At 40.2% G+C, this 241,037-nt stretch overlaps 1 protein-coding gene and 2 long non-coding RNA genes across 3 annotated transcripts; 2 read left to right on the forward strand and 1 right to left on the reverse strand.

Annotated features, from left to right (window-relative positions):
* Nucleotides 1-919: 919 nt before the first annotated feature.
* LOC138749851 (tyrosine-protein phosphatase non-receptor type 3-like) lies at nucleotides 920-205,002 on the reverse strand. The gene is made up of 27 exons (XM_069911805.1): nucleotides 204,875-205,002; nucleotides 142,540-142,694; nucleotides 134,980-135,087; nucleotides 134,841-134,883; nucleotides 129,272-129,341; nucleotides 125,775-125,819; nucleotides 120,897-120,949; nucleotides 120,219-120,339; nucleotides 119,018-119,105; nucleotides 111,536-111,624; nucleotides 107,022-107,085; nucleotides 104,822-104,994; nucleotides 98,853-98,987; nucleotides 94,004-94,186; nucleotides 78,477-78,500; nucleotides 66,701-66,926; nucleotides 56,553-56,636; nucleotides 54,163-54,219; nucleotides 51,319-51,475; nucleotides 46,356-46,522; nucleotides 45,355-45,445; nucleotides 44,736-44,797; nucleotides 42,282-42,428; nucleotides 23,822-23,950; nucleotides 18,075-18,226; nucleotides 15,674-15,809; nucleotides 920-1,050 (listed from the first exon to the last, which is right to left on the reverse strand). Exons 2-27 carry the CDS (start codon nucleotides 142,675-142,677, stop codon nucleotides 961-963), a joined length of 2,832 nt encoding a protein of 943 aa, XP_069767906.1. The 5' UTR covers nucleotides 142,678-142,694; nucleotides 204,875-205,002; the 3' UTR covers nucleotides 920-960.
* On the forward strand, nucleotides 23,087-51,201 carry LOC138749859 (uncharacterized). The gene is made up of 3 exons (XR_011348898.1): nucleotides 23,087-23,170; nucleotides 38,997-39,096; nucleotides 51,016-51,201. It is a non-coding gene; the product is annotated as an uncharacterized lncRNA (long non-coding RNA).
* LOC138752560 (uncharacterized) lies at nucleotides 165,198-168,646 on the forward strand. The gene is made up of 2 exons (XR_011350737.1): nucleotides 165,198-165,593; nucleotides 168,549-168,646. It is a non-coding gene; the product is annotated as an uncharacterized lncRNA (long non-coding RNA).
* Nucleotides 205,003-241,037: the final 36,035 nt, after the last annotated feature.

A 241,037-nucleotide genomic window follows, 5' to 3' on the forward strand; every position in this document is an offset into this window, starting at 1 on the left:
TTGAAATGCTTATGTTGTCAACATCTTTTGGGATCACAAAAGATTCAGCATTAAAATGTGATTATAATTAGTTAGTATGTAGGTGAAACCACCTCTCATTGCCCAATACAATATTACATAAAGCTAAATGAAGAACTCGACTCATTCACAATGAGCTACTTAAGGCTTCAGAAGAGATATAGGAAAATATAAATCAGAAAATATTCAGCTGTCTAAATAAACCAAATACTGTCACATTTAACAAAATAATCGTTTATAGTTTTCAGTGGAATTGTCTTAGCATGCAATTGTTTTCATGTGTTCATGACTCAAAGAATACAACAGAACTAATTAAAAGAAATCCTGAGGACAGAACAATGATCAGCAGCAAAGCCAGGACTTAATTGTAAGTGTAATATTTTTGATGATGTTTTATAAAGTAACAAGTACTTTATGCTTATGCTTATCAAGGGTGCACGCGTAATTCAAATTTTCAAATAGTTGCTGTAAAGCTGATGTGACCATACATGCCAATTTATATTTTGTGGAAATAAAGTCAAAGTGCTAGAAAAAATGTAGTACATTCCAATTCAAAGTTTTCCTGACAATGAGGAGACATTAGCTGCAAAATCAATAGTCCCTAAGGAATCAGAACTGTTTTAATTAATAGATATTTGTTGATTAAATTAGTGAAGTTAGCAGCATTAATCAGACATTTCACCCATTTCTAACCTTTAAATGAGCTCATTGCTGTTGGATTGAACTTAATTGCCGTCATCTTTTTAACATCATGATGCAGTAAGGTCCCTTTCTTTTGAAAAGATACTAACAAAAACAATATACCAAATGATATCCAAACATATTCTTCAATAGTGTTAAGAGCCAGGACAGTTCAATCATCTGGTAGCTTTCCCCCCTGACTTAGGAAACAGGCCAATAATCAAGGTTTGCGCTTTATTTCCAGATTTTCCAAAAGCAATATTAACTTGCTTTACAGCATGCCTCCAATGGTTGAATTAAACCTTCCTCATACACACGCAGGATGGCTTCACATACAAATTTGTATTGATTCTGGAAGAAAAGACAGGTTGATTAAATTTTGCTTTGATAACTCTAATTAAAATAAGGATAATGATTTGCACATTTATTAGTTACTAGGCACTGATTCTACTAATATATACAATTTCCTTAAAAGTTATTAATAGTTCATTCATGAATTTTACATTCATTTTTAAATCTGAGGTATTTAAAGCAAATAAAAATTATGAATATACAATCATTCCAGAAACAAAAATACGTTTTTTTGAATCTATTATAACAGATCACAGTGACTTTATGTTTCGACAGCAACATCCTTGACAACAGCAGCTCTAAAGAAGTTAAGTATCCCAAGGCACTTCACTAGAGCACAAACAATTTCACTGAGCCATGAATTAAAATATTAGGGCAGGCAACGAAGAACTAGTTTAAAAAAAAGTAAATGCTCAAGAGTGTTTTAAAGAAAAGGGAAAAGTAGAATTAGAGAGAAAGTTGCAGAGCTAGGTGCCATTGGCTGCTGAAGACAAGACCATTTATGATGGTAAATTTGGAGGTTAGAATTGAAGGACTTCACACACACAAGAGGGTTGTAAGATGATGGCTAAAAGAACCAATCCCACAGTGAGGAGAGAGGTTCGGGTGAGAATTGTCAAAGAATCATTGCTGAAGTAGAAGCTAATGATGATCAGGCCCACAGAGGATGAGAAGGACTTGGCCATAATGAGTTGGTGGAGGCCTCACTACTTAGCCCTTCATGGTAGGGCTAACTAGTGTTTCAATGGTAAAACACGAGGATTTCAACAGTAACTGAATGAAGCTGAGTCATGTTAGCATGAAATGATCACAAGATCAGTTTCATAAGGAGTGAAATGGAGTTGGCGTTTCAGATAGTGGAGTTTATTTGTGACAAATAATAGCTTAGAACTTCCCAATAGTTGACATGAGCATATTACTGTTGATTCACATTTGATGTGGGATAGAGGTCAAGAAAGGCAAATTTGGATGACACCAGCAAACAAGTTGAAACCGATACTACTTTCAGATTACGTTTGGGGACTATAAAAATGGAGGACTGAGGACCGATTCTTAAAAACAAGACTAAAAAGTTGAGATATGAGATAAGATCGACTTGGAGGAGGCCCACAGGGAGATAGGAATTGAAAGCTGCAAGTGCAGGGCTAAGGAGGGGAACATAAAACCTTGGCCTCTGGGACTAGGAAATGATGAAACAGCTGACCATGTGAAGACTAGGAAACAATCATGATGTAAATGCAAATGAATTGCAGAGTTTTATGTTCCATAGATTATTTCAGATGCAGAATTAATACAAATCTTATTTTAAAATCAACAACTAGGAATTAACTGCACATGACCCTAATCAAATGAATTCTGAAGAGAGACAAAGATCTCCCATCTATAATGCCAGCAAATTCAGGCCAATGGACATCTGAGGAGGATCAGAGGTGAACCTTGTTCATCTTGACATTGCATCTGTCCTGATGAAGACTTTCTGCTCAAAATGTCAGCTGTTCTTTTCCTCCCACTGATCCTGCTGGACTTGCTGAGTTCCTCCAGCAGATTGTATTTGGTGAGGAATATTTTAACTGATTTAATATTTACAATTCATTTAAAATCATTTGTGTTTTAGATGTACATTTGGAAAAAAACAGTTCAGGCTTAAATTTTTTTTAATGCTTTTGAACATCAGAATTATGCAGAAACATTTGATAACTCACTCAACTAGTAGTAAAATATGAATGTCTGCAGACATCATGGTTTTTGTAAAAACACAATGCTGGAGAAACTCAGCAGGTCAAACAGTGTCTATACAGGAACGATAAAAATTCAGAACCGACATTTCAGGCTTGAGCCCTTCAACGAGGGCTTTTAAAAAATATTTGCATATGCCTTAACTGGTTGCTATCAAGGCAGAGAGCACAGAAACAGGCCCTTCACCCCATCTCTTCCATACCAACTATACTGTCCACTTAAGCTTGTCCAATTTGCCTGAATTTGACCTAGGTATGTCCAAATCTTTCATATCTACATACCTGTCTATTACACATTATAACTGTACCCTCCTCCACAGCACTTTACTCTCTCCTCAGCTTCCTTTGTTTCAGAAAAATCAGTTGCAGCCCTTCCAGCTTTCCTTTATAACTCAAGCACCAGTCTTGGCAACAATTTTATAAATCTTTTCTGCACCTGTTCCAGTTCTGACAGCTGGGTGACCAGAACACCACACAATACAATATTCCAAATGGGGTCTCTCCCATGTCTTGTACATAGTGTCCTCATCCTACTGTGCAAGGCCTGCCCTGGCTTAATTTACTGAAATGTAATATTTCAAGCTTGTCAGAATTAAGTTCCATCTGCCATTTCTTTGTCCACTACTCCACTTGATCTGGATCCTATTGTACTCTCCAACATACCTATCTACTATACCACCAATTTCAGATGTCATCCACAAACCCACTAACCACATTGTCAACCAAATCATGAATATAGAAAACAAACACCAATGGACCCAGCATCCTGTGGCACACTGCTAGTTACAGGTCTCTATTTTGAGAAATCTTCTACAACCACCCTCTAATCCTTTCGCCAAGTCAATTTTGAATCCAAAGGAATATCATGAAATGTTTTAAATGCAGGGTGAGGCCTATTTTGTTCCCTATCCTTGAAAGATTGGATTTTTTTTTAATGTAGCAAGCTCTCATTCAAAATCTCCACAAACTAACTAGATGATACAAAGGACAGTATACACAGTTTGCGAGTTACCATAATTTTAAGTCAATAATTTTATAAAGCTACGGAGAGTGTCGAGGAGATTTACCAGGATATTGCCTTGATTGTAAAATGTGTCTTATGTGACAAAGTTAACAGAGCTAGGGTTTTACTCTTTGGAGCAAAGAAGGATGAGTGGTGACTTAATAGAGGTCTTCAAGATTACGAGAGGCATAAATAGGGTGGAGAGCCAGCACTCTGCAATATTTGCTTTTCCACTCTTCCAGATCATTAATATATATTGTGAACAGATGCAGGGCCAGCCCCAACCCCTGAGGCACTCACCACCTACTCCCAACTATAAAAACCCATGCAAACCCCAACTCTCTGCTTTCTATTGGTTAACTAATCTTCTATCTATGCTAATACATCACCCCCAACTTTCTACATCCTTATGGATAAGCCTTTTATGTGGCCCCTGATTGAACCCCTTCTGGAAATCTAAGTAAATAATGTCCACCTGTTCCCCTCTATCTCCTATGCTTGATATATCCTCAAAGAATTCTAGTAAGTTTATCAAACAAGACTTGCCTCTGTGAATCCATGCTGCATCTTGTTCCAATTCATTCCAAATGCCTCCCCATTTCTTCTTTTTAATGATGCCTTCAAGCTTTTTCCCAACTACAGATGTTAAACTAATTGGCCTATAGTTACCTGCCTTTTTACATCCTCTTTTGGACAGTGGGATGACATTCGCTGTCATCCAATCTGTGGGGACTCGCCTAGAATCCAGAGAATTTTGGTAAATTATCATCAAAGTGTCAACTATAATTTCTTCCATTTCTTTCATTACCCTGAGATATATTCCTTCAGGACCAAGGGACTTATCTATCCTAAGGCCCACAAGTTTGCTCAGCACCTCTTCCTTAGTAATCACGATTGTATCCAGGTCCTTACTTCCCTAACCACACATAATCTCATGCTTTGGCATGATAGGCATGTCCTCCACCGTGAAGGGCAACACAAAATAGTCATTTAAGGCTTCTGCCATTTCCTCATTATCCAATACCAATATCGCTTTCTCATCCCCCTAGGGACCCAAGTTCACTTTAGTCACCTTTTTTCACTCCGTATGATAAAAACTTTAACTGTTTTTATATTTTTTTTCTAATCTATTTTCATAATCTACCTTTTCTTTCTTTATTGTTTGCTTTGTTTTTTTTGTTGCTTTTTAAAGTTTTCCCAATCTTCTAGTTTCCCACTGCTCTTGGCGACTTTGTACACATGGACTTTTAGTTTGATTCTTTCCTTTATTTCCATAGTTATCCAAGGCTGGCTGTCCCCATCCTGACTATCCTTGCTTTTAACTAGAATGTACTTTTGTTGAGCACTGTGAAAAATCTCTTTGAAAGTCTTTCACCGTTCCTCAACCGTACCTCCACATAGTTTGTATTCCCAGTGTACCTTGGCCAACTCCTCCCTCATCCCCTTGTAGTTTCCTTTGTTTAGGCATAATACATTGGATTTCGACAGAACGATTGAACCCTTCATTTGTATGTGGAACTCAATCATATTGTGTTCACTCTTTCCAAGATTGCTATAGCTACACTTCTGTCCAGACCTCCTCCGTCACCACCATTCATGGCCTCAAACAGTCCTTCCAAGTGAAGCAAGACTTCACTTGTGAACCTGCAGGGATCATCTACTTCATCTGGTGCTTCCATTGTGCCCTCCTCGACATTGGAGAGATGAGCAGAATGGGAGACCTTTTCATTGAGCACCTTCATTCTGTCTGTTGTAATAACAGGGACCTCCCAGTGGCCAACTATTTTAATTCCAAACACCATTCCTACACCAACATGTCTATCCATGGTCTCATGCACTGCAAACCGAGGCTACCTGAAAAAATAGAAGAAAGTGACCTCATATTTGGTGTGGGCATTCTCCAACATTAATATAGACTTTGCCACCTCTGTTAACCCCCCCTCCCCAAAGTCTCTCTTTTTTCATATCCCTCTATCTCCTTTGCTATAGCTCCCCACTTCTTTCTCTCTCCATTCAGAGCTACCCCTTGCCCATCACTTTTCAGCTTTTCTCTTCTACCCTCCTAACTCTATCCACTTATGACCTCTTACCTGTTAGCCTGTGCTCCTCCCTCTGCCCTTTCCTCTCACCACTTCTCCCTCCACTCCCCACCCATCTCAGCACCTTTTTATTCAGATGCTTGCCTACTTTTTTTCTCAGACCTTGACAAAGGGTGCAGGCACAAAACGTTAGCTACCCTTTAGTTCCTGGAGATGTTGCATGACCTGCTGAGTTTCTCCAGCACTTTAGTGTATTCGACAATATCCTGAAAGGTTTATTTCACACATGCATTGAATTTGAAATGCCACAAGCACAATTGAAATGCAACATGTGGTGTTGCAGCGATGAACAAATGATGGACCATGCAGCTGCCACTCTGTTTGACTGATTCTCTTATCAAAGGAATTTAATCAAGATGAATGTTTGGCAGGGGGTACATCTATGACTCATTTTCCAAGGATCACTTTGTCACCTCACCAAAATTAAATTTCATTCCAATGACAGTGAAAAGAGACAAAAGAACTAATCTATTTTTGACAAAAGCACATTAAAATTATATGGAAAAATATACATTGCTACAATTTTGTAAAATGTTTATTATCTAATTTAAGTGCAAGAGATAAATACTAAATCCAACTGTAACACAGACGTAACAGGATAATGACATACGACATATTTGTGCATTGGCAAGGCAATGGGGCATAATTAAATAATTCTGTGCAAACAGTGGTCATTCATTAACAATTAACAACAAAAATTTCTGTCATGGTTTTATTACAATGTTTAATGAGATGTTTAAGGATTCTTTGACTCAATGACAATGATTCTTTGCAAAGAGACAAATGAAAGATACAAACTCAAAGGAAGGACAGTTTACATGAAATGAGAAACCTGGAGGGATGAAATGACTGAGGGGAAAAAAATCAAGGATGATAGCAGACAAGTGAAGACTAAACTACCAGCAGCAACATCAAATGACTGCTACCCAGTTGCATGGGCCTCAACCATCTTGAAGTGTTCTGAGCGACTGGAAATGGAATGCATCAAACCATACCTTCCAGTAACATTGAACCCATTCCGGTTTGCGTACTGTCCAAACCGGTTCACAGAGGATGTAATAGCCTTGACTTTCCACTCTGCCATGACCTACCAAGAAAATGATGCATTGTGTGCCAGGCTGTTACTCATTGACTTCATCTCAGTGTTCAACACCATCATACCTCAGAGACTCGTGGATAAGCTGTCTTCATAGGAACTGAACACTCTGTCTGCACTGGATTTTGGACTTCTTGACTGAAAAAAATTTAAGTCCCACCGTGGAGAACACTGGTGTACCTCAGGGCTGTTCACAATGCTGACTCATGACAGGACTGCCAGATTCAGTTTGAACAAAATTTAATTTGTAGATGATAATACAGTAGTTGGCCTTATCAGCAACGATGAGTTCGGGTTACGGATAAAGTTCGGAGGCTCATCAGTTGGTGCGAGTCTCAACATGGACAAGACAAAGGAGATAATGTGGACAAACGTTGACCACTGTCCAACACATCAGAGGAGAGAGTGGAGAGCACAAAGTTCCTTGGTATGCAGATAATGCACAACTTACCCTGGTCCCACAACATTAGTCAGGGAGGTGCAACAACATCTACACTTCTTAAGGAGGTTGAGGAGGGCAAGGTTACCAGACCACAACTTGACAACCCTTTTCAGGGGTACAATTAAGTCTGTTCTCTCTGGCTGCATCATTGTGTGGCATGGTAGCTGCAAAGCACTGGACCAGAAATCAATACTGAGGATCATCAAAACAGCCAAAATCACTGGGGATTCCCTTTCCTCTATTGACAACATTCACTGGAAGTTTAGCTTAAATAGGGCTCAAAGAATTATTGAGGACTCCTACCATTTATTACACACATACTACCATCAGAAAGGAGGTACAAGAGCATCAAAATCAGGACAGCTAGGCTCTGAGATTGATTGTAACTTTGGCTCTTTCATAAATGAAACAAGCAAATGAATCCAGAATATTTACACATATTTATTTTATATTATATTGTACAATTATTATGTGATGTGCACCATGGTCTAGAGACCATGGTTGCTTATGTACAGTAAGATGGTAACAAATTTGAACAAATTGGGTTGGGATGCGCAAGAGAGTAAAAGACTCCTCAGAAGCAGGGAGCTCTTTAGCAGTTGAGATTTAATTAAAATGTAGAGGTTCAGGTGGATTTAAACGAGAGTACAGAATATTTCAAATTTGAAGTGCTGGAAAGCCTGCAAAAGCAGTGATTCATTATTTGCCATCCTTAATTATAGACTGAAGAATTTTGGGTATAATAGAAACTAAGTGGTGGCCAGCAAAATCAGTAATGGATGTAGTAATGCTTAAGAATGACACTGGCATTGTTTCAGGGACATAAAATTCAAATAAGGCACATAAAATTCAAATAAGGGAGAGATAGTGTGTTGGTGAAAATTAGTCTTCCTGAACATGGAGACAAAACAGGAATCACTGTTCATTTTTCTTCCTCTGATGCCCTGCTCCTTATTTTAAACCCATGGTCCTCTCATTATTTTGGCACACTGCTCTGGGAAAATATTCCCAACTATTTTGAACACTTCTATCAGACCTGTCCTCTGTTCCAAAGAAAACAAATCTAGTCCAACTTCATGGTTGAAATGTTCCATCCCATTTTAATGAATCTTCTCTGCAACCTCTCCGATGCAATAATGTGGTGATCAAACATATTACAAAACCTATGCCCTCTTCAATGTTTTTTATATTTCTACCATAACCTTCCTGTTTTATGTTCTACCTAATAAAGGCAATGACTTGGATCCCTTCTCCACTATCTTGCCTACTTGTATGGCTACTTTCAGAATCTTGAACTTGTACAAATGAGAAAATTAAAATCTTTTTCCAAGGGCAGAAGAGAGGAAAAACTTAAAGGAGATTTGAGGGAAATGATTTTTCCACTCAGAATGGTGAATATTTGGTACAAGTTGCCAAAGGAAGAAATAGGGTCAAATACTATTGTACAATAGTTAAAAGGCAAAGATACTTGGACAGAAAAGACATCAAGAAATACAGGCAAAACGCAGGCAAATGAGATAAGCATCAACAGACATGATCAACGGGGACAAGTAGAACCTCAAGGACCCACTTCTAAGTTGTATGTCTCCATGATTCAAAACACCAAGTTCCCTCTGTTCTGCAATACCACAAGACCGAAACATCTTTGTACATTCCTGATCTTAACTAGCCCTTAAATTGGTTCAGTTCACACTTATGACGATTAAATTCCATTTTACCAAATGATGAATATCATTCTGTAATCTATAATTATCCTCCTTTCCATCAACTCTTGCTGACTTTTATGTACTCTGCTGAGGTATTAAAGATAATTTTCCTATGTGGAAACTTGTCAAAGCTTTGTGAAGTTCATCAATTGCACTACCCTTATCTGAACATGTTTACCTCATCGAAAAATTTGAGCAAATTAGACAAAATCTTCGTCCTCAGCTCTGCTGACTACATTTTGTTTAATCACCACTTTTCCACAGGATTGGCGCCAAGGGGTGCATAGACGACAGCGCCCCCCCACCCCAAATGAAGTATTGTGACCCCCTTCCTGCAGCCATGAACCCCCCTTCCCAAAATGAGGTATTGGGAGCCCCCCCCGCCACCCGCAGCACTAGTGTTGCTAGCGTCACGAGCCTCCATGCGACATAAGCAGCACATATGTCTGTTATGCTGAAGGGAGGGAGAAGTGGGACGGCAGTGGTGCACAGGAGGTTGATGGTAGGTAGGTAGGCACCACCACCACCCCCGACCAAGTTTTGTGCCCTTTGTGGTTATCCTAATTCTCCCAATTAGACTTGTTCTGACACCAACCCTACCTTTCCAAGTATACATTAATCTTGTCCCTCAGCTTTTTAACAAAACAATTTTCCTACCCCTGATGTTCGACTCAGATGCCTATTTACCTGTTTTGCCCTTCTTCATTAATAGGTACACAATTGCTGTCTTTCAGTCTGTTTTCTGCAGCTGTGACTATGGACCCAAAGTTTTGTTATCTGACGTGACAGGTAACCAAAACTTTTTCAGGTTGGAGGGCGTTTCAGTTGTCATGGTATATGTAAAAAAAAACATATGCAAGGAACTAAGATTTGTTTGAAACACTATCATTTTTTTTTAAAAAGAGCAAAACCTCAACAGTAATCACACCTGGGTGTTACTTTGATATTGCATAAATTAGCCTTGTTTAAATGGTTAAAAAGTCTTTTTCAATTCAGAACAGTCACAGGGGCCAATATCAAGGAAAGAGACCTTTTCATTGGAATATATAAATAGCCATGTTCCAGTAAATGAGAAGACTAATACTGTTAAGACTTTAAACTTTATTTTAAAAAAGTTAGAGGTTTCAGCCATATTGTAAGTAGCAATTTTTCTTAGATGAAAAGAAACTATGGCTAAAGTATAATAATTGTGAATTAGCAAATAAATCAAGGCAAAATAGCAAAATTAAAATTCAAATGTTTTATATGAATGTTGAAACATTTGCAACTAAACAGAAAAATTAATGATACAGGTATTAATAAATGGATTTGATCTAACAGCTGCTTTAGAATTAAATATTCTATGATTTTTTTTTAGGAAGGAGAGAAAATATAGAAAAGGAGACAATAAAACCCTAATAATGCACAATTGCAGAAGGATAACAGAGGAACAATTTTGATCCAAAAGATCAAAGTGTAATCAGAAAATTTGAAAGCTAATGGTCAAAAGGACCACTGTAGGGATTGGTTTTCAGGGCATTGAAATGTAATAACATTTACCAAGAAACAATGAGAATTTGTACTGCAGGAAATAATAATATTGGGATCATTAATCAATTTGTAAACTGGGAAATCAAATTAGTAAAACCACTGAAGGATTTATTTGAGACAGCTACTTGGAACCATGCATCATGGAGCTCTCAAGGGTACAACCAATTTTAGATCTCATCTTGTGCAACAAGGTCTGATTACAAGATAGAAAGCACTGCATGTGGTTTGATGGATGACTGACACAGACAAATTTACAGATCCCTCCATCTAATACATCTTGCAAAAGTCTAAATTCTAGATTCTTTCTGCTAGAATTAAGAGCGAGGTTGTGACCTATTTACTGACATGGATCTGTTACATTTAAATTACTCCTTTGTAATGACATGCAGACAAATCAGAAAGCATTCAAGAGGAAGCCATAATTTTAGAAATTCTGGCATATCAGGATGTTTTCTATGCCAAGGCAAATTAAGATTTCTGAAATGTTAATGATAATTTTATCAATAAATATTGACATCTGGTGAGAGGCACATTATTTTTTTGATAATCCTTCAATGTTTGAAAAAAAATTGATTTTTAAAAAATTGTTCAACTGCTATTACCTTATCTATGCCACTCATACTTTTATAAATATCTTCTCAGCCTTCGACAATCTAGAGAGAAAATTCCCAGCCTATCCAGCCTCTCCCTTAAAAATCAAGTCGAGCAATTTTGATACGATGGAAAGACAGCATAGCAGCAACTCATACGCAATGGATACAGGATGTAATGTCTCGAGTATGGAGACAATTAAATATAATGTTAAAGAGATATGTCAAATAGGTTTTCTCTCAGGGACAAGCTATGGGGCCCATTCATGGACTATTATCATAATTTGATTACTTTGGCAGGGGTGATCTGAGGTGGGGTTTCTATCCAATGTCTGAGAGCTGATAGTCAATTCCTTACAATTTATTTCCTGGTGTGACAGAGTATATAAATATGATTTTGAGAGATAAATTGGGAACGTTTGTTAGAGTAGGTTACATACAAACACTTTAAAACAGATCTTATTTGAAATACTGGAGCTCTGCCCAATGCTAGACATATCAGGGTCTCACAGCTTTTGCAAGAGCATTGAAGAGTGGTTAAGAGACTTCATTAATGGATTGTTGTTTACAAAAGGCAACCAATGAAAGAGCTTGTTGGAGCTGCATATTGTCTGGAGGAGAGCTTGCTGTTGTAAGAGGATCATGTGGTTTTGCAAGCAGAGAGAATCAAACAGGTTTTCTCTCAGGGAGAGGGAGAGAGAGAAAGAGAGAGAGAGAGAGATACAGAGATCACTTGTATAGTGTTACAGCCAGCAGACAGCAGCTGGGACTGGAACAGGACAAGCTGGAAATCTTATGGAAAGCCCCCTTTTAGAAGACAGCCTGGTCAAAGCCCTTGGAGTTCATGCAAGAGGAGAGGACTGGCTGTCTAATGTTTCACTTGGAATAAGCGAAACAAAAAGGAACTCTGTGGTAACTGAAAGGAAGAGGTTATCATCTGGAGAACCCTGAAGGGGCAAGTTTTGTCAGCAAGACACTGGAGTGGCTGATGGAGTTGTGAATGTCCTGGAACAACAAATCTCTCTCTGAAAACTGGCAAGAACCTTCCTGAGCAGTAACCATATACCTTTCAAGCAGCAAAGCCTGGTGAACTTTATAAATGTTAAATACTGTGCACAGTTTAAGAATTGCATGCAACCAGCGAGCTTGGAGGAATGAGAAGTGAGATTGGTCCAAAGAACTTACACATTACATACACGTGCACTTAGAATTCGACGGGGGTTAAATTAGGTTAAGTAAGTCAATGGAGATAAGTTAAAGTTTGATTCTATTTTCATGTTTAAAGATAATTAAAAGCAACTTTTGTTTAAGTATCCATTTGGCTTGGTGAATATCTATTGCTGCTGGGTTTTGGGGTCCTCTGGGCTCGTAACACTGGTGATTGTATTTAGTGGGAGTGCTTGGATTAGCATGGGTTTTTTCCTTTACTTTTCGTATTTTTGTTTTTTATTACAACTAGAAGAGATTGGTATAATTAGATAATCACCATGCTCATCTCAATATTAGAATATGAGGTGAGATTCTCATAAGGATTTTTACTTTTTTCAAGAATTATACAAGACTATGTATAATTTATATGTGACTCATATTCTGTATTGCATTATATCAAAGCAATATAATTAATTAGGTGATACTGGCATCACCTACGGCTCCTAGAACGCTTCCACCAGCGTTGTCTCCGCTCCATCCTCAACATCCATTGGAGCGCTTTCATCCCTAACGTCGAAGTACTCGAGATGGCAGAGGTCGACAGCATCGAGTCCACGCTGCTGAAGATCCAGCTGCGCTGGGTGGGTCATGTCTCCAGAATGGAGGACCATCGCCTTCCCAAGATCGTGTTATATGGCGAGCTCTCCACTGGCCACCGTGACAGAGGTGCACCAAAGAAAAGGTACAAGGACTGCCTAAAGAAATCTCTTGGTGCCTGCCACATTGACCACCGCCAGTGGGCTGATATCGCCTCAAACCGTGCATCTCGGCGCCTCACAGTTTGGCGGGCAGCAACCTCCTTTGAAGAAGACCGCAGAGCCCACCTCACTGACAAAAGGCAAAGGAGGAAAAACCCAACACCCAACCCCAACCAACCAATTTTCCCCTGCAACCGCTGCAACCGTGTCTGCCTGTCCCGCATCGGACTTGTCAGCCACAAACGTGCCTGCAGCTGACGTGGACATTTTACCCCCTCCATAAATCTTCGTCCGCGAAGCCAAGCCAAAGAAAAAAGAAGAATTAATTAATATCTAAACAATATATACATGCAATATTTCTCTCTATCAAATTAATAAAAAATATTTTAAAAAGAAAGAAAAATTCAAGTCTACCACTCCTGGCAACATTCTTTTGAATCTTTTCTCTATTCTTTCCAATAGTTAGGTGACCAAAACTGCACAATTAATCTTATCAACATCCTGTACATTTGTAACATGCTTCTGTACTCAATGCCCCGACAAAGACAAACTCACTCTTCACCACTGTCTACCCATGTCATCACTTTTTCAAGAACTGTGTTCCTGTATCCAACTCTTCCACCTTACCCACTCCTCTCAATTAGACACTATAATAACAATCAACGAATATGTATATGCTAACATAGGAACATAGGAAGTAGGAACAGGAGTAGGCCAAAAATGGCCCATCGAGCCTGCTCTGCCATTCAATACGATCATGGCTGATCTAATTTATGACCTAACTCCACCTACCTGCCTTCTCCCCATATCCCCTAATTCCTCTATCATGCAAATATTTATCTAACCGAATTTTAAATATGTTTAATGAGGCAGTCTCAACCACTTCCCTGGTTAGAGAAATCCAAACATTCACTACTCTCTGGGAAAAACTATTTTTCCTCATCTCTGTCCTAAATATACTCCCCCGAATCTTGAGATGGTGTCCTCTCATTTTAGTTTCCCCGGCCAGCTCAAAAAACCTTCCTACATCTATCCTATCCATACCCTTCATAATCCTATATGTTTTTATAAGATCTCCTCTCATTCTTCTGAACTCGAGCGAATATAATCCAAGATGATTTAATCTTTCATCATAAGTCAACCCCTTCATCCCAGGGATCAACCTAGTAAACCTCCTCTGGACCGTCTCCAAAGCCATTATATCCTTCCTCAAATATGGAGACCAGAACTGGACACAGTACTCCAGGTGCAGTCTCACCAGTACCGTATACAGTTGCAACATTACCTCCCTGCTCCTGAATTCAATTCCTCTAGCAATGAAGGCCAACATTACATTTGCCTTCTTAATAACCTGCTGCACCTGCAACCTAACTTTTTGTGATTTTATATATATATATATAGCAATAGGTGTTCTTTCCTTTTCCTTCTTTTCTTTCTTTTGGGAGGGAGGGGGGTTTGGGAGAAAAATTTAAAAGTCCTTTTTATTGTATCATGATGCATTGACTAAATGATTAATGTTATATTATTGAATTTTTTTGTATTGATACAATGATAAATATAATTTTTTTAAAAACTGTGTTCCTGTACATCTAAAACTCTCTGTTCAACATTCCCCAGGGATCTACCATTCAACGGCAAGAACAGCACTGGTTTAATCTACCAAAATACAACATAGCCCCCTGCCTGAGTTAAATACCATCTGCCATCCCTTGGCCTACTTTCCCAGTTCATCTGGTTTAGGCGTGGCCAACCTTTTAAATTTAGACGTACAGCAAGGTAACAGACCATTTTGGTCAACGAATCCACACTGCCTAATTAACTTACACCCTTGGTACGTACCGTACCAATGGGCCAAAATTACCATGTTGTATGTCTAAATTAAAAATTAAAAGGTTAGCCACCCCTGATCAAGACCATCTTGTCATCTTAGATAACGCTATTCATTATCCACTATGTCACCATTTGGTGCCATCTCCAAATTTACAACCAGGTCAAGTTTGAAGATTAACAACATTTCTCAATAATTGCCATGTATAAAGATTCTGGCACCATTTTGTGGTCAAAAGATGCTCTATGCTTGCAGGTTGAATGATTTCTTGAAGAATTTTATTAGATGTCATTTTAATCAGTGACTTACAACACTGCTGATGTAGCATTCTGGAAGACACCAAATGAAATAATTTGTACATAATAGTAACTACAAGATGATGTAGCAGAATTATTTGCACTAAGCATGTAGCAGAGAGAGTAAGAAGATCACTTAAAAGACATTAGTACTGAAATGACAATTTATGATAATTGGTGAGGGCAGAGATCCAATTACCTACATGTCTTCTCAGTCAGCCAATGGAGCATGGTTTATTTGGAGCGGGAGTGATATTTGTATTTTGTAGGAACAGAAAAAGTGACCAAAATTCACAGTGTACTGGTTTGAAAATTTTCTTGAATGTTGCTTGAGGATCCTTAAAAATAAAAATCTTCATTATTTCTTCAAACTTATTACCCAAATCTTACCGATGTCTGTATCATCATAGCTCGCTGATCCCTCATTCTTCTAACAATATCAAGAGGGTACACAGGTTGGCCATTTTCAATCAAGCAGATTGCTGTCTCCATGGCAATAAGAACACCAGTTCGACCAATTCCAGCACTGCAAAAAAAAAAACACAACTAAGATTTAAATTCACTGCAAATTGAGGATTACATTTAATATTGTTAACACTTTAACAACTGAGATCAATTTACACAAATCATGATTTAAAATGTATGATTCACATATGTGTACAAAAATAAAGACATCAGTCTTCATTTATCAAATAACATTTTAAAGTAATTAATTACACTTTACACATGACATCAGGCTGGGAATAGGAAAGAGGCACAAAAAATTTAGGAGACCATTTGACTGCTCTACACACAGGATTTCCCATCTATTATTTTTATGGTTTGACTAAAAAGAAAGAACGATTTTTCTGACCAGCTCATCCAAATGGGAAGTGACATGACAAACAAGGCAAAAGCCATTACAGACTCTGCCATGACGAACATAAAATAAAAGCTGCAAAACACATCAAGCAATAGAAGGAAATAAAAGTTCAGTAAGAGCAGAGTACTGTAATTTCAATATGTTCAATTGAAAAATTCCAAATGGTGAGCACAAATTAGCAATCTAAATTTATAGGATAAGAGCAAAATAAACAGTTTAAGTAATGAAATTAAGTCAAAAATGTCAAGATGTACAATGAGTTAACGTTATACAATGCTGAAACAACTACAAGAATCAGAGTAAACCCAAAGTCACAAAGGTTTAATGTTTTTGAATTTAAATTTAGTTCACATGCAATATTTACCCTGGAAATGGCGAGTCAAATCAATGATATTTTGAATGCATGTGGTACTAAATGCTAAAATACAAGCATTATTAATTATAGAACCATAGAACACCACAGGACAGAAAACAGGCCATTCAGACCTTCTAGTCTGTGGCAAAACATCATTTCGCTAGTCCCACTGACCTGTACCCATTCCATAATCCTCCAGACCTCTCCCATCCATGTATCTATCCAATTTATTCTTAAGATTGGGCCCACATTCACATCAGATGGCAGCTCGTTCCACACTCCCACCATGCTCTGAGTGAAGAAGTTCCCCCTAATGTTCCCCTAAGCCTTTCCCCTTTCACCCTAAAGCCATGTCCTCTTTATCTCTCCTAATCTAAGTGGAAAGAGTTTACTCTCATTTACTCTGTCTATACTCGTCATAATTTTATAAACCTCTATCAAATCTCCCCTCATTCCTTTATGGTCCAAGGAATAAAGTCCTAACCTGTTTAATCTTTCCATGTAACTCAATTCCTGAAGACCTGGCAACATCCTATTAAATCTTCTCTGCATTCTTTCAATCTTATTGATATCTTTCCTTCTGCTGGGTGACCAGAACTACATACAATAAGTGTGGCCTCACCAATGTCTTATACAACCTCATCATAAAATCTCAATTCCTATACTCAATACTTTGATTTATGAAAGCCAAGATGCCAAAAGCTTTCTTCACAACCCTGCCTACCTGTGATGCCACCTTCAGCATATTATGTATCTGTATTCCCAGATCCCTCTGTTCTTCACACTCCTCAGTGCCCTACCATTTACTGTCTATGTCTTACCTTGGTTTGTCCATCCAAATTTCAACATCTCACACTTGTCTGCATTAAATTCCATCTGCCATTTTCTGGCACATTTTTCAAGTTGGTACAGATCCCTCTGCAAGCTTTGAAAGTCTTCCTTGCTGTTCACACCTTCAATCTTAGTGTCATAAGTAAACTTGCTGATCCAATTTACCAAAATTATCATCCAGGTCACTGATATAGACAACAAACAACAATGATCCAGGCACCAATCCCAGAGGCAAACCACTAATCACAGGCCTCCAGTTTGAGAAGCAATCATCCACTACCACTCCCATTCACTCAATTGTGAATCCAGTTTACAACCTCTCCAAGGATACATAGTGCCTGAACCTTCTGAAATGACCTCCCATGCGGAACCTTGTCAAAGGCCTTACTAAAGTCCATGTAGACAATATCCATAGCCTTTCTTTCATCTAGTTTCTTGTTTATCTCCTTGAAAAACTAAATAAGATTCATTAAACATGACTACCATGCATAAAGCCATTATACTCAGGAGTCATAAAAGGCTTGTGATAAAATAAACATTAACAATGTTAAAATAGATCCTGGAAATCAGTACATTAAACCATACCACAGAGATCATTCTCCACCCGAAGACAAGGCTTCATTATTATTAAGACAAAAGAGGTGCTGTCAGGTATTCATCTTTTTAGTTGCAATCAAAATCAGCATGAGAGCATTTTGTTCAGCATGCAAAATTGTCTTTCCAACTGAAAAGAAAATAAGTACCTGCAATGTACAATAACTTGTTCATTGTCCCTTCCGATTCGTTTCTTTCTCACAAAAGCCACAAAGTCAAAGAAATCCATTGAGTCATCAGGAACACCATGATCAGGCCATGCTACATATTGAAGATGACTGACAACACGTTCCAGTCCTGTCTGCAACAAAGAAACAGAAGTCAGATCAAATTAATAGCATTCTTTTGGTGTTATATAACTCATGAAAAATTACTTCAGAATTCTGCCTATACCCGAAGGAGTATACAGCTGATGATACAAAACAAGTTTAAACAGTGGGTGGCACCCATCACCGGAAATGGTTGAAAGGGCAGCAAGTTAAGAATTGCTTGCTGACCATCCTAAAATGGACACTCTTGAAGATGGCCAAGAAGAATGGCTGAAACATCACCTGGAAACCAGTAATTCCTGTTCTATTTCCCTAATTAGGAAAAAAGTTTTTTTCTGTGCAGTATATGAATGGAAATGGGGGGAAAACAGTAAAGATTACAATAAACAAGTAGTCACACAAGCAGAGGCCACCAGAGGTATGGTGGTACAAGGTCAGTGTCATGCAATTATACAGTATGAAAACAGGTCCTTTTGACCAACAAGTTCATGCCATCAAAGATGCTGTCCTAAGGCAATTCCATTTGCTTGCACTTGGCCCTATCTCTCCAATCCTTTCCTATTCCAATACTGTCCAAATGTTTTTTTTTAAATATTGTAATTGTACCTGCTTCAACTGACAGCTTGTTCCACAAATCCACCACCTTCCATATGAAAAACTTGCCCTTCTTTAAAGTCCTGTTTAACTCTCCCTCTCACCTCAAGGCTATACCCTTTAGGTTTAGGCTCACCTGGAAAAAACTATCGTTGGCCCCCATGATTTTATGAATCTCTGTTCATCCCTCAGCTTCCTTCACTCCAGGGAAAACAATCATGTGTAACGATACTTAGAACCCAACTAGTCACAATTTATATCAACCATTTGGCTGAAGGGACTAAATTTCATATTTCCAAGTTTGCTGATAATACCAAATATAATATGGGTGTTCTTCCACAGTCAACATTTCAGTCTGGATCCTTTATCAAGAAAGGAGCAATATTACACACACTCACTCTCTCATCCTTATTTTCATTGATAGAGCCCATACCCATATCTCTTCTTGTACTTCTGCCCTCATCCCCCTATTTTTGTACTTCTCCCCATAGCAGAACAAGGACAGAGTCGCTCTGGTCCTCATTTTCCACCCCACTAGTTTCCGGAGACAATTTTTATCAAATTCCATGAGGAGCCACATCTTCTCCTATCTGCTTTTTGAAGGTGTAAGTCTCTCTAACACACCATAATCAACCCTTCCATTCTCATCCCCCAAGGTACTTCTTGCTGTAATTGCAGGGAGTGCAAAACTTAACCCTACAACTTTCCCTCAAATTCATCCATGGCCACAAACAGACCTTCCAGGCCAGGCAGTTTTACATGCATATGGTCTAACCTAATCATTTGCATTTGTTGCATTCAGTACGACCTCCTCGCGTGACCTCTTCACTGAATAACCATGTTGTTTGTGGCTTTAAACTTGATCTTCCTATTGTCAACAATTTTAACTCCCCAAACCTTTCCTTTAACTACTCAAACCTTTCCTACAATGACCGGTCTGTCCTCAGGCTCATCTATTGTTAGGTTGAGGCCTAATGTTCACTAAAGGAACAGTACATCATTAAAATTTAAACCTCAGATTGAATGCTTTTTTTCTAATGTTAGGTAAATCTTACTCCCCATCTGTTTCCATCTTTTTAAAAAATCTCCTGGTGATCGTAAAAGTTCTCCCCACTCTAACTTTACAATAACTCCCTCCTCCCTTATTTGTGGTCTCCCTCTTCCCATCTCCTCATTTTCCATCTCATTGCCACCAGGCCCATTCCCCTCTTTCCCCCCTTCAAACTAGTCTTGATAAAGGGTCCAGTCCTGAATTGTTGACTGACCATTTCTGCCCATGGATATTGTCTGACGAGCCAAGTTCATCCAGAATTTTTTTTGTCTCCCATTATAAAGATGTCTATTTAGGTACGCAACACTAAAGGAACCTTAGTCCATTTCTTTCAAAACCTTTATATCCATACATCTAAAGTTCTTGCTTAGTTTCCTCCGGCAACTTGTTTTAGACATGAACTATCATCTTAGTTTAAAAATTTCCACTTGCGTCGCTCTTGAATCTCACCCCTCTCACCTTTAAACCTATGGCCTCTCGTAAAAGAATTGTCTACTCTGGAGAGATGACCGCATTTGTGTTATCCATATCTCTCATGATTTTACACACCTCTCTAAAGGTCTATTCTCAGCCTCCTATGTTCCAAGGAATTAAAAACCCAACTGCGTAACCTCTCCCAAGAACTCAAGCCCTCTTGTCCTGACAACATCCTGATTAATCTCCTTTGCATCATTTCTAATTTATTGCTTGCCTTCCAACACCTGGGGTACCAGAAGAGCATACACTATTCCAATTGTGGTCTCAGCAATGCCTTATGTCCCAATTTTTGCACTCAATACCCTGCACAGTAAAGGGAAGCATGCTCAATGCCTTATTCATAACCCTATCAAGCTAAGTCACCACTCTCAGGAAACTATGTACTGGACACCAACACTCTCCAGGGCTCTACCATTCACCATGCAAGTGCTGCCTGGTTTGACTTAAAATGAAAGATATAATATTTTTTATTAGGACCTTGTTGTTCAGCTCCAAGGCCAATTGGGCCTGTCTTTCCACACACAGGCACAAAATGCTTCATTCATTGAGGAGCAGTGAATGGAACTGAACATGAAGATGTAGATGGTGACAATGCCGGAGATGCTGTAGTAACAGTGCTGGGGGGAGCGAGGTAGCGGAGATGCAGCGCTCCCGCGGGGTCGAGACGCCCAGTCAACTGCTGTTAGCTCCACATGGGGTTTGAACGGCCCATTGTGGGAGCCGACAGGGGTTTTTATTTGAAATCTTGCGACCATGGTGGCACCTATTAATTGGCAGCAGCCACAAGGGGCTGCAGACTATGGGAAAGCAGAGGACTGGAGCAGGGCACCAGAGGAAGGGAAAATCACACACCACCTGAGAGGGAGAGGGAGAAGTGAAGGAGACGACCCGCGAGGATGGTGACCATGACAATGGACCAGTGAGGGGGCTCTGTAGCTGAGGGACCAGTGCATGCGGCAGGCTGCTGGTGACTTGAGGCAAGGAACCCGTGTAAGCTGTGGGCTCCTGGAGACGGGCTCAAACTGGCTGGAGGAGTACCAGGTATCGGAACCAGGATGCCAAGAGATGCCGAGGACCCTGGAAGGTTCCTGACCATGTTGGAGGTTGAGATCTGGAGCTCAGGTTGCTATTGGTTCGGACTGGACTCTGTGTGGCTGCGGGGGCTGTGGAAGCTCTGGAGGGGAATCTACAGACACTTGATGACTCTCTCTCTCTCTCTAACTCTAAGTCTGACTGTAAGAGGTGCTTTAGCAATTCCTGCCGGTGGGAAATTTGTCTGCCTTGATGTAGACAAAAAGAAATGTCATGTAATATGACACTGTCTTATTTCTATGTCAATAAATTGAATCCGGAATTGTGCAATCAACAAATATTCCTACCTCTGACCTTATATGGAAAGGTCATTGATTAAGCAGCTGAAAAATGTTGGGCCAATGACAGCTGCAGAAATTGTAATATTACACTAAATATCCTTCTGTCTGCTGTAAGACAGACGAAGAGTTGGTATTAGCACTTCCCAGCACCCCATATGATAAATGAGACAAAGTAGCAAAAGGGAGTCTCTTGAGAGTCTCTGAGTGTCCATGGATTTACCTCCAGTGCTCCCACACCCTCTGCGGCTGCACAGATCCCTGTTTCATAAATTGGCAACCCGGGCTCCAGTTCCATACTCTGACACAATCAGGAAGCCTTCAGTACCCAAGATGCTTCAGGAGCTCTTCTTGCCCATAGGACCCTCTAAAATCTCGACTCTGATACCTGGATCCCATGACCCAGTGTCCAGCAGCCTGCAGCTCATGTGGACCCCCCAACCACAAGTTGCCAACAGTTCACAGCCCGTGTGAGTCTCCCAACTGCAAGTTGCCCACAGCCTGTGTGGGTCCCTCAGCCGCTAAATCTCTTGCTGGTCCTTTGCCATGGTCCCTGTTCTGTTGGGTCGTCTCCTCTGCTTCACCTTCTCAATGGGGATGGGAGGGGGGGTGGTTCTCCCCATATGTGACCCATACTTCTGGTGTCCGATGCCGGATGCTGCTCCCTTAGTCTGCAACCCCTTGTGGCTGCTGCAGATCATTAGCGCCACCATCTTAAGCCCTGACCCCGAGGTTGCAGGATTTTAATTAAAAACACTATTGGGACCTTTAACAACCCATTTAGAGCCTGTACGGAGGACTGGAATTAGGACCAGGTGGTTGGACCCTGCTGAGCAGTTTTGTGTCTCCGCTCTCCAAACCAGCGGTAGCACTGCCATTACAGTAGCTCCAGCAGCGCTGCCATTGTTTCATACAAACAATAGGTGAAAGGAAAGCAGATGAGTCATTACTCGCTGGTCTTTGGACCAAAAAACAGGAAGTGGGCTGAATCAATGTTTATTTTTGACCAAGATGGGCGGGAAGGGGTTTGCCATAAATGACTTATTCCATGCATGAGGCTATTTGCTTATTTCATCCAATACATCTTCCACATACTGTTGTCCTCTTCTCACCTCACTGACATAAAGTGGAACTGTTTTTTGCACACAAACTATTTCTCAAGTGGCAAAATAGTGTCCTTGGCCTTCTAAATCAGCCAAAAGCCATTGAAATCATGATGGTTTCTTTGTTATCTATTATATTGAACTCGATTCATTTCACACGATAGCAAGAAATGACTGTGTATTAGACACAATAAAGGCCAAGAATCTGACATCATCCCAACTGTAGCATTGAAGATCCAAGCCATTCCGCTACAGGCATAACAGTGACATTTATCAGCCAACGATGATAAGCAGCCCTGTTCACAAAATAAAGAGCTAATCCAAGTAAAAGTAACGGAGCTAAACATCCAACGTTACACGGTGCATCATAAGGACAGGCAGGTAGGTAGGGGGAGGTGGGCTGGCTCTGTTGACAGAAGCAAATCCTTGGAAAGAGGATCAGAAGATGTAGAATCCCTGTAGGTAGTTAAGAAACTGCAAGGGTAAAAAGACCCTGATGGGAGATATGTGCAGGCCTCCAATCAGTAGCCAAGATACAATTATACAGAGGGATGGTAGAAAAGGCAGGCAAAACAGGTAACGTTATATCATGGAGGATTTCAATACACAGATTGGGGAAAATCATTTTAGTGCTGGATCCCAGGAAAAATTATTTAGCTGACTAGGAAAAAGACAATTCTGGATTGGATGTTGGGTAAGCTGACTTGTGACATAGGGCCTAATTCTGCTCCTATGTCTTTTGATTTCAATAGCATTTGGTCTTCCAATCTGCTTGGCTCTGCCCAGATTTGGTTTTGCCAGGATTATTGCATGTCAGACATCACTGGCTTTGTCTAAACATTTCCAGAGATGGAGTGTGAGTGACTAATATCAAGATAGCATTTGGAAATGTGGTAAAACTGGCCAATGGGCATCAATAAGAATTCTTTCAGTATTTGGAGTCATACCCTGCACAAAAGAATATGGTTCTGATCGTTTTTTAGTCACCCCATCTACAGGATGTCACCAAATGAGTTGCTCAATGATAATTACCTCTAAATTAGCAAGCGTCATTTCTCTGAAAACATAGGCGATGCTACAATCTTCTGAGTGACACGTCACCTGAAAGTTTCCATATTTACATGTTTCTGGAGGATCTGGCCAATACTGGTGGCATTTCACCTATAACAGAAAAAAAAGCAATCTAAAAGTTAGTGAAGTGTGACGATTGCAGGAGCTGAAGGAAATCACTGCTGCCACACCGATGGTCATTAACGAGTGTTTTTATTCAAATTCAGTGCGCCCCTTTAAGAGCAGCATGAGCTCAGTCACCTAGTGCATTGTGACATCATAATCACTGCCTCTGATGACGCCATTTCCCCATGGCTGCCCCGCAACATGGCGATACAAGCGGGGCCAGTTTGCCATGAGGATGTGCGCTGCCACACAACCCCCCACACCAGAACTGGCTACGCTTTCTGTCGCTTTGGCTGCCAGCCCAAGCGCTTGGGCACGGCCATCTGCACCAGCTGTGATGTCCAAATGAGCAGCTTTTAAGCGGTTCACAGTAAACAGTTCTTCCCTGCCCCCCACATCTAAAGTAAAGGTCCCACCCGACTGCCGGAGAACCTTGTACGGCCCTTTGTATGGGTGCTGCAGCGAGGCCCTCTGTGGTCCTCTCTGGATGAACACAAATTGTGCCACTTCCAGATCTTTTGGTCGATGGGATGGTCGGGTGCCGTGGTGCAATGGGAGCGGCGGGGTTAGGTTGCCCAGTCGTTTACGGAGGTCCGCGAGCCATTCACCTTCCTTGTGAGTCGTCTCGGCCTCAGGGCCAAAGAATTTGCCTGGCAGGGAGAGTGGTGCGCTGTAAACCATTTCTGCTAAAGAGGCTTGCAGGTTCTCCTTAGGCGCCATCCTAATTCCAAGGAGAACCCAGGGAAACTCATCCACCCAGTCAGGGCCGGAAAGCCTTGCCATCAGAGCAGACTCTAGGTGTCGGTGGAACCTCTCTACCAACCCGTTAGACTGTGGGTGGTAGGCGTGGTGTGGTGCAGTATTACCCCTAAAAGCCTTGCCAGCTGCAACCATAGTGCAGATGTAAAATGGGTGCCTCTGTCACTTGTGATGTGCCCCGGCATGCCGAAACAAGCAATCCACTGGCTGACCAGGGCTCAAGCACAGGTCTCGGCTGATGCCTCATGGACTAGGATGGCTTCCGGCCACCTAGTTGCTCTGAACATTATGATAAACAGGTACCGCGACTCCCTGGACACCGGCAAGGGACCCACGACATCGACGTGGATATGCTGGAACCTCCGCATTGCCGAGTCAAAATGTTGAACAGGGGGCTGCGTGTGTCTGTGGTCTTTAGACAACTGGCACCTGATGCAGTTGCGGGTTAGCACTGGCATCTCCTTCTTGAGGCCATGCCAGACAAATCACGGTGCCACCATACGCATGGTAGTCTTTACTGAGGGGTGGGCGAGATCATGGATAGAACTGACGACCGTAGCCCTCCACTCCTGTGGGACAACCGGGCGCGGTGAGTCGGTGGAGGTGTCGCAGAGCAGCGGCTGAGCAGAGTCTGAAAGCTGGATATCCTCAAGCTGGAGACCTGAGATGGCAGTCCGGAGAGCTTGAGTTTTGGCGTCGTGCTGCTGGGCCTGCACTAGTTGCGCATAGTCGAGGCCGGGAGCTAGCGTGCTGATGGCCGGGCAGGAGAGCGCATCCGCATCTACATTGTCCTTGCCCACTCGATGCCAGATGTCTGTAATGAATTCGGACACGTAGGATAGGTGGCGCTGTTGCTTGGCCGATCACGGTTCCTTGGCCATAGCCAGTGCTTGGGTGAGGGGCTTGCGATTGGTAAAAACAGTGAAAGTTCTGCCTTCCGAGAAGTATCGGAAGTGGCGGATGGCCAGGTACAGCGCCAGGAGATCCCGGTCGCTAGCACTGTATTTAAGCTCTGGTGGCTGCAACTGCTTACTGAAAAAGGCCCGCAGGCACCACTGCCCGTCCAGCCATTGTTCCAGTACTCCCCTGACCTCCATTGTGGAAGCGTCAACTGAGATTGGATTGCCGTGTGTGCTTCTGAGCGCGGGTGCACCAACAAAGTTGCCTCTGAGAGGGCCTGTTTCGTTGCAGTGAGGTCCTCGTCTGCCTCCTCCTACCAGGCCAGGGTCTTTCGTCGCGATCAGCAGGCACTTGAGGGAGGAGGGTTTGGGAAAACGCTGGACAGCTGCCACTTTCTCTGGTGCTGCAGCTGCCCCAGACGCTGAGATGGTGTGCCAATCGAACTGCAATGTCTGTTTTCCAAACTGGTATTTGGCCTTGTTGACCGTGAGGCCGAATTCTGCCAGCCGGGTGAACAGGGTACGGAGATGGGCCTTGTGCTCTTTGCGGCTGCAGCTGGCTACCAGGATATCATCTAGTTAGATAAAGACAAAGTTCAAATCCCTACCTACTGCATCCATGAGGCGCAAGAACATCTGGGCCGCATTTTTCAACCCTAAAGGCATCAGGAGGAATTCAAACAAGCAGAAAAGGGTGATTATGGCGGTCTTTCTAATGTCATCGGGATAGACTGGGATCTGGTGGTATCCACATACCAGACTGACTTTTGAAAAGAACTGTGTGGCATGGAGGTTGGCTGCGAAGTCCTGGATATGGGGGACCGGGTACCTGTCTGGAGTTGTGGCATCATTTAGCTGTCGATAGTCTCCGCAGGACCTCCAACTCCCTGATGACTTTGGGACCATGTGCAGTGGCACCACTCAAGCACTGTCTGACCGTCAAACGATGTCCAATTCCTGGAGCCTGGAGAATTCCTCCTTTGCCTGTTTTAGCTTCTCCGGTGGCAGCCGTCTAGCTCTGGAATGCAGCAGGGGGCCTTTTGTGGTGATGTGATGGAAAACTCCATGGCAGGGGGAGGCGACGTCGAAGTGTGGCTCTGGATGGCAGGGAACTCACTGAGGATCTTGGTGAACTCGCCTGTGGCAGTGGCTACCGTGGCAATTTTGGGTCTGTCATCGTCCGCTGTGCCCAGGCGCACTGAGCAAAGGGTGCGGGCGTTGATCAGCCTCCTGCCCCTCACGTCCACCAGCAGACCATGAGCCCTTAGGAAGTCAGCCCTTAACAGTGCGGTGCCCACTGAGGCCAGGACAAACCTCCAAGTGAACTTTTCATCTCCAATCTGTAACTGTGGCCTACGGGTGCCATAGGTCTTGATTGAAGAACCATTGGCAGCCCGCAGGGTTGGACCGGGAGTCCGGGTTTGAGTTTCCAACGCTGTAGGGGGGAGGGCGCTCAGGTCGGCCAGTGTCAACCAGGAACCAGCGGTCCATGGACTTGTCACTGATGTAAAGGAGGCTGTTCATGTGGCCAAACGTGGCAGCCATCAACGGCGGTTGACCTGACCGTTCCCCTGGAAGTCGCAGGGCTGACGGCACTTGTAGGCTTTCACTCCTCAGCGCTGGTGATAAAAGCACCATGTTGACTGGGTTTCCTCCGGCTTGTGCTTGGGGATATCCTGCACACAGCGGGACCCCAGCTTGGAGACTTGGCTGAGGGTTGCCTCGTTCTCCTGTTTTGCGTGCCAGAGGTAATCTGCCCGGGCTGCAGCCTTGCGGGGGTTGGAAAAGTCCTCTTCGGACAGATGGAGCTGGATATCTTTAGGCATCTGTTCAAGGAATATCTGGCGGAAGAGGAAACACGGTTCGTGATCCTCCGCCAGGGCCAGCATTTCGTCCATGAGGGCTGAGGGGCTGCGATCCCCCAACCAATCCAGGTGTAAGAGCCTGGAAGCACGCTGCTGGGAAGTAAGGCCAAATATCCCCAGGAGTAGATTTTTGAGGGCGGTATACTTGCCATTTTCCATTTGCGTCAAAACATATACAGTATTTATCCTTAACATATGAAAAATAAAAATGACACAAAAGTAATACAGTTTTTATATATTTTCTCCCCCTCCCTTCCCAAAAAAAGTAGAAAAAAAGCCTGCCTAATAAACATCTATCTTTTAATTAATTAATTGCAGTTAACATAACAATCTTAAACCATAACTAACTCTCATTAGGGCAGTTTGGATGGGGGCGTGGTGGACTCTGCAGGTAAAAAGTTGATAATAAGAAAAAAAGTGTTGTTTTATATTATACTTATCTTTCAATTAGTCAAAAAACTGATCCCAAAAAGCAATCCCTTATTTTTTTTTCCACAATTATATCAAACATCAAAATAACAATTATTAATCTTAAAAGGAATTAAAGGATTTTGATTTAATATCATTTTAGCCATCTGATAATTCTTCATTCCTCTTTCTACATGTACTCCATTTTAAGTATATACTTCAAAATTGGTGTATCTGATTTTCCTTTTAATAACCCCTCATGCCAATTATATAAAATGTGTTCAGAATTACTTTCTCCTATTTTACTCATTTCAATTTGCACCCATGCAATCTTTTCATCGGCCTGATAACAAGACGACAAAAACTAAGTTGAGCTGTTTTATAATAATTTTTAAAGTTAGGCAATCAAAGTCTGCTTTTTTGTTTCTGAAAATTTTATTTAAGAATTTTACAAAATAAACATATATAATATAATCTATCAAAAAAAACCCTACTACCCCCCTCCCACCTAACCCACCCTCAACAACTCACCCCCCTTCAGAGCTTTAAAAAAACAATTATATCAGGTTTTAAATGGTTGCAGTTTGGTGTGCCATCCTTCTACATCTTTTTTAAAAAAACATTTATGTAACATCCAAGCCCATTCCCTCCAAATACAAACTCCACGTTTTAACAAAAAAAGAATGATTATTCTGCAGATTATGTTATCTTTTCCAAGTAAATACATGATTGTATTTCATTATGCCACTTTTGTATACTCAGTTCAACATCAATTTCTAGCTACTGTCAGTCCTAAACGTATAAATAAAATCTGAGATTTATCCAGTCGCAAACCTGTCGTTAATGTATTCATATAACCCAATTAACATACCCACGGGTCAAGCTGTAGATCTATCTTAAATAAATCTTGCAAAAACTTAATTTTTTCCACAAAAGGTCTGACTTTTGTACATTCCGATACTGAATGTAAGGAAGTACCTGTCTGTTCTCCACATCAAAAATACAAATCTGAAGAACTAAATGCATATTTTTTCAACTTTTCAGGAGTTAAATACAACTGATGTAAAAAATTATAATTAACCAAACTATATCGTACATTGATTAACTTTGTAACACTGTCAACACACATGTTAGACCACTCCTCCAAAGATATAGGGATAGATCCTTTTCCCATTTATCTATTGTTTTATATATATCAACCTTCGTCATCTTTTCCTGTAGTAACATATACATTTCCGAAACAAATCCCTTCTTCCCCTTATCAACAATTAATTTCTCAAATTTCGTTTGACCAGGTAATACTAACTCTCGTCCAAAATGTTCTAACAATAAATCTCGTACTTGATAGCAAGCAAATAAAGTGTTTGGTAATATACCGAACTTCTCTCTAAATCTATTAAAAGAAAGAAATATACCTGCTTCAAAACAATCCTCCACTAATATCACACCTTTTGATTCCCAGTCTTTCAAATAAGGATTATTCAAAGAAAGTGGAATTATCTGGTTCTGATATAGTGGTGTCTTAGCTGAAATTTTATCTTTCGCTCCTATAATTTGGTTTTGCTTATACCATACACCCATCAAATGTTTCAGAACTGGCAGTTTATACTGCTGTAGAAGAGATGGATTCCATTTATATACAAAATGATGTATTTTTCTCTCAAAAATCTGATCCAACTCCACCTTCGCCCATACTAGAGGTTGATTAATATCAAACAACCTATTAAACTTTAATTGAGCCGCTTCAAAATAATTCTGTAAGTGTGGTAACTGAAGACCACCTAAATCATACCTAAGTTAACTTCTGCCTTGAAACTCTTGACAATTTACCTTTCCATAGAAACAAACAAACTGCTTTATTTAATCCTTAAAAAAAATTTCAGTTTAGCACTTGGAATAGATTGAAATAAATGCTAAATACGAGGATATATATTCATTTTTATACAATTTACTTGTCCAATCAAAGTTAATGGCAACTCTTTCCATCTATTTAAATCAAGTTTAATCTTATTTAATTTAATTTAAACTGTATAAATTTTGATATTCTTTATCTGCTATTACTCCTAAATACTTAATTTTACTGGACCATTTAAACTTCATAAGCTGTTTACAATCTGAATAATCTTCATCCAATATTGGTAATATCTCACTTTTACCCCAGTTGACTTTATACCCCGAAATCAGCAAATTTTGTAACGGTACTAAAGAACTTTTAGGATAAGGTAGATATATCAACAAATCATCTGCAAACAGATTAACTTTATACTCTTGTTCACCAATTGTAGTTCCCTTAACATCAGTTTCTTGCCTTATTGCTTGAGCCAAAGGTTCCATAACTAATTCAAATAAGGCTGGTGACAGCAGACAGCTGTCTAGTTGATCTGAACAAATTAAATACCAGCGAAACCTGCCCATTCATCACCACCCGAGCAGAAAGATTAGTATATCATGCCTTAACCCAACTAATAGTTTCATTTCATTCATAAAAATGTTCATATCTTTTATCACCTTATTTTTAACCATAATTCCTCCTGATCTATCCAACTTGGAATCAAAGGTAAAATTAAAGTCTCCTCCCATAATTATTTTCCCTTTTGCATTAGCTAACTGCATAAAAACATCTTGTATAAATTTTCATCATCTGCATTCGGTGCATATATATTTATCAAGGTCCAATATTCAGAATATATTTTGCAATTTATCATCACATACCTCCCCACTTTATCAGTCATTACATCCAGTATTTCGAATTATAAACTTTTATTTATTAATATCGCTACTCCTCTAGATTTAGAATTAAATGAAGTAGAGAATACCCTTCCTACCCAATCTCTCTTTAGTTTCATATGTTCTATTTCTGTATGAGTTTCTTGTATAAAAGCCACATCTACTTTAATTTTTTTCATATAATATAAAATTTTCCATTTTAAATCAACGGTGATTGTCTTTCTTGAGCTTGTTTCGCTGCCAGCTCCAATATCTTCTCTCTTATTTCACATCAAAGGAATCTGACAAGTATTGAATGGGTCCTTTGGTCAGGCTGAGGTTTAGGTCTCAGCGCCCTATGGGCTCGTTCCATCACCAAATCACCTTGAAGTGCAGCCTGACCCGAAGATTCTGGTATCCACCGTTGCAGAAATTTTTTCAAGTCTTCACCCTCGTCCCCTTCTTTAAGTCCAATAATCTTGATATTATTGCGTCTACTAAAATTTTCCAAAATGTCCAGTTTTTGCATTAACTGATCTTGCTTTGCAGCTGCTTCTGCTTTCTTCTTTTAATCTTTAAAATTTTGAATCTCAAATTCATTCCCTTTAATTTTTCCAACCACTATTTTAAATCTAGTGTCCACCTGTTGCATTAATAGTTCCATCTTATCACCATTCTTCCTCACTTCTTCGGTTAACACTTCCATAGATTGTCAAAAAAAAATCTAACATTTGCTTTAATTCACCAGAGGATAAAGAAGCTTCTGCATCTTTTTCTACTTTTTTCTTGATTGCAGGTCATTCCTTTGTTTTTCCAGGTCTTCTTCTTGCTCAATGGAGCTGTTAGTGTCTGGAATCTTTTTTTAAAAATTTCCTCCCTTTTTTGTGCTCTGCACATGCGCGACTTCACCAGATGTTGGTGGCCATCGTCGGGGGAAACCTTGTGCAGCAGTGTTCAAGGTCTCCCCGGGTTCTGGCCTCTCTATTTTGTATGTTACCTTATGGACAGCTCCAGGATCCTTTCTTAAGGTAGGCCTCTCTTCCTTTTCTTGTATAATAGTAAGTTCTTTATCCTTCTCTGGTGGCATTGTTAATGTCTTCGATATGTCTTCAGACAACTCTTCCATATATTTCCTGTAAATTTTATAACCTTTTTTGTCACTTTTTCTCAACTTTTTTTGAGGAGAGCAGGGATTATAAGTCTAACCCCACATCATCACGTGGCATGCCCCCATGGATTTGAAATCTTGATCTTCAGACATTCTTTCTCTCAAGACAGTGCAAAACCTTGTTAGTGCACCGAAAATAGTGAATTTTTCACTGAAGTTGTCTTTGTTCAGAAGTGGCTCCCGAAATGGGGGAAGTGGTCAGCCTTTTCAAAGATCTTGTCAGAAATCTTAATTATTGGAAGGTAGTGTTATACAGTAGGGATAGAGAATCGTTGTATCCTTCTGTGAACAAGTTAACAATTTAGAGATCGTCTTCCAAACAGACTCAAGTGTTTTTCAGGTAGTGCAGTTGGCTTGACTATGTTTCCAGAATGAAGATGATGCCTGCTTAAATTACTTCATGTTTGTCCTACAAATTAATTCCACTCCAGTCAGGAAGCCACACCACAAACACAGGGTTGATGATACGTTTATATTTCAGTCAAATTGCACTATTATTCATCACCATTATTGGAATGAATCACCTTATGCTGCTAATGTGCAGCTAAGTTCAGCTCCAACTCAATCTACAAATTTGCTGATGACACTAACATTTCTGGCTGAACAACTGGAAAAAATGGAGATCGAGAACCTGGTTGAGTGCTGCCAGAACACCAATCTTGCTCTCAATGTCACCAAGGAGTGTATTGTTGATTTTAGGAAGATACAGAGGGACCCCACTCTCGTCTGCATTAATGAGAAGGAGGTAGAGAGTCAGAACCTTCAACGTTTTAGGAATCCATATTTCAGACCATTCCTGGAGACAGCACAAAAGGCATCTGTGAAGGTAGCACACCAGTGCCTCAACTTTCTATGAAGTCTGAGGAGATTTAGCACATTGTCAGATCCTATCAAACTTCTATAGATGGACGATGGAAAGTATACAGGCTGGCTGCATCTCAGCCTGCCTGGGAATGTAGAGGTCACATAAGGTACAAGCAAAGCTAGGTCCATCCCAGACACTGACCTCCAAACTATTGCAGACGTCTATATTAGACACTGCCTGAAGAAGGCAGCCAACATCATAAAAGATTCTGGTAACAATTCTCACAGCTGCTTTCGGTAGAAGGTACAGAAGCAAGAAAACCAGCACTGAGGTTCAAGAAGTTTTTTCCAACAGCTATCAGACTCTTGAACCTCCCCTTGGTCATACATTAATGCACTGCTTGCACCATTGCAATCACTTTTTGGCTCTCATTACTATGAATATTTATCTCATATATTTACTGCATCTTAATTTAATTCAATGGTTACTGTTACAGTTTTCTTTACAAGGACCTGTTCGGCTGCAGCACATTAGAATTTTGGGCTTATGTACATTGCATAATGTTTATGACAATAAACATTATCAAAATATAAAGTTCAACAGTCATGACCTTCCTTTAGCAGTCCCTCAAAATCAAGGACAACTTACTTCTATCGAGGTTTGTGAGTTCTGAGACTAAAAATAAGACCAAATAATCATCTACATATGGCCAAATTCTTATGAAGGACCTCCATGGTCCTAATGCACGGTCTTGAGTTTCTCATTATCATCCCAATTCAAAATAAGAGTTTATTGTCTTAATATACAGTACATCTCCAATTATCCAAAATAGGATTCTCCAAAATCATCATTTATCCGAAATTTTTTCAGAGCCAATCTGATCTCACAGTTTGAAAAAAAAAATCACTCTACATGAAATTAGGTAACTCCCTCCCTTCTCTCTTTCCATTTCTTCTTCATTTTCTCCTATTGACTTTTCTCTTCAAATCTCCCTCTCAAACTAGCAGTCAGAAGAATCCTTTGTCCTAGCATCATCAAGGAGAGTGGCCTCCTAGAAAGGAGTGGGACCTCAGGCTCAGTGGCATTCCCTCCCCCCCCTTTCATCCTTGGCCTACTATCACACATGCACACTGGACTCCTCTGTGTGCATGTGTGGTAGGCCTAGGGGAGGATTCAGAGTTGGGATTTGGGTGTTGGGAGCTCCGGTGACCAGAGAAACAGGAGCCTGCTCCATCAGTCCGAGAAGCCTCCCTGGAGATCAGCAGCAGCAGAGGGGTCATGTTGGAGGTTGGCAGTGGCAGTTGGAAGGTCTCAGTGATCGGCCAGCATTTTTTTTGGTGATAATGAAACATCATTTTAATGCTTAAAAAGCCTTCTCTTTTTGTTTGTTGTTGTTTAAACATTGATATGAGTAATTTGCTGTAGCAACTGGGCTGTTTTTTAAAAATGACCAATTATCCGAAAAGATCATTTATCCGACTTACCATTTTTGGATAATCGGAGCTGTACTGTATCTGATATTGTGAGAAGGGTTATTTTGTAACCAGTCCAGCAAGTCTAATATGCAATCAGCCATACAGTGGAAGAGCATAAGCGTCACAGTGAAAAATTAATTAATACACATCAAGAGCAGCATGATATCACTGTTGAGAGGTTCATTCAAAATCCTGATAGCTGCAAGGATCGGTTTAAGTCTGTTGTGCTATTTAGCCTCTTGAACCTTCTCCCCAACAGAAGGAGAACAGTCCAGGGTTGAACAGATTTTTCAGTACATTTGCTCCCCTTTCTATGCAGCAGGAGGCTTAGAGTTGATAGATGGGAGGGGAGTTTGAATGATGTTCTGAATTGGATTAGTCACCTTCTACAGCTTCTTCCAATCTTGGGTGAAACAGCTCCCCTTCTACTTTGTGTTGCATCCAGCTAGGATGTTTTCAACTGCAGAAGCTGTTAAGGGACATGTTTAAATTCCTAAGGCTTTGACCATCAATTATTGGTCCAGACTGGTTCAATGGAAATGCTTACTCTCAAGGGCTTGAAACTATTTATCATTTCCATAACAACACTATTGACATTGTCAGAGAGAGTGGGCTCCATCTCCTTTCCAGATGTCTGTGATTAGTTCCTTTGTCTTACTGCAATTGGGATATAGGTCAAAGAACACTGAAGCATAATACAGGTCCTTTGGCCCTCAATGTGGTGTTGACCTATATATTCCTTACAAAAAAAACTTAATCCTCCCTACCCTGTAACCCTCCATTTTCCTTCCATCCATGTGCCTGGCTAAGTCTATGAAATGTCCCTAACATTTCAGCCTCCATCACCATCCCCTGATGTCTTTCCTAAACTTTCTTCCCTTCACTTTGTACATTTGTCCTCTGGTGTTGGCTATTCCTGCCTTACAGAAAAGATGCTGGCTGTCCACTCTACATATGGCTCTCATAATCTTGTAGACCTCTATTAAGTCTCCTCTCATCTTTCTACACTCCAAAGAGAAAAGTCCTAGCTCTGTTAGCCTTGCCTCATAAAACATTTTCCAATCCAGGCAACATCCTGGTAAATCTCCTCTGCACCCTCTCCATAGTTTCCACATCCTTCCTATAATGAGACGACCAGAACTGAACACAATACTCTAAGTGTGACCTCACCAAAGATTTGTGTAGCCATCTTGGCACCAGAATCTCATTATTTAATATTTAGCATACAACTGTGGTAGCATTAGTGAAAATAAAGATGGAGTTGGAACAGTATTCGGCTACGTAGTTGTGAGCATAGTGTACATTAGGGGACCGAGTACACATCCTTATGGAATAATGGTATTGAGTGTGATCATGAAGGAGATGTTGCTACCCATCTTCATTGATTGTAGGCTGTTACACTAAAAGCAAAGGATGGAGTTGCAGAGGAGGTTGCTGAAGCCAAGATCTCAGTTTGGGGATTATCTTCCTGCAGATTATGGTATTGAAGACAGAGCTGTAGTCAATGACGGCAGTTTGTCATAGGTGCTTAGGATTGCATTGAGCAGTCATGGTCTAGGGATTCCCTGGAATCAGTGAGAATACTGCATTTTAAAGAAACTTTGAGCACATCCTTTAATTTTTTTTTTCTGTGCACCTGAATAACTCCTTCAATGGGAAGGTTTGGAACACAGTGTCTGTTTGAGAATCTGGTGCTGGGCATAAAAACAAATTTGGCCAGTACAACACCATGATCAGAGTAACTGAAGCCTTAAAGCAGGGGATGTTGGCTTGGGAGGTGACATCAATTGGTATATCATTCCAACGAATTTGTAAAATTTTGTGGAGATAACATTGGTGGTGTTTTTCCAGATGTCTGTTGTAGACTGCAGGCCTCAAATGGTGTAAAAGCATCAACAGCTGTCCAGTAGACCACATATTTTGTGTGATATTTGGTCTTGATCTCCAAATAACCTTTCCTTCAATCCACTGAAGGCCTTAAAAGTAGTGAATATCATTGATTTTCACTGAGGCTACTGAAATCAAGCAAATTCAGGCCTTCAAAAGATTAATTATTTTTCGTAATGCTTGTTGGTTCGCTAATATGAGATCCCATTTGTGCATGTGTAGCCAATTCATGTTTGACTTGCAGCATGGGCGTTATTTTGAGTGCCAACAAAAGATAAAAAAAAAGTCAGTAAACATATGGAGGCCGAGCGCAAACCCCAGGGAGGCTCTCCCTCGAAGGAGGTGAACAAAAAGCGATCCAGAGCAGCCGATGGGAGGTTCCCAGGCCCTGAGGTGAGGAAGGAGCGTAGCAAAAAGGCCCCAAGCTCATGGAGGTCCTACAGTGCAATCGAAGTGCCGAAGAACCAGTGGGCCTGCCGGGGATCAGTCAACCTGCTGAGAAGCGGCAATGTCGACCTACCTCCGTTGAGGGTTGAGTCAAGGCAAGCCAATCTAACTCTGTTTGGGGTCGGATCAGTCGACAGTGGCCAACCCTTGTGGAGGGTGGGACCTAAGTTTGGCTGCACTGACCTAGCTTCGCTGAAGTTGGAGTCTGTCGGGTCTGGCAGTGATACAGAAATACCACCGCAGGAGGCAAGCTCAATGAGGGTATGTCTCCTCAGTTCTAGCGGCAGTGAAGAGGCGGTGCCTTCACTTAGTAAGACAAGGCCTGGCTGCTTTATGATCCACTCATCGGATGAAGAAGACTACCAGTTGCACAAAGAGCCTGAGAAAAGGCAATGTAAGGTTCTCCGATCCATGGGCACCTACTCGATCGGGGTCCATGGCAAAAGCCTGCCAGAGTGCAGAGCCCACGACCAATAAGGAGATCTTGCTAAGACTGGTCAAGTTGGAAGGCAAGATATCAGTAATCATGAATAAACCATAAGCACCTTTTGAGCGGGGGAGGAATCTTATTTCCAATATGAATAGGACGAGGGAGAACCCGAGGGGCCAAATGAGGAAATCGAGTCCCCTAATCCCCGATACACAACACCCACTGGTCAAGATGAGAGAAAAATTCCATTAATCGCAGCAAAATTTGCAGTACCGAGGGGCATTGGGCAAACCCTCAATGAAGAAGTTGCAGGGTCAATATCATATCTAGTATCTAAGGTTTACGAAGAGACGGTGCTAGAGGATTTGATTAAAAAAAACCCCTGCTCAGCCAATTGCCCTCTGCTGGATATACCAAAAGTAAACTCAGCAATATGAGACAATTTGAACATCCCCACAAGAGCCAAGGACATGAAGCTGCAAAGATTACAGGGTTCTCTGGTTAAAAGTATCACTGTGTTTGCCCAAACACTGTCATCAGATTTAACAGAGACACAACAAGATCCGCTGGGGTTGCTCTCCCATGTCAATTACGAACTGAATGCCTTCTGGAAGGAGCTGATAAAGCCTAGTCTAAATGTTTGGTATGCTCATTTATGTAAACCCGCTAATCCTGTCACTAAATTTTTCTTTGGTGATGATCTGAGTAAGCAGGTGAAGGACCTGAATGAGCAGCAGGAGGCAGCGGCTGGAGTGGTCAGAAGCTAGAGAAGTGCAGGCAAGAGCAACTGCTAGGTTTCATCCCTATCACAGGGACGTGGGGGACTTTAAGGGAGGATATCCCTCCAGATGGCACCACCACACAGGCATTTCTTTATGGCAAAGCCCTCTGTGGAAACAGTGGCAGCAGAATTCTCCTGCCCAAAGCTCTTCTCAGAGGTCGAGCCACGCCAGCCAAGCGCGCCAAGAAAATGAGCACCACCTATAGATAGTTGAGTGCATTTTCTAATTATAATAATAAGATTGTAGGTGGTCGATTAATGATGTTCTTTAGCAATGGTGTAATCTTACTACTGATGTTAATGTACAGCATAGTTTATGGGATTCAAATTGAGTGACCCACAGAAATTCCCTCTGGATAGGAGAAAGGGTTTATACAATTATATACGCAGCCCCCAGCTCATGGAAGCAACACATAAAGAGGTTATGGCTTTAGAACGTAAAAATGTAATAGAATGCTGATGCCGAGAAGAGAATGAGTTTGTCTCAAACATATTCACAAGACCAAAGAGAAACGGGGAAAATGAGAGTGCTCTTAGATTTATCTGACCTAAATGAGTATGTTTTATAACAACATTTTTAAATGGACATGAATCACTCCATTATGCTATTATTACGTATTTTATGGCATCCGTCAATTGATAGGATGCTTATTATTCAGTATCTATACACTCGCTCTCGAGAAAGTATCTGAAGTTTATTTGGAAGGGTGAATTGTGGCAATATTAGGTACTACCTAATGGACTTAGTTCTGCGCCTAGAACATTTACCAAATTGCTGAAACAGGTTTTCTCCTGGCTCAGGGACACATGGTAATGGGTTACTTAGATGACATCATTGTGATCTGCAGGTCAATGGGCGAAACACAGAGAGCAGTGAACACCATTACAGCGCTGCTGCAGGAACTGGGATTTATTATACACCCAGAAAAATCAGTCCTCAGCCCAACCAGAGAAATTAAATTCCTCGGGTTCCTCATAAATAGAGCGAAAGTCCCCATTTGGGATATCATCCGTCAGGCGGGATGGTCAAATTAAAGAACATTTAACAGGTTTTACAATAAACCTGAGGACAGAGGGGCAAAATTTCACTGCAGCAATTTTACAGGCTGCTGATTGAATTGTGCCACATACTGGAGGCCTATTGATCTATCTATCCTATGATCTTTTGGACCATGCAAGAAGGAGACCACTGAGCTTTGAAATCTCATATTAGCGAACCAACAAGCAATACGAAAAATAATGAAGCATTAAACAAGAACTTTGAAGTTTGATGATTATTATTTGAGTAATGGGAGTGGTGAGATAAAATGCCCTCCTCATCCTCCCGTAATTACTTTGAACGTTGTTAAAGTAGATTCTAGTGTTGCATGTATGCCTCACAAAAAAATGCTCTTTTCATAGAATTATACCAGTGGTCATCTTTTTCGAGATTCAAGGATTGGGATCTCATATTATCTCACCACTTCCATTTCTCAAATAATAATCATCAAATTTCGAACCGGTAAGTTCTCATTTAATACTCCATTAAACAGCCCGAGCATGAGCTTCAATTGCCTCCACTGTTTTTGGTAACAATGCACAAGTTCTTTGGGCACTGCCTTTCGAAGGGCTTCCCATTATTTGTTTATTGTGAGTAAATTGTTACATGAATTTGCCTGCAAAATAAGATGGTGAAGAGTGTTTGCATATGCCATCTACTTCCTTTGTCAAGTTTTAATAAAAAGAAAATCAGCATGAGAATGGGGAAACACATTTAAAACAAAAAAGTGTCAAATTCTTGTATTACATGTGGAACTATTTTTTTAAACTCTGCTTATAAACAACAGCTGTTTCCAACCTCAAAAATTCAGCTATGACTCAAAAGCAAATCAAATTAAAATTGCAGAACTTCAACCAGCTTGCTAACAAATCTACGTAATAAAATGTTCTATCATTTTCTGTGCATAATAGGCAACACAATGAAAATAAAATGGTCATTGATAATATTTAAAAAACGAGCAAATTGCAACTTCTAATTCTTCTAATATTTTTGGATGACCCAAAGAGGGGGAAAAAAAAAACAGGCTTTTCATTTAGAATGGCTCAACATAAAAACCTTTATATTATTAAAGCAAGTTTTTTTTAAAAATTACATAGTTTATTTAGGTTTTCCCTGATTTTGGCAACCACCAGCCTTGCCATCCTTACTTTTACAATTTAAACCGGGATGCTGGAATCTGGAGCAAAAAAATCAAATCCTTTTTTGCATATCTGATTACTTTTGATCATTCTCCATGTGGCCAATAAATCAAATAGCTTGTCACACTCACTAGTAAGCTTGTATATCAAAATAGGCTTAATGTGTATGAGTAGACTGCAATGTGAGAGAGGTGGAGATGAAGGAGGCAGAATGACGGGAGACAGGGAAAGATAGGTGATGGATAGTCAATATCCCCAGTGGAGGAATTTGATTATTCCTTCTCCACCCCTCTGTGTTTATGTGCATGCTCACCTATATGTGTGGGGAGGATGCATCTTTGCACTGAGAAACTTGAACTAAGGGGTCAATCTCAAAATAAAGGATTGGCAATTAGAACTGATATGAAGAGGAATTTCCTCATTTTCCAGGTGGCAAATCTTTGTCATTCTTCACCTTGGGAGGATTTAGGAGGGTCAGTAACTGACCACAATCAGGAGATTATTTTGATAAATTTTCTAGAATTACAGGAATCAAAAGTATATGGGGCTAGAGCATCAAGATCGTGTGATGTAGAAGATCAAACATGTTTTTAAATGGTAGAGAATTTGGACAAACAAATAAATGAAAAGAACATGAAGAAGACTAAATTTTTGAAAATTTACTTGCAATTTTGGAAAAACACAAAGTAACATAATAAAATAAAGGAATACATTTAAAATATAATATTTTACTTCGTGTAAAATCCATGTTTTTGTCTCAATCATTTTACAGGGTAGAAATTAGCTTGAAGGAAAAGGTACAAGATGTTGGGAAGGTGAAGAGGGAGTGGTAGATTTCTTGAGGGTGGGAATACTGAACCATTAATTAAAAAAAACCTCAAAAATTAATGAAATCATGTGTATGTCAGATTTTTGTTTTACCATTAATGCATTGATTTGGATATGGGGTTTACAGACTACAATCCAAGTCTATGTTCACAATTCCCCAGAAAATTGTAAGTTATAGAATTGCATGACACAGAATTAAGCACTTCAGCCCACCATGTCCATGCCCGTCTTTTAGCCTATCCATTTGCTCACATTAGGACTGTATCCTTCTGTTCCTTGTCTTATTAAATGTCAAAATGGCTCTTAATCATCTCTGATTACACCAACTACAGTACAAGTCTGATAATCTTAAATCGGATTATCTGAAATCCTTATGTATCCAAATTTTTTATGGACCTGGAAAGGATGTCAGTTCGCCTCCAACAAATTTCTGATAAATGAGGATATTTGAAATAATCAGATTCCATCAGTTGTCTGAAAATTTTTCAGAGCTGAACTGACCTCACAAGTTAAAAAAAAAATCACCGCCATGAAATTAGAGTGACAATTCCCCTCATTTCAGGTAACTCCCTCCCTCTCTCTTTCCATTTCTTCTTTACATTCTCCTATTGAATTTTCTCTTCAACTCTCCCTCTCAAACTGTGTGCCATTGTCGTCCCAGCCTTGTCCCAGTGTCATCAAAGAGAGCAGCCTCCCGGGCAGGAGTGAGACCTTGGACTCCTGGGCAGGAATGGGACCTCGGTGGGGCACTGTCGGTGATCGCCAGTGGCGGTTGGGGGGGTGGGGCGGTGTGTGTGTGCAGGCAAAGACTGGGTCGGTGTCGGCCTCCAACAATAGGAACCGTGAAGCTGGAACAGCTCCTGCTGAAACAAACCCATGGGGAGGCAGCATCCCGCCGATTCGCCAGTGAGTGTTCCACCGGCCTGGGAAGCCTCTCCGGAGATCATTGGCAATGGTGGGGATGTATTGGGGATCGGTGGCGGTGGTTGGGAGGTCTCGGTGATCGGCAGTACAATGAAGACATGTCGGGGATTGGCGGCAGCCAGCATTTTTTTGGTGAGAATGAAATGTTATTTTAATGCTTAAAAAGCCTTTCCTTGTTGTTTACATATTGATACAAATGATTAGCTGTTGAAACTTGGCTGTTTATAAAAATGACCAATTATCTGAAAAATTCAGTCATCTGAAATAGGTCGGTCCTGACAATTTTGGTTAATCGGAGATATACTGTACTTTGGCTGTTGATTCCATTGTGTTAAAACTCACTGCAAATACATCCAGGATAATAAACTCTTCTGCAACTCAACCTGAGTCTCCTATGTCAGAGTCATTCAATAGTTTCAATAAAATTAATTTTAGGGAAAACTATAATAAAAAAAAATATTTTTTCCAATGGAGCATCTTTTCCAAAAGTTTCTTCATTGGACTAATTTTTTTTTCCTGAACAACTCAAGATATTACAGAATAACATTTTAATCAAGTTCCAAGTTCCAAATTTTACTCCTTATTGTCCACAGACTTGGAATCAAAAATATATTTTCTTGTGTATAGTTTAGCGACTCAGCGCAAGTTGGAAAACCTTTAAATATGCAGCTGAGCAAAGGGATAATCTTTGCTGGAGATATGTCAAATATACCTCCAACTTCTTTGACATCAAATATAGAAAAAGTTAACATTTACCCGTCCTCTTTCTGTCAATGTTGTTAACATGACAATTAACGATGATCCTTGTTCCCAAACAGTTTGCCAAAAGTGTGGACAGGTATGGTGAAGTGGACCTTGAGTTGCTATATACTTATTTAGAATCGTAGTATTACAGATTTCCATCTTTGGAAGAAAAAAGATAAATGTTAAAGTCAGCCTGTTAATTTTGCAATGCTATGATACATGTTAATCTCAACATCTTACATGCTAATGTTGCTAAAATAGACATTTTGCTTTTTAGAGATAAAACTGAAAAAGTTTTTTTGAATAGTCGAAGAATCATTTTCACGATTTAGCAAAGACTGAGTTCCCAAAAGATAATCTTGAAAATGCAATAACGGCAGATGAAATGAGTATAAAATCTTCATGCATCCTGATGTATCTTTAATCTTGTGATGGCCCTGCAATTGGCCTGCCAAATGGCAGTATTGCCTACTGGACTGGACTAATACTTTCATTTCCCCCTCATAACACTTGCAAACAGAAGGAAAGAAAAGCTTGTTCAGTATAGTCCTGGTGAGATAGGGTCATCCCAGTTTATACCAATTGGCATTCAGGGACTTTATTAGATTCATTTTCAGTTATTCTTTCAATACCATGGCCTGATCTCATAAAACAGATGACTAATACTCTGGTTTTCTTGTTAATTAATTACATCCCTGTAGTCAAATATATTATTTTCTATGGTCTTGTACAATATCAGACTAGCCCTGAATCTTAGGCTTAGTGAAGAACAACAGAATGGGCAATATTGAATATATCTGGTTCTCTCATAAAAATAAAATACATGAAATAAAGGGCATTTGCTTAACATAGTTAACTGAAGTTCAAAGAACATCTAGAATCCAGGAGACAAGGTCTATTGTATGATACATTCTTTTATTCTGTAAACCATTTTGGGAAATCAGATGTTGAATTTTTTTTTAAAAAGCCTCATTCCAAGCATCCTGAAAATTTCTTTCCATTGAACTGCTTTGAATACTTAGTTTCAGTACCTGTCATAGAAGATATAAGGAAAACAATGTCAATGGAAGATCAACTGGGAACTACTTCTACTAGTTAAACAGGAAAGACCGTTGGCCTGAAATATTGGTTACACTTTATTTCCACTTCTACTCGGGTGAATGAAGTTACAAATCAATGGAGTGATGATTGCAAAATATCTCACTTCATATTCACTTGTAATGCCCAGCTAGAGAACAGAATAAATAATCTACTAATGATAGGGAAGGTTTTGTTTAAAAAAACCTCAATTACACACACTGATCCCCAGGATGACAAACTGATGAAGAAAAACCAAACTATTTATATTACATCTGGTTTTCATGTCTAAACTGCAATCTATTCTAATTCCTAACCCAAACATGCTCCAAGATCAATGGTCACGTTGATAACGATGATACAAAAGTAAAATACACAGATTTACAGCATCTGGAAAAAAAAAGAACATTTTGGAAAAGATTCAATCATGCACAACCTACAGAGTGTTAAAAATTTTGATGAAAGGTGATCAATCTCATATATTGGTTCTCTTTCCCTCTCTAGACACCATCTGATCAACAGAGTACACTTTCTGGTTTTGTTCAAACATTGGCATCAGTCCCTCCACATATTCAATCTTGTTTCATTTATTTTGTGCTTAGAATTACAAATTGCAGCCAGCATTTTATTTTTTTCCCCCACGCACACGTATCCAAAAATAACACTGAGGACTATAATGCTGAATATCTTCAATCATCTTGCAATTATCCATACAACCATTTTTCTTTGGCTTGGCTTCGCAAATGAAGATTTATGGAGGGGTAAATGTCCACGTCAGCTGCAGGCTCGTTTGTGGCTGACAAGTCCGATGCGGGACAGGCAGACACGGTTGCAGGGGAAAATTGGTTGGTTGGGCAAAATGCTTTTTATTTTGAATTCTCCATCCAATTTGTTCAATAGGCCATTAGGACCATATAAAGAAAAAGCCCAATTTTTTTCTCTGGAAAAGAACCTTGCTGCCCTACTGCACTCAAAAATGTACCACATTTAATAAAGATCTTTATCTGCTTTTTACATTCTATGCCACTGATGTGAGAGCTTCAAGGCAATGTGCCACTAATACCCACTTATCTTTCCAAAAAATGAACAATAGTATTTATTTTGACTGCATGTTGGCAGGATGGCCATGAGTTTGGATCTCTCTGCTGATTGATGGTTGCATTGCACACCAATTTAAATTGGCAATCCTCCAGTGCCAAACAGACTCAATTACAGATAAACAGCAGGTCAAACAGATGACTTTTCTCAACCACTGCTCTTGAAAAGATTACCTCATTGAGCATCTAACCAACCTGAGGGGCTTTCTGGACCGTATAACTAAATATAAAGCCAACATTTTCTTCAATGTATTGATTTTCCACTCTCAATATCATCAAGGTGAATACTTACATTTACATAATTGGCATTAATATAATCTTCTGATCCATCTAATACAACCCTTGTGACATCATCTGTTTTAAAAAAGAAAACAAATCAAAATTAAGATCTTAATGCTGGTGCTCTCCAAATTTTTCTGCCACACTGTCATGAAAATTTGCCTGAGGTTCAAAGGCAAATTTCTCATGTATTGTAAAATTTAAAAAAATGACCACATCAAGTTACTACCAAATGAAACAGTGGGCTAGATCTTTCCACTTGTAGCCAGCATGAATGTTGGTATTCTCTATGGAAATTCAGGGTTCCAAAAGAAATATGAGCCTCAACTCTGGTAGTATCTTTGCCCTGCTGCTTGGCCCATGCTGCACCACTGAACTCCCTTGTGCCACTAGCAAATCAGCCTACTGACCTTGTGTCGCATTAAATCTGGCCCAAGGGTTGCGATCTCATTCAACTGAGCAGGAGAAATCATTGGTAAAGATTTTTTTTTAAATTGGCAGTGTATTTTCCATTCAATACGTGTTTCCAGTATTGTACAGTTTTAGGTAGGTCCATTGTGGTTTTTGAATGTTTCTGAAAGTCAATATGTTATTTTCAGAAATAAACTGAGGAATACACACAGAAAACTCACATGGTAATACGTCTTTGTATCTGTTTCTGTCCATGTTCTTTGTCATCTTCGCAAACGAGATGACTAAACCAGGTTTTTTTCTGTACAATTGCTGCAAAGTGAGAAGCATTATTTTTAATTTGGTTGCTGAATTTTTATTGTGTTTTTGCTCAATCTCAAGCTAGGTGATGGATGTAATTTTTATCTTCCTGTGGCCACTGTTTTTTTGTTCCATCTCATAATACAGGGCAGCACCATGTTATCTTGCAGCATTTCACATATGCCATTCTTTGAATAGCAAGTATAAAAGGAAAACTTACACTGAACCAATTCAGGTCCACTGACATCAACAACTTCTGTGGGCACGTGTATCTCCACAGAATAAATCAGTTTCATACTCATCTGTTAAACATTCAAACACTTTTGCCTCAGTTTGCCACATCCAATCAAAACACGAGTAATTTTGAGATTAGATTCTTCTTTTACATTTGGTAACTATCTTACAATATTTTGCACATTGTTTTGCACCACACATCTTTTTGAAAGCTTTACTTCAAAAATGCCAAAATTATAATTTTATTGCAATTTAGAAAAGTTCTGTTGAGGATCAATTTTCATCCCATCAAAAATATTTGATAATTTGCTGCATAAATCACTTCCATTTCCAATGCATGGATACATTTCTTAGCTGTGCAGTAAAAAAAATGGAAATGCACATGTATCCATCTCCATCTTGTAAAAACAAGAAAGAATTGTGATCAAAAGCCAAGCTTAAAAAAAATCTTAAATTTACAAACCAGGTTAGCCACAAGACCTTTCAGACATTTTACAATGTCTACATCAGAAGTTATTTAAAAAAAAAACCAGGATATAGCAAAGAAATCTAGATTTGTCACACAGTCAAACAGGAATTAAAACAGGAAATGGATAGCATGCAGCACTGTTTTACATTCAAATCTACTGTTGGAGAAAACAATACAAATGCATAAATCACAAAGTTAAAACATACTGAACAAACTTACATCAAACTGATTCAGTAAAGCTCCACTTTCAAGTCCCTGCCGAAGCTGAATCATCGATTCCTCCAATGAATCACCGTATTCAGCACCAGAAGGATTTACGGAATTACTGGGGAAATGATGGAAAACTGTTCCATCTTCCATTTTTTCCTCCAAATGATTGCTTGCAACTTGTAAATAAGCAATGAAAACAAATATTTTTCTTCTTGCATACACATAAAATTGCTGACTTTCAATAATTTTGGTATCAATGCAATATAAATAGAATACCTGCAGATATGACTTTAGAAGTTCTAGATAGCTTATTCTTGGATTGGTGATGAACAAAAGAACAGGTGCCAATTCACAACTCACATGTGAACATCAAGCACTAATACCGTAGGTGCCTAGCATTGTAGAATATAATCAGCGACTACCATTGGCAGCCAGAGGCCATTCAAAAGAAGCGCCAAAAGAACACTGTAGTGCAGTTGATTCATGCTAAACCTTGCATCAGTTATTCAGACCTCAGGCTACTTAGCATAGGTACTAGTCAATTTCCTGCTCATCAGCTTTAACCTGCCAAATGTATGCCCACATTGGAAGTCTAAACTCACCCAGAGAGTTGAAAAGAAGTTGATGAATAAAAATAGACAGGATGCACTGTTGGGCAGAGAATTGGCAGATGGAGTTCAATCCAAATATCTGTGAAATGATGTACTTGGAAGGCCGAACATAAGGCAGAATACATGGTTAATGGAAGGATTCTTACCAGTGTGGAGGAACAGAGAAATCTTGGAGTCCAGGCCAAAGATATCTCAAGATTGCCACGCAAGTCGATAAGGTAGTTAAGAGGCATGTTGGCTTCATTAATCAGGGGATTGAGTTCACGAGACACAAGGTAAAATTGCAGCTATGTAAAACTCTAGTTAAACCATACGTGGCGCATTGTGTACAATTCAGGTCGCCTCATTACGGGAAGGAGTGAATGCAGAGATTTACTAGGATGCTGCCTCGATTGGATAACATAATATATAAAGCAAATTTGAATGAGCTAGTGTTTTTCTCTTTGGAGCAACAAAAAAATGAAAAGATGTACATGATTGTGAGGGGCTTGGATATGCGGACAGCCAGCACCTTTTTCCTTGGCCAACAAAACCATATACGTTAACTATTTTTTTAAAAACCCTAAGTGATGGGTGCCTGGAATGCATTACTGGGGGTGATGGTGGAGGCTGGTAAATTGGGACATTCAAAAGACAATTAACAACACATTACACAAATAAAGCAGCATCTCAATCTAACTGCTACTCCACCAGCTGCATTAACTCATTTGGGCTCACCAAAATCAGAGATATTCGTTTGTTCTCGCATTCCTTCCCCATCTTTTCTGCTGCTAAAAACTAACTTGCTTTCTCTTATTCCCCCATTTCCAATTAAGGATTTTAAAAAAAAAAGAAATGTAGCACAGTTGCAGGCCCTAAGGGCCCACGAGATCGCATCATCCAATTACACCCATGTGACCAAATAACCTACCAACCCCATACGTCTTTGGAAGGTGGGAGGAAACCAGAGCACCCAGAGAAAGCTCATCCAGTCACGTGGAGAACGTACCAACTCCTTTCAGATTTTTGAGGGACTATGTCTGACCTTCTGAATACTTGCAGCATTTTTAAAATTTCAGTAAAGGACGAATCTCTTTGCAATTTATTAACAGCGACTGAAATGAAAATCTTTCATACACACAAATAACCATTTAGACTTACTAGAACATAGCAAAACCAGCTGTGAATACAGAAACCATAATATTATTTGTTCAAAGGTTAAGCATTTGAAATTGGATGATAAATTGCTCTTTTCAAGAGTGGGAACAGGAATAAGGGTCATAAAGCTCATTCTAAAGCATTTAATTATTCTATTAAATCATAAAAATCCCATTGATTTGGTGATTTTAAAAGGCAGAAACACCACTGTGTTCATGAAATTATGATTCTCATCACTGAGCATCACATGCAATACAAGTACCATTAAGTTTTAAGCAAAAACAAAGGTTTAATCTAAAAATAAGGATAGCATTTTCCATGTTTTGTTGATTCTATGTTAAATAATAAAAATAGTTGCATTTAGCATTTGTGCAGATCAAAACTAATTGAATGCTTTGCATAATAAATACTAATCAATAATACGGCTGTCTGCAGTATTGCCAAGTCCTTTTTTCAATGCACCAGGATAACTTTTTTTTTGTGTATTTATTATCTTTTTAATTCAGTGATTTAATTGATTTAAAGTTGTTTCTTTTTACAAAAGCACCTGTTCAATTGCAGCAAGAAATTTGGAGCATATGTACATTGTACAATTTACGTACTGGTAACAATTATTATAATTAATAAGAATTTTATTGAAGAGACTATTTTATGCTCCATAAATCATTTTGTGATTAATAAAGTTATTGCAGAAAACAATGAAATACATGGAATGTCAACGTAGACGTGCAAATCATCTTGGCTGACCACAATTCTGTAGCGATGCATTGTCAAGGGACAAAATGAAAGGATGGTTTGAGCAGTTATATCAATAGAAAAGGAGCTTGGATGGGGCGGAACTTATTAATTGCTCCAAGAGATATATAGATATCACAAATAGAAGATACAACACTGGATCTCCTTTCAGGAAAAAGAACAAATGACTGATATGAAATAGGAGAGCACTTCAGGACCAGTGACCATAACTCCATTAGTTTTAAAATGATGGATAAAGATAGGACTGGTCCACAATTCTTGCGAAGCTAATTTAGAAGAATCTTGCAAAGATTGTTTGCAATAAAAGGGTGTCTTACAAAGAGTGTCTTGCAAAGGATAGCTTTTGAAAAACAGGTAAAGTATATTTGTACTAAAAGACCACACTGGCAATATTAGGTAACCACTGGTCAAGAAAAAGGAGTCATTAATAATTAATTTCAAACAAATTCTTTTGTCAATATAGATTATATAGCTTACTTAAGAGAGAAACAAAGAGGGCAAGGAGAGGTTATGAGATAGCTCCAGCAAATGAGAAAGGTTGAAGTGTAGGAAGGAATAGAGCCCCTTAAAGATCAAAATAGTCTATGTGTAAAGCCAGAGAAGATCCTAAATAAGTACAGTACAACTCTGATTATCCGAAATGTTCGGGGCTGGGCCTATGGTGGATAAACTATTTTTTTTCCGGAGAACTGGTTATTTCTTTGCAAAAAGCCAGCCCAGTAGCAACAGAAAATCACTTCTAACAGTGTTTAATACTTTTTAAACATTAAAATAATGTTTAATTCTCACCAAAAAAGCGCTGGCTGCCGCCGATCACCAACTCTTCCCTACCGAAATCCCACTCCTGCCCAGGAGCCCGACATCCCCGCTCCTGCTGGGAGCCTGATGTCCCTGCTGCTGACCAGAGCCTGACATTTCCACTGCTGCTAGGAGGCTGCTTTCCTTGATGCCACTGGGACAAGGGATTATTCCGACCACTTACAGCTGGGAGACAGTGGCCCACAATTTGAGAGAGAGAGAGTTGGAGAGAAAATTCAATAGGGGAAGGTAAAGAGAGAGGGAAGGGAGTTACGTGAAACAAGGACAATAAAAATTTTTGGATGAATTAGGATTTTGGAGAATCCGATTTTGGATAATTGGAGTTGTACTGTATATATTATCTGTTTATTGTGGAACAATAAGGCTCGGGAGTACAGGTTCATCATTTTATTAAAGTAGCAGCACAAGTTGACAGGGTGGTGAAGGTATTTGGAACATTGGTCTTCACTGGTCAGGGCAGTGGCATTATGTACAAGGCTTTGGTGAGACTGTACTTGGAATATTATGCAGTTCTGATTACCAGATGTAGGAAAGATGTGATCAATTTGGAAAGAGTGAAGATTTACAAATGTTATTGGAATTGGTTGGCTTGAATTACAAGACAAGGCTGGATAGGCTGAGATTATCTCCCTGGGGGACTGGAGGCTAAAAGAGAGCCTTATAAATCATAGGGATCATAAATAAGATAAAAAGCTACAGTTATTTTCCCAGGGCAGGGGCATAGATTTAAGGTGAGAGGTAAAAGATTTAAAAGGGACCTGAGTGAGGTCTTCTTCACTCAGAGGATTATGAGTATCTGGAATAAGCTGCCAGAAGAAATGGTAAAACTGTGGATGATTCAGAAGTTTAAAACACATTTAGACAGGTACATGAAATAAAAAGGGAGATGGGCCAAACAGGCAAAATGCTTCATCAGCTTAGGTTAGGCGAAAGGCCAGTTTTTCTGCAATGAAACTAGCACCTCTAAACATCCACGGAGGATAAACTGTGAGGTGAGGTGCATTATAGATGCTGGCTGGAGATAGATCTGTGAACTGATTCTGATCTGGGCAACAGTGAAGAATAGCACAATATTTCCAGATGCTACAGCAAAGAGATCATCCAAAATTTGCAGAAGTAATCAAGTGGTGCAGATGCCACTTTGAGGACAAAGCATTCAGTATCCCCAAAAAATGGGCACAATCTCAATTTCTTGCCCAGGGTCTTTAAAAAAAATAAAGCTGGACTTAGTTAATCTACACTCTGAAATCCCTTTATAATAAAGCATTACAGTTAAATATTTGATTCCTTTAGGATTCTGCTCCCATTCTAAGTAACTAGTAAAGCCTTTTGTTATTCATCTTCAGAAAATCCAAGGATAAAAGGAGGAAAAATTAAAAAGAAATACAAGTTCTGGCTGTTGCTTGTATCCATTAGTAGGAATGATCAGATCAGCCGTGTTCATGTCAAGATTGGATGGTTTTAAAAATTACACAACAGGCTCAAGACACTGATCGCCATGCTCCTACTTCTGGCTTTCCTATTTGTGCAAGCTGGGTGATGTATTAAATTTTTAAAATTCTTTTGGAATTAATTCTTAGAAAATAAGAACTATTCAAGTAGAACCAAGTAAATGTATATAATAATTAACAAGTTCAACAATTGGTTACCTTGTCGCTTGACCAGAAGTACAAGTTCTCTGGAGTGAGATTCTCTGCTTGCTTTTATAAACATAACAACTTGGTCATGTGTATGTTCAGAGATATCCCTGCCATTAATCAACAAGATTTGATCCCCTTCGTTCAGTTTGGGTGTGCAAATGTCAGCCTACACAACAAAGGTCAAAATATTTCAAACAAAAACAACTTTTTGGAGCAGTCTTCATTAACAGAAAAAGAACCGAACTCATTTAATACAGGAGCAATCTATGGTCTAATTTTCAGTTTATGCATTGTGAATTGAACTCTAATTTTTTATTGAAAAGAATACAGATTTTACTTCAAATAACAAGCGGCTTTTACTCCAGGAATTTTTGTCATAAATCACCTGCTTAAGAGTGCAACAAAATACCATTTCTTCTATTTTTATGTTTAAATCAGTCATTTATCAGCTCAAGCAAATTGGAACCAGTATTTCCATGTAGATTAATTTAGCAAACTGATTTAAATTCCCATGACTTCTAAATGCAGCATTAAAATAATCTGTTTTTGATATTAATCCCAAATGGAACTAGGAACAAGAACTTTGAAGTTGGAGATTTAAAGAAGGGGTATGCTAATGTTCTGGAACACATCTTTGTCAGAAAGGAGGAATTGTTAGAAATATTGCCATATATTAAGATGGATAAATTGCCAGGCCTGATAAAATTGATCCCAAGACGATATGAGAAGCAAGGAAGGGGATTACTAGTACTGTAACTATTTTTGCATTTTTAGTAGCCAGGAGTGAGGAAACAGATAACGGGAGGATAATGAATGTTGTTCCCTTAATCAAAAAAAGTCAGTAGGTATAAACTAACAAACTACAACATGATCAACTTTGCATCAAAGAGTAGGGAAGTGATTGGAAAATTTTAGAGGGAGAGGATTTGTGTTCACTTGGAAAGGCAGGGATTGATTAGATGAATCAATATAGTTTTGTGTGGGAGAAATCCTGTCTCACAAAGTTTTTTTTGAGGAGTTAACTAAGAAAATTCAAGGGAGACTGGCAGATGTGGCTTTTGTGGACTGAAAAGCTTTTACCGAAGTTCTGTGTGATAGGCTGATTCTAAAGGTGAAGGCACATGGGATTCAAGATATAAACATAATTATGATGAGTATAGATCGAGTAAATGCAAGTTGGTTTTATCTCCTGAGGTTAGGTGAGATACAAACCAAAAGACATTGATTAAGGGTGAAAGGGGAGAGGTTTAGGGGGAACATTACGGGAATTTCTTCACACAGAGAGTAGTGGGAGACTGGAATGAATTTCCAGTTGAATGCGTGCTCAATTTTAGCATTTAAGAAAAATTTAGACAGATACATGGATGGGAGGGCTATGGAGTGGGTGCAGGTCAGTCAGAATAGGCAGAATAAGAATTTGGCACAGACTAGAAGTGTGACAGATATCGATATGTTTTTGGGAGATAAATTGGGAAAGGTTTGTTAGAGTAGGTTGCACACAAACACTTGAAAACAGATCTTACTTGAAATACTGGAGCTCTGCCCACGCTAGACATATCAGCTACACAGCTTTTGCAAGAGCTTTGAAGAGTGCTCAAGAGACTTCACTAATGGATTGTTGTTTACAAAAGGCAACAGTTGAAAGAGCTTGTTGGAGCCACATATTGTCTGGAGGTGAGCTTGCTGTTGTAAGAGGGTCATGTGGTTTTGTAAGCAGGGTCAAACAGGCTTTTCTCTCTGTGTCAGAGAGAGGGAGCGAGAGAGAGAGTTGTACAGTGTTACAGCCAGCAGACAGCAGCTGGGACTAGAAGAGGACAAGCTCGCAAGCTTGTAGAATGCCCCATTTTGAAAGACAGCCTGGTCAAAGCCCTTGTGGTTCATGTAAGAGGAGAGGACTGGCTGCCTAATATTTCACTTGGAATAAGAGAAACAAAAAGGAACTCAGTGTTAACCTGTAAGAAAGAGATTATCATCTGGAGAAACCTGAAGGGGCAAGTTTTGTCAGCAGGACACTGAAGTGACTGATTAAAAAGAAACAACAAATCTCTCTCTGAAAACCGACAAGAACCTAAACTAGAAGATCTGCCATGTTCTAGAAGGTGGTTCACTACCACTTTATGGAACAGCTAAGGCTAGGTATCAGGTAATAAAAGTCATGCCGACATCTAAAAAAATATTTTTTGAGCTAAAAGATAAATACATATCCTGAACCTGCGGATTTTGAGGTTGTCCTCCAGCTGAATAGTGAAAATCTTCAGTGGGAGAAGCAGCTCTGCCAGTAAATCAGTCTTAAGTGAGCTTTGTTCCATTTGGGACTAGTATATATAAACACATTTTTTAAATGGTGCATTTAGAAGTCATGGGAATTGAAACCAGTGTGCTAAACTAATTTGCATGGAAATGCTAGTTCCAAGTTGCTCGATTTTAACATAAAAGGAGAGTAACTAGCTTGTTGCTTTGATTTTCAGTACTTCCGTTATTGGTTAGATTGGACTCGGTTTCTCTGAATTGAAAGATGCGAAAGGTGATTGGAAGAAGTATGCAAGATTATGGGCAGATAAACTTTTTTAATTCACCAGGGAATAATTGATTTGGAATCAGATATCCAAGCTGAAAACAAGCATTGCAATAAGATTAAATAGATAAAGCATAGAGGATAATGGTGCTAATGCAGGCAAATGGGATTAGTGTATATGGGCAAAAAGATCAGCACCAATGTGGTGGACCAAGAGGCACTCTTAGACAGATATCAACAAGCTTGTTTTGGCTCTTTAACACAGAAAACTATCAAAAGGAATGCCAGAATGTAGAGTAAACACAGATTTATGGAAATTCAAGGAAGGTTTTACTCACCGGTGATCCTGAGCTTACTCTCGAGACAATAAGAGGCATTTTCTGATCAGCTCCACCCTGCAAGTGGAATGAGTTAAAAATATTAAGAGAACAGAAATTTAAAGCTTTAATATTACGTGCACAAATGTGGTTAAAAACAATCCATATTTCATTCAACTTTTCTACATTGTATCTACAAAAAAAACATTTTTGTTCTAAATCTTGCATTCCAAAATATTTTAAAAAATATATTGCAAATATTAGCAAAGAAATTGTTGGAATTTACAGTTGAATCCAATTATATAAATCAGTTTAGTTGAATAAATGAGCTATCATAGAAATTCAAGATTAATTGACCACATTCACTGGATATTCAACCCTGCAAGGATCTGTCAAAACTACTGTTCACAACTTTTAACTCAGTATTTAAGAGTACAGGTACACAATCCTTTATCAGGAACCCTTGGGAGACAGTGTGTTCCGAATTTTGGATTTTTTTGGATTTCAGAAAGCCACCCGAATTGTGCTGCCGTATCCACCCCACTCCCTCTTCCAGTCGCACTGCCATTTTCCCCCACCCCCTCGCCCGCCCGACTCGCGCTGCCGGTCTCTCCCCCTCGCCAACCCGACTCGCGCTGCCGGTCTCTCCCCCTCGCCCGCCCCGCGCTGTCGTCTCTCCCCCTCGCCCGCCCGACTTGCGCTCCCGTCTCTCTCCCCACTTGCTGGATTTTAGATGTCTGGATAAAGGATTGTGTACCAGTATTAATTAAGAGAAATTATTAAAATTATTCCATCATTACTCATCTTAAAAATTTAAATTGGAATGCACCAAGATTTCTTGTAATCTTATGACATGGAAATCAATCAAATCTAAACTCAAGAGAGTTCATCAGTTTCAATCTCATTTTTTTCCTGCATGACCATCGTCTCTCACATGTCCATCAACTTCCCCTCCATCAAAATCTTCTCGAACCTACCAACACGAAGGGTAATTTACAATACTAGTTAGGCTGCCAACATATTTTTTTGGATGCGGGAGAAAGTCAGAGCACTCAGAGGAAACTTGCACATCACTGGAAGAACACAGACTCCACACTAAAAGAACCACATTGTAAACTTAATCACAAGACTGTATTCAGCAGTGCCAACTGGATCATCACAATGTTAGGCCTATAATAAGTCTTGAAATTAATAAATTACATCAAACAAAAAAGGCAAATTAATTGAAGAAAAATTCAAAACCAGAGGAGAAATACCTTTACCCTACATCCTACAAGCATGAACTAAACAATTTGATCTTGAAGGTAGGGTATGTGGTTAACAGATGGATTCCTTATGGTATGGAATAACAGAGGGATCATGGAATCTAGTCCAAGGTTGATCAGGTGGCCAAAATGGTGTAGTTTGGTCTTCATTAGTTTTTTTGGGGGGGGGGGGGTGGGGAATTGACTTCAACAGCTGTGATATTGAGCTTTACAAATATTTGGTCTGGTTGGTTCACTACAGGAAAGATGCAGATGGTTTGGAGAGGATGCAGAGGAGTTTCACTTGGATGTTGTGAAACATGAAAATCTGCAGGTGCTGTTACTGTAGTAAAACATAGAAATGCTAGAGGAACTCATCAGGTCTTGCAGCACCCACAGGAGGTAAGGATAAATAATCAACACTATACATCAGGTCAGAAATGTTGGTTGGATATCTTTACCTCCTATGGACATTGCAAGACCTGACGAGTTCCTCTAACATTTGTGCATTTTCACCAGGATGTTGCCTGGATTGGAGAACATGATTTAAGAAGCAAGGATGACAGAGTTGAAGGTATTCTCTTTGGAGCAATGAAAGATAAGCAACTTAATATAGGTACTGTATACAAGATTATGAGGGGAAAAGATTGGGTGGACAGCCAGCAACTTTTATGCTCAGATCAACAATAGAGGACACCTGTTTAAGGTGAGTGGAGGAATATATATATATATATATATATATACACACACAGGGGGTGGATGCAAGGAAGGCATTTCCAGGGGTGGTGGTGGTAAAATAGGGAGAAACACTTACATAGGCACATGGATGTAAGAAAAATAAAGGGTTATGGGTGTTAGGCAAGGAAGGATAAGATTGTGGTAGAATAGATTTACATAGGTTGGCACATCATAATGGGCTAATGGGCATAATGACCCTGGCTATAATGTTCTATGTTCTAATGGTGGAAAGGCTCTTCTAGTTGAGAAACACATGCCCTCCACACAACTTCCCTCAAAAAGGAAATAAAAGTGATACAGAAAGGATACAGAGTTTAATACCAAGGTATATCAATCCAACCAAGAAGGATGATTTTGCATTAAAAGCTTTTTCTTTATTTACTGTTTAAACCACAAAACCTTTTGTAAGGTTGAATTTATTCAACTTACCTTTACATTAAAGCCAAATTTTCCTTCTTCATCTGGTATCATTCGAACCAAAAGCAAATTACGATCATGACTCACCACATCACTCTAGAGAGCAAGAATCTCAACTTTACCACACAAGAATCATTACACAAGACATAATTGCCAATATTATTTCATTCATTTTTATGTGCTACACAATACATTCCACTTCAAATTAAGTCACACTCTATAGCAACATTACAGTTCTAATGTTTAATCTTAACTTTGACATCTATGTGCGCTGCACTCAGAGGACACTCACTCACTCACTGGAGTTTTGAAAAACAAGTGGCAATCACATAAAGAAATAATAGCTTCTCAATTACTGAGAAGATAATGGCCAAGAGGCAATTTTCTCTTGCTGGATAATCTTGAACTAGAAGGCAGAGTTTTAGAATTGAGAAGAGGAAAATGTACTTTACCCTTGGATTGGAAGTTAGAAAGTGTTCTTGAAATTGAAACATGCTCAATAACCACATATGAGCTATTTTAAACAGACATGAGAAGCAATTCAGATTTCCTTTTATGTTCTTATCAAACACGAGAATAAATCGCATACAATATAATAATCCATCTGAAACTCATATCACCAGTCATCTGGGATGGGTGAACAGATAAAGCTTCCGATCTTTAATTATCAGTCTTTTAAACATGATTTTAAAAAAAAATGTTTATTTTGTTGTATTTCATCTTTTCCTCCTTTCCTTGGTGCCATTAAGCACAAACCTGGGATAAATTCAGCATCCTTTGTCAACTTTATTCAGAACAGTCTTGGTGTTCAACAGTGGTGATGACAACCATCTCCTGCTATTTTCCCTTTTTATGCCAATACAGTAAAACCCCTGTTATCTAGAATTTCAAGAAAAATGCAGCCTCAAACAAATGGCGACCAAAAAAAATAGCAAAATAGGTATAAAATACAGAAGTTTAAAATTGGCGCACTCGCTGTTAGTTTGCCAATCACGCAATATGCAGTCTCAAGCAAACGAAAAATTCACTTTCCCGGGATTTACCAATGCCCATATGTGCCAGAGGGGAAAACAGAAACATAGAAAATAGGTGTAGAGGTAGGCCATTTGGCCCTTCAAGCCTACACCACCATTTATTTTGATCATGGTAGATCATCCACTCAGTACCCTGTTCCAGCTCTCTCTCCATACCCCCTGATCCCCCTAGTCACAAGTACTAAATCTAACTCTCTCTTAACTATAGCTATGGAACTGGCCTCAATCACTTCCTGTGGCAGAGAATTCCATAAATTCACCACCCTCTGAGTGAAAAAATTATTCCTCATCTCAGTCCTAAAGGACTTCCCCTTTATCCTTAAACTGTGACCCCTGGTTCTAGACTTGCTCAACATTGGGAACAATCTTCCTGCATCTAGCCGGTCAAATCCCTTAAGAATTTTAAACATTTCTATTAAATCTCCTCTTAATCGTCTAAACTCCAGCGAGTACAAGCCCAGTCATTCTACCCTTTCTTCATATGCAAGTCCGGCCATCCCTAGTATCAATCTGGTCAACCTTTTCTGCACTCTCTCCATGGCAATGATGTCCTTCCTCAGATAAGGAGACCAAAACTGAACACAATACTCCAGGTGAGGTCTCATCAAGGCTCTATATAACTGCATCAATACCTCTCTGCTCCTGTACTCGAATCCTCTTGATATGAACGCCAACATACCATTTGCCTTTTTTTACTGCTTGCTGCACCTGCCTGCCCACTTTTAATGACTGATGCACAGCGACACCCAGATCTCTTTGCATCTCCCCTTTTCCTAATTGGATACCATTAAGATAGTATTCAGCCCTTCCATTCTTTCCTCCAAAGTGGATAACCACACATTTATCCACATTATAATGCATCTGTCATTCATTTGCCCACTCACCCAACCTGTCCAAGTCACCCTGCACACCCTTAACAGCCTCTACACAGCTTACAATTCTACCCAGCTTCGTGTCGTCTGCAAACTTGGAAATGCTGTTTTCTATTCCCTCATCTAAATCATTAATATATATCGTAAATAACTGGGGTCCGAGCACTGAGCCTTGTGGGACCCCACTAGTAACTGACTGCCATTCCGAAAAGTACCCATTTATTCCTACTCTTTGCTTCCTTTCTGTCAACTAATTCTCTATCCACCTCAATACCATATCCCCTATACTGTGTGCCTTAAGTTTGTATAGTAATCTCCTGTGTGGGACCTTATCAAAAGCCTTCTGAAAATCCAGGTAAACCACATCTACTGGTTCTCCCCTATCCACTCTACTAGTTACATCCTCAAAAAATTCAATAAGATTAGTCAGACACGATTTTCCCTTCATAAAACCATGTTGGCTCCGACCAATGAATTCACCACTTTCCAGATGTGCCGCAATCACATCTTTAATAACTGACTCTAACATTTTCCCCACTACCGATGTCAAGCTAACTGGTCTATAATTCCCTGATTTCTCTTACCCTCCCTTTTTAAAAAGTGGAGTTACATTAGCCACCCTCCAGTCCTCAGGAACTACTCCAGAATCTAAAGAGTTTTGAAAAATTATCAACAATGCATCCACTATTTCATGGGCTACTTCCTTTAGCACTCTGGGATGCAGACCATCTGGCCCTGGGGACTTGTCTGCCTTTAATCCCTTCAATTTATCCAACACAACCTCATAACTTACACTTATTTTCCCCAGTCCTTCCGTCACATTAGCCCCATGGTCCCCTATTATTTCCTGAAGATTATTCATATTTTCCCTAGTGAAGACCAAACTAAAGTAGTTATTTAATTGGTCTGCCATGTCCTTGTTCCCCATTACCAATTCACCTGTTTCTGACTGCAAGGGACCCACATTTGTCTTTACTAGTCTCTTTCTCTTTACATATTTATAAAAACTTTTGCAGTCATTTTTTATGTTCCCTGCCAACTTTCTCTCATAATCTCTTTTGCCTTTCCTGATTAATCCCTTTGTCTTCCTCTATAGAACTCTGAATTTCTCCCAATCCTCTGGTATTCTGTCTTTCCTGGCTAGTCTATATGTTTCCTCTTTACACTTGATACTCTCCCTGATTTCCCTGGTTATCCAAGGATGTACTACCCTCCTTGAGTTATTATTTTTTCAAACTGTGATGAACAAGCTCTCTATTTCATCCAGGTGATCCTTAAATGCTTGCCATTGCCTTTCTACAGTTAATCCTTTAAGGGTATGATCCAGTGATCACTGGGGCATCAGAGGTGGAGAGGGTAAGCAAATTTAAATTCCTGTAAGTCACTATCTTGCAGGACCTTTCCTGGACCCAACACATTAATGTCATTTTGTAGAAAGCACATCAGCGCTTCTACTTCCTCAGGAGTTTGCAGAGGTTTGGTATGACATCAAAAACCTTGGTAAACTTCTACAGGCATATAGTGGAAAGTGTGTTAACTGGCTGCATCAGGGCCTGTTACGGGGCCACCAACACCTCAGAGCAGAGAGCCCTGCAAAACATAGTGGACAAAGTCCAGTACATCACAGGCAAAACTCCCCCCCATCATCGAGAAAATCTACATGGAACACTGGCGTTTGTGAGCAGCATTTCTGCTTTTCTAAAGTAGATATTTGGCACTAACGATCAGTAGATATTCTGCCTGGCCATGAAAAAGAATCTCAGGTTTGTCTGTGAAGTCATACATGTAACAGGTACTCCCCGACTTACGACCATAATTCGGACCAAATAATTGGTCGTATCTCAGAATAGATGTATGACAGAATTGTGTATATTTGTTAAAAAAAATAAAATTAATGCAGTTTATGTTGTATTTGACAAACTATAACAGGGACTGGGCATACAAGAGCCAAAATATGCATACTTGCCTTGTTACTCGGCATCCTGGGGTCCGTACACTGGGTGCGGCCATCTTGATTTCTGTACACATGCGCGAGTCTTCGGTTGGCACATGTGTGGTGGGTTCACATACTGGAGTTAACTCTTGCGCATGCACCAACCGAAGTCCACTACGTGAACCACGCATGCACCAACTGAAGACTCACGTATGAGCACAGGAATCAAGATGGCCGCGCCCAGCCTATGGACCACAGGACGCAGACTAACAAGGTAAGTACGCACATTTTGGCTCTTAAATGCTCTGTAGTCCTGTTAGAGTTTGTTAAATATAAACCGTAAATTTTATCTCTTTTATTTTATTTAAATTTTTCCAGATATGTAATTAATAAATCATTACACGAGTGTTTAAATAGAAGAGAATTTCATTTGTTACATGATGGTTATAACCTTCCCTCCCTATCCCAATCCCCACCATCCTTATAAAAAAAATTATATATATAATAGATAATATATAGTAAAATAAAGTAATAAGGAAGAAAGAAATCGTATGATGCCTTGGATTGCCTGAAGTTTTGCTCTCCAACACATTGGAATCAAACTAATCTTATATGGTCATTTCATTTTAAGAAGGTTAACACAGGACTAGAGAGGCTGGAAGGACAATTCTACATATTTATACCTAATATTTTCATATATGGGCTCCAAATTTGTAAAAATATGAGATATTTATTTCTCAAATTAGATGTAATTTTTTCTAAAGGAATACAGCTTTCTATTTCTGCATTCCATCTTCCCATTCCAAAATGTGAATATGAATTCTAAGTCACTGCAATAAATTTTCTCACTCCTGCTATTTTAGCAAATTTGGTTTGATCAATTGATAATTTCAACTTGGGTCTTGTTCTTTCTATGTTCCCCAGTAAGAATAAATATGGGTTTTATGGGAATACTGTACCTATAACTTGTTCTAAAAAATTCCCTAAATCCGCCCAAAAGGTTTTCTACCTTAGAACATGACGAAGTTGAGTGTATTTTTTTTTCGGTCTTACGTGCAGATGGACTTAAATCGCATGGGTTGCAAGTTGGGGAATACCTGTACTTTGACAATAAACCGGAACTTTAACTTTGTTGATGGATGGTTATTAAAATATGGGAATTTGCCCACATTACCTGGAGTCTATCATTTTTCATTACAATATCACACAGCAAGTACTATGAGCAATAATTGTTGTTGCTTTCCCCATTTCTCTTTGGGTTAGTCACAGTCCGAGTTTTACAATGGGACCTTTGGCCCAAGCTGTCAACCCATGCTAGCTTTTCTGCATTCTGCCCATATGTCTAAACCATTCCCATCCACGTACTCGTCAAAGTGCCTTTTAGTCATTACAATTGTATGTGCCACAACCGCTTTCTCTGGCAACTCCTCCACATAGAGGCATTACAAATGATCTTCCATGAGTCAATAGATTTTGGCATGGTTCCTGAGGACTGGAAAATTCCAAAAGTCTTTCTGCTATTTAAAAAAGGAGGGAGGCAGCTGAAAGGAAGTTATGAACATGTTAGCCTAGCTTTGGTGGTGAACGATGTGGTTACGAAGTAGCTGAAAGCACATGACAAGATCGATCAAAGTTAGCATGGTTTCCTCAAGGGAAAACCTTGCCCGACAAACTTGACTGCAATTTTTTTGAGTAAACTACAAGCAGGCTATACAAAGGAGATGCAGTGGATAATGACCAAGACGGCACACGAGTTTGCCTGTCAGGTCCTTCTAAATCTTGCCCATCAAATCTTAAACCTATGCCCTCTAGTTTTAGACTCTCTTACCATGGTAAAAGACTATTTACCTTATCTACACAATTTATGATTTAATAACCCTCCACGAGGCTCCCCTCAACCTCTTCTGCTTCATCAAGTCCCAGCCTTTCATAATTCAAACCCACCAGTACCAGAAACTTACATATGAATGCAGGAACCTGGGGTGTTGGATGGTGCAGATCATTCTATGAATTAATTCTGTAATTCAGGAAGTAACTCTTCAGCCAATGGGAAGCAACATTTGAAAAAGATCCTGGCAATGATTTATTTAATATTCCCATGGCAAGCAACTCTGTCAATATCAGTTATATTTGTCTATTTTCAAGTGTCTGAAGTCTCCCTCATCCAGGAAGAGGATAACACAAGTTTGTAACTGGATTATCACTCCATTTTACAATTTAGCAACAAGCCTCAGCTGGATGCAAGAACAAGAGTATCCAGCCATTTATGATTTGCTGCAGAGAACAACGAATTACGATTTGACTGCACAGCTTACAGCTTTCTCTCAAGCCTGGTAACATCTTTTCCTTAATGGAAGCGATGGTAAATTCCATTTCAAGATTCAATTTATTGTCATTGTAATAAAACACTGTTAGATTACATGAAATTGCTTTTGCCTGTTGTAAGGCAAACAGATTTGGCATCAGCAGAAATTACCTGAAACGCCTCTTACAGTCACAGAAAGAGAGTCCCCCCAGAGTCACTGTGTCTGTAGATTCGCCTCCAGGGCTCTCACAGCCACAGTCTAGTCCAAACCATTGGCAATCCAAGCTCCAGATCTGAACCTCCGACACAGTCAGGAACTCTTCAGTGTCTTCGGCACCCCCTTGGATTCCGGTTCTGATACCTGGCACCTCTTCAGCCAGTTCCCAGCAGTCCATAGTCTGGCACCAGTCTCCCAACAGCAGTCTCCAGCAGCCCACACACATGCGCACACACACACGCACGCACGGTCTTTAAGCCACAGAGTCTCTTTGTTGGTCTGCCACCATGTTTGTTGTCCTGTGGGTCATCTCTCTGCTTCTCCTTCTCAGATGGGGGATGGTCTCCCCATTTTCTGGTGCTCTGCACCAGTCTTCCTCTTCCCTGGAGTCTGAAACACCTCATGGCTGCTGCCGATCAGAGGCACCACCATTTTGGGTGCAGATTCCGTGGTCTCGGGATTTTAAATAAAACAACTGTGGGCTCCTTTAACTTCGGTTGAAAGTCTGTGCGGAGCTGACGGCAAATGACTGGGTGGTTGGACACTACTGGAGCTCTGCATCTCTGCTGCTCATAGGTCCGCACCAGCAGCAGCGCTGCCATTAGTGTTTCCAGCAGTGCCACCATTTCTGCAATGCGAGGATCAACTAATTGCTGATAATGATGACGACGTCAAGGGTAATTAGTTTATCATCATATATGCATTGTCCAATGTACAAATGCACCAAAATTCTTTCTTGCTGTAGCTAAACATAACTTGGTGGAAAAAAAACCACACAAAAGCTCCAAAATAATGACCTAGTTCCTCAAAGGTGACTTTGCAGTAATGTGGACAATTTTGTTTAGTGTCAGAGCAGTTCATGATTAGTTCAAGAGCCTGAGAGCTGCTGGAAAGAAACTGCATTTGATCCTAGAGCTTCTGCATCTTCTGCCTCAAGGTTGCAATGATAAAAGGTTATGATTTGAATCATGGGAGTTCTTTATAAAGTTGGCTGCCTTCTTGAGAGAGTGCTGCACATAGATGCATTCAATGGATGGGAGGTCAGAGCCTCTGATTGACCTGCTACATTTTTTCTTTCTGGATCTCATAATCCAGTTCCCAATGCAGCTCAAATGTCATCTAACAATAGAGCCTCAAATTCATATTACAGAAATTGTCATGGGCTCTGCATACTACATTGTAGTTATATCACTGCCATCTTGACAAAGTCTTTGGTGTAGCCCATCGGTAAGCTAGTCTACCGGCACAGTTTCTTCTTCTTCACAGTACCAGCAGCCCAGAGTTAATCCTGATCCGCAGTTCTGACAACAGAGTTTAAAGGTCACCTTGTGATTGTGTGGGCTTTCCTCTGTGTTTTCTGGTTTCCTGCCACATCATAAAAACACGGGTTGGTAGGTTTAATGGGCCACTGTAAATTGATTGTAGTTGTTGAGAAATAGGCTTGGGGGTGCGGGGGGGGTGGTGGTGTGGAGTGAAGAGCTGACAGGATTGTCAGGAACAAAATGTAATTCATCTCAGATGAGCACAAATGATGTTTATTGATTAGTAGGGATTTGGTGGCTTGAAGTTTCTCTCTCTGTATTGTATGACTCGAATATCCAAAGTGCCACATGAGATTGCAGATGACAAAAATTGACAATTCAAGCTCAAGCTTGTGGCAGAGGGGTTGGTAGAAATGAGACTGGCACAAGCACATGACAGGCACCAAATGTGCAAAAGCTTATTTCTATGCCTCAATTTTTCTAATGACCATCCCCAATTACCCTTTGGAAACTGATGTAGAGCTATCTTCTTAAACTGCTCAATGGGTGTGGTAAATCTATTAATCTGATGTTGAATGGCAAGTGTAGAATTTTGCCCCAGCGTCAATGGAGAAGTCACAAGTTCAAATTTGTGAGCGTAACATCAGTGGTGGACAAGTTTGTGGAAGTGATTCTAAGATGCAGGATCTATTTGCATTTGTCAAGGCAAGGATTGATCAGGGATAGTCAACGTTGTTTTATGCATTGTAGCTTGTGTCTCATGAACTTAACTGAGTCTTTTTGAAGAGGTGACTGATAAGATTCATGAGGGCAGTTGACTACAAGGCCTTTGACAAGGACCCACATGATTAGCTGATTGGAAGGTCAGATTGTATGAGATCCAGTACGAAATGGCTAATTGTATACAGATATGGCTGGATGGTAAGAGACAGAGGAAGTAGTGGAGGGCTGTTTCACATATGACAAGTCTGAGAAAATGTTGAGCTGCAGGGATCACTGCTTGGTCCATTATTCACTGGCTTCTTTGGTCAGGGAACTGAGTACAGAAGCAGAAATGTCATGTTCTCATTGTACAACGTGTTGGTGAGATGGCATGCCCAGCAGTTGAAAACATCTTATTAAATTGGAATGGGTGCAAGAAAGATTCACAACAATGTTACTGGGAGGCTTGAATTATAAAAGGTTAGGACTTTGCTCTCTGGAGCATTGGATTTGAAGAGGAGCCTTGGTATAGATCTATGAAATGCTGAGGAGCATGGATCAGGTAAACAGCCATCGTCTTTTTCCCAGGGAAGGAGAATCTCAAACTAGAGCTGAGAGGAAAAAAGCTTTAAAGGGACACTTCAGCCTTTTTAAATAAAGGTGTTACATTTGCCACTTTGCTAATGACGATGCAAATATCTCTGCCAAGGTTCCTGCAATTTTTTTTTCAAGCTTCCCAAACCTGAAGGTACACATGAACAGGCCTCAGGGATTTATCTCCCTTTTAAGACCCACAGCACCTCCTCTTCTGCAAGGTGGATACTCCTCAAGCCGTCACTGTTTCCTTAGTTCCTTGCATCCATATCTTTCTCCATGATAAATACAGATGAGAGGTACTTGTTTTGGACTTCACCCTTCTATGGCTCCTCAAACAGACAATCTTGCTGATCTTTAAGAGCCTTATTCTTTCTTTAGTTACTTTTTTGCCTTTAAAGCTGCTTGTAATATTTCTTATAATTTATCTTGACCTTATCTGCCAGAGCTATCTCACATCTCTCCCTCACATCTCTTATGTAAACTCCTCTATGTTGCTGAAAGAATATCTAAAACTGATGTAGGGCTCCTTTTTCTTGACAAGTCCTCAATCTCTCTGGTCATCCAATGTTCCCTAAATTACCAGCCGTTCTCAGAACTGACAGGAACATGCTTTCCCTGAAATTTTCCTCTTGTGAAAGCTTCCCACTTGTCACATTCCCCCTTTACATGCAAACAGCCCATCCCAGTTGATCATTGCAAGATTATGTCTAATACCATAAAAATTTGTTTTTCCCCAATTTAGGATGGGAACTCCTGAACCAGTCTCAACTTTATTCATAACTATTTTCAAATTAATGGTCACTGGCTCTAAAGTGCTTTCCTACCAACACCTCAGTCACTATCCTGCCATTCATCTCAAGAGGAGATCCACTGTTTCACCCTCTATTGTTTGAGAAAATTCTCTTGGAGCCATTTCATAAATTCTCCCCCATCCAAATCTTTTGTATTATGGGACTCAGTCGATAAGAGGGAAGTTGCAATCACCAAATATTATGATCCTATTATTCTTATAGTTTTCTGTGATCTCCTTCCACCCTCTAATTCCAGTGACTATTGTGCTATATAGTGATCAAAGGAAAAAATAGATACAAGCAGATCAGTGGACATCAAGAACACTAAAATGAAGAATTAACAACTCGTATTATTGCAAGATGTTGCTTTCTTCCCACCAACTTTAACTGCTTTACAAACTGAGAAAATATTAAATAGAATTTGCTTTTAAATGTATTTTTGCTAACCTTGTAATCACAGTAATATTGGCACGGAGCCTCTTCATCATCCTTTGCTCCTGGTGCAATCGATTCATAGGTCTCAAGAAATTGCAAATCAACACCAGCCAGCGGGTGGGAAACCCTGAGATCGTCTTTTGAGATGTTATTGTCTACACCATTCACTGAACATGTTAGTGATCGTCGCTGGCTTTTGATGGCATCAGCAAACTGCTCTTGCACTCCTCCAAATGTCCTATGAACAGGTTAAATTGCATTAATGAAGGTGACAACTCTGTTCCATAAATTAAAAACAATAATTTCTCAAACATTTAGAAAGGGAGATAATTAATTTAAGTGGGTAAAATTTTCTGACAAGCCTAATTTTATGAGAAGATCATGGAGAAGACAGAGCATTTCAAGCAAGCTCGAGATAGCTGGACTGGTTGATGCAAGTATGCAGGAAAGATAACTAAATTATCCAGAGCACAGAATGAAAACAAAATGGTCATGACAGAACTGCACAAAGCAGTAGTTTGTTCACAGGACTCTGACTTGTGCACTTTATTGATTTTCTCTTTGGTCTCTCTGAATTGCACAGTTAGTTTGTTTATATTTATGATATTTAGTTTTTTGTTTGTTTACATGTTTAAGCTGTGTACATTTTTTTAAACTACCCATTAGGGGTAATTCTGCTGTGCCCGCAGGACAAAGAATCTCAGGGTTGTATGTGATGTCATGTATGTACACTGACGATAATCTGAAAGAGTACAGTATAGAAATGGATCACCATAGCATTTGAAATGTGATGGGACCAGCAGAAATTTACAAAAAATGATTTTACATCCCAATGAAGGTCTGTTCTGAATGTTCTGAAGATCAACCAGGTTGAGTGAAATCAAACTGGTGTTTGGAACCACCAATCTTAAACATATTATGGATTAATGTGGCTTTCCAACAAGTGTGGAACAAGCTGAGCAGGAGATGCTGGTACATCTGACACTCTTCTCCATTATTGGGCTTCACGTGGAGTTGAAGCAAGATCAGGTTGTGCTGCAATTCTCCAGCACAACATGGAAGAAACCCCATGTGTCATCCTGCACTTATCAGACTTGGCACAGGATGGAAACCTGGGAGGATACCCAAAATAGTAAAGGAAAGATAAATACAGATCTTATATTTTAAAAGATATTAGAACTATTATTGGCTGATCAGAGATGTGTGAAAGATTTCATAAAACCTCAGACTTTATTAGGTTTGCAAAGTTCCAACCTCAACCAGAAGCCTTCAGGACATTCCATGGATACAGAACATCAATGGAACTGCCTCACATTTCTGCAGATTGGGGTCTAACCCTGACAATGATGCTGTTGTAAGGAGTCAGCGTGCTCTGCAAAGTAGGTTTCAACTGGGTGCAGTAATTTCATCCTGAATCTCAAAGATATGTTGCAGGTTAAGTGGCTAAATGGCAAAATATAAATCAGAGAAGAGATGATCGCCACGTGAAAGATAATAAATTACTATGAGATAAGTTAGCACAACATTACAGCACCTGCTCTCCATCTGACCTCGATGCGTTTACTCCTGGTGCTCCAGCTTCCTCCCACCCTCCAAAAACGTACGGAGTTTTGTAGGTTAATTGGTGTATTTGGGCAGCACGGGCTTGTGGGCTGGAAGTTTGAAAGGGTTTGCTACTATGGCCCTCTTAATGTAAAAAATCTAAGAGAAATTAAGAGTGGAATTCATGGTGCTGCTCAGCTGGGAATCAGCATGGACCCAATGGCCTCCTTCTGTGTTACAAGTTAATGAAAAATATTGCCAGTTGAGCTTCAGCCATCACCTAGGTTTTACCACATAAATGTGACTCTCACATGAATAGATCCAAGGTTAACTGAGCATGTGGAGAGGCCAACTCTAGTGGAGCAACCCATCAACCTTACTCAATTTATTTCTAAGTGCCTCATTCTTTTGCTAGAAAATGGCAGCCCTGCTGCTGCTGCAGATCCACAGAGAGTGGTGACATAGCACTCACGCGGGGTCCAACTGCCCAGTCTGACTATCAGCTTTAATCGGCCTGTTATAGGTGCTTTATTTAAAATCCCGTGATGGTGGGGTCTGTAACCCAAGATGGCCCTGTCTAAGATCAGCAGCAGCCACAAGGGGTGGTCAGACTCCGGGGAAGCAGATGACAGGTGAAGGGCACCAGAAATCAGGGAGACCACCATCCCCCCCCCCCACCCCCTATCTGAGAAGAAGGAGAAGCAAAGATGACCCAAGGGATGGTGTTCACGATGTCGCAACAGTGAGGGCTTCTCTTCTCTCTTTGGCTTGGCTTCGCGGACGAAGATTTATGGAGGGGGTAAAAAGTCCACGTCAGCTGCAGGCTCGTTTGTGGCTGACAAGTCCGATGCGGGACAGGCAGACACGGTTGCAGCGGTTGCAGGGGAAAATTGGTTGGTTGGGGTTAGGTGTTTGGTTTTTCCTCCTTTGCCTTTTGTCAGTGAGGTGTCTTCTGCAGTTGAGGAATACACAAGCAGCGGGCTGTTGGTGATTTGAGGATAGGAACCGAGGCAGGCTGTGGGCTTCTGGAGACTGGCTGAAGTGGTAGCAGTATTGGAACTGGGAGAGAGGGAAGAGGACACTGAAAGATTTCTAATCGTGTCAGAGGTCCACATCTGGAGCTTGGGTTGCTGATGGTTTGGACTGGACTGTGTGGCTGCGGAGGCTGCGAGAGCGTAGGAGGCGAATCCACGGACACTTGGAGATTCAGGGGTTGGGGGGTAACTTTCTTTTGCTTCTCTTTGTCTGACTGTTAGACGCGCTTCAGGCAAATGCTGTCGATAGCAAATCTGTCTGCCATAAGGCAGACAAAAGGCAATTTCGTGTAATATGACACTGTTTTTATTACATGGTAATAAATTGAATTTTGAAGATTCAGAAGTTGGCCCAGAGCTTGCTGGAATATAACTTGCAGCACACATTGAAACCTAATGTAATGATGTAGGTTTAAGAAGGAACATCAGAAAAAAAATCTCCTGGGAAGTCATGATCATAGTATGACAGTATGACATAATTTTGTACCCAGTGAGTACAAAACAAGCAACTTTAATAGAATTAAAAAGGAATGAGGATTGGGGGTTAGGTGAAAGAAAATGGTCCAATATATCAGCCGGAAAGACAACATGCAAACATCCAAAGACACAATTCATAACACTCATGAATTTATGTGGTAAAGGAGGAATGTTTCAAAGAAGGAATTAACCAAGACTGCTGGAGAAACTCAGCAAATCAACCATCATCAGTGGAGAAAAAAAATGGTCAATGTTTGGAGCCTAAACACTTTATTTAGCTCCTCCGCATTGTTGATATCAAGTAGAGACAAGGCAACGGATTCGCTCTATCTGTCATGGCCATCCCAATCTCCCGACTGCATGTCATCTTAAGAGGCTTCTCCACTGCTACAGACCAGTCAAATGCAAGTTGAAATAACAAAATTGAAATAAAATCTCATGCTTTGATCAGTAGCTTGCAAGCCAATAGTATGAGCACTGAATTTGCTAATTTCAGATTACCTACATTCCCAGTTTTCTTCTTCATCACATATGCATCTGTCAACCTAGGGTTATTCATCAATACCAATATGCTGGAGGAACTCAGTGGATCCATCAGTAATGGGAGAGAAAGAATTATCAATGGTTGGAACTCATCAAGGATTTAGTGTAGAGGAGAGATAGATAGTAAAATGTGGACAGTGTAGGAGGCGGTGGAAGGATGACAATCCAGGGCACTTAATCCCTCCAAACAGGGAGTGGTCCCTTGGCCTTCACCTCTTACCACACCAGCATCCACTTTTAGCACATCACCTTTTGTCATTTCTATCTGGAATAACTGGACTCCTCCTCCAGCCACAACTACCTCTCCACACCCCTTTCTGTATTCCGCAAGGATCGTTCACTCTGTGACTCCTTGTCCACTCATCCCTCCCTACCCACCTCTCTGTCCATTCACTTTATTTGGACTTGCACAAGGTCCCACATAAAAAGTGAATTTGCAAGTGACAGTGGTGTTGGTAGTAACACATTAGCATTCACAGTCTTGTGATTAACTAGGAGGAAGTACTTAGGAAAGACAGATTTTAATGCACAAAAATGCACAAAAACTCAGCAGATCATGCAGAGTTCTTCACAGTAAAGATACCTAACCAAAGTTTTGGGCCTGAGCGAAAAGCATGCAAGGGCCTGAATAATATTTATTCAGGATTCTTTTATTGCCATTTATAATACAGAAAATATAACATTAAATTTTCTTTGAAGAGTCACTATGAGTATTCTCCAGTGCCCCTTACAATAAGAGAAGCAAAGAGAGTACATTAAGAGGCACTGAGTGTCACCTCAAGTGCTTCTGCAGCCTCTCAGACCCGTTTGATCTATTGTTAAACTGAGTTCCAGATCCAAAGATCTGATACGATCAGGAAGCCTCCAGGAGCCCCTTTTGCCATCATCATCCTCTCAAATCCCAGTTCCGATACCCAGTTCCCTTGAGCCAGTCTCCAGCAGCCCACAGCCTGTCTGGATTTTTCAACCACTGAGTCCCTCGTTGGTCTGCTGCCATGGTCACCATTCTGAAGTGTTGCCTCTATCTCAACGGGGAGTGTCCTCTCATTTCTGGTGCCCTTGGGGCGCTCTGCTTCTGCCCTGGAGACCATAACCCCTCATGATCTGCTGCCAAGCACATGTAAAAAGAAACACTGTGGCAATCACAACTGGACCCTACAGAGCAGCACTGTGTCTCCATTCCCCACTCTCTTTGATCCATACCAGCACCATCCTCCTGTCATCTGAAAACATGGTGACATCAAAGGAAGCTTGAAAAATTCTGGGTGGAGTTCTCATTCTCCTCTTAATTTCTCATTAATCAATAAACAAGCATAGGAACTGCAATCTTGGGCGCTGACTCCGCAGTTGCAGGATTTTAATTAAAAACACTATTGGCTCCTTTGGAAAGCCTGTATGGAGCTGTTATCTTCAGGAGCACGTGGTTGGACCCCGCAGATCAGCACTGTCTCTCTGGTCCCCACTCTTCCAGCTGCATGGCAGTGGCTGCTGTTCCAGCAGCTCCAGCTGCGTCACCATGTTTGGGGGAGGAATGGGGGAAGAAACACAGACCCACAGACAAGAGGTCATAACTCTTGCCTGTGGGTGTGAGATCCTCCCCCTGCCCTCTCTTCACCCCACTCCCACCAGTTTTATTCAGGCACCTGTCTACATTTTGCTCTTACATTGATGAAGGGCTCATCTCCAAAACGTTGTTTATGCATTTTATCTTAGCTATGTAAAGTGCACTCTTTGACCTGATAAGTTCCTCCAGCATGGTATTTTTTACTTTAATCACTGCATCTGCAGACTTTCATGTTTTAGGTCACAGGTGGATAGGGCTGGGAAAGGCAGAAGAGAAAAAAATCTGGGAAATGATATGGGGGGGATAGCTCTCTGAATGGTGGGGCATAGGGGGTAGGCAGGGGGAGACAGAGAGCGGGGTGAGATGGGGGAGAGACAGAGGGGGGGAAACAGAGAGGGTGGGAGACAGGGGGAGACAGAGAGGGGGGAGACAGAGAGAGGGGAGACAGATAGAGGGGCAGACAGATAGAGGGGCAGACAGATAGAGGGGCAGACAGAGAGAGGGGGGAGACAGAGAGGGGGAGACAGAGAGGGGGAGGCAGAGAGAGGGGAGGCAGAGAGAGGGAGAGAGAGGGGGGGAGACAGAGAGAGGGGGGAGACAGAGAGAGGGAGAGAGAGTAGGGGAGACAGAGAAAGGGGGAGACAGAGCGAGGGAGAGACAGAGCGAGGGAGAGACAGAGCGAGGGAGAGACAGAGCGAGAGGGGGAGACAGAGCGAGAGGGGGAGACAGAGCGAGAGGGGGAGACAGAGCGAGAGGGGGAGACAGAGCGAGAGGGGGAGACAGAGCGAGAGGGGGAGACAGAGCGAGGTGGGAGACAGAGCAGGGGTGAGACAGAGCAGGGGTGAGACAGAGCAAGGGGGGAGACAGAACAAGGAGGAGACAGAACAAGGAGGAGACAGAGTGAGGGGAGACAGAGAGAGGGGGAGACAGAGCGAGGGGGGAGACAGAACGAGGAGGAGACAGAGTGAGGGGGGAGACAGAGCGAGGGGGGAGACAGAGAGAGGGGGGAGAGAGAGAGGGAGGGGGAGAGAGAGAGGGAGGGGGGAGACAGAGTGAAAGGGGGAGACTGAGTGAGAGGGGAAGACAGAGCGACATGGGGAGACAGAGAGAGGAGGGGCCCAACGGAAACAGATGTCAATGTTAATGTCATCTGGTTAGACAGTGCCCAGATGGAATATAGGTGGCAATCTTGCTGGCAATTTTCCTGGCAATCTTGGTTTGGCAGTGCAAAAGGCATTGAAAGACTTGTCAAGGTGGTGTGCAGAATTGAAATGACTAGCCACTGGGATGCCCCTGCTATTGCAGCATACAGAGAGAAGGTACTCAACATAATTATCTTCCAGTCTCACTGACGCAGAGAAGGCCACTTGGAAGTACTGCTTATGGCCCTGAATGGTGTAAGGGAGGAGGTGTGACCATGTGTGGCATTTCCTGCAGTCACAGGGGTAGATACCAAGTGGGCGACCATGAGAAAGGATGAGAGGATGAGGGAAAGTTATCCATTTTCAGGTTCTCAGCTTTTGTTCAGTGGGGTATCAAAAGCATCAGTGGTAACCTCCTTGAAAAACTCTAAGATTTATTAAAAACAATCTACCATGCACAAAGCTATGCTGATTATCTTTAATCAGCTCTTGGCTGTCCAAATACTTGTATATCTCTCTGAACACCCTCTAATAATTTACCCACTACAGACATCAGGCTCACTGGCCTGTAATTTCCAGGTTTACTTTTGGGGCCTTTATAAAGCAATGGAACAACATGAGCTACCTGCCAATCTTCTGGCACCTCACCCTTGGCTAAAGACATTTTAAATATTTCTGCCAGGATCCTGCAATTTCTACACTAGTCTCCTTCAAGGTCTGAGGGAATAACATATCAGGCCCAGGGTATTTATCTCCCTTTATTCACTGCAAGGACCATGCCACTACTGCTTGTTTCCCTTCCTTCCTTATACCCTATGAGAGTTTCCTGATGCAAATACTGATGCAAAAATAACTAAGATCACCCCATCTCGCGAGGCTCCACACATAGACGATCTTCTACGAGACCAATTTTACTCTTAACATACTTGCAGAAACCCTTTGAGTTAACCACGTTATCTGTCAAAGCAATCTATCTCATGTCTTCTTTTTGCCTTCCTGATTTCCTTAAGTATTTTCTTGCATTTTCCATACTCTTGAAGTACCTCATTTGCTCCTTGTTGGCTTTACCTGCTATACACCTCTTTCTTCTTCTTTACTAGATCTTCAATCTCTTTCAAAAACCAAGGTTCCCTATGCCTGTTAACTTTGCCTTTAATCCTGACAGGAACATGCAAGCTCTGCACTCTCAAAATTTGCCTTTGAAGGCTATCCACTTACAGAACACATCCTTGCCAGAAAACAACTTATCCCAATCCACTCTTCCTAGATCCTTTCTCATTTCCACAAAATTGACCTTTCTCCAATTTAGAATCTCAACTCAATGCCTCTCCTTCCCTTCCCCTCTATCATGTCTGAAATAACAGAACCCCAGAACATTGAGCTGCCAGTCCTGGCCCTCCTGAAACCAAGTCTCACTTAGAACAATATAATCCCACATGCCAATCCACGCCCTAAGTTCGTCTGCTTTATCGACAAAATAAATACACCTGAGATCATTTCCATCACGTACGAACCTTTGATTTCTGACCATACATGCAGTCCTCGCATGACCTTTATCCTTCTCCACATCACTATCTGCTCTAACACTCTGGTTCTCATCCCCCTGGAACAGCATTAGCAAACTTAACTGCAAGGATGTTACTCCCACTCCAGTTTAGGTGCAAACCGTCCCATTGGAACAGGTCCCACCTTCCCTGGAACAGAGTCCAATTATCCAGAAAGCTGAAACCATCCCTCCAGCACCATCTCATTAGTCATGTATTCAGCTGCATTAACTTCCTATTTCTAGCCTCACTAGCATATGGCGTGGGTAGCACTCTTGAGTTCGCAACCCTGAAGGTCCTTCAACTTTGCACCTAACTCCCTAAACTCTTTGCAGGACCTCCTCATCCTTTTTACCCACACCATTGGTCCCTACATGTACCACGACCTCTGGCTGCTCACTCTCCCTCCTGAGAATTTAGAGAACTCAAACCGAGATATCACAGTCCCCGACACCAGGGAGGTAGCAGACCTTGCAGGATTCTTGGTCTCTCCCACAAAACCTACTATCTGTTCAATTCTTGATCCCAATTCTTATGGGTTAGCACCTTGCAGCTTGAACAATATTTGTTTTGTGAAGGATCAACCATGCAGCAAGCGAACTGGCTCCAGTGGTCGCGGGTGGGTTTACAGTCAGTGGCATTCACAGGAACTTTCAGTGTGGGGAAAATCCTCAGCCCAGAAGCCGACGCCACTTCCGCCCGCAGGGCGCAAGGGTAACTGGGAAGCAAAGGACTCTTACGCACATGATTTTTGAATTAGTAAATCAGTTGAACTGAAACTTCACACGACTCAGCGTATTTCTTTCGCTTGCAGTAGCTTTACAGCCACATTGGTGATCCTGAATGTCCAACAGTATTTGGACCTGACACAAAGACACAATTGGACAACGTGAATGACTCAGCTCTTCAGGATGCAGATTCGCTTAAACTGCCAGCTTTTTGGATCACTCAGCCCTTCGTCTGGTTTCAACAAGTAGAGGCCCAGGTCCGGTCAGGAACTTTGTCTCTGATAATTGGTGGTTGCTCTCATCCAGGAAACGGTGAGCCAAATAATCGACTTTCTGCTGCAGCCCCTGGAGACTGGCAGGTATGAAGCACTCAAGGCCCTGCTGGCCAGCACATTTGGCCTCTCAAGCCATGAAAGGGCCACGCGATTGCTACATATGGATGGCCTGGGTGACTGTGCACCGTCAGCCCTGATGAGTGACATGCTGGCACCACCAGATGGCCAAAAGCCACATCTACTCTTAGAACAGGTCTTCTTGGAGCAGATACCAGAGGATATCAACTTCCTACTAGCAAATGAGGACTTCTCTGACCTGTGAAAGGTAGCTGCTCATGCAGACGGTTTGTGGTGCACCAAACAAAATGGCAGGATTTGTGCTGCGTCACAACCAAAAGCCCAGTCACACTGCATCCCAGTGGAAAAACCTTCAACACCCACGCCAAGAGACGATACCATTTCTGAATCTTGGTGTTATCATCAAAGGTGAGGATCCAGGGCCTGCCGATGCCGAATGCCATGCTCATTCCAGGGAAATGAAAGAGTCAGCTGTCGCTAATGGCCACGGCAGCTGGCAATTGTGATAGTCTCCTATACATCTGGGATAGACACCCTGGGTTCAGATTCCGGGTAGACATAGGAGCAGAAATCAGCGTCCTTCCCCTTTAAGCCATGATACCCAAACCAGAAGGGCTGGACCAGAGCTCACAGCAGCACAATCTACACCTACATATCCGAATTCACCACCACAATCAAGAACATCTACAGGAAGGACAACGTGGTGGCCAATGCAATGTCATGGATATCCATCCAGTAGCTGCATGCTCTGTCTCCAGGGGTGGATTACACAGTGTTAGCAGAGATGCAACAGGTGGACAGCAAAATACTAGCATACTGAACTGCAGTCACTGGACTCTGCCTCGAGGATGTACTCATTGGGCTCAGAGGTAACAAGCTCCTTTGCGATGAGTCCACTGGACAACCTCAGCCCATCGTCCTGACCACTTGGAGGTGCCAGGTTTTTGACGCCTTATGCGGTTTAGCCCATCCATCCAGGCAAATGTCCAGCTGATCGCAGATCGGTTCGTGTGGCATGGCCTATGCAAACAGGTCGGGCACACACTGCCAGACCTCCAAAATCCAGAGGCCTGTAAGGGCACCACTTCAGTCTTTACAGACAACGCATAGAAGATTAGAGCATGAGAAAGTGGACATCGTCAGCCCACTTCCTGTCTCGAGAGGAGCAAGGTACCTATTTACAATAGTGGACAGTTTCACAAGGTGGCCAGAAGCTGTCCCAATCGTTGACACGATTGCAGAGACGTGTGCCAGGACTCCGATTACAACCTGGGTGGCTCGGTTTGGGCTCTCTGCCCACTTCCCTTCAGACAGTGGGGGGAGGGGGGAGTGAAGTTCACCTTGACTATATGGTCTACGCTGGTGCAGGTCCTCAGAACCCAGCTCCACTGGACCACTGCATACCATCTATAATCAAGTGGCCTGGTGGAATGTTTCCACAGGGTCTTGAATTAGCCCTGATGACATGTCTTCAGGGGCCAGACTTGGTAGATGAGCTCCTTTGGGTGCTACTGGGTATCCGCACAGCACCCAAGGAAGACCTGGCAATGTTATCAGCAGAGCTGATTTATTGCTCCCTGCTCACAGTTACCGGTGAGTTTGCGCCTTAACCTCATAGTCAAGAGGAAACACGAACAGAGGTCGTGACCAAGCTCTGGGAGAAACTTGGGGCACTAGCTCTGATACTGATGTCCCACCATGGAGCAGTGCCCTCCTTCATGTCTAGCGACCTGCAGCAGAGTAAGTCAGTCCGTCTTCATTCACCGAGGAGTGCACAGACCACCTCTGCAGTGCCCGTACTAAGGACCCTTCAAGGTGGTGCACCCTAATGGGACAACCTGTGTTCTGGACGTTGATGGTCAGGAGATTTTTACTACTGACCATCACAAACCAGCACTCCTGGACATTGAACGACCAGTTGTGGTGCCACTCGTACGAGTTGAGGCCGGCTACGCTAAATGGACAGTGTACAGATTACGGTTTCTGCGCCTCCTATCGCTGGTTCTGGTGGGGTGAGGTCATGCAGCGGCTCACCACGTGGCAGGCAAACTGGACCAGTGGACATGGGCAGTTCTGTGTGGGGACTCTCAGTGCAGAGAATGGCCTTGGCCTGAAAACCGGCATCACTTCCTCCCCGCGGGGTGCAAGGGATGCTGGGAAGTGCGGGCCTCTTAAGCATGCGATTTTGAATTAGTAAATCAGTTGAACTGAAATTCCGCTCAAATCAGCGTGCTTTTATGACCTGCAGTGGCTTGACTGTCACTGTTTTGTTATTTGCTGCAATTGCAAGCAGATTATACTGAACAAGGAGATATCCAGAATTAAATGAATGGTGGGACCAGAAGTAAATTTCCTCAATCATTATGCTTTAAATATTCAGAAAGAAACAAGAACAACAGAAGGATGATATCATGTTCAAAAAGAAATGATTGGGAAAGGAAAACCTAATCAAAGGGAACAAAGAAAATATTAGAAATAAAATTAATTTTTTTAAATATTAAAATTAATTTTTATAGGAATATGATTGAACAGCAATTTGAACAAAGGGATTAATTCTCATTATATTAAAATTTCTATTATGGATAAAGGCCACACTTTAATTTTATTAGAAATTTAAAAAATAATTATGCAACAATGGGCAAAATATAATTTGTGCAAAGCAAACACCAGGCAGCCATAAATCAGCAAATAAATTTTAAAGATCAAGTCTCTCTTAATCCCCTCAATTTTCCAGTTATTATAACTTTAATGACCACATGCATAACTAACACCCTGCTATTTTTCTCCACGTAATCATTCGTAATCATAGTAAATTAACACAATTACTAACTTTTTACTGTGTAGATAAACTGGCAACTTACTTTGGTGATAGCTGTTCCTCCGACCTGCAAGAGATTAGCTTTCATATCATTCAGAACTTTTACCCAGAGTACTTTCACTTTTAAACCTAAATTCATATTTACTAAATGTGTGAAAGCAGACACATCCTTTTGCTTTAATTATCATTGAAGAGAGGGTTCTGGTTGGAAGAGCTGTTTTACAGACAAAATCAAATTTTGTTACACGACCTTGTGATATTAATCATGGACTGCTCCAACACAAATAGACTTTCTGCACTCCTGCAAAGTCACCTCTTTTGAATTAGAATAACTGAACGTTTAACATTTGTATTTGTCTTTTTGTTAATTCTTGTATATTACTGTAGTTTTTTTTTCCTTTTCATGAAGTATCTGTTTGGCTGTAGCAAGAACAAATGTCAGTGCATATCTTCAATGTACAATGTATATGACAATAAAGTTATTATTACTGACTTTGAGAAATGTATTGCCTTTTCCATTATACCTTACAATTCATCAGTAACACTGTTCCAGATTATTCTTTTACACATTTAGAGAATTTCAAGATTAAATACATTTGAAAAATGGAGATGAATTAGGAATTTTCAGCCCTCTGTATTGAAAACTATTTAATTAATAAAATACAGTGTAACAATTCCTATCATTTCAAAGTACGGTAAGATCATAGTCAATTAATTGCTCAGTGAAACTAAGATGTGCAATCAAATGGATCCATTCATTGTCCTTGAACAGATTCCATAGAATCCTCAACTGAAAAATTGAAAATGGACATCATCAACCAAAGGTGAGCAATGAACTTTTACAAAGAGAGAAACACTGAGCAGTTTGATGGGGGTGGGGGTCAATAATCATATGCTGGTTAAAAGTGCAACTAATCAAGAAAGAGGTTGAGGAACAAGGAATATGCAAGTGTTTACTGACTTGGAAAACAAAAGTCAAACAGACCATAGAATACCATAAATCATCAGATTTATACTACCATGGAATTTAAAAATGCCTATCAGATTTAAGAGGTATGTTTTGCCAAAATAACAAGAACACAAGAAAATTGGAGCATTGTGGAAAACTTGGCCCTTCCAGCCAAACTTCTCAGCAGTGCCAGTTCCATCTATCTTTCAGCTGTACATCTATCTCAAATATTTTAATTTAGAGATGCAACACAATAACAGGCCCTTTCTGGTCCACAAGCCCAAATGCATCCAATTAACCTATCAATCCTGTATGTCTTTGAAATGTGGGAGGAAGCCTGAGCACCTGGAGAAAACACATGCAGAATCAGGAAAAACATAAACTCCTTGCAGACAGCATCAGATTTCAATCTGGTTCTTTGGCATTGTAATAGAGTTGTGCTAACCTTGCACAGATATATATTATTTGTCTTGTGGGTTGTGGATGCCAGATCATTAGAGAGAGATCTCTAGATATATCTATCTATCTGTCTATCTATCAGTGTATCTGCCTGTCTCTCTATCTTATTATCTGGCTTCCACAACCCACAAGAGCATATAATTGTGGAGATTCACTATCCTCAGAGTATTATTTTGTAGCTGAATCCTCCTGTGTGAGTCTTTCCCACTGTGGAAAACATCTCAACATCTACCCTGCCAAGCCCTCTTAGGATTTTTCATGTTTGAATAAGGTCAACCTTCATTCTTCTCAGCTCCATCAAATATCAAGCCTTTCTTTCTAGGGGAACTCCCTCACTCCACAAATTTGCCTGATCAATCTTCTTCGGACTGCCTCCAGGTTTTCCCACACTTCCCCTGACAATAGACAATGGGGTGAATGGCCCAAATGATGGTTTTCTGCACAAATACAGCAGTGCCATTCTTTGCTGAGATTCTTTGCTCTGTCCACTGCAACAGCTTCAACCACTTCAATTTCACACACCATTGCTGCACTGACATGCCATGATATTAACTATATCAACTTCACTACTCCCCTCACTTATTCCAAACTCACCTCTTGGAATGCCTGACCTCCACACCAATTCAAACCACACCATTAAACCTGCAGACAAGGGTGGTGCTGTTGTGGTCTGGCACACTGACCTTTATCTGGCTGAAGACAGGTGGCAACTCATAGACATGTCCTCTTACTTACCCCTCCAAAAGAACCCCACCAAAACTCATCAAACCACTGTATCATGCACCATCTCTGAACTCATCACTTCTAATCACTTCCCTGGCACAGCCTCCAACCTTATTGTTTCACAACCCCATACTGCCCATTTCTACCCCCTATCCAAGATTCACAAACCCAATTGTCCCGGCAGACCCATCATGCTCCTGTCCAACTGAATTGGCTCCACTTACCTTGACTGTTGTGTTTCCCCTGGTCCAGTCCCTCCCCACCTACATCCGAGACACTTCATACACCTTCCATCACTTCAACAACTTCCAGTTCTCTGAATTCGATCACCTCATATTTACTGTGGATATCCAATCTCTATACACCTTCATTCCCTATACTGAAGACCTCAAATCCTTTTGTTTCTTTCTGGACAATAGAACCAACCAATCCCTGTCCTCCACCACCCTCCTCCAGCTGGCAGAACTTGTCCTCACCCTCAATAATTTGACTCTTCCCACTTTTTCCAGGTTAAAGGGGTAGCAATGGGTACCCACATGGGTCCCTGCTATACCTGCCTTTTTGTTGGCTATGTGGAGTAATCCATGCTACAAACCTACACAGGCAAGGACCCTCAACTCTTCCTCTGCTATATCGATGATTACTTTGGTGCTGCCTCATGCAACCAGGATGAGCTCGTTGATTTCATCCATTTTGCTGCCAACTTCCACCCCGACATCACATTCACTTGGTCCATCTCTAGCATCACTCTTCCTTTCCTTGATCTCTCTGTCTCCATCTCAGGAGACAAACTCTCAGCAGAAATCTTCTGTAAACCCACCAACTCCTACAGCTGCCTCGACTACACCTCTTCACACTCTGTCCCCTGTAAGGATTCCATTCCATTCTCTCAACTCCTCCCTCTATCACATCTGCACCCAGGATGAGGTCTTCTCAGATCATCACAGATGTCCTCCTTCTTCAAACAACGTGGCTTTCCTTCCACCACCATGAGCTCAACCCTCACCTTCATTACCCACATATCTGCCCTGGCCCGCTCTGCCCCATGCGCAACAAGGAGAAGATTCCTCTTGGCCTTACCTACCACCCCATCAGTCTCTGCATCCAACACATCTTCCTCTGCCACTTCCACCACCTACTATGTGATCCAACCACTAGACATATATTCTCATCTTCACCTTCCACGGGGACTCCTTTGCCCACTCCTCCCTCCATACCAATCATCCCCTTGGGACCCACCCCTGTGACCGCAGGAGATGCTCCATTTGTGCCCATACTTCCTTCCTTAGTACCATTCGGGGCACCAAACAGTCCTCCCAAGTGAAGCAGCATTTCACTAGGGGTCATCTACTGAATCCGGTGCTCCCTCTGTGGTCTCCTCTACATCAGAGAGACTGGACGCAGACTGGAAGAGCACCTCAGCTCTGTCCACTGCAATAGCATGGATCTCCCAGTGGCCACCCACTTAAATTCTCCATCCCATTCCCTTACCAACACATCTATCCATGGTGTCATGTACTGCCAGACTGAGACCAGACATAAAATGGAGGAACAACACCTCATCTTTTGATGGGCACCAGTTGGCATTAATATCAACATCTCTGGCTTTCATTAACCCCACCCCCTGCTTCCCCTGACATCTCTCCATTCCCTGTTTTATTTCACACAGACATGATAAATTCTACCTAGTCCCTTATCATATGAAATTAACACCTTTGGTTGGTTTGGATCCCTCCCCCATTGTTGAATTCTGAAACCTCCTGATCTATCCGGCTTCTGCCTTTTCTGATTTTTCCTTGAAGAAGGGCTCAGGCCAAAACGTCGGCAACATATCTTTGTCTCCTATAGATGCTGAAAAGACCAGCTGCTAATTCCTCCAGCATTTCAGTGTTTTTACCACAATCACAGCATCTGCAGCTTATCATGTTTCATGCACTGACGTGTCTGTCCATAGCCTAATGTATTGCCAACGAGGCCATCCTCAAATTTGAGGAACAATGTCTTGTATTCCATCTTGGTAGTCTTCCACCAAATGGAATTCGCATTGGCATCTCAAATTTCTTCAACCCCTCTCCAGGTCTCTCTCTTTCCCTACCCCTGTTTTCTTCCCCTCCAGCTCCCCACTTCCTTCCTTCCATCAGAGAGTTCCTTGGCCCTCTCTATCCATTACTTCTCAGCTTTTTTTCCCTTCTACCCTCCCACCTGTAACCTTTCATCTGTTAGCCTATGCCCTTCCCCTTGCCCATTCCTCCCTTCCCTCTCCCTCCCCTCACCTTTTTATTCAGATCCCTGCTTTTGCTTATATCTGATGAAGGGCCCAGGCCAGAAACATTGGTTACCCTTTATTTCCTCTGTATGCTCTGTGATCTGCCAAGTTTCTCCAGCACAATTGTGTATTACACTCAACCCAGCAACTGCAGACTTTCTTGTTTAAGTCCTACTCTTCTACTTGTTTTCCTGCAACACGTTTTCTCACATATGCACATGAACACTTCTCTAATCTCCAACCATTCATCTGAACCAAAGGCAATTGACATTGACCTATTAACATCAACCAAAGGATGAGGGAAAAAAACAACACTGAGAAGGAACCCATTCAATTGCACAAGATCATACCAATAGCACAAACACATAACCGAAGGTCAGAATTAAACACAAGTCACTACAACTGTCATACATCAGCACCAGTGGTTGCACCACTGCACCAACCTTATTTCTAGCTGTTGGATATTCTGATTCTTCCAAAACTTGGGTTAGGCATCTAAGAACTGGAGAATTTTGTAATTAAAAAAAATCAGGCATAAACATTTGTTTGACACCTGGATACACCACAGTGGATGGAGTTCTCAGGCTTTCTGAGAAAAGACAATGCAGGAGTAATATATCAGGATTCGTTCCTCAGGTCAGTGTTGACATTTTCTGGGTGGAAATCTTAAGCAAATAAAAAATGGGTGGGGGAACTCAGCAGGTCAGACAGTATCCATGAGTAGAAATGGCCAGTCAACATTTCAAGTTTCATGTTCCCTCTAATCCTTTCACTATATATCAAGCTCTCTTATTCTTGCTGCTTCGCCCCAATTTTATACATGTGGATGACCTTAACATGCGGCTGAATTACTGTTTCTGATTGGTATTGTGAGGCTATTATTTCAAATTGCCCTGGGAGCTGGAGAACTTGAATACAAATCTTGAAAAAGGCTTCTGCCTCCAGACACCATGCATCATTGTCTTCAGGCATTTTCTCTGCCACAGCTTCAGGCCTCATTCTCCATTGCATGTCATGGAGTCTCAAAAATAAAAAATCTTGACCAAAAAGGTTGACTGATTATTTCTCTCCTTGGATGCTACCTGACCCCCCTATCAAAAAATTGCTCACCTGGAGCAGATCACAGGATGAAGTTTATCACAGGAAAGCTGTCCTGGAACTGTTAATTCAGGCAAAGAGCAATGTTGGGATCTTACTGATCATATGACGTCCCATCCCAGGGAAATTATTGGGTTTTGCTCATGAAGCAGGTTTCAAGTTTGCTGGCTTTCAAACCAATTGAGTTATCAATGTTTGATAATTTTACATTTCACTTATAGACACAAAAAAAATTGAAATATGAAAACAACAACCTTGAATACATTTAAACCAAATAGACTTAAAATATATAATCCAACTTGTGCATGAGTTTTGCCTTACCAATTATTTCCATTAAAATAAATGCACATGTTGGGCTGTCTTTTATTATTTTATCTCTCCTCTTTATCCATACCCCACGCATTTATCTTGCATCCTTAAATCTTCACCTCTAATCACTCAAGATTTAGCTTGAACTTGAGGATTACAGTTTAACTCTGACCAAAAATCTATGCGGTATGTGACAAGGCCCCACTGCATTTATATATGACAAAATAAAGAAAGCTGCTATTTGCATTCAACTTCCTTCCTTTCTCAAAGACAGATCAAAGATAAAATTCACAACATTTATTTTCACCGAACAATTTTTTAGTCTGTCAACAGAACTTCCATGGAATAGGAGCTACATCTCCAGGCACCATTAAGCTTCCCCGTCACAACTTTTGTATGAAAATAGTTCCTGTGAGTTCGTATCTCAGAAGACCTTTCCTTAAGAGGGAAGATTGAGAAGTACATTACCACTACTTTCAAAGGAGTCTGCGAAGATTATTATGTCATTGAATACTCTTTCAAATTTCTACAGCAGCACTGTGGAATGTACACTGACTAGTTGCATCACAGTCTGGTTTGGCACCACAATTGCACAGTAATGTAGAAAGTAGCAAATTTAGCCAGCTCCATCACAGGTTCTCACCTCCCATCCATTGCAGACATCAATATGAAGCACTGCCTCAGGAAAGAAACCAACATCATAAAGAACCTAAATCACCCTGATCAATTTCTTCTTACTGCTATCTTCAGGCAGAAGGCACAGAAGCCTGAAAATCAGTACCTCAAGGATAGTTTGTTTCCAATAGCTATTGAACTTTTGATCCTCCCCTTGTCTGCATTATTACAAGTCACTTTTTATGGTGAATTACTTTAAATATTTATTATCTTGTGTTGGACTCTTTTAACTTAATTTAATTAGTTTACTATAACAGTTTTTGTTTACATGTACCCATTTGACTGCAGCAAGTACGAGTTTCAGACATATGCACATTATATAATGAATATGACAATAAACTCATCAGAGGTAAACTTAGACAGTGAAACTAGAGACAGATCCAATTAACTTATATAGACAAGTCAACATCAGAATGTATCGTATTCAGATTTTGAGTTAGAGCTAATTGTATGGGAGTTATGTCAGTTAAGAATTAAAGGGTGGTTCTGGTCAGATGGTGCAGACCCAGAGAGATCAGGGAGCAGAGACACACAGCATTCTAAAGCCCAGTCCAATGACAGATAACCAAGAACAGGCTTTCAAAGGGCTGTTAAAGGACCCAACCGCATTTTTATTTTAAAATCCTGCCACCATGGATACTAGGCCCAAGGTGATGGCGCCTGTGTTGGCAGTGGCCTAGAGGGGTTGCAGATTCCGGGGAAGCACAGGACTGGAAATGGGCACTAGAGATAGAGAGAACAACCCCCCAACACTGTTTGAGAAGGAGAAGATGACTTTACAATACAGTGATAAGTGTCATACTAGTGCTGGGCTCTGCAGCTGAAGAACGCACAGGTGGCAGGCTGCAGACGGCTGGAGTCTGGCTGAAGGGGTACAAGCTATCAGAACTAGGATGCAAGAGGGTTCCGAGTGCAGGAGAGGATCCCGAGGGGCCTTGGGCGCAGAAGGCTTCTTGATCATACTGGAGGTTGGATCTGGAGCTTGGGTTACCAATAGTGTGGCTGCAGGAGTGCTGGTGGTGAATTCATGGACACTAGTGATGCTCTTTTGATTTTCTTTCTCCAACTGTAAGGAGCGCCAGCAAATTTCTGCTGATAGCCAATTTTTTGTCTGCCTTACAGCAGACTAAACGCATCTTCCTATAATATTACATTTGATTTATAACATGACAATAAAAGAAACTTGTATCATGAAAAGTACAAAAGTTACAGCACAGCATGGTAGTTTTATCATCTAATCATGCATTATATAGTTTTCTATAATTTCTTGAAATCTGTTATATTACTTACAATATTTAATTTTATAATTGCAAGTGTTTTGCTGAGAGTCTGGAACTAGGCAGTATTCAGGGATGAACACAGAATACATTTCGGGGAGGTCTACCCAGCACTCCATGTTCAAGCTTCCAAAAATATAGCAGTCTTTGGTCACTTTCTAACACTTCCAAATGCCAAAGCTAAACCCTACACCAATTATATAACATGTATTGCAAGTGCTGAATATTTGAAATAAAATTGAAAATGCTGGGATTACTCTGCAGCTCAGGCAGCATTTCTCCATGAGTTTGTTTATTATCATCATATTCCCCTGACAAAAATTAGAAGTCAGATGCAAAAATGTTCAAGTTATTCCTGACAACTCTGTTTATTTGTGCAACAGCTATTTGAAAGCTGGAAGTCAGCCTGAAAAAAACTGAGGTCCTCCATCAGCCAGCTCCCCACCATGACTACCAGCCCCCCCACATCTCCATCGGGCACACAAAACTCAATATGGTCAACCAGTTTACTTATATCGGCTGCACCATTTCATCAGATGCAAGGATCAACAACGAGATAGACAACAGACTCGCCAAGGCAAATAGCGCCTTTGGAAGACTACACAAAAGAGTCTGGAAAAACAACCAACTGAAAAACCTCACAAAGATAAGCGTACAAAGCCGTTCTCATACCCACACTCCTGTTCGGCTCCGAATCATGGGTCCTCTACCTAGAACGCTAGAACGCTTCCACCAGCGTTGTCTCCGCTCCATCCTCAACATTCATTGGAGCGACTTCATCCCTAACATCGAAGTACTCGAGATGGCAGAGGCCGACAGCATCGAGTCCACGCTGCTGAAGATCCAGCTGCGCTGGGTGGGTCACGTCTCCAGAATGGAGGACCATCGCCTTCCCAAGATCGTGTTATATGGCGAGCTCTCCACTGGCCACCGTGACAGAGGTGCACCAAAGAAGAGGTACAAGGACTGCCTAAAGAAATCTCTTGGTGCCTGCCACATTGACCACCGCCAGTGGGCTGATATCGCCTCAAACTGTACATCTTGGCGCCTCACAGTTCGGCGGGTAGCAACCTCCTTTGAAGAAGACCGCAGAGCCCAGCTCACTGACAAAAGACAAAGGAGGAAAAACCCAACACCCAACCCCAACCCACCAATTTTCCCCTGCAACCGCTGCAACCGTGTCTGCCTGTCCCGCATCAGACTTGTCAGCCACAAACGAGCCTGCAGCTGACGTGGACATTTACCCCCTCCATAAATCTTCGTCCGCGAAGTCAAGCCAAAGAAAGAATTTGAAAGAGTAATTTATTTAGAATCAGAATTTATTGTCATGAACAAGTCACAAAATTTGGTGTTTTAAGGAAGCGTCATAGTGTAAACATTCATATTAGAAACCACCTTACAACAATAAATATAAAAATAATAGTGCATGAAAAGTAAGGCAGTGTCTTTGGTTCATTGATTATTCAGGAATCTGATGGGAGCAGGGAAGAAGCTGTCCTTGTGCCACTGAGTGTTCGTCTTTAGGCTCCTGTACTTTTTTCCCAATGGTAACGAGTGAAGAGGGCATGGCCTGGGTGGTGGAGGTCTTTTAGGATAAGGCTGCTTTTTTTTTAATAAAGACCCCGTCTCATGTGGATTTACTCAATGGAGTGAAGTCTCGGGCCTGTGATATTGCAGGTCAAGTTAACAACCCTCTCAGTTTTTTTTTGTGCTGAGATTTGGCACCTCCATACCAGGCAATAATGCAACAAGTCCGAATATTCTCCACTGTACACCTGTAGAAGTTTAAGTCTTTGGTGATGTACTGAATCTCCTCAGACACCTCACGAAGTATAGCTGCTGATGAGTCTTCTTTGTGATTGCATCAACATAGAGGTTCCAGGAATGATCCTCAGAGAAGTTGACACCCAAGAATTTGAAGTTTTTGACCCTCTCAACTGTTGAGCCTTCAATGTGGACTGGGTTGTGTTCCCCTGACTTCTTCCTGAAGCTCACAATCATCTCCTCGGTTTGAGTGCAAAGTTGCTGGTTTGATTCCACTCGAAGAGCTGATCTATCTCCCTCCTGTTAGCTTCCTCATTGCCATTTGAGATTCTGCTGATTACTGTGGTGTCATCAGCAAACTTGTAGATAGCATTAGAATTGTGCTTGGCCACACAGTCATGCGTGTAAAATGAGAAGAGCAGTGGACTAAGCACCCAGCCTGGAGTACAACTGTGTTGATAATCAGTGAGAAGGAGACGTTTCCAATTTGTACTGACTGTGGTTTTCTGATAAGAAAGTCAATGATCCAGTTGCAGAGGGAGGTAAAGAGGCCCAGAGTTTGTCGCTTCTTGACCAGCACTGAGAGAATAATGAAGGCTGAGTTGTAGTCTATGAAGAGCAGCCGTATATATGAATTGCTGTTTTTGAGGGGATCTGTAATTAGTGAGTGAAAAGGGAAGGTCGAGAACCACTGCTCTAAACCCAATTATTACTGAAATACTTTGCTTCATAAAAATTGTCATTGGCCCATTTCCTTTGGAGTTATGAAACCATGCACATAACGAGTCAATTATGTACAATTAAAACAGGGGTTTTCAAACCTTTCTCTTACATACCCCTTAAGCAATCCCTTACTAATCACGGAGCACCTATGGCATAGGGATTGCTTTAGGTGGAATATGAGTGTAGGGGGTTGGTTTGAAAACCATTGGTGTAACCCTTAGGCTGCAACGCCGTGTCTGGAATGGCCACGTCTAGCCATGTTTCTGTAAAACACATCACACAGCACTCCCTAATGTCTCTTTGATGTTGAAGTCTGGCTTGGAATTCATCAAGTTTGTTCTCCAAGGATTGTACATTGGCCAGGAGGATGGTAGGGAGTGGAAGCCTCAGTGCCCGGTGTCTCTGCTTAATCTGTAGCCATCCTCTGCCTCCACATGGTCGGGTCTTCTTTACATGCCCGTGGTCTGCTGCTGGTAATTCCCGCGGTGTTTAAATGGTCCGTGTGATGCCCTTTTAAATCTCCTGCAATGTTTAAATGTACGGAGCATCTGCTGTTTGCGAGTCCCACAAAGTTTAAATGGCCCAAATGCTGGCTGTTTAAAACTCCCGCGGTGATGAACTTGCATGAGTGCCAGCTGTTTAAAGACCCCACGGTCCGGTGGAGACTGCTGATTCTTCCAATTCCAAGGTCTGCCAGCGATCTTAGGACATCATTATTAACAGGGAAGCTTGATTGTATGGTTCTGGTTCTGAGGTTGAATTTTAATAGTTCTGAAAGGGAATTTTTGATAATTCCCATCAGAGCTGCATGAAAAGAGTCTAATTAATAGGCTTTATTGCCCACAGTCTCTATTTTTTTCAGTTATTTTTTTCTACTCTTTGAAAATTTAAGATGTGCTTTCACTAATTTTCAGACAGCCATTTCCTAACCATGACAACTCATCATGGGTTACACTAATCATGGACTGTTCTGACATCAGACAAGGTCTGTCTGCACTGTTGCAAAGTAAAAAAAAAATTTACACTTGGATAACTGAATATTTATTATCCAGCTTTTGTATCTTTTACCTTTTTCAATTCAAATCATGTTTACTATTGCCTCTTTTAAAATGCCTGTTTGGTTGCAGCAGATAAGAATTTCAATGCATATATACATTGTACAATGAAATGACAAACTCTTTATCATCATCATCCAAAGTGTCTCTTTTCAAATCCTTGTTTTTTTTGGCAATGACCTTACATCTGTATTCTTCAATGACTGGTCATTCTGTGGGTGGACACATTGCTCTGTATTGACAATAAAAACCTCATCAATTTGATCACGTCTTTCGAATGTCCCTTTATATTCTTTACTCCGAGGAATATCCCATTTCTCTTGTTTCTTCACACGACTGAAGGATGGAGTGAGAAAACAGGGATCTATAGACCAATTAATCTACCATTAATAGGAAGGAAATGCTGAGTCTGTTATAAAGGATGAGGCGATACGATACAAAAATTTTCTCTGGAATTCAAAGTCATGGATTTATGAAAGGAAAATTGCATTTATAAAAATCACTGGAGCTTTGTTTTGAGATGCAACTGGTGGAGCAGGCAAGGGAGAATCACAAGAGGTTCATGTGCAAAATAAAAGCACATCTGTTTGGTGCACTGAAGTATATTGGCATTGACTGAAAATCGTAGATATATATAGGAAAGTGCAAAATAATTAGATATTTCAAGAGCATGTGGTCATGGCTAATGAAATACTGCAGGGGTCAGTCCTTGGCCCACATTTTCCATCAGTGTTTTGGATGAGTAAATCAAATGTCGTATTTACCAAAACAAAGGGTTTTGTGGTTCATCAACTGATTCATTAGACATGGGGACAATCAAATGAGGAGAGATTAGGTCGACACAGCCAGTATTCAGAGTTTAGAAGAATGAAAGGAGATTTCATTGAAACATGCATTATTTTGACATGGTGTGACAGGGTAGATGCAGAAAGCACAATTCCTCTGGCTTAGGGAGGAGGGGTTCAGGAATAAGGGAGCACAAGTGACATGGGACAGGGCATTTTGGAGTGAGATGAAAAGTTTCTTCACTCAGAGGTGGTGAAACTGGAATTCTCAACTAAAAGTAGTCACTAAATATTTTTAAGAAGGACACGAGGACTCTCATACTATAAAAGTGATGGGCAGGTACGCGTTTAGCAAGTGTATTCAGGAAAGTTTCCTAAATCAACATATAGAGGTCCCAAGGAGAGAGAATGCAACACTGGATCTATCCGGAAACAAGGCAAGGCAGGTGACAGAAGTCTGCAAGGGAACAACTTAGATATAGTGATAATAATGCCATTGATTTCAAGATAATCTTTAGAAAAGGATAAGTCCTCAGGTGAAGCTTCTGTATTGGAAAAAGCATTATTTTCATGGCAATGGAAAGGATCTGGCAAGTCTGGATTGGGACATTGTTTTCTGGTGAAGTGAGAGGTCTTCAAAAAGGTGAAATTTTGAAAGTACAATGTTAATACAAGATACTGAAGCCCTCATTCAAGAGGTGCATAGCAAGTATAGGCAGCAAGGAACACTCGAGATACTTCAGGATAAAAAATGCAAGAAAACAATTCAAGAAGAAATCAGGAGGGATAAAAGGTAGCATGACATGATTCTGGCATACAAGGTGAAGGAAAATCCAAAGGTATTTCAAAGATATATTAAGAGCAAAAGGATAGCAAGAGACAAAATAGTTCCAATTGAAAGCCAGAGTGGTTATTTATGCATGAAATCAAAAGACAGATCTTAAATGAGTTTTCATTTATCTGTATTTACTTAGGAGGCGGACAAAGAGTGTCATGGACCTGAATCAGATTACAGATGAGGTGCTTTCCATCTTGAGGCAAGAGTGGAGATAATTCTCAGGGTCTGACAAGATATTCCTTCAGACCGTCAGGGAGGTGAATACAGAAATTTCACAAGCCAAAGCCGAGGTATTTTAAATGTCCTTAGCTACTGGTAAATAGCCAGTGGATTGGAGGATTGTTAATATTGTTTAAGAAAGCCTCCAAGAATAATTCAGGTAATTATAGGTTGGTGATCTTGACATCAGAAGTGGGTAAATTATTTAAAAGTATCTTAAGAGACGAGAAGTATTTGGATTGATAGGGGCCAATTAGAGATTGTCAACATGGTTGTGTACGTGGTTGCAAGTTTAATCAATCTTAGAGATAGTCCAAGGAGATTACCAGGAAACTTGCTGAAAGATAGATCATGTATGCTGTCTGCATGGTCCTTTATTTAGATCTTTGACAAGGTCCCATATGAAAGGCTGGTCAATAAGGTTTCATCTCATCACTTGGTATTCTGGATGAAGAAGGAAATTAAACTAGACATTGGCTTTGCAGGAGATGGCAGAGAATGGTAGTAGATTATTTCCTTTCTGACTGAGGCCTGTGACAATAGTGTGCCTCAAGGATTGATACTGGGTCCATTGTTATCTGTCATCTCTCTCAATGATCTAGATGAATTTGATCAGCAAGATGGTAGATGACACTAAGATTAGAAGTACAGTGGGTGGCAAGAAATAGTTTCAAAGCTTGCAGAGGGATCTGGACCAGTTAGAAAAATGGGCTGCAAAATGGAAGATGGGATTTAATGCAAACAAGCACAAGTGTTGCACTTTGTGAAGACAAACCAGGAAAGAAAGTACACAATAAATGTTGGGGAACTGCAGAGTGCAGAAGCGGAATCTGGGAATACAGATACATAATTCATTGAAGTGGCATCAGAAGTTGATAGGGTCATAAAGAGACCTTTTGGCATATTGGCCTTCAGAAATCCAAGAATTGAGTACAGGATCTGGAATGTTCTGTTGAAGTTGTGACTCATATCAGTGAGTTCAGATTTGGAGTGTTGTGCAGTTTTGGTCACCAACCCACTGGGAAAAAAAATAAAACAAATAATGCAGAGAAAATTTACAAGGACATTGCAGGTCTTGAGGAACTCAGTTGTAAGGATAGGTTGAATAGGTTAGGACTTTATTGGAGCGCCATAGATTTGAAGCAGCCATATGAAATTATGTGGGGGTGTAAGTAGACAGGACTGACAGGACATCAGTTGAGAGTGAAAGGTGCAATGCTTCAGGGGAATATGAGGGGGGACCTCTTCATTCATTTGGGTGGTGAGAGTGTGGAAAGAGCTGCCCGCTGAAGTTGTGAATATGGGCTTGATTTTGACATTTAAGAAAAATTTGGATAAGCACAAAGATGGGATGAATACGAGGCTACAGTCCAGGTGCAGGCCCATGGGATGAGGCAGAATAACTGTTCGGTATAGACAATATGGGCCAAAGGGCAATGTCCTATGCTGCAGTGTTTTATGGTTTTAACTGCATTTTGATTCACACTTAATCACTGAAATAAAATTGATAAAACCAACCTCAGTATCTTTAATCATCCAGCAGGTTCAACCCCACACCAATCTATCATGGGATTGCCTTCAGTAAAAAGAAGTGTTGCTTCCTAAAAGAATCTGATTGATTCTATATTCTTTCACTTACTTGTCTCTGTTTCCTATTCACTTAGTTCCTTATAAACTCAAATGAATTTGCTTCCAGTTGAAGACTTCAAGGTTAATCTTTTTGCAAAACCATTAAACCTAATAAATAACATTGATCACAGTTTCTCATATGTTCTAGTGAAATATTCTATTCCTTCAAGTTATTTCTTTGAAATTTTTTTGTATATTATTAAAACATTTCTGTTAATACTTATGGACAAAGTTCTCTCTTAAAGTCTGCATAGCAACCCACAAAATCTGCTTATTCTCTTTCTTCTTAAGAAGAAGCTGACCAAAGCTCCCCAATGGTCACCTGGCTTCAATATGGAGATACAGAACACAGGAAATAGTTTCCTCTCGAACAGTCAAAACAGAAGTGAAAAACATTCCTGAGATCGCTGAAGTAAGTTGTAATGGGGATATTTTGCAATGCCATGCTGTTTGCAAGAGAAAACAATCCTGCATCTTGCAATCCAAAATGCAAGTGAAGAAACAGGAGCCCGACAAAAATGAGATCACTCCAGCAGGCAGACCTCTGCTACAGATCCCACATATTACATGGCATGAGATTTGGTGTGAACAAAATGTCAACTCACATTCACAAAATTTTGAAAAATTCATGATCTGTAATGTCAAAAATGAAAATGTTTATTGTGATGAAAATGCAAATTAAAGGTCCTTATTTTCATTGAAGATTTCCTATTCAAAATATTCAAATTGGGCAGAGTTTTACCCACAGATTTCTTTACAACAGTTAATTCTACTATTTGATAAAACTCTCAAAGAACATACCAGCTGTGTGATGCAGATTTTCGGTACAATTCTGTATCAACATTATTTGTGTTGGTTGGAATGTTCACCTTGTAGTTATAAAACACCTCTTCACTCTCTGTGATGTAGGCCATCTCGGTGGCCAGGTTATCTGCTGAGGAATGTCGTGGCTTTTGAGCATTGTGCCTTATTCTTGGACTTGGCCTATGAGCAAAACAAATTAGTGAAGCCTTTTATTATTTTAAGCAGGTCACTCAATAGCATCACAGCAAGAAAAAAATGTTATAAGAAACAAATTGAAATAATTTAAAAGCAGCACCTAAAAGGAACTTGTTTGTCGAAATTAATTCTGCAGTTGCCAAACTATATAAAGGACCACTAAATGGAAGAAGCTATGCACTCCTGAAAGTTCAGACGAGGCCTTCAAATTCATTTCAGAAAATGGTTATTGCAGTCTTCATGGAATATTGAGATTTTATTTAAAAAATTCTTGAGATTGTGCTAAAGAGGAATCCTTTGAAACCTTTTTTTTTGCAAACATAGTACAGAGACAGGCCTTTAGCCCAAAATTTCATTAAGACCAAATTTCATAACTTGTTCACGACAATAAATTCTGATTTTGAATTTGAAATATGTGTGCTGAACCTAATGCTAATTTAATCTGCTGACACCAGGTCTAATCTTCCGTTCCCTACCAGTTAATGTGCCTCTGGTTCCACCACTTCCCTGGCATCATATTCTAGCAATGTACCACTTGATGTTTAAAATATTGTCTTGCAAATCTTCTTTAAATTTACACCCTCTCTCCTGAAAGCTATGCCCTTTAATATTTGGCATTTCCACCCTGGGAGAAAGACAATCTACTCTATCATTATTTCACATCATCCCTTAGCCTCTGATGCTCTAAGGAAAACAGTCAGAGTTTGCTCAACCTCTCCATAGCTCATACACTCATCCAGGGAACACATTGATGAACTACTTGTGCACCTTTTCCAAAGCCTCCATATTTTTCCTGTAATGTGACGACCAGAACGGCAAACTAACCTCCACTTGTGAAGCACACATTGTGGTGGAAACAAAGTACATTTCTGGAAAGATGGGGCCATTAGAGAAAAAAAAAAACTTTGGGAAGATTTATTTAATTCAGCTTCTATTCCAGTTCTCTGTTACCTACACCCATGAATTCTTTACATCTTGATTACTGACAGTCGAGTGACATTTGTTCTCAGTCAGAAAATTATACAAAATGTGGTTCCTTTAACTTTTCTGAAAGGCCAAGAGTTATATAACTTTCCATGTGTGGTACAACCAACACTTTGCTAGCATATTTAATTAATCTATCTATTTAATGCACTCAAATGGACTACAGGTATATCCTGCTTGATGAAACCAGAGCATTCCTATGAAACCTTTCATAAGCCAAAATGGCGTAAAGTGAAGACCCATTCACTACTATTGAAGGCTATTTTCGTACAAGTGAAAACCCATTCAAATTCATTTGTAAAAATGAACACAGGTTTCTTTGTAAAAGCAAATATTTTGAAAGTGAGTATTCGTAAAACGGAGTATACCTGTACCACATCAGACAAGCAAAAGGCTACATTTAAATGCATGCATTTTCTATGGAATTTTAAAGCATTTTAGTGTCAGAATTTTAGCAAGTAAAATTCAATCTTCATAAGGGCTTCGGTCCAATTGCACATCACCCAAGTCACATTCTGTGAAATATTAGTACAATTTAGATTGAAAGAGTAATTGCTCTCATCTATTCTCACATTTTCTTCAGAGACTTCTCATCATAGTTGAGAGGAACAATAGTTGACTCCAAGAGTGTTGCCCTCAACTAGCTGTGCAATAACAAAATAGACAATTCTACATCTGGTATTTTAATTTTGGAAAATAGATGGTTTCAATTTAGAAAATGTGCCTAGTTGTAAAGTTGTGTGTGCTGTCAAGCATAATGGAAAAACCACCATTCATAAGTCTTCAAAATTCTAGTTGCAATCATTGGGTGCAGAAACAAGCCTTTTGATCCACCTCATCTCTGCCACCCTTGATATCTATCCTATCTTCATTTGCTCGGAATAGATTTGCATCCCATTACATGGAGTAGGCTCGATTACGATAACATCTTCCAAGACAATGACCTGTTCAAATCACTTTTAAACATTGTAACTCTTCTTGCCTCTATCACCTCCTCTGACAGCTTATTCCAGATGACCACCAGCCTTAGTGAAATATTTTTTTAAATTTAGACATACAGCACTGCACAGGCCCTTTTGGCCCATGTCACCAAAACACTTACCTACAACCTCCAGTTTTATGAGTGGGAATAAACCACAGCAGCCAGAGAAAACCCATGTAGTCATGGGGTGGATGAACAAACTCCTTTCAGAGCTGGATTCATTGGCAATGTAATCGTGTGGCATTATGCAAACCATACTGCCTTCACATCACCTTTACATTTCCCACTCCATCTGTAGCTCTAGAATCTTCTACTCTTGGACAAACACAACATTCTATCACATCTATTCACATCAATTTTAATCAACTTTTAAGGGAACCCATCAAACCATGTTCCACTAAAAATAAACCCAGCCTATCAGATCTCTCCGTGCAACTTTGTCCCTCCATTCCAGGCCTCATTCTGGAGAACATTTTCTACCAACGCTATTGCTACCACATCCTTCATGTTCGTGTGGTGACCAGAATACGCAAAGAGCTGTGACACCAATGTTTTGCACAAATGCATCAGTCCAGATGGAGTACTCAGCCAAGTATGAAAAACCTGTGCTGATCAACTTGCCAATATATTTACAAATGTCTTCAACATCTTACACCAGCAGGGTTTGATAACCACCTACTTCAAATAGTTCTCAACCGTACCTGTGCCCGAAAAGAGTGTGGTAACCGACCTAAATGACTACAGACCAGTGGCACACATATCCACAGTGATCAAGTGTTTTGAAGCATATCAGGTTCCATCTGTGTAGCGACAACAATCTGTTGCCTACCGCAGCCACAGTTCTACCATCTCACAGGCTCTACACAAATCTTTGGTACACCTGGACAGCAAAGACGCATACATCAGGATGCTCTTTATCAACTACTGTTCGACATTCAACACCATCACCCCCTCCAAGCAAACTCCAAAACTGGGCCTCAATACTCCTCTGTGTAATTGGACCCTGGATTTCTTCACCTCCGATCAGTGAGGATTGGTAAGAACATCTCCTCCACAATCTCCATCAGTACTGGAGAACAACAAGGCTGCATTCAAAGCCCCCTGCTCTACTTGCTTTACACTTATGACTCAGTATGTCAATAGTACCATCAACAAATTTGCTGACGACACCACAGAAGTGGGTGGTATAAAATGGGGAGATGAGTCAGCGTACAGAAAGCAGAGTGAAAACTTGGCTGAATGGTGTACTAACTCGCATTCAAAGTCACCAAAAGCAAAAGATTGTGGACTTCAGGAGAAAAACAAAGGTGTACAATTCAGTGATCATTGGGTGATCAGAGGATGGAGCGGATGAGAAACTTTGAATTCTTGGGAGTCACTATTGGAGGACCTCTCCTGGACCCAACACACGAATGTCATTGTGAACAAACACATCAACGCTTTTACTTTCTTAGGAGTTGCGGAGGTTTGGTATGACATTGAAAACCTTGGTAAACTTCTACAGGTGTATAGTGGAAAGCATGTTGAGTGGTTGCATCACAACCTGATATGGAAGCACCAATATCTCTTGAGCAGAAAGCCTAAAAAAGGTAGTGGACAAAGCTCAGTACATCACAGGCAAAACTCTCCCCACCATCAATAAAATCTACTTGGAATGCTGCTGTTGGGCAATCATCAAGGATCCACACCACCCAAAACACATTCTGTTCTCACTGCTGCCATGAGGAAAGAGGTATAGGTGCCACAAGATTCTTAACACCAGGTTCAGCAATATCTGTTACTTCTCTACCAACAGTCTCCTAAACAACAGACCCAGAGGCTCATTTAAGGACTCTCACTTAGCACTTTTCTTTATTTACATTTCTCTCTTTTGTATGTGTATCGTTTCTTGAGTACAGTTTTTGCACTCTTGATGAATAGAAATTCTGCCTGGTTCACAGAAAAATGAATCTCAAGGTTGCACGTGATGAGATGCATGTACTCTGACAACAAGTCTGAAGTTTGATATCCCAAATCTTCTACTCCAGTATTTTGGCCCATGAAAGCAAACATATCAATTGTCTTTTCCCACCTATGTTGCCATTGACAGGGATCTATCAGCTTTCACTCCAATGTCTTTGTACATAACATCCCTTCAATAAGCTTCAAATATCCTTCCAGAATTTGTCTTTCCAAAGAACATTGCCTTCCAACAGAGAACTTATCAGAATGTTAGAATTGGGCAGCTACAAATTGGTCCCATGAGGGACCAAAATGGGTAATCAATGTGTGGAGTTAAGGGATACAAGTGTGATACAATTCAAATACCTTAATTCTACTTGCCAAATTCATTTCATGGCCCTCTTTAGCCTTCCTAATTTCTATAAGTTCTCTCCTAAACCAGAATTTCACTTCTTTCTTTACCTTAATCGTACCTTCAATATCTTTTCTCACCCAAGGGTTTCTAAACTTACTAATTCGGCTTCTTATCCACACAGGGGACATGCCACCTCTGAACCATCTCACTTTTTAACACCTCCCCCCCTTCCCCCCGCCCCCCCCATTCTTTATGTTGGTTTCCTTCCAACAAATTGCACCCAATCTACTACTGCCAGGAGGTCCTGTCTCATACAAAAATAATTAAGCTTATACAAATGAAATTATTAAACATGCTGATCAATTTAGTAATTTGTAAAAGTTATTTACCAATCAGGTGTAGATGGTGGAGAGCGAGAAGGAAGACTTTTGGTTTCCAACTGTTCTATCGATACTGACTTCCTTAATATTGGATTCCACACCATTCCACCAATGACACGATGGCAAGACTGATTTTTGATTGGCCTGTGGCAAATAAAATGGAAATCTTAAATATTCAATTTTTTCAGTTTTTAAATATCTAATTTCCATGGTAAAGAATTACAATTCTGAGTAATTAAAATTTATTCCCATTTTATAAAATTTAATGCAACACTATGAAAAAAAGTTAAGTGACTTTTTAACCAACATCAAGCAAATATCAGTGTAGATAGGAAATGAATTCATACAATAGTGAGGTGTGTTCTTTTTTTTGAGTTGGTTAACAGCACTCAATTTATTCTTATAGTTGACAAATTAAGGCAGAAATACCTCAAGTTTGAGGTGAATTAGAACCCAGACAAACAGGAAAGGCAAGAAGCCATACCATGATTTTTTTTAAAAAGCATCAAAAAGATCCACTTCTCTTCCAGGAAAACCTAATCTGAAGATGCTCTGCTCTGTAAAGGGGAAAGATCTTTGACCTGAAACATAAACTCTTTCTCTTACTACAGATGTGGCCTGATGAGCTGAGGATCTCCAACATTTTCTATTTTATTATTGAAAAATAACAATAGAAGGAGTAAATAAATTAATGCTTGGGGTCAATGGACTTCCATCAGAACTGGTTCTGTACATGTCAAAATATTTCAATAATTTTTTTCAATAGTAAATATTCTTGAACATACAGTGCCCTCCATAATGTCTGGGACAAAGAAGCACTGGGAGAATGACACAGAATCGCAGAATACAAGACATCCTTGTATAAATTTTATAATTTAATGGTTACAGGAACTTGGGTGTTCATATACAGTGGATTCCACAATGACAGATTTTTTTCCTTTATTTTCCCACTGTGCTCTACAATTTTAAATTTGTAATCAAACAATTCACATGTGATTAAAATACATGTTCTAGATTTTATTCAAGGCTCTTTTTGTATACATTTTGGTTTGACTGTACTTTTTTTTGAAAAAACAGAACTTTTTAGACAGCGATCCTCCATTTCAAAGCACCATAGTGTTTGGGACATTTGGCTTCACAGGTGTTTGTGATTATTCAGAATGTTTACTTGCTTCACTGGTGGAGGTATAAGAGAGCTAGGCTTGCTTCTAAGCTTTTGATCATCTTTGGAGTCTGTAGTTGCCATTTTTCTATGAGGACCAGAGTTGTGCCAATGAAAATGAAATGTGCCATTATGAGGCTGAAAATCAAGAACAAAACAGTGAGAGACATTGCCTAAGCCACTGCTTGGAACATCATTAAGAAACAGCATATTGGTGAGCTCAGTACTGGTAATCGCAAGAAGACTTCCACTGCTGAAAGAATTCTCATCATTCTGAAGAAAAATCCCCAAACACCTGTCCAACAGATCGGAAGCACTCCAGGAAGCAGGTGTTGATATGCCAATCACTACTATCTACAGAAGACTTCATGAACAAAAATACAGAGACTACACTGCAAGATGCAAACTAGTTAGTCACAAAAACAGGATGGCCAGGTTACAGCTTGCCAAGTATTTAAAAGAGCTGACAGCAAAAAAGGTCTTGTGGACAGATAGGACCAAGATTAACCTGTATCAGAGAGACAGCAAAAGCCAAGTGTGGAGGCGTAAAGGAACTGCCCAAGATCCAAAGCATACCACCTCATCTGTGAAACATGGTGGTGGGGGTATTATGATCTGGGCATGTATGGCTGCCACAGGTACTGGTGCACTTATCTTCATTTATGATGTAACAGCAGATGGCAGCAGCAAAATGAATTATCAGGTGCATAGAATTATCTTAACTGCTGAAGTTCAAGCAAATGCCTCTACTCATTGGACAGCAGTTCATCCTCCAGGAAGACAATGATCCCAAATGTACTGCTAAAGCAACAGTTTTTCAAAGCAAAATCTGGAAGATTCTTGAATGGCTGAAGAGAAAACTTAAGAGGACAAGCCCCAGAAATAAGTAGGAGCTGAAGATGGCTGCAGTAGAAGCCTGGCATAGAATCACGAGAAGATACTCACCAACTAATGATATATCTGAATGGTACCCTGAAATGAGGGGACTATGTATAAAAAGTGTTGTAATTTGTACATGGCCAAACTGAAATGTATACAAATACTCTTGATTAAACTCTGGAATGTACACTTAAAACACATGTGAATTATTTGATTACAAATTTAAAACTGTGGAGCAGAGGAGAAAATAAAAGAAAAAAAAGTGTCTGTCCCAAGTGTCATGGAGGATTTCTCAACATTTCACTTGACTCAAAGAAATAAAGGTACTCCCCAACTTACAACCGTAATTTGGACTGAAGGATTGGTCGTATCTCAGAATGGACATGTCGAAATTATGCATGTGTTTAAAAAAAAAAGAAAAAATATAAAATTTATGCAATTAATGTTGTACTTAACAAACTATAACAGGGATACAGGGCATGTCAGAGCCAAAATGTGTATACTTATCTTGTCAGCCACCATCCTGGGTTCCTTAGGCTGGGTGTGGCTATCTTGATTCCTGTGTGCATGCACGAGTCATCAGTTGGCACATGCATGGTGGGTTTGTGTATTGGAGTATGGTTGGTGCATGTGCGAAGGTTAAATACCCTAACAATATTGAATTCGTGTCCTTAATTCTTGCGCATGTGTCAACCAAACTCCAATACATGAACCGCACATGTGCCAACCGAAAACTTGTGCATGCACATAGGAATCAAGACGGCCGCACCAAGCCTATGGACCCCGGGACGCCGAGTAACGAAGTAAGTATGCACATTTTGGTTCTTAAATGTCCTGTATCCCTGTTATACTATGTCAAATACAACATAAACTGTATAAATTTTCTATATTAAAAAAAAAAATTTCAGTTGTATGTGCGGATGGACGCAAGTCGCATAGGTCGCAAGTCAGGGACTACCTGACTATTAGAATTATAAAATTGTACAGCAAAAGCTTAATGATCTAAAATCTAATGGTCTAAAGTCCTATCACTCAGAGCTATTCAGAATTCCAATTTCTCTAAGCTTAACAAATGACTATTGGATGCATCTTCTCCTTGGTAATAGCACCAATATTCACTCTGTCCCCTTACTCTTGAATTTCAGACATTGTTTGTACCTTCTACAGTGAAGACAAATGCCTATTCAGTTCATTCATCACTTCCTTGTTCCCCATAACCACTTCTCTAGTGCCATTTTCCAGAAGTCAGTTCTTGCTTCCCTTTTATCTATATACATTTTGAAAAACTTCTAGTAACTGCAGGTCAATGGAGATTGTTCCACTGCACACATGACTTCCTTTCCTTCCAGAAAATCAGAAAAGGGGGATCAGAGGTGGAGAGGATGAGCAAATTAGGTTCTTGGGAGTCACTATCTCGGAAGATCTTTCCTGGAACCAACACACCAATGGCATCATGAAGAAAGCCTCTACTTCCTCAGGAGTTTGCAGAGGAGCTAGTGGAGTTGTTCAAGTCAACCGGTATGGTATGGCCTTTTTCCGTGCTGTAAACGGTTATATGGTTATCCTTATTTTCATTATTGTAAGCTTATCTTCATATTTGACCTTGTCTTCCTTTGTTGCTTTTTTGGTTGTTGTCTGTCAATTTTTAAAAGCTACTCAAATCCTCTGGCTTTACACCCATTTTTGCAATACTAAATGCCCTCGCTTTTGGTTCAATGCTGTCTTTGACTTCCCTTGTCAGCCACGGTTAACTCTCTCTCAATTTAGAATGGGGCTTCTTCTTTTGGATGAAACAATCTTGTGTCTTACGAATGCCTCTCAGAAACCCCTGCCTCTAATGTCTTCCCTAGTGAGGTAATCTTCTAATCACTGGGCAGCTCCTCTTTCATGCCTTTGATTTACCTTTACTCAACTGTCATACCAATACATCAGATTTTAGCTTCTCCCTCCCAAACTACCTATTGAAGGTTCCTTCATCTTAAGCTCCCAAACCAAATCCAGTTTATCACATAACATCAAATCCTGAATCTCTTTTTTCCTTCATGGGCTTGATCCCAAGCTGCTATTAAAAGTCATCTCATAGGCCTCTCCTTTAAACCCCTTGCTTCTCACCTGAAAGAAATGCCTTTTAGCCAAAGGCACCCCTGCCTTTGGTAAAAGCTTCTTAATATATTCTCTATGCTTCTCAGTTTTGTATATCTTCATGGATTAAGACACCTCAACTTCCTCTGCTCCAAGGAAAACAAAGGTAACCTATGGAGTCAGCCCACATCATGCAGTCAACATTCCAGAGAAAATGATCTACACCCTGTCCAGTGCAAATCTTTTATATAGTGTTTACAACCAATGTCTCTTATATATTCAGTAAAAACACAGAAATGCTGGGAGGGCTCAGGACTGAAATGTTGGTGATATATCTTTATCTCCTATGGATGCTGTGAGACCTGCCAAGTTCCTCCAGCATTTGTGTTTTTACTACAATCACAGCATCTGCAGACTTTTGTGTTTCATTCTAATACATCCCATGACCAAGGACTTTGCCATCTATTTGAATTTCTCCAATTCCTTTTCTCTGAAGGTACAAAATAGTTTTGCTTCTATTTCCCTATCCTTAAAATATTTTCTCTCGATTCCCTGTGAGGGTCCCACAATAATTTTTTTTTACATACTGAATACACATCAAGAAGTTCTTGCAGTTTATATCTTGCCAGATTTGACTTGTATTCCCTTTTTAAATCAATGATGTTTTAGTCTTTTTGGTGGATTCTGAAGATTTCCCATCTTCAAGTTGCTGCTCTTTTTGCCATTATCAGTATCAAATAAAGGAAAATATAATGAACATCTAAAATTAGTCATGATTGGATCACATTTCTGTTGAGTTTTTGCTGCAATAAGTGTTTGAGGTGGAGGGAGAAGAGATGGCCAACTTTCTTTTTAACATCAAAAACACATGCAGGAGCCAGTCACATGATTTTCCATGCACAGTTTCTATGGTAAAGATTTAAAAAATCTTGAAACACTAAAGAGGTAAGGTTGCACCCACTGAATAAGAAATGGTTAACGCTTCAGGTTCTAGTAAGAACGGGAAAAGAGAAAACAAGTTCATTTTCATTAACAGAGGAGGAGGAGGTTTGCCAGCAACAGGGCCCACCAATATCCATTAACCGTTTAACAGACTCAATCAAGTTCTGCTGAGAGGCACACATTGCAACTCTTTGTCAATTAGGAATCCAGCAAATGGTAAACTAGCCATTCTTTCTTTCGTCAATGACATCAGAAAGGATTGCCAAAGTGATTTTCACTGATGGAACTGAACCACATCATTAGATTCTACTCAAATAGCACAAGTATAGTGAAAGACCAAGCTATTGCAGAATGTTTACTGGTCAAACAAGATAAAAAAAAACATGGGAGGGAAGAGACAAGGATAGATAGTGAGAGTGAGCAAGTTAAAGGGATAAAAATTGCATCTTGAGTTAAGTGCCAATTTAAAAAAATATCACTCAACAACCTTACTGTTTGTTAAACATGGCCAAGATGAACATCTGCTCATTTCTAACTTTTGCATTTTGTTGCTATGTATGTGCTGATCAACACTAATGAACAAAGTATGAATTAAAAATCTTTCTGCTTTGTCTTTCCGCTGTAGATTGAAAATCCAGATAGATGCATTGTTTGGGTGAAAACCAATATAAATAGCTAAATGATTATTAACATTTACTTTAAGCCTTTTCACATGCAAATTAATAGACAGTATTCATTATGCAATATCTGCAGTGGACGATGTAACCCATATAAATAATGATCATGTTAAAATATTTTCTGCTTCATGAACACAGGAGTGTCACTGAAGAAGAAGATTGTTGCACTTATAGGAAGATCACCATTCTATACAGGTACACAGTATATACTTTAAGAATTATGAATGCAACCAAACCTGTTTTGGCTTCTGTGCCCAAGCATCACATGGTCTGTCGGTATTTTTTTCTCTTGAGTTGGTGACTGCTTTGCTTGAAAGAATGTGTGGTGGTCCACACAAGATTTCCAAAGGATTTTACATGCTCTATAATTTAGCATGTTAAATCCAATAACACTGTCTTGGTATTCATTCTGCCAATTAGACAATTTTACAAATTTACATTAATTAACAAGCTTCATGTGGAATTCATGGCTTTTAAAATAGGAACAGTTCTTACCACAACCCTCACACCATAAATTTTGAAAAATATTAATTTGTACAAGTACCAACATAAGATTAAATTATCTCATTCTGCATATAACTTTTGATAACAAATTTACCTCAATTTTCTTAAAGTTCAGATTTGCAAAAGTCTTTTGATGGAAATGTATAAATAGTGCATCATGCTATTTACAGTTGGCATGTGTTTAGTTTGCAAAAGTGAACACTTTCAAGAACTAATCGCAAAGCAATGCAAGTTTTCAAAGATACAGTAAAACTCTGATAATTCAGTGTTCAATTGTTCGTATATTCTAACAGTTCGCAATATGGTTCACTCGTATATCGACAATAAGAATCAGGGTCTCGAGTGCAAGTGGCATGAGAAGTTAGATCTGCAGGCTCATTATACAGACTGTGTTTGGATCTGGACTGAAGTCAGGAACACCAGAAGCCAGTATCAGTGACTGAATTCTGCATGGAGCATTTGTAACTTTCCTGCTCTTAAAATGACTGATTTTCCAGGAAAAATAGTGAAATAAAATGAAACCATTTTGGAACAGCAGCAAGATTCAATAGTTCAGAGGATCTGCCAGTCCAGTAGCGGCTGGCTTATCAAAATTTTAGTGTACATTGACATGGTATGCTCCGACCATCAACTAGACAGTGAAGAAGATCTGAGATTACATCAGGATTTAGTCGATCAGGAAAAGTATGCAGATAGTATTTAACTCAGAAGTGCGAGGAGCCAAGCTCTGCAAAGTTGAGACTTGCACAGAGAAAGTAGGGCTTTGTAGATGGTTGTAGAACAGAAAGACTTAAGGGTACAGAGTCGAAGCTCCTCAAAAGTAGTGGCACAGGTAGAATTGAGCATACTTGCCTTCATCTGTCAGGTATTTTAAGTGCAGGAGCTCAGATGCCATGTTTCAACTGTAACATGTTGGTGAGATTACACAGAGTATCATGTACATTTCTTGTCACTCAAATGCAGGAAAGATGTCATTAAGATGGAAAGGCTACAATAAATACTCATTAGAATTTTAGCAGAGCTGGCATGCTGGAATTAAAAAGGAGGTTGGATTAGTTGAGACTTTCCTCCCTAGAACACGAGGCTGAGGATTATAAAGTTTTGAGGTACACATATAAAGGTAAATAATTAAAGTCTTCATCCCAGCATAATGGAATCTAAAACTTGGAGGGCGAGATGGAAGATGAGAGGGAAAAGATTTAAAAGGGACCAAAGATGTGCCTTTTTCAGTGGTACATGGAACAAGCTACCAGAGAGGGGCACACTGTAACATTCAAAAAACATTCAGACAGGGACAGAGATGGGAAAGGTTGAGATGGATGTGGGGGGGAGGAGGGAGATCCTCTCTGCCACTCCTATGGTCTTGTGGATTTACTTCCAATCCATTTCTCTGCAGCAACCATACCACACTGTGATGCAACCAACCAGGAAGCTTTCAGAGCTCCTATAGAAGGTTAACATAATAGTGGTTGGTAGCTTGCCCACTTCAGTCTTTTCAAGAAGTGCAGTCGCTGTTGTGCCTTCCTGACAAGTAAGGAGATGTTGAGTGTCCACAATAGGTTACTAGTTAAGTGAACTCCAAGAAACTTGGTGCTTTCCACTCTTTCAATGACAGAGTTGTTGATGTGTAGTGTAGATGGGCTGATGTAACTGATTACAATGCTATATAACCACAATTCTGACTAGTGGTCAGCACTATTCTCCTTCCTTCACTGAAACAAAACAATACTTATATTTAGGGGACTTGTTAATTTACATAATAAATAAAAGTATTCTGAACCACCAGCAACTAATTCACAAATACCATCTGAAAGAAACAACATTTGAAATTCATTCACCATAGTTAGGATCTTCACAGAATGCTTAGATGAAAATCAGCAACTGTATCTGTATTCGTTGCATTACACAGTGAAAATGCTTCTTAATACTTACAGGTTTTTGTCTGAGCTGAATGAAAAAGCGTTTCCTCTTGAAAGAAATCTTGGTTATATTGACCCTGAAAGGAATTATTCACCTGTAAAACTGAATACTTTAGTTCCCAAAACATCATTAGCAATAAAATGCCAATAACTCTTCGATCTTAAATATTCTTTCAAATGTTGGAACAGATCATGTAAAATGGATGATCATTGTTTTAATACATTTTACAGTCTACCACACGTCAAACTCAGGCCCGCGGGCCAAATTTGGCCCGTGATATAATTATATTTGGCCCGCAAGATCATATCAAATATGTATTAGAGCTGGCCCGCTGGCCGCCGCGCAGCTAATACTACAAATCCCAGAATGCTTTGCAAATGCGTTGGCGTCAGCCCGCTAATCGCCCCCACCTCCTCTCTTTACTTTCATTAGCATCTGCGACCTGTCGCCCAACTCACATGTAATAAACCCCTTACGAAAAATGGCCAAACGAAAGACAGGAAACAGGACCTTTCAAGACAGGTGGGAGGCAAACTCTGACCCCAGAGTTTGATGAACTTGCATCTAAGAAGAGATGCCAAGTATCTGGTTTAGACCCAGGTGCATCAGAGTAAATCACAGTGTAGCCAGCTAAGCTTAGATTAATATTTTCTTTGGTTAACTTTGGAGTGTTCATAGTTGAAAGATTGGATTTTCATTAAAGCAAGTTATTATTTTTTTGACTTGTTGGCTTGTGAAAAAGGAGCTTAAAGGCTATAGAGAAATATTATTTATTGAATATTTTATTTCTCATTTGTTAATGCTTCTTCTGGAAAGAGTTTAACCAAATTATTAAACATTTATTTTAATATATTGAAAGAAAACATGCAAATGTTGTTGAAAATTTTCAATAAATATTTAGTTTGGCCCACGACTTAGTCCAAGTTTTTAATTTTGGCCCTCTGTGAATTTGAGTTTGACACCCCTGGTCTACCATTTCCTTCAAGCTAAATGAGTGTTGACTCACAATGACCTAGTAAACACTGCAGCAAAAGGGAAAGAACTAACTGAAGGACATTTTATAACTAATCAGACAACCTGAAAATATTTGATATCACTGTAAAAGGTATTTAAAGCATTTTGTTATAAACTATTCAGCTTCATAAAGAAATCAAGCAATTGACTTTTTTCAGTTGGGAGAGGCTTATAGAACATTACAGTACAAGCCCTTCGGATCATGATATTGTGCTGAGCTATGGAAAAAAAAATTATGAAACCCTCCCTCTCATAACCCTATATTTTCTTTCATCCATGTGCCTGTCTAAGAGTCTCTTAAACACCCCTGTTCTTCCAGCCTCCACCATCACCTCTGGCAATGGATTCCAGGCAAACAGATTCTTGACCTGAACATTCCTCTCCTCACTTTGTCAGATGTCCTCTGGTGCTTTCTACCCTACTCTGGGAAAAAAGGCACTTATCTATTCCTCTCATAATCTTGTAGACCTCTATTAAGTAACATCTCATCCTTCCTCGCTCCAAAGAGAAAAAACCTAGCTCAGCTAACCTTGCTTCATCTGACATTTTTCAACCCAAGCAACATCCTGGTAAATCTCCTCTGCTTTCTCCCTACAGCTTCTACATCTTTCCTGTAATGTGACTAAAACTCAACACTATAAGTGTTGGCTCACCAGAGATTTGGAGAGCTGCAACATTACCTCACAACTCCTGAACTCAATTCCCTGACTAATGAAGCCCAGCATCCCACAGGCCTTCTTAACTATCCTATCAAACTGTGTAGTAACCTTAAGAGATGTATGGATTTGGACCATCTGGTTCCTCTGCTTTTCCAAACTTAAGTATCCTACATTAATTATGTTCTCTACCTTCAAGTTTGACATTCAAAATGCATCACTTCACACTTATCCACATTGAACTCCATCTGTCACTTTTAAGTCTAACTTTGTATCCTCTCCATATTCTTTTGTAATCTACATCCTTCAACTCTATCCACATTTCCTACCTTAGTATCAATTGCAAACGTACTGACAAACTGCACTAGTCACTTACCTCCAGGCAGAATAATTTCCAACCACTACTACTCCCTGCTTTTTGCAGGCAAGTCAATTCTGAATCCACACACCCAGGGTTCCAGTGATTCCATGCGTCACGACTCTCTGAACGAGTCGCCCATGCATCAAATGACTTACTAAAATCCATATACATTTCTACCAGCCTACCTTCATCAATTTGAGGCATGACCTTCTCCTTACAAAGCCATGCCGACTATCCCTGAGAAGACTATATTTCTCTAAATACTCATAAATCTTATCCTCAAGAATCCTCTTCAATCATTTGCCCACCACTGATCCAAGACTCTCTGCTGTATAATTCCAAGGATTCTCCCCATTATCCTTTTTTTTAAATAACATTTGTCATTGTCCAATTCTCCAGTACCTTCCCTATGGCCAAGGATGATACAAAGATCATTGCCAATACCCCAGCAATCTCTTCCCTCCCTTCTCATGGCAACCTGGGGTATATCACATCCATTTCCAGGGACTTGTCAGTCCTAATGTTAAAATCCAGCATTTCCTCTTTCTTAATCTCAACATAGTCCAGCACTTAGGCTTATTCTCTTCTGACCTCACTTTAACCAAGGACCTTTTCTCTGGTGAATACCGAAGCATTTAGGACCTCTGAAACATGTCCCACGTCCAGTTATGTTGACTCCTTTATCCTCAATTGGCCTTACTTTCACTTTCATCATCCTCTGTTCTTCACGCGAGCATAGAACAAAAACCTGAGGGCTTTTCTTATCTTATTTCCAAGGTCTTCTCAAGTCCCATTCTAACTCTAACACTTTTCTTAAGTTCCTTCCTGGCTACCATACAATTCTCATGAGCCCTTCCTGTTTTTTTTGCTTCTTTAATGTTATGCATGCTTCCTTCTTCCTCTTCACTAGCTGCCTTACCTGTTTGTCAACCATGGTTCCCTTTTCCTACCACCTTTTCCCTGTCTCAACCCTAATCCTAACCCTATCCAGAATCCAACACAAGTGGTCCCTAAACCATTCTCCATATTACTTCGGTGCTTTTATCCGACAACCTCTGTTCCCAATTTACTCTCCGTCGTTCCTTCCCCATCCCATCATAATTAGCCCTTCCCCAATTAAATACTTTACCATTTTGTCTGCTTTTATCCTTTTCCCCAGTTATGCGAAAGCTTAGGAAGTTGCACCATCACCGAAATGGTGCCCCACCTAGAGGTCTGTCACCTGACCATGTTTATTACCCAGCCTCTCCTCTGGACAACTGGTCCACATACTGTGTCAGGAATCCTTCTTGGATACACATGACAAATTCTTCTCCATCTGCTCCTCTTGTAATAAGGAAGTACCAGTCAATATTTGGGAAGTTGGTCTCCCATAACAACCTTGTTATTTCTGAACCATTCCAAAATTTACCTACTTCTCTGTTCCTCAGTGTCCTGACAGCTATTTGGAGGGGGGGGGGGGGGTCACAGATTACTCCTAATACATTGATTGCTCCCTTCCTATTTCTGACCCACCACAATGACTCAGTAAATACTCCCTCCACAGTGTCCTCCCTTTCTACAGCTGTGATGCTATCCCTGACCAGTAAGGTTACTCCCCAACTCCCACCTCCCCTGATTTTAACCCTAATCCAATATCTCTTATAAAACTTCTAAACTCCCTGGTACATGCATCAGCCAATCCTGGCCTTCCACCAGCCAAGTCTCTGTAACTGTCACAACATTGTAATTCCGTGTACTGATCCTTGGTCTACATTCATCTCCTTTATTCCTAAGACTCCTTGCATTGTAATAGTCAAATCTTCCAACTGACTACATTTATGCTTCCTCCCCTGCCTGCCCTTCCTCACAAACCCACAACTCATTGCATCATTCTTTCCACCTTCAGCCATATTCACTGCACTCACATTCTGGTTCCCATCCCCCCCTCCAAGCTAGTTTAAACATTCCAAACAGTTCTTGCAAACCTGCCCGCCAAAATATTGGTCCCTCTCCAGTTCAGGTGCAGCCTGTCCATTTCGTACAGTCAAACCTCCCCCTGAAGAGATCCCAATGATCCAAAATCTGAATCCCTGCTCACTGCACCAACTCTTCACCCATACATTCATCTGTCACAGCTTCCTATCCCTACCTTCACTGGTGCGTGGTACAGGCAGCAATCCTGAAATTGGGATTGCACCACTTTTAAAAAATTAAACATGGCTCCCCTTCTGTGACAAAATTGATGCATATTTAAGAGAAAGTAGCTCATTATTTAAATTGGGAAATTACCCTCCTGAATAAACAGAAGGGTTCTTGCAAATGCCATAAGTTAATGGCAGTCAAGTCTTAAATGTAACACAACCCACCAGAGAGTCTAGGCTTTTAGAAGAAACAAATTAAGTAGTCACTTAATACAGAATAAAAAAATATGTATTCCAAAGAAGCATTATTCAATGACAAATAACAGGAACTTTACACCACATTTTTTATCAGTGAAGAGCAGCAATAGTTACCAGGGATAAAAATTGATCCGTGCCAAATTTCTATAGACACCAATGCCTCCAGATGATATTCCAATCTTTACTTCTAAATTTCCTTGATTCTGAAAGAAATAAACAAACAAGTGTTTTTCAGAGACAAAACAGAGGTATAGACCGAGTAGATACATCAATGCAATGAGATAAAATCTTCAAAAGAACGACACCCAGAAGCTCAGTTCAAATAAATCGAACCTTTACTGGAGGGTGAGCATGACATAAATAGATGCATTAAAATGTACAAGAGAGCACTTTGATCCTCAAGTCTGGATGTAACAATGGAAAAAAAAATCAATGGGCTGAAACAGTGTGAATAATTATGCACATTATGGGAATGCAGAGCCAACAAACAGTGCAATAACAACCTAATTAAACATGTCTCAGTGTAGATGTAGAGAATATGGATCAACGTCCTTGATTGTTGAAGTAAAAATCCAAATTTAGATAGTCCATGTTTCAAGACCTGGTGTATCTTGATTTGAAATACCTTTCTCAAAGTTTATTAAGTAATCTGTGGAGGATTCTGGTTAACCTCTGGGAATTGTTAAACTTTGCAGTTATAAATATTGTATGGTGCCCTCCATAATGGTTGGGACAAAGACACTTTTTTTTCCCTTTATTTGTCCTTATGCTCCACAGTTTTAGATTTTTATTCAAATAATTCACATGCTATTAAAGTGTACATTCCAGATTTTATTCAAGGTTATTTGTATACATTTTGGTTTGACCATGTATAAATTACAGCACTTTTTATATATAGTTCCTTCATTTCAGGGCACTATAATGTTTGGGGCATTTGGCTTCACAGCCATGTTTAGTTGCTTCATTGGTGCAGGTATAAGAGATTAAGGCTTGCTTCTAAGCTTTTGATCATCTTTGGAGTCTGTAGTTGCCATTTTTCAACATAGGACCAAAGTCGTACCAATGAATGTCAAAGAAGCCATTATGAGGCTGAAAAACAAAAATAAAACAAAAAGAGTAGCAGAGGGGAGACTTTATTGAAGTTTTCAAAATAATGAGGCATAGAAGCTTTTCCTGGTGTAAAAGACATATCAAACACTTGAAGATATGTGTTTATAGTGCAGTAGTATTTAAGTGGCTTCTGGATAGATAAATGAATATGCATAAAATCATCATGTCCAAGCAGAAAAGATTCCATTGAATTTGGCATTATGTTCTATACACTTATCAAGGATCAAAGGGCTTGGTCTGTGCTGTACTGTTTTATGTTTCAAATACAATCTGCATTTTATATGAAGACATCCCTGTCTACTGTTGCTAATGGATGTATTAACCTTAAATTTAATGTTAAACTATATTTCTCATATATAATGTCTTAATAAAATAAATTATAGAGTTAAAATATTACATCTGTATTCTTAGTAAGCTAATTGTGGGTCACACACAGGTCATAGCACATTTACAGAGAACCATTGTTTTCTGAGAAGATAGTTCATTTTCAGAGACAATGTGTCTTGGAAAGACAGAGCTAATGGATTTGAAGTGGGTTTTAATTATTCAAGAACAATAGAGTGTTTGCTTTATTAAAAACTGAAGTATCTAAGTACTCAGTAAGAACTGCTGAAGGAAGTCATCCATTTTTTAAGCTAAACCATTTAAGGCCTTTTGAACCAGGGAAATGAAACTCGGAGCCAGGTGAATAATATATTTAAGCCTTTGAAATAGGTAATCTTTTGGAGTCGCATCGTCAACAAGACCGATGTATGCAGATCACATGGTTGACAAGAAACTGGGGTTGGCAACTGTTTAAAATTCCAATAACTGATCACATGATTTCAAAGAATTGGAACTGACCTCATTGATGATGTAATTGGATACAAGAGTTAGAGAATTATTTTGAATTCAGACATTTTTAGTTGAGTTCAGTTTGGCGTTGACAGAAGTCAAAACCCTGCAACATACAGCAGTTGAAACCTTGTGAAAGACAGGGTTGAGTTATAGTAACCAGAATAGGTGCTGTTTGTGTGTTACTCCTGGAAAAAGGGTAACACAGAATTCTTTCTTTGGCTTGGCTTCGCTGACAAAGATTTATGGAGGGGTATGTCCACGTCTGCTGCAGGCTCGTTGGTGAATGGCAAGTCCGATGTGGGACAGGCAGCCGCGGTTGCAAGGGAAAATTGGTTGGTTGAGGTTGGGTGTTGGGTTTTTCCTCCTTTGTCTTTTGTCAGTGAGGTGGGCTCTGCGGTCTTCTTCAAAGGAGGTTGCTGCCCGCCGAACTGTGAGGCGCCAAGATGCACGGTTGGAAACGATATCAGCCCACTGGCGGTGGTCAATGTGGCAGGCACCAAGAGATATTTTTAGGCAGTCCTTGTACCTCTTCTTTGGTGCATCTCTGTCTCGGTGGCCAGTGGAGAGCTCACCATATAACACGATCTTGGGAAGGCGATGGTCCTCCATTCTGGAGACGTGACCCACCCAGCGCAGTTGGGTCTTTAGCAGCGTGGATTCGATGCTTGCGGACTCTGCCTGCTCGAGTACTTCGATATTGGTGATGAAGTCACTCCCATGAATGTTGAGGATGGAGCGGAGACAGCGCTGATGGAAGCGTTCTAGGAGTCGTAGGTGATGCCGGTAGAGGACCCATGATTCGGAGCCGAACAGGAGCATGGGTATGACAACGGCTCTGTACATGCTGATCTTTGTGTGTTTCTTCAGGTGGTTGTTTTTCCAGACTCTTTTGTGTAGTCTGTTGTCTATCAGAATTAGTGGCTTTTGAAATAAGGAAGACCATTTCGCTGTCTCTTTGGCAAAGAGGACAAAATTCTACTGGGTCTATTTTTGTATGGCCACTTCATTTAACCCATGTCTGGGTTTGTGAATTCATCGTGAAAGAAAATAGTCACACTTGTTTAACCCTTGTTTGGGTTTGCGAATTCATTGTGGAAAAAAATAACCACATTCCCTATCTCATGGAAAAGAGGGAAGAAATGTGAGTAAAGAGACCTGAAGATGTGATGTTTAAAAGCATTTTCTAATTATTTCTGAAATGAAAATTTAAGACCTTCAAGACTAAAATGAGGCTGAACTTTTAAAATTGATTTTTCAGAATGGGAATTTATTACACACACACACATTTACATTTTTGTATAGTGTGGTTAAATTTAAAGTTTAGAATTAAGTAAGATATGTTATTAATAGTTTAATTTAAAAAACTATTATTTGAAATTGATCATTGTCTGGTGAATTTTCCATTGCTGTTTCTGTGTTGGTCCGAACAAAGTCCCTTTACTCCCAAAAATAATTAGGAGAGTTGTTAGTTTGTAACTCTAGTCAATCATGTCCTGGCCTTTTTATGACCCCTGAGTGAAATTTGCCCATTGATCATATTCGTTAGAACCACCCACCAGCTTGTAGGGCAACCACATTTTTAAAAATGTCTTTTGTACCTAGAAACTCATCTCATTTGTTAAATATATCCAGCCACTTAGCTCCAGCAGAGAATCTCACTAATTCAAGCTATCCTCACTTCAGCCCTCAATGTCTCATATTAATTACCAAGTTTATGACCTCCTGTTTCAGAACCCACAGTCATCAGAAGAATCCATCCTATATCAGCCTGAAAGCTATGTCAGATTTGCACGTTGCAATCCCTTCTTATTGTTCTAAACTCGGGTTCAAGCTTATTGCCACGTGATTGTACATAAACAACTTGATGAAACAGCGCATCTCCAGACCACAGTGCACATACACAGACAAAGTGCACCCTACTCATCAAAGACCGTTTTTAATATAGCGATCCAAAAAATATATATACACATATATGCATGCACATACAACATCCAAAAAAAGTTTGGACAATGCAATTTGTCTTCCTACAACAGTTCCAGCATGGCAGGAATCAGTCTGATTAACTTCTTTCCCTTCCTTCTATGTTAAGGACATCTTTTCTTGAGGAAAGAAACCAAAACAACAACACTGCAGATATGGTCTCATTCAGGCTCTGCACAATTTTTGTCAAACATTTTTGCACCTGCATTAAAACCACTATGATGAAGACAAACCTGCCATTTGCTTTCTTAACTGAAAGCCCACAAAAGACTGTAGATGATGGAATCTGAAGCTAAAAGCAACCTGCTGGACAAACTCAGGGGTCCAAGCAGCATCAGTGAGAGAAATATAATGGTTGATGTTCTGGAGCATCAAGATTGGGAATGTGGAGAAGAGAATCCAGCATAAAGAGGACAGATTTTTTTTGTGGGGGGCTGGGGGGAGAGGGAGAGGGAGAGAGAGAGAGAGAGAGAGAGAGAGAGAGAGAGAGAGAGGAAAAGGACGCTTTGGGATGGGTGAACCATGAAGCGGTGAAGCATGGCAGTAGATTGGCTGATGCCAGACAAAAGGGTCAGGTGGAAGAACACCAGTAATGCAGGGTGGAATGGGTGATACAAAGACAAAGGCTGCCAGTACTGGAATCTGATGAGAAGGTGACAATGGTAGTATAATGAGGGACCAAATGGAACTAAATGGGGAGGAGAAAGTGGAAGAACACAGCAGGGAGATGAGGGTAGAAGGGAGTGGAACCAGAAGTAGTGGGGGAAGGTTGGTAAGGAGGAAGAGCAGAACTGGTATGTAAGGAGATGGGACTGAAAACCTGAAATTATAAAGTTTCATGTTCACATCATTGGGCTGTAGACTGTCCAGGCATGTTGTTCATCTATTTTTCATTTGGCCTTATTCTTGGCATCAGAGAAAGCCTAAGACAGATAGTTTGGTGGGGAATGGGAAGGCGAGCTGAAATGGCATACATTCTCCTCTAATCAGAGTAACCAAATGCAGTCATGGGATGGCACAGTTGGCATAGCAGTTACTTCAACACCTTTACAGCAGCAGCGATTGTGTTCGGGGTTCAAATCCCATGCTGTCTGTAAGGAGTTTGTACGTTCTCCACATATCTGTGTGGTTTTTCTTGTATAATAGCAATAAAAAATATTCCCATCCACTTTGGTTCCAACTTCCTTCCACTCTTATCTCCACACTAGATTTTTGCACTCTCTTCCACCACCCCAATTTTGTTCTGTTTGGTCTTTCTTAATACCCCAATTGTCACCTCTTATCAGATTCCAGCACTGGCAACTTGTGTCTTCTAATCATCCATTCCATTTCCCCTCATTTATTTCTCTTGCTTTTCGTACCCTTTGTCTGCCATCTGCTAATCTGCTGCCTTTCTGCTATGCTTCACCCCTCTATGGTTCACCAGTTCAACTTGTCTTCTCCCACTGCAGCTTTTTTGTACCAGCTTCTCTTCTCATTCCCAGTCTTGAAAAAGGAGATCAAGCCCAGATATCAATCTTTTTTTAACCACTGATGCTGCTTGACCTGACCTACTGAGTTCCTCCAGCAGATTATGTTTTATCTTCCTAACTTACATGTTTGCTGTCAGTACCTGGTGTACATTGCACATTGCTACTTCTACTCTCTTACCATTAAAACTCTGCCTTTCTGCTTTATCTATTTATTTATGAGTAGGAATGAGATCCTGAAGAAGGAAGTTTAAAAAGCAGGTCTTCAGGGGTGGTGATCTCAAGGTAACTGGCAGTGCCCAGCACCAGAGAGGGTAGCAACAGGAAGTTGTGGAAGATGAATGCGTGGTTGAAGAGTTAGTGCCAAAGGCAGGGGTTCAGATTTATGGATCATTGGGATCTCTTCTGGGGAAGGTCTGACCTGTACAAAAAGGATGGGCTGCACCTGAGCTGGAGGGGGACCTATATCGTGGCGGGCAGGTTTGCTAGAGCTGTTGGGGAGAGTTTAAACTAGTTTAGCAGGGGAGTAGGAATGAGAATGTGAGGGCAGAGATTAGGAGAGAAGGACAAAAGCTTGATGTTATGTGCTCTGAGTTGGTGAGGAAGGACAGGCAGGGGGGAAAACAAAGGCAGCCAGTTAAAGGGGTTGAAATGTGCCTATTTCAACATGAGGAGTATTAGGAATAAAGGGGATGAACTTAGAGCATGGATCAGTATGTGATTTACTGAAATTTGGCTGGAGGAAGGGTGGGATTGGATGGTAGGTAGGAAACAGGGGGAAGAGTAGTATTACTGGTCAGGGATAGTATCATGGCTATTAAAAGGGAGGATGCTGCAGAGGGAATGTCCACTGAGTTGGTGTGGGTGGAAATCAGAAAAGGGAACTATAATTATGCTGGGAATAGTCTCAAAGCCCCCAAATAGCCCTCAGGACACGGAGGCAGCTAATTTTATCCCCATTGTCCTTTGTTAGCTATGGTTGGATCAATTTTTCTCTTTTTACAGCAGTGAGTAATCTGCAACCGTTGTTGTTCCTGCATATATTCTTTAACGTCAACCATTGCATTGGCACCATCATGCTTTTCAATGAAGCTCCCAATCTGTCATAGCCAACTCATTACTCAGATCTTAATAGTCCCTTTATCCCGAGTCGCCTGTTCCCACATATACTCATTAACATACTGGTCTCAAAGACAATCCAGTACACAACATTAATGCTAATTTGCATGAGCAAAATATACAGAGACTAAAGTCACCAACTTGCAACTTTTTTATGAGGCTTCAATATCCTGTTTGATATCATTGAAGACCTACCAGAGTCACCCATTAATGTTTACTCCCCTCGCAGTTTCCCAAGATCTACCCAGATTGAATTGATGTAATTTTTGGGGTCCTTTCTCAATGTTGCATTTTGTCCTTTGCCAACAATACTACTCCAGTTCAATTTCCATTTTATCTGAATTTCCCAAATACAGAATATTATCTCCGAGCCTCAGTGACCCAAGAGCCATATCTCTTTCGTAGCAATGATTTACATCAGGCACTACTAATTTGTTGACCCTATTATAAATGCTTTGTGCATTCAGATGTAGTTTTTTTTTTCCTTTAATATTCTACTCTCCCCAGAGTCCCCCTCACTTATTTAATTTACAACCCTTCCTACCCACTGCCATTATTTGATTTGCTCAACTTTGGGCTTAATGTAATTCAGGTTGGTCCTTTCCAAAATAACAGGTTCCTTCTTCCCCATCACTAATACCATCTGCTAGACAAATCAAAATACACTTCTCCCACGCTATTCCTTGAGCCAACTTTTAAACTTGTTTCATCAATGAATATTTGGAATTTTCCATCAGGTACAGTTCAGTCTAAAGATGAATAATATTACAATATCCATGGATCTACCTGCATCTTTAAGATGACTGTTTGAACTAAACAAAAGGAATGATTGAGCACCGCTCAAGAGGTACCTTTTTCAAAAAGTTAATCTAGCTGTATCAGAGATGTTTCATTCATACTGATGAATGTCAAAGAAGAAAATGTTGGCACTAAATTAAATAGCTCTAGCAAGAAGGTAAACTCAAGACGGCATTCTAATTTGGCTTGAAAATAAATGTTGCTGCAGGGAGAGCAACCCCTTTACCAAATGAAAACAATCCCAAAAAGAAATAGAAATACAACACAAATCATTTGAACTTACCTTTGCATTATGTAACTCCACACCATAAAATTCAAGGGCTTTTGCTTTATTTAAATAACCAAGTTCTGCTTCAGATTGTTTAAGGTCTCTATAAAATAATAAATTAAAAGATTTTTTGCCAAGGAAAAACAAAATAATTAGCATTGTGACTGAAAATTATCATAGAAGAAATTAATAGCACACAATTAATTTCACTGCATCAAAAACTGTTTTGACAAAATGCCATGTTACCAAAAATTCTCACCTGGGACTTGGATGTAATTAGTTTTCAGCAAAAGCACTGAAAGATCTCTCCAAAAGATTTTTTATCAAGTTGCAATTTATTCACTGCTATGCAGCAATTAATCAGTTTATATCTACAACAAATACTAAAGTGTTAACGTCAGACTTAGTTTGAGACCTCAACAGGATAACGGGAGCAGATTAAAAATAACATTGCAATGCTCTTATGTCATGAATGAACTGGAACAGCAAAAGACTTAAGACAGCAACCTTTCTGAATTCATTTTTGTTTCATTCAGTTTTCTTTTGTGTTTGATAAAATTATTTAATTTCAGATAATGAAATATCAATTGCTTTCCTATTTGTTGATACCTTTTCAAAGCAACGTTTTAAGATAAGTAATTACATTCGTGGACAATTTCCATTGACCATTACAATACTTCACCCATACTAATGTAACTGCATCCTGTTTAGAAGCTTTATATCTTTGTTCTTCAATGGTAATGCCTTTGAAATACAGTTTGCTTGCAATGCATTGTCAATAGTTTAAACATCTCTGACAAACATGGGACTTCAAAGATGCTATACATGATATATATAACAAATCAGCAAAAAGGGGTCCATCAACTTGACTCAACATAGACCCTCACAAATGAGAGTCTTCTCTTCCTCACGTTAATTTCTCTGATTTCAGTTTCTGTTGGTGACATCTCTATCACTCCAGATTTTTAAAATTTAACATATTGTGGAAAATACAAGTGTTCCAAAACTCAACAGCCAGATTTGCTAGTGGAGTTTTTAAAGTCACAGAGTGAAATACTCTAACAAATATGTCTTCAAGAGCAATGGTTTCTTTTAAATCAGTTCCTTTCAAAATTAGTACCAAAAATCTTAAGCACTACAGTTAAGAAAGCTTGCCAAATAATTTGCTTTGAACTATCAAATTTCCTTTAATTCAAAACAAGAGCTTTGAGTTTACCTGTGTTGCTTGTGCAAAGACATCACTTTGGTTTGAAAGTCTTGATTTTGATCAGGTATAAAAAGGAAACTTTCAATGTAACCAGGATGATGCTCAGAAGGATTGTATTCTCCAAGTTCAGCTGCAAGATTTAAGTCAGTGTTAATTCAATTTGATAGTCAGCATTCCACAGTCTTTTATTTATTTAAGTAACTATTAACAGCATCTTTATGCAAAAAACAAGCCAATGCATATATTCTCTGCAATATTTCAGCAACTACTTGAATACTTTTGTTGATTTTGTTATTCTATTTATTTGCTCCTTTTGCATGAAACATTTTTAATCCTATAAAATGTACAGGAATACAATTTTGAGATTCCAAATACATTTGGACAGATTTATGGCTAGGAACTGTTCAGACCAAATCCAGGCAAATAGGATGTGACTAGAATGCAAACTTGGTCAGCATCTATGATTTGGGCCAAAGGGCCTGTTCTGTGATGTATGACTATGAAAATTCCTATTCTCAGATTGAAAGCAAATCCATTGTTTAGGAGGTGGTACTTGTTTACTCAATATAAAAATTTACAAATGAAATTTCAAGTTCAAGATTATGGACATAATCTTGTTGCAATAATTTGCATATGCACACACTACATCAAATTTTTTCCAAGATAAACTACAAGTTCACTACTTACATTGGACTGCATAGGAAGCAAGCACGGCTGCTTTACTGTGAGAACAAGATAATCTGGAACAGACACAAACTTGGATGTCATACTATCAAACAAATGTGATCAATGATTAATCTGGACTGTATAAGAGATCTAATTGTCAAAACTATTCGACCAAAAAAAAAGTCCAGGTCAGATCAAGTATATTTTTCCTTAAGACTGATTTCACAACTGTGCAAATTTGATCTTGGACCTTCACCTTGAATATGTGGAGGTTTTTCAATTTTATGGAACAACTGAGAACAAAATTTAAGATGTTGCACATAAATTAATGAATATAATTAACTGATGACAAATCTTCAGAAAACCAATGTTTAATTTTTGTGGAGTAGATGCTGATCGATAACAGTAATTTTGCTCATCCAAACAAAGTTTTAGTCATTACACAAACTAACAGCAAGTTGAAGAGAATGAGAGCTCCAAGGCATAGACCAAGGTCTTGTTCAGTAACGTCCCCAGCAATACAACCTTCATAGCTGGAAAAACTGAATGCCTGCAGGACGTTTCATGCTGACCACTGCCTGATAGCCTTGAGGTCAAAGGTGTTTATCTGGAAAAACTTTTCCAACAGGTGGTGTGGAAAAGACCAAGTGACTGGAACATTGCATGGCCATGGTGCCAGGCCCATCCTTTGCAATACTGGGACAGGTAGAATCTCCCCACATCACAGAACTTGGTACCCTTGGTTTTAGTCCCATGCATAGCCTGATGCAGCCACACACAAAGGTGGTCATTAGGATGAGGGCCACATTGGGTACACCCTCACCCCCCATTGTCTGGTAGTTACTGAGAGACAGGGACTTGATGGAAATGGTGGGGTGGTTCCTGGAGCAGATCATCCAAGCTATCTGGTGGAATGCCTCATCACCAATGTTCACAAACAAGCACCAGGACTTGGCCTGACTGATGGTGAGCAGTGCCCTCCCAGTCAGATCTTTCCTATAAAACCAGAACATAACCGACAATGCATGTTGTCCACGAGAGGACTACAATGGAGTGGATACAGTCGCCCATCTCTTTGCACAATGCAGATTCATTAAGAGCGTGTGGACAAGGATGTAAAGGGTCGCTGTTATGGTTATCCCCAGAAGCAGCGTGACAGAGAAATGTCTGATTTATGAGCTGTTCCCATAGACACACCAGAGAACTCCTCAAAGATCGTCTCCTCAGTGAAAGACATACTTTGGTCAGCCCAAAGCTTGTTGCTTTTTCAGCACATGTATATGTCAGTCCAGGATTGCTGCTGACTGGCCCTACCCAGGCTACAGGAGTACATGCTGAGGGATGCACTGAGGCTTGAGGAAGCCAACAGAAGGGAGCGGTGAGGAGGGACCACAGTCTAGGGTCTTTCCTTTACTAGGCATTGAGGGGCTAAGACCAAGGGGAAGCCCCTCAAACAACAGAAGGGGAGGAATGATAAGGCACTACAGTGGTGGAAACGGTGTAAATATAAATGAATGTACAATGTACAGTTATGGAAATTTATGGATACAAATCTAATAGTAGGCAGAAGCTTTGACTGGATTCCTTTATTATTCAGAATAATTTTTTCTGAAAGGTCTATTTTTCATTAAATTAAAAATAAAATCTTGGAAAACTCAGACACTCCACTCACCCAATTTTTTTTTAGATACAGCACAGTAACAGGTCCTTCTGGCCCATTAGTCCATGCCATTCAATTGCACCACACAAGGGTGGGAGGAAACCTGAGCACCTAGAGGAAATCCATGTGGGCACGAGGAGAATATACAAACTCCTTACAGATTCAAACCAGGGTCACTGGTACTGTAAATTTGGAATAAGCTAGCAAGCAACAAAATTTAAACACTGCCAACCAATATTTGCAGCAAAATCATTTACAGATTGTGTGTGAAGCAGGAAATCTCAAGATAAAGAATATTAAGAAATTCTTTGGGCTGCACATAAACAAATGAAATGCTACCAATATGCATTGGCAATGGAAGAGAGAAGTATTTGGCAGCTATTCTTGAGCAGAAGAAAGACCAGCACAATCTGAAGAAAGCAAAAATGCTTGGACAGGACAAACAGCTGTCTTTGATATTATCTTTAACAAGGTGACCATTCCAATGAAATGCATGGTATAAGAAATGGATATTCAAGACTACAAAACAACAGGGAAGAATTCTAAGAAATGGTTTAAACAGATTTAAAAACAGTAGTAGAAAGAGAATTTGAAAACAATACCTCAAAGATCTAATCTGATGGTGCAACAGAAAGGAAAAGATTTACAAGGAAGCTGCCTGGAATGGAGAGCATGCCTTGTGAGGATAGGTTGAGTGAATTTTTTAATTTTTAAAATTTAATTTAAAAAAAATGTAGACCTACAGCACATAAACAGGCCATTTAGGCCCACATGTCCTTGCCGCCCATTTACACCCAATTAACCTACACCATAAGTGTTGAACAGTGGGAGGAAACCAGAGCCCCTGGGGAAAATCTGTGCAGATGTGTGGAGAATGGACAAACTCCTTACAGACAGCACAGGATTCCAATCCCAGTCCCAATTGCATTGCGCTAATCGTTATGCTAACCGTGTCGCCAACTTGTTTGAGAAATTTGACTTCACAGGTACTCAGTTATGTTTAATTGCTTTATTGGTGCAGGTATAAGAGAGCTAGGCTTATTTCTAAGCTTTTGATCACCTTTGAAGGGTGCAGTTGCTATTTTTCAACATGAGGTCCAGAGTTGTGCCAATGAAAGTCAAAGAAACCATTAGGAGGCTGAAAAAAAACAGTAAGCGACATCACCAAACCTTAGGATGACCAAAATCAACAGTTTAGAACATCATTAAGAAAAAAGAGCATGCTGGTGCGTTCAGTAACTGCAAAGGAAGACATCAGCTGCTGATGTCAAAAAAAATTCTCATAATGAAGAAAAATCCATAAAGATATGTCTGACAGTTTACCACACTTTTCTCTTGCCATCACTTTGATACAGGTTAATCTTGATCTCATCTGTCCACAAGACCTTTTACCAGAATTCTGCAGGCTCTTTTAAATGCATCTTGGCAAACTGCTATCTGGGCATCCTGTTTCTGTGGCAAACTAGTAGGTTACATCTTGCAGTGCAGCCTCTCATGAAGTTTGCAGACAGTGGTCATTGACACGTCCACACCTGGTTCCTGAAGAGTAGGTTAGGTGTTTGGGGATTTTTCTTCATTATGATGAGAATTCTTCTGCCATTAACAGTGGAGGCCTTGCTTGGAACACCAGTCCCTTTGTGATTATTGAGCTCACCAGTATGCTCTATCTTCTTAATGATGTTTCAAGCAGTAGATTTTGGTCATCCTAAGGTTTGGGGAATGCCTCTTACTGTTTATTCTTGTTTTTCAGCCTCAATGAATTCTTTGACTTTCATTGGCACAACTCTGGTCCTCGAGTTGAAAAATGGCAACTACGCCCTCCAAAGGTGATCAAAAGCTTAGAAGCAAGCCAAGCTCTCTTATACCTGCACCAATGAAGCAATCAAACATACCTGAGTAATCACAAACACCTGTGAAGCCAAATGTCCCAATCATTATGGTGCCCTGAAACAAGACGACTATGGTGTAATTTGTACATGGTCAAAATGAAATGTTGTAGCTGGCTGCTACAAGCTATGGGTCTGCAGAGCCTATAGCACAGGAAAAGTTATAGCTGCATGCAGGTTAGCTCAGAAAGAACACGCTGTTCCCAGGAAGAATGACACAAACCGAGTTGAGTTTAGTTAACGCTGAGCTTTATTGGGCTCACAGCCCTGGTTTTATTCTCAAGCTGAGGGGCATAGTCAAAACCCTCTCAGCAATGATTGGTGTGTTTGTGATCCGCTTTCCCTCTTAGGCCAGTTAAGCTCTTTTGGTTGTGGCCAATTGGAAGGCAGCGCTGCGGGCCTCGTGCAGCCTGCTGGATCATCGCGTTCGTCCTTCATTTCGTGAGGTCCTGTAGGGGAGCTGTGAAGGGCTGCCACAATGTATACAAATAACCTTCAATAAAATCTGGAATGTGCTCAATTACATGTGAATTCTTTGATTACAGATTTAAAACTGTGGAGCATAGGGGCAAGTAAACAAAAAAGAATCTGTCCCAAACATTATGTATTTGTATCATGGCATTTACTTTGAATTTGATTCTCGTACGTTTGGGATGAAAACCAAGGGAAATCCAAAAGTTTATTTTAATAGATTTAAGCTGCAAGTATACCAATTTCTAATGTTTATGGAGTAGAGTTTTATGTCTGGCCACAGAGTCTTAACCACAGCAATAACTGAGGCTTATTAAAAAGGGATAAATGAAATGCAAGGCATGCTGAAAAGTGTTAATTGCATTAAAAAAAAAGTTCCTAAGCACAGGAATGTGTAAACTAAAACTCAACTGAATATTATTTTATTCTTCGACAAATATGGGTAAAACAATATTGCAATGTGTTACATCCCACTTTCAAAATTTGGTTCAATTGCACTAGGAATACAAACGCAGTTGCATTTACTCTGCACATTCAGAACGTGAAAGTCCAATCCAAGATATTTGACTTTGTTTTAAATTAGGATAAACACAAAACAAATCATATCCCAGAACATTAATTCAGTGACATAAAGATTGGTTGAAATATCTTTATGAAAAACGAGTAGTTAAACGACACTGCTATTTCACAGTCAGGATTTTGGTGCATCTGCATTTGCCGATTAGACAACTTATTTTGGTACAGTATATAAAAATGCAATTAAACTACTCTTACAAACTCTTCAAATGGAAAGTAATCAAATTCAGTGGAAACCAGATTCAGAATTTGGATCTGTCCAAAGTTATTGTTTAAAGAATTTGAATGGCATTTTAAAATAATTACCTTCCATCAACAAGTTCCTTCTTCAGTTGTAAAAAATATAAATGCCTGAAAAACCAAAAATCTAAAATCAACACAAGCATAGAGGTACTTACAAATACAGAAGGCATTCGCAAAGTAAGTATTTTAATGACTCGACGCATTTGGCTTTTCAAATGTTTTAGCTCAGACAATATACAGTTAAACAGCAATACTGTATTAGGAACACATTTAACACGCACGGACAAAAGTTTTTAATTTTGGAGGCAAAGTCTCTTGCACAACTCAGTCAGTTGTTGCCACTGACAATATTGTTTGGAACAAATGATTAACCAATAGTCATTCTAAGATGATGGAAATGCTGAGTGTTTTCTCCCTAATATTTACATTTAGGGAAAAATGTTCTTTATAATGAAGAGCTACATTGCCTTCAGCAGGTTAGGTCCCATAACAATGAGATTGCAGATTAAGTTTTCTAGTGAAATCATCAAGAGGATTTAAATTTAAGCAGTTCTCAGCATTTAGATGAACAGTTGAATTATTGCTATTAGAGAATGCTCATGGAAGATGATAAGATTCAAATCAGACATGGAAAAGATGTCAGAAAGGTAAAGGGGGAAGATCTATCACTTGAATAAAAGGCAAATTGTATCATCAATAAAAACTGAAACAGGGGTTCAAAAATCTGACCAAGGTTAGGTGACAAGCAGAATTTTTTACTGAATGTTTCTAAAAGAATACAGAAATTTAAAAACTATTTGTTTATCAAATTCAATCATATTTTCCAAGTAATTTGATTGTTCAGTTTTGAGGTGCTTCATGTTTTGTGAATACTAACTGAAAACCAATGACAGATTGGATTGCTTTATAAGGCTTAGGAGCAGAATTAGGACATTAGGCCTATTAAGTCTGCTCTGCCATTTAAATTACGACTGATGCATTTTTCTTCTCAACCCCATCCTTCCCATATCCTTTAACACCCTTACTAATCAACAACCTGTCAACATGCTTTAAATATACCAAATGACTGACACCACAGCAGTCCATGGCAATAAATACCACAGATTCATCCCCCGTCTGACTGAAGAAATTTCTCCCCATCTCTGTTTTGAAGGGTCATCCCTTTATTCTGAGGCTGTGCCATCTTTTTCTTGACTCTCACACCACTTGAAGCATCTTATCTATGTCCTCTCTATTTAGGCATTTCAATACTCTATCTATTTGACAAGATTCCTCCTCATTCTTCTAAACTGCAGTAAGTACAGGTCCAGAACCCTCAAATATGGGAGAAGCCAGAGAATGGTGGTGGATGATTGCTTCTCAGACTGGAGGCCTGTGACTCGTGGTGTGCCTCAGGGATCAGTGCTGGGACCATTGTTGTTTGTCATCTACATCAATGATAATGTGACAAATTGGATAAGCAAGTTTGCAGATGACAGCAAGATTGCAGGCATTATGGACAGTGAGAAAGGCTTTCAAAGCTCGCAAAGAGATTTGGACCAGTTGAAAAATGGCAGAAAGAATTTAATGCAGACAAGTGTGAGGTGTGCATTTTGGAAGGAAAAGCCAAGAAAGGACATACATGGCAAATGATTGGGCATTGAGAAGTGCAGAAGACCAGATGGATTTGGAAACATAGATACGCAATTCCCTGAAAGCGACATCACAGGTAGATGGGGTTGTTAAGAGAGGTTTTGGCATACTGGCATTCATAAATCAAAGTATTGAGTATAGGAGTTGGGATATTATCGTAAAGCTGTTTAAGATATTGGTGAGGCCAAATTTGGAGAATTGTGTACAGTTTTGGTCATCTAACTAAAGGAAAGATATGAATAAGTTTGAAAGAGGGCAGAGAAGATTTACTTGGATGTTGCTTGGACCTGAGGAACTGAATTAGAGGGAAAGGTTAAACAGGTTAGGACTTTATTCCCTGGAGCGTAGAAAAGTGAGGGGAGATTTGACAGTGGTAATCAAAATTATTATCTAAATATATCAAAATATATAGAGTAAATGCAAGTTGGCTTCTTCCACTGAGGTTAGTTAGGTGAGATACAAACCAGAGGACATGGGTTAACAGTGAAAGGGGAAATATTTCAGGAAAACACAAGGGGGAATTTCTTCACACAGAGTAGTGGAAGTGTGGAACGAGCTGCCAGCTGAAGTGGTGAATGTGGGCTCAATTTTCACATTTAAGAAAAATTTGAACAGGCACATGCATGGGAAGGGTATCGAGGGCTATGGAATGGGTGCAAGTCAGTGGTACTGGACGGAATAATAGTTTGGCACAGACTAGAAGGGTGAAGGGCCTGTTTTCTGTGCTGTAATGTTCCATGGTTCTAAATGCTCCTCATATATTAACATTCTCATCCCTGGGATCAGTCACGTAAACCTCTTCTTGTCCCTCTCAAAAACCAGCACATTCTTAGTTTTTGGGTCTAAAACTGCTTGCTATTCTCCAAATGTGGTCTGAGCAACACTTTATTAAGCCTCATCATTATATCTTTGCCTTCATATTTCTGCCTCACAAAATGAATGCTGATATTGTATTAGTCTTCCTTTCTACTGACTCAACCTGCAAGTTAACCTTTAGGGAATCTTGCACTGGTACTCTAAAGTCCATTTGTACCTCTGCTTTCTGAATTCTCTCACCATTTAGAAAGTAGTTTACACCTTTATTCCTTCCTGCAAAGTGCATGACCATACAGTTCCCTACACCACATTCCATCTACCACTTCTTTGCCCATTCTCCCAACATATCCAAGTCCCTTTACAGTTTCCCTGCTTCCTCAACAGTACCAGCCTCCTTTCAATATTTGTAACATCTGCAAACTTGGCCACAAAACCATCAATTAAGTCATCTAAATAATTTACATGCAGAGTGAAAAGTAGCAGACCCAACACAAATCCCTGTGTAACACCACCAATCACCTCTATTGACTCTTTTGCATGCCCTGCTTGTTACTTCCTCAAAAGGAATCCAACAGATTTGTCAGGCAATACCTTCCCAAAGGAAACCATGCTGATTTAAACCTATTTTATCTTGCACTTTCAAGTACCTTGAAACCTCATTTTTAAAAATGGACTCTACAATCTTGTAAATCATTGTTTATATATCTGTACAGAAAGTGGTTGAAACCGACATGATGGTGCAACATTTGGTGATTCCCCCCACACAGCAAAACTAACTGAAAAATAGCAAATCATCTTTGTAAAATTCCAAGGCTACCTGAAAATAATTGATTTGTTGGACAAAAATCAAGTGCATAACTATTTTGTTCAATTTTATTTAACTTCAGTTTCAAATATATAGTGGAAAGTATTGTATTCAAGTCTCAAGAACTAGATATTTATTATACGATTTGAAACAGAAAAGAACTTGCCAAATATTTAGACTGTGGGCACTGGAACAGTTAACTGATTTTTGTTAAACCGACTGCTGCAAAATTCACATTCAGAAGTTCAGTATGTGCATTATATTGAACTATGATTTTATAAGTTGTACTTACAGGCACATAGCCTACCTTGTCTGTTCCTGTTGCAGAGAATTTGGATCAGTTACAAAAAATCTCACTCGAAAATTTAGTGCATCTCCTGAAATATTTTAGGTTGAAACAAACATTTATTTTTTTTTCTTAAATTTCTTGTTAAATGTATAACTGTTAGTGTTAATAAACACAATTCTTGTAATTCAATGATATTGCATCCAAATCATCCAATGCATACACAAATGTGCTGGAGAAACTCAGCAGGTCACATGATGAAGAGCCCAGACCCAAAAAGTTGATTATCCTTTACTTCCTATGGATGCTGCATGATCTGCTGAGTTTCTCTAACAATCGTGTGTATTGAATTGACCTCAGCATCGACAGATTTTCTTGCTTAAATCCAAATCAATCATTCAAGTCTCACATTGCCAAATACATACTGTTTGAAAAACATGGCTTGTGCTCAAGCCAAAATCTTCTCTATCAGATTTATTGTCAGAGTACATACATGACATCACACATAACCCTGGGATTCTTTTCTCTGTGGGCGAGGCAGAATTAGCACTTATTGGTAGTACATAAAAACTGTAGTACACAGCGTATACATGTAAACAGATAAATAATGTAAACAAGCTGAATGGTTTTTTAAAAATTCTGTTTGTATTGCACAATTAAGTGGAGAGGTAAGGGTATTTAAATAAGTCCCTGATTGAGCTTTTTGTTGAGGAGTCTGATGGTGGAGGGGTAGCAGATGCTCCTGAACTTGTTGGTGTGAATCCTGATGGCAGCAGCGAGACCAGAGCTTGTGCAGGATGGTATGGAGACTTCATGATTGCTGCTGCTCGCCAACAGCAGAGTTCCCTGTAGATTTTCTCGATAGCGGAGAGGATTTTTGTCTATGACTTTACGCTCAGAGATATTGGTGTCCTTATTTCAGACCATGATACAGCTGGTCAGTACACTTTCCACCACACATCTGTAGAAATTTCCCAGGGTTTCTGGTGTCATACCAAACCTCTGCAAACTCCTGAGGAAGTAGAGGCCTTAACATGCTTTCTTCACGATGCCATTAGTGTGTTGGGTCCAGGAAAGATCATCCAAGATAGTGACTCCCAAGAACTAAAATTTGCTCATCCTCTCCACCTCTGATCCCCCAGTGGATTGTAAACCTCTGTCTTTACCTTCCTCGTTTTGACGACATTCAGGGCAAGGTGATTGTTGGTCCACTATTCAGCCAAGTTTTCAATCTCCCTCCTGTATGCTGACTCATCACTTTTCTTTATACAATCCACTACTGAGATATTGTCAGCAAATTTGTAGATGGTATTACTGTCATACTGAGTACATGGTTGTACAAGTGAAGTGAGTGGAGCAGGTGCCAAAGAATGCACCCTGTGGTGCTCCAGCACCAATGGAGATAATGGAGTAGATATTTAATTTTTTTTAAAAACTTAGACATACAGCACAGTAACAGGCCATTTTGGCCCACGAGTCAGTGCCGCCAAATTTACACCCCATTAACCTACACCCCTGGTACGTTTTGAACAGTGGGAGGAAACCAGAGCCCCCGGAGAAAACCCACACAGACATGGGGCGAACGTACAAACTCCTTACAAACCACACGGGATTCAAACTTGATCCAGTCATAATCATTGTTGAGGTAAAGGCATTGAGCCAAGCCTCACTGGTTGTGGTCTGGAGGTGACAAAATCCATGATCCAATTGCAGAGTGGGGTGTGGAGTCCCATATAACCACATAACCACTTACAGCACAGAACAGGCCAGTTCGGCCCTACTAGTCCATGCCGTAGCAAATCCCCACCCTCCTAGTCCCACTGACCAGCACCCGGTCCATACCCCTCTAGTCCCCTCCTATCCATGTAACGATCCAGTCTTTCCTTAAATGTAACCAATGATCCCGCCTCGACCACGTCTGCCGGAAGCTCATTCCACATCCCCACCACCCTCTGCGTAAAGAAATTTCCCCTCATGTTCCCCTTATAATTTTCCCCCTTCAATCTTAAACCATGTCCTCTAGTTTGAATCTCCCCCTTTCTTAATTGAAAAAGCCTATCCACATTTACTCTGTCTGTCCCTTTTAAAATCTTAAACTCCTTTATCAAGTCCCCTCTCAATCTTCTACGCTCCAGAGAAAAAAGCCCCAGTCTGCACAACCTTTCCCTGTAACTCAGACCCTGAAATCCTGTCAACATTCTCGTGAACCTTCTCTGCACTCTCTCTATTTTGTTTATATCTTTCCTATAATTTGGTGACCAAAACTGTACACAGTACTCCAAATTTGGCCTCACCAATATCTTATGGAATTTGATGATCAGTTTTGAGGAGATGGTGGTGTAAAATATCGAATTGTATTCGATAAAAAGCATCCTGATGAATGCATCTTTACTGTCCAGGTGTTCCAGGGCTTTGTGTAGAGTCAGTGAGATGGCATCCACCTTAGACCTGTTGCTACGATAGGCAAACTGAAATGTATCCATGCACCCTCTCAGACAGGAGCTGATATAATTCAGCACCACCCCTTCAAAATATTTCATCACTGTTGATGTAGGTGCCACTGGTCAATAGTCATTAAGGTAGGTTACTGCACTCTTCTTGGGCACCAGTATGATTGACACATGTTTGAAACAGGTGGGTTCCATGCCCTGCTGGAGAGAGATACTGAAATACACTGTTAAGGTGGTCAGCACAGATTTTTAATACTCCATCTAGGCCAGATGTTTTCCTCGGATTCTCTCTCCTGAAAGCAGCATGCCCGTCATCCTCAGATAGGAACAGGATGGGATCATCAGGGGACGTGGGGATGTGGAGGGTGGCTCTTCACTATTACTGTAGCCAATCAGGCAAAGTCCCTCTGGGAGCGAAACTTTGCCGTCTGCTACTTCGTCGGCTTTGGCATTTAGGGCCCGCCAGCTATTGGGTATCCCTTGTCATATCTATTTTCATCGGGAATTTCCACTTCGTCTGGGAGATAGCTTTTCGCAGGTCATATCCGCTCCTTGTGTTTTGATATGGATCTCCAGACTCAAATACCTGTGATCTGGTTCTCAGCAGGTTCCGGATTTAATTGTTCATCCAGAGCTTCTGGTTTGGGAAAACCCTGAACAATTTTGTGGAGACACACTCATCCACAGCTGTTTTGATAAAGTCTGTGACAGCCCTGGTGCAATCGTTCAGATTCTCAGCTAAGCGTCAGAAGACCATTTTACCATCTGCTTTATCATTCATTTAAATTAAATTACCACTTGATGTACATGATTTCAAGAAAGTTTGTGCATCATGGTGGTACTCAGCACAAACTGAAATGAGATTCACTCTTACCATTGACAGCACATATCTTTTTTGGCTATTTGGCATCTACAATTCAATTCAGGCCACATAGAATCAAGCTATTCAAAAAGGTTAAAACACAATTTCTTGAAACCACCTAAACCAGATACAAAAATGAACATGTGCAACAAAAGCTTTCCTGGAGAGAGCAGTTGTTTCAATTCCAAACTGGGATGGACTGGGGAAAACAAATCTGCATGATCCATTTCTAGAATTTAAGATAGGTTACATCAGGGACAAAGTGGTTAGATAAAAGCAACCACCAATAGATTTCCAAAGATGTAATAATATCACTAAGCATTTATACACTTGTATAATAGTCTGACCAAGATTTCAAGAATGATGTGCTGAGGAGTTCTGCAGTCTGGTCTGCAGAATGCAATTTCAACAATGTGCTCAACAAGGCAGTTCATGTAGGGTGGAAGGAAGTGCTGTCAAATGCCTCTAAATTTCTATTGCAAGCTTGAGAGACATGAAGCACTCTACAAATTATCCAAAGCTTCAATGATTAGTACAATGAATGTGTGTACTTTAAAAATAAACACTCAAATATAATAACTTTCAGCAGGGAAGATTGCATATTTGACCTACAGTATCACCTCCTTCTTAGACAGTCCCTCAGAATCAAGGACAATTTATTTCTCATCAGTTCTATGAATTATGAAGTAGCTAATGAGGTCAATGCCAAAACTGCAGACCCTTCCAGAGGTTGGGCAGGAGATGTCACAGTGGATAGGCAGCTTGCAATGTCGCCTCTTCCCTTCGTTATTTACACAGCATTTCAATACAGATCCATTGAGTGGATTGGAGTTTCTCATTAGTTTCAAATGGTCCTCCTCCACTTGGAATTTCTGAATATTCAATGTGGGATGTGTCAGGGGTTCTGGGCAGCCAGAGACAGGGGAGGGAGAGAGGTTTTGGGGAGGGGGGAAGGTGGAGATGACTGTGGATAACTAATATAAATAATCAAAGGACCTATTCAATGAAAAGCAAAGGGGAGATATCACTTTCCTTTCACAATGTCCTTAGATTATTTACTGCAACCACCAAGTAATCTTTTCCCATGAGAAAACTCTATTTGGAGCATTTCAAGGGTTTGCTGCAGGTATCCAAATGAATTTTCCAAGTGCAAGCCACAGTGCAAATTACTAAATTCCATGAAGATTGTGATTGTATAAAATGATGCCAAGACTACTTATAGTAACCTTCCCCAAGGTGGGGGGAGAATTAAAGTTATGAAGCAAGATCTTTTCAGCTGGGATTTCCTTTGCCACAGAGATCAAGGAAAATTGAAATGCATAAAATGATGAGTGAATAAAATGAGAGAATAAAAATGATTTCTCATCATTTCCTGAACACTATCCCCAGAAGGGAGAGAAGAAGAAACTTACAATGTACTGTACTCAAGTGTACCATAACCTCTAGGCTGATGATCAAGAGCTGGGAAATGGAATTAATCAAATGGGCTTCTCTAGTTCAACGGCTTCCAATCTTGCCACAAATTTCGATGATTCTATGCCAACGTAATAACGAAACCTAAATTTGTATTTATGGGTAGTAAAGAGGCAGAGGCCTGGGTTCAATTATGAACTCAAATGTTATCTGTGCGTGGAGTTTTCCCGGCATTCCTGTGACCATACAGGTTTCCTCAAGGTTCTCCAGTTTCCTTTCACATCCCAGAAACACTTAGTTGGTAGGATGAATGGGCATTGTTAAACACCACAAGAGTGTCAGTGAGTGGTAGAATCTGGGGCTGTTGATGGGAGAATGAAAATGAAAAGGAATAACGGGTAACGCATGTTCAACATGTCAAAGTGGGCCAAATGTATGTCTCATATAGGCCAGAAGCAAGTGGGGACAGCTTGTGCTGACATTAATTTCTGGCAAAAAGCCTAAAGGACTGCAGTGCGAGAGAAAAAGAGGTTTAATTTATCCAAACATTCTATGTAGTCATCCTCACTGCTTCCTTAATATTCTAGTTATATCCTTCTCATTAGGACAGATAAAAAACAAACTTTAAAAAGTATTTATAGTATTGGGAGAGCAAAGAAAGAGCCCAGTTTTCTTTCAAAAGTATAATCTGCTTCCTTAGAGTCACATATTCCTTTCATTATTGCATACTTATATTAGATATGGTTAGTAGATGCTTGTTTCATGATTTATTTAAATGTTACTGCAGTATTAACATTGTGCAGTTAAATTAAATTAATCAAGTTTATGTTAACTACATGTAGTTACCGCAGGTCAATCTACTTACCTTTAAGCTGTTTCCTGATAGGTTTGCTCGGTTCAAGCCACCTCTGTGCATGAAATTAGTGAATCCATGTTAGTTTTTCCACTGAAGTTAGTAACAAAATACATGCATCACATAAATCATAATCAAGAGGTATACTCACAGGACACTCTATTGAATCATCTATAAACTGTAAACCAAAATATTCCTTTTCAAGCAACTCCAGGTGTTTATAGGCCATATTCAACAAAACTTGACCAGTGTCTTGTTTCTGCAAATCAAAACAATGTATTTTATAATGAGAGCATAACCACCCATTATATGGGATGCAATTTTCCTTACAAATCTGAAAATTTTCCATTAATTTCCCCATGGTAACTAAATTGGTAACTTGGTAACCAGCTCAATGAGGGTAGAATGACATGCAAGGGGCAGCAAAAAGCCTATCAAAAATTATGTCATACAACAGAGTGGAATTTCAATGTAGGATCACTTGCTGTAACACCAAAAAGTTAGCAAAAGACTGGTTGCAAAAGGGCTGCTCAACATGTTAGATGGCAGCTCTGCAATGGTCCCACACCTAATTATGAATTGTGATAGAGCTACTGAGGAAGCAGCTCTCTCACTGTACAAGTTTTCCTAATACAGTGAGAAGGGTTCTTCTGAAAATAGATCAACAAATTATCTGTAACATTCATACTGCCGAGTAAAGAGCAGAATTTACAGAGTATAGGATTACAATGAAAAGGAAGATCAATTAGCACCAAGGGTTGCATCATAGCACTGCTAAAGCGTTCATTCATTCAGTAAAGGCTGAAGTACTCACATTCAACAAGAAGAGCCAAACAGATCTCAGCTTCCAAGATCTTGACAGATGCCAATAAACAGGCTATTTGATTCACTCCCATGCGATAAAAAGGCTATGAGCACCAGATGCAGATGACGTTGCAGAATAATGATAACAATTTTATTGTCATATACAATGCACAGTATACATAACGCATAATTTTCCTTGTTGCAGCTGAACAGGTATTTCATAGTACAATAGTACAGATTAAAGAGAGAAAACAAATCCAAAAGCTGAAACCAGTGTCCTCTTGGTTCAGACCCTCTCTACTCAGGGAAATATCTATACCCTCAGTTTTATAAACTTTAAGATCTCTCTCAGCCTCCTCCAGCCTAGAGAAAAAACACAATCCATGCCTACCTGATAACTCGGCCCAGGCAATACCTCTGCTAATTTTTTCTATACCCTTTCGAGCTCAATCACATCCTTCCTTTTACACAGTGACTAGAACTGGACACAATACTTGAACTATGGCATAACCCATGATTTGCACAATTGTTTCAGTGGCAACACCAACTCATACTCAATGCCTCAGCTCATAAAAGCAAGCCTCCTTCAGTATTCTATCTGTGGCACTAGCTTCATGAAACTACACTAACCTCAAGGGCTTGCTTTTCAGTATCACTCCCTTGGAAGCTGCCATTCACAGTGCACATCCTGCCCTGAATCAACTTTTCGAAATGTACCACTTTTCACCTGGCAGAGTTCAATTACATTAAACATCGTCATGCCCACTTTCCCAGTTGATACATATCCTGTCTTAACCTTGTACAACCTTCTTCACTGTGTGTAAAACTACCAATTTTAATAATAGTGGTGACAAGTCTGGGAATTTTTTTTTGCCATTAATTTACACAGTAAACTCTTCAATATCAAAGTATATAAATATAAAAACTTTTTTGTACAAAAAAAACAAACAAAACAACCCTTCTACCACCTCCCCTTTTCACAATATAAATCCACACACAGTCAGGGCTCACATTTATGTTGACCAAAAAAAATTCTCAATGGGAAGTCACTTGTATTTATACTATAGCAGCATCTATTTTTTTTTTATTATTATTGTAGTTATAATTGGACTCCTATATGATCCAAATATGGCTACCATATCTTGATAAATATGTCATATTTGTTCTTTAAGTTGTATGTAATTTTTTTCCATCGATATGCAACTATTCATCTCAGCAGTCCATTGTGCTATATGTAGAAGGGTGTTGGATTTCCAAGTAATTGCAATACATTTCTTAGCCACTGCTAAGCCTATTTTAACAAATTAAATTTAGAATTTAATTAATTTATTGCTTATTTCAATAAAGTTTCCCCAAAAGATAAAGCTCCGGGTCACCCATGAACGCCACCCCCATTATTCTGGTTAATATTTCAGTAATATCCTGCTAGAAAGATCTCACCTTTACACACGACCATGTCGCATGTAAAAACATTCCTATTTCGGTCCCACACCTAAAACATATCTCCAATATTTCACATTTTTGGTTTATGCAATTTCTGTGGTGTGAGATATAATTGGTGTTGGAAATTATATTGTACTAATCTGTACCTTGTATTTATAATTGATGTTATGCTCTCCAAAAACCAATCAGACCAACATCTTTCCATTATTGCAACACCTAGATCCGACTCCCATCTCTCCCTCGATCTCTGTAAACTTGGTTTTGCACTTTCATTCTGAAGATCATAGTACATCTTGGTTATAAATTTAGGTATATTGTCTTGGGTAAACTTATACCTCTCATTTTGTTCATTTTAGATTGGTCACAGTGTTTTAGCTACCGAAAGAAAATAGACACACACACCGAGAGCAGTTTAGTTTATACAAATGTTTATTACTAATTCAAAAGCTGATTTCACACTACAATATGCAAGCCCTTCCCAACTATACTTATCAACGCTTGGACTGGTCCCAACTGCCGAAGCGAGGCAACAACTGCACACTTGTAGTAGGTTGTCAGGGCGCTGGTAGCAGCTTCTCCACCTCCCCCGACCGGGACGTTGCTCGGACTCTGGCTGTTCTTCCTTCTTGACAAGGGGTGTTCCCACCCCTCGGAGAGTCTAAACTTCAGCAGCAGGACCACAGACTTTTATACCCCAAAAACAATTAATCATGCACCCACTCCCTCTAACATTTGTCAGTCAAAATCAAAGCTGAGCATACTATTCTACAATTTAGAAGATTAATTATTATGGAGCAGGATGCTATGATATCCTGGTTTATCTCGTAGATACAAGGACTCATTAAAACTTCTTGAGCAAGACAGGTTGTGACCAATACGTCAATTTCAGAGTGTCGTATTTGACAACTGCTTTCCCTGGGCCTCACGGTGGAATTCCATTTCAAAGTGTATCTTCAGATAAGTCCCCATGGCTGAGTTTAATTACATCTGCTAGTTCTGAAAGTAAGGTGACCTGTGTGTGGACCCAGTGTCGTCAGTTCCACATAAGCAAAAAGCATCTGAGTACATGGTTTTAATCCTCCATTACAATTCCCCAGCCAAATCATTTGTTCCATTTCACTAATTTCAAGTGGCGCCAAATTTGACCCCAATCTTAGCTGGAGAAAACAAAACAAAGGCCCATTAGCTATTCCATATTTATTTCTTAATTGTTCAAAAGACCTAAGAGATCCCTCCACAGAAGTCATCAATATATCTTCTTCCTTTATACCATGAATTCAATATTTTGTTACCCAGATTCATAGACAGCAACATATTTTTACATAATGGTGTTTTTAATGATACACGTTTTGTTTTCCATTATGCTCATTTATTTCTTGCCATATTCTAATCATAGGTATGTTGTTATATTTTCATTAATTAAAATCGTTACACCTCTTGCTTTTGAGCCAAATTTGGTAAGATGTGTTTCTTGTCGAAAGACTATATCTGCCTTTAATTTTTTTTAGGTGTGCCAAGACTCACTTCCTTTTCACTCTCTTATTTATTCCATTAATATTTAAGACTAATAAAATTTAATGTTCTATCCATATTGATTTTTAAACAATTAAAAAAAAATAAAACCTTTTCAATTGTTTAAATAATACGATGATCTTTCCCCTTTAAAAAACATACAATGTCCCAGCCTTGACGGTAACATAAACAGGAAACCCCGAAACCCTAAAAAAAAGCCCGCTGATTCTTTTGAGGAAGAACCACCCCTCCCTTTAGCACCACCTTTTTAATAATAGTGGGCACCATTCTCCCCCCTTAGACTGGACTCTCCACCCTGCTACTACTTCTTCTAAGTTTTCACCCTTTACTGAGATCTCAGTGAACATTTCAAAATAATTTACTGTTCATCAATAAATACAAGACGGTTTAAAAAAAAATACAACTTTTACTTAGTCCGATTTAAACATTATTCACCGTCTTCTTTGGCAACCTTAATCTTTTTATAAAGCTCACAGAAAATCTTCCACCTCATTCTTAGTCTTAGTCTTGAAAAATAGTCTATTACCTTCTGCTACTTTGACCCTCAGAAACGTGGGGTATATCATCAAAAATTTCAAGTTTTTGGAACGCAATTATCTTTTTACATCATCAAACTCCTTCCTTTGCTTAATCAAAGAAGATCTAAAATAGCACATTTTCATGGTCAATTTCAGGAGGCCCTTTATGTTGCTTAAAGTATTCATATGCTGTTCCCAGAATTGTCTCCCATTCCTGGTAACTCAAAAATCTTACCAGGACTGGTTGCAGTAACTGATTGTTGGCTCTCCTGTGTCTGAGGGTCACGTGAGCCCTTTCGATATGTAATTTTTCTCTAAATTTGTCTTCTCCCAGCACTCACAAGATCCATGTTTCAAAGAAGTTCACTGAATCTCTTGCCTCGATTCCTTTTTTCAGTCTGATAATTCGCACATTGCTTCATTTGCTAAAATTCTCTATGTGGTCGATCTTGTCCAGCAGATTTTGTCTGCCTGACTCCCATTTCTTCTCATCTTTTTCCAAAGCTTTTAGCTTATCTTGTGTTTATACCAAGTCTACTTCTGCTTGGTTCATTCTTTCCATTAAGTCTTCAGTGATTTTTTAAATTTCAGTCATCCTTTCAATCATGTCTCTCATTACAGTTTCAGCGCTTGCAAATCGATTGCTCAATTTTTCCATTTTCTCCAGGATAATATTTAGTTCTTGTCCCAACTCCCCAGCTCCGTCAGGGTCCGCTGGTCCCAAGGCCACTCTTACACCGCTCCCTTTTGGGGTTTCGCTCGATGCTCCTGGCTGGAAAGAAACTTCCTCAATTTTTGTTCTTGGCTGCCTTGGTTTCTTAGTCCTTGTTTTGTCCATTTTTTGTTGAAAAATTCTTACTTCTAAGATTTTATCCGTCTTTTTGATATTTTTCACAGAAAACTCAATTAAAACACATCTAAATCTTTCGCATGACCATTCCGACAAGTCTGACACCTGATAGCCTGCTGCCTGCAACTCACCGACTGAAATCTCATGACCAGTCTAAAGCATGTTGGAATGAGTCCGAACCAAACAACTCTGAAGCAGCTGAACTCCATTTAGGACATTCAACCAACTTGATAGAACCTTATGTCATCTTTCAGCATGTTTGAATGCATTATGTACTCATGCTGGCACCAAATGCCTCATTTTGATGTATTGTGGATAGAATATTACTTAATCAACAAAGTCACCTTCTCAGATTTCAACAGTGAATTAATGTAAATAAAGCAGCAAAAATTTTGCTCAGTTCCTGTCCGAACAAATTTACGCAGCAATATTCTTGGCCAAGCAGTCATATTTTCCAACTAGACTGATGGAGAGTTTACCTCTTGATTATTATTCATTTTAATATTAATATTTTTTGCTGATATTTTTGATAACTAGGAGCAGGAAACTAGTGAGGAGCTATCACATCGCTAATGGAAAAACAAGTACATTCAATGGTAATTGGCCACAATTTTGATGTGTTGCGATTTTTTAAAATGGATTGGATAGACTTGAGCAATTATTCAACATCTGGTGGCCTCCATAACCTCGACCATCTCAAGGATCCTGCTGGTGACCTCACATAACCACAATTTCCTTCATGTAATCAGCTATCTTAAATCCTGAAGAACTGAAACCACCTCCCCAACCCACTTTACTTTTTTTACTTTCTTCAGTACTCATTTTGATCTCCTGCTTACGACCCCTGTGAACCCTAGTCTGAAGGACTTTAGACATTTTAATTTGTTAAATACATAACATAAATAAATGGTGCTGGTGTTATTAATGTTCCCCCGAGAGTTAGAGAATTAACACTTCAGCTTCCTTGGGTGAGTATTTTAAGAATATTAAAACAAAATTTTGGTTGCCATACTTTCACCAATAATACAATTTTTATACCTTAAGAATATTTTATACCATTTCTCTGGTTAGAATATAATTTTATGATTCAATAGGATCCATGACACCCTATAAAATGCAACACATTTGGTACCAGGAACTGGCAGGGATAGACGCTGGAGGCCAGCAAATCCACCAGGTTTTTTATAAATTTTCCTTGATTGAACAAAGGTGACTTGCTGACACAAATTAGTAGTGATTTCAAGATATTTGTGCAATTTGGAATTTACAATCAACAATTATAAATACAAATTTCTCAAATATGAATAGTCTTCATCACCTGCTAGCCGTTCTACTGGAAGTTACTGGATTTTGGCTGCACTCAGACTCATAATAAAACATATTCCTCATTTAAGTATAACTAATATTGGCCAACCAATAATTTTTCAAGTATCTTCTCTTGGCTTAATTTTCTTAAATTATTTTCAAAATATTTTTGATACCTCAAAGGATTTACTCCAAGATGATCTTTTCAGATTTACTTTGCTAATGTGTTATTTCTGGAACTGCAACTGTAAATATTAAATCTATCACTTTATATTTATTATCTCTTTTTCTGTCTTATGGCATGTTATGGTAATTTAATTTGCACTACTGTTGTTGGTATATCTTATTGACCTAGATGGCTGCAGCAAGTGAAAATCCCAATTCCACTGTACATTGTACTCATGTATATGACAATGAACTTTTTACACATACTGACTGTCAAGGTTTGTTTTAAATAATTCAAGAGTTTTTGCCACAATTTTAAAATGAATATATTGAACCAAAGAGTAGGCATCAAGGTTCCTTCATTCTGCAGGAAACATTTCCAAATTTAGTATGAACTTTTGACAGAATGACTACATTATAGTCTTCATACAAGGTATACAGCCAGCATCTTTTTTCCCAGGGGCAGGAGTAGAAAACACCAGAGGACATCTGTACAAGATGAAGGGAGGGAAGTTCAGGGGAGATATCAGTGGTAAGGTTTTTTTTGTATTTTTTTTTAAACACACAGGGAGTTGTGGCTGCCTGGAATGCTTTTCCAGGGGTGGTGGTGGAGGCTGAAGCATTAGGGGCATTTAAGAGACTCCTAGACAGGCACATGGATGGAAGAAAAATAGTGGGTTTTGAGGTAGGGAGCATTTAGTTATTTTTTTGATAGGAATATGTAGGTCAGCACAACATGAAGGGTCAAAGGGCCTGTACTGTGCTATAGTTTTTATGTTCTTTGTAAGAATCGGAGAAAAAAATTGTTTTGGCTTCTCTCCTGTAACTGAAATGACAGTTGCTCAAGTCTTCAACAAAAATTAATAATGATTCACTTCATAATGTTCTCAAGTTATACTATTTTTCTGTCAAATTTGTAGTTTTGTAATATATTCAAAGTAAGCTAGCAATTTTTCTGTAATCATGACACAAAACAGACAAGAGAATGCAGATACTGGGAATTAGTACAAAACAAATGCTCTGGAGATGAGCGCACAGAACAGCATTTGTTGGGGTGAAGGCTTCAGATAACGTCCCTGCATCAGATACTCACATTGACTTTGAAACCCTGCATGCTACCATCCAGGAAGTGAACATTGCAGACAACCACTGATCGATGTTTGTCTCTTGGCATCTCCAGAACACGCATATGGCTTGCCTTCCCTCCAAGCACACGAAATCGTAATGTCATCACTACACCTCCGCTATCTAAATGTGAATATTAACAACGTTAATATAAAATCAAAATTTGATCCAATGAAGTCAATTTAGAATATGCAATCCTATCTTGCTGTTCATGTAAATTAACACCGAAATGTCATTGTTGCTTACTCCAATCCTCTGAAAGGATTAAAAAAAAACACTAAAGCTGTAAAATTAAGGTTCAAATCTAAATTAGACATGGTTTTGCAATAGGAGTTAGGACAAGTGCACAAATTGAGAATTGTTTTTTAAGCCAACAGTCTCATCTTCAGGTTCAAGAATGAGAAATCGTTCACGTTGTAAATAAAATTAATTTTTGAAATCAATGCTGGACACCAAAATACTAAGTATTCAAGTTAAGCAGAACAAGTGGACAATGGCCAGAGATGATGAAACATGGAGTGAAAGTGATCACCATCAGTTATAAAATTTCTAAACAAATGTTCTTTTGTATATCATTAACCTGGTCCCAAAGAGGGCGACAGTAACAGGCCTTAATGACTACTGCCTCGTGGCACTGACCTCCACCATTATGAAATGTTTCGAGCATCTGGTGATGAGATGCATAAAAGCTCGCCTTCCAGAGATACTGGACCCATTTCAATTTGCCTACAGATGGAACTGCTCCACTGATGATGCTATGGCCTTATCCCTCCACTCTACTCTGACCCACCTAGAAATAAATCCCTCTTGAGCAGCTGTTGTTTATTGACTTCAGCTCAGTGTTGAATACAATTATGCACCAGAAGCATAATTGCTCTCCACAGTATAGAAATTTGCAAGATCTTTGGTGACATATCAAATCTCTTCAAACTCCTAATAAAGTGTAGCCACTGGCAAGACTTCATTATTAGAACAACATGAACCTTGGACCAACAAGAATATGACACTCAGGAATTTGAAGTTCTTTACTTTCTCCACTGTTGACCCCTTGAGGACTGGTTTGTGTTCTCCTGGTTTCCCCTTCCTGAAGTTAACAATCAGTTCCTCAGGTCTACTCATATTGAGTTCAAGGTTGTTGTTGTGACACCAATCAACTAGATGATCCCAGGGGTGCAGTTAGATTCCAACATAATAAAAAGGCACCACGACACTTAACAGATAGTGAGTCAGTGGTTGAATGGCAGACAACACTGATTTTTTGGCATTGTTAGACCGGGGGTGGGGGGGAGGAGGAGGATGGATAACACAAAATTCACGGGTAGCCAATAATTTGATGTTCTGCCTGCCCTTCCAACTTTATATAATTTTTTAAAATCACACTTACACCTTTTATCACTAACTTATTAAAATTTTGAAACCCAAGGAGAAATAAATACCTTCAGAGCTATTCCTCCCCTGATGCCAGCAGCAGACTGCTCCCCTGGAGTATATTTTTCAAAAGAGGCACCTTTTTTTTTAAGACTTTATTTAAAATTTTATAACATGAATACAATAAAGAATTACATTTAAAGAAAAATAGAAAAACATTTAAAAAGGTATGATTACAATATTACATCAGAAAACTACACAAAATAACCCTCCGTTAATTGTAACTCAATATTAATAGTCTAACTTAAAATTAGTCCAACCCTCCCCCCAAAATAAAGAGTGAAGAGTTAATAAAATACCCACTTACAAAAAAGAGATAAAACTTAACCTAAAAAAATTCTAACAACAACAACAAAAAAAATTGTCAATACTAAAATATCACACTTAAACATATATTTAAATCAAACTTAAATGCATATAATTAGCAAACGGAGTCCACTTTAACTTATAAAAAGACATCTTATCCTGAATTGAAAAAGATATCCTTTCCATAGTCAAAGAAAATTTCATTTCCAAATACCACTTATCTAAAGTTAATATATTTCTATCTTTCCAAGTAAGTGCTATACATTTCTTAGCCACAACTAAAGCTAAATAAATAAATGAAATCTGATAATCCTCTAAACTTAAATCGATTAATGATTGCATGTTCCCTAATAAAAATATATCGGGATCTAATACAAGATGGATATTATATAAACTGTTAAAAACAGATTGAATACCTTTCCAAAACTGTTGCAATCGATCACAAAGCCAAACAGTATGCAAAAAAGTATTGGCCGTCTGATCACAACGAAAACAAGAATCCAACTTACTAAAACCAATTTTTTTTAATTTCTCCGGCGTTAAATATAGCTGATGAATGAAATTGTAATTAATCATCGCTAGTCTAGCATTAATTAATTTCCGAATACTATTCTGACAAATTTCCATCCAAGCTTCTTCAGCTATTTTATGTCCTAAATCTTTTTCCCATTTCAACTTATCTTTATCCCAGTCTTTCTTACTATCAATTTCTTGTACAATACAATACAAATCAGATATATATCCATTTTTTGGTATTGAAAGTACATATTCTTCAAAACTAGATTCAGGCAATAAAATCATATGTCGACCACATAACTGTTTTACAAAAGATCTTAATTGATAATATACAAATATAGAATTTGCACTAATACCATATTTCCTTTGTAATTCGTCAAAGGAACAAAAACAACCCTCAGAAAAACAATCAGATAAATTTTTTATTCCCTTCTTTTCCCATTGTTTCAAAGTGGCATTGGAGACCGTAAAAGGAACAAGTTGATTATTATATAATGGCAATCTTCCAGAATATATATTTTTAAGTCCCAATTTTTTAAGTTTACTTGTCCATAAATTCAATAAATGTTTCAATATTGGCACATCATAAGTTCGTAATAAATTTTTATTCCATCGAAACAAAAACTCATGAGGAAATTTTTCTAAAATAACCGCCATTTCTATCTTTACCCAACTAGGTGGGTCGTCCATATTCATTAATGCACTAAGAAATTTGAATTGAGCTGCTTCATAATAATGCTGAAAATTCGGTAATCTTAAACCTCCAAATTGAAAATCCCACATCAATTTTCTCATTGCTACTCTCGGAAATTTTCCCTTCCATAAGAATTCTCTAATCACTTTATATAAATCCTTAAAAAAACTTTTTTTTTTAAATAAGGAATTGATTGAAACAAATATTGTATTCTAGGAAAAATATTCATTTTTATGGTATTAATCCTCCCTAGTAAACCCAAAGGTAGATCCCTCCACCTAATCAAATCTAATTTAATCCTTTTTATTAAAGGAAAATAATTAATTGAATATAATTCTTGAAATTCCATATTAACATTAATTCCTAAATATTTAATTTGTGTAGTCCACTTCAAATTTGTAATATTTTTACATACTGAATAATCACCTTTATAAATTGGTAAAATTTCACTTTTAGCCCAATTTACTTTGTAACCAGATAATTGGCCATAAATTTCTAAACATTCTTGAATTGCAGGTAAAGAAATATCCAGATCCACCAAATATAATAAAACATCATCAGCAAATAAATTAATCTTATAATCCTCATTCAGAACTCTCATACCTTTAACATTTTCATTTTGACGTATTGATTGTGCTAAAGGTTCAATAACTATAGCAAATAAAGCAGGTGACAACAGACATCCTTGTCTAGTAGATCTTGTCAAACTAAAAGATTCTGAAATTTGGCCAGTAACAGCAATTCTAGCCTTCAGGCTATTATATAAAGCCTTTATCAACCCAATAAATGAAGAACCAAAACAAAATTTCTCAAGTACTTTGAACAGAAACTTCCATTCCACTCTATCAAAAGCCTTTTCTGCATCCAATGAAATCACTATTGGATAATTCAACTGAAATTTAGATTTATTTATCAAGGTTATTAACCGTAAAATATTATCTGACGCATACCTGTTTTTTATAAATCCCGTTTGATCACCATGTATAATTTTAGGCAGATATTGAGCTAATCTATTAGCCATAATTTTAGCTACAATTTTATAATCTACATTTAACAATGAAATTGGTCTATAAGAAGAAACCTGTAAAGGGTCTTTATCTTTTTTTGGTATAACCATAATTATTGCGTTAGAACAAGACTCAGGTAATTGAAAAGTATTGTAAGTTTGTTGTAATACATCCTTATAAATAGAAGATACATCAGCATAAAAAACTTTATAAAACTCTATAGAAAACCCATCTTCACCAGGTGCCTTTCCATTCGGCATGTCTCTTATTGCCCTTTCTATTTCATCTTCTGTAAAAGGTTTATCTAACTCTTGTCTGTCTTCTTGATTCAATTGTGGCAAGTTAATATTTTCCAAAAAAGAATCTATTGCGTCTCCAGTTACAACTATACATTCCGAAGTATACAATTGTTTATAGAAATTACAAAATTCCTCATTAATCTCCTTTTGATTAAAAGTAATACCTGATTTTTTTCTAATCGCTGGTATAATCCTAGATAATTGTTCCTTTTTGAAATGCCATGACAAAACTTTATGAGCTTTCTCACCCCATTCATAAAACTTATGCTTAGTTCGATTCATTAAACATTCAAACCGATATGTTTGTAATTCATTATATTTAAATTTTAAATTAGTTAACTGATTCTTTTGCGTTTCGGTAGCATGTTTTTGAAATTCTTTTTCAGTAGCAGTTATCTTTTCCTCTAAGTCTTCAATCTCTTTAATTCTCTCCTTCTTTACTTTAGAGGCATAACTGATAATTTGGCCTCGCAAAAAAGCTTTCATTGCATCCCATAAAACAAAATGACTAGAAACAGAATTACAGTTAATACCAATAAAAATTTCAATTTGCTGTTTTTCTAATGTTCCTTATCTGTTAAAAGAGTTTCCTGTAAAAAAGCAACATCAACTTTTAATTATTTTAAATAAGCAAGTACTTTCTTACGCTTAATAGGATTATTTAAACCCTGAACATTAAGAGAAGCAAACTTCAATTTAGACATTTCTTACACTCAATAAAACACAACAACAAGAAACAAACAAAAAAAGGAAAAGAAAGAGAGAAAAAAAAGAAACCCCCCCAAAAAAAGAAAAAACCCTTAATTCCCTTTGAAATTACAACCAAAAACTAAAAAAAAAGTTTTATTTATATATATATATATATATCTTCTCTTTGGCTTGGCTTCGCGGACGAAGATTTATGGAGGGGGTAAAAGTACACGTCAGCTGCAGGCTCGATTGTGGCTGACAAGTCCGATGCGGAACAGGCAGACACGGTTGCAGCGGAAAAATGGTTGGTTGGGGTTGGGTGTTGGGTTTTCTCTCCTTTGTCTTTTGTCAGTGAGGTGGGCTCTGCGGTCTTCTTCAAAGGAGGTTGCTGCCCGCCGAACTGTGAGGCGCCAAGATGCACGGTTTGATGCGATATCAGCCCACTGGCGGTGGTCAATGTGGCAGGCACCAAGAGATTTCTTTAGGCAGTCCTTGTACCTCTTCTTTGGTGCACCTCTGTCACGGTGGCCAGTGGAGAGCTCGCCATATAACACGATCTTGGGAAGGCGATGGTCCTCCATTCTGGAGACGTGACCCACCCAGCGCAGCTGGATCTTCAGCAGCGTGGACTCGATGCTGTCGGCCTCTGCCATCTCGAGTACTTCGATGTTAGGGATGAAGTCGCTCCAATGAATGTTGAGGATGGAGTGGAGACAACGCTGGTGGAAGCGTTCTAGGAGCCGTAGGTGATGCCGGTAGAGGACCCATGATTCGGAGCCGAACAGGAGTGTGGGTATGACAACGGCTCTGTATACGCTAATCTTTGTGAGGTTTTTCAGTTGGTTGTTTTTCCAGACTCTTTTGTGTAGTCTTCCAAAGGCGCTATTTGCCTTGGAGAGTCTGTTGTCTATCTCGTTGTCCATCCTTGCATCTGATGAAATGGTGCAGCCGAGATAGGTAAACTGGTTGACCGTTTTGAGTTTTGTGTGCCCGATGGAGATGTGGGGGGGCTGGTAGTCATGGTGGGGAGCTGGCTGATGGAGGACCTCCGTTTTCTTCAGGCTGACTTCCAGGCCAAACATTTTGGCAGTTTCCGCAAAACAGGACGTCAAGCGCTGAAGAGCTGGCTCTGAATGGGCAACTAAAGCGGCATTGTCTGCAAAGAGTAGTTCACGGACAAGTTTCTCTTGTGTCTTGGTGTGAGCTTATAAATATAAATATATAACGAGATAGACAACAGACTCGCCAAGGCAAATAGCGCTTTTGGAAGACTACACAAAAGAGTCTGGAAAAACAACCAACTGAAAAACCTCACAAAGATAAGCGTATACAGAGCCGTTGTCATACCCACACTCCTGTTCTGCTTCGAATCATGGGTCCTCTACCGGCATCACCTACGGCTCCTAGAACGCTTCCACCAGCGTTGTCTCCGCTCCATCCTCAACATTCATTGGAGCGCTTTCATCCCTAACGTCGAAGTACTCGAGATGGCAGAGGTCGACAGCATCGAGTCCACGCTGCTGAAGATCCAGCTGCGCTGGGTGGCTCACGTCTCCAGAATGGAGGACCATTGCCTTCCCAAGATCGTATTATATGGCGAGCTCTCCACTGGCCACCGTGAAATATATATATAAATTAATTATTTTAAAAAGATAATAAAAAAAAAGCTTCACTCCCTAACCCAAAAATTAAAAAGAAAAAAAAAACAGGTCGGAGGTCACAATTACCTGCTCCTGTTTAAACCACCTAATGCGGTAACTCCCCCAAAATATTGGGTGTGAGATAACTCACACGCAGCTGATGACTTCTGGAATTTGGTGCCCACCCAGTTCCCTCTCCCAACTCCCATCACTATTTAAAATCTTCTCAACAAAAAATAATAATTTTTTTAAAAAAAATTTTCTTTTAATCAACTTTGCCATTGCGACCACCGTTTCTTCCATTTCTTCCAGAAATCAGATTCCCTTCTTGCAGCTCTGCCCTCTTTGGAGACCGTGGAGGACTACGTCGTTCCTGGAATTGCGTAATTGGTAAAGACTGAGCAAAATCCATAGCTTCTTTAGGATTATCAAAGAACTTTGGTTGATATCCATCCTGAAAAATCTTCAGTACTGCAGGGTATCTAAATGTTGCCTTATACCCTTTTTTCCACAATAATTCTTTCACAGAATTAAATTCACGTCGTTGAAACATAATTTCCTGACTCAAATCCGGATAGAAGAAAACACGATTACTCTGAACCATCAAAGGAGATATGTTTTGCTGTGCATTTCTAATAGCCATACGTAAAATGGTCTCTCTATCACAGAAATTTAAACAGCGAACCAAAACAGGTCTTGGATTCTGTCCTGAAAAAGGTCTCCTTTTCAAAGCTCTATGAGCCTGTTCCAATATTAAACCTTCAGGAAACTTATCTTGTCCCAACACTTGTGGAATCCATTCAGTAAAAAATTTTCTTGGATCTGGCCCTTCTATGCCTTCTGGAAAGCCGACAATTTTCACATTATTCCATCTAGATTGGTTCTCCAAATAATCAACCTTTTTTGCTAAATTTTTATTCTGAATTTGTAGCGTTTCAATTGTTTTATTCACATCTTGCAATTGATCTTGTACATCAGATAATCCTTGATCACACATCTCAAGTCTTTCAATAGTTTCGACTTTAAAAGCTCCATAATCAGCCATCTGTTGAGTATTGACATCCACCAATGCATTAATCTTAGAAATAAGATTAATCATAGAATCACCTAAATGCATCATTGAAGAAAATATCTTATGTTCAAGACTCTTGAAAAGTATATCAACAGCAGTAGATCCAGACATAGTGGGATCCTGCTGTTCTTGTGGAATCAGAGGACCTTCTATCCCTTCTTTTAATTTAGTAGCTTTTCTTGCAGTTTGACTCCGTGTAAGAGCCCCTGCCACAGACCCCCCAGAAGAATCAGGAGGCTGATGATCAGGGTTATCTTTGATCCAAACCTCCTTTAAAAGCTTTGTTACGTCAGTATCTGGAAGAGCTGTTGTAACTGATGGTATAGCTGTCAAATAACAACTCTTTAACTCTCCAACTGGTGGCGCCCCAGCTAATTCAGCAGTCAAAGTCTCAGTAGACATTGTTTGAAATACTGGCATCCGGCCAGCCCTTTGTTCTAAAGGCAGCTGAAAACGACCTTCAGAAAGACTTACGGAATCAGAACGGAGCTCCAAGGCCGAATTCTTCGCTTGTTTTCCTGGATCCATTTCACGCTGAGTCGTGGGTTTTTGTAAACAGGCAGGCTCAGATAATTTCAGAAAATATAATTTTTTGACAATCTGTTGATGTTTCTTTTTACTTTTTTTTAACAAATGTACCATTAGGTATTAATTCAACACCTCATACTATTTATAAACTTTTTTAAAAAGTTTTAACGAGCACTTAAAGACAAAACAATAAGTTAGAGTCAGGAGAGGACTGGAAGGCACATCTGTTCCTTACGCCATCTTGCCACGACCCCCAAAAGTGGCATCTTTTTGAACTGTGTGCTCACTGCTCAGTCTCCTGTGATACAATGGCGGCCCACAGTTCAAAAAGGTGCCACTTTTGAAAAATACACTCAGGTGAAGCAGTCTCTCCCCATGCACGCCACAGGACGATCTACGTATCTCACTCCTGTACACTTCATTGCCATCTATGATTCTGCAAACAACCGTAGTGTTACTGGCAAATTTGCAGATAGCATTTGAAATGTGTCGAGTCGTGGGTGTAGAGACAGTAGAACAGTGGCCTAAGAATGCGTCTGTGTTTATAGTTATTTGTACTGAATGATCTTCCGATGAGGAGGTTGCAGAGGAAGGTGCAGAGGCCCAGTTTTGAAGCTTGCTGACCAGTACTGAGGGGATGATGATGCTGAAAGCTGAGCTATAAGTGATGAAAAGCAACCTGATGTATGTGTTGCTATCGTCTCGGTGATCCAGGGCTGAGTGAAGAGCCAGTGAGATTGTATCCGCTGTGGAACAATTTGGTGATGGGCAAATTCCAGTGGGTCTAGGAAGGTCTTTACTTCAGTATGAGTCAATTCTGGCCATGACCAACCTCAAAGCATTTCATGACAGTAGATGTGAGGGCTGCTGACTGATAGACATTGAGGCAGCTCACTCTGCTCTTCTTTGGCACCGTATTATTGATGCCATTTGAAGCAGGTGGGAACCTCCAACTGCAGCAATGAGAGATTGAAGATAACACTCTGGCTAGTTGGTTGGCACAGATTTTCATTATCCTGCCAAGTATGCCATTAGAGACTGATGTCTTGCAAGGTTCATCATCTTGAAAGATGTTCCGATGTTGTTCTCAGAGATGGATATTACTAGATTGCCAGCTTCTGTAGGGATTCTCATTGGTAGAGTTGAATTCTCCCTTTCAAAATGAGCATGAAAGGTGTTTTGCTCATCATGTAGTGAAGCACCACAGCCATTTATGATCACAAGATATCGGAGCAAATATTGGCTATTGAGTCTGCTCCACCATTCTAATCATGACCTGATCCATCCTCCCACTCTGCCCCACTCCCTGGCTTTCACCTATAACCCTTAATGCCCTCTCTAATCAAATGCTTGTCAATCTCTGCCTTAAATACATCAACGGCCTCACTTCCACAGCCACCTGTGATGTTCCACAGACTCTCAATCCTCTGACTAAAGAAAGTTTTCCTCATCTGTTTTAAATCGATGCTCTTATCCTCAAGTTGTACCCCCTTGTTCAAGACTTCCCTAACATGGGAAACATCTTTGCCACATCTACTCAGTCCAGGCCTTTCAGCATTCAAAATACCTCTATGATGTCCCCCCTTATCCTTTTGTACAATGAGTACAGTCCAAGAACTGTTAAACAATCCTCAAATGCTAACCCTTTCATTCTGGTATCACTCCAGTAAATCTTCTCTGAACCCTCTCAAACTCCAGCATGACTTTTCTCAAAGAAACCCCTACACTGTACTTCAAGTGAGATCCCATCAGTGCTTTAGAGTCTCAACATTACGTCCCTGATCTTATATTCTATTTCTCTAGAAATAAATGCCAACATTGCATTTGCCTTCTTCACCATCGACTCAACCTGGAGGTTAATTTTTAGGGTATCTTGCATGAGGATTCCTAAATCCCTTTGCACCTCTGAATTTTGATATTTTTTTCCCTATGTAAATAATAGTCTGCCCATCTATTTCTTCTACACTTTCTTATTTCATCTGCTACCTCATTGCCCATTGCCTAATCCAAGTCTCTCTGTAGCCTTTCAGTATCTTCAGCACCACCCTCCCCACCACCTATTTTGGAATCATCCACAAAATTATCTGCAAAGCCATCTATTCTATAATCCAAATCATTTATATACAATGCAAACAACCCCAACCCCTGCAGAGCACCACTGGTAACCAGTAGCCAACCAGAAGAGGATCCTTTTATTTTTACTCTTTTTCCTGCCGATCATCCACTGCCCTACCCAAAGATGTTACAGGTCGGATGTTATGGCCTGTTACCCCTGCCACAGAGTATATGACTCTGTTTCTAGCTTTCCTTGGAATTGCCTCTTTGGTCCCAAGATAGCCTTCCTTGGGTCAGACTTGGACTTCCTCAGGAGATCTGGATATTTGTAAACACAAACTAAAGAAAATTTTTCACACTCATCATTTTTCAGACTTGAAATAAAATTTACCATTTAAGCTTATTTTGTACAAGGTTCCCTGTGCAAGTTTTTCAGAAAGTAAGGATGCATGGATTCCAATCCAGGCAAATCTCCTCTGCACCCTCTCCCTGGATACAGAACTGGCTTGCCCAGAAAAGGCAGAGGATGGTTGTAGATGGTTCCTATTCTGCATGGAGGTCGGTGACCAGTGGTGGTCCGCAAGGATCTGTTCTGATGCTCCTTCTCTTGCAATTTGTACAAATGATTTGGATGACTAAGTGGAGTGGGTTATTAAGTTTGCAGATGACACAAGAGTCAGTGGCATGGTGAATAGTTTGGAAGGTTGCCAGAGGGATGTTAATTAAATATAGAGCTGGATCAGCAGCTTGTTAATGACAGGACTCTGAGCAGTGTGGAACAACAGAGATTTTTGGCTGTCTATCCACAGGACACTCAAAGCTGCACAGGTTTTTGGTGTTAAGATGGTGTGTGGTGTATTGGCTCTTTATTGCTCTATTTAGATCTCTTGGACCCAGGCAAATTTCTAAGCTTTCCATTCTTTTTGTCCACAACAATGAGTGAACTCACCCATTCTGTTGGCTCATCTATCTTCTGAATCACGTTCAGGCTTTCCATCCTGTCCAACTCTGCCTTTAGTTGCTTTTTGAAGCTCAAATGGAACATTTCTGCATGGATGTATTATTGGTGGCACGCTTTTATCCACTCTGATCATGTGTTCTCCTGGAAGTCAGCCTAGACTCTGAAGGACAAGGACTCTTTTTACCAGGTTCAGTTTTTCTCACAGATTGTTAAAGCTAGTATGACCTGTACATCCTTTGGTACCACAATGAATACTAACATGTTCTCTTTGTCCTTGTGTTTCACTTTAACCATGCATTCTCCTTGCATTGGTATATCGGTACCTGAATATCCTGTCCCCTTCACTTTTGTTCCATACATCTCTGGTCTCGGTTTAATTTTCTTAAAATCAGTCTCTGATATTACATTAATTTGTGCTCCAGTATCCAATTTAATTGAAATATATATGTCATTCACTTTTAATCTCAACATCTAGTTTCTGTTTTCATTCTTGTTTTCAATCATAACATCTACATAGAATTCCTCTATCTTCCTTTCATCTACTACACGAACCTTGCTTTGTTGCACTTGGTTCCTACAGCAAAGGACATAATGCTTGCTGTAGTTGCACATACAGCATGCTTTACCATATGCTAGACACTTTTTTGGTAGGTGTTGTGTTCCGCATCGACGACATGGCTTTCGATTGTCCCTTTCATTTTTGTTCGCTGGCCACACCTCTCTTTCCACTTCGGCGTGCTTTTTGTTAAACAGTTTATGTCTGTTCTTGCTCACTGCATCCACATTGCAGCTAGTTTCACTGAACAGCTCTTTTTCCTGCAATTTTACAGTTTCTGCAGCTCTACAATGTGCTCTGGCTTTTTCCAGGTCCAGATTTTGCTCTCTTAGCAGTCTTTCCCTTAGATTATTATCTGGAATACCACACACAAGTCTGTCTTTTATCAGCGAGTCAGTCAGTCCACCAAATTCACACATTTTGCTTGTGTTTCTCAATTCAGTGATCAATACTTTCTTCCATTTTCTGCACACATGTGAAAAATCTGTGCATCTCAAATGCCATGTTACTTTTAGGTATGCAGTATGTCTCAAATTGTTCCATTATTTTTTCCAGTTTAATTTTGTCTCCTTCAGCAGGAAATATGAAGTTATTATACACCTCTAGGGCTTCATCACCCACAACATGCAAGAAAATTGAAGCTTTCACTTTATCACTTTTCTTGTCAACTCCAAATCCCACTAAATACAATCCAAAATACTGTTTAAATCTGTTCCAATTTTCAGCCACATTACCTGTCAACTGAAGTTTCACGGATGGATGTTTTCTTCTTTCTTTGGCTTGGCTTCGCGGACGAAGATTAATGGAAGGATAATGTCCACGTCAGCTGCAGGTTCGTTTGTGGCTGACAAGTCCGATGCGGGACAGGCAGACACGGTTGCAGCGGTTGCAAGGGAAAATTGGTTGGTTGGGGTTGGGTGTTGGGATTTTCCTCCTTTGTCTTTTGTCAGTGAGGTGGAATCTGCGGTCTTCTTCAAAGGAGGTTGCTGCCCGCCGAACTGTGAGGCGCCAAGATGCGCGGTTTGAGGTGATATCAGCCCACTGGCGGTGGTCAATGTGGCAGGCACCAAGAGCTTTCTTTAGGCAGTCCTTGTACCTCTGATGGATGTAATTCTTGCATTTTTCACTGTGTTCGCTTCTCTTCACTTTTGCTGACTTTAGATTTTCCATTTAAAGTTATTTCCTTCTAATTTCCTCCATCCCACTTCTGACACCATGTTTCATCTTGTATTTGTATGTGTGAGTTCTTAGACCACACATAGATGAAGGAAAAGGTTCTTTAGAGTTGATATGAACAGCACGAGGTATGCCATGAGGCTGTGAGTCTCCTGCTCTGTGTCAGCCCATGGTGGCAGCCAAGTATAATCGAGCAGTAAGGCATTGCTAGTTGCCTTACATCCACGATCACTATCATTACATGAGCCATTTAGAATTTAAAATCATGGAAGCAGCTTCCAAGCTAATTGAAACACAGCAGATGCAAGTAGCCCTTAACTCTCATTTGCAGCTTGACTGAAGAAAAGTCCAAGCCACTATCCAGCAAGAGGAGGGAATTGACACTTGGTTGGGGCCAGGGAGCATGAAGGTGACTGGTACCTTCTCAGGCTATTTAGTTACCGGTGCACACCCTGACCTTAGAGGGATGGTCTTGTTCCTCACGGGATTGGCAACTGGGAAGGTAGTCCGGGAAGCCATTACCCCCCTGGAGGGATCAGAGTACACAGACAAAGAGCTCCCACTTGAGTCTTCAGGGAATGGTCGGCAACATTACCCTGTCGATATCTCATATATGGGCTCTGGAAAGAGCATTGCAAAGGTAATCCCCATGGGAGTGGAGCTTCCCATGGGCTGCCCACTCTGATCTGGTCGAGCCTCCATTCTGGTGCTCCCCATCAGAGGCTGCCCTTGATTAATCTATCTGTTGAGCTCTCTTCCCCCGCCCCTCCCCAACAAAACTATCCTTCAAGCAATTCCTCTTCTCGATGTGAAGGTGTACGAAATGCTCATCTCAACAGAATACTGCAATCGAATCAGTGATTTCAGCACCAATGCCACTGACAACAGTGGGCACAACACCAGCTAAACCTTACCATTTGACATTCAACTGCATCTTTTGTGATTCGCATTAAGAGTGTGGACTTTGTAATGGACCTTTTGTATTTTTTTTGTCTTTTTCCAATCACCCTGAGCTGCTGTAGCAATGATATCTTATAAGTTTTGTCAGGAAATTAGTTAACAATTTTTAGATTCAATGTTACAGTCTGCAGGTGGAGTGTCATTGATCAAACAATAGTCCTGGAAGTTTGTACTTTTTGTTCCATTAAAGTTAGTTTACAAATGAAGTGTCATTGAATAGATGTGTAAGAACGTCGCCCTAGCCCTCCCTTTAATAGTAAGAGAAAACACCTCTTGGAGTGGGAACTTTGGGAACTTTTATTTAAAAACACTAAATTTATGAACTTTCAGTCCTGACCCCTCCTGGCTATCGTTACAGGGATCCAACACAGGCACTTGTGGCGCCCGTGTGAAGAAAATACGAGCAGCAACAGTACCCTGGTATCAAACGATAGCCCAGGAAAGCGGGGCACTCTAGGTACATGCTGGATGCATTCCTGCCAGCCTGCCCCACCACTGGATAGCATAGCGACAGGTATCTGGGCTCTGTGCTTAGGGACCAGGGTGTGGGACGCGCAGGCCAAGAGTGGTCTCTGGCACCTGATGGATGACCTTGCACTTCTCGCAGACATTGGTGGTTAGGGTGCAAGTCATGCCAGAGAAACCAGACATACAAGTCAGCAACGATACAAACTCCTTTTTTTCTTCCCTCCCCTGACACTGCAGCTCCCACAGCACCCCACTCCATCAGTAACACAGTGGTGGATTGGTGGGGGGGGGGGGGGGGTGGGGAAGGTGCTGGTATGGGGATGTCATTGAATTTGATTCTGTATCTTGTCCAGCATATGGAAGGAACTTGTGTATATATTTATCCCCTTGATTAGTATTGCTGTTTTAAACACTTTTTGTTTTCTAGTTATAATATGTACATGGAGTCACCGATTGTTATCTTTGTGACTCCAGATGTGGTTTACGAGGGGTGGAATGTTATGTGTGGAGGAGGCATGACCTCCCTGCCCATATTCCAGGTGGTCATGTATCCTCCCCATCTGAAACTTACTCAGAAGTCACATCACCTGTCAGTCAAGGTTGAGCTTCAGTCAATAATTTATGCACACTTTGCCGCTGGCTAATTTAAATCATCTAGCATCTTTATTGGCTAGCAGCACAGATTAACTCTGTATTTAACATGAGTGCACAGCACATTTGCTGTCTCTGCCTCATTGCCCGAGCCCTGGTCAGCGCTCCATGCCAGGTCACTCCTTTGGAAAGGTCGCAGGTTAAGATGTGCATTGCACTGAAGCCGAGCTGCAGTATTGCTATATATCATATTTGTATTAGAGCCACTGCTCCCATTGATCAGGAGTTTGGAATCCCTGCTTATAGCCTGTAATAGAGCTGCGCTCCCACTGATCAGAGGTCTGGGAGTGTGTGTAGAACCCCTGCTTATAGTGTGCAATGGAGCCACACATCCACTGATCCTGGGTCCGTGAGTATGCAGAGCCCCTGCTTATAGTGTCTTCCATGCTTTTTAAAATTGTGCGCATGTGTTTTATTCCCGTTACGATCTTCCAACACACTCTTTTATAAATTGTGTGTTTTATTCCCATTATGATTTTCACCACATTCTTTTATAAATTGTTGTGTTATTAAATGTTACTTGTGATTACAAATCCTTGTGTCCAGACTCATCGCTCTGTGAACTCACTGAACCTGACCCTCTTTCTCAACACACCTCTACATTGAAAAGACCAAACATAGACCAGGTGACTAATTTGCCAAAAGCCCAGAATATGTTCACAATGGCCATCTTGACATCCTGATTGAATGCTGCTTGAACTCCTCTTTCCATTCTCAGACTGACTGGTCTGCCTTCAGCCTTCCCAACTGCTGCGGTGAGCCCAAAAGAGCAGAGCAACCCTTTATATTCTCCCTGGATTGTCTCCAACCAAATGGTATGAACACTTAATTTGCTTATACTCCCTGTGTTTATTCTCTCAATCTGATCCACGCAGATTTTCCCATTACCCACCCATTTCACACAGTTTTGTACTCCTCAATGACCTGGTTCCATCTTCATATCATCCACGCAGTATGGAGACTTCTCTCCCCTCTCCCAACTGGCTGCATCTATCATCCCTCCCTTATCTGCCTTCACTTTTCTTTATTGGATCCCACATATGCAGCCTCTTCAAATTTATTATTATCTGACTGTATACATACAACCAGACTTCAAACCACAACTTATACACAGAATAGACAGCCCATAATAACCACACATATACACAAAATCAAACATAAATGTATAAGTATTCAGGAATAATTTACTTGTTTCATTTATAAGAGACTCAAGGTGACAGTCTATTTCCCAGCCTCATAGTTCTGACCCTCCCATACCTTCCTGATAGTAGTAGGTCAAGATATGATAGTTGGCAAGGATCTTCAGTGATCCTTTGAACCTTATTTAAGCAACACATTCCAGTGAATGGAGTCCATCAAGGAAAGGGAGACCCCATAATCTTCTCAGTTGTTTTAATGATCCTCTGCATTGACTTAAGGTCTGATGATTTATAGCCACCATATCTATGTTGCCGCCAGACAGGACACTCAATTATGCTCTTGAAAATGTTGTCAGGAGGGGGGGTGGCGTGATGGCATAGGAAGAAGACGTGTAATTCCACCTCCCCGCAGTTGAAATAATTAATGCCCAAATTAAAAAGTTTGGAAAGTTTTAAAAAGAGTTTTTAAAGGTGTTTGAAGATTGAAGGAAGAAAATGACTACTAATGTGAAGAAACCAAAAGCTCAATTACAAAAGAAACTACCTTACAAGAGTGCTGAAGAATTGAGGCCTACTTACCAAGCTGAAGCCACATAGTCAACGGATCCAGCTCCCAAGGCACAAAGAACTCCTGGCCGGATAAGTATGATGCCAGCGCCTGTCTTGCGGTCGCAAGATGGCGCCGGCACCGCTGTCCGCCCGGCCAACTCTAATACGCACGCCTGTGATGCCAGGCTCGCGGGTAACACAGCCGAGCGGCATCTTCTGATGACTCAGCGCGACCCCGCAACTGTGCCTGGCAGCCCTGAGATGCGCGGAAGCCCGTGGGAAGACGCGCCTGCACGATCAGTGGCATTGTCAGGCATGCGCAGTGCATAATGAGTTCGCGACTTGTTGGAGAGGGTCTGGGCTGTGGGGGGACCCAGCTGACAACTCGACCTAGCATTGGTGGGGGTCCAGACAAGCGCAGGTGAAGAGGAGGAGGGAAGTCCTGCTTTGTCAGAATGGAGACAGGAAGAACTTGTTTCAGGCATTGCAGTTAAAGAAGGTAGGCCTCAAGGAGGAATGGGGGAATCTGGTTTTGAAGCAGGTTTTACAATTTTGGAAGGGATTGCTCATCAAATGGACAATTAGTCATCACAGATGTCTTCACAAATGGATCAAGGATTTATGGACATGAAAGTTAAAATGAATAGTATCTGTGAAGAAATGTCATCTGTAAAGAAAGATGACTGTTGTTAAAGCTGATGTTAACAGATATCTGAAAGTGGTGGTCACAGTACAAGATCATTTTAAAAAGATTGAAGGGGCATTTCATGATTGTAGAGACCAAGTGGAAGGAACAGAGAAAAAATAGAAAAAATGCAAGATTCCTTTGTAGGATGGGAGATTCAGAAGAGAAAATTGCTGAAGAAGATTTATTCTTTGGAAAATCAAGGTCGATGTAATAATGTGAAAATAGAAGGCCTTCCGGAGGATATTGAGGGTTCAGACCCAGTGAATTTTTTTTAAAGTGGATCCCAGATGTATTGGGTGTTGAATTTTTCCCAGATGGTTTGGAACTGGATAGAGCACATAGAGCATTGAGGAAGAAACCTTATCCGGGTCAGTCACCTCGAGCAGTTTTACTTCGTTGTCTGAGATATCAGGATAGAGAAATGATTTTGCGGGTTGCTGTCCAGAAGGCTCAACAAAATCAAATTCCAATAATGATCCAAGGCAGTAGAGTGGTTTTTTTATGCGGACCCGAGTCAGGAGATTATTAAGAGGCGCAAGGAATTTAATTCAGCAAAAGAGGTCTTGTGGACAATGGGGTACAAGTTTACCTTTCGGTACCCCGCCGTGTTGAAAGTTTTCTATGGGAACTTTCAATCTCAGTTTTTTGAGAGTGATCATGATGCATTAATTTTTGCTAATTCTTTGCCAGATGTGCAGGGAGCTGACCACCCATTGTCACCTAAGAGGAAGACGTCTAATAAGAGGAATGAGAATGGAAAGAAGGGTGAATTGTCAAGGAGTCTGATTGATATTGAAGATCCGGAACAATATTTGGGTCTGGAATTATTGGGAATATGATTGAGATGGACAATTGTTGAGAAGTTCGACTGGGGGGATGGATGACTCTGATACTTTCAAAGGTCATCTGCCACTGGTGGGTTTTTTTACCACACCCAATTAATTGGGGAGTTGCTACATTGGTGTAGTTTTGGGGGGAAAAAAATTGTTTTTTTTAATGTATTGTAGGGGTTTTTTTATTTTTATTTTAGAGGTTTTTTTTATTATTTGAGCGAGGGGAGCCTTTTTTTGCTATTTACGTGTGAATTGTGAAAATAATAGAAATTTTTTTTAGTATAAAATGTCTTAATTTGAATTTTGCGACTTTTAATGTACAGGGATTGAATAATCTGATTAAACGTAAACATGTGTTGGCTTATATTAAAAAGATGAAGATTGATATTGCTTTTTTGCAAGAAGCACATTTAACTGAAAAAGAACACAAAATTGAAGAGAGATTGGGTAGGACATATAATTGCTCCTTCTTTTAACTCTAAGGCGCCAGGAGTGGCGATTTTGGTTCATAAGAAAACACAGTTTGAATTGGAATCATTTTCTGAAACAGCTGGTCGAGTTTTAACAGTGAATTGTAAGATTTTTGCAAAATCATGGACATTGTTGAATATTCATGCACCTAATGTAGATGATGAACAATTTATATCTGAAGCTTTTTTGACATTAAATCAGATTAAAGAAAACATTTTAATTGGAGGGGATTTTAACTGTGTTTCAGATCCATTATTGGATAAATCTCCGAAAAGTATAAAGAAATCGAAGACGGCTGTGCAAATGGCATCTTTGATGAAAGATTGGAATTTAGTTGAAATTTGGAGAAGATTAAATCCAACAGAAAAAGATTTTTCGTTTTATTCATTTAGGCATAATTTATTTTCTAGAATAGATTTGTTTTTGGTATCCGCTCACCTTCAAACTAGAATTAATCAGGCCAAATACAAGAGCAGGATTGTGTCTGATCATCCCATGTTATTTATATCTTGTGCTGGATCTGAAGTTATGCAATCAACTTATTGTTGGAGATTTAATGTAATGCTATTGAAGAAACCAGAGTTTGTTAGATTTGTTAAGGAGCAAATTGCTTCTTTTTTGAATATAAATACAAATTCAGTATGGATTAATTTCATTTTATGGGATGCTTTGAAAGCATATTAATGGGGCCAAATTATTAGTTATTCAGCAAAAAAAAGTATTTGGCAGAAAGTGACATTGGAGAAACAGATAATTGAGTTGGAAAAGTTTCAGAAAAATTGTACTGAAGATAAAAAAAGGTATCATTAACTAAGTTGAAATGACATAATACATTGCAAACATACCAATATGAGTGTCTAATTCAAAGATCTAAGCAGCATTATTATGAATTAGGTGATAGAGCTTATAAAATATTAGCCTGGCAATTGAAAACAGAACAGGCTTCGAGAACTATTAATGCTGTGAAAAAGAATTCAACAGTTACCTATAAACCTCAGGAAATTAATGATCAATTTTGTTCATTTTATCAGAAATTATATACTTCTGAGGGGATTTGAGACAATGGTTCTATTAAATCTTTTTTTTAATCTGCTTTAGATCTGCCAGTGTTAGGAGAAGATGATGTGAAAGAATTGGAATCTCCATTTACAATTTTGAGATTTACAATCTCCTATACAGGAGATACCAAATGGGAAGTCTCCAGGAGATGATGGATTTACTGTTGAGTTTTATAAAGTGTTTTATGAAGATTTGTCTCCTATATTTTTGGATGTACTTCAACAAATAACAAATGCACAATCATTACCAGAATCTTGTTCAAGTGCGATAATTACAGTAATACCAAAGAAAGACAGAGACCCACTGAATGTGGCCTCATATCAGCCAATTTCTTTATTAAATGTAGATTATAAGGTAATAGCCAAAATATTGGCGATTAGACTTGCCAAATATTTACCTTAATTAGTACATGCAGATCAGGCAGGTTTTATTAAGAATAGGTATGCTTCTGATAATATTCTTAGAATGATTACGTTGATCAATGCATCGAGCCAGCAACCCAACCTACCAATGGTGGTCGCTCTTGATGCAGAAAAAGCATTTGACTGAGTTGAATGGAATTTTTTATTTAAAGTGTTAGAAAAATTTAAGTTTGGGCTGTTTTTTACTAGTTGGGTTAAGGCATTATATAAAAGTCAAGTTGCTAGGGTGGTGATGATTGGCCAAATATCGTTGTCATTGAAGTTAACACGATCAACACGTCAAGGCTGTCCATTGTCACCAGCCTTATTTGCATTGGTCATAGAATCGTTAGCTCAAGACAAAATTATAATATTAAAGGGACAAGAATTGCAAATGATGAATATAAGATTAATTTGTTTGCTGATGATGTATAGATATATCTAACACATCCAGAACAATATTTAAAACATTTGCAAAAATGTTTGGAGCAACATGGGTATAAAGTAAACTGGTACAAAAGTGAAATATTGCCAATTTTAGATGAGGATTATAGTGAATATAAACAGATTACAAAATTACGATAGTCTGATAAAATTAAATATTTAGGAGTAATGGTTGATGGAAATATCAATCGCTATATAAATTAAAATATGTACCATTATTGAGAAAGATTAAGATGGACATGATTAAATGGAAAGATCTTCCATTGACATTTATAGGTCTGATAAATTGTATGAATTAAGATGAATATTTTCCCACGTATTCGATATCTTTTTCCAAGCGATTCCATGTTTATTTCCAAAAGTATTTTTTCAAGATTTGAATACGGCAATACGGAAGTTTTTATGGAAGGGGAAGCTAGCGAGAGTAGCATAACAGAAATTGATGTGGAAATATGCTTCAGGAGCACTTCAATTAAAATTTATTAATAGAATGTCAGATATCACGCAACCTCCTAGTTGGGCTACAGTGAAATTAACTGAGTCTCAGGTTCACCAGTTCTGGTTTATTAAAGGGATATAATATGCCTGTTTTCAAACATTTATTAGGGATTTGAACTAAAAGGAATTTTGCTATAGGTACGAAGGGTAAGATATCAATTCAAACTCCATTATAATCAAAATAGGGTTATTACTTTTTTGATGAATAATAGGTATTTAAAGGCATGGGAATCTGAAGGTATAAAGGTGATGGAGGATTGTTTGGAAGAAGGACAGTTTCTTTCTTTTAATCGACTTAGAGAAAAATTTAGATTATCAGGTAATTCTTTATTTGTGTATTATCAAGCTTGAGCTTTGGTAAGGGATAATTATGGAAGAGAAATGAAATTATTTGAACTAACGAAATTCGAGTTTCTGATTTTGCATACGTTAAAAAAGGGCTTTATTTCTGATATGTATGCTTTGTTGCAAAATAGTATGGATAAACCAAATTTAAATAAATCTAGAATTAAATGGGAAGGTGATTCATCTTATGATACACCTCAAGAGGATTGGGAAGTTATGTGCCAAGATGGGGTGACTAAATTATTTAATGCAAGATATAGTTTGGTTAATTATATATATTTTTTTTTTACATCAGTTGTATTTGACCCTTAAGAAATTGAAAAAATATGGATTTAGTCATTCAGATTTATGCTTTACATGTGGACTACATACTGAAACATTTTTACATGCAATTTGGCTTGGTGATAAAGTCCAACCATTTTGGGAAAAAGATTAGAGTATTTTTTGAAAAATTATTTAAAATTAAATTGCCATTAGATCCAGAAATTATTTTGCTAGAATTATATTGTTTCACTGACTGGTTTGGGGTTGGACAAGTTTCAGATAGCTTTTGTTTGTCTAGCATTAGCAGTAGCACTGAAGTGTATTGCGATTACCTTGAAAGATGATGAAGTAAATATGAATCGTTGGCACAATGAATTGAGATCTTGTATTCATATGGAAAAAAATAACATAACTTGCTTGATAATTATTCTTTTTTTGTTCAAATGTGGTCACCTTATTTGGAATGTATGGGTTTAGAAATATCTTAAGATATTATATAATTTATGTTTGTATCTGGTTGATGTTTTTTTTTGCTTTCCTTGCTGAGGGTGGGAGGGAGGGTTTATAGTGTTTTAGTTTAGTTTATTTTGTTATTTTTTTAATATATTTTTTAATGTAATTTGAAAATCTTAAATAAAGTTTAAGAAAATGTTGTCAAGATGCAGGCTGCTGGCCTTGCCCTCCTCCACTTCCTTGCCCAGCTCAACTTCCAACTGTAGATGCTGCTGCACCTGGTGATGCTGTGGGTCCAGGATGGATTATCCGTTAAATGAACACCACAGATCTTTGTGCACTCCAGTGGCTCCGTCAAGAAAGAGTGATGTGTCATGGAGAGTGGTTGACCTTCATCCATGTCTGTCTTGAACATTTGGAGACCCAGGTTGCTATTTTTGTACCATTTGATGAGCCTACTGACCTCTTTCTGTAGGCCAACTCATCACTGTTGCCGATGAGACCAACTATTGTTGCATCATCCACAAACCTCAGGGTTCTGTTTGAACTGAATGGAGCAGCACAGTAGTGAGACAGCAGCATAAATAGTAGCAAGCTGAGCACATGGCCCTGAGGTGTGCCAGTACTCAGCATGATGGAACGAAAGATTTTACTCTCAATCTGGACCAACAATGGTCTTTCCGTCAAAACGTTCAGAATCCAGTTGCTGAGAGGGATATTGAGACCCAGCGAGGACAGTTTATTCACAAACCTCCGAGGTTGAATGCTAGGCTGAAGTCAGTGAACAGCAGCCTGGCGTACGAGGCATCATTGTCCTGGTGGATTGGCATGGAATGAAGTGTCAAGGCCTTATCATCTGTGTATGGGTTTTGTAAGTCGACAAAGTGGGACTAGTCCACTGCCAATGAAAGATAGAATTTGATGCGTTCCATAACCATAGCTCAAAGCACTTCACGATGATCAAAGTCATTACCACTGGGTAGTAGTCATCAAGTCCAGTTATTGTTGCTCTCTTGGGCACTGAGATGATGGTGGCCAACTTGAATCATTCAGGGACAGTGGACTGCTGCAGTGAGATGTGGAAGATGACCGTTAAGACCTCGATCAGCTGAGCTGCACAGTCCTTCCTCAATTGATCAGATATGTTGTCTGGGTTCACCCTTATTGCAGCTATAGCTTTGCAGGGTGCCCATTCTTCAGGAGTCAGGGCTTTCCTTGGTGTCTCATTGTTTTTCCCCACACCCCTCAATCAAACCATGCATAGAAGATATTTAACCTATCAGAAAGATTGTCTCCTCTCATCACCTTCCACCTCTCCCCTCACCACACAATTCTTCATTTGCCTTTTTTTTGCTCTCTCCTTATTAGTCTTCACTATCATTCACCAGCAGTCTCTCAATTCCATCCCTCATCCTCCTGACTCCTATCTGCCCATCATCCCCATCCTTATCTGATTCTATCTATTATTTGCCAGGCATTGTCTCACTCCTAGCTCTTGTCTCTTTTCACCAGATATTTTCCCCTCGACACTCATTCTTGATGCTGGGTCTCAAACTAAAACTTCAACCCACTCTTTGCTTCCACTGATGTTGCCTGACATGTTGAGTTCCTCAAATAGTTTATTGTGCCAGACTTTGAATCAGTGACATTGACAGAGACAATGAGTGAGGAGTTAGTTGATTGAGGGGTGGGGGGGGGGGGTGGAGAAAGAATATCACATATATGAATGGAAAGGAACCAGGGAAAGAAAGTGTTAACAAATGCAAAAAAAAACCAGGGGAGTGATGCCATTTGAAATGCAGTAATTTCATTGAAACAGCATCATCAAGGACAAATGAGCACTTGGTTTATTGGAATTAAACAGGGCATTTGCGAGTAATCTCTAAATGCACATCGTTCAGATGAATTGGTCATAAATGCTGTTCAGGTTAGAATTACATACTCAATAGCATAAAAAGTTACCAGCATCCAGGTTGAATTAATTCTCTCCATTACCTCCAATAACAAATAGAATAATTTTAACAATAGCCTCTGCTTTATAGGTGAAAAAGATGCTGGAAAAGGCCTGGAGATGTTGCAACTGGATGACAGAGTAACTAAAAATATAATTAAAATGCATGTGGAGTGAAAGCATTTGATCATGTACATTCTTAGAAAAAGGATCAAACATTATAAAACTCAAAATTAAAAGTTCAAAGCAAGCACACACTGTATCCTTCCAAGAGAACATTCCATGGCAAAAAAATTATTAAAATATTAATTATCCATAGAATCCTTTTTAAATGAACTATTTATTTCATGCATTCCTCGTCTTCATCAGTCACAATAACAATATCAGGTACAGGAACATATTTTTAGATTGCAAAACAATAGATGAAATTGTGTCATCAGATTTTAAGGCAATTGCAAACAAGGGAGGAACTCCAAACCCAGAGGCTGTATTGGGTCATACATTTTAAATGAACATGCCCTTGCTCATTCCCCATACCGTTCACTAACCCATCGACCAAACGTTCAGCTTGGCTTTGAATATATGCAATGATTCAGCTGGCACAAGTTTCTTGAATAGAGATGGGGAGATATTACTTTTGATAACAATTCAAGATGATGATGTTTTTATCTAAAACTCTCAAATTTTATATTATGTTGCAAGGGGAAATATCTGCTCAGCATCAATAACTTGTCAAAGCCTCTTAAAATATCCTATTTAAGAAAGATTACCTTCTTCTAAACTCCATTCATACATTTGAACATTCAGCTCAATTGTATTCATCCCAGGAATAAATCTGCAGGTCGATAAAATTGTTATGATTTTGCAGTCATTATCAGATTGATCAAATCCAACTGTTCTGCAACCAATTGTAAGGTAAAACTTCCTGAACTAAGATCCACCTTTACAAAATGATCCTTCATTAGATCATGAGTCACTGATGAGTATTTCAGAGCTATAACTTGTATTAACTTTTTTTTTAAACTGCCATGTAACCATGAATAAAAACGTGAATAATTTTAATAGTGGAATAATTTTAATCCATGCATATTGAAGTTTAACGTGCAAAATCACTTCAAATCATTACATAATTTGTCATCTCAAAAAGCCAAAAATATTTACATTTAGAACAGAATACACAAGAACAGGCCCTTCTGCCCATGTGTCTATGCAGTACATGATGACAAAATCATATTAAAACACTTGTTTTCTCCTGACAGATACCTCCTTCATAGTCATGTATCAATCTGAAATCCTCTTAAATGGTACTATTAAATCTGCTTTTACCACCACTACTCCAGGTACCCACCACTCAAAAAAAAATTCTCCCCACTCATCTCCCTTAAATTTCCTCCCCCTCACCTTAAACACACATCCTCTAGTGCAGTGGTTCTCAACCTTTTTCTTTCCACTCACATACCACTTTAAGTAATCCCTATGCCATAGGTGCTCTGTGATTAGTAAGGGATTGCTTAAAGTGGTAGTAAGTGGAAAGAAAAAGTTTGAAAACCACTGTTTTATAATCATACCTAATAGACTCGTTATGTGCATGGCTTCATAACTCCAAAAGAAATAGGCCAATGATAATTTTTCTCAAGCAAAATATTTCAGTAACAATTGGGTCTAGAGCAGTGATTCTCAAATCTTCCCTTTCCACTCACATATCACCTTAAGCAATCCCTTACTAATCACAGAACTCTCCTCTTTCCACTTTCCCATCTGAAACCTGAAACTCAGGAACATTGAGCTACCAATCCTGTTCCTCTTGCAACAATGTCTTTAATGTTACATTTGTAAGTACTGATCCAGGCTCTATGTTTAACTGCTATTTTCCAGAGAAAGGCCACCAAGAAACGTACAGGAAGTCGCCGTCCCCCACTCCTCGCAGCAGATAAAAATCAATGAAGAAAATAACAATAAAGATGACTGAATTAGTTGAGTGCATTCTTGCCGTAAGCTAAAACATAACTTTTGAAGTATATTTAATTCAATTTTTAAATTAAATTGTGTGTGTATTTTCCCCATGTTCTTTTATTTTTGTCTGTTTTATTCCTGCTATGATTTTCCCCACAGTCTTTCATAAATTGTGCACATATTTTCCCACACACTTATTTGTGTGTGTTTCATTTTATGATACTGGAGTAGGTTAATATTGGTTGGCACAACATCATGGGCTCATACTGTGCTGTACATAAAGCTTAATTATGTTTTAATTAAGCATGAATAATTTTGTTTAAATACAAGATCATAATACATTGTATTCAATTTACTAAATTCTCAATCCTGATTAAAGTTTATACCTTTTTAAATCAATGTTGTTATTTGGAAGAATATATTTATTTCCTTTACGTTCCTGCACACACGCAAGTACATCATCAACACGTGACTAATTTGACCCGGCATACGGGTGCTCCATTCACATTGGGCAATCCTGTATGCCGATTCAAAATGGATTGGCAATGATACGACCTCCCTAGGAAGTTAATTCACGGGTTGATTTGACCCCCCCCCACCCCTTACTGGTTTGGGAGCGTTCACTCTGGCAGGTTAATTACTGGGCTCAAGTGACAGTGTGAAGGTCAGAGGCTGAGGTAGGGAGTAATTAGATTTGAGGTGTACAGTACCTCTATGACCTGTCTTGTCAGTTTATATTAAAAATACTAATGAAATGCAAGACAACAGTCTTCACATTACAACTATATTGAGGAAATAATCTTGAAACATTTTCCTCTTATTGAAGAGAAGGAATAAAGTTCAAGATCCACTCCAGGTTTGTAACATTTGTCTTGTGCTAATTATTTGAGTGGTACAAGTACAGGTTCACTTACAAACTCCTGTGCAACACAAGCACTTGCAAACTTCTAACAAGTCACATTTTATATTACCATGATAAAGATGCATACATCAGGATGCTCGTTATTGATTATAATTTGGCATTTAACACCATCGTCCCCTCAAAATTGATCAGCAAACTCCAAGACTTGGGACTCAACACCCCACTGAATAATTGGATCCTGGATTTCCTCATCTCCAGACCACAATCAATGAGAAATGGCAAGAACATAATCTCCATCAGTACTTGAGCAGTACTGGGCTGTATTCTTAACCCCCTGCTCTACTCGCTATATACCTATGACTGTGTGGCTTGGTACAGCAAGAGCAGTATCTACAAAATCACTGATGACACCATGGTAGTGGGTTATATAAAAAAGGAGTGATGAGTCAGCAAACAGGAGAGAGATTGAAAACTTGGCTGAATGGCCCACCAATAACAACCTTGCACTCAAAACCAAGAAATTGATTGTTGACTTCAGAAAGGGAAAACCAGAGGTGTACAATCCAGTGATCATTGGGGGAAATCAGAGGTGGAGATTATGAGAAAATTTCTTTGGAGGCACTATCTTGGAGGAACTTTCCTGGACCCAACACACTAATGGTATTGTGAAGAAAGCACTTCATTGCCTCTGCTTCCTCAGGAGTTTCCAGAGATTTGGTGTGACATTGGAAAACCTGGAAATTTCTACCGATGAAAGGTGGAAAGTGTGCGGACTGACTGCATCACAGTCTGTTATGGGGACACAAATACTCCTGAGCAGAAAGCCTTGCAAAAGGTAGTGGACACAGCCTCGGACATCACAGGCAAAACCCTCCCCACCATCAGAAAGCAGCAGCAATCATCAAGGATCCACATCACTCAGCACATACCCTGTACTCGCTGCTCCCATCAGGAAAGAGGTATAGGTGCCACAAGAATTACACCACGAAGTTCATGAACTCAGGAACTAATTTAAGGCTTTTACTTTTGCACTTTATTGATGTTTTTTCTCTGTGTTGCAATTTGTTGACATTTCATTATTTGCTTACATGAGTATATTGAGTAGTTTTTTTTGCACTCAGAGGCAATTCTGCCCACCCCACAGGAATAAGAATCTCAAGGTGATGTCATGCATGTAATTAATAACAAATCTGAAATAGCCAGCTGCAGCACAACCTCCCTGGTGTTACAGAGTTCTATGTTGTGTATTGGCCTATGTGTTGTGTGGTTTTATGTTAAAAAGTGACAGTTTGCCTTAGAGAGCCAAGGTGAAGGTGGACTGCTGAGATAGTAGGAGACAGACTGAGCATGTGCAGAAAATGATCTAAAGATTTCTGGACTTGGACGATAAACCACCACTGGGGGTGCTGTGGAGTGGAAGAAGGCCCAGACCATGAGTCATGGTCTGGAGGACAGTTTAGAATGTTGGGATTTCAAAAAGGATGAACATAATTAAGCCAGAAGGATCCGGACCAAGCCAATTTGTTCCTCTTTCTGCAAGCAACACAAGAAGACAACTTTGAATTTTGTGCTTTCTCTCTGAAAGATCTTTTGGCTTCAGTTTACCATACAAACTGAATTTTGTTTATGATCTTTGCTTCGGTTGAGATCAAAGTTTTGTGAGTCTTGTGTGTTTTGTGCTTGTTCTGTGTCTAAGTTTTTCTGTGGGGTGGTTGGAAGTGTAGCTTAGACTTTGATTACATATGTTATATTTAGGCTGGGGAATTTATTAATTTTACACTGTTATAGAGATTTGTATATTAACCAGTGGGCATTGTTATAAAAAGGGGGGATTTTGAATTAAAGTTTGAAGGGGAATTTTTGTTAATAAAGTAATTGTTCATCTTTACCCCTGTGTGATATGCCTTCTTTGTGCTTGCTGATTTGATCTTGTAACATAATTTGCGGGCCTTCAATTTGGAGGCTTTAGGGGCGATTGACTTGTGCTTAGTTATCAGTCGTCTGAGTTTGACTCAACCTCCAGCTTGAAATTAAAAATAAACAGTGAGTGTATAAATCACCAGCAGAAAAACCAGCAACTATGAATATTGACCAGTTCATAGCGAACCCTTCAGTGGTTAATTTAAAAATGGCTAAAATGTTAGAACTGATGGTTATAGTTGGCAAGTTAAAACTTCTTACAGTAAGAACTGTGATGAAAAAAAAAAGGAAATTGCCCGAAAGATTGTTCAGCACTATGTAGGAAAGGGGGTATTTGAAGAAGCTGCATTAGAACAGTTTCCAAAGAAGAAAACTTCAGAGGAAGTAAAATTGGCATTGAGAAAACTAGAGTTAGAGGAAAAAAGAGAGGCAGAAAGGAAAGCAGTAAGGCAGGCAGAAATGGAGGAAAGGGCAGCCGCAAGGGAGGAGAGAGAGAGAGAGAGAATGAACGGAAACATGAGCTAGAACAAGCTAAATTGAGGCAGACCCTAACACAAGGAGAGGGAGAAGCCCAAAACCCACATGCTGGTCAGGAGGAGAGGTTTCTGGTCAGTAGAGAAGTGAGGTTAGTTCCTCCATTTGAGGAAGCTGAAATAGACCAGTTTTTCCAGCATTTTGAGAAAGTAGCTGTAAATTTAAAATGCCCACCAGACCAGTGGTCATTCCTGCTACAAAGTGTTCTTAAAGGGAAAGCCCAACAGGTGTACTTGTGTCTCACTGTACAACAAGCAGCTGATTAGAATTTGTAAAGTAGGCTATATTCCGATCTTATGAACCAGTCCCAGAGGCTTATAGACAAAAGTTCAGAAATTTTTTTTAAAAAAGCAGCTACGCAATCTTACCTAGATTTTGGTTTTAGGAAGGTTGTGTGTTTTGATCGATGGTGTGTTGCAATTAAAGTAGAAAATAACTTTGAATTATTGAGGGAAATCATTCTATTTGAAATTAAAAATTGTGTTCCTGACAATATTCAAGTGTACTTGGCAGAGAAAAATATAAAAACTTGGCAAGAATTGGTAAATTCGCAGAGAAATATGCTTTAACCCACAAGCCAAAGTGAACACCAGGGAAAACCTTTCAAAGGAATACTGCTGATAATTCAAATAGAGTAGAAAGAAAATCTAGAAGTGAGGTTAAAGGAAGAGAGGAAGAGAAATGGGTGAAGGAAAAGTTAGTGTTATTTGCCACTATTGTAAGAAGGCAGGGCACATAATAGCAAATTATCCTGTACTGAAAAGGAAGAAAGAAAAGGGGTGGTACCAACTGTTTGTGTTCAGAGTGAGAAAGTTAGGGATATTTTTAAACCATTCATGATTGAAAGTTTCATTTTGGTTAAAGAAGGATCCAATCAAGTCCCAGTTAAAATCCTGCGGGATATTGGAGCAGCCCAATCGCTTGTATTAAGCAACGTTTTGAATTTTGGTGAGGAGACCGATATTGGGGATGTGAATTTAATTAAAGGCATTGGTGAAGCAGAGCCTATAACTTTCCATAGTGATTAAATCAGACTTATTTAATGGTCCAGTTACGATAGGGATAAGATCAAGTCTGCCGGTAGATGGAGTTTCTCTTTTGTTAGGAAATGATTTAGCAGAGGGTAAAGTCATACCTTCGGTGAAACTCACAAGTAAGCCATTGGTTTACGAGTCCGAAAAGGATTTGGAAATCTAACCTGCGTGTGCCGTTACTAGAGCCATGTCTAGAAAAAATCTGTGATGATTCTGTAGTGGAGGCAAGCAGTGAGGACAAACCTAAGGATCCAGCTTTGCTGTTGTCAAGAGAAGAATTAATAGCTAGACAAAAGCATGATCCTGATCTTGCTGGGATAAGAGATAAGATTCTGTCTAACCAGGAACTTGAATCTGTGCCAGTATGTTACTTTGTTCAAGATGGAATATTGATGAGAAAGTGGAGACCACAAGTGATACCTCCCAGTGAAAACTGGGCAGTAATAAGGCAAGTTGTAATTCCCAAAACTTACAGGAATTAAATATTAAAGTTGGCTCATAGTACACCTTTAGGAGGTCATCTTGGAGTGAAGAAGACGGCGGAAAAGATAAGGAAAGTTTTATCGGACTAAATTAAGAAAGGATGCTGTGAACTTTTGTAGAACCTGTCACACTTGTCAACTGGTGGGCAAGCCTAATCAAAGACCACCAGTGGCACCTTTACAACCCATCCCTGCTTTCGGGGAGCTCTTCTCAAAAATGATAGTGGATTGTGTTGGCTCATTGCCAAAAATCAAAGTGGGAAATTAATATTTGTTAACATTCCTGTACACAGCTTCAAGGTTTCCAGAGGCTATTTCCCTGAGAAACATTAAAACAAAGACGATTGTGAAGGCTATGCTAAAAAATTTTTCACACTGTTTGGCCTACCAAGGCAAATTCAATTGGACCAAGGGAGTAATTTTATGGCCGGAATATTTCAACAGGTGGTGTATGAATTGGGAGCCCATCAAATTATGTTATCTGCCTATCATCCTGAAAGACAAGGGGCCTTGGAAAGGTTCCATTTAACTGTGAAAAATATGATGAGGGATTATTGTGTGGAAAATAATCAGGATTGGGATGAAGGAATCCATTTGTTATTGTTTGCTGTTAGAGAGGCAACCCAGGAGTCTCTTGGCTTTAGTCCATTTGAGTTGGTGTTTGGTCATGAAATCAGGGGTCCATTACTATTGTTGAAGGAACGGTGAATACATAATGATGTACAATCAAATCTGTTGGAGATTATGTTTTCAAATATAAAAACAGATAACATCAGGCTTGTGAGATGGCAAGGAAAAATTTAAAAAACTGCTCAGGGAAAAATGAAAATTCGGTGTGATCAAAAAGCAAAAATTATGGACATTAAACCTGGCGACAAAGTATTGGTTTTGTTTCCAATGCAGTCAAACCCTTTGAGAGCTCAGTTTTCAGGACCATACAAGGTAAAATCAAAAATTAACCAGGTCACCTATGCCATTGAGATGCCTGATCGTCGAAGAAAGACACAGGTCTGTCACATGAACATGCTTAAATCTTACTTTGAGAAAATGACTGAGGAGGAGACTAGGATTCCAACCAAGGTTCTAGTTATAGAGGAAAGAAAGGAGGAGATAAGTTTAGTGGAAGGTCATGGAGCACAGAAAGTGATAAGCCCCAGGCTGGAAAATTCTATAGTTTTGCAAAACTTAGACACCAAGTTAATGCATTTGACTAAATCAGAAAGGGAACAAATTAAGACATTACTTATGAAATTTAAGGATATATTCCCAGATGTTCCAAGAAGAACTATTGTGGCTTGTCATGATGTGGAGGTCAGTGATGCTAAGCCTATTAAGCAGCATCCTTACTGAGTTAATCAGGAAAAAAGCAGATTGTTGGATCAAGAGGTGGATTATATGCTCAGAAATGACATAATCCGAAAATCAAGTTCAAATTGGAGTTCACTCTGTGTTCTGGTGTCTAAGCCAGATGGCTCAATTAGGTTTTGTACAGATTATCGAAAGATAAACATGGTGACAAAGACTGATGGGTTTACTATTCCCAGAATAGATGATTGTACAGATAAGGTGGGAAAGGCCAAGTTTCTTACAAAGATTGATCTCTTAAAAGGCAGGGAGATTTCTGCATTTGTTACCCCTTCGGGATTGTATGAGTATAATGTAATGGCTTTCAGGATGAAAAATGCACTTGGCATTTCAGAGAATGATTAATGCAGTAATTCAGGGTTTAGAGCACAAAGGAGCCTATAATCGATGATTTAGTAATTAGTACGGATACATGAGAAAAACACATGCTTGAATTAAAGCAGTTATTTCAGAGACTAGTGGAAGCACACTTCACAGTGAATTTGCACAAGAGTGAGTTTGGACATGCCATTGTAATTTATCTGGGTTATGTGGTAGGACAGGGACAGGTGGCAGCAGTTGGAGCGAAAGTATTGGCTATCACTGTGTTCCCCATCCCCGGTAATAAGAAAGCTCTTCAGAGATTTCTAGGTATGATTGGCTACTATCGTAGACTTTGCAGAAATTGCATTCCCATTAACAAAACTACTTGGAAAGAAAAAAAAAATATCTGGTCAGATGCATGCCATGAAGCATTTCTGAAGTTAAAGGCCATTTTATGCCATCAGACTGTACTTGTGTCCCCTAACTTTGAAAAGCCATTCTCTTTAGCCGTGGATGCCAGTGACGAAGCAGTTGGTGCTGTACTGTTACAAAATGATGTTGATGGAGTAGAACATACTATTTCGTACTTCTCGAAAAAGTTTTATGACCATCAACAAAATTACTTGACTATTGAGAAGGAGTTATTAGTGCTTGTTTTAGCATTGCAACATTTTGATATGTATATTTGTTCTGCTCAAAAACCGTTAATTATATATAATCCATTAGTTTTTCTGTCGAAAATGAAAAATAAGTACACACTGTTAGTGAACTGGAGCTTAATGTTACAAGAGTATAATTTAATTATTACACACATAAAGGGGACAGATAATGGAATAGCAGATTGTTTGTCAAGATGTTAATCTGGGTAGATATGAATCTAATCACATACTTATAGTAAACAAAATGGAGTATTTATGTTATTATAACCATATAACCATTTACGGAGCGGAAACAGGCCATGTTGGCCTTTCGAGTCCGCACCGGTTCACTAATTTTGTGCGCCCTCTTCAGGCATTGGTCCCGGTAGATCTTCATTCAATAACGATGGATGAATTCAATGCAGGTGGAATCAGTCGTAGTATGTAATACTTCTATTAATTGTTAAAAATTTGTTCTTGTGGACCAAATTTTTTTTTAGCAGGGGAGGTGTTACAGAGTTGTGCATTGGCCTATGTGTTGTGTGGTTTTATGCTAAAAAGTGAGTTTGCCTTAGAGAGCCACGGTGAAGGTGGACTGCTGAGAGTGGGAGACAGACTGAGCATGTGCAGAAAAATATCTAAAAATTTCTGGATTTGGACACCAATGGGGGTGCTGTGGAGTGGAAGAAGGCCCACAGCATGAGTCATGGTCTGGAAGTAAGTTTAGAATGTTGGGATTTCAAAAAGGATGAACATTCTGAAGGCAGCCAGAAGGATCCGGACCAAGCCAGTTTGTTCCTCTCTCTGCAAGCAACACAAGAAGACAACTTCGAATTTTGTGCTCTCTCTGAAAGATCTTTTGGCTTCAGTTTACCAAACAAACTGAATTCTGTTTATGATCTTTGGTTCGGTTGAGATCGAATTTTTGTGAGTCTTGTGTGTTTTGTGTCTAAGTTTTTCTGTGGGCTGGTTGGAAGTGTAGCTTAAACTTTGATTACGTATGTTATATTCGGGCTGGGGAATTTATTAGTTTTACACTGTTATAGAGATTTGCATAGTAACCAGTGGGCATTGTTATAAAACGGGGGCAGATTTTGAATTAAGGTTTGAAAGTGATTTTTTTGTTAATAAAGTAATTGTTCATCTTTACCCCTGTGTGATATGCCTTCTTTGTGGTTGCTGGTTTGATCTTGTAACACTGGTAATAAATTAAATTCCTCCAGCAATGAAAGTCAACATTCCATTTGCATTCTTTACTATCTGCTGTGCCTGCCTACTAATGTTGGTGATTCATGCACAAGCACTCACAAGTCTCCTTGCATAACATGCAGCAATCGTTCACCATTTAAAAAATCTTTATTTTCCCTTCCCAAGTATGTGACCTCACAACATAATACTCCCATTTGCCAGATCCATGCTCATTGAAGTATTCGATGTACACCTGTTTGCAGACTCTCAACGTCAACAGCACAATTGGGTTTTCCATCAAATTTACTGTCACCTGCAAACTTGAATAGGTTGCACTCGTGTAAACAGTTGTGAGCCTTGCCACAACCCATGTGGCACTCTGTTCACCACTGATTACCAACCAAAGAAATATCCATTTATTCCAACTTCCCTGCCTTTAATTTGTTAACTAATCCTCAATCCATACACTGCATTATCCAGAACTCCAGGCATCCTCATCTTATGGATAAGAATTTCATGCAGCACCTTACCGATGAGCTTCTAAAAAAAAATACAAGGGCGCAACACCTGTTCCCTTGATCCAGTGTGCAAATTACATTCTCAAAAAACTCTAACCAATTCGTCCAACATGACCTTCCCTTCCTGAATCAATGCTGCATCTGCCAAACAGAATAATTTAAATAAAAAAGATATCTCACTATTTCTTCCTTAATGATAGCTTCTTGACTACAGACATTAAGCTAACTGGCCTGTGATTACCTATCACATTCAGTTCAAAATACAAATAATATATAAAATGCTAAAAATTCACTGTCTGATTATTCAGAAATCTACAAGGCTCAGGATTATGTCATGGCCATCACAAGGATCTCATTAAAATGCTTCACTTAAAAAATTCATTAAAAATTACACTATTGTGTAGATTTTTTTTTTAAATCAAAGTTGGGATATCAATAAATATATTAGAGTTCAGAAAACCTACTAGTCCAGGGCCTAAGACTTGAGCATGCTGAATTAATTGAATGTTATTGTACCCAAACAAACAATACCCAAGAGTGCAAACTATGCAAAAGCTTTGATGACTTCATGACAGACACTAATTTTCTTTGCCCTCGTAGCGGCACTATGGCGGCACTACAACTCCCAGAAGTAATCGAACAAGCTATGTGATGTCAGTGCGTGTCGAGCACGTGACTCTGGCTTTCAAAAGGTTGCACAGATTATGAAGCGTAAATCCATTTGATTCACTCTAAAAACGCCTTGTGTGATTATTTCATTGTGTCCATTGTGATTCCAGTGGCCACACCCTGCCTATTTAGCTGGACTGGCTTCCTCAGCTATGACTTGAAAGGAAGTAAACAATATGCATTGCTTCCTGGATCACTCAATTATGTTGGAAAAAAAAATGAATTACTGATTTCTTCTTAAAGTAGTGTAGTAGGATAAGCTATCGAAATCTATTCTGTTCTCATGCAAACTCAATTTGTACCGCAGTAATGTTTCATTAAGGATTGCTGGTTAAAATACTTGCCTATACATTAATCGCATCAAGCTCTCTCAAATATCATAACAGTATTAGCTGACTCTGACGGCATTAAAGAAAACATTTATAATTCTTTGTGTTCACATTACCATCATCTTAACTCTCCCAAATCGTACAATTTCCCCAAGCCGTGTAAGACTCCAATAACTCCAACTGTCTTTTAAAAATATTTCATTTTTGGTTTTCAAACATATCAAATATACATCTTTTACATAAATAAAATGGTCTGCTTACAGCTTACATGTAAAATAAGAGTTTTAAAAATACAATTTTTTCATAAATATCTATAGATTAATAACAAATGCGATTTAAACACATTAACTTAACCAAACAAGTCAAATAAAACAAAATTTTCAAATAATAAACAAAAAATAGACAAATACTGTGTCTTTCCTTCCACCATTGGAGCTTTCAATCTACATTCTATTAAAAAAGATACAAAATCGAGGGAAGACCATGAATTTACAGCAGCATTATTGTACTTGTACTTGTACACCAACATAATTCAAGTATGGTAACCATGATAACCATTGTGTCAGAGCAATCGATGTATCTGACTTCCATACAACTGCTACACATTTCTTGGCTACTGCCAATGCAATCTTAAGAAAAGATATTTGAAACTTTGTGAGGTTATTGCTAATATTTATCAAAATTTCCCAGTAAATATATATAGTTCCAGGTTACCTGGAAAATTAAATCCAGTAATCCTTGATAAGACTTCTGACATTTCTTACCAGAAAGAATCAGAGAAAAGAAACGAGATTTCACATTGAAATCATCTATCTGATATTTCTGGTTTGGATTTGTATAGTCTTTGTGGGGTCAAATATAATTAATGCAAAAAGTTATATTGCACCAAGCCATCCCTCACATTAATAATCAAGGTTACCCTATCTTTGCATCATTCAGACCAAGATTGTTCTGCTATATTTCCTGCGAGATCTGCTTCCCTTCTTTCTCTTGATCTACATAATCCAGGCTTTTCCCTTTCATTTGTAGGGCAAAATATATTTGGCTAATAAATTTGGGTATATTACCCATCCATAACATTGTTCCAATTCACTTACTCCCAGAGGGGTCATGTAATTTCCCCAAATTCCTCTTTGAAAAGCCCTCAATTGCAGATAACAAAGTACCATTTGGAATTCCATAGGTTTGCTTCATTTGTTCAAATGACATTAAAACACAGTCTTTGTAGCAGTCTGCGATATGGCCAATCCCCTTTGGTAATCATATATTTAGAATCCTATTTCTCATCATCACAGGTAGCATCGGGTTATTGCACAATGGCGATCTTAACAAAATTCCAGTTTTCCTTCCTGTAATAATATTTTTAAAATCTGGGATTCACAGCCCCCTAGTTTATGATCACATGTCAATTTTTCTTATGCTATTCTTAGTACTTTATTATTCCATAGGAATGGTCTTACTAAATTATTTATTGTCTTAAAAACTTAAATTTATTGGTATTAACTAGAACAAATATTGAATTTTTGGCATTATCTTCATTTTGATACAATTAACTCTCCCTATTAACATTAGGGGCAGGTCTTTCCATTTTTGTAGGTCTTGTTCTATTTTCGCTAGCAGGGGAGAGTAGTTCAATTTGTACAAATTAGTCAAAATTTATCAAACATAATTCCCATTTTTCCATTTGAGTATATTGCTTGCTTTATATCGTTCATAATCATCAAGGTAGAATTGAACTTTTATCCATATTTATTGTATATGCTAATCCCCTTCCATACTCTGTTAAAGTTTCCTGCAATTTTTTCAGCAATCTCCCAAGTTCAGATATGTACATTAATATATCATCAGCAAACAAACTTATTTGTGTCGACCTTGACCGACCTTGAAGCCTTTAATTTCAGGATCACTTCTGATTATTTCTGCTAGTGGTTCTATTGCCTTAACAATAGAGCCGGGAAGGGAGGGCAACCTTGTCTTCTTGATCGGCTTAACGGGAAAGTTCCTGATATTTGGCTGTTAGTTATTATTTTTGCTTGTGGTTTTTGATATAATGCTTTGATCCAGTTAATAAATTCCCATCCTATACCCAACTTTTCCAATGTTTTAAATAGAAATAGCCTTTCAAGTCTATCAAATGCTTTTTTCTGCATCTAATGGCACTTCTATAATAGGATCCTGTCTTAATTGGGCTAAATGTATTATGTCAAACAATCATGCCAGATTATTTGATGCTTGTCTGCCTTTAACAAATCTCTCTTGATCTATATGTATTAACTTAGATAAATACAGTCCTAACCTGTTCGCTCTTGTTATTATTTTATAATCTTTGTTTAAAAGAAATATTGGTTGATAGGAAGAAGTTTTAAGTGGAACTCTATTCTTTTAAGGTAACACAGTAATTATTACCATTGAGAAAGAGTCCAGTAATGTCTGTGTTTCTTTCTACTGCTCCCTCTGTTACGTCCATGAATAAAGGCATTAATAAATCCTTAAATTCTCTGTAAAACTCAAGTGGAAATCCATCTTTGCCTGGGGCTTTATTAGATTCAAGAGTTCCTAATGCATTCTCAATTTCCTCCCTTGTGAAATTTAAAACCAATTCTTGTCTATCATTATCATTCAATTTCAGGAGTTCCACATGATCTAAAATTCCTCTATTCCAGTCTATTCAAGTTGGATTTATATAATTTTTTATAATATTGCCTGAATGTTTCATTTATTTCTTTCTGGTTATACATGACTATATTGCCAAGCCAATATTTTATGTGCCTTTTCTCCTAATTCATAATATTTGTTTTGTGTTTAACATTGTCTTTTCTGCTCTGTATGTTTGTAAAGTGTTCTATTGAATTTTCTTATTTTCCATTGTTCTATATTTGTCTTGTTCCCCCATTCTTTGATATTCTTTTTCTAATTCTCCTATTTCTTTCTCCAATTTATTCACTTTGGCATTACACTCTCTTTTCATTTTTTTTGTGAATGAAATTATTTGTTCTCAGAGGTATACCTTTAAAGTATTCTATATCAAAAAGCTTTTGTCAGTTGATCCTAAATTTGTTTCACAAAATTTTCAATCTGTTGTCTTATAAATTGCTTAAAATCCTCCCTTTTTAAAGAAGAGTATATTCAATCGCCACCTATACATACTTTCTTGTTTCTCTTGTATTTGGTTTTTTTTAAGGTTAGTGGTGAATGACCCAAGTGTAATCTGGGTAGGTATTCAGTTTTTTCTACTCTCTCCTTCAGACTCAACGAAAGCAAAAACAAGTCTATTCTTGTATGTGAGTCATGCATTTTAGAATAAAATGACTTGTCTCTTTCAGTGGGATTGAATTGCCTCCATATATCCATTAATTTAAATCTTTCATGTATGAAAGAGTTAGCTTAGTTGCCTTAGTTACTGTTCTTGCTGACTTATCAAGTATTGGGTCTAGACAAAAATTAAAGTCCCATCCGATCAATATATTTTGCCTTTCCTCTGCTGTTTTTAAAAACACATCCTTCATAAAGGCCTTATTGTCATAATTTGGAGCATAAATATTCATCAATGTCCATGATTCTGAATAAAATTTGCTGTTTATCTTTATACATCTGCCATTTAATCTTTTGAAATATTTTCTATAACAATTGGAACATTTTAATTGATTAAAATTGCTACTCCCCCTGCTTTTGAATTAAATTATGAAGTAAAGACCTGTTCCACCCATAATAGTTTTAGTTTTGAGGGGCATGGTAAGATGGCGTAGGAAGAGGACATGCAAAACAACGTCTCCATAGCTGAATAATTAATGCCCGAAAATTAAAGACAGTTAAAGTATTTAAAACTCTTTCTGATTAAGTTTAAGAGTTAACTATAACAACATTGAAGGCTCAGATTGAAAAGTGAACACAAGTTAAAAGAGCTTAAAGTGCAGAAGAGTTAAGGCCTACCTTCCAGAAGGATCCACAGATGTCGATTTTGGAAGCTCTGAAGACACAGAGGACCATTCAGGCAAGGATTTCTGTTACACCGGCACCCTCCTTGCGTCTAACCCATATCTCGGGGAAGGGAGCACAAGCACGACCCAGGTCGCGCGCCCGAGGATGTGGGGGTTCATGGGGGAGAGAGTTCCAACCATGAACATGTCAGTGCGGCTGGCAGCGCGATGACTTCGGGCGCAGAGTCGGAAGATCTGCGCCTCCGGGCCTTAGCCGAACTGGGCATGCACAGGGAATCACGCATACACATTACCCCCGATCAGGCCAAGGCTGCAGGAATGGCTCCCTCCCGATGAGCTGACAATGTCGGCCCGGTTTGGGAGGGAAAATACTACATTATCAGTGTCTGAAGAATTTATGTGTAGGATGGACAATATGGCGATACAGGTTTTGCAGGGATTTAAGGATAACAAGATTCAACTGAGAATTGATAGAGGTGTCTGCAATTAAAAAAGACGTGACTAAATGTTTGCGAGCAGTGGATGTGGTGCAGGATGAATTTGAAGAAATTAAGCAGGCTTTTCGTGACTAACGATAAAGTGGAAAGATATACGGAGAGGATGGATTATGTGGAACATTGTATTACAGGATGGATTGTGCAAAATAGAGAATTTTTGAAGAAAATTGACTCATTGGAGAATCAAAGTCGACGTAACAATGTTAAGATAATAGGACTGCATGAGGATATAGAAGGAACGGATCCAATAAAGTTTTTCCTGAAGTGGATACCTGAGATGTTGGGAAAAGATGAGTTTCCAGAAGGGTTAGAATTAGATAGAGTGCACAGGGCAATACTGCGAAAACCTTTTCCAGATCAATCACCACGTGCGGTTCTTAGTCGATGTTTAAGCTATCAAGATCATGAGATGATATTACGTCTGGCAGTGCAGAAAGTTCGTTAGAATCAGGGACCTTTGATGGTCCAGGGTAATAGAGTTTTCTTTTATGCTGATTTAAGTCAGGATGTTATAAGGAGACAAAGAATCATGTTCTACTTTTGTGAGATATGTTTCTTGGAGAAATACCACAGCAGCTCAGCTTTTTTTAATAAGTATTCTTTTCTTCTTGACCGTTCTGTTCAAACCATTAACATTAAAACTTATAAATTTCATTGTCTTATCCATGGCAGCATTTTGCATATTCTGAGCAAATAAATAAATAAGTAAAAGTTCTCCAACTGAAGTTTTCCATGTGATCAATTTTATCTAAACGTTGCTTATCTATTGCCCATTGTTCGGCTCGTTTCATGTGTTTATCATGTTTACTAAGATCTCTCTCAGTGCCATCCATACTTTGGGACAGGTCGTTTATTGCTTCACCCATATCTTTCACAGAAGTGGTGAGCTCTTTCATAGCATTTTCTACATCTGCAAAACGTTATCCCAGTCCTTCAAATTCTTGCAAAAGCGTTTCCATCTCTCAAGTTTGTTGAGAAGTAGAGGCAGCTCCCCCTGCATTGTCTGTTGAGGTAGCTGGTAAAGACAGAGCTTCTTTTGTCATTGGTCTTAGCTATTTTGCATGCAATCTTCCAGACATCTTCGATACTTCTTATTCAAATGTTCTAAACACACTTTTTCCAAGCAAAAATTCTATTAGAAAACATTTTTTGGTTGTCTTTTAGCACTTTTTCTCTGAGAGCTCAGATAAACACGTCCACTCAGCATGGCATTCCCCCAAGAACACCAACTGTTGGTGTATTCCCAATTTCTTTCATCCAACACAATTGTCTACCTTTAACCACCTCAACCAAGATCTAGAATTCACTCCCCAAAGCCCATTCTCTGAAGCTTCTCTATCTAGTCTTCAAAACATGTGTCTTTAATTAACCTTATACTCACCTGCCACAATATCTCTTTTTAGGCTCATTGTCACTGATATTTAAAAATTCAAATAATTTAAAAAAAAACTTTTACAGACCAGGCCAGCAATATAAACAAAATCCAATTAAGCAAGATTTTCCTTTCACAAAGCCAAATTTATTATGCCCAATCAAATTAAATATAAAGTGCTGAGTTATCACTTCTGTAAAAATCAAAAACCTTTCGTGGCAGATTAACTAATCCTCTTTCTCCCTCCCTCTCCTCTTCAAAGCATTATATCTGCTGCTTGGACCTTGACAGAACCCCATGAATTTGCAATCAATGCCAATGGCAAACTCTGTGGCATCTTCTTTTAGTATTATTGGACAAAGACTATCAGGTCCCCAGAGATTTGTCAGTGCTTTCCTCTGTTAACTTTCCAGTTAATTTTATTCAGTTTTAATTCTTCCAGTTCACTCTCATCTGTCCACTGGTAACTTATTTTTGGCACTATTTAACTTAACACTGACAAAACTGAAGAAAATTATTTGTTTATGTTCTGTCATTTCTGCAACCCTAGCTCTGCATTTAATGTATCAGTTCTTACTTTTCTTGAACTTGCTGGTTAATTTATTTCTTGCTAGATTACTTGGGTTTCTTTTTTACTTAAAATTATCCCCCATCTTCAAACCTACAATTCTACTTCATGAACTCTTTTCAATCCAAGAACATTTATCCTTATGTAACAGAATATATAGAGTATATAAATGTTATTAGGAGATAAATTAGGAAAGGTTTGTTAGAGTAGGTCACATAAACACTTTAAAACAGATCTTATTTGAAATACTAGAGCTCTGCTAATGGTAGACAGTGGTTTCACACCTTTTCCAAGAGCTTTGAAGAGTGTTCAAGAGACTTCACTAATGTACTGCTGTTTACCAAAGGCAACAGATGAAAGAATGCTGGAGCCACTGCTGTCTGGAAGGAGAACTTGCTGGAAAGTCATGTGGTTTTGCAAGCAGAGAGAGTGAAAAAGAGAGCGAGAGAAAAAAGGTGGAACAGGACAAGCTGGGAAAAAGCCAGACTGGAAGACAGCCTGGTCAAAGCCCTTGTGGTTCATGCAAGACGAGAGGACTGACTGTTTAATGTTTCACTTGGAATAAGTGAAACAAAAAGGAACTCAGTGGTGACCTGAAAAAAAGAGGTTATCATCTGGAGAACCCTGACGGAGAAAGTTTTGTCAGTAAGATACTGAAGTGACTGATGGAAGTACATCGGTTGTGGATGTCTTGAAACAACAAATCTCTCTGAAAACCGACAAGAACCTTCCTGAGCAGTAACTCCAAAGGAAATGGGCCAATGACAATTTTTTCTCAAGCAAAATATTTCAGTAAAAATTGGGTCTGGAGCAGTGATTCTCAACCATTCTCCTCCCCCCCCCCCCTCACATACCACCTTAAGTAATCCCCTACAGAGCACCCCTAGCAGAGGAATTCTTAAGGTGGTATATGAGTGGAAAGAAAAAGTTTGAAACCACTGTTTTAAAATTTACTTGACTATTGAAGAATATCAATTGAAAACAGAAACACTTAAAACCACAGTTGTGTTATTACTGTGCATGTAAATTAAAACTACATTTCCCAGCATGCAATGTGGGCAATTGGGCAGAAACCAGAAGTGGTATATGACAGGTGTCATGAGCATGGTTGCTGGAAATCGGTTGAAGCAGCTTAAGGAAAATAAAGCTGGTTGTGTTAAACCCACATAAAGTTGTTGTTCTTGAAAGAACATAACACAGTGTCAGAAGTGGCTGAGTGAGTAAAAGAAGACAATAGTTCATAAGCATGGATAAGTTAAGCCCTCCAAAACTGATGCAGTTTACCGGTAATCTCGCCAATAATTGGAAACACTTCAAACAGTGATTCAACATTTATTTATAAGCTAGTGGAATGGGAACAGGCCAATGGAAAACAGAAAGTGTCTTTGTTCCTGCACATAATGGACATCTTCAGGTAGTCCTCAACTTCCAACCTATGCAAGTTATGTCCACCTGCACATATGGCCAAAATTTTGTTTAAAAAATCTTTATTAAAACAACTGTAAAAGTACATATTTTGTATTAAAGGTACTGCATAGTGTAGTCCCCACTCCCCATCGACTGCCCAAGGTTCCCTTTTCCCAGTAGTACCCCAAGGTCCCCATTAAAGGTTAATTTGTTGAATGTGGCATGACCTCAGGCATGCATGGTGGAGCGAATCCGACTTATGACCAATCCAAGTTACAACCAATCCTTCAATTCCCATTACAAAGTCAGGGAATGTCTGTATAACAGTTTTCAAATTGATAATACTGCTTTCACATTGGACACTGTGATTACAAAATTTGAGGAGTATTTTGTTCCAAGTAAAAACATCATATTTGAGAGATTCAAGTTTTTATCCTGTGACCAGAAATAAGCTACGAGTTTTGAGCAATACTTAGCCGAGCTTCACACACTGAGTAAATCTGGAGATTTGAAAAAATTCACATTAAAGACAGAGCAGTTTGCAGAATCCCAGATAAAGGACTTAGGAAAAAAACTGTTGCGTGAAAAAGATTTGACTCTGGAAAAGACTGCGAATATATGTAGGGCAGCAGAGACCACACGAGTACAAGCTAAGGAGCTGCACAGGATAGACACAACAGTTAAGGAGCTGCACAGGATAGACAACAGTGCAGGTGATGAAAACAGATAAGCAGAGCACCAGGAGTTTCCCAAAGCAACAATGTAAGCACAAACAGAAAATGCAGCAGGTGCTGAGGGAGACATATTCCAAAGACGTGTCCTGCCTATGGAAAATCCTGCTGTAAATGTGGGAAGAAGAATCACTTTGCAGAGTGCTGCAAAGAAGGGGATACCAAGTGAAATGTATACACAGTAGACAAAAAAATGGAGGAATTCATCATGGATTCATTAGAGTGCTACTGGAAAAACGGAATGGATTGTTCCATTGACTGTGAATGAGACAAGTAAGGATGGAATCTAAAGTCACAGCAACTGATCATAGAGTACAACCAATATTAGGTCTGAGTGCAAATGAAGAGAACGACCTGGTGAAAAGTTTTTGTTGTGGCTTCACAGACCAAATATAAGCACACAACACTCACATAAGAATATGCAGATGTCTTTGAGGGGCTTGGATGCTTACCCACGTAGATGGGACAGCAGCTCCTGTTGACCATGCATGCAGGAAAGTTCTGTTTTAACTTAGAGACAAACAAGAACTAACATGCATGGAACAAATTAAAGTAAACCAGAAAAATGAAGAATCTACAGAATGGGTCAGCTCACTGGTCATCGTGTAAAAAAAAAAAATGGAGCATTGCGTATATGTCTAGACCCAAGAGATCTCAATGAAGTCATCAAGAGAGAACATTTTAAATTGCCAAAATGGGAGGAAATCATGTCCTGGTTTGCAAGTGCCAAGTGGTTTAGCAAGCTCGACATGTCATTGAGGCTTTGGGAGATGAAGCTCAATGAGGCAGGTTAGAGACAGGTTAATACTCCACAAGATACCGCTTTCTTCAGTTACCATATGGGATCTTCTCCGCACCAGAAGTCTACCACAAAATGATCCACGTGAACTTTGAAATTATACCTGAAGTTGAGACCATGATGGATGACATTGTATGGGGATCCACCAAAAATGAATATATGTGACTAAGGCAAGTGCTTGACATGACACAGAATATCAATTTGAAATTAAAATGAAATGTGAGTTTAGCATAAAGACACTGACCTTCATATACATCATATTTGAACAGGGAGTGAAGCATAATCCAAGAAAGACAATCACCCATTGAGAACTTTGTGAGGCTAAAAACAGGAGGTGAGACACATCTTGAAGATGGTGACTTACCTGGCAAAGTTCATCCCTTGTCGGTTGACTGTGTCAGCACCACTTAGATCATTCTTTGAGGAGAAAAACGAGTGGATATGGTCGCACAAGCAAGAAGAATGCTTCCAGGTTCTCAAAAAAGTCTGAACAGAAGAGCCTGCACTAAACTTTTATGCTCTGACCAGACACACCAGGATCTTGACTGATACATTCTGACATGGCCATGGAGAATTACTATTGCAGCAGTATAAGGACATATGGCAACCTGTGGCTTATGCATCAAGGGCTTTAACAAATGCAGACACCATATATGCATAGATAGAGAAAGAGCTTCTTGCCGGCACTTGTGTATGTGAAAGGTTCCATCAATATAATATTTGGTGAAGAGAGTCCATAAACCACCGTGTACTGTTCATGCAGCAGCAGATTAACTACCACCCGTGCCCCAGGCTGAGCTTTAGTAAAGCCACCCAGGGTCAGTGTCATGATGGGGGAGGGAAGATTCACAAGCCATGCCTCAACTCACCTCCTTCCAACTCTCTCTTTCACACACTCACTTTGAGTTGCACATACTACAGCTGATCAAGTGAAAATTTTCCAGACTCTGTAAACCCAAGGACAAATCAGTTCATTGTGGTGGTAAATTTAATTTTGGAAGAAACTAAGGAGGGGATAAATGACTTTTAAATCGGTTATCGTTCCAACACGTGTGTTTTAAATTGAAGATTCAGTGATTTAAATTGAAGCTTATATCTGCTCTCATCATAAGAGTTTGTGTGGATGTATATCAGATTTGATAGAATAACCCAATCAATTAAGAGGATTTTTGTCAATATCATATTTATGTTGCATCAGTTTCAATCTTTAAAGCTGTTCTATGCTTTACCATTCTTTTGGGTTAGTATTGTGAATTTCACTGTTCATTTTGGAGAGAATGGGTGAATTAATTCTAAATGTATACTCCCTGCTCTCCTATTTATGTCATTGTTCCCTGTGGATGCTGTCTGAGCCACAAGGCCCTCCAGCTTTTCCCAGGCAGTTGGACTGCCCATGTTCCCTCTCCCTGCCCACCCATTTGCTCCTCACTTTGATCCACGGCTCGTCAGCCTCTCCACTCAGATCCACTGTGACAAGCCAAGAACCTCTGAACCCAGACTGCATACCCCACCCCCCCCCACCTGCCAGTGGAAGCACAGAGGATCCTCAACGCAAACTGCGATGCATGGAAGATCCTTCAGCCTGCCATATTTGTGCTGTCTGAAGATGACGTCTGTACGATCTTCCATCTCATCTCATTTTATTTCAAGAGCTTATCTAACTCAACATTTTTCCACTCACATACCACCTTAAATAATCCCTTACTAACCACAGAGTACCCGTGACATCGAAAAGGATGCTTTGTGGTTAGTAAGGAATTATTTAAGGTAGTACACGAGTGGAAAAATAAAGGCTGAAAACCACTGATCAAAATACATCTGACATGGAGAAAAATCCTGCCTCCATCAGTTCATCCAGAAGCCAACAGTGGAGCACCTTCTAACATAGTTCTCTTATCCACAATGCTTACACTGTCAACCCACCATGGGAAAATAAATTTAATGGTGCACATTGGGAACAAATGATCTGTCACTGAGTGCTATGCACTACTGGGTGCAGTGATTATTGGATGTCGTGAACTTTGGGAATAGTGCCACTGGGTACAAGACATACTGGATGGAATGTGAATAAAATTAAACAGCTTGGTATAGGTTCTTTAGCCCAACTAATTAATGCAATATGGTCTTCTGGGGTAATCCCATTTTCCTGCTCTTGATCCCTATCCTTCCAAGGCACAACTGAATGTGAAATTAATTCTTTAATTTGTTAATTTTATGTTCAGTGTTACCTGTTCGTTTGTATGTATCACATCTCGGTAAGGCAGTTTTTATTAATATAATGGCCATGGTAACTGAGCATTATTATAGCGTGAAACTATACATTTATATTTTAACTTCAACATTTGATTAGTAATTTTGAAAGCATGATTTTTTTTAAAAATGCTAGTCATATAAATTTTAATACAGATTTGCTTCCAACTGATTTTGGGGCCTGAGTGCTTTGAAAAGATTTAATTCCAAAAAGCTTTATTTGGGGAGGAGTGCTTCAAATGTTCTCTTCTCTTTTCCTGGGATGTGACAAGTCATCCCTACTTTGGTGTGTGTACACTGACTATTTCATTGCAAGTAGCCAGCGTGAGGAAATGATACAACTTGGCAAAATAAGGTTTTTTAAAAAAAAGCTTGGATAATTGATAAAGCGTCTTGTTTACATAGAACTCTTACCCTCTTGTATAGAAATGAATGGGAGTATTTTAGGAATCTAATTACTCATGGCTCTGGATTTGTGAGTGTGATTTCACTATTGATTCCTGACTGAGTCAAAACCAACCAAGCAAGATGGAGGTCTCCAGCAGTCCGGAACAGATTGATTAATTTTAAATCTTGTATTCCATTTACAAGTTTGTGTTTATTTACAAAACCAGCCCCTTGTGTGTTTATATTTATTTGTGATGCATTGCAGAATGTGGTTTAATTTGTGTGCGTGCATGTGTGCTTTAACCTCATTATTCTTCACAGGCATGCGTATTTCCCTGGCACTGGCAGAGAGGTTCCAGTTGCATGGGGGATTATGGGTAACAAAGACAGCCAGTGATCCCACACTGAGCCACTGCTGCCGTTCTGAGCAGGTCCGTTGTTTTTTTTTATTTCAGTGAATCGTGAAAGCCAATCGACAGTAGCGTTGAAAATTACAAATTGTTGCAATTTTAAAATATTTTTAATATTGTGGCTTAGATCCCTTTGGCATCATGAAAGTAACATTCCTATTGTTGTATTTCTTATTTCTATTGTTGTTTGACAGGCGCCCCCCTCACCTTCTGGGCTCCTAGGCTTCAGTTAACCCGCCACTGAGTGCATGTTGATAAGGCTGCAGAACTACAATGGGAAAATTATCTACATGCCAGGAAAATACATATTTGCTGATTAACTGTCTCACGCTGTTGACCAGAAAGAAAAGAGCGACTAGAGGTTAATGCAGAGATATATGCCAATGTTGACATGATTATCACCTCACTTCCAGTATCCTGGGATGGATCAGAGCAGATCAGAAAAGCAACAGAGACCGATGAAACAATGAAAGAGATCAAAGATACAATACAGAAAGGATGGCTGTCATCTAAGAATGACTATTCAATGGGTATTCAGGTTTATTGGGCATATAGAGATGAACTGTCAGTTGTGAAACATATAGTCTTCAAAGGGAACAGGTTTATGATTCCAGTGTTGCAACGCAAGCAAATTCTCCAGGAGATACGCGAAGGACATCTTGGTGAGAAAAAATGCAATCGTAGAGCTTGAGAGGTGATATACTGGCCAAGAATGAACCAAGATACAAGCCAGACCAGTGCTTCATACAAAATATGCCTTACAGAACTGCTTACACCACACCCTGTACCAGACAGGCCATACTTGAAAGTTGATGTAGATATGTTAGAATGTATTGGGAAGAATCATATAGTAGTAACACACTATTTTTCCAATTCCCCAGAGGTAACAACACTGCAGTCAACATCTAGCAAAGTGAAAAGTGTGTTTGTGTGGCATGGAGTTCCTTGTAAGTAGTATCAGACACTGGTCCACAATTTTCAAGCCGTGAATTTGAGTCTTTTGCCAAAACTTTTGGCATGCAACATCAAGCCCATATCACCCAAAGTCTAATGACCTAGCAGAAAGTTCTGTCAAGAAGGTGAAGAGCCTCACAAAGAAAGTGCATGATGGATGAGAGGATTTCTACAGAAGTCTAATGATTTACAGAAGTGCACCACCACAGAATTACCTTTCTCTAGCTCAAATGCTGATGGGTCGATACACACAGACCAACCTTCCAATGCGTGAAAATCTGCTGATGCCCAAAGGTTAAACAGGCTAAAGTGGAAGATAAAGTAAAACAGAAACAGTATCATAATGACTGCAGAAGCCTGGAGTTCCAGTGCACATCCAAGATCACAATTCTGGGACATGGGCTTTGCCAGGATATGTTCAAGGGAAAATAGATCCACATTCCTACCAGACAGAGGGAGGGACATCTCTGAGAAGGAACCGTGTGGATCTATGACCTCAAGCTCCAATCATAGTACACAAGAGTCCAGCACATGTAGAAAAGGAACATGTGGTTCAGATGTCAAAGAAAGATTCAAATACTAACGAGCAAATGCAAGCAGTACACCGGCGAAAACACATACCAGGCCAAAAAGGACTTTTAACCACCTCAGAGACTGATTGAAACCTGCTAAGTGAGATACTTTTGTTATGTAGACATAGTATTGTGTTTGTAATTTTGTTTTTTTTTATACAAAAGGAAAAGATGTGTTATTGCATATTTAAAAAAAAACATTTCCCAGCATGAAATGAATGCAGTTCTGTTGAAACCAGAAGTGATACATGATGGGGATTGTGGCTGGAAGTCGGTTGAAGCATCTCAAGGTAAATAAAGTTGGTTAAGTGTTAAACCTACGTAAAATCATTCATCTTAAAAGAACAAGCATAACAATGGTGTACTGAATTAACACAACTAGGCCGAACCTAGGAAACCATAGAACTGTACAGTACAGAAACAAGCCCTTCTAGTCTGTGCCAAACTATTATTCCACCCAGTACCACTAAACGGTGCCTAGTTCATATCCCTTTGTATCTCTCCCATCCATGTAAATGTCCAATTTTTTTATAAAATCAGCTAGCAGCTTGTTCCACATTCCCAGCAATCTCTGTGATAAAGAAATTCCACCTATTGTTCCCCTTGAATGTTTCCCCTTTCACCTTTAACCCACATCCTTTGGTTTGTATCTCACCTAACCTCATAAAGCCCATTTATTTACTCTATCTACACCCTTCATAATTTTGTTTTCTTCCATCAAATCTTCCCTTACTCTTTCTTCTATCCTCCAAGGAATAAAATCCTAACCTGTTTAACTTTTCTCTGTAACTCAGTTCCTGAAGTCCTGGTAATATCCTTGTAAATTTTCTCTGCACTCTTTCAAGCTAATTGATATCTTTCCTGAAGTTAAGTGACCAAAACTGCACAGAATACTCCAAATTTGGCCTCACCAATTTCTCATACAACTTTACCACAACATCCCAACTCCTATATTCAATATTTTATTTTATGAAGGCCAACGTGTCAAAAGCTCTCTACAACCCTATCCACCTGTGACTCCACTTTCAGTGAATTATGTATCTGTATTCTCAGATTCCTCTGTTCGACCACACCCCTCAGTGCCCTGCCATTTATCGTGCATGTCCTACCTTGGTTTGTCCTTCCAAAATGCAACACCTCACACCTCAAATCTGCAATTTTACAGCCCATTTCTCCAGCATGTCCAGCTACCTCTGCAAGCTTTCAAAGCCTTCCTCTCTGTCCAATCTTTGTGTCATCTGAAAACTTGCTGATCCAATTTACCAGATTATAATTAATAAACATTGAAAACAACCATGGACCCAGCACTTGTTTTTTAGGCACACCACTAGTCACAAGCCACCTGTTGGAGAGGGAATCATCCATTTCCACTCTCTGATAGTAGAAACCCAATCTACTATCTCACTACCTTCCTGACTAACCTCCCATGTAGGACATAGTGAAAGGCCTTAAAATCCTCGTTGACTACATCCACAGCCTTTCTTTCATCTACTTTCCTGTTATAAGCTCCTCAATAAACTAAGATTTGTTAAACACAACCTACCCACACACAAAGTCATGTTGACTATCCCTAATCAGTCCTTGACTATCCAAATGCTTGTACATCCAAAAACTTACCCACTACTGAAGATTGGCTTTTCGGCCTATAATACCTGGGTTGTCCGGATTTTTTTTTTTAAAAGCAACAGAACAATTCAAGTTACCCTCCAATCCTGCGGCACCTCACCTGGGGCTGATGGCATTTTAAATACATTTGCATGAAATATAGCATGAAATGGGCATTAGCTTACCATGCCCAAGTGACCAAATGACCATTAAATCCTATTTGTGAGGATTACCTATTTCTCCATGCATTGCTCATTCAAGAATCTATTCAGATTCCTCCCAAACGTTGGTACTGTTGCTACCTTCATCATCTCCACTGAGAGCTCATTCCAGATACCAACTAAATTTCCCATTTCTACCTTAAACTTATACCACCTAGTTTTAGACAAACTGAGGGAAAACAAACCATGGCTATCTATCGTATCCATGCCTCTCAATTTTATATCTCTATCATGTCACTTCAGCCATCAGCCTATCCAAATCACTCCTCATAACTCAACATTCCAACTCTAGTACATAAGTATCTCAGCGGAAGACAAGCATGGAATAGTGTGCCTTCACTTACTTTGTCTACCCATGTTGCCACTTTCAGGGAACTATATACTTGTAACTTCAGGACTATTTGTTCAACAACATTTTCCTGGGCCCTACCATTCACTGTGTTAAATTCCACCTGCCATTCCTTTGTCCACTTTTCGAGTTAATCTAGATCCATTGTTACTTTAGACAACCTTCCTCACTGCCCACTATATTTATTTTGGTGTCTTCTACAAGCTTGCATGTCTAGGACCTGCCAGGTTACAAACACCCAATTTTCTGACAGTCTATACAAATGAACAAGTGTTTAGGACACAGGCATGATTAATAGGATTAAATTTGCTGGCTGTGGAGACATCTTTTGTTATATCTTCCACATTTACATTTAAATTTTTAACATACAGCACTGTAACAGGCCATTTCACCCAACGAACCTGTACCGCCCAATTTACTTATACCCTAGTAGGTTTTTGAATGGTGGGAAAACCTAAACAGACACTGGAAGAACATACAAACTCCTTATAGGCAATATGGGATTCTAACCCTGGTCCCTATCGCTATATCGCTGACGCTGTAAAGGCGTTGCGCTAACTGCTATGCCAACCGTGCTGCCCTGAGTGCTTCCTCTCCACAGTGCCAACACCAAGTTGTATTGATTTGGGGTTGAGTTGATCTGCAGTAAGCAAACTCACTGAGTCAGTGATACTGGCTGGCAACCACTCTTCTAATGCCTGCTCACTCTTCCACCACAGCTGTTTCTGAAATGATCTGCCACTTACTGCTTTTGTTCCAGTTTGTGTTACAAACAGTCCTCATTAATAGAACACTGTCATTACCTTGGGACTGTTACCTGTTCATCCAAATACTTAATTCAAATGACAAACCAAGAGAACTGAGCATCGATCCCTGTAGCACACCAAGGACACAAGCCTTCAATAAAGAAAACCTTCACAACTAACCTTGCCTCCTGCAAAAAAAAAACAAATTTTGTATCAAATTAGCCAGCTCACCCTGGATCCCATGTGTTCTAATTCTCAGATCAGCCTATCACGTGGGATTCATTAAAGGTTTTGTTCAAGTCCGTGTAAGCACCGTTTACCACCCTGTCCTTATCAATCTCTTTGTTGCCCACTCAAAAAAACCCTTAAATTTGTGAGACATGATTTCCCACACACAAAGCCACATGGACGATGCTTGAATAGTTCTTGCCTTTCCACATACAAACAAGTCCAGTCTCTCAGACACCCTTTCAAAAACTTTCTAACTGGTGACCCAAGGCTCGCCATCCTGAAGTTTCCTGGCTTATCCCTGCTATCTTCTTAAATAAAGGGACATAAGCTGGGCTTCAGTCTTCCTTTTGCTGACAAAGTGACACAGCCCAGGCAATCTTGACCCTTGATTTCCATACATCCTTTATTTTGGACTGTTTTAGTTGATGCAACTAACTAACATATTTTAAACAACTTACTGAAGAAAAAGTAACAATTCATTAGATTGAATGCATCAATATCAGAACAGAAAGATTCCACATTTTTGACAGAGAGCACAGCTTGATGAAGATGTCAACTTTTCTCAACAGAAGGCAAGATGTACTCAACCTGCACTATGTCCCCACCCCCCCAACATTATGGCATTTAAGCCATGGAATGCTCTGTTGGTACAGACAACTGGGATTACTTCCTTCATCAACTTTCCCCAGGGAAGACTTGATAATATTTTCATTAGTTTTGAGCATGGATGATGCACTATTACCACAAATTCTGGACAAACAATCAAGACCTTATTTCCTCCAGATTAATTATGTTAGCCATGATCTTACTGGAGTCATTATCCAGTGTGTGTATATCATAAATAGGCCTGAATAGGCCTATTTTTAATGAAATTTTTAAAAACCTTTTTAAATTTAGACATACAGCACTGTAACAGGCTAATTCAGCCCTGAGTCCACGCTGTCCAATTTACACCACGTTAAACGTTCACTCCCGACACGTTTTGAAGGATGGGAGGAAACTGGAGCAAACTCACGGAGACACAGGTAGAACGTATAAATTCCTTGCAGACAGCACAGGATTCGAACTCAAGTCTAGTCCCGATCACTGGTGCTGTAAAGGCATTGTGCTAACCGTTATGCCAACTGTGCTGGCCTCTCACTTTCTCAAATTAGGGGCATTGGACAATGCTCAGCGTTTTAAAATAATAAATCAAAATTGAACACCAGAAACTACACGAGTTAAACCCAAATGTCAGCACTCCAACTTTGCAAGCAGTATATTTCATTTGCTGCCACTTCTGTGCATCATTGTGAGATGTGATGGTGGAAAAGTAATTTATATGCATACCAGCAGTTCTCCATTTCCTTTCCAACTGCCTCCATACAACCCTACCTTCTCTACCCAACACTACTAAAAGCTTACATGACATACAATATACTAAAAACCACAAAACCGTAGATTATCTCTTCTCTTTGGCTTGGCTTCGCGGACGAAGATTTATGGAGGGGGTAAAAAGTCCACGTCAGCTGCAGGCTCGTTTGTGGCTGACAAGTCCGATGCGGGACAGGCAGACACGGTTGCAGAGGTTGCAGGGGAAAATTGGTTGGTTGGGGTTGGGTTTTTCCTCCTTTGCCTTTTGTCAGTGAGGTGGGCTCTGCGGTCTTCTTCAAAGGAGGTTGCTGCCCGCCAAACTGTGAGGCGCCAAGATGCACGGTTTGAGGCGTCATCAGCCCACTGGCGGTGGTCAATGTGGCAGGCACCAAGAGATTTCTTTAGGCAGTCCTTGTACCTTTTCTTTGGTGCACCTCTGTCACGGTGGCCAGTGGAGAGCTCGCCATATAACACGATCTTGGGAAGGCGATGGTCCTCTATTCTGGAGACGTGACCCATCCAGCGCAGCTGGATCTTCAGCAGCGTGGACTCGATGCTGTCGACCTCTGCCATCTCGAGTACTTCGACGTTAGGGATGAAAGCGCTCCAATGGATGTTGAGGATGGAGCGGAGACAACGCTGGTGGAAGCGTTCTAGGAGCCGTAGGTGGTGCCGGTAGAGGACCCATGATTCGGAGCCGAACAGGAGTGTGGGTATGACAACGGCTCTGTATACGCTTATCTTTGTGAGGTTTTTCAGTTGGTTGTTTTTCCAGACTCTTTTGTGTAGTCTTCCAAAGGCGCTATTTGCCTTGGCGAGTCTGTTGTCTATCTCGTTGTCGATCCTTGCATCTGATGAAATGGTGCAGCCGAGATAGGTAAACTGGTTGACCATTTTGAGTTTTGTGTGCCCGATGGAGATGTGGGGGGGCTGGTAGTCATGGTGGGGAGCTGGCTGATGGAGGACCTCAGTTTTCTTCAGGCTGACTTCCAGGCCAAACATTTTGGCAGTTTCCGCAAAGCAGGACGTCAAGCGCTGAAGAGCTGGCTCTGAATGGGCAACTAAAGCGGCGTCGTCTGCAAAGAGTAGTTCACGGACAAGTTTCTCTTGTGTCTTGGTGTGAGCTTGCAGGCGCCTCAGATTGAAGAGACTGCCATCCGTGCGGTACCGGATGTAAACAGCGTCTTCATTGTTGGGGTCTTTCATGGCTTGGTTCAGCATCATGCTGAAGAAGATTGAAAAGAGGGTTGGTGCGAGAACACAGCCTTACTTAACGCCATTGTTAATGGAGAAGGGTTCAGAGAGCTCATTGCTGTATCTGACCCGACCTTGTTGGTTTTCGTGCAGTTGGATAATCATGTTGAGGAACTTTGGGGGACATCCGATGCGCTCTAGTATTTGCCAAAGCCCTTTCCTGCTCATGGTGTCGAAGGCTTTGGTGAGGTCAACAAAGGTGATGTAGAGTCCTTTGTTTTGTTCTCTGCACTTTTCTTGGAGCTGTCTGAGGGCAAAGACCATGTCAGTAGTTCCTCTGTTTGCGCGAAAGCCGCACTGTGATTCTGGGAGAATATTCTCGGCGACACTAGGTATTATTCTATTTAGTAGAATCCTAGCGAAGATTTTGCCTGCAATGGAGAGCAACGTGATTCCCCTGTAGTTTGAGCAGTCTGATTATATGTACGAGCAAAACACCCATGATCACATTAGTTGTGACGGTCATTATTCCTGAATTATATGTCACCACCAGCAGACTAGAAAAAGTCTTCAAAGCAAAACTGAAAAGAATTGAAGAACTCAGTCATACAAATTTTCAGGCCATTCTTAAGTACTTCATAACTAAAGAATTACTTTCTGGTTCATGTATTCAAATATGGTAGCTCAATATCTTCTAGGTTCAATTTGACCACCAGAACAAGGAATAGATACTGCATACCCCAATATCCCTTAATGATTATCCACAGTATCCAAGAATAATGTACAGGCTGCCTTCAGGAAAGTGAATTCAAGGAAAGCATCCAGTCTGGACAGAGTACCTGGCCACTTCCTGAAAATCTGGGTTGACCAACTTAATGTATTCATGGACATCATCAACATCTCACTCCAGCAGGGCATAGTACCCACCTGTTTCAAACAGGCTTCAATCGTACCTGTGCCAAGACGAGTATGGTAACCTGCCTAAATGACTACTGACCAGTGACACTCATATTCACAGTGATTAATTTAGAGCCAGTGATGGTCTGAGCGGCAAAACCTTCACTCTATTTGCATGGAGGAGGGGGTGGTGAAGTTGTCATACTGTGGCAGATTAAGTTTTATTTTATAGAGAGAGAGAGATGTATATGTGTTTTAAAGGAGATAAATTGTGGCATGTTTTTTAGTTTAGGTCACATACAGATACAAACACTTCAAAACAGATCTCATTTAAAATGCTGGAGCTCTGCTCAAGCCAGACAGTTCAGGATCCGGGTGGCTTTGCACAAACTTTGAAATATTCCTAAAGGATTTCACAAGTAGTTGTTAATTGGACAGGCTGCAGAGAGGGGAGAGAGAGAGAGAGAGAGAGAGAGAGAGAGAGAGAGAGAGAGAGAATGAATATGCAGTTCTACAGTTCAGCAGCTGGAAATCGAACATGACAAGCTGGCAAGCTTGTCGAAAAACCCCATTTTGAAGATGGGCTGTGAGTTCTTAGTTCAGCCTGTTCAAAGCCCTTGTGGTCCATACAAGATTTCATGTTTCACATGAAATAAGGGAAACAAACAGGAACTCTGTGGTGACCTGAAAGAAAGAGGTTATCACCTGGTGAACCTTAATGGGGCAAATTTCTTCGGCAAGACACTGACGTGACTGATCGGAAGGAATCAGTTGGTGTCCAACGATCAACAAATCTCTCTCTGAAAACTGACAAGAACCTTCCTGAGCGGTAACCATTTGCCTTTTAAGCACAAAAGCCTGGTGAAATTCATAAATGTTAAATTCTGTGCACAGTATAAGAATTGCCTGCAACCAGTGAACTTGGAGGAATGAGAAGTGAGATTGGACTGTGAATCAAAGAATTTTTATGAACATACACACATTACATACACATGTACCTAGAATTAGAAGGGGGTTGTTAGGTTAAGTTAATAATGATAAGTTAAAGTTTGATCCTTTTTTCATGTTTAAAGATAATTAAAAGCAACTTTTTTTTTAAAGTTACCACTTGTCTTGGTCAATTTCTAATGCAGCTGGGTTTTGGGGTCCTCTGGGCATTACAAATAAATTTAGACTGTGGGATGGATCTGGAGGCCTCTTAGGCCAGATAAATTTAAATCACTGGCTGGATCGAGATTATGGCCCGTAGGTTGCCCACCTAAATGTAGAAGATAAAATTCAGAAAAAACAAAGTCTAACAGAGATGCTGAAAAGTGTCATGCATAAATTTTTTTTAAATCAATGCCAAATCAAGATGACATTAGGAAAGAAATTAACATCATAAAGAATGTAAAGGGAATCAAAGGAGAGGGAAAGTACAGTATAGTTACTTGACTACTTCCTCTAAAAGTTTTAGCTCACTTTTTCAAATGTGATCATCCAAGTTTAAAGCATCTCTTCCATAAATTTTATTAAAATATGAACAAGAAATGGCTCTAAATTAATCAAAATAAAATGACAATAATTGGGAATAACAGTGAAAGAAGCAGGGGTCATGCTAACAGAAATATTTCATAATGGAAACTGGAAAAGGCTGGGGGGGGGGGGGTGGTGGAAGAAGGGGTAAAATGTTTCCTCTCTACTTGTCCCAAAATTATGAAAAGTGCAAGATATTGGAAAAAAGCGATCTTAGAGAAGGGTGTCAAAATAAACAGCGACAAGGAGATATTGTGAGAGTGGGCCTCGGCAGCCATCATGTTATATTTGGCTTCGGCATTTTAATAAGCTGAAAGTGAACAGGAGGAGGAAGGATGAATGGAGCAGAGAAGAAAGAGGTTTGTGTTTGTTTGTTGTATGTTGGGGGTAGTGTAGGCGGTGGTGCTGGCGGGGCAGCAGATGGCTCTGGTGAGGCGGGACAAAAAAGTCGGGTCTCTGTCTATGCTAATCTTGCCTCCTACACTTATCGTGTCACCCTTAGGGGTGTCCACCATTTTCACTTTTTAACTTAGACATACAGCACAGTGACAGTTCATTTCAGCCATGAAGTTAATTGGGCAGCATGGACACATGGGTCGAAATGGCCTGCATCTGTGTTGTACATCTATATTTAAAGGTTGGCCACCTCTGCAAACATGCCTTCTTCTTAGCGCCACTTCTAATCATCTAATGCACCAGTTTGGCCATTCCTGCCTTAGAGGAAGGTATGGCAAAGGGAGAAATACAAAAAAGGCTGCAAATTCAGAGGTTTGGGGTATGAAATAATCAACAATTGTTGTTAAGAAGACCAAGAGTGTTTGACTTCATTAGCCTTAGAAGCTCCTACAATGGTAGTGCTGGCATGGACCAGCAGAAAGCAGGGAGTGGACACACAACACTCCTCCAGGTTCTACTGCCTAATCCAACTATGAATGGCTCCATACTGGCTTTAAAGAGCCTGTTAAAGGAGCTGACTGTGGGTCATTTTAAAATCCTGCGACTGCACAGTCTGGGCCCAAGATGGTGGCACTCAAATTTGGCAACAGAATTGAGGGATTATAGACTTCAGGAAAGTAGAAGACTGGTGCAGGGCACTAGAAAACAGGGAGAAACCCACTGTTTGAGAAGGAGAAACAGAGGAGATGATCCACATAACAGCGACCACGACAGCAGACCAGTGAGGGACTCTATGGCTGAAGAACACAGAAGTAGTGGGATGTTGGTGACTTGAGGCCAGGCTGTGGGCTATAGGCGACTGTGGTCAAAGGACTCACACAGTGCTCCAAATTGCTGAATACTAACTGAAAGTGTATCAGGTATCAGAACAGCAAAGCAATGAGGTGCCAAGGGTGCTGAATGCTTCCTGATTATGTTGGAGGTTCAGATTTGGAGCTCAGGTTGCCTCTGGTTTGGATTGGAGTCTGTGTTACTGCAGAGGCTGTGGCAGCACTGTAGGTGAATCCATGGACACTCACAGACTTTCTTTTGCTTCCTTTTCTCTGAGGTGCCAGCAATTTCTGCTGTTGACAAATCTTTCTGCCTTAATGCAGAATAAACCCAATTTTGCATAATATTACACCTGTTTTATTACATGACAATAAAGGTATCTTGAACCTTGAAAGAGTTCAAAAGCCATTATGTGATGTTGTAGATATCCATACAAGACTCAAGTTAGCCCTTACTTGGAATACAATGTACAGTTCTGGTCATCTCACTTCAGGAAGGATGTGAATGCTTAACAGAGGGTGCAGAGGAAGTTTACAAGGATGCTGTCTGGATTGGAGAGCATGCCTTATGAGGATAGGTTGAATGTACATGTTCTTTTACCTTAGGGCAACAGAGGATAAGTGATGATCTGATAGGGGTGTATAAAATAATAAGAGGCCAGAGGTCTTTTCCCCAGGGTTGAAATAGTTAACACAAGGGGGCAGTTTTATGGTGCTTGAGAGTCAATAGAGGGAGATACAAGGGAGTGGTGGGTGCATGGAATGCACTGCCGGCAACAGTGGTGGAGGCAGGTACAACAGGATCATTTAAGAGATTATTAGTTAATTAGAACTGAGAAAAATGGAGGAATATGAACTCGGAAAATTCTAGATAGTTGTTGGAATAAGTTATTAAGATGGCACAAACCTGTGGGCCAAAGGGCTTGTACTATGCTGTAGGTTTCTAAGTTCTACGTTCTATAAAGTGATATTAGTGCATGTTGATAAATGAAAGGAGAAAAATTCAAGTTGGTTTAATTGTCATACAAGTACTACTTTTAAAGATATGGCATTAGAGGAGACTTCTATAGCTTTGTCAGAATTAAAAGATACGTCAAAGTGTAACGTAGTGATAAATGTTATATTACCACTGTTGTATGGCTGTTCAATATTTTTGGAGCAAAGTATGCCAGTCAGGAATTGTTTATCCTTTCACACAGTCAAGTGCATAGGATGTCTTGGAGGTTGGTGAGGTTATCTCCAAGAAAAAGCACAAAGGTAATACAATTAATCAAAGGAAAACAAGGTAGTTGGAGTTTGCCACAAATATGATTCCATTTGCAAAGCTGTAATGTGGATTGTGTGGCCTCTTTGTCTGGAATCTGGTTGGAATGTGGATTGCAGAGGGTCATGTGACCTCCCCACTGGAGCCAAGTCAGAAGTCACATCATCTGCCCACAGGTGAGGATGACACGATTAGTCCTCGCAGGTTATGTGGATGGGTCTTGCATTGGAAAAAGCCGAGCAGGTGCAGTCTCTCTCATGGTTCTTGCTGCTGCATGGAGACCATCACTGAACTCCAGGCTGCAGCACTGGGGCAGCTCTGGAGGGCTAAATGCAATAGGCCTGACCTGTGGGCAATGCTGGAGACCAGATTCATTTGTTAATTGTAATTTGTTTTCTGTTTGTAAGGATGCTGAGCCTATTAGGGATAGAGAGGGTTGGTGGGTAATGTCTGTTTAACTCTTGCATTCCCAATCGGATGTTGAGAATGTTTTGCAGTGATTTATTCACACCCAATGTGTAGTTATTTGTGTATTATTGCTGTGTTTGTGCTCATTAGTTGTGACCATCGCCAAACTAGACTGCGAGCCATTGGCAGCTCTGGTGAGCCGATTGCAATGGGCCCATCCCAGATCCCAAGCAGCGGTGACCCTGGAGATCAGGCTCGTGTGCATGTACTCATTTAGTTATGTGGTATCCTGTGCCTGTGGGTGCTGAAGAAGTTACGTCCTTGTTTCTCAGTATACCACGTCTGCGTGGTGTGTATGATCGTCGAAGTGTGTGCCCTTTTTGTGAATTTCCCAATGCGTAAATAAGGACCACCGTTTGTTCATTATACATGTCCAGCCTTGACTCTCTTTGAACCCATCAAATCTATTCTTGAACACAAGCTCTTTAAGAATGTCTCCAGAAACAGCACTGTGCCATCATTTAGTATGTGAACATAAAGAAACTAACCTCCATCACTTCTTTCATCATTTAGGGAGATTTTTTTAAAAACTACCTCATGTTTAACAATTCTAGTCATTTAACCAAATTACTTTTCAATATGGATCAGAATCACTATTTGGGATTTTTTCTCTACTCAAAGCCTAATACAAAGTATTGCGCAGACACCATGGGGCAAAGAAAGCCAACTTCGTTGATTGTCCAGAGCTCTTTTTGTCCTTTTCGGGCAAGTAAAAGGAATATAAACGTAACATATTGTACACGGGGGACAGCAGGAAGTTATTACTCTATCTAGTGTGGCAAATATTCAGAAAGCTAAATGTTTTCTAATCAAGACAATCAATAACTTTGCATGTTCATCGACATTTTCAAATGGGTAAAAGAATGTATCTTCAAACAACCCATAAGAGGCAAACTAAATGTCATACAAGCCACGTTCCACTTTTTAAACGATCACTATGGCCAAAGTGTCTTCATTTCTGAAGATAATCGTTTCACTCTTTCTCTCTGTCTGTGAGCTGGCTCGTTCGCTCACTTCCATCCCCTTTCCCCACATCTCGCAACTCAAAAGAGAATTCATGCGATTTTAGATCCAAGACGTTTCAAATCACACTTTGCACGCGGCTCAGAGTTTGATTCGGATCGGTTCGTCTAAAACATACCGAGATTGATCTTGAACAAAACAACCAAAAAAAAATCAGATTTCGAGCTTGGATGAACCACCTCCGATTGCTGCCTGTTAACGCTGTTCTTGGGCATTAGCCCATTGCGCTATCACCAACGAGCTGCTTTCGGCTTCGCCTCACCTCCTTGGCTCTTTTCTGCCCTTCCCCGACGCTGCGCGCGCACCGCATCCCCCTTCACCTCCTCCCCCTGGACTTTGACCACGCACTCCCGAAGTCAAGGAACCGCCGCTCGCCGCCCCTCAACTGAGCGACGGCAGCTCACCCTGACCCAGCCTTGAACTCCGTACCTAAACATTCAAGGAGCCGCTGCCCCTTGCCAACCGCGGTCGGTGCTCCCCTTCCTCCTCTCTATCCGTGCCGCGCCACTCCTGCAACTCCCATGGTCAAGCTCGGCAGCAGGTGTGCAACGTCACTCCCCTCCCCACCCGCTGTCACTCCCATCAACCCTCGGGAGCGCACGGCTCCGCCCCATCATCAGCGGCCGCACCCACAGCAAGCTGAGGGCGCATGCGTGCGGAGGTGTGGCGCCGCGACGTCTCATTGGAGGTGCGGGGAACAGCAGGACACAGGTAATTTTGTGACCCTTTGTCTTCCACAAACCTTTCTCTCGGCAGTGGCTCGTGTTTAAATTGTCGGGTTTTTTCCCCTAATCTCGTCAAAAATGTGTCTCAATGGTCTCACCACGATCTCAAATGTAAAATAAATGACAGGTTAGACCTTTCGAACAGTTTACCTCTTTCCTGAATTCATTACTTGCTTTATCAAATTTCCAAGTTGGGATATTTATTTTGTAGCCCAGTACATATGTTCAAATTTCAAAGTGAATCACATGGATTTTTCAAGTCCCCTTCTCAACAGCTATCTTAAATCATTTTTATGTATTTTATGCACTGTTAGAACTTAAATGTTTTTGTACAGGGTGATAATGATAAAGGTCCTGAGGAAGCTTTCCTTGGTCCCAGCGGAGCATGAAAAATTCATGCAGTTTAGTATGCAGAGCTTTCCCGCCAGCCTTCCAGACCTCTGGGGGGATTCTGCATGAGTTTTTCATGCTCTGCTGGGACCAAGGAAAGCTGCCTCAGGACCTTCGTGATGCCATCATCATCACCCTGTACAAAAACAAAGGCGAGAAATCAGACTGCTCAAACTACAGGGGAGTCACGCTGCTCTCCATTGCAGGCAAAATCTTCGCTAGGATTCTCCTTAATAGACTAATACCTAGTCAGATACAGCAATGAGCTCTCTGAACCCTTTTCCATTGACAACGGCATGAAGCAAGGCTACATCCTCGCACCAACCCTCTTTACTATCTTCTTCAGCATGATGCTGAAACAAGCCATGAAAGACCTCAACAATGAAGACGCTGTTTACATCTGGTAAAAAGTTTGAAGACCACTGCTTTAATCATCCCTCATTGACTCGTCATGTGCACGGTTTCAGAACGCTAAAGGAAATGGGCCAATGACAATGACAATGAAAGAGTTTATCCAAAACTATTATTAAACATTTATTTTAATAAGAAAAAGTTTAACATTACATATGTTGAAAGAAGAGAAAACATGCAGATGTTGTTGAAAATTTTCAATAAATATTTAGTTCGGCCCTCGACTTAGTCCAAGTTTTTAATTTTGGCCCTCCGTGAATTTGAGTTTGACACCCCTGCTTTACATCTTTAGAAAATATCTTTGCTCATGCCCTGAGACTGTGAATTCTAGTTCTTGACACAAAAACCAGAAAATCATCCTTTCTCTAGCCAAATACACTAATGTCATCATGAAAAAAGCATATCAATGCCTCCACTTTCCTGGGAGTTTTCAGAGTTTGATATGACATCCTGGCAAACTTCCACAGATGTGTCATGGAAAATGTGCTGCCCGGCTGCATCAGTGAAGACAGCAATGTCATCCAGGTACATGGAGGCATTGACTTAGGTGCATCCACTGCCTGAAAACACCACTCCTCTTATGCCCTTGTCCTTTAATAATTTGCAATCTATGACGAGGTCCAACATGAGAGATTAGTCAGGAAGGTTCAGACACTAGAGAGTACTGATAGATGATTGCTTCTCAGACTGGAGGCCTGTGACTAATTCTATACCTCGGGATTGGTCCTGGGACCATTATTTTTGTCATCTCGATGATAATGTAATAAATTGGAGGCGTTGTAGACAGCGAAGAATGTTTTCAAAGTTTGAGAGGGATCTGAACCAGCTGGAAAAATGGGCTAAAAGATGGCAGATGGAATTTAATGCAGACAAGTATGAGGTGTTGCATTTTGGAAGGACAAACCAAGAAACGTTTGTAAATGGTAGGTCACTGAGGAATGCGGTAGAACAGAGTTATCTGGAAATACAGATAAATAATTCCCTGAAAGTGGCGTTATAGGTGTATAGGGTTGTAAAGAGAGCTTTTGGCATATTGGCCTTCATAAATCACATTATTGAGTACAGGAGTTGGGATGTTATGATATGCAAGACATTTGTAAGGATAAATTTGGAGTATTGTGTGCCGCTTTGGTCACCTAACTACAGGAATGATATCAATAAGATTGAAAGCGTGCAGAAAAGATTTACTAGGACATTGCCCAGACTTCAGGAACTGAGTTATAGGGAAAGGTTAAGCAGGTTAGAACTTTATTCCCTGGAGCATAGAAGAATGAGGGGAGTTTCGATAGAGGTATTTAAAATTATGAGGGGAATAGACAGAGTAAAAGCTTTTCACCACTGAGGGTAGGTGAGATACAAACCAGAGGACATGGGAAGGGTGAAAGGGGAAATGTTTAGGGGGAAACATGAGGGGGAACTTCTTCACAAAGAGAATGGTGGAAGCTGCTACCTGAAGTGGTGAATGCAGGCTCAATTTTAACATTTAAGAAGAATTTGGACAGGTTCATGGATGAGAGAGGTTTATAGGGCTATGGACTGGGTGCAGGTCAGTGGGACTAGGCAAAAAAATGCTCAAAGGGGCCAGCTTCTGTGTTTTAAAGTTTTATGGTACTTGATTTCATCCCCAATTATGGCCTGGTATGGGGCCACCAATACTTCTAGGTGAAAAGCTCTACAAAATTTGTTGACACTGCTCAGAACATCGCAAGCAAAACTCTCCCCACCATCAAGAAAATCTACGCTATCAGGGAGCAGCAGCAATCATCAAGGATCCACACCAACCAGGGCATGGTCTGTTCTCGCTAATGCCATCAGGTAAAAGGCATAGGTGGCACAAGATTTGCACAACCAGGTTGCTACCGCTCTAACATCAGACTCCTAAACAACTGACTCGATCAGAGATTTATTTAAGGACTCTTCCTTTACACATTATTTATTATTGAATATTTATCTTCTGAATTGCACCATTGTTTGCACTTCCTTCTTGTTTACATTTCTCTCCTACGTGTCCCTTTCCTTGAGTACAGTTTTTTTTGTGGAAATTATGCCTGGCTCGCAGGAAACAGAATCTCATGGTTGAATGTGATGTATGATCTCTGTCAATAAATCTGAACTTTGAATCTATTTGTTGCAGATGCATCTACCCATGACAACATTAGAAAGTGTTTCCTCGTGTAGACAAAAGTCTACTCTTGACAGTGAGAACAATCTGCATTGGGCTGTGAGGTGGTGTTGTGTTAAATAGCCTAGACTCAGAACAGATCAGGAAGCACACAATCAAGCATCCAGGAAATACCAAGGACCACCAGCAGAAGAATTGTATTCCACCACAATCTAACCACGTTCAGGCATGTTCTTCATTCTGCTATTACAATCATGCCAGGTAACTCTGGCACAAGGAGGAGTGCAGTATTTATGTCAGGACCAGATTAGATATGCGTAAAAATAAGGTGGTAACCCTGAAAAACAGCAACACAGGACAGCGCTCATGCTAAACAACAAAACTTTTATGCAATAGGTTGAACTGAGTGATCTCACCATGTATCAGATTGCAGCTTTGTGCTCCTACTCGTATTTGTTTGTGAAAGATGGTAGATATTGAAACAAAAGAAGGAAATGTCAAGAAGAGAGACACGAGAGAATGGAGATAGTTTAATCTGGAACAAAAATTGATTTCTGGAGGATTCGATGGGCCATGCAGAAACTGGAGCTATAGAGATAGTGTTTTGCATTGAGACCCTGCATCAGAGCTGAGAAGCTAGATGGCTTAAAAAAAAGTGAGAGCAAGGAGCAAGACAGGGACTGGTAGGTGTCAGGTGGAACTCGGTAAAGTTAGGGATGATGGACAAATGGAGCAGAGTAAGGAAAGATGAGAGGTAGAGTTGAGAGACAGTGATTGATGGATGAGACGTAGAAACAGATAGGAGAGCAAAATGATGGTGGCAGGGAGCAGATAGAGATAAATCTGAATTCTCGTGGGTTTAAAAAAAATAATTGGAACCAGATAATAGACAGATGAAATCATAATTTATTGTCATTAAATGCGGTGTTCTGTGGCAGCATCATCGTGAAAATGTTCATATTATAAACCATCTTACAACAATAAATATAACAATAATAGTACACAAAAAGTAAGGCAGTGTCATCGGTTCATTTATCAGGAATCTGATGGCAGTGGGGAAGAAGCTGTCCTTGTGTCGCTGAGTGCTCATCTTTAGACACCTGTATCTTTTCCCCCAATGGTAGCAGAGTGAAGAGAGCATGGTCTGGGTGGTGGGGGGGGTCTTTGAGGATAGAGGCTGCTTTTTTAAAACACCACCTCATGTAGATGTCTTCAATGGAGTGAAGTCTGGTGCCTGTGTTGTCGCAGGCCGAGTTAACAACCCTCCGGAGTATTTTTCTTGTGCTGAGATTTAGCGCATCTATACCAGACAGTGATGCAACCAGCCAGAATGCTCTCCATCTGTAGAAGTTTTTGAGAGCCTTTGGTGACATACCGAACCTACTCAAACACCTCACAAAGTGAAATCCTTGAGTTATGACCTACAGGAGTTAGGACAACCCGCACGCACAACTGAATTTTTTTTAAAAACGTGTCTGCGCATATGCAATGTAGCGCAATACATTTCTGTACTGTATTGGGCCATGAGCGCCATCTCCATTTTGTAGGCATGCTAGAAACATGGAAAGTAAGAGGAAAAACATATCCCCTGCTGATAGAGCTGCAAAGAGACCAAGGAAAACCATAACTTTGGAGTTAAAAGTGAAAGCCATTAACCATCATGACTAAGGTAGAAAGGTCAATGATATGCACGCAGTCTACAGTTGTCGACGATTTTAAAGGATGCAGAGAGGATACGCTAGAATATGTAAGAGGATCTGTAAGTTTTGAAGAACACAAGATGGAGAATTTATTAATGGTGTGGTTGGAAGACCTGATTCAGAAATGCATGCCACCGAATTTAAAGATGATTCAGACAAAGGCTAGAAGACTTTTCGAGGCATTGAAGAAGCGAGTGGAGGAGGAGTACATTGGGAGCTTCACCACAAGTAATGGCTGGTTTAGTAGATTTAAAAGAAGGTACAGCTTGCATATCATATGGGTCTCAGGTGAAGCAGCAATTGCTGATGAAAGAGCTGCCAAAAGGTTCATTGAAAGTCTGGATGAGTTCATCTGTTTCATTCCAAAGGTTCGGCAATATTGTTTAGAAAATAGTTTCACTTTAAAGATTTTATTAATCTTAGGTAATGTGCATGGACATCCCCATCATATGTCGGCCATTAATCCCAATGTTAACGTGGTATTTCTCCCACCAAACACAACATCTAACTCTCAGCCTTTGGACCAAGAGCGATTGCAACTTTATTACCATCACTCAACATTTGCATAAACTGTAGCAGCAATGGTCAATGATAAAACATTGTTACGAGAATTACTGCATTCTTAGTCATATCAAGAACATCACAGCAGCATTGGAGAATGTTACAGGAAGATGCATGAATGGAATTTGGGAAAAAATGTCTCAAACGCTACACGTCTCAAGCTTGAAAGAGGAGAATGTGCTAAATGAGATTAGAGAGAACATTGTGATGCTTGCAGTGCATCTTGAATTGGTAGTCAATATTGAAGATGTGGAAGAGTTACAATATTGAAGATGTGGAAGAGTTATTAGAGCTTGAATCAAAGGGATTAGCCAATGAGGACTTAATCGATTTAGAAAAATAACACATTGCAGAGGAGGGAAAGAGGAAGAGAAAGGATGAGGAACCACAGAAGAGGTTCACTGTTAAGTGGTTGTCCAATCCATTTTCACAAATGAATAAAGCCCTTGCTGAGTTTGAAAGCATGAACCAGAATGTTGAAAGATATGCCAAGATTGATTGCCAAATTCAGGACGTTTTAAGCTCATCATCAAATTTATGATGGAAAAAAAGAAATAAATGGTGCAAACGAAGTTCAGCATGTTCTTAAAATGCCCTTCATCAACCCATGATGAAAAAGAAGAAAACTGAGGAATCACAGCCGAGTACCAGTACAAGTACTGCGATGGGATCAAATTTGGATGAAGAGACTTCTGATTGGAGGAACACCACCTCATTTTTGTCTGGGCAACCTCCAACCCCAGGGCATGGACATTGAGTTCATTGCATTCCACTAATAAGCTTGCCTTCCCCACCCCCCCTTAACTAGTTATTCCAGTTCCTACTCCCTTTCTCTCTCCACCTAGCCTAGACTTCACCACCCCCCCCCCCCCAACCCTGTGGTGTTCTCCCCCCCTCTCCCCTTACCCCTATTGTTTGGACATCTTTCATATTCCCTCACACCTTGATGAAGGGCTCAAGCCCAAAATGTTGGTGATGTATCTTTACTTTGCCATATGAAGGCACTGTTTGACCTGCTGAGTTTCTCCAGCATTTGTGTTTTTTCACTTACCACGGTGTCTACAGAATCCTGTTTTACCTCAGACTTCTGATTAAAGTTGAAATGAGACTTCCGATTTAAAGTTGAAATACTGTATTAAAACCACTGTTCAGTACAGGTAGAGTCCATATTTATTACAGTTTTAGAAGTACTGCATAAGTACATGTACAGATTCTGTATTACTGTAGTTGCTTGAAGTTCATATATTGTGTATCTTCATTGAAGGTTCTGTAATGTACAGGTACATAGAGTATGTTGAGAATCTTCTTTAAAGTTTCAGTTGCTGAAAATGTTTTTGAGAAATTACCTCATGACCTGGTCTGGGCGTGCACAGTAGAGTGAATTTTGTGACCTGGTTAAGACCTGCACATGCGCATAGACAGAACCCAACTTGCGACCAATCCAAGTTACGACTGATCCTTTGGTCCCAATTACGGTCATAAGTCAAGGACTACATGTTTATCCGCTGGTGAGCCTTCTTTGTGATTGCATCAACATGGAGGCTCCAGGACAGATCCTCGGAGATGTTGACACTCAGGAATTTGAAAATCATGACCCTGTCTACTACTGAGCCCTCTGAAGACCGGGTCATGTTCCCCTGACTTCCTCCTAAAGTCCACAATTATCTCCTTGGTTTTCCTAACTTTGAGCACAAGGTTGTTGGTGTGACACCACTCAAAGAGCTGATCTATCTCCCTTCTGTACGTTTCCTCAGTAGCATTTGTGATTCAGCTGACAACTTTGGTGTTATCAGCATATTTGTAGATATCATTGGAATTGTGTCTGGCCACACAGTCATGGATGTATGATGAGGAGAGCAGTGGGCAAAACACGCATCCTTGGGGTGCACCTGTGTTGATAATCAGTGAGGAGGACACGTTGTTTCCCATTCATACTGACTGTGGTCTTCCAATGAGAAAGTCAAGGATCCAGTTGCAGAGTAGGGTACAGAGGCCTAGATTTGTAGCTTCTTGACCAGCAATGAGGGAATAATGGTATTGAAGGCTGAACTATAGTCGATGAAGAGCAGCTGTATGTATGAATTGCTGTTTTCGAGGTGATCCAAAGCTGAGTGGAGAGCGAGCGATATTGCATCTGCTGTGGAGCGATTATGATGATAGGCAAATTACAGTGGGTCCAGATTTTTGCTTAGGATGGGTTGATTCTGGCCACGACCAGCCTCTCGAAGCATTTCATCACAGTAGAAGTTAATGTTACTGGGCGGTAGTCGTTGAGGCATCTCACCCTGCTCTTCTTGGGCACTGGGATGATTGATGCACTTTTGAAGGGGAACCTCTGATTGGAGTAATGAGAGGTTGAAAATGTCCATGAACACTCTGGCTAGTTGGTTGGCACAGATTTTCAGTACCCTGCCAGGTACATCGTCAGAGCCTGACGCCTTGCGAGGATTCACCCTCTTGAATAATGTTCTGACATTGTCCTCAGAGATATCGCAGAGCCCTCAGCCATTGCAGGGATTCTAGTAGGTACTGTTTGATACTTCTTCTCAAAGCGGGCATAGAAGGTAATGAAGCATCACAGCTGATGCTGTGGTCCTCGGCCTCTGCTTGTACACTGGGAGCATAAGTACAGCCAAGTGATCAATGTGCCAAAGTGCAGTCATGTTATGGTTCAGTAGGCATTCTTCATGGTGTTGTAGCAGTGGTTGAGTGTGTTGGCTCCCCTGGTCTCGCATGTGACACGTTGGTGGTAGTTTATCAGAGACTTCTTCAGGTTGGCCTGATTGAAGTCCCCTACAATGATGGGGAAGGCTTTAGGATGTGCCATCTCATGGGTGTTAATTACAGTGCTCAGTCCCTCCAGTGCTAGCCTGACATTAGCCTGGGGTGGAATGTTTACTGTAACCAGAATGATGGCAGTGAACTCCCTTAGCAGGTATAATGAGTGGCACTTGATCGCCAGATGTTCCAGGTCGGGGGAGCAGGACTGGGACTTGACCGTCACGTCTGTGAACCATGATGAATTGATGGGGGAAAGAAACGGAATTGGGAAATGGGCTAGGGAAGGGGTAGTTGGAAAAAGGTGGGTGAGAGAAAATTAGAAGTAAAAAAAGAATAATAGGGGCCCAGTTACCAGAAATTGTTAAAATCAATATTCGTACAGTACCATTGGGTTGTAGACTAATAATCATGATAAGTTTATCATAATACTCATTGTACAATGTACTTAGGTGCTAAATTCTTGCTTATTGCAGCTGAACAGGTACTTGTAAAGAAAAACTATAACCGTAAACTTATTGAATTAAATTAAAAGATATAATAAATACATAAGATTTAAATATTCACAGTAATCTGAGTGCAGAAAAAAGCAACTTGCTGCAGTGCAGAGCGTCCATGATTAGTGTACCATGAGGAGGTTCAAGAGTCAGATAGCTGAAGGAAAGCAACTGTTCTTGAAGATGTGATGTTTTTCAGACTTAAGGGTAAAAGCACAGAAGTAATGTGGAGAATGTTTAGGGACCACATGTGCAGGCAAGATAGGTTTGTTCCACTGGGTCAAGAGAAAGATGGTAGAAAAAGGGAACTGTGGTTTATGAAGTAGGTCAGGCAATTAGTCAAGAGGAAGAAGGAAGCATACATTAGATATAGGAAACAGGAAGGGCTCATGAGAAGAATATGCTTAAGGAATTAGGAAAGCTCGAAGGAGGCTTGAGAAGGCCTTGGATGTGGAATTAATAAGAACCCCAAGGTGTTCTCTGCATTTGTGAAGAACAGAAGGATGACGAGAATGAATATGGGGTCGATAAAGAAGGCAACATGTACCTGGAGGCAGAGGATAGAGAAGTTGAGCTGCTGTGTCTAAACCACTCTCTGGAATTGGATTCTTGACTTCCTGTTGGGGAGACTCCAGGTAGTCCGGATTGAAAGCAGTATTTCCAAGACCGTCACAGGGCTGGGTGCTTAGTCTGTTGCTGTTCATTCTGCTGAGTTGTGACTGTTTAGAAAAACAGCTCGAACTACATCATCAATTTTGCTGATGACATGACTGTGGTGGGCCTTTTTAGTAAGAATGATGAGTCAGCATACAGAGATGAGGTGCAGTCACTAACAGACTGATGCAGAGCCAACAACCTGTATCTGAATGTCAATAAAACAAAAGAGATGGTTGTCGACTTCAGGAGGGCCCGGGGAGATTACTCTCCACTGACCATTGATGGCTCTACTGTTAAGGTTGTCAAGAATATCAAGTTCCTTGGTGTGCACTTGGCAGAGAATCTCACCTGGTCCCTTAACACTAGCTCCATAGCCAAGAAAGCCCAGCAGCGCTTCTAAATCCTGCAAAGGCTGAGGAAAGTTCATCTCCCATCCTCCATCTTCACTATGTTCCACATATGATGTATTGAGAGCATTCCAAGCAATTGCATGACTGCCTGGTTTTTGAAGGTTTCAAAAGGATATCGACAGGATGCAGAGTTGGGCAGAAAAGTGGCAGATGGATTTCAATCTGGATAAGTGTGAGGTGATGCATTTTGGAATTACAAACAATAGACAATAGAAAGGCAAATCTAAATAGGTCATATGCATTAAATGGTGGGCTATTGAGATATGCAGAGCAACAAAGGGATTTAGGAGTTGTGGTAAATAGTACCCTCAAGGCTGATACTCAGGTAGATGGTGTGGTGAAGAAGGCATTTGGAATGTTGGCCTTCATAAATCGGAGTATTGAATTCAAGAGTAGGGAGGTTATGATGAAATTGTACAAGGCATTGGTGAGGTCAAATTTGGAGTACTGTGTACAGTTTAGGTCACCAAATTATAGGAAAGATATAAACAAAATAGAGAGAGTGCAGAGAAGGTTCACGAGAATGTTGACAGGATTTCAAGGTTTGAGTTCCAGGGAAAGGTTGTGCAGACTGGGGCTTTTTTCTCTGGAGCGTAGAAGATTGAGAGGGGACTTGATAGAGGTGTTTAAAATTTTAAAAGGGACAGACAGAGTAAACGTGGATAGGCTTTTTCAATTAAGAATGGGGGAGATTCAAACTAGAGGGCATGGTTTAAGATTGAAGGGGGAAAATTATAAGGGGAACATGAGGGGAAATTTCTTTACACAAAGGGTGGTGGGGATGTGGAATGAGCTTCCGACAGACATAGTCAAGGCGGGATCATTGGTTACATTTAAGAAAAGACTGGATAGTTACATGGATAGGAGAGGACTGGAGGAGTATGGACCGGGTGCTGGTCAGTGGGACTAGGAGGGTGGGGATTTGTTATGGCATGGACTAGTAGGGCCGAACTGGCCTGTTCTGTGCTGTAAGTGGTTATATGGTTAATAGAGGGACATAGAATAGACAATATAGCACAGTACAGGCCCTTCGATTCTTGATGTTGTGCCAACTCATACTTCCCTAAAAAAAAGTACTAACCCTCCCTCTCCTGTAACCCTCTTTTTTTTCATCCATGTGTCTATCTAAGAGTCTCTTAAATGCCCCCAATGTTTCAACTTCCATCACCATCCCCGGCAAGGCATTCTGGGCACCCACAACTAACTGTGTGTGTATATATATATATTGCCCTGATGTCTCCCCAAAACTTCCCTCCCTTAACTTTGTACATGTGTCCTCCAGTGTTTGCTGATTCTACCTTAGGAAACAGGTGCTGGCTGTTCACCCTATCTATGCCTTTCATAATTTTGTAGACCTCTATCAAGACTCCTTTCATCCTTCGGTGCTCCAAAGTGATAAGCCCCAACGCTGCTATCCTTGCCTCACAAGACTTGTTTCCCAATCCAGGCAACATCCTGGTAAATCTCCTTTGCACACTCTCCATAGCTTCCACATTCTTCCTATAATGAGGTGACCAGAACTGAACACAATATTCAAAGCGTGGACTCACCAAAGGTTTGTAGAGTTGTAACATGACCTCAACATAGATATGTTGGAAGAGACTCTGAAATTGTCCTCACTTGGCCTCACAGTCAATACAAATTGAAAATATCTCTTCCTCACTGACTATCAACATATGCATACTTCAAGGATGCATGCTTATCCCACTGCTCTATTCACTATGACTGTGTGGCCTTGCATAATTCCATGCTATCTACATATTTTCAGATGACACCACGGTCATTGGCAGAATCACAAATAGCAATGAGAAAGGGTACAGGAGGGAGATAGATCAGCTTGTGTGGTGTGACACTAACAACCTTGTACTCAACGTTAGCAAAACCAAGGAGATAATTGTGGAAGGAAGTCAGGAGAGCACGATCCATTCCTCATTGAGGACTCAGTTGTGAAGAGGGTCAGGAACTGGGTGTCAACATTTCTGAGCATCTGACCTGGAGCCTCTATGTCTATGCAATCACGAAGAAGGCTAGAATTAACACGTGCCTAAGCAAAGGTCTGGACCCACTGCAATTCGCCTACCATCATAATCGCTCCACAGCAGACACAATATCGCTAGCTCTCCAGTCAGCTCTGGATCACCTTGAAAACTCATACATACGGCTGCTTTTCATCAACTGCAGCTCAGCCTTCAACACCATTATTCTCTCAGTGCTGGAGTGAAAGTCATCCATGCCTCTGAAATGAAACAGACTGCGAAAGAACACACAGCAGAAAATCTCTTCAAAGCATGCAGTTTCTATTATAAATGTTCAATTCACATACAGGAAGTGAGTTGACGAGTCAGGAGATGTCTCAAGGAGACATCTTTCTGAAGTCACAGCTCTTACTTCAAAGATAAAAGATGGCTGCTTCTATACTTATACAATTTCAAATGAGTAAGGCGCAGAACAGCCCTCATTCTTAATGTTACATCATTCTATATATGAAACAATGGTTTCCCAGCTCTGACATCTGGCTTTTTGGTGTTTCGTAAGACAAAATAGAATATGTTATAGTCTGAGATTGCCCCGAAAAATATAAAATTAATGATGTTGTACTAACTTTATCTTGCTTTTCATTGTATCTGTCCTTGCAGAATCTGTTCAATTAGTGCCTATTCTCATGCTGTCTGTTTTCAGCCACCTTATGTCACACTAAAGGTTTGTTAGCCATTTTGTGTTAAAACCAAAAGCATTAAAATATAAGTGAGGTATAAATTATTCTTCTTCACTGGTCAAAAAGCTTCAAACTCTTCAATCTAAACTTTCTGATTTTCCTCAAATTTCAGACACTAATATTCCTGATTTGTTTTTAACTTGCATTTTTTTTTCAAGGTAGATTAATATATATTTACAATGAATTATTGGATTTAAGATCAGCATCAATGGCTGGGATTAAGAATGTTTGGGACTGGTTGATTAATGATTCTTCATTTTCTGCACACAGAATACACATGTCTAATCTTAAATTATCTCGTTTATATGCAGATATAGATTTACTTTGTGTGAAATGCAGACTTTTTGAAGCTTCACTGATCCACATGTTTTGGGAATGCCCAAATTTAGAGAGTTTTTAAAAAGATGTTTTTCAAACTATATCCATGATTTTTAAAATCAAAATAGAGCCTTGTCCTTTAATTGTTCTGTTTGGTTTTTCATGTGAACCAACTGTCTGCAACTCTGGAAAAAGTTTTAGCTTTTACTATTGGCCAGACGAGCAATTTTACTGAAATGGAAGCATGATTTTTCCTTACAGAGTGGTTACATAATATCATGTCTTATTTAAGATGAGAGAAAATTAGATACAATATTAAAGATAGAAAATTTCAATTTGTAAAAATGTGGAGCCCATTCTTGGAATACTATGATTAGAAGAATTAAGAACTATAAAGAGTCCAGGAGTTCACCGTATAATGCCTGGAGGTTGCTATTTGATTCTAAACTTCCTTTTGTATAACTTTGTTTAGAGGGAGGGTGTAGATTAGTTTTAGTTTGAAAGGTGTACTTTTTTTCTTTTAAATTTTTTTAAATCCAAATAATTTGGTAAATGGGTTTAATTATGTACATTAAGAATATGTTAATTGCTTTGTTTTTCATATGAATAGTCAACTTGATAACGCTGTTATATTATTCTTTTTAATAATTAATTATTCTTTTTCATGTATATGAGATATATATCTCATTAAATGTTATATGCAAGTTTATATATTAAAATCAAGAAAAAAATATTAAAAATAAAGCTTCAAACTCTGGGCCTCTGCAACTCGATCCTTGATTTCCTCAGCGGAAGACTGCAGTCAGTATGATTCAGCATGAATTGAAAACAATGTCTCCTCACTGATTATCAACATAGGTGCACCTCAAGGATGCGTGTTTGGCCCACTGCTCTACTCATTATCTACCCATGACTGCATGACCAGGCACAATTCCAATGCAATCTCGGAATATGCAGACGAAACCACAGTTGTCAGCCGAATCACAAATGGCAATGAGGAAGCGTACAGGAGGGAGATCAATCAGCTTGTTGAATGATGTCATGCCAACAATCTTGCGCTCAACGTTAGCAAAACCAAAGAGATAATTGTGGAAGTCAAGGGAACACAACCCAGTCCTCAGTAGACTTCAAATTCTTGGGAGTCAACATCTCCAAGGATCTGACCTGGAGCCTCCATGTTGATGCAATCATGAAGAAGGCTCGCCAGTGGCTATACTTTGTGAGGCGCTTGAGGAGATTAAGTATGTCACCAAAGACTTTCGAAAACTTTTCCAGGTGTACCATGGAGAGCATTTTGGCTGGTTGCATCACTGCCTAGTGTTGAGGTGCCAAATGCTTAGGACAAGAAAATTCTCCAGAGGGTTGTTAACTCAGCTTGCGACATCACAGGCACCAGATTTAACTCCATTGAGGAAATCTACAAGAGGCAGTGTCTTAAGAAATCAGCCTCTATCCTCAAGGACCTCCACCACCCAGGCCATGCCCTCTTGTTAACATTGGGGAAAAGGTGCAGGAGCCTAAAGATGAGCACTCAGCAGAACAAGGACAGCTTCTTCCTTGGTGCAATCAGATTCCTTAATGAGCAATGAACCAATGATCAATGCTTTACTTTGACTTTTTGTGCCCTATTTTTATTTATTTTTGTTTTATTTAATTTTATTTATTGCACTATGAACCATATCAACAAGGATATATACAAATGTTCTTCATTAAATATACACAGTGACATTTTTTTTCTTTTTATTTATTTTTGTAAGGTGGTTTATATGAATGTTTGTACTGTGATACTGCCACAAAACAGAGTTTTGTGGCTTGTTCATGACAATAAATTAACACCTAGAATTAGTTGACTCTAGGGCATTCCAGCCTGGCTACGTTCAATGATTTTAACTGCTTACCTTCTACATGGACAGAAGGTAAATTCAGAGCTTTAATGTATGTAGCAAGGATGAGTCTCAAAAGCATGAAATGTGTTTAAACAACGGCAGTAAGCTTCTCTGTTAAAATGTCTTGAATCTGATGAAAACATAAGAGACTAAAGATGCTGTAATGTGGAGCAAAAAACTTTTTTTGTCTAAATGCTTTTTGTATGCTTACACAATAGGAGAAAACACCTCCATGATGCAGCTATTGAGCATTTTGCTGCTTTCAAATTATGGTGCCTCAAATCAAAATTATAATTTATTTTTAGTAAATGATAAGATGTAGCAACAGGATTATTGAACTTGGAAAGTATATGTATTTCTATTTTTAAGAATAGCTCTGGAGATGATAGATGTGATGTCAGAAACCAAGCAGTAATTCCAAATAACATCAGAAATAATCAGGCAGTAATTAATTCAACTTGTATCTTTGTGTTACATACAAGAGGTTGAGGGAATGAAAATGAGTCAGAGAGCTGCAGCATATGAGTCAGATATTTCCAGTTTTATCTTAAACAGTCGTCATTGTAAGGGCTAAGAAGAAAAAAACAGCATGATCATCCTTGATGTTCAGATCTCCAATGGACACTCACCTGACTTGAGAAAATTGCAACATTAAAAAAAACTAAAAGAATATAACTTCTCTTGTCATGTTATTGTGTCTTGATGGTAGTGGGAAAACATTAAAAAAGGAGCAAAATAGGCAATTTAACTCCTCAAGTCTGCTCCATTCAACAAAATCATGACTAAATTTCCCTCAACACTCTTTTCCTACTATTTGCCATTGAATTCTTTAATATAGTATTATAGCGAAGTATTCTATACTGAGCTATTATACACGTCAGTGTACACATTGTGGAATCACAGTACATGTTGTCAAGTTGATGTATATTGCTGTGAAGTCGATGTACATGCTGTGAAGTCTAGTGCAAGATTGAAACCTCCAGGCTTGTATGCTGGGCCAGAAGTGTCATCATCCATGACATCGTCGGCCCAGATAAAAACCTGTGTTGGATTAAAGTCAATTTCCCATGTTTTCCACAGCACCTCCACCTGTTCGCTTGCTGGTAAGTTGGTCACCACAGTATCCAAAAACCTATCAATCTCAGTTTTGTAAATTTAATAGGGGAAAGAATAGTGAGGGCTGTAACTAGTAAAGAAGGATATAAATTGTGCTAATGTGGTAACAGGGAACTGAAGACAAGCACAAGAGTAGAATACAGTCGTGACTGCTCTGTTTCAGTAACACAGTTTATGTGAGAGTGTGGACCCTTTGCTGCAGTAGGAAATTGAATTTATTGTTAACTAAATTGCAGTAATAACATGTACCCATCATTGTAAACAGACACTTAAACATTATTAACTAAAACCTAGAGACAAATAAACATCCTATTTGTTACCATCCTTTGTCTTATCTTTACAACTCACATCTGTAATCATAACAGTAAAACTAAGTTAATCAAGTTTCTGTAATTATGTCCATTGAGAGTACAAAACATAACAAAATCAAGCTCAAGAAATCAGTTTCAACTCATCTCCTGAAGCACATCAATTTTAATAAATCACCCATTGTTTTGAACACCAACTCTATATGGTATTTCAATTGCTCTTACAATTGGCGTAGTTGGCAGGTTACCCCTCTGGATCACAGGAACCTATGAGGTTCCTGGTTGAATGAGTGTGCATGAAAGACCACCCTGTTAGGTTAGGGTATAACCCCATAGTTGAATATAAGTTGTGTAAAGAAAAAAGATTCTGGAGTGTGAGGAGTTTGGTGTTGGAAAACGGGGATTAGGTTGTCTGGGTAACTGGAAGACAGGGTCTTGGTGTTTACGGGTTGATTTGGTAAATCAATTGACTAACCAACTTTATTTTGAGACATAGGCTTGAGGAGCCAGAATTGCAGACACGATAAGGTATGGTCATGGCGGGAAAAAAGGAAGGTGGAGTTGGGAAATGTAGTGTGGGAATCAGAAGGTGCCTCATTCAGATAGCAGAAACATATCTAAGTTGAAACAAAAAAATGGTAAAGGAGGTTTATGATCCAGATGGAACAATCTCTGAGCAAAATTACTTAGTGGAAGGGACAAGAAAAGGGCAAGTATGAAAAGGCTGAGATAGTTTTTTACAACAATATGTAGAGGTGCCGACCAGAGAAGGAGCAGTGTTAGATCTACTGTTGGCAAATGGGATGGGTCAAGTGACGGAGGTTAGTGTTGGCGAGCACTTCGGGTCCAGTGATCATAATGCCATCAGTTTCAATGTCATTATGGAAAGAGAGAAATCAGGGCCAAGGATTGAGGTTTTTGATTGGGGAAAAGCTAGATTTGAGGAGATGCGAAAGGACTTGCAGGGTGTGCATTGGGACAATTTGTTTTATGGGCAGGATGTAGTAGAGAGATGGAAGTCTTTTAAAGATCAGATTTTGAGAGTGCAAAAGCTTTATGTTCCTGTTAGGTTGAAAGGAGGGGCAAAAGGTTTGAGAGAGCCGTGGTTTTCAAGGAATATTGGAAACTTGGTTCGAAGAAAAAGGGAGGCGTACATTAGATATAAGAAGCATGGAGTTAAGGAGATGTTTGAAAGATACATTGAATGTAAGAGGAATCTTAAGAGAGGAATTAGGAAAGCTAAAAGAAGGTACGAGAAAACTATGGCAAGCAGGGTGAAAACTAATCCAAAAGAGTTCTACAAATATGTTAATGGTAAGAGGAAAACTAGAGACAAAATTGGTCCCTTAGAAAATCAGAGTGGAAAACTGTGTGTGGAGCCTAGAGAAATGGGGGAGATATTGAACAGTTTCTTTTCTTCGGTATTCACTAAGGAGAAGGATATTGAGAGATGTGGGATTAAAAAAAGCAAATTGGGTAAATATGGAGAATATAGAGATTACAAAAGGTGTAGTTTTAAGGCTTTTGAAGAATATAAAGGTGGATAAGTCTCTGGGACCAGACGGGATCTTCCCCAGGACATTGAGAGAAGTGAAGGAGGAAATAGCAGAGGCTCTGGCGGTAATTTTCCAAATGTCATTAGATATGGGGATAGTGCCGGAGGATTGGCGCATTGCGCATGTGGTTCCGTTATTTAAAAAGGGTTCAAGGAGGAAGCCTGGCAACTATCGGCCTGTAAGTTTGACATCTGTGATAGGTAAATTAATGGAGAAAATTCTTAGAGATAGTACTTATAAACATCTGGATAGACAGGGTCTGATCAGGAGCACTCAACATGGATTTGTGGGAGGAAGGTCATGTTTGACCAATCTGATTGAATTTTTTGAAGAGGTGACTAGGAATGTGGATGAGGGTAGCGCAGTGGATGTTGTCTATATGGACTTCAGTAAGGCCTTCGATAAAGTACCACATGGAAGGTTAGTTAGGGAGGTGCAGTCTTTAGGTATAAATTTTAAGATAGTCAAATGGATTGAACATTGGCTGAAAGGGAGAGGCCAGAGAGTGGTAGTGGATAATTGTCTGTCAGGTTGGAGGCCGGTGACCAGTGGTGTGCCTCAAGGATCTGTATTGGGCCCATTGTTGTTCGTTATATACATTAATGATCTAGATGATGGGGTGGTGAATTGGATTAGTAAATATGCAGACGATACTAAGATAGGTGGAATAGTGGATAATGAAGAAGATTTTCAAGGATTGCAGAGGGATTTGGGCTGCTTAGAAAAGTGGGCTGAAAAATGGCAGATGGAATTTAATGCTGATAAGTGTGAGGTGCTTCATTTTGGTAAGAAGAATCAGAATAGGACATACGTGGTAAATGGGAGAGCATTGAGGAATACAGAAGAGCAGAAAGATTTAGGAGTAACGGTATATCGTTCCCTGAAGGTAGAAACTCACGTGAATAGGGTGGTGAAGAAGGCTTTTAGTATGCTGGCCTTTATCAATCATTGCATGGAATATAGGAGTTGGGAGGTGATGTTGAGATTGTATAAGACGTTGGTGCGGCCTAATTTGGAGTTCTGTGTGCAGTTCTGGTCGCCTAATTATAGGAAGGATATAAACAGAATGGAGAGAGTGCATAGAAGGTTTACCAGAATGTTGCCTGGGTTTAAGCATCTGGAGTATGGGGAGAGATTGGACAGATTGGGTCTTTATTCTTTGGAGCGTAGAAGGTTGAGAGGGGATTTGATAGAAATATTTAAGATTATGAAAGGGATAGACAGAATGGATGTGGATAGACTATTTCCGTTAAGAGGAGGAAAGATTAAAACAAGAGGACATGAGTTAAGAATTAAGGGGCAGAGGTTTAGAGGTAACATGAGGGGGAACTTCTTTACTCAGAGAGTGGTAGCCGTGTGGAATGATCTTCCGGGAGAAATAGTGGCGGCGGAGTCAATTGTATTATTTAAGAAAAGGTTGGACAGGTATATGGATGAGAAAAAGATGGAGGGTTATGGGCATTGTGCAGGGAGATGGGACTAGAGAGGGGTGTTTGGTTCGGTGCGGACTAGAAGGGCCTAATGGCCTGTTTCCGTGCTGTAATTGTTATATGTTATGTTGTAGTAACATCTTTATTGTGCAATCATCACAGAGCAGCAATTTGTCAAAAAAGCTCAGAACATCCCGCTACCCCCATCTTGGGGAGAATGGTCAGTAATGCAAGCCCAAACACACTCCCAGATTATAATGGTAATTGGAATAATTTGTCTGATGCAGCTGATGAGTATGGAACTTGTAATAAAGATTTACCACCTCCACCCTATATCAAGGCAGCAGTGGTTGTCTCAGAATTAGCATCTCACCTGGAAGACCATAGGGAACAATGCCACAGAGTTTAGGGTGGAAAAACCTTTCACAGCAACAGGGAAACAGGTATTGCTCAATGCATGCCGTGCAATCAAAGGTAATGATGATAATATGATTTTTTTTGGCAAAGTTGAAGAATTAAGGGAGGCTCATCATTTGATGATGTATACATCCTTTTAAAGACTAAAAGTAACTAAACAGGTCTGATCTGTGTTGCCTGGCTACGTCCAGAATTAGCTTAAAGGGAGAAACAAATCCTCAGAGGAAAACTGGATGACTTTACTGAGGTAGTTAAGGATGCATTTGGTGGAAGACAGGCAAATTATACCACGATTAAAATAATCATATAAGAGCTGAAGTTAAAGATTATGCTGAGTGAAAGTATCAGGCATATGGGCTACACAGTGGCCTAAAAGAGCCTAAACAAGAAAATGGTGTCTTTTAAAAAATATTTTATTTATTATTTTTCCACACACGTAGTAACAATAATTAATGAAATAATAGATTTCAAAAGAACCAAAATAAAGTGACATACATGATGGTTTTCACCCCACCTCAGCCAACCTCCCCCTCAAAAAATGACTATAAATCTATGTATAAAAAAGAGGGGAATAAAAGAGAAATATAAAGATTTTTTGGATTGCATAGAGAAGCATTTTCTGGCACATATCCCCATAACAACTTAGAGGAGAATCTCACAAGTGTAGATGCATAGGAAGGACATCATTACAAATTTAATCCCATTATTTGGGTGTACAGGAACCATATTTGCATGAACATGGAATACTTTTTTCTTAAATCATATGTAATCTTTGGCATCTTTTTCCAAATTCTGAACAACAGGATGTGACCACATCTGACCTGGATAATAAAAAAAATGGGGGTTACCTGTTGTCCATTCATTTCTTTCTTTTTCATTCTTTTTTATTAAACACCTTGTGGCAACCAACACGTTTGGTGTTCCTGCGAACCAGCTCTGATTGTAGCATTGTGGTGCACTGTTAGCCAGAATTAGATGCACACAAAAAAAAAGACTGTCCAACAGGCTTTAATCCACAAAGACTTCCACAGAGCCAGGCTGGCTGTGGCTGCAACAACTCTGAGTGAGGCCTCGGGAGGCTGATGCAGGCTTATATCCCAGAGTGATTGACTCCGGACCGGGTGGGGCTTGATCCATTCAGGCTGACTGATTGACAGCTGGCCAGGTGTTGTCCTGTCCCATATAACCATATAGTTATATAGTTACAGCACAGAACAGGCCAGTTCAGCCCTACTAGTCCATGCCGTAGCAAATCCCCACCCTCTAGTCCCACTGACAAGCACCTGGTCCATACCCCTCTAGTCCCCTCCTATCCATGTAACGATCCAGTCTTTCCTTAAATGTAACCAATGATCCCGCCTCGACCACGTCTGCCGGAAGCTCATTCCACGTCTCCACCACCCTCTGCGTAAAGAAATTTCCCCTCATGTTCGCCTTATAATTTTCCCCTTCAGTCTTAAACCATGTCCTCTAGTTTGAATCTCCCCCTTTCTTAATTGAAAAAGCCTATCCACATTTACTCTGTCTGTCCCTTTTAAAATCTTAAGCACCTCTATCAAGTCCCCTCTCTCTTCTATGCTCCAGAGAAAAAAGCCCCAGTCTGCACAACCTTTCCCTGTAACTCAGACCCTGAAATCCTGTCAACATTCTCCTGTCAACATTTTCCCCTTACACTCCTGCAGGTACAGAGGTTGCTCCCTACAGTACCACCATATTCACCCACTTCTTTAAAATTGTCCCGGGGGGCAGTAACAAGGAATCGCACCCACTATGTACATACAATATTTACAGGTTGAGTCGATTTGGCAACCGCTGGGGCCTCTGTGACCATCGTAGGACTGGCTCCTGGTCACTGGCCAGAGGGGAAGTGGGGGGGCTGGCAGCAGGGGTGTGTGTGGTTGGTGTGCCGCGTGGAGGGGTGACCAGGGGGGCCGGGGTCGACGTATGCAGGTTGTATTGGATGGGTGGGGGGGGTCAGGTTCATCTCCTAAAGCTGAAGCGGGGCCCTGGTGGTCAAGGAGGCCCTGCGTGCCCCATAGCTGCCTGAGGACGGGGATGTATGCCCGGTCAGTGTCGTCCTGGGTTGGAGGGTGGCGTGGTGTGGTGGGTGCTCCTGCTGGTGCCAGGTCCCTGGTTGAGATGGTGTCCTCCTTGACACTGCCGAACCTAACATAAACATTGTAATGGTTTGCATGAAGGAGGAAAACCTGCTCTACCAGGGCTTCAGCCTTGTGTGTCCTTACATGCTTACACAGAAGCACCGGTCCCGGGGACGTGAGCCATGCTGGGAGTGACATTCCAGTCATCGACCTCCTGGGGAATGAGAACAGGCATTCGTGAGGGGTCTCATTGGTAGCCGTGCACTGCAGTGACTGAATGGCATGGAGCGCCTCAGGCAGGGTGTCCTGCCAGTACTCAACAGCCCACCCTTTTGATCCGAGAGCCAGGAGAACTGCCTTCTAGACCACCCCATTCTCACATTCCACTTGCCCGTTGCTTCTCGGGTTATAGCTTGTCGTGCGACTGGTTGCGATGCCCTTCGCCGTTAGGTACTGGCGCAGTTCATCACTCATGAAACTAGACCCCCGGTCACTGGATGAAGGTGGGTTAGCCAAACATGGTGAAAATCTGCCCCAAGGCCCTGGTGACGGTGGCCGTGGAGGTGTCCAGACAAGGGTTGGCGAAAGGGAAGCGTGAGTACTCGTCCACCACCGTGAGGAAGTAGATGGTTCAATTCATGGAAGGCAGGGGCCCTTTGAAGTTCAGGCCGAGACACTCAAAAGGCCGAGTAGCCTTGTCAACGTGGGCCTGGGGGGGGGGGGGTGGGTGGAAAAAGTGGGGTTTACACTCCGCACAGATCCGACAGGCTTTGGCCATGTCCCTGACGTCCCTGATGGTGTACGGCAGATTTTGGGACTTAATGAAATGGTACAACCGGGTGATGCCCGGATGGCAGAGGGACTCATGTAATGCCTGCAACCTGTCATCATGCATAGACGCACAGGTGCGAGAGAGGGCATCGGGGGAGTCATTAAACTTCCCGGGGCGGTACTGGATGCCAGCTCGACTCCAGCGCAGGATCTTGTCATTCTTGATCTTGCTCTTGTGGGTAGTGTTAAACTTGAATGATACGGCCTGCTGGTCTGTGAGGAGCGTGAATCTCCTGCCGGCCATGTAGTGGCGCCAGTGGCGGACCGCTTCCACAATCGCCTGGGCCTCCTTTTCAATGGCGAAGTGCCCTAGCTCGGAGCCGTGGAGGGTCTTGGAGAAGAAATCAACAGGGTGCCCCCCTTGGTTGAGGGTAGCAGCGAGGGCCACCTTGGAGGAATCACTCTCCACCTACAAGGGGGAGTCCTCATCCACAGCCTGCATCGTGGCATCCGCGATGTCTTGCCTGATACGGGTAAAGGCTGCCTGCACCTCAGGTGGGAAGAGAAAAGTTGTGGCTTGGGCCAAAGGGCGGACCTTGTCCGAGAAGCGAGGGACCCACTGCGAGTAATAAGAGAACAGGCCCAGGCACCTGCGGAGGGCCTTTAGTGTGGGAGGGAGGGGTAACTCCATTAATGGGCACATCCTTTCTGGATCTGGGCCGACGACTCCATAGGCCACGATGTACCCCAGGATGGCAAGGCGGGTGGTGCTGAACACGCACTTCTCATTGTAAGTGAGGTTCAGCTCCGCGGCCGAATGGAGGAATTTTTCCAGGTTAGCAGCGTGGTCCTGCTGGTCACGGCCACAGATAGTGATGTTATCCAGGTATGGAAATGTCGCCTTCAGCTTGTGCCGGTCTACCATGCAATCCATCTCCTGTTGCAAGACGGAGACCCCGTTTGTGATCCCAAAGAAAAACCCTGCAGAACTGGTACAGGCGCCCGTCTGCCTCAAAGGTGGTGTAGAGCTTGTCCTTCGGGTGGATAGGGATTTGGTGATATGCCAACTTCAGGTCAATCGAGGAGAAAACCCGGTAGCGGGCTATGTCATTGACCATGTCGGCGATCCTCGGCAGGGGTAGGCATCCAGCTGGGTGTACCGATTAATGGTCTGGCTGTAATCCATGACCATCCTCGGCTTACTTCCCCCTTTGACCACCAGGTCTTGGGCTGTCCAAGGGCTGTTACTGGGCTCTATAACACCTTCTGCCAGGAGTTGCCGCACCTCCACCTTGATGAAGTCCCTGTCTGCAGCGCAATAGCAACTACTTCTGGCGGCGATTGGCTTGCAGCCTAGCGCAAGATGTGGAAAGAGTGCCGGTGGGATGATGCGCAGTGTAGAAAGGCCACAGGTTGGCCGGGGCTTCTAGGTTGGCATGCTGTGCAATGTGAGTGGAGGTTGGGGCCCCCCGAAGGCAAGGGTGTCACTCCGCAGATGGCACTGGAAATCCAGGCCCAGGAGGAGTGGTGCGCAGAGTTTGGCATGACCAGGATCCTGAATCCTGTGTAAGTCTCCCCTCCCACCGTTATATTGACCAAGCAGTGCCTGAGGGTACCAACAGTCTTATCCTTGGCGGCGAGGGTGATCCGCAGGTGGTGGGGTGGACCTTTAACCTTACGGAATGGGCCAAGCTTGGGTGAATGAAGCTCTTGGTGCTGCCACTGTCCAACAGGCACTTTGTTACTTGCCCGTTGACTCGCACGTCCATCATCAAGCACCCAAGATCGTGGGGGATGTCCCTGTTCAGTGTGGTGATGGCCAGGACCATCTTGAAGTCGGAGTCGTCACTATCCGGAGGGATGGAGAGCGTCAATAGGGTGGCCTGGTCATCGCCCATGTTGACCATGTTGACATCGGTCGTGAGATGCATCGTGGTAGCCGATGGGACCCGGAGGTGTGGGGAGCGTTGGTAGGGCGGCCTGGTCATCGCCCATGTTGACCACATCGTTCTTTTTTTAAATATTTTAAATTTTTCACGCTATGAACCATATTAATCAAAATACACACAAACATTTCCCTCTTTAATATACAGTGTCATTTTCTCCCCTTTTCCCCCTCCCTTCCCTCCCTCCTTCTCACCCCCCCCCCTCCAAACCCATTAAACGTTCAAGATATACAATAAAATAAACCCATTAAACAATGTCATCACACAATGAAAATAAACAAGAAAATTGTGTCATCTACTTTTACACACTGGGTCAGTTCATTTTGTCTCCTTCTCATTCTATAATTTTAGGGGGTGGAGGTCCACGGTAGGCCCTCTCTGTGGTGTTCCATGTACGGTTCCCAAATTTGTTCAAATTATGTGACTTTATTTTTTTTAATTATATGCTATTTTTTTCCAATGGAATACATTTATTAATATCCATGTACCATTGCTGTACTCTCAGGCTCTCTTCTGATTTCCAAGTTACGTTATACATTTTTTTTTGCAACAGCTAAGGCTATCATAATAAATCTTTTTTGCGCTTCATCCAGTTTAAGACCTAGTTCTTTACTTCTTATATTACTTAGAAGAAAGATCTCTGGATTTTTTGATATGTTGCTTTTTGTGATATTATTTAATATCTGATCTAGATCTTCCCAAAATGTTTTCACTTTCTCACATGCCCAAATTGCATGTACTGTTGTTCCCGTTTCCTTCTTATAGTGAAAACATCTATCTGATAATGTTTGATCCCATTTTTTTAACTTTTTGGGCGTGGTATATAGCCTGTGTAACCAATTATATTGTATCATGCGTAACCACGTATTTATTATATTTCTCATAGTTCTGGAGCATAACTTTTCCCATATTTCATTTTTTATCTTTATGTTTAGATCTTTTTCCCACTTTTGTTTGGGGTTATAGCTTATTTCATCATTTTCTTTCTCTTGCAGCTTGATGTACATGTTTGTTATAAATCTTTTAATTATCATTGTGTCTGTAATCACATATTCAAAGCTGCTTCCTTCTGGTAATCTCAGTCTGCTTCCCAATTTGTCCTTTAAGTAGGTTTTCAGTTGGTGGTATGCAAACATTGTACCATGAGTTATTTCATATTTGTACTTCATTTGTTCAAAAGATAATAAATTATTTCCCAAAAAACAATTTTCTATTCTTTTAATTCCTTTTCTCTCCCATTCTCTAAAGGAAAAGGAAAATCAGTTGATTTTGCGTCAATAATAATTTTGGTAGTTGGTCATTTGTTTTCTTCCTTTCTACGTGAATCTTCTTCCAAATGTTGAGTAGATGGTACAGTACTGGTGAACTTCTATATTGCACCAATTTATAAAGTATATGTTCTGGTACCTTCTCCTCTATTTTATATAGCTCTATCTTGGTCCAATCTGGTTTTTCCCTTGTTTGATAAAAATCTTAATTGTGCTGCTCTATAATAATTTTTAAAGTTTGGTAGCTGCAAGCTACCTTGTTTGTAACATTCTGTTAATTTATCTAACGCTATCCTCGGTTTCCCCCCTTTCCATAAGAATTTCCTTATTATTCTCTTTAGTTCGACCATGTCATTCTTAATGTCGTCGGGGCCCCTCCGTGTCATGCGCTGCCTGGCCCAAGATGGTGGCGGCATGTGGGGAGCCGCTGCGTGGCTGGCCTTCTTCCCCAGCCATGTCCACTGCCAGCAGCAGTGATGTAGTTACATCAGCCGGAAGTGACGTCACACCGTGATCCAGAAGTGATGTCACTGTAGTTCTCAGTGAGCGGCACCGGTGAGCGCGGGGGCTGGTGCAGATGCTTGGGGAACATGCTGTGACGGTCACTGGTGGGGTCGGATGTTGCGCAGTCGAAGTTGGGGAAGGGGAAGTCGTCGCGGGGACAATGACACCGCTTGGCATGCGCACATGAGGGGGGTCTGTGGGGGAGGGGGGGTCTGCGGGGGAGGTGGGGAGGTCATAGAGGGCCGCTGAGCTGCCAGCAGGTTTAGAGAGGCACACTTTTGCAAAGTGGCATTTCTTGCTGCATCGGGAACAATACCAGTTCCTAGCTGGGCAGTTTTGGTGCGATCATCGATCTGACCCACACCAGGACCCACAGTACTTACAGGGGTGCTGGGCACCTGCCGCAGCAATGTTCTCCTCCCCAGCTCGGCCTGGGGCTGCAGTTGCAGAATGAGAGGGCCATGAGGGAGCCTGGGTGAACCTGGAATGAAAGGCTTTGATGTGCAGTGCTGCTGCTTCCAGGGTTTGGACCACTTCCACAGTCCTGGTTAGGGCATAGATGTTGTCTTCCAGCAGCTTCTGTCGGATGGCCCTCGAGCGTAGCCCTTGGACGAAGGCATCCCGGATCAGCCTGTCGACCTCCTCTGCACCTACCCCAGATTCAGCCAGATACGGTCAGGCCAACTCTCGCGTGTCCCAGGTAAGACTCAGCTGTCTCCCCGGGTTGCTGGGCTTGGGTGTTGAAGAGGTACCTTGCACAGACCACATTCATGGGGGGCTTGTACAAGTTCTTGAGAGTGTCCATTGCGCTATTGTATGCGGAGCAGTCTTTAGTTACCTGGAAGGTGCGGGAACCCAGCTTTGACCGGAGTAGGACCAACCTCTTCCGATCGGAGTCCAGGATGTCACCCTTGTGTGCCTCGATGATTGCTTCGACCACATGCTGCCAAATCTCGAAGCGTATCTGGGCTTCCAGGTGGCTCCCTGTGCACAGGAGTTTTTCCATAGCCGCCATGGGAAAATTTTGTGGATTAAATTGTGGTGCACTGTTAGCCAGAATCAGACACACACAAAGATAAAGACTGTATAACAGACTTTAATCCACAAAGACTTCCACAGAGCCAGGCTGGCTGTGGCTGCAGCAACTCTGAGTGAGGCCTCAGGAGGCTGGTGCAGGCTTATAATCTCAGAGGGTGATTGACACCCAGCCGGGTGGGGCTTGATCCATTCAGGCCGACTGATTGAAAGCCGGCCAGGTGTTGTACTGTCCTCTTACATTCCTGCAGGTACAGAGGTTGCTCCCTGCAGTAGGCCGGTGGTGTACCACCACAAGGGTGGTTGGAGCAGTCTACACCAAGATGGCGCCAGGCACCTTCTCCTTTCCCTCAAGAAAAGTGCCCATTTGCGTGAATTATGAAAAGCTGCCGGTCAGCGCCGCAACTTCCGGTTCCCAGCAGCGGGAACAGGGAGCACCTTTAAAATCTGGCTGTCATGGACAAATCGCTCCTGGGGGCAGATTTGCTGGTTGACCTGAAGGGTCGGAAGCTGTTCCACACTGAAACCTTTCAAACGTTCCCTCTCAGGAGCCAGACTACCTGCACTGTACCTGGACTCAGTCATGTTGTCCAGCGACGAGTACAGCAGGCTCCTTGCCAAATTCCCATCACTACTCAGACCACAGGTCACCTCGACCATGCTGAAGCACTCAGTGCGGCACCACATCATCACTCAAGGGCTAGAAGACTATCCCCGAACAAACTCCACCTGGCCAAAGAGTACAGGTGCATTGAAGAGTTCAGGATTGTCCACAGGTCCAACAGTCCCTTGGGTTCAGCTATGTTTTTACCAAGATCCTGTAGTTTTCTCATGTGTAAGGGATTGCAAGTTTGCAAGTCATTCTGTTTGTGGCTTTCTGGCTGTTGTTTAACATTTTTATGCAGTCTCTTAGCAACATCCTTAAATCAAGATTACAGATAGTTTCTCAGCCATGTTAAAGATGATATGTTTTTAGTTTAGTTCTTTTGTTCTGCGAAATGGATGGATTGGAAAAGTTCCGACAATTTCTATTGATCGTCTAACAACATTTTAACAGAGGTATGAAAGGTTTTGTTTCATGAAAAATGCCCCTTTGTCAAAGCAGATATTCCATTTTCTATAGTTAATCAATTTTTGAGGATTTGGATGCGGATGGGTATTGAGAGGATAGAGGATTGTTTTGAAGCTGAAAGATTTGTAGCATTTGAATGAATGAAGAATAAATGTAATGTGCCAAATAATACTTTCCTTTGCTATTATCAAGGCATTTTTGATTGATAAAATAGGTCCGAGTTTGATGATGCTGTAGTGAATTGGAGTTATTCATTCGTAATAATCATGTAAGTAAATTTATTTCTGTAATGTATAATTTACTTCAAAGGAAATCCCCAAAAATAGGGATACATAAATCGAGATTAAAGTGGGAAGTGGATTTAAACAGACAAATAAATGAGAAAGATTGGATGAATTATGCAAGAATAACATGACAAAAATTATAACTGTTGGGTGAGTTCAATTTTTTGCATCAAGTATATTTGACTCCACAAAAACTAAATAGATTGAATCCTGCATTATCAGATTGATGTTTTAGGTGTGCATGTGAGATCGGATCTTTTATGCATTATTCCACAGGCAGTGTCCAAAAATTAAATATTTCTAGTTGGAAGTTGGTAACTTTTTGGAACAAATTGCAGGGGTTAAGTTCCCACAGGATCCAATGTTATTTTTTATTGAGTAACATTAAGTTTATAAGACCTAAATTAAAATTAAATGTGTCAAATTGAATTTGTACAAATTGCCTTACCAGTTTCTAGGATATGTATAGCAATATCATAGAAATCAGATGCAAATTTAGGCTTGGAAAGATGGCATGCAGAACTTCGCAGCTATATACCACTTGAGAAGATTACTTAGAGTTTATGAAATAAATATCATGTATTTTGGAAAATTTGGCACCTATATTTACAAAATGAGGGGTTGTATGTTTAATAGACTCTCTGAAGACCTTATTTCTTGGTAATCTCCAATATTAGACTTTATGATATAAATGCTTTATTCCCTTGGCATTCTCTGATCCTTTTATTTTCTATTTTCTTTTTGTTTATCTTTCCAGGGGTTTTGGGGGTGGGGGGGGAGGTGGGAGGTTGTACTCCAGCCACCCATTAGTGTACACCTTTACTGTTGGCTTATCTAAATAACTCAGTTTCATCATGGGCCAGATGCCCAGCTCAGAACAGTAAAAAACATTGATGTATACCACATTTCTCTCTGTCTCTTGGTGCAAGTCCCCAACATCACTCCAGGCCAGGTCACTACTGTGGACATCACTGGAGGAGTCATGGGTGAGATGAGCACTAAAGTTGAGCTGATCGACTAGTATTTGCAGAGAGTTGCACCTCTGTTGGTACAGGGAATCTGGAGTATGTTTGAAAGTCCCTGTCTGTGAAGTGTGAACAAATGCAGGAGCATGTGGAAGCTAGGTGGCCACAGATATCAGAGTCCAACCTGGGTCCAATGTGAATATATAGTTGTTATAGAGAAATTAAGTTTAATTTGACGTCTTCCCATTTGTCTCCCATGTGTTCAATAAAGTTATCTTTGTTGCATCCCTTGTGTCCAGACACATCTCTCTGTGAACATACCAAACCTGATATTATTCCAAATACAACCACCTTTCAAAATATAAATAAAAATAGAGCATGAAAAGTCAAAGTAAGGCAGAGTCTTTGGTTCATTGATCATTCAGTAATATGATGGCAGCGGGGAAGAAGCTGTCCTTGTTCTGATGAGTGCTCATATTTGAAGAACACCGCAGAGCCCACCTCACTGTCAAAAGACAAAGGAGGAAAAACCCAACACCCAACCCCAACCAACCAATTTTCCCTTGCAACCGCTGCAACCGTGTCTGCCTGGCTCGCATCGGACTTGTCAGCCACAAACGAGCCTGCAGCTGACGTGGACATTATCCCCCATAAATCTTCGTCCGCGAAGCCAAGCCAAAGAAGAAGCAGAGTGAAGAGGCATAGCCTGGGTGGTGGGGGTCCTTAAGGATAGAGGTTGCTTTATTAAGATACTGCTTCTTGTAGATGTCCTTGCTGGAGCCCATGATGTCACAGACCAAGTTTACAACCCTCTGGAGTTCTTGTTCTGAGCACCTCCATACCAGGCAGTGATGCAACCGGCCAGAATACTCTCCACAATACACCTGTAGAAGTTTACAGGAGCCTTTGGTGACGTACCTTACAAAGTACAGCCACTGGTGAGCCTTCTTCGTGATTGCATTGATGGGGTGCGGGGTAGCTCCAGGACAGATCCTCAGAAATCTTGACATGCAGGAATTTGAAGATCAATACAGCAACCACATTGTTGTACACATCACCTTGAACCATGCCACCTTGATTCCATTTTCTGAGTCTGGTATGTTTGCAAATTAGTGCAGTGGATCATACAGATGTAAAAGAATTCCCTTGCAGCAGCCTTAATACATTTATTTCAAAGCTCTCCAAAGAGCCATAACTTTTATTCATGAGAGATGAAAATATAACCTGGCTCACCTTTCACTGAATATATAACTCTGGACTGGTGATTGTGAAAGAAACAGTAGAAAACACTGTCACAACATACAAAATGCTGGAGAAGTCAGCGGACCAGAATCCTTCATCACGACTGAAAGTGTCAAGGAGAGAGAGCCAGTATGGGTGGGGTAGGATAGGGATCAGTGAGGGATTGGTGAAGCAGGGAGAGGTGACAGATCACAGGCAGTTGAATGACATATGAGATAATAGGAGGGAGAAGCAAAAGTTAGGGAAGCTGAGTCAAACTGAATGGGGGTGGATGATAGGTGGGGTGAAAGGTTGAGAATGTTGACATCTGAGAAGAAAAAGATACAATGGTATAATGGGAGATCAGATGGAATTGAAAGAGAGCAGAGAAGCAGACTGACATTACAAATTAAAGATGCTGCAGAGAGATTTATTGGAATGATTCTCTCATGGTACTACCTTTTTAAAGAGGGCAGTGTATATTTTCCCTTCAGTGTGTAAAACTTTGAGCATCTCCAGTGACATGGATCAAGCAATAAAACAAAAAAGGAATTGTTTTCACTGTTCTCAACAATAAGTCTGTGTAATGAACCATCACCGTCTAGTTGCAGATCAAGCAGGATTATGTAATTAGTTACAAATAAAACTGGTGGAATTTAAATTTCTAAAAATGTAGACATACAGCATGGTAACAGGCCATTTCTGCCCACGAGTCCAATTTACAACCAATTAACCTATATCCCTGATAAGTTTTGAAGAGTGGGAGGAAACCAGAGCCCCCATGGAAAATCCATGCAGACACAGGGAGACAGTACAAACTTCTTACAGACAGCGTGGGATTTGAACCCTGGTCCCAATCGCTGGTGCTGTAAAGGTGTTGCACCAACCGCTACGCCAACCATGCCACCCTACATTTACAGTGGCAAAAGGACAAATAGCATGGAAAATGCAATTGTTCCCAGTTTCAACCTTGCGTCCAATTGAGTGGTGCCCAAGTTGATCATTTTTAACTTGGATCATCATGTGGGATCTCTTGCAATTGCTTTATTGTTGAATGTTGCAGCTAGGGAACTGAAAGTTTTTAAAGTAGTGGAGAGCATATGAGATGTCATGGATGTAGGTGGGAAGGGACTGAACCAAGGGGAAAAAAATAGAGTTGATGATGAGTAGACAATTCTCAAACCTACTTCAATGAAGTCAAAATTGTACAAGGCAACTTTTGCCAAAGAAAGGCAAACTGCAGATGCTGGAACACTGGAGCCATACACAAAATACAGGAGGTACTCAGCAGGTCAGGCAGCATCCATAGATGGTCGACATGTCAAGCAAAACCCTTTATTCAGACTGGCAAGAAAGAGAGCAGAAGCTAGAATAAAGGTAGGGGACAAGGGAGGAGCATGAGCCAGCAGGTGCTTGGTGAATACTGGTAGCAGAGAGAGGAAATGTGGAAAAAAGGAGCAAGGAGGTGGTGAGGAGGAGGCAGAGGGCTGAGCAAGATGCCCTCTGCTAGGCAAGGTCTGGATTATAGAATGAAAGGAATGGGATAGGGAGCTAGAGGAAGGAATGTATGTGGTAGGCAGATAGAGAGGGTGGGAGAGGAGAAAGCGATGGACGAATTGGGCCTGAAGGATCATGCAAAACAAGGGTGGACCAGAAAGTGGAGAAGTCAATGCTGATGCCATCTGGTTAGAGACTACAAAGATAGACTGTCAAGGTGCTGTTATGATTTGTGTGTGGCCTCAATTTGGCAGTAAAATAGGCCATGGACAAAAATGTCAGGATGGAAATGGGAGGAAGAATTAAACGGTTAGTTATTGGGAGATCCTGTCTGTTGTGCTGGATAAAGGTGCTCACAGAATTGATCCCCTAGTCTGTGTCCAGTCTCCTTGATGTAGAAGAGATCTCAGCAGAAGCACTGGATGCAATTAATGACCTTTAGAGATTCACTTAAAAGAGCTGTCCAACGTCTGGAATGGTGTGAGGGAGGAGGTGTAGTACTTGCAGCAGTTGCAAGGATAAGTGCTGCAGGGGCGATTAGTGGGAAGGAATGAGTAGATGAGGGAGTGATCCCCGTAGAACTTAGAGAGGGAATGGTTGGAGTATGATGTGTCAAGTGATGAGTTGACGGATATTACAGACAATATATTTGATGCAGAGGGTGGTGTAGTACGTAAGGGCAAGGGCAGAAATGCAGGAAATGGAGATATGGGTGAGGGCTGCATTGAGAGCAGTGGAGGGGAAACCGTGTTGACTGAGTGGTGCAGTCAGAATAAATGTAGATAGGCCTTTTCCACTGAGGGAAGCTAAAATACAAACCAGAGGACATGGATAAAGGGTTAAAGGGGAAATGTTTAGAGGAAACATTAGGGGAACTTCTTTAAATAGAGAGTAGTGGGAGTGTGGAATGAGCTGCCAGCTGAAGCAGACTCAATTTTAACATTTAAAAAGAATTTGGTCAAGTACATTGATGGGAGGGCTATGGACTGTGTGCAGGCCTGTGGGACAAGGCAAAAATATAATTCGGCACAGACTAGAAGGGCGTCCTCATCATGGGAACAGATGCAGCAGAGGTGGAGGAACTGAGAAAGAGGTGTAGTCCAAGTAACTGTGGGAGGCAGTGGGTTAGTAAAATATGTCAGTAGATTGTCAGACAGAATCGAGAAATGGAAGAGAGGTACTGGAGATGGAGAGAATTAATTTGAGAGCAGGGTGGAAGAGACAGCAAAATTGATAAAATGGTCAAGTTCATCATAGGTGTAGGATGTAGCACCAATGTAGTCATCAATGTGGCTGAAAAAATTTGGGGAGCGTTACCAGTATAGGCTTGTTCCACAGTCAACCAAACACAGTCAACTTTTAGCTACAGGTTTGATCTGGAGGAAATGGGAGGAATTGAAAGAGAATGTGTTGAGGGTGAGTACCTGTTCTGCCAGAGGAAGGTGGTAGTAGAGGGGAACTGATGAGGGTTATTATTAAGGAAGAAGCAGAGAGTCTTGAAGCCTTCCTCATAGGGGGATTGAAATGCAGAGATTAGACATCCATGGTGAAAATAAGACAATCAGGTTTAGGGAATTGAAAATTTTTAAAATGGTGGAGTGTATGTTAGGTGGGAAGGGACAGTTGAGATATGATGTTAAGAGTTCGCTAGGGCAGGAGCAGGCAGAAACAATAGGCCTACCAGGGCAATTAGGTTTGTGAGGAGGTAGAACCAGACAGTATGGGTTTGGGAAACAATGAGGTTAGATGCTGTGCAAGGGAGATGACTGGAAATGATGAGATCAGTAATGATATGGGAGACTGTGGCCTGATGCTTATTAGTGGGGTCATGATGAAGGGGTAAGAGGAGGTGTCTGAGTGCTCCTATCTGGCTTTTGTGGGGTAGAAGTTAGTGCACTGGATGGCAACAGCACAACCCTTGTCAGTGGATTTGACGGTCAGCCTGGATGCAAGTGAACCAGTATTTGCTGAAAAAGAGAGAGAATCTCATGAAAAGATTAAATAAACAAAGGTAGGTTGGAAAATCAAAGTCAGATAGAGTTTGAGAAGTACTTTGCTTTTTATACAAATTAGTTTCTTTCAAATAAACCTTCACCTTCAATCAATCTCATGCCTGCCAATGCATATCACTTTGCACATTATTACAACTGAAGGATCCAATTACATAATCAAAATAACGTGGGTCCCATTCACACAATGCTTTTAAACTCAATGGTGACATTTCCTTGCTTGTTTTGAACTCACCTGGACCTTGTGTCGTGCACTCCCCACAGGAACATTAATTATACCATTGTATAACATCGCAAGAAAGGTGAATTAGGATTTTTTTCTTTGGAATGTAGAAGAATGAGGGGAGTTTTGATAGTGGTATTTAAAATTATTAGTGGTGCAGTCAGAATAAATGTAGATAGGCCTTTTCCACTGAGGGAAGCTAAAATACAAACCAGAGGACATGGATAAAGGGTTAAAGGGGAAATGTTTAGAGGAAACATTAGGGGAACTTCTTCAAATAGAGAGTAGTGGGAGTGTGGAATGAGCTGCCAGCTGAAGCAGACTCAATTTTAACATTTAAAAAGAATTTGGTCAAGTACATTGATGGGAGGGCTATGAACTGTGTGCAGGCCTGTGGGACTAGGCAAAAATATAATTAGGCACAGACTAGAAGGGCAAAAGAGTCTATTTCTGTGCTGTAATGTTCTATGGTTATTGGTTTAATAGCCAGTACTTCCTTTTCTGAATTACTGCACATCCTGAGAAGACTGAAGCAGGCAAGGCTACAAGCCACCTTTATGACAACTTTCAAGAGCGTCTTGTCTGGGTGCATCACAGTGCGGAACGATTGCTGCAGAGAAATGGATCAGAGGTCAATCTATAGGACCATAAAAGTGGTAGAGAGGATCACAGGAGTTTCCTTTCCCCCATTGACATGATCTCCTGAGATTGTTTTCTGAAGAGGGTGTGCAAAATTATTGAGGACCCCTTCCACCCTGCACATAGCATCATTCAGCTGCTGCCATTGGGGAAGAGATGCAGGAGTATCAAAGCCAGCACCACCAGACTGAGGAACAGCTTCTTCCCACAGGCAGTGAGAATGCTGAATGACCAAAGAAACTGCTCACACTAACCATCTGAGACTCTCATATTCATGAAACATTTATTTATATTGATGAAATACCTTGTCCTGCATATGCATGGTTTGTCTTGTCTGCATGTTTTGCACCAGGGATCAGAGTATGCTGTTTTATCAGGTTGTACTTGTACAATCAGATGACAATAAACTTGACAGTAGACAGAAATTCTGGTAGTCTAGCACCACTAAAGTTCCATAGATGATGTATACTGGAGTTTTAATGTAACCATTTTAAATTTTGCTTCTGAACATTGAAAAAATGCTAGCAATTTTCTTTTTAAAACCTTTTATAAGTTAGCCTTTAACATTCTCTGTGATTTTATTTCACTCAAATTCAAGTTCAAGTTTATTATCTTCTGACTGTTGAAAGGCAAAGGCTTGAAAAGGAGTGACTCAGCAGATAGTAGTTGATTGAGTAATTGAGGTCAGGTAACCCAAGCATCACTTTAATAATGAGGAACTTTGTTACATCAAGGTAGTGGTCTGAGTCAGAGTCAGAGTGGAAAGGCTTTGGCTCAGGAGGCATTGGCGAATAGGGGTTAAGGTGGTGGTGCAGGAGTTGAAGTAAGGGGCATCCATTTCAAAGAGCAAAAATGATTCAGCAGGTGGGTACAGGTCACGTGTGAAAGTGAGGCCATTTTGGCAAGACATCACAGAAAAATTAACCAGGATTACAGGAGTGGCCTTCACAGGTGACCCAGAGCTATATAGGTAATTTTATGGAAATAAGCAACAAACTGAATAAATATCAAATCTCATTTATAAAAATAGCACTGGCTGTAGCAAAAAGAAAATTGTGATC

Source organism: Narcine bancroftii, chromosome 1 (genome assembly GCF_036971445.1).
Source record: "Narcine bancroftii isolate sNarBan1 chromosome 1, sNarBan1.hap1, whole genome shotgun sequence".
NCBI lineage: Eukaryota > Metazoa > Chordata > Chondrichthyes > Torpediniformes > Narcinidae > Narcine > Narcine bancroftii.

Coding starts and splice junctions, on each gene's coding strand:
- LOC138749851 (XM_069911805.1), bottom strand. CDS start 142,677: ATGACATTACGATTTCGTGTGCTTGGAGGGAAGGCAAGCCATATGCGT. Junction 94,187..98,852: donor CCACCATCTACACCTGATTG/GTAAATAACTTT, acceptor TTTTGCTCATAG/GCCAAGTCCAAGAATAAGGC. Junction 18,227..23,821: donor TGACGCTTGCTAATTTAGAG/GTAATTATCATT, acceptor TCTTTGTTGCAG/ACAGGACTGGAACGTGTTGT.